Here is a 288,358-nt window from a genome sequence, read left to right as displayed (position 1 = left end):
AACACAGCGGGAGCAGAATTTTAAAAAGCACACCAAAAGGAACAGAGTTGGAGACCAGGGAGAGAGAGAGAAAACACAGCGGGAGCAGAATTTTAAAAAGCACACCAAAAGGAACAGAGTTGGAGACCAGGGAGAGAGAGAGAAAACACAGCGGGAGCAGAATTTTAAAAAGCACACCAAAAGGAACAGGGTTGGAGACCAGGGAGAGAGAGAGAAAACACAGTGGGAGCAGAATTTTAAAAAGCACACCAAAAGGAACAGAGTTGGAGACCAGAGAGAGAGAGAGAAAACACAGTGGGAGCAGAATTTTAAAAAGCACACCAAAAGGAACAGGGTTGGAGACCAGAGAGAGGGAGAGAAAACACAGTGGGAGCAGAATTTTAAAAAGCACACCAAAAGGAACAGGGTTGGAGACCAGAGAGAGGGAGAGAAAACACAGTGGGAGCAGAATTTTAAAAAGCACACCAAAAGGAACAGGGTTGGAGACCAGAGAGAGAGAGAGAAAACACAGTGGGAGCAGAATTTTAAAAAGCACACCAAAAGGAACAGGGTTGGAGACCAGAGAGAGAGAGAGAGAAAACACAGTGGGAGCAGAATTTTAAAAAGCACACCAAAAGGAACACAGTTGGAGACCAGAGAGAGAGAGAGAAAACACAGTGGGAGCAGAATTTTAAAAAGCACACCAAAAGGAACAGGGTTGGAGACCAGAGAGAGAGAGAGAAAACACAGTGGGAGCAGAATTTTAAAAAGCACACCAAAAGGAACAGGGTTGGAGACCAGAGAGAGAGAGAGAGAAAACACAGTGGGAGCAGAATTTTAAAAAGCACACCAAAAGGAACAGGGTTGGAGACCAGAGAGAGAGAGAGAGAAAACACAGTGGGAGCAGAATTTTAAAAAGCACACCAAAAGGAACAGAGTTGGAGACCAGAGAGAGAGAGAGAAAACACAGCGGGAGCAGAATTTTAAAAAGCACACCAAAAGGAACAGAGTCGGAGACCAGAGAGAGAGAGAGAGAAAACACAGTGGGAGCAGAATTTTAAAAAGCACACCAAAAGGAACACAGTTGGAGACCAGAGAGAGAGAGAGAGAAAACACAGTGGGAGCAGAATTTTAAAAAGCACACCAAAAGGAACAGGGTTGGAGACCAGAGAGAGAGAGAGAAAACACAGTGGGAGCAGAATTTTAAAAAGCACACCAAAAGGAACAGGGTTGGAGACCAGAGAGAGAGAGAGAGAAAACACAGTGGGAGCAGAATTTTAAAAAGCACACCAAAAGGAACAGAGTTGGAGACCAGAGAGAGAGAGAGAGAGAAAACACAGTGGGAGCAGAATTTTAAAAAGCACACCAAAAGGAACACAGTTGGAGACCAGAGAGAGAGAGAGAAAACACAGTGGGAGCAGAATTTTAAAAAGCACACCAAAAGGAACAGGGTTGGAGACCAGAGAGAGAGAGAGAAAACACAGTGGGAGCAGAATTTTAAAAAGCACACCAAAAGGAACAGGGTTGGAGACCAGAGAGAGAGAGAGAAAACATAGTGGGAGCAGAGTTTTTAAAAAGCACACCAAAAGGAACAGGGTTGGAGACCAGAGAGAGAGAGAGAAAACACAGTGGGAGCAGAATTTTAAAAAGCACACCAAAAGGAACAGAGTTGGAGACCAGAGAGAGAGAGAGAAAACACAGTGGGAGCAGAGTTTTAAAAAGCACACCAAAAGGAACAGGGTTGGAGACCAGGGAGAGAGAGAGAAAACACAGTGGGAGCAGAGTTTTAAAAAGCACACCAAAAGGAACAGAGTTGGAGACGAGAGAGAGAGAGAGAAAACACAGTGGGAGCAGAATTTTAAAAAGCACACCAAAAGGAACAGAGTTGGAGACCAGAGAGAGAGAGAGAAAACACAGTGGGAGCAGAGTTTTAAAAAGCACACCAAAAGGAACAGGGTTGGAGACCAGGGAGAGAGAGAGAAAACACAGTGGAAGCAGAGTTTTAAAAAGCACACCAAAAGGAACAGGGTTGGAGACCAGAGAGAGAGAGAGAAAACACAGTGGAAGCAGAGTTTTAAAAAGCACACCAAAAGGAACAGGGTTGGAGACCAGAGAGAGAGAGAGAGAAAACACAGTGGGAGCAGAGTTTTAAAAAGCACACCAAAAGGAACAGGGTTGGAGACCAGAGAGAGAGAGAGAGAAAACACAGTGGGAGCAGAGTTTTAAAAAGCACACCAAAAGGAACAGAGTCAGTGACCCGAGAGAGAGAGAGAAAACACAGTGGAAGCAGAGTTTTAAAAAGCACACCAAAAGGAACAGGGTTGGAGACCAGAGAGAGAGAGAGAAAACACAGTGGAAGCAGAGTTTTAAAAAGCACACCAAAAGGAACAGGGTTGGAGACCAGAGAGAGAGAGAGAAAACACAGTGGGAGCAGAGTTTTAAAAAGCACACCAAAAGGAACAGAGTTGGAGACCAGAGAGAGAGAGAGAAAACACAGTGGGAGCAGAATTTTAAAAAGCACACCAAAAGGAACAGGGTTGGAGACCAGAGAGAGAGAGAGAAAACACAGTGGGAGCAGAGTTTTAAAAAGCACACCAAAAGGAACAGGGTTGGAGACCAGAGAGAGAGAGAGAAAACACAGTGGGAGCAGAGTTTTAAAAAGCACACCAAAAGGAACAGGGTTGGAGACCAGAGAGAGAGAGAGCAAACACAGTGGGAGCAGAGTTTTAAAAAGCACACCAAAAGGAACAGGGTTGGAGACCAGAGAGAGAGAGAGAAAACACAGTGGAAGCAGAGTTTTAAAAAGCACACCAAAAGGAACAGGGTTGGAGACCAGAGAGAGAGAGAGAAAACACAGTGGGAGCAGAGTTTTAAAAAGCACACCAAAAGGAACAGAGTTGGAGACCAGAGAGAGAGAGAGAAAACACAGTGGGAGCAGAATTTTAAAAAGCACACCAAAAGGAACAGGGTTGGAGACCAGAGAGAGAGAGAGAAAACACAGTGGGAGCAGAGTTTTAAAAAGCACACCAAAAGGAACAGAGTCAGTGACCCGAGAGAGAGAGAGAAAACACAGTGGGAGCAGAATTTTAAAAAGCACACCAAAAGGAACAGAGTCAGTGACCCGAGAGAGAGAGAGAAAACACAGTGGGAGCAGAATTTTAAAAAGCACACCAAAAGGAACAGGGTTGGAGACCAGAGAGAGAGAGAGAAAACACAGTGGGAGCAGAATTTTAAAAAGCACACCAAAAGGAACAGAGTCAGTGACCCGAGAGAGAGAGAGAAAACACAGTGGAAGCAGAATTTTAAAAAGCACACCAAAAGGAACAGAGTCAGTGACCCGAGAGAGAGAGAGAAAACACAGTGGGAGCAGAATTTTAAAAAGCACACCAAAAGGAACAGGGTTGGAGACCAGAGAGAGAGAGAGAAAACACAGTGGGAGCAGAATTTTAAAAAGCACACCAAAAGGAACAGAGTCAGTGACCCGAGAGAGAGAGAGAAAACACAGTGGAAGCAGAATTTTAAAAAGCACACCAAAAGGAACAGAGTCAGTGACCCGAGAGAGAGAGAGAAAACACAGTGGGAGCAGAATTTTAAAAAGCACACCAAAAGGAACAGGGTTGGAGACCAGAGAGAGAGAGAGAAAACACAGTGGGAGCAGAATTTTAAAAAGCACACCAAAAGGAACAGAGTCAGTGACCCGAGAGAGAGAGAGAAAACACAGTGGAAGCAGAGTTTTAAAAAGCACACCAAAAGGAACAGGGTTGGAGACCAGAGAGAGAGAGAGAAAACACAGTGGGAGCAGAATTTTAAAAAGCACACCAAAAGGAACAGGGTTGGAGACCAGGGAGAGAGAGAGAGAAAACACAGTGGGAGCAGAATTTTAAAAAGCACACCAAAAGGAACAGGGTTGGAGACCAGGGAGAGAGAGAGAGAAAACACAGTGGGAGCAGAGTTTTAAAAAGCACACCAAAAGGAACACAGTTGGAGACCAGGGAGAGAGAGAGAAAACACAGTGGGAGCAGAGTTTTAAAAAGCACACCAAAAGGAACACAGTTGGAGACCAGGGAGAGAGAGAGAAAACACAGTGGGAGCAGAATGTTAAAATGGGCACCGAAAGGAACAGAGTCAGTGACCAGAGAGAGAGAGAAAAAATACAATGGGAGCAGAATTTTAAAAAGCGCGCCAAAAGGAACAGAGTCGGAGACCAGCGAGAGAGAGAGAGAAAACACAGTGGGAGCAGAATGTTAAAATGGGCACCGAAAGGAACAGAGTCAGTGACCAGAGAGAGAGAGAAAAAATACAATGGGAGCAGAATTTTAAAAAGCGCGCCAAAAGGAACAAAGTCGGAGACCAGAGAGAGAGAGAGTAAACACCGCGGGAGCTGAGGTTTATAAAGCACTCCAAAGGGAACAGAGTCGGAGATCAGAGAGAGAAAGAGATAACACAGTGATGGAAAAGCTTTAAAAAGCACGCCAAAAGGAACAGAGTTGGAGACCAGAGAGAGAGAGAGAAAACACAGTGGGAGCAGAATTTTAAAAAGCACACCAAAAGGAACAGAGTTGGAGACCAGAGAGAGAGAGAGAAAACACAGTGGGAGCAGAATTTTAAAAAGCACACCAAAAGGAACAGAGTTGGAGACCAGAGAGAGAGAGAGAAAACACAGTGGGAGCAGAATTTTAAAAAGCACACCAAAAGGAACAGAGTTGGAGACCAGAGAGAGAGAGAGAAAACACAGTGGGAGCAGAATTTTAAAAAGCACACCAAAAGGAACAGGGTTGGAGACCAGAGAGAGAGAGAGAAAACACAGTGGGAGCAGAGTTTTAAAAAGCACACCAAAAGGAACAGAGTCAGTGACCCGAGAGAGAGAGAGAAAACACAGTGGAAGCAGAATTTTAAAAAGCACACCAAAAGGAACAGAGTCAGTGACCCGAGAGAGAGAGAGAAAACACAGTGGAAGCAGAATTTTAAAAAGCACACCAAAAGGAACAGAGTCAGTGACCCGAGAGAGAGAGAGAAAACACAGTGGGAGCAGAATTTTAAAAAGCACACCAAAAGGAACAGGGTTGGAGACCAGAGAGAGAGAGAGAAAACACAGTGGGAGCAGAATTTTAAAAAGCACACCAAAAGGAACAGGGTTGGAGACCAGAGAGAGAGAGAGAAAACACAGCGGGAGCAGAATTTTAAAAAGCACACCAAAAGGAACAGAGTCAGTGACCCGAGAGAGAGAGAGAAAACACAGTGGAAGCAGAATTTTAAAAAGCACACCAAAAGGAACAGAGTCAGTGACCCGAGAGAGAGAGAGAAAACACAGTGGGAGCAGAATTTTAAAAAGCACACCAAAAGGAACAGAGTCAGTGACCCGAGAGAGAGAGAGAAAACACAGTGGAAGCAGAATTTTAAAAAGCACACCAAAAGGAACAGAGTCAGTGACCCGAGAGAGAGAGAGAAAACACAGTGGGAGCAGAATTTTAAAAAGCACACCAAAAGGAACAGGGTTGGAGACCAGAGAGAGAGAGAGAAAACACAGTGGGAGCAGAATTTTAAAAAGCACACCAAAAGGAACAGAGTCAGTGACCCGAGAGAGAGAGAGAAAACACAGTGGAAGCAGAATTTTAAAAAGCACACCAAAAGGAACAGAGTCAGTGACCCGAGAGAGAGAGAGAAAACACAGTGGGAGCAGAATTTTAAAAAGCACACCAAAAGGAACAGGGTTGGAGACCAGAGAGAGAGAGAGAAAACACAGTGGGAGCAGAATTTTAAAAAGCACACCAAAAGGAACAGAGTCAGTGACCCGAGAGAGAGAGAGAAAACACAGTGGGAGCAGAGTTTTAAAAAGCACACCAAAAGGAACAGGGTTGGAGACCAGAGAGAGAGAGAGAAAACACAGTGGGAGCAGAATTTTAAAAAGCACACCAAAAGGAACAGGGTTGGAGACCAGGGAGAGAGAGAGAGAAAACACAGTGGGAGCAGAGTTTTAAAAAGCACACCAAAAGGAACACAGTTGGAGACCAGGGAGAGAGAGAGAAAACACAGTGGGAGCAGAGTTTTAAAAAGCACACCAAAAGGAACACAGTTGGAGACCAGGGAGAGAGAGAGAGAAAACACAGTGGGAGCAGAATTTTAAAAAGCACACCAAAAGGAACAGGGTTGGAGACCAGGGAGAGAGAGAGAGAAAACACAGTGGGAGCAGAGTTTTAAAAAGCACACCAAAAGGAACACAGTTGGAGACCAGGGAGAGAGAGAGAAAACACAGTGGGAGCAGAGTTTTAAAAAGCACACCAAAAGGAACAGGGTTGGAGACCAGAGAGAGAGAGAGAAAACACAGTGGGAGCAGAATTTTAAAAAGCACACCAAAAGGAACAGGGTTGGAGACCAGGGAGAGAGAGAGAGAAAACACAGTGGGAGCAGAATTTTAAAAAGCACACCAAAAGGAACAGGGTTGGAGACCAGGGAGAGAGAGAGAGAAAACACAGTGGGAGCAGAGTTTTAAAAAGCACACCAAAAGGAACACAGTTGGAGACCAGGGAGAGAGAGAGAAAACACAGTGGGAGCAGAGTTTTAAAAAGCACACCAAAAGGAACACAGTTGGAGACCAGGGAGAGAGAGAGAAAACACAGTGGGAGCAGAATGTTAAAATGGGCACCGAAAGGAACAGAGTCAGTGACCAGAGAGAGAGAGAAAAAATACAATGGGAGCAGAATTTTAAAAAGCGCGCCAAAAGGAACAGAGTCGGAGACCAGCGAGAGAGAGAGAGAAAACACAGTGGGAGCAGAATTTTAAAAAGCACACCAAAAGGAACAGGGTTGGAGACCAGGGAGAGAGAGAGAGAAAACACAGTGGGAGCAGAGTTTTAAAAAGCACACCAAAAGGAACACAGTTGGAGACCAGGGAGAGAGAGAGAAAACACAGTGGGAGCAGAGTTTTAAAAAGCACACCAAAAGGAACACAGTTGGAGACCAGGGAGAGAGAGAGAAAACACAGTGGGAGCAGAATGTTAAAATGGGCACCGAAAGGAACAGAGTCAGTGACCAGAGAGAGAGAGAAAAAATACAATGGGAGCAGAATTTTAAAAAGCGCGCCAAAAGGAACAAAGTCGGAGACCAGAGAGAGAGAGAGTAAACACCGCGGGAGCTGAGGTTTATAAAGCACTCCAAAGGGAACAGAGTCGGAGATCAGAGAGAGAAAGAGATAACACAGTGATGGAAAAGCTTTAAAAAGCACGCCAAAAGGAACAGAGTTGGAGACCAGAGAGAGAGAGAGTAAACACCACGGGAGCTGAGGTTTATAAAGCACACCAAAGGGAACAGAGTCGGAGATCAGAGAGAGAAAGAGATAACACAGTGGTGGAAAAGCTTTAAAAAGCACGCCAAAAAGAACAGAGTTGGAGACCAGAGAGAGAGAGAGAAAACACAGTGGGAGCAGAATTTTAAAAAGCACACCAAAAGGAACAGAGTTGGAGACCAGAGAGAGAGAGAGAAAACACAGTGGGAGCAGAATTTTAAAAAGCACACCAAAAGGAACAGAGTCAGTGACCCGAGAGAGAGAGAGAAAACACAGTGGGAGCAGAATTTTAAAAAGCACACCAAAAGGAACAGAGTTGGAGACCAGAGAGAGAGAGAGAAAACACAGTGGGAGCAGAATTTTAAAAAGCACACCAAAAGGAACAGAGTTGGAGACCAGAGAGAGAGAGAGAAAACACAGTGGGAGCAGAATTTTAAAAAGCACACCAAAAGGAACAGAGTTGGAGACCAGAGAGAGAGAGAGAAAACACAGTGGGAGCAGAATTTTAAAAAGCACACCAAAAGGAACAGAGTTGGAGACCAGAGAGAGAGAGAGAAAACACAGTGGGAGCAGAATTTTAAAAAGCACACCAAAAGGAACAGAGTTGGAGACCAGAGAGAGAGAGAGAAAACACAGTGGGAGCAGAATTTTAAAAAGCACACCAAAAGGAACAGAGTTGGAGACCAGAGAGAGAGAGAGAAAACACAGTGGGAGCAGAATTTTAAAAAGCACACCAAAAGGAACAGAGTTGGAGACCAGAGAGAGAGAGAGAAAACACAGTGGAAGCAGAGTTTTAAAAAGCACACCAAAAGGAACACAGTTGGAGACCAGAGAGAGAGAGAGAAAACACAGTGGGAGCAGAATTTTAAAAAGCACACCAAAAGGAACAGGGTTGGAGACCAGAGAAAGAGAGAGAAAACACAGTGGGAGCAGAATTTTAAAAAGCACACCAAAAGGAACAGAGTTGGAGACCAGAGAGAGAGAGAGAAAACACAGTGGGAGCAGAATTTTAAAAAGCACACCAAAAGGAACAGAGTTGGAGACCAGAGAGAGAGAGAGAAAACACAGTGGGAGCAGAATTTTAAAAAGCACACCAAAAGGAACAGAGTTGGAGACCAGAGAGAGAGAGAGAAAACACAGTGGGAGCAGAATTTTAAAAAGCACACCAAAAGGAACAGAGTTGGAGACCAGAGAGAGAGAGAGAAAACACAGTGGGAGCAGAATTTTAAAAAGCACACCAAAAGGAACAGAGTTGGAGACCAGAGAGAGAGAGAGAAAACACAGTGGGAGCAGAATTTTAAAAAGCACACCAAAAGGAACACAGTTGGAGACCAGAGAGAGAGAGAGGGAAAACACAGTGGGAGCAGAGTTTTAAAAAGCACACCAAAAGGAACACAGTTGGAGACCAGAGAGAGAGAGAGAAAACACAGTGGGAGCAGAATTTTAAAAAGCACACCAAAAGGAACAGAGTTGGAGACCAGAGAGAGAGAGAGAAAACACAGTGGGAGCAGAATTTTAAAAAGCACACCAAAAGGAACACAGTTGGAGACCAGAGAGAGAGAGAGAAAACACAGTGGGAGCAGAGTTTTAAAAAGCACACCAAAAGGAACACAGTTGGAGACCAGAGAGAGAGAGAGAAAACACAGTGGGAGCAGAGTTTTAAAAAGCACACCAAAAGGAACAGAGTTGGAGACCAGAGAGAGAGAGAGAAAACACAGTGGGAGCAGAATTTTAAAAAGCTCACCAAAAGGAACAGAGTTGGAGACCAGAGAGAGAGAGAGAAAACACAGTGGGAGCAGAATTTTAAAAAGCACACCAAAAGGAACAGAGTTGGAGACCAGAGAGAGAGAGAGAAAACACAGTGGGAGCAGAATTTTAAAAAGCACACCAAAAGGAACACAGTTGGAGACCAGAGAGAGAGAGAGGGAAAACACAGTGGGAGCAGAGTTTTAAAAAGCACACCAAAAGGAACACAGTTGGAGACCAGAGAGAGAGAGAGAAAACACAGTGGGAGCAGAATTTTAAAAAGCACACCAAAAGGAACACAGTTGGAGACCAGAGAGAGAGAGAGAAAACACAGTGGGAGCAGAGTTTTAAAAAGCACACCAAAAGGAACACAGTTGGAGACCAGAGAGAGAGAGAGAAAACACAGTGGGAGCAGAGTTTTAAAAAGCACACCAAAAGGAACAGAGTTGGAGACCAGAGAGAGAGAGAGAAAACACAGTGGGAGCAGAATGTTAAAATGGGCACCGAAAGGAACAGAGTCAGTGACCAGAGAGAGAGAGAAAAAATACAATGGGAGCAGAATTTTAAAAAGCGCGCCAAAAGGAACAAAGTAGGAGACCAGAGAGAGAGAGAGTAAACACCGCGGGAGCTGAGGTTTATAAAGCACTCCAAAGGGAACAGAGTCGGAGATCAGAGAGAGAAAGAGATAACACAGTGGTGGAAAAGCTTTAAAAAGCACGCCAAAAGGAACAGAGTCTGAGACCAGAGAGAGAGAGAGAGAAAACACAGCGGGAGCAGAGTTTTAAAAAGCACACCAAATGGAACAGAATTGGAGAGCAGAGAGAGAGAGAGAAAGCAGAGCAGGAGCTGAGCTTTAAAAAGTGATCCAAAAGAAACTGAGATGGCGATCAGAGAGAGGGAGAGAGAGAAAACGCAGTGGGAGCAGAATTTTAAGAAGTGCGCCAAAAGGAACAGATTTGGAGACCAGAGAGAGAGAGAGAAAACACAGTTGGAGCAGATTTTTTAAAAGCGTGACAAAACGAACAGTCGGAGAACAGAGCAAGAGGGAGAGAAAACACAGCGGGAGCAGAATTTTTAAAAGCGCGACAAAAGGAACAGAGTCAGAGATCAGAGAGAGAGAGAGAAAACACAGTGGGAGCAGAAATTTTAAAAAGCACGCCAAAAGGAACAGAGTCAGAGATCAGAGAGTGAGGGAGAAAACACAGTGGAGCAGAGATTTAAATGCTCTCCAAAAGGAACAGATTTGGAGAGCAGAGAGAGACAGATAGAGAGAGAGAACACACAGCGGGAGCTGAGTTTTAAGAAGTGCGCCAAAAGTATCATTGTCAGAGACCAGAGAGAGAGAGAAAACACAGTGGTAGAAAAGCTTTAAAAAGCACACCAAATGGAACAGAATTGGAGAGCAGAGAGAGAGAGAGAGAAAACACAGCGGGAGCAGAATGTTAAAATGGGCACCGAAAGGAACAGAGTCAGTGACCAGAGAGAGAGAGAGAAAAAATACAATGCGAGCAGAATTTTAAAAAGCGCCCCAAATGGAACAGATTTGGAGAGCAGAGAGAGACAGATAGAGAGAGAGAACACACAGCGGGAGCTGAGATTTAAAAAGTGCACCAAAAGGAACAGAGTCGGAGACCAGAGAGAGAGAGAAAACACAGTGGGAGCAGAATTTTAAAAAGCGCGACAAAAGGAACAAGAGTCAGTGACCAGAGAGAGAGAGAGAAAACACAGTGGGAGCGGAGCATTAAAAAGTGCACCAAAAGGTACAGAGTCGGCGACCGGAGAGAGAGAGAGAAAACACAGCGGGAGCAGATTTTTTAAAAGCGCGCCAAAAGGAACAGAGTCGGAGACCAGAGAGAGAGAGAGAGAAAACACAGTTAGAGCAGAGTTTTAAAAAAGCGCGCCAAAGGGAACAGAGTTGGAGACCAGAGAGGGAGAGAGAAAACACAGTGGAGCAGAGCTTTAAAAAGTGCACCAAAAGTATCATTGTCAGAGACCAGAGAGAGAGAGAAAACACAGTGGTAGAAAAGCTTTAAAAAGCACACCAAAAGGAACAGAGTCGGAGACCAGAGAGAGAGAGAGAGAGAAAATACAGCGGGAGCAGAGTTTTAAAAAGCACACCAAAAGGAACAGAGTCAGTGACCAGAGAGAGAGAGAGAAAACACAGTGGGAGCGGAATTTTAAAAAGCACACCAAAAGGAACAGAGTCAGTGACCAGAGAGAGAGAGAGAAAACACAGTGGGAGCGGAATTTTAAAAAGCACACCAAAAGGAACAGAGTCGGAGACCAGAGAGAGAGAGAGAGAGAAAATACAGTGGGAGCAGAGTTTTAAAAAGCACACCAAAAGGAACAGAGTCGGAGACCAGAGAGAGAGAGAGAGAGAAAACACAGCGGGAGCAGAGTTTTAAAAAGCACACCAAATGGAACAGCATTGGAGACCAGAGAGAGAGAGAAAACAGAGCAGGAGCTGAGCTTTAAAAAGCACACCAAAAGGAACAGACTCGGAGACCAGGGAGAGAGAGAGAAAACACAGCGGGAGCGGAATTTTAAAAAGCACACCAAAAGGAACAGGGTTGCAGAACAGAGAGAGAGAGAGAAAACACAGCGGGAGCGGAATTTTAAAAAGCACACCAAAAGGAACAGAGTCAGTGACCAGAGAGAGAGAGAGAAAATACAGTGGGAGCAGAGTTTTAAAAAGCACACCAAATGGAACAGCATTGGAGAGTAGAGAGAGAGAGAGAAAACAGAGCAGGAGCTGAGCTTTAAAAAGCACACCAAAAGGAACAGACTCGGAGACCAGGGAGAGAGAGAGAAAACACAGCGGGAGCGGAATTTTAAAAAGCACACCAAAAGGAACAGAGTCAGTGACCAGAGAGAGAGAGAGAAAACACAGTGGGAGCGGAATTTTAAAAAGCACACCAAAAGGAACAGAGTCGGAGACCAGAGAGAGAGAGAGAGAGAAAACACAGTGGGAGCAGAGTTTTAAAAAGCACACCAAAAGGAACAGAGTTGGAGACCAGAGAGAGAGAGAGAAAACACAGTGGGAGCAGAGTTTTAAAAAGCACACCAAAAGGAACACAGTTGGAGACCAGAGAGAGAGAGAGAAAACACAGTGGGAGCAGAGTTTTAAAAAGCACACCAAATGGAACAGCATTGGAGAGTAGAGAGAGAGAGAGAAAACAGAGCAGGAGCTGAGCTTTAAAAAGCACACCAAAAGGAACAGACTCGGAGACCAGAGAGAGAGAGAGAAAACACAGCGGGAGCGGAATTTTAAAAAGCACACCAAAAGGAACAGAGTTGGAGACCAGAGAGAGAGAGAGAAAACACAGTGGGAGCAGAGTTTTAAAAAGCACACCAAAAGGAACAGAGTCAGTGACCAGAGAGAGAGAGAGAAAACACAGTGGGAGCAGAATTTTAAAAAGCACACCAAAAGGAACAGAGTTGGAGACCAGAGAGAGAGAGAGAGAAAACACAGTGGGAGCAGAGTTTTAAAAAGCACACCAAAAGGAACAGAGTTGGAGACCAGAGAGAGAGAGAGAAAACACAGTGGGAGCAGAATTTTAAAAAGCACACCAAAAGGAACAGAGTTGGAGACCAGAGAGAGAGAGAAAACACAGTGGGAGCAGAGTTTTAAAAAGCACACCAAAAGGAACAGAGTTGGAGACCAGAGAGAGAGAGAGAAAACACAGTGGGAGCAGAGTTTTAAAAAGCACACCAAAAGGAACAGAGTTGGAGACCACAGAGAGAGAGAGAAAACACAGTGGGAGCAGAGTTTTAAAAAGCACACCAAAAGGAACAGAGTTGGAGACCAGAGAGAGAGAGAGAAAACACAGTGGGAGCAGAGTTTTAAAAAGCACACCAAAAGGAACAGAGTTGGAGACCAGAGAGAGAGAGAGAAAACACAGTGGGAGCAGAGTTTTAAAAAGCACACCAAAAGGAACAGAGTCGGAGACCAGAGAGAGAGAGAGAAAACACAGTGGGAGCAGAATTTTAAAAAGCACACCAAAAGGAACAGAGTCGGAGACCAGGGAGAGAGAGAGAAAACACAGCGGGAGCAGAATTTTAAAAAGCACACCAAAAGGAACAGAGTTGGAGACCAGAGAGAGAGAGAGAAAACACAGTGGGAGCAGAGTTTTAAAAAGCACACCAAAAGGAACAGAGTTGGAGACCAGAGAGAGAGAGAGAAAACACAGTGGGAGCAGAGTTTTAAAAAGCACACCAAAAGGAACAGAGTCGGAGACCAGAGAGAGAGAGAGAAAACACAGTGGGAGCAGAGTTTTAAAAAGCACACCAAAAGGAACAGAGTCGGAGACCAGAGAGAGAGAGAGAAAACACAGTGGGAGCGGAATTTTAAAAAGCACACCAAAAGGAACAGAGTCGGAGACCAGAGAGAGAGAGAGAAAACACAGTGGGAGCAGAATTTTAAAAAGCACACCAAAAGGAACAGGGTTGGAGACCAGAGAGAGAGAGAGAGAGAAAACACAGTGGGAGCAGAGTTTTAAAAAGCACACCAAAAGGAACAGAGTCGGAGACCAGAGAGAGAGAGAGAAAACACAGTGGGAGCAGAGTTTTAAAAAGCACACCAAAAGGAACAGGGTTGGAGACCAGAGAGAGAGAGAGAGAGAAAACACAGTGGGAGCAGAGTTTTAAAAAGCACACCAAAAGGAACAGAGTCGGAGACCAGAGAGAGAGAGAGAAAACACAGTGGGAGCAGAATTTTAAAAAGCACACCAAAAGGAACAGAGTTGGAGACCAGGGAGAGAGAGAGAAAACACAGTGGGAGCAGAGTTTTAAAAAGCACACCAAAAGGAACAGAGTCGGAGACCAGAGAGAGAGAGAGAAAACACAGTGGGAGCAGAGTTTTAAAAAGCACACCAAAAGGAACAGAGTCGGAGACCAGAGAGAGAGAGAGAAAACACAGTGGGAGCAGAGTTTTAAAAAGCACACCAAAAGGAACAGGGTTGGAGACCAGAGAGAGAGAGAGAGAGAAAACACAGTGGGAGCAGAATTTTAAAAAGCACACCAAAAGGAACAGGGTTGGAGACCAGAGAGAGAGAGAGAGAGAAAACACAGTGGGAGCAGAATTTTAAAAAGCACACCAAAAGGAACAGAGTTGGAGACCAGAGAGAGAGAGAGAAAACACAGTGGGAGCAGAATTTTAAAAAGCACACCAAAAGGAACACAGTTGGAGACCAGGGAGAGAGAGAGAAAACACAGCGGGAGCGGAATTTTAAAAAGCACACCAAAAGGAACAGAGTTGGAGACCAGGGAGAGAGAGAGAAAACACAGTGGGAGCAGAATTTTAAAAAGCACACCAAAAGGAACAGAGTTGGAGACCAGAGAGAGAGAGAGAAAACACAGCGGGAGCGGAATTTTAAAAAGCACACCAAAAGGAACAGAGTTGGAGACCAGGGAGAGAGAGAGAAAACACAGCGGGAGCGGAATTTTAAAAAGCACACCAAAAGGAACACAGTTGGAGACCAGGGAGAGAGAGAGAAAACACAGTGGGAGCAGAGTTTTAAAAAGCACACCAAAAGGAACACAGTTGGAGACCAGGGAGAGAGAGAGAAAACACAGTGGGAGCAGAGTTTTAAAAAGCACACCAAAAGGAACAGGGTTGGAGACCAGAGAGAGAGAGAGAAAACACAGTGGGAGCAGAGTTTTAAAAAGCACACCAAAAGGAACAGAGTTGGAGACCAGAGAGAGAGAGAGAAAACACAGTGGGAGCAGAGTTTTAAAAAGCACACCAAAAGGAACAGAGTTGGAGACCAGAGAGAGAGAGAGAAAACACAGTGGGAGCAGAATTTTAAAAAGCACACCAAAAGGAACAGAGTTGGAGACCAGAGAGAGAGAGAGAAAACACAGCGGGAGCGGAATTTTAAAAAGCACACCAAAAGGAACAGGGTTGGAGACCAGAGAGAGAGAGAGAAAACACAGTGGGAGCAGAGTTTTAAAAAGCACACCAAAAGGAACAGGGTTGGAGACCAGGGAGAGAGAGAGAAAACACAGTGGGAGCAGAGTTTTAAAAAGCACACCAAAAGGAACAGAGTTGGAGACCAGGGAGAGAGAGAGAAAACACAGTGGGAGCAGAGTTTTAAAAAGCACACCAAAAGGAACAGAGTCGGAGACCAGAGAGAGAGAGAGAAAACACAGTGGGAGCAGAGTTTTAAAAAGCACACCAAAAGGAACAGAGTCGGAGACCAGAGAGAGAGAGAGAAAACACAGTGGGAGCAGAGTTTTAAAAAGCACACCAAAAGGAACAGGGTTGGAGACCAGAGAGAGAGAGAGAGAGAAAACACAGTGGGAGCAGAATTTTAAAAAGCACACCAAAAGGAACAGGGTTGGAGACCAGAGAGAGAGAGAGAGAGAAAACACAGTGGGAGCAGAATTTTAAAAAGCACACCAAAAGGAACAGAGTTGGAGACCAGAGAGAGAGAGAGAAAACACAGTGGGAGCAGAATTTTAAAAAGCACACCAAAAGGAACACAGTTGGAGACCAGGGAGAGAGAGAGAAAACACAGCGGGAGCGGAATTTTAAAAAGCACACCAAAAGGAACAGAGTTGGAGACCAGGGAGAGAGAGAGAAAACACAGTGGGAGCAGAATTTTAAAAAGCACACCAAAAGGAACAGAGTTGGAGACCAGAGAGAGAGAGAGAAAACACAGCGGGAGCGGAATTTTAAAAAGCACACCAAAAGGAACAGAGTTGGAGACCAGGGAGAGAGAGAGAAAACACAGCGGGAGCGGAATTTTAAAAAGCACACCAAAAGGAACACAGTTGGAGACCAGGGAGAGAGAGAGAAAACACAGTGGGAGCAGAGTTTTAAAAAGCACACCAAAAGGAACACAGTTGGAGACCAGGGAGAGAGAGAGAAAACACAGTGGGAGCAGAGTTTTAAAAAGCACACCAAAAGGAACAGGGTTGGAGACCAGAGAGAGAGAGAGAAAACACAGTGGGAGCAGAGTTTTAAAAAGCACACCAAAAGGAACAGAGTTGGAGACCAGAGAGAGAGAGAGAAAACACAGTGGGAGCAGAGTTTTAAAAAGCACACCAAAAGGAACAGAGTTGGAGACCAGAGAGAGAGAGAGAAAACACAGTGGGAGCAGAATTTTAAAAAGCACACCAAAAGGAACAGAGTTGGAGACCAGAGAGAGAGAGAGAAAACACAGCGGGAGCGGAATTTTAAAAAGCACACCAAAAGGAACAGAGTCGGAGACCAGAGAGAGAGAGAGAAAACACAGTGGGAGCAGAGTTTTAAAAAGCACACCAAAAGGAACAGGGTTGGAGACCAGAGAGAGAGAGAGAGAGAAAACACAGTGGGAGCAGAATTTTAAAAAGCACACCAAAAGGAACAGAGTTGGAGACCAGAGAGAGAGAGAGAAAACACAGCGGGAGCGGAATTTTAAAAAGCACACCAAAAGGAACAGAGTTGGAGACCAGGGAGAGAGAGAGAAAACACAGCGGGAGCGGAATTTTAAAAAGCACACCAAAAGGAACACAGTTGGAGACCAGGGAGAGAGAGAGAAAACACAGTGGGAGCAGAGTTTTAAAAAGCACACCAAAAGGAACACAGTTGGAGACCAGGGAGAGAGAGAGAAAACACAGTGGGAGCAGAGTTTTAAAAAGCACACCAAAAGGAACAGGGTTGGAGACCAGAGAGAGAGAGAGAAAACACAGTGGGAGCAGAGTTTTAAAAAGCACACCAAAAGGAACAGAGTTGGAGACCAGAGAGAGAGAGAGAAAACACAGTGGGAGCAGAGTTTTAAAAAGCACACCAAAAGGAACAGGGTTGGAGACCAGAGAGAGAGAGAGAAAACACAGTGGGAGCAGAGTTTTAAAAAGCACACCAAAAGGAACAGGGTTGGAGACCAGGGAGAGAGAGAGAAAACACAGTGGGAGCAGAGTTTTAAAAAGCACACCAAAAGGAACAGAGTTGGAGACCAGGGAGAGAGAGAGAAAACACAGTGGGAGCAGAATTTTAAAAAGCACACCAAAAGGAACAGAGTTGGAGACCAGGGAGAGAGAGAGAAAACACAGTGGGAGCAGAATTTTAAAAAGCACACCAAAAGGAACAGAGTTGGAGACCAGAGAGAGAGAGAGAAAACACAGCGGGAGCGGAATTTTAAAAAGCACACCAAAAGGAACAGAGTTGGAGACCAGAGAGAGAGAGAGAAAACACAGTGGGAGCAGAGTTTTAAAAAGCACACCAAAAGGAACAGAGTTGGAGACCAGGGAGAGAGAGAGAAAACACAGCGGGAGCGGAATTTTAAAAAGCACACCAAAAGGAACAGAGTTGGAGACCAGGGAGAGAGAGAGAAAACACAGTGGGAGCAGAGTTTTAAAAAGCACACCAAAAGGAACAGAGTTGGAGACCAGAGAGAGAGAGAGAAAACACAGCGGGAGCGGAATTTTAAAAAGCACACCAAAAGGAACAGAGTTGGAGACCAGAGAGAGAGAGAGAAAACACAGCGGGAGCGGAATTTTAAAAAGCACACCAAAAGGAACAGAGTTGGAGACCAGAGAGAGAGAGAGAAAACACAGTGGGAGCAGAATTTTAAAAAGCACACCAAAAGGAACAGAGTTGGAGACCAGGGAGAGAGAGAGAAAACACAGCGGGAGCGGAATTTTAAAAAGCACACCAAAAGGAACACAGTTGGAGACCAGAGAGAGAGAGAGAAAACACAGTGGGAGCAGAGTTTTAAAAAGCACACCAAAAGGAACAGAGTTGGAGACCAGAGAGAGAGAGAGAAAACACAGTGGGAGCAGAGTTTTAAAAAGCACACCAAAAGGAACAGAGTTGGAGACCAGGGAGAGAGAGAGAAAACACAGCGGGAGCGGAATTTTAAAAAGCACACCAAAAGGAACAGACTCGGAGACCAGAGAGAGAGAGAGAAAACACAGTGGGAGCAGAGTTTTAAAAAGCACACCAAAAGGAACAGAGTTGGAGACCAGGGAGAGAGAGAGAAAACACAGCGGGAGCGGAATTTTAAAAAGCACACCAAAAGGAACACAGTTGGAGACCAGAGAGAGAGAGAGAAAACACAGTGGGAGCAGAGTTTTAAAAAGCACACCAAAAGGAACAGAGTCAGTGACCAGAGAGAGAGAGAGAGAAAACACAGCGGGAGCAGAGTTTTAAAAAGCACACCAAAAGGAACACAGTCAGTGACCAGAGAGAGAGAGAGAAAACACAGCGGGAGCGGAGCATTAAAATGTGCACCAAAAGGAACAGAGTCGGCGACGGGAGAGAGAGAGAGTAAACGCAGTGGGAGCAGAATTTTAAAAAGTGCGCCAAAAGGAACAGACCCGGAGACCAGAGAGAGAGAGAAAACACAGTGGGAGCGGTGCATTAAAATGTGCACCAAAAGGAACAGAGTCGGCGACCGGAGAGAGAGAGAGTAAACGCAGTGGGAGCAGAATTTTAAGAAGTGCGCCAAAAGGAACAGACCCGGAGACCAGAGAGAGAGAGAAAACACAGTGGGAGCGGAGCATTAAAAAGTGCACCAAAAGGAACAGAATCGGTGATCAGAGAGAGAGAGGGAGAAAACACAGTGGGAGCAGAATTTTAAAAAGCGCGACAAAAGGAACAAGAGTCAGTGACCAGAGAGAGAGAGAGAAAACACAGTGGGAGCGGAGCATTAAAAAGTGCACCAAAAGGTACAGAGTCGGCGACCGGAGAGAGAGAGAGAAAACACAGCGGGAGCAGATTTTTTAAAAGCGCGCCAAGAGGAACAGAGTCGGAGACCAGAGAGAGGGAGAGAAAACACAGTTAGAGCAGAGTTTTAAAAAAGCGCGCCAAAGGGAACAGAGTTGGAGACCAGAGAGGGAGAGAGAAAACACAGTGGAGCAGAGCTTTAAAATGCACTCCAAAAGGAACAGATTTGGAGAGCAGAGAGAGAGAGAGTAAACACAGCGGGAGCTGAGCTTTAAAAAGTGCACCAAAAGTATCATTGTCAGAGACCAGAGAGAGAGAGAAAACACAGTGGTAGAAAAGCTTTAAAAAGCACACCAAAAGGAACAGAGTCGGAGACCAGAGAGAGAGAGAGAAAACACAGCGGGAGCGGAATTTTAAAAAGCACACCAAAAGGAACAGAGTCGGAGACCAGAGAGAGAGAGAGAAAACACAGCGGGAGCGGAATTTTAAAAAGCACACCAAAAGGAACACAGTTGGAGACCAGGGAGAGAGAGAGAAAACACAGTGGGAGCAGAGTTTTAAAAAGCACACCAAAAGGAACAGGGTTGGAGACCAGAGAGAGAGAGAGAGAGAAAACACAGTGGGAGCAGAATTTTAAAAAGCACACCAAAAGGAACAGGGTTGGAGACCAGAGAGAGAGAGAGAGAGAAAACACAGTGGGAGCAGAATTTTAAAAAGCACACCAAAAGGAACAGAGTTGGAGACCAGAGAGAGAGAGAGAAAACACAGTGGGAGCAGAATTTTAAAAAGCACACCAAAAGGAACACAGTTGGAGACCAGGGAGAGAGAGAGAAAACACAGCGGGAGCGGAATTTTAAAAAGCACACCAAAAGGAACAGAGTTGGAGACCAGGGAGAGAGAGAGAAAACACAGTGGGAGCAGAATTTTAAAAAGCACACCAAAAGGAACAGAGTTGGAGACCAGAGAGAGAGAGAGAAAACACAGCGGGAGCGGAATTTTAAAAAGCACACCAAAAGGAACAGAGTTGGAGACCAGGGAGAGAGAGAGAAAACACAGCGGGAGCGGAATTTTAAAAAGCACACCAAAAGGAACACAGTTGGAGACCAGGGAGAGAGAGAGAAAACACAGTGGGAGCAGAGTTTTAAAAAGCACACCAAAAGGAACACAGTTGGAGACCAGGGAGAGAGAGAGAAAACACAGTGGGAGCAGAGTTTTAAAAAGCACACCAAAAGGAACAGGGTTGGAGACCAGAGAGAGAGAGAGAAAACACAGTGGGAGCAGAGTTTTAAAAAGCACACCAAAAGGAACAGAGTTGGAGACCAGAGAGAGAGAGAGAAAACACAGTGGGAGCAGAGTTTTAAAAAGCACACCAAAAGGAACAGAGTTGGAGACCAGAGAGAGAGAGAGAAAACACAGTGGGAGCAGAATTTTAAAAAGCACACCAAAAGGAACAGAGTTGGAGACCAGAGAGAGAGAGAGAAAACACAGCGGGAGCGGAATTTTAAAAAGCACACCAAAAGGAACAGGGTTGGAGACCAGAGAGAGAGAGAGAAAACACAGTGGGAGCAGAGTTTTAAAAAGCACACCAAAAGGAACAGGGTTGGAGACCAGGGAGAGAGAGAGAAAACACAGTGGGAGCAGAGTTTTAAAAAGCACACCAAAAGGAACAGAGTTGGAGACCAGGGAGAGAGAGAGAAAACACAGTGGGAGCAGAATTTTAAAAAGCACACCAAAAGGAACAGAGTTGGAGACCAGGGAGAGAGAGAGAAAACACAGTGGGAGCAGAATTTTAAAAAGCACACCAAAAGGAACAGAGTTGGAGACCAGAGAGAGAGAGAGAAAACACAGCGGGAGCGGAATTTTAAAAAGCACACCAAAAGGAACAGAGTTGGAGACCAGAGAGAGAGAGAGAAAACACAGTGGGAGCAGAGTTTTAAAAAGCACACCAAAAGGAACAGAGTTGGAGACCAGGGAGAGAGAGAGAAAACACAGCGGGAGCGGAATTTTAAAAAGCACACCAAAAGGAACAGAGTTGGAGACCAGGGAGAGAGAGAGAAAACACAGTGGGAGCAGAGTTTTAAAAAGCACACCAAAAGGAACAGAGTTGGAGACCAGAGAGAGAGAGAGAAAACACAGCGGGAGCGGAATTTTAAAAAGCACACCAAAAGGAACAGAGTTGGAGACCAGAGAGAGAGAGAGAAAACACAGCGGGAGCGGAATTTTAAAAAGCACACCAAAAGGAACAGAGTTGGAGACCAGAGAGAGAGAGAGAAAACACAGTGGGAGCAGAATTTTAAAAAGCACACCAAAAGGAACAGAGTTGGAGACCAGGGAGAGAGAGAGAAAACACAGCGGGAGCGGAATTTTAAAAAGCACACCAAAAGGAACACAGTTGGAGACCAGAGAGAGAGAGAGAAAACACAGTGGGAGCAGAGTTTTAAAAAGCACACCAAAAGGAACAGAGTTGGAGACCAGAGAGAGAGAGAGAAAACACAGTGGGAGCAGAGTTTTAAAAAGCACACCAAAAGGAACAGAGTTGGAGACCAGGGAGAGAGAGAGAAAACACAGCGGGAGCGGAATTTTAAAAAGCACACCAAAAGGAACAGACTCGGAGACCAGAGAGAGAGAGAGAAAACACAGTGGGAGCAGAGTTTTAAAAAGCACACCAAAAGGAACAGAGTTGGAGACCAGGGAGAGAGAGAGAAAACACAGCGGGAGCGGAATTTTAAAAAGCACACCAAAAGGAACACAGTTGGAGACCAGAGAGAGAGAGAGAAAACACAGTGGGAGCAGAGTTTTAAAAAGCACACCAAAAGGAACAGAGTCAGTGACCAGAGAGAGAGAGAGAGAAAACACAGCGGGAGCAGAGTTTTAAAAAGCACACCAAAAGGAACACAGTCAGTGACCAGAGAGAGAGAGAGAAAACACAGCGGGAGCGGAGCATTAAAATGTGCACCAAAAGGAACAGAGTCGGCGACCGGAGAGAGAGAGAGTAAACGCAGTGGGAGCAGAATTTTAAAAAGTGCGCCAAAAGGAACAGACCCGGAGACCAGAGAGAGAGAGAAAACACAGTGGGAGCGGTGCATTAAAATGTGCACCAAAAGGAACAGAGTCGGCGACCGGAGAGAGAGAGAGTAAACGCAGTGGGAGCAGAATTTTAAGAAGTGCGCCAAAAGGAACAGACCCGGAGACCAGAGAGAGAGAGAAAACACAGTGGGAGCGGAGCATTAAAAAGTGCACCAAAAGGAACAGAATCGGTGATCAGAGAGAGAGAGGGAGAAAACACAGTGGGAGCAGAATTTTAAAAAGCGCGACAAAAGGAACAAGAGTCAGTGACCAGAGAGAGAGAGAGAAAACACAGTGGGAGCGGAGCATTAAAAAGTGCACCAAAAGGTACAGAGTCGGCGACCGGAGAGAGAGAGAGAAAACACAGCGGGAGCAGATTTTTTAAAAGCGCGCCAAGAGGAACAGAGTCGGAGACCAGAGAGAGGGAGAGAAAACACAGTTAGAGCAGAGTTTTAAAAAAGCGCGCCAAAGGGAACAGAGTTGGAGACCAGAGAGGGAGAGAGAAAACACAGTGGAGCAGAGCTTTAAAATGCACTCCAAAAGGAACAGATTTGGAGAGCAGAGAGAGAGAGAGTAAACACAGCGGGAGCTGAGCTTTAAAAAGTGCACCAAAAGTATCATTGTCAGAGACCAGAGAGAGAGAGAAAACACAGTGGTAGAAAAGCTTTAAAAAGCACACCAAAAGGAACAGAGTCGGAGACCAGAGAGAGAGAGAGAAAACACAGCGGGAGCGGAATTTTAAAAAGCACACCAAAAGGAACAGAGTCGGAGACCAGAGAGAGAGAGAGAAAACACAGCGGGAGCGGAATTTTAAAAAGCACACCAAAAGGAACACAGTTGGAGACCAGGGAGAGAGAGAGAAAACACAGTGGGAGCAGAGTTTTAAAAAGCACACCAAAAGGAACACAGTTGGAGACCAGGGAGAGAGAGAGAAAACACAGCGGGAGAAGATTTTTAAAAAGCACACCAAATGGAACTGAATTGGAGAGCAGAGAGAGAGAGAGAAAACACAGTGGGAGCGGAATTTTAAAAAGCACACCAAAAGGAACAGAGTTGGAGACCAGAGAGAGAGAGAGAAAACACAGTGGGAGCAGAATTTTAAAAAGCACACCAAAAGGAACAGAGTTGGAGACCAGAGAGAGAGAGAGAAAACACAGTGGGAGCAGAGTTTTAAAAAGCACACCAAAAGGAACACAGTTGGAGACCAGGGAGAGAGAGAGAAAACACAGTGGGAGCAGAGTTTTAAAAAGCACACCAAAAGGAACAGAGTTGGAGACCAGAGAGAGAGAGAGAAAACACAGTGGGAGCAGAGTTTTAAAAAGCACACCAAAAGGAACACAGTTGGAGACCAGAGAGAGAGAGAGAAAACACAGTGGGAGCAGAATTTTAAAAAGCACACCAAAAGGAACAGAGTTGGAGACCAGAGAGAGAGAGAGAAAACACAGTGGGAGCAGAGTTTTAAAAAGCACACCAAAAGGAACACAGTTGGAGACCAGGGAGAGAGAGAGAAAACACAGTGGGAGCAGAGTTTTAAAAAGCACACCAAAAGGAACAGAGTTGGAGACCAGAGAGAGAGAGAGAGAAAACACAGTGAGAGCAGAGTTTTAAAAAGCACACCAAAAGGAACAGAGTTGGAGACCAGGGAGAGAGAGAGAAAACACAGCGGGAGCGGAATTTTAAAAAGCACACCAAAAGGAACAGAGTTGGAGACCAGAGAGAGAGAGAGAGAAAACACAGTGGAGCAGAATTTTAAAAAGCACACCAAAAGGAACAGAGTTGGAGACCAGAGAGAGAGAGAGAAAACACAGCGGGAGCAGAGTTTTAAAAAGCACACCAAAAGGAACAGAGTTGGAGACCAGAGAGAGAGAGAGAGAAAACACAGTGGGAGCAGAATTTTAAAAAGCACACCAAAAGGAACAGAGTTGGAGACCAGGGAGAGAGAGAGAAAACACAGCGGGAGCGGAATTTTAAAAAGCACACCAAAAGGAACAGGGTTGGAGACCAGAGAGAGAGAGAGAAAACACAGTGGGAGCAGAATTTTAAAAAGCACACCAAAAGGAACAGAGTTGGAGACCAGAGAGAGAGAGAGAAAACACAGTGGGAGCAGAATTTTAAAAAGCACACCAAAAGGAACAGAGTTGGAGACCAGGGAGAGAGAGAGAAAACACAGTGGGAGCAGAGTTTTAAAAAGCACACCAAAAGGAACAGAGTTGGAGACCAGAGAGAGAGAGAGAAAACACAGTGGGAGCAGAGTTTTAAAAAGCACACCAAAAGGAACAGAGTTGGAGACCAGGGAGAGAGAGAGAAAACACAGCGGGAGCGGTATTTTAAAAAGCACACCAAAAGGAACAGAGTTGGAGACCAGAGAGAGAGAGAGAAAACACAGTGGGAGCAGAGTTTTAAAAAGCACACCAAAAGGAACAGAGTTGGAGACCAGGGAGAGAGAGAGAGAAAACACAGCGGGAGCGGAATTTTAAAAAGCACACCAAATGGAACAGCATTGGAGAGTAGAGAGAGAGAGAGAAAACAGAGCAGGAGCTGAGCTTTAAAAAGCACACCAAAAGGAACAGACTCGGTGATCAGAGAGAGAGAGAGAAAACACAGTGGGAGCAGCGTTTTAAAAAGCACACCAAAAGGAACACAGTTGGAGACCAGAGAGAGAGAGAGAAAACACAGTGGGAGCAGAATTTTAAAAAGCACACCAAAAGGAACACAGTTGGAGACCAGAGAGAGAGAGAGAGAAAACACAGCGGGAGCGGAATTTTAAAAAGCACACCAAAAGGAACACAGTTGGAGACCAGAGAGAGAGAGAGAAAACACAGTGGGAGCAGAATTTTAAAAAGCACACCAAAAGGAACACAGTTGGAGACCAGGGAGAGAGAGAGAAAACACAGTGGGAGCAGAATTTTAAAAAGCACACCAAATGGAACAGCATTGGAGAGTAGAGAGAGAGAGAGAAAACAGAGCAGGAGCTGAGCTTTAAAAAGCACACCAAAAGGAACAGACTCGGTGATCAGAGAGAGAGAGAGAAAACACAGTGGGAGCAGCGTTTTAAAAAGCACACCAAAAGGAACAGAGTTGGAGACCAGAGAGAGAGAGAGAGAAAACACAGCGGGAGCGGAATTTTAAAAAGCACACCAAAAGGAACACAGTTGGAGACCAGAGAGAGAGAGAGAAAACACAGTGGGAGCAGAATTTTAAAAAGCACACCAAAAGGAACACAGTTGGAGACCAGGGAGAGAGAGAGAAAACACAGTGGGAGCAGAGTTTTAAAAAGCACACCAAAAGGAACAGACTCGGAGACCAGAGAGAGAGAGAGAGAGAAAACACAGTGGGAGCAGAATTTTAAAAAGCACACCAAAAGGAACAGAATTGGAGAGCAGAGAGAGAGAGAGAAAACACAGTGGGAGCAGAGTTTTAAAAAGCACACCAAAAGGAACAGAATTGGAGAGCAGAGAGAGAGAGAGAAAGCAGAGCAGGAGCTGAGCTTTAAAAAGTGATCCAAAAGAAACTGAGATGGCGATCAGAGAGAGGGAGAGAGAGAAAACGCAGTGGGAGCAGATTTTTTAAAAGAGCGCCAATAGGAACAGAGTCGGAGACCAGAGAGAGAGAAAACACAGTGGGAGCAGAATTTTAAAAAGCACACCAAAAGGAACAGAGTCTGAGACCAGAGAGAGAGAGAAAACACAGCGGGAGAAGATTTTTAAAAAGCACACCAAATGGAACAGAATTGGAGAGCAGAGAGAGAGAGAGAAAGCAGAGCAGGAGCTGAGCTTTAAAAAGTGATCCAAAAGAAACTGAGATGGCGATCAGAGAGAGGGAGAGAGAGAAAACGCAGTGGGAGCAGATTTTTTAAAAGAGCGCCAATAGGAACAGAGTCGGAGACCAGAGAGAGAGAAAACACAGTGGGAGCAGAATTTTAAAAAGCACACCAAAAGGAACAGAGTTGGAGACCAGAGAGAGAGAGAGAAAACACAGTTGGAGCAGATTTTTTAAAAGCGTGACAAAAGGAACAGAGTCGGAGAACAGAGCAAGAGGGAGAGAAAAGACAGCGGGAGCAGAATTTTAAAAAGCGCACCAAAAGGAACAGAGTCAGTGACCAGAGAGAGAGAGAGAAAACACAACGGGAGCAGAGTTTTAAAAAGCACGCCAAAAGGAACAGAATCGGTGATCAGAGAGAGAGAGAGAAAACACAGTGGAGCAGAGCTTTAAAATGCACTCCAAAAGGAACAGATTTGGAGAGCAGAGAGAGAGAGAGTAAACACAGCGGGAGCTGAGCTTTAAAAAGTGCACCAAAAGTATCATTGTCAGAGACCAGAGAGAGAGAGAAAACACAGTGGTAGAAAAGCTTTAAAAAGCACACCAAAAGGAACAGAGTTGGAGACCATAGAGGGAGAGAGAAAACACAGTGGTAGAAAAGCTTTAAAAAGCACACCAAATGGAACAGAGTTGGAGACCAGAGAGAGAGAGAGAAAACACAGTGGGAGCAGAGTTTTAAAAAGCGCGACAAAAGGAACAGTGTCTGACACCAGAGAGAGAGAGAGAAATAACAGCGGTAGCACAGTTTTGAAAAGTGCGCCAAAAGGAACACAGTCGGAGACCACAGAGAGCGGGAGAGAAAACACAGTGGGAGCAGAGTTTTAAAAAGAACACCAAAAGGAACAGAGTCGGAGACCAGAGAGAGAGAGAGAAAACACAGCGGGAGCAGAATTTTAAAAAGAACACCAAAAGGAACAGAGTCGGAGACCAGAGAGAGAGAGAGAAAACACAACGGGAGCAGAGTTTTAAAAAGCACGCCAAAAGGAACAGAATCGGTGATCAGAGAGAGAGAGAGAAAACACAGTGGAGCAGAATTTTAAAAAGCACACCAAAAGGAACAGATTTGGAGACCAGAGAGAGAGAGAGAAAACACAGTGGGAGCAGAGTTTTAAAAAGAACACCAAGAGGAACAGATTTGGTGACCAGAGAGAGAGAGAGAGAAAACACAGCGGGAGCAGAATTTTAAAAAGCGCATCAAAAGGAACAGAGTCAGTGACCAGAGAGAGAGAGAGAAAACACAGCGGGATCAGACTTTTTAAAAGAGCGCCAAGAGGAACAGAATCGGAGACCAGAGAGAGAGAGAGAAAACGCAGTTAGAGCAGATTTTTTTAAAGTGCGACAAAAGGAACAGAGTCAGAGATCAGAGAGTGAGGGAGAAAACGCAATGGAGCAGAGCTTTAAAATGCACTCCAAAAGGAACAGATTTGGAGAGCAGAGAGAGACAGATCGAGAGAGAGAACACACAGCGGGAGCTGAGCTTTAAAAAGTGCACCAAAAGTATCTTTGTCAGAGACCAGAGAGAGAGAAAACAGAGCGGGAGCTGATTTTTAAAAAGCGAACCAAAAGGAACAGAGTCAGTGACCAGAGAGAGAGAGAGAGAAAATACAGCGGGAGCAGAGTTTTAAAAAGAGCGCCAAGAGGAACAGAATCGGAGACCAGAGAGAGAGAGAAAACGCAGTTAGAGCAGATTTTTTTAAAGCGCGACAAAAGGAACAGAGTCGGAGAACAGAGCAAGAGGGAGAGAAAAGACAGCGGGAGCAGAAATTTAAAAAGAACACCAAAAGGAACAGAGTTGGAGACCAGAGAGAGAGAGAGAAAACACAGTGGGAGCAGAGTTTTAAAAAGCACACCAAAAGGAACAGAGTCGGAGATCAGAGAGAAAAAGAGAAAACACAGTGGTAGAAAAGCTTTAAAAAGCACACCAAAAGGAACAGAGTCGGAGACCAGACAGAGAGAGAGAAAACACAGTGGAGCAGAGTTTTAAAATGCACTCCAAAAGGAACAGATTTGGAGAGCAGAGAGAGACAGATAGAGAGAGAGAACACACAGCGGGAGCTGAGCTTTAAAAAGTGCACCAAAAGTATCATTGTCAGAGACCAGAGAGAGAGCGAAAACACAGTGGTAGAAAAGCTTTAAAAAGCACACCAAAAGGAACAGAGTCGGAGACCAGAGAGAGAGAGAGAGAAAACACAGCGGGAGCAGAGTTTTAAAAAGCACACCAAATGGAACAGAATTGGAGAGCAGAGAGAGAGAGAGAAAGCAGAGCAGGAGCTAAGCTTTAAAAAGTGATCCAAAAGAAACTGAGATGGCGATCAGAGAGAGTGAGAGAGAGAAAACGCAGTGGGAGCAGAATTTTAAGAAGTGCGCCAAAAGGAACAGATTTGGAGACCAGAGAGAGAGAGAGAAAACACAGTGGGAATGGAGCTTTAAAAAGTGCACCAAAAGGAACAGAGTCGGCGATCAGAGAGAGAGAGAGAGAAAACACAGCTGTAGCAGATTTTTAAAAATTGCGCCAAAAGGAACAGACTCGGAGACTAGAGAGAGAGAGAGAGAAAATGCTGTGGGTGCAGAGTTTTTAAAAGCATCCAAAAGGAACATTGTTGGGACCAGAGAGAGAGAGGGACAGAGAAAAAACAACGTGAGCAGAATTCTAAGGTGTGCCAAAAGTAACAGAGTAGGAGATCAGAGAGAGAGAGAGAAAGCGTTGTGGGAGCAGAGTTTTTAAAAGCGTCCAAAAGGAACAGAGTTGGTGACCAGAGAGAGAGAGAGACAGAGAAAACACAGCGGGAGCAGATTTCTAAGAGGTGTGCTAAAAGTAACAGAGTCGGAGATCAGAGAGAGAGAGAGAAAACTCATTGGGAGCAGGGTTCTAAGAAGTTCACCAAAATAACAGAGTTGGAGACCAGAGAGAGGGAGAGAAAACACAGTGGGAGCAAATCTTTAAAAAGTGCGCCAAAAGGAACAGAGTCGGACACCACAGAGAGACAGTAAATACAGTGGGACCAGTTTTAAAAAGTGCACTAAAAGGAACAGAGTCAGATACCACAGAGAGACAGTAAATACAGTGGGAGCAGTTTTAAAAAGTGCACTAAAAGGATCAGAGTCAGACACCACAGAGAGACAGTAAATACAGTGGGAGCAGTTTTAAAAAGTGCACTAAAAGGATCAGAGTCAGACACCACAGAGAGACAGTAAATACAGTGGGAGCAGTTTTAAAAAGTGCACTAAAAGGAACAGAGTCGAACACCACAGAGAGACAGTAAATACAGTGGGAGCAGTTTTAAAAAGTGCACTAAAAGGATCAGAGTCAGACACCACAGAGAGACAGTAAATACAGTGGGAGCAGTTTTAAAAAGTGCACTAAAAGGATCAGAGTCAGACACCACAGAGAGACAGTAAATACAGTGGGAGCAGTTTTAAAAAGTGCACTAAAAGGAACAGAGTCGAACACCACGGAGAGACAGTAAATACAGTGGGAGCAGTTTTAAAAAGTGCACTAAAAGGATCAGAGTCAGACACCACAGAGAGACAGTAAATACAGTGGGAGCAGTTTTAAAAAGTGCACTAAAAGGATCAGAGTCAGACACCACAGAGAGACAGTAAATACAGTGGGAGCAGTTTTAAAAAGTGCACTAAAAGGAACAGAGTCGAACACCACAGAGAGACAGTAAATACAGTGGGAGCAGTTTTAAAAAGTGCACTAAAAGGATCAGAGTCAGACACCACAGAGAGACAGTAAATACAGTGGGAGCAGTTTTAAAAAGTGCACTAAAAGGATCAGAGTCAGACACCACAGAGAGACAGTAAATACAGTGGGAGCAGTTTTAAAAAGTGCACTAAAAGGAACAGAGTCGAACACCACGGAGAGACAGTAAATACAGTGGGAGCAGTTTTAAAAAGTGCACCAAATGGATCAGAGTTGGACGCCACAGAGAAACAGTAAACACGATGGGAGCAGTTTTAAAAAGTGCACCAAAAGGAACAGAGTCAGAGACCAGAGAGAGAGAAATCGCAGTGGGAGCAGAGTTTTAAAAATCACGCCAAAAGGAACAGAGTCGCAGACCAAAGAGAGAGAGGCAGAGAAAAAGCAAGTCATTGACGGGTATTTCTTCCATGTCTCATTTTTGTTTTGGCCAAGTGATGTAATTCTGAAGAAGTCATTACAGTTTAGGAATACACTTAATTAATTATTTCTTTTAAATACTGAGACCCAAATGAATTATTTAAATAGAATAGAGATGGCTGGGCAGGCAATGTGTTGCAGCTGTAATATATGGGAGCTGGTGCCCGTCAGTCGATCCACGGTGACCACATCTGCAGCAAGTGTTGGCTGCTCGAGGACCTTTGGCTCAGAGTTGATGAGCTGGAGTCCGAGCTGCAGACACTGCGACACATCGGTGAGGGGTAGAGTTACCTGGACACTGTGTTTCAGGAGACAGTCACATCCCTTCGGTTAATTATATCAAATCTGGACCATGGTCAGGGACAGGAGGGTGAGACTGCGAGTGAGGCAGGTATGGGGATCCAGAATTTAGCTTTGGAGGAGCCTCAGCCAGTGCCCTTATCCAATAGATACGAGATTCTTGCTCCCAGTGTGGACAAGGGCACAGACTGCAGGGAGGATGAGCGAACTGACCACAGCACCGTGGTTCAGAGTGTCATTCAAGTGCGGGGAGAAAAGAAACATGTGGTAATAATAGGGGATAGCATAGTTAGGGGAATAGATACTGTTCTCTGCAGCAAAGAGAGAGAGTCCTGAAGGCTGTTTTGCCTACCTGATGCCAAGGTTAAGGACATCTCTTCTGGGCTGGAGAGGAACTTAGAATGGGAGGGAAAAGATCCAGTTGTTGTGGTCCACATAGGTACCAATGACATAAGCAGGACTAGGAAAGAGGTTCTGCTGAGGGACTGTGAGCAGCTCAGGGCTAAATTAAAATGCAAACCACGAAGGTAATAATCTCCAGATTACTACCTGAGCCACATGCAACTTGGCATAGGGTAAATAGGATGAGAGGTAAATGCATGGCTCAAAGATTGGTGTGGCAGAAATGGGTTCCAATTCATGGGACACTGGCACTAGTACTGGGGAAAAAGAGAGCTGTTCTGTTGGGATGGGCTTCACTTGAACCATGCTGGGACCAGTGTCCTGGCGAATCGTATAACGAGGGTTGTAGATAAGCTTTTAAACTAAATAGTTGGGGAGAGGGTTCAATTGAAGGGTAGTTTCAATTTAAAGTCAAAAAGTAATGAGAGAGCAGAGGTGCAGGGTAGTGAAGGGGCACATTAATCAGAGTGTGACAGGAAGGGACAGAGACTACAAGCATAAGAGTCTTCTTTGGCCTCCTTGTCTCGAGAGACAATGGGTAAGCGCCTGGAGGTGGTCAGTGGTTTGTGAAGCAGCGCCTGGAGTGGCTATAAAGGCCAATTCTAGAGTGACAGACTCTTCTACAGGTGCTGCAGAAAAATTTGTTTGTCGGGGCTGTTACACAGTTGGCTCTCCCCTTGCGCTTCTGTCTTTTTTCCTGCCAACTGCTAAGTCTCTTCGACTCGCCACACTTTAGCCCCGCCTTTATGCCTGCCCACCAGCTCTGGCGATCGCTGGCAACTGACTCCCACGACTTGTGATCAATGTCACAGGACTTCATGTCGCGTTTGCAGACGCCTTTAAAGCGGAGCCATGGATGGCCGGTGGGTCTGGTACCAGTGGCGAGCTCGCTGTACAATGTGTCTTTGGGGATCCTGCCATCTTCCATGTGGCTCACATGGCCAAGCCATCTCAGGCGCCGCTGACTCAGTAGTGTGTTTAAGCTGGGGATGTTGGCCGCCTCGAGGACTTCTGTGTTGGAGATACGGTCCTGCCACCTGATGCCGAGTACTCTCCGGAGGCAGCGAAGATGGAATGAATTGAGACGTCGCTCTTGGCTGACATATGTTGTCCAGGCCTCGCTGCCATAGAGCAAGGTACTAAGGACACAGGCTTGATACACTCGGACTTTTGTGTTCCGTGTCAGTGCGCCATTTTCCCACCCTCTCTTGGCCAGTCTGGACATAGCAGAGGAAGCCTTTCCCATGCGCTTGTTGATTTCTGCATCTAGAGACAGGTTACTGGTGATAGTTGAGTCTAGGTAGGTGAACTCTTGGACCACTTCCAGAGCGTGGTCGCCGATATTGATGGATGGAGCATTTCTGACGTCCTGCCCCATGATGTTCGTTTTCTTGAGGCTGATGGTTAGGCCAAATTCGTTGCAGGCAGCTGCAAACCTGTCGATGAGTCTCTGCAGACACTCTTCAGTGTGAGATGTTAAAGCAGCATCGTCAGCAAAGAGGAGTTCCCTGATGAGAACTTTCCGTACTTTGGTCTTCGCTCTTAGATGGTCAAGGTTGAACAACCTGCCCCCTGATCTTGTGTGGAGGAAACTTCCTTCTTCTGAAGACTTGAATGCATGTGAGAGTACAGCAGAAATTAAAACCAGTGTCGGTAAAAATGGTTAAAAAGTCAAAGCTTGAGACTCTTTATCTGAATGCATGAAGCATTTGTAACAAAATAGATGAGCTTATGGCACAGATAGAAATAAATGAATATGATTTGATAGCTATCACAGACGTGGTTGCAGGATGACCAAGACTGGAATCTAAATCTAAAGGATATTCGATGTTCCGGAAGAATAGGCAGAAAGGAAAAGGAGGTGGGGTAGCTTTGTTATTAAAGGAAGGGATCAGTACAGTGTGAGTAATGCTATAAATGTAATAGATCATGATGTAGAATCAGTTTAGATGGAAATAAGAAATAGTACAGGAAAGAAATCATGGGTGGGAGTGGTCTATAGGCCCCCGAGGAGATGCCTCTCTGTAGGACAAATATTAATCAGGAAATAATAGCAGCATGTAAGAGGGGCACTGCAATTATCATGGGTGATTTTAATCTGCATATAGACTGGACAAATCAAATTGGCAAGAGAAGCATGGAAGACGAATTTGTAGAGTGCCTCAGGGATTGTTACTTAGAGCAATATGTTGCAGAACCTACCCGGGAACAGGCTATTTTAGATTTGGTAATGTGTAATGAGGTAGGATTAATAAGAGATCTCGTAGTTAAGGATCCTTTAGGGGGAAGCGATCATAACATGGTAGAATTTCAAATTCAGTTTGAGGGTGAGCAACTCAGGTCTCAAACCAGTGTCTTCAACTTAAACAAGGACAATTACAGAGGTATGAAGGAAGAGTTGTCTAAAGCGGGCTGGGAAAATAGACTAAAGGGAAAGTCAGCAGTTGGGCAGTGGCAGACTTTTAAGCAGATATTTCACAACACTCAGCAAACATTTATTCCGGTCAGAAGGAAGGACTCCATGAGAATGATGAACCACCCGTGGATAACAAAGGAAGTTAAGGAAAGTATCAAATCAAAAACAAAGGTGTACAAAGTGGCGAAAGCTAGTGGAAGGCCAGAGGATTGGGAGTTTTTTAGAAACCAGCAGCGGATGACTAAAAAACTAAGAAAGAGGGAGAAAATTGATTATGAGACTAAATTGGCAAGAAAATAACAAACAGTAGGAGCTTCTACAGGTATATAAAAAGGAAGAGAGTAGCTAAAGTAAGTGTGGGATCCTTAGAGAAGGAGACTGGGGAATTAATAACAGGGAACAGGGAAATGGCAGATAATTTAAACCAATATTTTGTGTCGGTCTTCACGGTGGAGGACACTGTAAACATCACAACAATAATAGATGAGCAAGGTGTAAATGGGAGGGAGGAACTTGTAACAATCTCTATCACGAGGGAAAAGGTGCTGGACAAACTGATGGGACTAAAGGTAGACAGGTCACCAGCACCTGATGGCCTGCACCCAAGGGTTTTAAAAGAAGTGGCTGCAGAGATAGTGGAGGCATTGGTCATAATATATCAAAACTCACTGGATTCCGGTCGGGTACCAGCGGATTGGAAAACTGCTAATGTGACATCCCTATTCAAGCAAGGAGGGAGAGAGAAAGCAGGAAACTACAGACCAGTTAGCTTAACATCTGTCATTGGGAAAATGCTAGAGTCCATTATTAAGGAAGAAATAGCAGGACATTTAGAAAAACATTATGCAATCAAACAGATTCAAAGGGAAATCATGTCTGACAAATTTGTTAGAGTTCTTTGCGGATATAACAATCAGAGTAGATAAAGGGGAAACCGGTAGATGTAGTGTATTTGGATTTTCAGAAGGCATTCGATAAGGTGCTACATAGAAACATAGAAAATAGGAGCAGGAGTAGGCCATTTGGCCCTTTGAGCCTGCTGCACCATTCATTATGATCATGGCTGATCATCCAACTCAGTAACCTGTTCCCGTTTTCTCCCCATACCCTTTGATCCCTTTAGACCCAAGATCTATATCTAACTCCTTCTTGAAAACATACAATGTTTTGGCCTCAACTGCTTTCTGTGGTAGTGAATTCCACAGGTTCACCACTCTCTGGGTGGAGTAATTTCTCCTCATCTCAGTCCTGAAAGGTTTACCCCGTATCCTTAGACTATGACCCCTGGTTCTGGACTCCCCCACCATCGGGAACATCCTTCCTGCATCTACCCTGTCAAGTCCTGTTCGAATTTTATAGGTTTCTATGAGATCCCCCCTCACTCTTCTGAACTCCGGTGAATATAATCCTAACCAACTCAATCTCTCCTCATACGTCAGTCCCACCATCCCAGGAATCAGTCTGGTAAACCTTCGCTGCACTCCCTCTATAGCAAGAACATCCTTCCTCAGATAAGGAGACCAAAACTGCACACAATATTCCAGGTGTGGCCTCACCAAGGCCCTGTATAATTGCAGCAAGACATCCCTGCTTCTGTACTCGAATCCTTTCGCTATGAAGGCCAACATACCATTTGCCTTTTTTATCGCCTGTTGCACCTGCATGCTTACCTTCAGCGACTGGTGTACGAGAACACCCAGGTCTCGTTGCATATTCCCCTCTCTCAGTTTATAGCCATTCAGATAATAATCTGCCTTCCTGTTTTTGCTACCAAAGTGGATAACCTCAAATTTATCCACATTATACTGCATCTGCCATGCATTAGCCCACTCACTCAACTTGTCCAAATCACCCTGAAGCCTCTCTGCATCCTCCTCACAACTCACCCTCCCACCCAGTTTTGTGTCATCTGCAAATTTGGAGATATTACATTTAGTTCCCTCATCTAAATCATTAATATATATTGTGAATAGCTGGGGTCCTAGCACCGATCCCTGCAGTTCCCCACTACTTACTGCCTGCCAATCGGAAAAAGACCCATTTATCCCTACTCTTTGTTTCCTGTCTGCCAACCAATTTTCTATCCATCGCAAAACACTACCCCAATCCCATGCGCTTTACTTTTACACGCTAATCTCTTATGTGGGACTTTGTCGAAAGCCTTCTGAAAGTCCAAATAAACCACATCCACTGGCTCCCCATCGTCAACTCTACTAGTTACATCCTCGAAGAATTCTAGTAGATTTGTCAAGCATGATTTCCCTTTCGTAAAACCATGCTGACATGAAAGGTTATTGCACAAAATAAGAGCTCAGGGTATTGGAGGTAATGTTCTGTTTTAGAGATACAGCACTGAAACAGGCCCTTCGGCCCACTGAGTCTGTGCCAACCATCAACCACCCATTTATACTAATCCTACATTAATCCCATGTTCCTACTACATTCCCTCCTTCCCTTACTTCCCCTACCTATACTCGGGGTAATTTACAATGGCCAATTTACCTATCAACTTGCAAGTCTTTGGTGGTGGGAGGAAACCGGAGCACCCGGCAAAAACCCACACCGTCACAGGGAGAACTTGCAAACTCCACACTGGCAGTACCCAGAGTCGAACCCAGGCCGCTGGAGCTGTGAGGCTGCGGGGCTAACCACTGCGCCACTGTGCTGCCCAAATAAATAAAATAAATTAAATTTAAAAACGTGTTGGCATTGATTGAGGATTAGCTAACACACAGAAGGCAAAGAGTTGGGATCAATCGGTCTTTTTCCGGTTGGAAAGCCGTAACTAGTGGGGTGCCACAAGGATCGGTCCTGGGGTGTCAACTGTTTATTATCTATATTAATGACTTGGAGGAAGGGACAGAGTGTAGTGTATCCAAATTTGCTGACGATACAAAAATAGGTGGGAAGGCATGTCATAAGAAATAGTTCTAATTTAAAACATCATTTTAAAACCAGTTAACCATTTTTTTTGTATGTGTGAGCCTGAGAGTTAGGAAGATTAAGGAGCTATAAAATCTTTTCATACATATTGATTTATCTCATTATTGTTTAAAACTTGGTTTATTAATAAGTAGTTAATTTTACTGTTGTTTAAAGAAAACTCGTTTGGCACGCTTTATTCAAGGGATAACTAAAGTGTTTAATTTGGCTTGTTTCTGTTCGGTGGGAAACTTTACTAATATGCTGTGATCTGTGAAGTATTGGGACTGAATTAACAGTGCATTATTACTCCCGCCTTGGTTGTAACACTGTTTTCCTATTGATGATTAATAACTTTTTCCAATACTGTCATGCCTTACTTTTGTATTCTATGGTCAGAACAATGTTGCTTGCAGTGGTGTGTAGTCCCATTCATCGTAGCCCATAGATGATTTCAAATGTCAATCACATGAAGGTGCAGCAATGCTTTGTTAAGATTCCAGAGATGAAAAAGACCTCATGCAAATGGGAATTTCTGTGGGGAATTGGAACATTTCTCCTCCCCATATTCCTTGATGTGGCTTATTGTTGGCTGAAACGTGCATAAATGAGATTCTCCCTGATGTCCCTTGCATGTCTCTCCATGACCCTCTATCGATGATGGCATTGTTGTCGACCTCCTCGTCCTCTTCATAGTCATCATCATCTGAGAAAGACTGGTGTTCCTCTACCTGCAGAATGTTGCCATGTCTCATTGCAAGGTTGGGCTAGGCACAGCAGACAATGATTATTCATGACCTCCTCTGTAACGCATACTGAAGAGCCCCTCCAGACAATGGAATCACATTTTCAGCATGCCTGTGTGCTCAATGATGGCTCTGGTGGATGCATGAGCAACATTATACCTCTTTTCAGCAGCACATTCAGAATCATGTACTGATGTCATCAACCAAGTGGGTAACCCTTGTCACCAGGATCCATCCGTCTACATCGGCTGGTTCCTCAAAAACTGCTGGCAGCTGGGAGTTCCTCAATATGTAGGAGTCATGACAGCTTCCTGGGAAATATGCTCAAACATGCAAGATTCTTCTCCTGTTGTCAGAACCCTGTTGCATATTTAAAGTGGAAGCCTTTGCGATTAACAAAGACCGCAGGTCCCTGAGAGCTCTAATGCCCACATGAGCAACGTCGAACACCCCTTGCACTCTAGGGAACCCAGCGATGGCGCCGAAGGCCACAGACCTTGTTTCCTAGCTGTCCTCATCTATAGGTAGGTAAATGAAATCATTGGCACGTCATAGGGCATTGGTCACCTCTTTGATGCACCTATGGGTCGCAGACTGCAAGATGGCACATACATCCACCCGTGGATCCATGGAAGGAACCGCTGGAGAAAAGATTGAGTGCAGCAGTCACCTTGAGGGCAACTGGCATGGGATTCCCACCGAAGCCGAGCAGCTGCAAGTCATGCTGCAGGATCTGACAAATTTCTGTGACCATTTAATGTGACATCCTTAGGCATCTCTGGCATTGCCTCTCTGACATTTGTAGGTAATTGGTCCTTATCCTAAGAATGTGATGATGTGCCAGTGCCCGTCTTCAATAAGGCGGTTCCTGGATGTTATCATTCGGAGCATCCTCACCTTCCTGTTCTGCCTGTTGCTGCTGCTCAGGCATCGTGAGTTGAGGAAAAAGAGCTCTTCTCAGTCTCTCTTTACTCTTCTTCATGTATTACTAGACAAATTGGGTAAATGAGACCCATGTTGCTGTGGATTTTCTGAGCAATAAATAAGCATAGTGCAGTCATTCAGCCCTCTGTTACCAATGAGCTGAAACATCGAGGCAATGAACAGCTCCCTTACATCTGCCTTAAAATTGCAGCCAGGTAGAAGACACACCCACTATCGTTTGCCTTCTCCCACTCTCCTTGCAATCCTTGAGTGTCCTCGTGGTTTCATTGTCGTCGGAGAAACTAGTGCACGTGGAATTCAGGACAAATCTCCCCAACTTTCAACCTCCTCCTGTAACCTTCCAGCTTGAACCGATCACCCTTGACCCACCCAATGTTACCGTTACCCTTCCCTCCGTTACCATTGAGCTTCCTCCCATTACCGTGCACAGTGTAATCATCAATATATTCATCCCATCCCTCTCCCCCATGTTCCTACTCCTTTTACTATCGACATGCCGACTCTTATCCTTGAACATCATCACATTGAACTGACCATTGTTGCTGAGTCCCGTTCCCCTCCATATGAAGCTGTCGATTACCCACCCGTTAGTCTTGACCTTCCCCCCACAGAATCCATTTGCCCCCATTGACTGTGACCATTCCTTCAGCTAGCCAGTTCCCTCAATTTGCCCCACAGCTCCCTGATGTTGATAACACTCATCCCTGCCTTTAGGCCCTTGCCAAATATCTTCACACAATACTGATCTAATCCACCCACCATGCCCGCAGCTGACAACATGGCACAGTGGCGCAGTGGTTAGCACCGCAGCCTCACAGCTCCAGGGACCTGGGTTCGATTCCGGGTACTCCGGTTTCCTCCCACAAGCCAAAAGATTTGCAGGTTGATAGGTAAATTGGCCGTTATAGATTGTCACTAGTATAGGTAGGTGGTAGGGAAATATAGGGACAGGTGGGGATGTTTGGTAGGAATATGGGATTAGTATAAATGGGTGGTTGATGTTCGGCACAGACTCGGTGGGCCGAAGGGCCTGTTTCAGTGCTGTATCTCTAATCTAATCTAATCTTTATCATCAACATCAACCATTCAACACCCTGGACATTCCACTCTACCCTCCCCTGCTCCTCCATGTACCTGATCAACCCCACCCTTCCTTCTCCGACTACCCTCCCCGCTCCTCCATACACCCGATCAACCTCACCCTTCCCTCCTTGCTCCTCCATGTAGCCCCTGCCCATGCCTTCTCGCCACCATCCCCTGAGATGATTCACCTTTGCTGGTGCCGAGCTTGGAGGCATACATCCATTCCAATGCTGGCATTAGTTTAGCAGCTGAGTTAAAGAGAGAAGAGCACAGTCCTGAGACTACCGATGAGTAAGACAACTATGTGCTGCTGGTTGCTTGATGCTCACATTCAAACACTGACTTCAGTGAATAAAGTCATCTTTTTACAATAGTTTGAGTCTAAATGCCGTGTGAAACCAGAAATATCCTTAGTCATTTTTTTTTGTTTAAAATAGGTCATTTTCAGGGTTTGTCGTGACATAGTGAAATTTATGATGGTTAAAATGCTATGACCATGAAATTTGTAAAATTTGACCATGAATTTAGTAGGACCCTACATATAAGAGATCGATAACAAAAATGAGAGTGCATGGAATTGAAGGCACCTTATTGGCTTGGGTGGGGAATTGTTTAGAGGCAGGAGACAGACAGTATGGTTCATGGGTATGTACTCAAATGAACAGGATGTGATAGGATGCCTATGCATCGTTGCTCGGGCCTCAGCTTTACATTTTTTCATTGAGGGTTTCAGAACCAAGGCTGGTAGATGGAGTAAAAAGAGAGATAAGCCATGATTGAATTGAATGGCAGAACAGTCTCGAGGGGCTGAATGGCCTGCTCCTGTTCTTATGTGTTAGGTTAGAGCTCCGCAATTAATCCTGACTTAGAACACCAATGCCTCCACCTTTTAAAATCATCCGCAATCAAGTGATCAGCCCTCAGGGGCAATGACTTGATTCAACCTGATGCTGTACAGGTCAGGTACAGTTCAAAGGTCAGTGGTCTTCATAATACTGTTAGTTTAAAGGTCAATGGCTTTTAGCATGAACAGGTCCATGTACAGTACCTGCCCAGTTTAAATATGATCAATTTTTTGTGCAGACTTTAAGTCCGCATTCAAACCATCAAAGAGTATTCATGGAAGAGAGACCCAAAGGCTCCAGGACTTGACTCAATTCACTCCACAAGTATGTATGCTTGGCTGCTTTATACAGGAAATTGGCTGCATTCAGTTACTAATTCAGTGGCCCTGATATTATTTCCAACAAGTAACCACACCATTATCAAACCGTGGTTAACCATGAACAGTGCTTCACAAGATTGGCCAGTGAACATTTGGATCAAGTTAGATAAAATCCCCAATGAAGCAGAATTAGGGACTAATTTATAAACTCAAGTAAAATCTGCTCTCAATATTGGAAATGGAAGATTATGTATTTAATGTTTCCCCTATATTTAGGGAAATAACCTCAGTATTAGGTCTAACCTTGAATTGAACCAACAACCACAGAGCCTGGAACTAAGATTATTAAGTATTTTATTCAATTAGCAAACAGCAATAAGCAGCAGCACCACAAACTGCTCACAACAGCAGAATATGGTTCACAACATGATTGACTAAATTGTTTTGTTCTGAGAGAGAGGCTTAGAGCAAGTGGTCTGCCTCATCGTCATCTTTTGTTTCTCCTCATTGCCACTCCTGAGAATGGCTAGTTTGTTCCCCTTTGTATACAGTTTTGAGATAGCCTGATCAATACTGATATTTTCTCCTTTTTGCAGACCCAAATCCTACTTATCCAGGCAAGACTTAACCAATTAAGGCAACAGGATACTTGAGTAATAACTTCAAAAAGTTTGTTGAAAGTAAAGTGATAGTTAACATTAAAAGTAGAATATACTTAATAAACTTGGGAATGCAACTTTACAGCTTTTGCAGGTGCACTTCCTGGATGGATGCTGGTTGCAGAGTGACCCTGATCCTCTCTTTACAAACTTGGTCCTTTGTCAGGCGGATAGCTTGGCTGTTGGTCTGAGCTTCTACCTCCAAGGACTTCTCTTGTTTCTGCGATGATGAAATATTATGGACCCTGGTTTTTATCCCTTATTGGCCATCAGACCATCTTGAAGTTTGCCTGGTGGTTGGTCCAGGCCCTGTGATGTCGATTACTACCCTATTCTAACTAGGGCTTAAATTGATAAAATACTTGCCAACAATTGTGATTAAAAACTTAGGAAGAGTTCTATTCATTACAGTTATCATCTCCTCGGGCAGTATGAATTTGTACAGAAATTGATTCTTTGTTGGCCAAGCTATTGAATGCTGTCAGAAGCTCAGTATTTTTTCTGATAATGTTGTGTTATAGTGATTTACAAGATTCTACTGACACTGAACTTTCTTACAAGCTTAAGGCTTAGTTTTTAAACTTAATACTTTTAAATTAAAGCATGTTCTTTTGAGCATGATTATCAATTCATTGAGTACAACTCAATCAAGGTCCATTGCTTTGCAATCATTATTTATTGATGAGTTACCACTTAATACATTCATTTGATTAATACAGTTGTTAATACAAGACAAAATTGGCTTCTTTAGCCATGTGTTACTATTAAGATGGCTTACTTGACTTTTTTAGTTATTACAGAGGATACAGTGTGAAAATGTTCAAATTAAGCAAAGGTCTAGCTACCCAAACCTACTTACACTTGGCCTTGTGGCCCATGACTACCATAAAATTAGAGTTTTCATCTTCTTCTGTCATCATACTGTTGTCGTGTCCAAATGGTATCGTTTCTGTTCCCTGGGTTTTTTTATTACAGACAGAAGTTTAAAGTAAGCAGTTATCTGGAACAGGCTGTCTGTTCAGCATCTAACAGGGTATTTTATCTTTCCATTAATAACATCTCAAAATTTAGAAATGGCCAGGCTGTCAAATTCCAGATAGGCTGAACACTACAGTCCTTCTTCTAGCAGGTATGAATCTTGATGATGTTCCCACTGATGATGCTTTCTTCGTGGAGACACTCATTGCTTCTCCCAGAACAAGATTCCTGATCTTTGAACAAATGTGTGTGAACCTGCCCACATATTTAATTAAACAATCATTGTACCTCTACAAGCATTTGATTAGTAAATGATCTTCTAATATTAGACTAAGACAGATATGCGTGACAATACTCTGTTGCATAATGAGTCTATCAAATCTCTGGTTTTTATTGTTTTACCACATAAAAACAACAGCTTAATACAATCAAAGCATCAATAACAATGATCCATTGAACGATCACAAAATACTGAAGAATGGTTAATGGTTTATGTTGTGTTTTACATATTATTGGTAATAGGGATGAGATGTTTTTCCTTCTATTTTCTATTAGGTCAGTCAAAGTTAGAGTCAAGTTGTCAATTGGTATCGAGGATGATTTTAAACTAGCTTGCTCACCAGAAAACTGATGAGATTGTGTACAAGGCAGGTTTTACACCCTCCGACTATGCCCTCCATTGAAGTTAACAAACAGTCATATTGATCAGGTTGTTCCACTCGATCCTGCCCGTTGAATTTGGAAGGACAGGAAGCTAAAAAAGGTGGTGGGGTAGCTCTGTTAATTAAGGATGACATTAGTATTGTCGTGAGAGATGATCTTAGTTCAGAAGATCAAAATTTGGATTAAAAAAAAGTAAAAGTAAGAAGTCATTTGTGGGAATAGTTTATAGGCACCCTAATAGTAGCTACACTGTGTGAAGAAAGTGCCTCTGTGTTTTGTTAAATATATTTTTTGAGGGAAACCACCTGACTTGCAGCTCAATAAACAACAGAGAACTCTGGAGACCAGGAGAAGCTGTTTACAAAGAAGTGACAGGTTGAGATTGATGGAGATCAAAAGGTTAACCTCCTATTATCAGTTTTGCTTTTGAGTTAGAACTGTATAAAAAGGGAGAGAACTTCCAAGGAGAGAAGAGAATTCCTAAGGAAGGAGTGAAGACCTCAAGCCAGCTCAGCTTTCCAGCACCTCTCTAAAAGACCCTGATAAGTCCACTGTGTCAGCTCATCTTGTCTCCTGTCTTTTAAGAAAAGCCTACTAAATTATTTCTCTACACTGCCTAAAAAGAACTTTTCTAAAAGATCCCAGTGACCCGTCTACGTGTCCTCAGAATCTAGACTGGATGCCAGTTTTGGAACACAACATATCTCACCTGCTGTTCCTTCAATAATGAGCAAGTATGCAGCCCGAGTGTTTTTTGGGGGTTTTTTTTGTAACAAACCTCGAAATAACAATCCCTTTTATTTTTCTGGTTAACTGGTGTATATGTGTATGTGTTTGTGAGTGGCTAAGGTAAAAAAGGGAATTAATATTTCAATCTGTGTGTTTATGCTTTACTTCATTACCGGTTAAGACTTTTTTTTATAATAAACTGATAATTTTGTTGTTTATTAAAGAAACCTGGTTGGTGTGTTTCATTCTGGGATTAAAAAATAGGGTCTATGATTGACCGTATCAGTAAGTGAGAAAAAATGTATATATATGTTGTGACCCATGGAGAAGTGGAACAAGTATAAACAGTGCACTCCTCCTGCCTTGGTCAGAACAACTGCTGTAGCTACACTGTAGAACTGAGTATACAGGAAGAAATGAATGGAGCTTGTAAGAAAGGTACTTCAATAATCATGAGTGATTTTAATCTTCATATAGATTGGATGAATCAGATTGGCAAAGATATTTTGGAAGATGACTTCATAGAGTGCATGTGGGATAATTTCTTAGAGCAATACATTCCAGTGTGAAGCAGGGAGCAGGCTATTTTAGACCTGATAATGTGCAATGACACAGGATTAATTTATGACCTCATAGTAAAGGAGCCTCTAGGCAACAATGATCACAACATGACAGAATTTCACATTCAATTTGAGGGTGAGAAATGTGGGTCTAAGACTAGTGTCTTAAACTTAAATAAAGGCAATTACAAGGATATGAGGACAGAGTTGGCGAAAGTGAACTGGGAAAATAGATTAAAAGTTTGGACAGGAGTGTCCAGTGGCAGACATTTAAGGAGATATTTCACAACTCTCAGCAAAGGTATATTCCATTGAGAAAGAAAGACTGAGAAGGATGCACCATCCGTGGCTAACTAAGGAAGTTAAGGATAGTATCAAAATGAAAGAAAAAGTGTACAATACTGGGAAGATTAGTGGTAGGTCAGAAGATTGGTCAGATTTTAGAAATCGGCAAACAATGACTTATAAAAAAGGAGGGAGAAATTGGAGTAAGAGAGAAAGCTAGCTAGAAATATATAAACAGATAGTAAGGGTTTCTACAAGTATTTAAAAAGGAAAGGAGTAACTAAAATGAGCTAATAAAAACAAAGTGCTGGAAATACTCAACAGGTCTGGCAGCATCTGTAGAGGAAGAAACAGAGTTAACGTTTCATATTTGTGACCTTTCATCAGAATTCACACTGCGTTCTGATGAACAGTCACTGACCTGAAACTTTAACTCTGTTTCTCTCTCCACAGAAACTGCCAGACCTGCTGAGTATTTCTGGCACTTACTGTTTTCATTTCATATTTCCAGCATCTCTAAGTCCCTTAGAGGGTGAGACTGGGGAATTAATAATGGGAAACAAGGAAATGGCAGAAGCGTTGAATAAGTATTTTGTCTTCACTGTCGAACACACAAAAAATCCCAAGCATACTAGAAAATCAAGAGGTAAATGGGAGGAAGGAACTTAAAATAATTACAATCACTGTGGAAAAGGTACTGGGAAAGTCCCCTGGGCCTGATGATCTGCATCCTAGAGTCCTCAAAGAAGTGGCTACAGAGATAATGGATGCATTGATTGTGATCTTCCAAAATTTCCTAGATTCTGGAAAGGTCCCAGTTTAGATTAGATTAGAGATACAGCACCGAAACAGGCCCTTCAGCCCACCATCAACCACCCATTTATACTAATCCTACACTAATTCCATATTCCTACCAAACATCCCCACCTGTCCCTATATTTCCCTACCACCTACCTATACTAGTGACAATTTATAATGGCCAATTTACCTATCAACCTGCAAGTCTTTTGGCTTGTGGGAGGAAACCGGAGCACCCGGAGAAAACCCACGCAGACACAGGGAGAACTTGCAAACTCCACACAGGCAGTACCTGGAATCGAACCCGTGTCCCTGGAGCTGTGAGGCTGCGGTGCTAACCACTGCGCCACTGTGCCGCCAGTGTATTGGAAAATTACAAATAACACCTCTAGTCAAGAAAGGAGGGAGACAAAAAACAGGAAACTATAGTCTAACTATAGTCCTAACGGAATTGCTAGAATCCATTATTAACGAAGCAATAGCAGGACATTTATAAATCATAATAAAATCAGGGAGAGGCAACATGGTTTTGTGAAAGGTAAATCATGTTTGACTAATTTGTTAGAGCTCTTTGAGGAAGTAACACGCAAGGTGGATAAAGAAAAACCTCTAGATGTGGTGTACTTGGATTTCAAAAAGCATTCAATCAGACGCCACATCAAAGGTTATTATACAAAATAGGAGCTCAGGGTGTAGGGGGTAACATATTAGCATATATATTTCGAGGATTGGTTAACAAACAGGAAGCCGAGAGTATGGATAAATGGGTCATTTTTTGGCTGGCAAGCTGTAACTAATGGAGTGCCAGAGGGATCAGTGCTTGGGCCTCAATTATTGACAATCTATAGTGTTACTCCCAAGGCAGGAGAAATGCACTGTTAATTCAGTCCCATTACTTTACAGGTCACAATATATCAATAAAGTTTACCACCTACTGACAAATAGCCAAATTAGGTGGACAAGTCCCCAGGTCCGGATGGGATCTATCCCAGGTTACTGAGGGAAGCGAGAGAGGAAATAGCTGGGGCCTTAACAGATATCTTTGCAGCATCCTTAAGCACGGGTGAGGTCCCGGAGGACTGGAGAATTGCTAATGTTGTCCCCTTGTTTAAGAAGGGTAGCAGGGAAAATCCAGGTAATTATAGACCGGTGAGCCTGACGTCAGTGGTAGGGAAGCTGCTGGAGAAGATACTGAGGGATAGGATCTATTCCCATTTGGAAGAAAATGGGCTTATCAGTGATAGGAAACATGGTTTTGTGCAGGGAAGGTCATGTCTTACCAACTTAATAGAATTCTTTGAGGAAGTGACAAAGTTGATTGATGAGGGAAGGGCTGTAGATGTCATATACATGGACTTCAGTAAGGCGTTTGATAAGGTTCGTCATGGTAGGCTGATGGAGAAAGTGAAGTCGCATGGGGTCCAGGGTGTACAAGCTAGATGGATAAAGAACTGGCTGGGCAACAGGAGACAGAGAGTAGCAGTGGAAGGGAGTTTCTCAAAATGGAGACGTGTGACCAGTGGTGTTCCACAGGGATCCGTGCTGGGACCACTGTTGTTTGTGATATACATAAATGATTTGGAGGAAAGTATAGGTGGTCTGATTAGCAAGTTTGCAGACGACACTAAGATTGGTGGAGTAGCAGATAGAGAAGGGGACTGTCAGAGAATACAGCAGAATATAGATAGATTGGAGAGTTGGGCAGAGAAATGGCAGATGGAGTTCAATCAGGGCAAATGCGAGGTGATGCATTTTGGAAGATCCAATTCAAGAGTGAATTATACAGTAAATGGAAAAGTCTTGGGGAAAATTGATGTACAGAGAGATTTGGGTGTTCAGGTCCATTGTTCCCTGAAGGTGGCAACGCAGGTCAATAGAGTGGTCAAGAAGGCATACGGCAAGCTTTCCTTCATCGGACAGGGTATTGAGTACAAGAGTTGGCAGGTCATGTTACAGTTGTATAAGACTTTGGTTCGGCCACATTTGGAATACTGCATGCAGTTCTGGTCACCACATTACCAAAAGGATGTAGATGCTTTGGAGAGGGTGCAGAGGAGGTTCACCAGGATGTTGCCTGGTATGGAGGGCACTAGCTATGAAGAGAGGTTGAGCAGATTAGGATTATTTTCATTAGAAAGACGGAGGTTGAGGGGGGACCTGATTGAGGTGTACAAAATCATGAGAGGTATAGACAGGGTGGATAGCAAGAAGCTTTTTCCCAGAGTGGGGGATTCAATTACTAGGGGTCACGAGTTCAAAGTGAGAGGGGTAAAGTTTAGGGGGGATATGCATGGAAAGTTCTTTACGCAGAGGGTGGTGGGTGCCTGGAATGCGTTGCCAGCGGAGGTGGTAGACGCGGGCACGATAGCGTCTTTTAAGATGTATCTAGACAGATACATGAATGGGCGGGAAGCAAAGAGATACAGACCCTTAGAAAATAGGTGACATGTTTAGATAGAGGATCTGGATCGGTGCAGGCATGGAGGGCCGAAGGGCCTGTTCCTGTGCTGTAATTTTCTTTGTTCTTTGTTCTTAGACACTCTATTTATCCCCAGAATAAAACACCCCAAACCTGGTTTCTTAAACAACAACAATATTAACTATTTATCAGAAAAGAAATAATAATTCTCTACTACTAATGAGCCAAATCTATCTAATATATATATATATATATATATATATAAAATGAAAAGTGCCTTAGTTCCTTAGCCCTTATTCACAGACACATATATAAAAATGGTTAACCAGGGAAAAGGACTTTGGTTTATATCTGTTTTTTAGGAATAGAAGGATGCTTTAGGTACAGTGAGGTGTCCCAGAGTCGAATTACCGTATGCCACTCTTAGTTTCACCAGGCTGAACAGTCTTTGATGAGTAGGCATTTAAGGCAATTCAACTATAGCAGGCATCACAGAGGGTCTTTCAACAGGGGTGCAGCAACCGGTCTGGACTCCCAGCAGCAACATAGCAATAGAAGCTTTGTTCAGGTTCCAGATTTCCCAAAACACAGAAGGCAACAGGAACCACACTGGATGCAGGAATTCTTCAGAGACAGGAGGCAATAGGAATCTGCTACCTTTCGAATGCAGGATTTCCTTTCAAGAGATGCAGTCTCTTTTACAGAGAGAGGTCTTTTTCTCTAATCTCCAGACAGGTCAGGCCTAAGTTTCAAAATGCCTGTTTTTTATCCAACTGACTGGTTTTTAAAAGTCCAAAGTGAAAGAAAAAAGCCTTCCTGAGGTGATCACATGACCAGACACAGTGCCTCCACTGTTTTTCAAAGGGTCGCTTTGAGGAGGGCAAACCCCTGGCTGGTTTCCTTGAAAATGCTTGCTGTCCTATTATTGTGTACAAAGTCGACATCCAAAAATTCCAGCTATTTGCATGTGTCTAAGTCCACTGAAACTCTTTTTTTCAGTTTTTAAAACACACAGAAGTTTACGATTTTAGTACAAAAATAAAACCTCTTGTAACAATAGCAATGAATTGGATTAAGGGACCAAATGTATAGTAGGTAGATTTGCTGATGAAACAAAGATAGGTAGGAAAGTAAGCTTTAAAGAGGACATAAAAGGCTGAATTTTACCAGCCCCTCAACGTCAGGTGTCGTGGTGGGGGAGGGGCCATAAAATGTTTGCAAGAGCGACCCGTCACGACCCCGAAGGCAGCGAAGACCCTATCCCATTTTACCAGCGGCAGCGAGGCCTCAGTGCGGCTTCTCCACCACTGAGTGGCGGGGCCTTCATTTGCCTAATAAAATGTAAGCTCATACATGTCAAATAACTTACCTGGACTGGGCGACCGTCCCATGCCGATATTCCGGCTGGTGGCCGGAAGTCCTGTGCCTTCCGATCCCCATTTGGAGATTCAAGGCGAGACATTGATGGGGAGGGGTTGAGTGAAATTTTCAGAGCGGAGGGGGGAAAGTGGAGAAAAATGTTTCCATTGGATGAGGATGGTGGAAAGGGGTTGAAGGGCAAAGGTGACTAAGTTCAGGGGGGGAAAGTTTGGCTTGGGAATAAAGGTTTTTCTGGTGGGAAAGGGCCAAAAATAAAGTGTGTGTTCACTGGGAGTGTTGGTAGAGGGGCTTCCATCTTTTTTTTGAATCTTTTACAATCAATGTTGCAACAATGTTTTTTTAAAAATGTTAATTTGGTTGACGGGCTTGAAGCCCTTTAAAAATCGTGCTGGCGTCTGTGCGGTGGCACCGAACGCCATTGCCAGGGAGAGAGCCTCCACCCTCTCTATGTCATCGGGGTCATCCATTACGCCCCTCCATTTAAATGAGACCCTGGGAACTGTGGTGAGCTTATAAAATTCAGCCCAAATAATCTATAAAGGGATTTAAATAGGTTAAGTGAGTGGACAAAAATTTGGCAGATGGAGTGTAATGTGGGAAATGTGAATTTGTCCACTTTGACAGGAAGAATAGAAAAATGGTACATCATTTGAATTGAGAGACACTGCAGTACTCTGCAGTATAAAGGGATCTGGGTGTCCTGGTACATGAATCACAAAAAGTTAGTATGCAGATACAGTAAGTGATTAGGAAGGCAAAGGGAATGTCATCGTTTATTGCAAAGGGAATCAAGTAGAAAAGTGGATAAGTATAGGGCCTTAGTTAGACCACATCTGGAGTTCTGTGTAGTTTTGGTCTCCTTACTTAAGAAAGGATATAATTACAATCGAAGCAGTTCAGAAAAGGTTCACTCGACTGAAAAGGCAGAAAAGTGCAGTTGAGGCCACAATCAGATCAGCTAGGATCTTATCAAATGGCAGAGCAGGCTTGAGGGGCCGAATAGCCTACTCCTGCTCATAATTCATGTGTTCTTGAGTTAGTTTAAAGAAAGTCTGGAATATTCAATGTTGACCCTCTGTTTTGTATTCAGTCTCATATACTGGGATGGGAGTTATAACATGAGTTTGAATAATCATGGGTAGTGAGAAGTAAAACAAATGTTCAGGACAGTCAGGCATGTTAAGCGCTGATATTAAGAGTGTGTTCATTGGTCACCACACAATACCAACCATCAATATTAGAATTTGCCTCAGTCCTTCTTCCCTTGCAATTTGTTAACTTTACTGGACAGTTAATAGAATTGTCATAGGTATCAGATGGTTGTACGTGTATCGGACCAGATAACTCAAATATCACTGGCATAGATATCAATCCCCCTGCTTGACACAAACTGGATACCTTCCTTGATGCAGTTTTCCTGTCACACATCAATAACTTAAGACAAATTTACTCTTTGCTTTTACACTTCAAGCTAAAGAACCCACAGAATGTTGTTCTGCCAATTTGGTAAATACATGTGTAGTAATATTCCCAACAGGTAAGAATGGAGTAAATGACAGATATCAATTATTTTGTAAAGAACAAGATTTATTCCGAAGAAGGGTCACTGACCCGAAACGTTAACTCTGCTTCTCTTTTCACAGATGCTGCCAGACCTGCTGAGTGGTTCCAGCATTTCTTGTTTTTATTTCAGATTTCCAGCATCCGCAGTATTTTGCTTTTAAGATTTATTTTTATCCTTAACTTGACCCATTGGATGAATCGTAGTGTACCCCAAATTGTGCGTCACTGATAAGGTAAAGCTTGAACCCTCCTATTTTTTCACCAAGTCCCTTAGAATACCATGGATAAGGCCATAGTCCTTTCAAATATTCAGGATTTCACCTTGCATCAAAAAACAGTGTTTGATGTATGGGATGAAGGCAAATATTCTCAGTTTTCTGTACAAATGATTGTCCATCCTATTCCTTTCACATGTTTCTCTTGTATATTATCTCATTTTTTTCATCCCGCATCTGAGAGAAGAGCTTGGCAATGTCATGCACACAGACAGGATACTGTTCTTTCTGTGCTTGTTCATCAATTGGCTAGGATTGGTACATTGAATAGTTTTACCCAAACAAGTTCATGAAGATGCACACATTCACGGTAAATCGGATATTCACAATGACACACATGTTTACAATGACGCGCACATTCACAAGAGTTACAAGAATTATAGATTAATTATAAAGGGGACTTTAATTATCTTAATATAGATTGGGATAGCAATGATGTAAAGGGCAGGGGGGGGGGGCAAGAGTTTCTAGAGTGTATCTGAGAATTTTCTACATCTGTATGTTTTCAGTCCAACAAGTAAGGAGGCATTGCTGGAGAATGAGGTGGGTCCAGTGAATCAAGTGACAGTAGGGGAGCATTTAGAGGACAGTGACCATTGCATCATTAATTTTAGGTTAGCTATGGAAGAGGACAAGGGGAAATCCAAAGTAAAACAAATAATTAATTGGGGAGAGGGCCAACTTCAATGGAGTGAGAACAGATCTGCCCCAAATGAATTGGAATCAAACATTGAAAGGCAAAACTATAATGGAACAAAAAGCTGCCTTTAAAGAGGAGATAATTCAGATACAGTCAAGATATATTTCCACAATGGGAAAAGGTAGGGCAAACAGATCCAGAGTTCCCTGGATGACTAAAGAGATAGAGAGTAAGATGAAGCTGAAAAAGGGTGCATATGGCAGATGTCAGATGGATAATACAATTGAGAACAAGGCTTAATCAAGAAGGTTCAGATGGGAAGTGAAAAAGTAAATAAGAGAATCAAAGCGACAGTATGAGACAGACTAACAGTTAACATAAAAGGGAACCTAAAAGTCTTGTATAGGCATATAAATAGCAAAAGGGTGGTAAAAGGAGTGGGGCTGATTAGGGACCTTTAAAGGGATTTACGCACGGAGTCACGGGACATAGCTGAGGTACTGTCTTTGCTATAGAAGAAGATACTGCCCAAGTTATGGTGAAAGAGGATTGCAGCAAAATATTGCAGATGTTGGGAGCATCTGTCACAGAATTGAAACGTTAACTCTGTTTCTCTCTACATAGATGCTGCCAGATCTGCTGAGTATTTCCAGCATTTTCTATTCTCATTTCATGGTGTAAGAGGGGTCAGTTGAGATACTGGATGGGATAAAAATTGATAAAGCTGAGGCACTAGGTAGGCTTTGCTGTACTTAAAAGTTGATAAGTCACCAGGATCGGTTGAGATGCATCCAAGGATACTGAGAGAAGCAAGGGTGGAAATTGCAGAGGCACTGGTCATAGCTTTCCAATTCTCTTTAGATACAGGGTGGTGCCAGTGGACTGGAGAGTTGCAAATCTTACACCCTTGTTCAAAAAAGGGTGTAAGGACAAGCCCAGCAACTACAGGCCAGTCAGTTTAACCTTGATAGTGGGAAAGCTTTTGGAAATGATAATTTGGGACAAAATTAACAGTCATTTCAACAAATGAAGATTAAGTAAGGAAAGTCAGCATGGATTTGTTAAGGGAAAATTGTGTTTAACTAACTTGCTTGAGCTTTTTGAGGGTTGATGAGGATAATGCGGTTGATGTGGTATACATGGACTTTCAAAAAGCGTTCAATAAAATGCCACAGGCTTGTCAGCAAAGTTAGAGCCCATGGAATAAATGGAACAGTAGCAGCATTGCTGAGTGATAGGAAACAGAGAGGGGTGGTGAATTGTTGTTTTACAGACTGGAGGAAGGTTTATAGTGGGGATCCCCAGGGGCCAGTGCTTGGACCCCTGCTTTTCTTGAGACATAATAATGGCCTAGACGCGGGTGTATAGGGCACAATTTCAAAATTTGCAGCTGACACAAGACTTGTAAGTATTGTGAACTGTGGGGAGGATAGCGATAAACTTCAGGAGGGCATAGACAGGCTGGTGGAATGGGTGGACAACTGGCAGATGAAATTTAATGCACAGAAGTGTGAAATGATTCATTTTGGTAGAAAGAATGAGGAGAGACAAAATAAATTAAAGGGTACTGTTCTAAATGGGATGCAGGAACAGAGGGACCTGGGGTAAATGTGCACAAATCACTAAAAGGCTGCAGGACAGGTTGAGAAAGCAGTTAATAAAGTATACAGGATCCTGGGATTTAAAAATAGGGGCATAGTCTACAAGAGCAAGGAAGTTATGAAAATCCTGTATAAAACACTTCTGCATATTTCTCCTGCTGCTTCTTTTCTATAGATTTCTGAATTTCCTCTTCCATATTTCTCCAACCTACTGGAAGACAATATTTTAACTACAACAACCGTTTTTCCTTGTGATTCTTCGTCATCTTCATGATTGCCTCTTTTCAGGTTGCCTGTTCTGATAATTGCCTCTCCTCTTCCAAGAATCAGTTCAAGGTAACCTCATCGATACTGAACAGGATGATTTTCTTTGTCTCAGCCTTGTGACTTCTAACTACCATAAAAAAAGGTTTTCTTCTATTCTGCTTCTGATGACAGTCTATTGCAGTTTCCTGGGCTTCTTACCAACAGACAAAGGTTTCTGGTATGTGGTCATCTGAACACAAATGTCATTTGACAATATACAGGCTACATCTTTTCCATCTAGCCAACAAGTCCAAAGAGTTATTATTCCTCCAAGTTTACCAAAAATCCTGTGCCCTACAGAGTTACTGAAATCAGTGAAGTAGAATTACTTTATCAATTGAGAGAATGTCTGCCCTCCACCTTGGAAACATCTGGATGGAGTTAGTTCAGTGAAACAAAATTAGGCATTAGTTTATAGTTTATCAGGTGAGGGAAATAGGTGCCCTCCGTATTGGAAACATCAGGATGGAGTTAGTCAAATCAGTAGAATAAAGCCTTAATTGATCAATTCAGTGAGCATTGTCTCTCCATATTGAAACATTTGAATCGCCAGATTGAAATTATTGAAGTAGAATTCATGATTCATTTATGAATAGAGTGAAACATCTGCTTCCCATATTCAAAACAGCTGGATGTAATTATTTGTCACTTAATTTTTCAAGCCGATTAGGTTTATGACTGATCCAATAACACACATTAACTATTAATCCAAAAACTGCTCTTCCAGTCCTTTTTCTTTCCTTTAGAGCTTGATACTGTTTCCATTCATCTGGTAACAGCTCCTCATTCCTGGTAACTTTTGCTATAATCTCAGCCTGTTGTTTGACTACATTCAGTGACTGAATTCGCTCCAGGAACCCAGGCTTAGCTTCCTCTTTCTCAGACTGAATCAGCAGGTCGATGTAATCTGGGGTTGATAACGGGTTTGGTCTGAGAGCGATTTCTTCAAGTCTTAAAATGCTCTGAGATGATTTTTCAATCAGCTCCAACATGACATCCTGAACATCAGCCAATTCCTGCTGAAGTTGTTCCATGATTTTCTGCTGTGTCATCTTTTCACCAGATGCCTTCTCATACTTTTCTTTCAGCTGACTGTATGTCCTCTTCTCCATTCTGGTTTTATACTCAAATCTGTACTTCTGGTTGAGATGAACAGACCAGATACATTTATTAGGACAGACTGTGCAGTTCCCATTGCCATCCATTGCTGCACATCTTTGTTTATCAGCATCATTAGGAATCTTACAGGGATAATGACAGGTGAAGTGACATTTCTCACAGTTGGTTATGTAACAACCAGTCCCAATGATATCTTCCTTTTCTGCAAATGTGGTTTCAACTTCATATTCAAAATCTTGATTTGCATCCAGATCGACCTGGTGTTGGTTCAAAGCCTGTTGTGTTTTCCTGATCTCCTCCAGTTTTATCAGGCCCACTTTGATCTGAGGCTGCAATCCCTCTACCGCAGCCTCCAGCTGCTGATACTCCCTAAGCACCTCCTTTGTCAATCGTAAACTCTTTGTTTCCATTTTGCTCAAAGCTGCAAAGAATGTCTTCATACTGTTTGATCCCATCTTCCAGAACATTACATCAAAGTTCTCACTGTCCTCCTCCTCTTCCTCCTCATTGTTATCATCAGGATTCCTCTTGTCAGCAGGGTTTTCAGCAGCTGAACTTTGAGCAAATATGGCTGAATTGCTGAACTTGAAGTGAACTGGAAAACCTTTTTTATCTTTGGGACACGGTACCTCAGCAACATTGATGGCCTCTAGAACAGAGGGAACCTGCCCATCAGCGAATGTCACCAGTATTCGGATGTTCTCTGCAATATCTTTACCAAAAATGGAAAGAATCGAATCAAAGACATATTTCTGGGAATGAGTCAGACGAGCCGAAGAGGCCTGAGTGACAAAACACACAGCATCGATCTGATTAATACCATCTGGGGAAGTAAAGAACTCTCGGATCTGATCAGTGAGAAGTTTATCTCGGGTTATCCCCCTGGTATCTCCGAATCCCGGCGTGTCTATAATAGTGAGAGAGTGATCAATCCGGAATCCTTCTCGATGGTGGAGTTCGTAGGCAGTGATTGAGGATGTCTGACTTTCAGCCTGGGATCTTCCTGTCCCTTCATCTATTAATTTGTATCTGAAGTTGTCCTTCCATTCCACACCTAGGATGTAGTTGATCATTCCATTAATGAGGGTTGTTTCTCCTGCTCCTGTTGCTCCAAAAACCAGAATTGTCCTGACACTGTGTTTTGTGGTGGGTTCCGAAGGAGCATCTTACACAGTGTCCGTCCTTGTCAAGTGTCTTCTTCTTTAAGGGGATTGTGTAAATGGAAGGGTTCCCACTGGCTGTTAAGTTGCTTACTCTGTGAAGTTTCTCTGCCAGTCTCTTTGGTTCATTTTCTGTTTCTATTAAAACCTCATCACTTGCTGCACTAGACCCTCCTTCTCCACAGTCAGCAGACACTCGCACTCTGTAGGATGTCTTGGGTTTCAATCCCTCTAAAATATAACGTCATTCACTGTCTGTTGTCTTTATTTCCTCCCAATGTACATTCTCTGTGCTGGAGGTAACTGCCTTTTCTTCTCTATATTCTATCCTGTACTGAACTATATTGACACCAGCTCCAATCTCAGTCGGCCTGTCCCAGGTGAGTATTGCAGCACACCAGTATACCTGGAGTGTTAAAGGTTTACCAGGTGGACTTGTTGGAAGTGTGGTGACACTGTAACTCTCACTGGCCATGCTGACCCCTGCCTTGATCTCTGCTCTGTATTGGAATTGATATTCCTGGTGTGTCTGTAACCCAGGTATTGTGAAGGAGTCGGATTGATGGGATGTATCCACAGTTGTCCATTCCTCCTGTTGGGTAGCTCGGTACTCCACCTTGTACCCAACAATCTCACCAGCACCGTATCTCGGTGGCTGTAATTGGAGTGTCACACTGTCATGTGTTGTTCCACTAACCACAGGTCTCTCCGGCTGTGATGGGGGTTTGAAGCACTGGGTCACCACAAACCCTCTCTCATACAGGTAACTCGATGCTCCTACATTACTGTCATCCTGCACAGAAGCAACAATGAACTTTGTTTTCCCTCGTGCTCTGTTGGCTGTGGCAAATCCAGAAATAAGCGAGAGCACTCCCTCATCTTCTGGGATACAGTCACTGAGTTAAACCACTGCTGGTTGTGATATTCTGCACTAACCCGGTTAGCAGGATTTGGTATCTGCATTTTCTCAGCTGTGTGAGATTGTAGGTAGCTGGCTGCTTCTGACAGATAGAAGTCTTCTTGATGCAGTGATGTAAATGTGAAGCAGACCACATAATCTGTCTCTGGATCCAACACTTCTCTATCCAACTCACTGCTTGATTTCACAGAATGAATATCTTTCAATATCATGAGATAAGATCTCACCACATTCATTTCCCGCTCCTTGTCATCCAGCCATTTGATCAGTGACTGGTGTTTGAATGGTGACTGTTCCCTGTTCTTCAGAATATCCACCAGTGATCCTTCCTCTTTCCCACCTCCACGGATAGATGGTAACACACTGGCTAAAGTCTTCTGGAAAACCAGTTTATACTCCAGACACATCTCTCGGAATTTCACTATCCTGTCCCTGATCTCTGGAAATTGAATAGTGATACTGTCTCCCATCAGATCATTACATCTCATCACTGTCTCATTGAGCTGCTCCAGCACAGACTGAGAGTGATTGACCAGTCCGATGCTTATGTCTCGTACCAGCTGAGCAGCTTTGATGTCCAGTTTGTTGAGTGGGTAAAGCCAGACTCTAATGGGCACTGTGTGCTCTCCATCTGCTCCCAGTAACTTTGGGAGGTTTCTGTAGATTTTGATTGCATCTTGGAATGTGGTGGGATTTGTTTCCAGTGAGAAATCCCCATAAAAGTTGCAGGTGAAGTTCTGAGCATTTGTATTTTGTTTGTCTGTCATTTTTCGGGACCCCCCCCCCCCCCTTCAATTGCAATCTTGGGAATAATTTTAATCACTACCTCCAGGTTACCCTGAATATCCTGTAGACTGTCTGCTGAAGAGACCTCTTGATCAAACACAAAGAAAGCTTGAGCCCCGTACAGCACTGCTGTAACCACGTGAGTTGCTGTCCCCTGATCAAACACATACGGGTAGGTTACATTCTGCCGACCTAAGTGATTCATTGTCAGCTGTTTAAACCTGGTTGTTGTTCAGTACTGAAGGGTCACTCGGGCCTGTTGCTTTGATTTCTTTGTGTCATTGAGATATTTCGCTGATCCTTTCACCTCGACTGAGCCACACAAGAAACTTGCTTTCAATGATGGGTCCACATTCAGAGCAGAGGCTTTCTTCTCAATGGAGTCAGATGTAATGATGTGAAACTCTGTGTTAGGCTGAGATCGTACATCAAGGTCATTTTGCAGAGTCTCCAAGTCCCACAAGGTGACCCCTACAAAAAAAAATCAGTAAAAATATTGATTTTGAGATTAATAATGATAATTAAATTAGCAAGGCGGGGGGGGGGGGGGGGGTTGCCTTTAAGGCTTGCAAGGGATCAGTATTGCTTTAAGAGCCGGCAAGCTTTAGGAGTTATAGGAAGGTGCATTTTCGTTGCCTTAAAAACACCAATTTGGAGACTGTGATTCAAAAAGTGCATTCTCGTTACCATAGATATAGCCACTGGGAGTGAGCCTGCTGTGATACATTTGTTACAATTCAGTTTTGAACTGGCATTTGAGTTGAAGACAGTTTGTTCTAACAGAAGACACAGACAAAAAGAAGACACAGCTGTGGTGTTTTGCACACCTGAAAAACAGCTCTCAACCATTTAAATTGAAGGAATAGGAATTTAGTCTGTTTAATTATGATTTCTCAAAATTATAAAAAAAGTTAAGCCAAAACAGAGATCTCTGGAAATTTAAATTGAAGAAAAGGAAGTTAGACTGTGACAATTTTTTATTCCTCAAAAACTCTAAAGTCAGATTGATTCTATTGAAAGTGTTTGCAAGTCGTTATTTGTTGAAATTCGCTGGAGAAGGAAGCATCACCTACTGTTGGAGTTATACAACGGACTATTCGACTGTGGAAGAACCTTTTACTCCCACATAGGACGACTGTGAGGACCTCAAGCAACATTGGACTGTAAATTTGGAAAGACTCTTAATTTTTTCTACTTGAAATGTTGTGTATATCTTCATTGCGTTTAAGAATTTAGTTCTTCTGATTAAAGAGCTAATTTGCTGATTTAAAGACACCTGGTTTGGTTAGCCTCATTCAGGGGTTAACAGATGGTACAATTTGGCTGGGTCTTTCTTTAATTTGGAAAGTTTTAAATGATATGTTAGGCGATCTGTGGAGAGACGGTATTGAATTAACAGTGTGTTGGTCCCACCACAATCTGAATCGTATATTTTGTTTGGGGGCTTTGACAGGAGCAATCGGTGGTGACAACAGTGAGAGTGTTTCAGATTCCTATACCTGCAGCAAATGATTCTGCCCTCAGTCATCCTGGTTCACAGTTAATGAGCTGGAGTGTAAGCTAGAGACACTCTGAAATGTAATGGGGGGAGAGGAAATTTTGAACACCTGTGTCCAGAAGACAAGTCACACCCCAGAGAAAAGCATACGTTTAAGAAAAGGAGGGTGTCACTGTCAGGAAGCAGGGGAACAGGGACTTAGGAGAGGTTGAAAAGGAGGTCCCTCAGGCACTGGTTCTCTCCAGTAGATATGATGTACTGGCTACCTGTGAGGCCAAGGAGAAAGACTGTAGTGATGACAGCCACAATGCACACGGATCTTACAGAAATTAATAGTGAATCTGATGGAGAGGACCACGAGGTTCTTCCAGAAATTAGTAGAGAATCTGATGGAGAGGATCACACGGTTCTTCCAGAAGTTAATAGAGAATGTGACGGAGAGGATCACACGGTTCTTCCAGAAATTAATAGAGAATCTGATGGAGAAGATCGCGCTGACCTTACAGAAATTAATATTGAATCTGATGGAGAGGATCGCGAGGTTCTTCCAGAAATTAATAGAGAATCTGATGGAGAAGATCGCGCTGACCTTACAGAAATTAATATTGAATCTGATGGAGAGGATCACACGATTCTTCCAGAAATTAATAGAGAATCTGATGGAGAAGATCGCGAGGTTCTTCCAGAAATTAATAGAGAATCTGATGGAGAGGATCGCATGGACCTTACAAAAATTAATAGAGAATCTGATGGAGAGGATCGCATGGATCTTACAAAAATTAATAGAGAATCTGATGGAGAGGATCACACAGATCTTACAGAAATTAATAGAGAATCTGATGGAGAGGATCGCATGGATCTTACAGAAATTAATAGAGAATCTGACGGAGGATCGCGCGGATCGTACAGAAATTAATAGAGAATCTGATGGAGGATCGCGAGGTTCTTCCAGAAATTAATAGAGAATCTGATGGAGGATCGCGCGGATCTTACAGAAATTAATAGAGAATCTGATGGAGGATCGCGCGGATCGTACAGAAATTAATAGAGAATGTGACGGAGAGGATCGCGAGGTTCTTACAGAAATTAATAGAGAATCTGATGGAGAGGATCGCGCGGATCTTACAGAAATTAATAGAGAATGTGACGGAGAGGATCGCGAGGTTCTTCCAGAAATTAATAGAGAATCTGATGGAGGATCGCGCGGATCGTACAGAAATTAATAGAGAATGTGACGGAGAGGATCGCGAGGTTCTTACAGAAAGTAATAGAGAATCTGATGGAGAGGATCACACGGATCTTCCAGAAATTAACAGAAAATCTGACGGAGAGGATCACATGGCTCTTACAAAGAATAACTTGAAGATAGACAAGTCTCCCGGGCCTGACGGGGTATATCCAAGGATGTTATGGGAAGCAAGGGATGAAATTGCAGAGCCGCTGGCAATGATCTTTTCATCTTCTCTGCTGACGGGGGTGGTACCAGGTGATTGGAGGGTGGCAAATGTTGTGCCCCTGTTCAAGAAAGGGAATAGGAACAACCCTGGGAATTACAGGCCAGTTAGTCTTACTTCGGTGGTAGGCAAGTTGATGGAAAAGGTGCTGAGGGATAGGATTTCTGAGCATCTGGAAAGACACTGCTTGATTCGGGACAGTCAGCACGGTTTTGTGAGGGGTAGGTCTTGCCTCACAAGCCTGATTGAATTCTTTGAGCAGGTGACCAAGCAAGTGGATGAGGGTAAACCAGTGGATGTGGTGTACATGGATTTTAGTAAGGCATTTGATAAGGTCCCCCATGGTAGACTTATGGAGAAAGTCAGGAGGCATGGGATAGTGGGGAATGTGGCCAGTTGGATTAAGAATTGGCTAACTGATAGAAGGCAGAGAGTGGTCTTAGATGGTAAATACTCAGCCTGGAGCCCAGTTACCAGTGGCGTGCCGCAGGGATCAGTTCTGGGTCCTCTCCTGTTTGTGATTTTTATTAACGACTTGGATGAGGAAGTCGAAGGGTGGGTCAGTAAATTTGCAGATGATACAAAGGTTGGTGGAGTTGTGGATACCGAGGAGGGCTATTGTCGTCTGCAAAGGGACTTGGATAGGTTGCAGTGCTGGGCTGAAAAGTGGCAGATGGAGTTTAACCCTGAAAAGTGTGAGGTCGTCCATTTTGGAAGGACAAACATGAATGCAAAATACTGGGTTAACGGTAGGGTTCTTGGGCATGTGGAGGAGCAGAGAGACCTTGGGGTCTATGTGCATAGATCATTGAAAGTTGCAACTCAAGTGGATAGGGCTGTGAAGAAGGCATATGGGGTGTTAGCGTTCATTAGCAGAGGGATTGAATTTAAGAGCCGTGAGGTGATGAAGCAGCTGTACAGGACCTTGGTAAGGCCTCATTTGGAGTACTGTGTGCAGTTCTGGTCGCCTCATTTTAGGAAGGATGTGGAAGCCTTGGAGAGGGTGCAGAGGAGATTTACCAGGATGTTGCCTGGAATGGAGAATAAGTCTTACGAGGAAAGGCTGAACATTCTAGGCCTCTTCTCATTAGAAAGGAGAAGGATGAGGGGTGACATGATAGAGGTTTATAAGATGATCAGGGGAATAGATAGGGTAGACAGTCAGAAACTTTTTCCCCGGGTGGAGCAAAGCGTTACAAGGGGTCATAAATTTAAGGTGAAGGGTGGGAGATATAAGGGGGATGTCAGGGGAAGGTTCTTTACCCAGAGAGTGGTCGAGGCATGGAATGCCTTGCCCGGGGAAGTTGTTGAGTCAGAAACTTTAGGGACTTTCAAAAGGCTTTTGGATAGGTATATGGATAAAGGAGAATGATGGGGTATAGATTAAATTGTCCTTGACAGAGGACAAAGGATCGGCACAACATTGTGGGCCGAAGGGCCTGTTCTGTGCTGTATGTTCTATGTTCTATGTTCTATGTTCTAATAGAGGAGTGGTGGCGAGGATCACATGGCCCTCAGGGAAATCAGTAGAGAACCTGATGGAGAGGATCACACGGCCCTCAGAAATTTGTAGCGAATCTGATGGAGAGGATCACAAGAATCTTAAAGAGACTGATTGAAAATCTGATGAGAGCATCACACGGCCAAAAGGCGAATTAATAGAAAATCTGATGGAGAGGGTCAAATGGTTCTTACACAAATTGGTGTCTGCTTTGCACAGCTTCTATGACTTTATTACCTTGGATCAGCAAGTCTGATCAGCAGTCGTACAGCATTCCCAGCTGGAATGGGCGGCCCACAGCTGCCAGTTCTATTGTCACTCTCCCTCTGTGAGTCATTGCTCCAAACTTTCCAAATTCACAGTGAGATTTACCTGTAATTGAAGCTCTGAGCCTTAATATCTATATCACAGCACCAAACAATCCACCAACATTAGAGCTAGAAATAAACATTCAAACAGTGATCTGTTGTTGCCTTAACTATTAAGGGGTGTTAATGACATTCAAGAAGGGTCGATGATTAGTTTGTAGGACACAACAGACTGACAGTTATCCTCTGCATACTGTTTGATTAAACCCTGCATGTAATGTAAGCAGCTTCTTATCCAAACTAAACTGGCATGTCAAAAAGACAGGAAACATGTCAAGAAGACATGTCAAAAAGTCCACAAGAAGGCGGCACAGTGGCGCAGTGGTTAGCACCGCAGCCTCACAGCTCCAGCGACCCGGGTTCAATTCTAGGTACTGCCTGTGTGGAGTTTGCAAGTTCTCCCTGTGTCTGCGTGGGTTTCCTCCGGGTGCTCCGGTTTCCTCCCACATGACAAAGACTTGCAGGTTGATAGGTTAATTGACCATTATAAATTGCCCCTAGTATAGGTAAGTGGTAGGGAAATATAGGGACAGGTGGGGATGTTGTAGGAATATGGGATTAGTGTAGGATTAGTATAAATGGGTGGTTGATGGTCGGCACAGACTCGGTGGGCCGAAGGGCCTGTTTCAGTGCTGTATCTCTAAACTAAAATACTGAGTGTTCCCCATGTCCACCTGGTGCACTCTGCTGCTTTTGGGCAATGTGAAATGAGTTTTGTGCAATGATATTCTGCATTGTACTCATTAATGGATTTGGATTATGTTCTTCGATAGTCTGAGTTGTGTGCATTGATGGTCTGAGCCAAATAAGGGCTGAGAGCCTAGAACTGAGGTGGAGAAAAAAAGACACCACAATTTCACATCGCCCAATCTGCAACCACCCCTCCTTGGTGAAACTGAGCTCTGGAGACAGATTGCTGGGTGTCCCGACAGGAAACCTGTCTAAAATGTCTCTCATGCCATATGGAGGGAGCAGACACCAGCATTGAAGAGCAATTCTCTCACCCTAGGAAAGCGGAGTCACAATAATCCAATACCCTGAGCACCAGCCTCTCTGCCTTTACTTCCTTGGGCATCCAGGGCACCAGCAAACACTTCACCTCCACAGCTATATAAGAAACCCTTCCCCATGTTATCTGGTTAAAAGGAACACTATCTCAGGATACAACAGAATGGCGACCCATCTCCTCCAACACAGATTACTGACATATGCATCCCTGCAACCCTTCCTCCACTGTAACAGACTGATACCACAACACATCTTACCCCAGCTCTCCAGACCATTTGTCACACACTTCTCAACTGCCAGTCATTCCTTCATTTACTCAATCATACTGCAGGAGAAACTAGGACACAATGCCCATCAAAGGCAGGGGTAACCCCCAATCTGACACCTTAGTCTACAAGGATCAGGCCATGGAGCTGATGGGGAGAAATGCTCCTACTGACATGGGAGGCAGTGAGGTCCAGGGATATTCCTGATACCAGGTCAGTGACGGACACCAACACAGTTGCTGTGATATCCCTGTGAAGAGCCTCAGACATAAGCTTCCACTTCCTTCTCACCTAATTCTTTCCTCATACCCTGCTTTGCTGTAGATCAACCAGACTAACAGGAGGCACAGAAGGAGGGAGATGATGATGAGGTAAAACCCCTTCCTAGTGATTCTTTCTGAATTATAAGAATAACAAAGGCAAGGAGGATGACTACAAAGACGAGGGTGAGGAAGTCTGAATCAAGCCCAGTCATGAGTTCCTGCAACAACCCCCTTGACTTCATCCTACAACAACCCCCTGCATCTTTTGCTTTGTCCTGATCATGTACCAACTCAGACGCTTTCACTTGAGGGGGGGCGGGGGTGGTGGGGGAATAGATGGTGTTAGAGAGGATGTAACAATAGGTGATTCACAGAGCATGAGGGAGCTAGATGAGTGGAAACTGGATGGAGTTATGTCACCCTCCTCAGAGGGCAAGGAAAAGGCTGCTCCTGAATTTAGGAAGGATGCACACCCATCAAAGAAATTATATCAGGACAGGTGACCAAAAGCTTGGTCAAAGGATTAGGTTTTAAGGAGCATCTTAAAAAGGGAAAGAAGGGTAGAGAGGTGGAGAGGTTAAGGGAGGGAATTACAGACTTTGGGACCTAGACGGCTGAAGACATGGACACCAATGATGGGTGAGTAAGCAAAAGGCCAGAACAGGAGGAATGCAGAGATCTCAGAGGGTTGTACGTCTGGAAGAGGCTACAGAGAAAGGCAGAGTCAAGGCCCTGGAGGTATTTGCACATGAGGATGAGAATATTAAAATTAAGGTGTTGCCAGACTGGGAACCAATGTAAGTCATCGAGCACAGCGGTAATAGTTGAATGGGAATTGGTGCAAGTTTGGGCACAGGCAGGAGAGTTTTTGGAACAGCTGAGGTTTATGGAGAGTGGAAGCCAACCAGGAGAACATTGGAATAGTTGAGTCCAGTAGTAGTGAAGGCATGGATGGAGGTTTCAGAAAAAGTTGATCTGACGCAGAGGTGGAGATGACCAATATTAAGGAGGTGAAAGTAAGCGGTTTTGTTGAATGAGAGGATTTTTAAAAATTCTCTCATGGGTGTCACTGGCAAGGCCAGCATCTATTGCTCATCCCTAGTTGATCTCCAGAAAGTGGTGGTGAACTGCTGCAGTCCATGTGGTGCAGGTACAACCACAGTGCTGTTAGGAAGGGAGTTCCAGGATTTTGATCGAGTGACAGTGAAGGAATGGTGATATAGTTCCAAATCAGGATGGTGTGTGACTTGAAAGGGAACTTGGAGGTGGTGGTGTTATATTGAGTCTGCTGCCCTTCTTCTAGATGGTAGAGGTTGCAGGTTATTACCCTCAGTGCTTCTTCCAAGTGGTGTTCAATATGGAGGAGTACTGATTCATCAGCTGAGGGGGTGCAGTAGGTGGTAATCAGCAGGAAGTTTCCTTGCCCATGTCTGACCTGATGCCATGAGACTTCATGGGGTCCAGAGCCAATGCTGAGGACTCTCAGGGCAACTCCCCCCTGTGCTGCCACTTCTGGTGGGTCTGTTCCTGCCAGTGAGACAGGACACAACCATGGATGGTGACGGTGTTGTCTGGGAAATTGTAAGGTATGATTCCATGAGTATGACTATATCAGGCTGTTGCTTGACTAGTCTGTGGGACAGCTCTCCCAACTTTGGCACAAGTCCCCTGATGTTAGTGAGGAGGATTTTGCAGGGTCGACAGGGCAGGGTGTGCCTTTGTTGTTTTTGGTGCTTAGTCCAATGCCGGCTGGACCATCCGGTTTTATTCTTATTGTACTATACCTCAACCATTTCAGAGGGCAGTTAAGAGTCAGCCACATTACTGTTGATCTGGAGTCACATACTTCTACTGTCACTCCACAAGCATCCCTACAGAGTTGAAGCACGGGGCATGTTACTTGCCACGCTGGCCACTTCCCGCATGACCTGCGTTGCGAGTGCAACTGAAGTGGTACATGCATGTGTATCCCTGCCTGTACTCAAAGAGGTTGAAAGTGCAAGATCATGAATACTAAAATTGGCCAACGAATATGCAGGGAACATCATCTTTATTCACTACCGAAACAGCAAGCATTAGTCCTTCTCAAGGGCATTTAGGAATGGGCAAATAAATGCTGGCCTAGCCAGCGATGCCCACATCCCATGAATGAATAAAAAAAAAAGTTCTGATCTGAAGTTCTGTGAAGGTCCACTCAACAAGTTGCAGCTGAGGTGCTTTTGACTTGCTTGTGGTCAGGCAAGGATGGTGGAAGCACAGAAGCTATAAGGTTTATGCTACCACAGAAAATAACATTGCCTGGCGTAGATCAGTGGGTAGTAGTTGCAGTGTCACTGGCTTTCCTACACGAGCAGGACTTGCAGAGGAGGAAGCAGAGAGGAAAACCTCTGGAAGGTGGATGGAGGAGGAAGGCCTACCTAGAAATCCCTACCCTGAGACGGTGTCCATGTTTGTGGTTGAGCGCTGTATCCTGCACAACCTCACAATTCCGAATGCATGGCTACTATCTCCTGGGATCTGAAGGCCACCTTGGGAGGAGGAGGAAGGAGGGAGGAGACCACATGCATTGTGTGCAACTGGACAGAGCGAGGGGGGATCACATAGTGAGGTTTTGCTTCAGTTAAAAGGAACATCCTAACACAGAGCTACCATTCCTTAACAGTTCATCTATATTGGACTCCACAGCACAAAGTCTCCTTGGCATCATGCAGTAAAGGCCTACAGCAAAAGCATTCAAACAACAACTTAATTCAGTAACACATCAATAATACAAAAGAAGACAGAGTTATTCACTCTTGGGCATTCCCTTGATGCCTGTCTTGTGGATCATTTTGCCTGTCCCAGTGTTCCTACATCGTGCTACCCCAGTGACTGGTGGAAGGCTGCTGACTTTCACTGGGACAGACTGCAGATGGCCTTGCAGGATTCCCTCGAGAAGCTCTGGGCCTTGTGGACCAGGCTTCAGACTGCATCACTTTGGCATGGACAGCAGCATTCTGGGCTGACAGGCAACAGCAAGGGCACTGGCAGAGTGGTACTGATAGGAGGACAAATACTGTCATCCTGAGAGAGGACAGCAGGTTTGTGCTTTACAGAGCTATTGTCACTCCCCTGGGTTGGTGCCTCAGCAATCCTAGTAATTTGCGGGACGACAGATTGCTGGACTGCTGTGAGCTGGGAAAGCCTGCAAGTCCCTCTGAACACAGAGATCCGCAACTGTGAGGGCAGCTGTCTGAGCCTGGACGACAGTGTACAATGATCTCATAACCTCCATCTGAGATCTGCTGCGGCACTGAGACATCAGGAAGTCTCTGTCCGTGCCACAGTGGAAGCTGAGCCAGTGGCCAGCAGACACCCCATCATGTGTCAGTCTGGCAATGCTGCCATGGAGGTGTCCACCACTTCTTCAGTGGAAAGGATGAGCTCCAGGCTCTGTGTGATGCCCTGTGCCATGATGGAACTGGACTTTACCATGCTGCTAGCCAGTGACCGGAGACTGTCTGGCTGACCTGCAATGTAGCAAACATCTCAGTGTGCAATGTCACAAGGCTTTCCTGTACTCCTCCACTCATCTGAGTCCCCCGCAAAAGAACTGGTGTGTGACCTCACTCTCTGGTGAGTTTATACATGAGCTGGTGCATTCTCCTGTCCTGGCTGCAGCTCATGTGTGCCTGGAAACTTAGCACGTGCAGATCCTCACTCTGAACTAGCCTCTGACATATGTGTCAGTATTTGAGCTGGTGGCTGCAAGTGTCAGGTCAAATGATGGTGTTTCTTCCTCAGAGCTCTCTTTCCCCTTTCACCAGAGGCTGCAGTGGCTGAGCAGTCAGCAGTTTTTGACAATCTGAAAGCACACAAGTACAAGCAGAGGATAGGGGTTGAAGGAAAGGAGGGTAAGTAACTTCATTGCTAGTTTTAATTTCATGACACCTTTCAGGGTGAGGGTGAAGAGTGAATGGAGAAGGAGCATAAGGTATCAACTTACCATCATTCTAAATGGTCTTGGCAGCACCCGGTGCCACTGGCTCTGTGGCACTGGTGCCTATAATCCTCAGGACCATCTCCTCAAGGGCACTGAGAAGATGGATCCTTTGTGATCTTCCATACAGATCTGTATCTGCCCACCTGTGGTGGGAAGAACGTCAGTGACTATGTGACAGTGTGTTTGTGTGATGTACCTGCCATAACTGAATAGCTGTAGGTTTGCAGAGATAGATAGAAATGTATGTGCAGGGCTGGTATGATTGGTGTGTGTGTGTGTGTGTGTGTGTGTGTGTGTGTGTGTGTGTGTGTGTGTGTGTGTGTGTGTGTGTGTGTGTGTGTGTGTGTGTGTGTGTGTGTGTGTGTGTGTGTGTGTGTGTGTGTGTGTGTGTGTGTGTGTGTGTGTGTGTGTTACAATATTAGGGTTCAGTCCTGAGTGTCGGGCTCTGCTGCTGGGTAAGTGATGGGGATGTGGTACATTGAGCAGAATGAGAGGTGTGTGGTGTTAGTACAGGGTGTGAGATGTGATCTGCAGATGCATTCACTCACCTTGACCAGCCGAGTGAGATCATTAAAATGTTTGCAGCACTGCTGTCGGGTTCATGGAGCCACACTCTGGGCACTCAGACCCCTCTCTACCTGCTCCCATTCCCTTTGCAGGGTCAGTTGCGAGGGCTTCCTGTCTCCCACTGAAAACATTGCTCCTTCCTGGCCTGGACCTTCGACACTGCGTCAGGGGCAGCGTCAAAGTCTGGGAGTCCTCTCCTTCCCTTAGTGTATCATTACTTCGCCCAGAATCATATAAAAAAATTATTCAGCAGCCTGCAACTTCCCTTTTATAGGGACTGTGCCTTTAAAAAGGGAAGGCTGCCTGGAGCACGTGGTTTCTTCACAACACAACTTGATCCCCTGGAGTATGCAGAAAGATATTAACGCCAAATTCAAACTTTAAACAACCAATAACCCTCAAAATCATTTAACAGCACCTGCTTATATTTACCCACCTCTTTAGGAAAGCTTCTTGAGAACTTAAACTGTGGAAGCTGAAGCAACTCAGTACTCAGTGATTGGTTCTTTATCGAGAGATAGTTTAGTTTAGTTTAGAGATACAGCACTAAAACAGGCCCTTCGGCCCACCGAGTCTGTGCCGACCATCAACCACCCATTTATACTAATCCTACACTAATCCCATATTCCTACCAAACATCCCCACCTGTCCCTACATTTCCCTACCACCTACCTATACTAGTGGCAATTTATAATGGCCAATTTACCTACCAACCTGCAAGTCTTTTGGCTTGTGGGAGGAAACCGGAGCACACGGAGAAAACCCACGCAGACACAGGGAGAACTTGCAAACTCCACACAGGCAGTACCTAGAATTGAACACGGGTCACTGGAGCTGTGAGGCTGCGGTGCTAACCACTGCGCCACTGTGCCGCCCCTTTATCCAATAGGAATTAAGTACCTTGCATATTGTTATTTATCACAATGGAAGATGGGGAAACCCCAGATCCCATTGTCTAACAAGTGCCTCACCATCAGACACCATTTTTATGAGGACAATGAGGGAGAAACTCTGGTCACATGACAGAAACTTGTTTTCTGATAAGGAGCTCAATAAAAGGTAAATGTTGAAGAGCCAGAGACAGAGTTTCCAACTACTCCAGCAGAAGAAGAAGAAACCTGCATAAGATCACCATTTTTAAATTACATGTAGGCAGAGACCGGAAGGTGGGCTTTGAAACTCCCAACATTGTGCTTGAGTTTTCGCCATTGAACTGAGACTGAGATACAACGGAAAGAAGTCTGCAGCAACACATTTGTCCATCTGAAACTTTCCAAGTTTTGTCTTCAGTGAACCAGGAAAAGGAAAACAGGCCTGTTCCGTTCTTTAAATCTTCAGTCCCCAGAAAAAAAACAGGGTTTACAGCAAACTCTTTTTATAAAGAAATCAGACCTAAACGCATGTTATCTTTTAATCTTTAACTTATCTTGTGTGTGTGTCTCTGTATGCATCTGAGAGTGGGTAAAGTTGCAAATATTTTCAAGTATTTTATAATAAATATTTATCTTTCTTTAAAACTACGAGAAAACCTGTCACTTGTCTGCTTGTGGACCATTAAAACAGTCAGGGTTTAAAGCACGTTTCTAATAAACACACTGGCTGGAATTTTATGCCACCCTAAAGAGCGGGATGGTGGCGGGGTTTTTGGGGGGGGTGGGAGAGGTGGTGTAAAAGGAGCGAGAGGCTCCGGGAAGCTTTCCCGACCCGCTCCCGCCTCCATCGTCGTTTACCTAGGGCGGGGGGGGTGGGGAGCGTGAAAAACGACCGACCTGCCCCATGCCAATGAAGGCACTTAAGTGGCCACTTAACGGCCTTTATCTGCCTCCACGCAGATTTTACGTGTGGCCAGAGGGAATCCTGGAGCCGGAAGAAGCCACCTAATGAAACCAGGCAGCTTCTCAGCATCCCGGAATGGCCTTCATGGAGGGCTGCCCCGGCTACCCCAACCACACCCAAGACCCAACACGCCCCCCTTCTCCCCCAAACAATCACCCTTGCCTCACCGGGGCCCAACCGATTACCCGCAGCGAGGCAACCAAAACTTACCTTCCTTCCCGGCTCCCAGGCCTCTAGTCTTCATGCTGGACTGTAGTCGCAGCAGTGGTCACCGGTCCCGGAAGTGCTGGGGGGACTAAGAGCTGCTGGCCCGCTGATTGGCCAGCAGTTCCATTAGGCGGGACTTCCTACCTCAAGCAATTAAAGCCTGGGGACCCGTAAAATATGGAACGGATCCCCAGGTGAGGTGGAAGCGGGTTCGCCACCAACTTTTACGTCAGAGGCTGGCTCCCATCTGCCCACCATAAAATTCCGGCCACTGTCTTCTGTCAGTTGAGAGGTGAAACAGGAAAACCATCCCTATCATCTCCCACCTATCCGTAACATTAAAGTAAACATTGGTACCTTGGAAGCAGATATAGAAGAAATTATTATGGGGAATGAGGAAATGGCAGAGACATTGAACAAATACTTTGTGTCTGGCTTCACAATAGAATTAATTCAATTAATAAATTAATGAAAATCTGCAATTGAAAACTAGTCAGTAATGACCATGAAACTACCATTAATTGTTATAAAAACCCATCTGGTTTACTAATGTCCTTCAGGGAAGGAAATCTGCTGTATTTACCTGGTCTGGACCACATGTGACTCCAGACCTACAGCAATGTGGTTGGGAGTGTGTGGGTGACAGTGCGTGAGTTTGGAGTGTTTGGGTTGGGTTTGTGTGGGTTGCAAGTGTGTCCTGGGTTTGTGTCGGCTGGTAGGAGAATGACAGTGGGAGTGTGTTTCTGTGAATGTCTTTGTTTGAGCCTATTTTTGTGAGCGTGTTTGGTTCTGTTTGTGTGAGTGTGTTTGTGCTTGTCTGATTCTACCTGTTAGGACATTTATTTCTGTATGTTTGTATTTATGTTTTTTTGTTAAGTGTTTGTGCGAGCTCTGTATGTGTGTATGTGAGTTTGTGAACTCTGTGAACATATCTGTGTGAGCGAGAGAGAGAAAGCTGTGCATGTTTGTGTGTGTGAGAGCTGTAAGTGTATGTGTGGGCCGTGTGTTTATGTCTGTATATTGTGTGAATATGTTTTTGTGAATCTGTTTGTGTGACTGTCTGTTCTTGTGTGTATCTTTGGTGTAACATTAGTGAACCAGATGGGTTTTTACAACAATCAATGATAGTTTCATGGCACAACTAATTAATTGAATTTCAATTCCACCAGCTGGCATTTGAACCTGTCACCAGGGTATTAGTCTGGACCTCTGAATTACCAGTCCAGTGACATTACCACTATGCCACCATCTTCCTGAGCATGTTTGTGTGAACTCGATATGTGTTTGTGTGTGTATACTTGTGTGAGTGTATTTGCATGAGCGAATCTGTGTTTGTTTTTATGAATGTGTCTGTGTGAGCTCTGTGTCAGTGTTTGTATGAGCTGTGTGTCTGTGTGAGCTCTGTGTGTATATACATATGAGCTTTGTGTGTATTTATGCAAGCTGTATGCATGTGTGTGATGTGTTTGTGTGTGAGCTCTGTGTGTGTTTGTGTGTGAGCTCTGTGTTTGGGGGGGACTGTGTGTGTGTTTGTATGACAATGTGTTTTTTTGTAAGTGTTTGTGTGTGTGTCGGTTTATATGAGTGTGTTTGTGTGAGTATGTGTGTATATTTGGGGGTGTAGGTTTGTGTGTGGGTGTTTGTATAGCTGTGTTTTTCCGAATGTGTCTGTGCGAGCTCTGTGCGTGTGTCAATGAGCTTGGAGTGTGTAATTTGTGTGTGTGAGCTGTGTCTCTGTGTGAACTTTGTGTGTATGTATGTATGAGCTGTGTGTGCATTTGTGTGAGCTGTGTGTGTATGTGCTCTGTGTGTGTGAGCTGTGTGTGTGTGTTTGTGTGAGTGAGAGGGCTCTGTGCGTGTTTGTTTCTGTGTGTGTCAGATATGTGTGAATGTATCTGTGTGAGTGTGGCTGTGCATGCGTGTTCTGTGTGTGTTTATGTGTATATGTTTGTGTGAGTGTATTTGCATGAGTGAGTGGGTATTTGTGTAGCTGTGTTTTTTACAAATGTGTCTGTGCGAGCTGTGTGTGTGTATGTATGTGATCTGTATGTATGTGTGACATCTGTGTGTGCATGTTCCTGTGAGCTATATGTGTATTGTGTGTGTGCGTGTATGTGTGAGCTCTGCATGTATGCGTGTGCAGTATGTTTGTGTGTGAACTGTTTGTATATGTATGTGCGAGCATGCTCCTGTGAGCTATGTGTACATGTGTCTGTGTGTGTTTGTCTGAGATGTGCCTGTATGTATGTGTGAGCTGTGAGTTGATGTGTGAGCTGTGTGTTGATGTGTGAGCTGGGTGTATGTTCAGGTGGGCTCTGTATGTGTGTGAGCTCAGGATGCATGTGTGCTTATGTGTGTGTGTATATGTGAGTGGTGTGTTTGTGTGTGAGCTGTTTGTATATGAATGTGTGAGCACGTTCTTGTGAACTTTGTTCATGTGTGTGTTAGTGTGAGTGATTTTGTGTGTGTTTGTGCCTGTATGTATGAGTCAGTTTGTGTGGGTGCATTTGTGGCTGTGTGAGTGAATTTGTGTGTGTATGTTTGTGTGTGAGTGTGTATGTGTGTTTGTGTGAGTGTGTGTTTGTGGTTATATTGTGTGAGTGTGTCTTTGTGTGTGTATATGTTTATGTGAATGTGATCATGTGACTGTACTTGTGTGTGTTTGTGTGTGAGTGTATATGTGTGAATGAGTGTGTGTTTGTATGAGTGTGCTTCTGTGAGTGTGCATGCTTGTGAGTGTGTCTCTGTGTCTGTGTTTGTGTCTCTGTGATTATATTTGTGTGAGTGTGTTTGTGTGAGTGATTGTATGCTTATGAGTGTGTCTGTGTTTGTGTGAATGTATGTATGCTTGTGTGAGTGTGTTTGGGTGAGTGTGTGTTTGTGGTTGTATTTGTGTGGGAGTCCATGTTTGTGTGACTGTGTTTGTGTGAGTGTGTGTATTTGTGTGTGTGTTTGTGTGAGTGTATTCGTGTGAGTGTGTGTATTTGTGTGCATTTTGAGTGAGTGTGTTTGTGTGAGTGTGTATGTTTTAAGAGTGTTTGTGTGAGTGTGCATGTTTGTGAGTGTGTTTGTGTGAGTGTATTTGTGTGAGTGTGTATATTTGTGAGTGTGTTTGATTGAGTGTGCTTATGTTTGTGTGAGTGTATTCGTGTGAGTGTGTGTATTTGTGCGCATTTTGAGTGAGTGTGTTTGTGTGAGTGTGTATGCTTGTAAGTGTGTTTGTGTGAGTGTGCATGTTTGTGAGTGTGTTAGTGTGAGTGTATTTGTGTGTGTGTGTGTGCATGTTTGTGCAAGTACATTTGTGTATGTTTATGTGAGTGTGTGTGTGAGTCTATGTGTTTTTGTGTGAGTGTGAATATTTGTGAGTGTTTGTGTATATTTGAGTGTGTATGTTTGTGTGAGTGTGTTTGCTCAAGTGTTTTTGTGTGTATGGTTGTATGAATGTGTATATGTTTGTGTGAGTTTATATGTGTGTATATTAGCATGAGTCTGTTTGTGTGAGTGCGTGTATGTTTGTATATTTTTTATTGACTGTATTTGTGCAAATATTTGCATTAGTGCATGTTTGTGTGTGTGTGTATGCGTGAGTGTGTGTGTTTGTATGTTTGTTTGATGGTGTTTGTGTGAGTGTGTTTGTCCGAGTGTGTATATGTTTGTGTAGGTTCATGTATATTTGTGCATATTTGTGTGTGTGTGTTTGTGTGAATGTACATGCTTGTGTGTGTGGCTTTGTGAGTATATGTATGTCTGTGTGGTGTGTGATTTGTCTGTGTATAGGTTTGTGTGAGTGGGTGTATGCTTGTGTGACTGTGTGTATTTTTGTGTGTTTGTACAAGTCTATGCAAGTTTATGTGAGTGTCTGTGTTTCCTCCTGCGTAGCCAGATGGAATGCCTAAAGAGGAGAGAGGTATGGAGCACTCACCTTGGCAGAACAAAGGAGGTCTTTGACCCTTTTGCAGCACTGAACCCATGTTTGGGGCATGGCCCCATGGCTGCTGATGTCCTCTGTGATCTCCATCCAAGCTTGCTTGGTCAGGCGGGAGGACCTCTTCTTGACATTGCTGGAGAATGGGACCTCCCACCTTTCCCTTGCAGTCAGGAGGAGAATCTCCAGGGCAGTATCACTTATCCGTGGGGCCACTAGGTCTTGCCTCTGTCGTACCGCGGCCTGCTTGAGCAGGGGATGGTTGGGGGGGTGGGGTTCAGGAGTTACTGCAACACCAGTTTTAGCAGTGGCCACAAAACAGCAAATTATTCTAAGGCAGCAATGCAAACCGGGCAAGCAGGGCTTTAAATCTGGTACCAGCACCTGCTCTGGAGTTATCTGACGCCATACTCAGCACTTTGAATCCAGCCCTCGTTGTGTGATTGGCCTGGCCCAACATCTCCATTGTTATCATTGGCTACCCTCCACATGATGACAGTGGACCGGCCGCATATGTGACAAGCGGCGGTGTCACTCACTTCCGGGTCCACTGTCGGAACCCATGACAGGTTCACTAAATTCAGCCCTGTGTGTGCATAGTGAGTGTGCTTATGTCTGTTTCACGGTGGACTGTGTGTGGATGGGGATTGTGTCTGTGACTGTCTCATTGCGTAGGGTGTGTGGACGGAATTGTGTTTTTCACTGTGCAGTATGTGTGGAGGAGGTTCATTTTTGTTTCTGAAACCTGGTCTGAAGTAGTTCTATGTTTAGCTCTAATTCTTGTCATGCTGGGATTGCACCAGATATCCATATTCTCATTCAATCATACTGGATCAAACTGGAGATCCTACAGGAGCTGACAGGTTGTGCACTCTCATTATTCTGTGTATTATTGTGTAAGATGGCCTGAGGCAGACTGATACCAGGAAATCAAGCGCAACAATCACTTGTCAGTTATGCTCTCACAGCCAATGGGGAGGTGGTACTCAATGCGAATCACTTATTGTCAAGTAGAGAATGTTTTTGAAGCTTTTAGAGTCATCGAACAACCTGTGAGACTGAGGCCCCTGACACCATCTACAGGAGGCAGTTCAATCTGCAGTTTAACATGTCCCTCAGTGAGCTAGTTAGAACCATAGAAAAGTTACGGCACAGAAGGAGGCCATTCAGCCTGTCATGTCCATGCCAGGTGACAAAAACTAGCCACTGTTGAATCCCACCTTCCAGTACCTGGTCCATAGCATTGCAGGTTACAGCACTTCAGGTGCATGTCCAAGTACCTTTTAAAAGAATTGAGGGTTTCTGCCTCCACCACCATTCCTGGCAGTGAATTCCAGACGCCCACCACCCTCTGGGTGAAAAAGTTTTTCCTCATGTCCCCTCTAATCCTTCTACCAATCACCTTAAATCTGTGCCCCCCCCCCCCATAATTAACCTCTCCACTAGGAGAAACAGGTCCTTCCTGTCTACTCCATCTATGCTCCTCATAATTTTGTACACCTCAATCAAGTCACCCCTCAGCCTCCTCTATTCTAAGGAAAACAATACTAGCCTAACCTATCCAATCCTTCCTCATAGCTGCAACTTTCAAGCCCTAGCAACATGCTTATAAATCTCCTCTGCACTCTCTCCAGAGCAATTATGTCCTTTCTGTAACGTGGTGACCTGTCTCCAGCTGTGGCCTAAACCAGCGTTTTATACAGTTCCAGCATTACATCCCTGCTTTTGTATTCTATACCTCAACCAATAAAGGAAAGCATTCCTCATGCCTTCTTCATCACTCTATCTACCTGTCCTACCACCTTCTGGGACCTGTGGACGTGCACTCTAAGGTCTCTCACTTTTTCTAGCCCTATCAATATCTTTCTGTTTATTGTGTATTCCAACACTTTATTTACCTCACACTTCTCTGCATTGAATTCTATTTGCCATTTTTCCACCCAGTCAACCAAACCATTAATATCATTCTGAAGTCTACAGCTATCCTCTTCACTATCAACTACACGACCAATTTTTGTGTAATCAACAAATTTCTCAATACCACCCACATTTAAGTCCAAATCATTAATATATACCACAAACAGCAAGGGGTCCAACACTGATCCTCGTGAAACACCACTGGAAACAGCTTTCCATTCACAAAAACATCCGGCGACTATTACCCTTTTTTTCCTGTCCCTGAGCCTATTTTGGATCCAACCTGCCACATTCCCCTGTATCCCATGGGCTTTCATTTCACTGACCACTCTGAAATGTGGGACCTTATCAAATGCCTTGCTAAAATCCATGTAGACCACATCCACTACACTACCCTCATCAATCCTCCTTGTTACTTCCTCAAAAAACTCAATCAAATTAGAAAGATATAATCTTCCCTTAACAAATCCAAGCTGACTATCCCTGATTAATCTGTGCTTTTTGAAGTGGCAGTTTATCCTGCCCCTCAGAATTGATTCTAAAAATTTACCAACAATTTAGCATAATCATGGAAAAGGTAAACAATAAATGTTCTAAATTGGGGGAAGGCAAATTTTAAGAAACTGAGAGGTGGCATGGTGAAAGTAGACTGGATGCAGCTACTTGAATGAAAATCAGTGGCAAACCAGTGGGAGGCATTCAAAAGCGAGATACTACAGGCACAGTGTTGGCATGTACCCACAAAGATAAAGGATGGTACTGCCAAATATAGAGCCCCCTGGTTATCTAGAAGCTTACAGGATAAGTTAGAACAGAAAAAGAAAGCTTCGTACTTTACAAACCCTAGAGGAGCATAGAAAGTTCAGGGGTGAAGTAAAAAAGAAAATCAGAAAAACAAAGAGAGGACATGACAAATTATTGGCAAATAAAATCAAGGAAAACCCAAAGATGTTTTATCAGTACATTAAGAGCAAGAGGATAACTAAGGAAAGGGTAGGGCCTGTCAGAGATGCACAGGAAACTTATGCATGGATGCAGAAGATTTGGACAGGGTTCTTAATGAGTTTTTTGTCTCTGTCTTCCCAAAGGAGAGGGAAGATGCAGACATTGTAATTAAAGAGGAGGAGTGTGAAGTATTAGATATGATAAGCATAATGAGAGAGGAAGTCTAGAGGGTCTGACATCCTTGAAAGTGGATAAATTGTTAGGGCCATGTGGATTGCATCCAGATTGTTAAAGGAAGCTAGGGAGGAAATAGGGGATGCGCTAAGGATCATCTTCAAATCCTCACTAGATACAGGAGAGGTACCGGACGATTTGTGAACATTGCACCATTGTTTAAAAAGGGTGTGAGGGATAAGCCAAATAATTATAGGCTGATCAGTCTGACCTTGGTAGTTCAAAAGTGCTTTGGGATCTTCGGAAATCATGAAAGGCGCTACGTAAATGCAATTTATTTTAACTGACCAGGTACTTGTAAATAGTTTTATGCTAAAACTAACTGTATTATGGTCTTCTTCTTCTTCTGCTTTGGCCTCCTTGTCTTGAGAGACAATGGGTAAGCGCCTAGAGGTGGTCAGTGGTTTGTGAAGTAGTGTCTGGAGTGGCTATAAAGGCCAATTCTAGAGTGACAGACTCTTCCACAGGCACTGCAGATAAAATTGGTTGTCGGGGCTGTTACACAGTTGGCTCTCTCCCTGCACTTCTGTCTTTGTTCCTGCCAACTGCTAAGTCTCTTCGACTCGCCACTCTTGAGCCCTGCCTTTATGACTGCCCGCCAGTTCTGGCGATCACTGGCAACTGACTCCCACGACTTGTAATCAATGTCACAGGACTTCATGTTGCATTTGCAGACGGTCTTTAAAGCGGAGACATGGACGGCCGGTGGGTCTGATGCCAGTGACGAGCTCACTGTACAATGTGTCCTTGGGAATCCTACCATCTTCCATGCGGTTCACATGGCCAAGCCATCTCAAGCGCCGCTGACTCAGTAGTGTGTACAAGCTGGAGCTGTTGGCCACCTCGAGGACTTCTGTGTTGGAGATACGGTCCTGCCACCTGATGCCAAGGATTCTCCGGAGGCAGCAAAGATGGAATGAGTTGAGATGTCGCTCTGGGCTGACATACGTTGTCCAGGCCTCGCTGCCATAGAGCAAGGTACTGAGGACACAGGCTTGATACACTCGGACATTTGTGCTCCGTGTCAGTGCACCATTTTCTGCCACCCTTTTGGCCAGTTTGGACATAGCAGCGGACGCCTTTCCCGTGCGCTTGTTGATTTCTGCATCGATAGACAGGTTACTGGTGATAGTTGAGCCACTTCCAGAGCGTGGTCGCCAATATTGATGGATGGAGGATTTCTGACGTCCTGTCCCATGATGTTCGTTTTCTTGAGGCTGATGGTTAGGCCAAATTCGTTGCAGGCAGCCGCAAACCTGTTGATGAGACTCTGCAGACACTCTTCAGCGTGGGATGTTAATGCAGCATCGTCAGCAAAGAGGAGTTCCCTGATGAGGACCTTCCATACTTTGGTCTTCACTCTAAAACGGGCAAGGTTGAACAACCTGCCACCTGATCTTGTGTGGAGGAATATTCCTTCTTCTGAAGACGTGAACGCATGTGAGAGCAGCAGTGGGAAGAAGATCCCAAACAGTGTAGGTGTGAGAACACAGCCCTGTTTCATGCCACTCAGGATAGGAAAGGGGTCTGATGAGGCACCGCTCTGCTGAATTGTGCCTTTCATATTGTCATGGAATGAGGTGATGATACTTAGTAGCTTTGGTGGACATCCGATCTTTGCTAGTAGTCTGAAGAGACCACGTCTGCTGACGAGGTCAAAGACTTTGTTGAGATCTATGAAAGCAACGTAGAGGGGCATCTGTTGTTCACGGCATTTTTCCTGTAGCTGGTGAAGGGAGAACAGCATGTCAATGGTAGATCTCTTGCTCGAAAGCCACACTGTGCCTCAGGGTAGACACCTCAGCCAGCTTCTGGAGTCTGTTTAAAACGACTCGAGCGAAGGCTTTCCCCATAATGCTGAGCAGGGAGATTCCATGGTAATTGCTGCAGTCACCGCAGTCAAACTTATTCTTATAGAGGGTGATGATATGGGCATCGCACATGTCCTGGGGTACTGCTCCCTCATCCCAACACAGGCAAAGCAGTTCATGGAGTGCTGAGAATATAGCAGGCTTGGCACTCTTGATTATTTCAGGGGTAATTCAGTCCTTTCCAGGGGCTTTTCCACTGGCTAGAGAATTGATGCTAAATGAATCATCAAACGAGGCCATATGGCAGGAGCTCAGAATTTTGTTGGCCATTCATCCAGCTCATCCATGACTGGCAGAGTTTGGGCCGCATTGAGGGAGGTATAAGTGAGAACATTTTCCCTGGAGTACAGTTCTATGGTCACTACCTCCAAAATGGTCACCCATTGTTTCTTCATCCACTTGTCCAGCTTCATTACCAAAGACTAAATCTAATGCACCCCCTCTCATTGGGCTTGTTACGTGTTGGCTAAAAAAGTTCTCTTGAACTCAAGAATTTGTCCCCTTGTGTCCTGCACACTGTTTGTTGATATTGGGGTAGTTGAAATCCCCAACTATTATTGCCCTATTTTTGCACTCAGAAATTTGCCTACATATTTGTTCTTCTAGCTCCTGCTCACTCTTTGGGAGGTCTATAGTACACTCCTAGTAGTGTAGCTGCCCCTTATTTAACTCTTAGCTCCTGCCATATGGCCTTGTTTGATGATTCATTTAGCATATCATCCCTTCTCACAGTGTTATGACCGACCGCTCCAGTCAAAGGCCCCAATCAAAATATACGATTCTGATTGTGGTGGGAGAAACGCACTGTTAATTCAATCCCGTCCCTCCACAGATCGCCTAACATATCATTTAAAACTTTCTAAATTAAAGAAAGACCCAGCCAAATTGTACCATCTATCAACCCCCAAAATGAGGCTAACCAAATCTTTAAATCAACAAATTAACTGTTTAATTAGAAAAACTAAATATTTAAACACTATGAAGATATAAACAACATTTAAAATAGAAAAAATTAGAGTCCTTGAAAATTTACAGTCCAATGTTGCTTGAAGTCCTCATAGCCGTCCAATGGGGAAAGAAGTTTCTTCCACTGCAGAGCAGTCCATAATCTAACGCTTGCAGTAAGTGATGCTTCCTTCTTCAGCAATGGATTTCAACAATTAACAACTTGCAAACACTTTCAATAGAATCAATCTGACTTTAGAGTTTTTGAGGGATAAAAGATTGTCACAGTCTAACTTCCCTTCCTTCAGTTTAAATTACCAGAGATCTCTGTTTGGCTTGACCTTTTATTTTATAATTTTGAGAGATGATAATTAAACAGACTAAAATTCTCTTCCTTCAGTTTAAACAGCTGAGAGCTCTTTTTCCAAGTGCTAACACTAGCTGACTGTCCTGTTAGAACAAATTATCTTCAACTAAAAAGCCAGTTCAAATTTGAATTGTAACAAATGTATCACTAAATACTCAGTCCAAGTGGCTATATCCATAGTAACGAGAATACATCCTTTGAATCGTAGTCTCCAAATGGTTTTATCCAACGGCAACCGAAAATACATTTTCTCTAACTCCTGAGGCTTGCTTATGTTTAAAGCAGTACTGATCCTTTGCCAGCCTTAAAGACAAACTGCATATTCCCTGGAAAAAAAAACTACAGGACCATGACAACAGCTGTAATTGATTACTTAATCAATAATGCTACACCCTCCTTTTTGTTATCTCCCTCTCTATCCCACCTGAAAACTCTATATCCAAGGATGTTGAGTTGCCATTCTTGCCCCTCTTTAAGCCATTATAGCAATGATATTGTGTTGCCATGTGTCTATTTGCCCTCAGCTCATCGGCTTTATTTATTATACTCCTACCCTCCTGCACCATCTCTCCAACCACGCATTCATCTGGTCTATTTTGCTATTTCTATACTCACTAGCCTGTGGCCTTGGAAGTAATTCAGAGATTACTATCTTTGAAGTCCTGCTTACTAATCTCGATCCAAACTCCTCCCTGAACTCAGCCTGCAGGACCTCATCCCTCTTTCTTCCTATATCATTGGTACCAACGTGGACCACGACCTCTGGCTGTGTACCCTCGCCCTGCAGAATCCTTTGTAGCCACTCGGTGATATCCATGACCCTTGCGCCAGGGAGGCAACATACCATCCTGGAATCACATCTGCGACCACAGAAACGCATATCTGTTCCCCTAATCATAGAATCCCTGTGGGATCAAAATTCCACCCCCTCCCCCCCCCACCCCGACTGGACTTTAAACTGGACTTTGACAAGTATGGGGAAGGTACCCCAACCCCCACGGACAATAGTACTGTGAATAAGAGCCAAAAGACAACACAAAGCATACAGAGGCAGGCTGCATTCCAATGGGTCAATTTCAAACATTCCAACAACAGAACTGATACTGTTAAAGGACTGGAATTTGGGACATTTTCATAACACTGACACAGCATAATTGCCATCATGTAACCCAATTAAGTAATTGAGGAAGCCATTGTTACAGCTAACCGGCCCCAGACCACAGCTTTCACTTCTGTCATGCATGACAGGAGAGAAACCTTTTTCATGTATATCAGCTCTGGAGCCTGGAACACCTCACCTCGGTGGAGTTCATTATTCTCGGTCATTGAAATAACATCAGCATTAAGTGGATCAGTCTGTTCTTGACAGGTAACAGGAAAGAGATTAAAAGGTGCTAAGCACTGACCATCCAGCAGGATGGCTTCAGCAGATGTGTTTATGATATTTCGATAAGGATCATCATAAAAAGGACAAGATCAAAGGGTTTGGCGCTGCAGTCAAGGAAGGTCAAGAACAATCAACCTGGCTTGGACACCTACAAATACTCACCGGAAGGACTAACTGCATGTAGGATTGTAAGTTATCAGCCAAATCCAAGGGGTATTTGGGGCTGAGAGTTGAAGCAATTTTAAGCGTAACCATCAAATCCTGGGAGGATTTGGGGTTTGAATTGAGAGAGTTTGGGGCAGAAACTTGGAGTTTTTCCGGTGGTTTTCCGAAAAAGATTTATCTTATAAATCGGACTAACCAATCAAGATGCCATATGGTGTCCTTTAAATTAGTTTCTAGATCTTTGCAACAGGATGTTAGGAGGGTTTTAACAAACAAGTTTGTGGTTTAGCCCAACCCTGGGTCTGTGCAATTTGTCCTTTACAAAATCCTAAAGTCAAGAACCATCAGTAAGGGGGGCAACGGGAGCGGGAACCTCTTACATATCTGGTGACTGTGGCAGACTTTAAGTTCAAGGACAAATTATGGACAGGGCCAAGGGCAAGAAACCCTCAATGGGGTATAGGATATCCAAGTATTTGGGAAGCAAGTTAAACTTTTCTACATCATGGGTGCAGGAATTCATGTGCGCTGACTATCTGGAGGAGCAGGCAATGGAATGGGCGGGTAGTAGCGCACACAAAAAGTCAAAGGAAAAGGCAGTTTGGCTACTGTGTATGCAGAGGCAGGTTCAGATTTTAACAGAGAAACTCAAGCAGGAGGAAAAGGCAGAGTTGGAGAACAGAGCAGGTGCTGGAGAAGCCATGATGGATCAACTGGTGGCAGCAATAAGTGGTGAAAGGCAGGAGAGGAAAGCACAGGAGGAGACTTCAAGAAGTGCAGTAGAGTACTTACAGTGTCAGGTTACAGAGAGTAGGAGAGAGTCTCAGCCTCAACGAGAACAAAGGGCCAGGAATCGGGAGAGGGCGGACAAGGTTGAGGGGCAGCTGAAAGACGTTAAGGTAGCTTACAGGGTAGCTCAGAGTTGAGCATACGAAGAGGTTGACCACGGACCCTGTAGGGAAAGGATTCAGAAGCGGACTCAAGCATTATCAAATGCAAGGGGTATGGCTTGTCTCATGGCACCAGGAGAAAATGCTATAGACGGGGATGAAGAGGGGAAAGAGCCCGATGACAGGATCCAGTACAGCGGGAGTTCGCCGGCTCCTGAGGCACTGGGTCCACCGGGAACGATGTGCCCTCTGCAACAGCAGAAGTTCGGCCCGCACCCAGCAGGCAGCGGTCTGGAGCCGCTGCAGAGTGACTATGTGGTTCTCTATACCACCCAACTTCACTCAATTTCAATCAATACTCACATACACTGTTCTCTAACTCCCATCAATTTCAATCAATACTCACATACACTGTTCTCTAACACCCATCAATTTCAATCAATACTCACATACACTGTTCTCTATCTCCCCTCAATTTCAAACAATACTCACATACACTGTTCTCTAACTCCCCTCAATTTCAAACAATCCTCACATACAGTGTTCTGTAACTGCCCTCAATTTCAAACAATACTCACAGACACTGTTCTCTAACTTCCCTCAATTTCAAACAATACTCACAGACACTGTTCTCTAATTTCCCTCAATTTCAAACAATACTCACAGACACTGTTCTCTAATTTCCCTCAATTTCAAACAATACTCACAGACATTGTTCTCTAACTCCGCTCAATTTCAATCAATACTCACATACACTGTTCTCTAACTCCCCTCAATTTCAAACAATACTCACATACACTGTTCTCTAACTCCCCTCAATTTCAAACAATACTCACAGACACTGTTCTCTAACTCCCCTCAATTTCAAACAATACTCACATACACTGTTCTCTAATATCCCTCAATCTCAAACAATACTCACATACAGTGTTCTCTAACTCCCCTCAATTTCAATCAATACTCACATACACTGTTCTCCAATTTTCCCTCAATCTCAAACAATACTCACATACACTGTTCTCTAACTCCCCTCAATTTCAAACAATACTCACATACAGTGTTCTCTAACGTCCCTCAATTTCAAACAATACTCACAGACACTGTTCTCTAATTTCCCTCAATTTCAAACAATACTCACATACACTGTTCTCTAACTTCCCTCAATTTCAAAAAATACTCACAGACACTGTCTCTAACTCCCCTCAATTTCAAACAATACTCACATACAGTGTTCTCTAATTTCCCTCAATTTCAAACAATACTCACAGACACTGTTCTCTAACTCCCCTCAATTTCAAACAATACTCACATACAGTGTTCTCTAACTCCGCTCAATTTCAAACAATACTCACATACACTGTTCTCTTACTTCCCTCAATTTCAAACAATACTCACATACACTGTTCTCTAATTTCCCTCAATTTCAAACAATACTCACAGACACTGTTCTCTAATTTCCCTCAATTTCAAACAATACTCACATAAACTGTTCTCTAACTTCCCTCAATTTCAAACAATACTCACATACACTGTTCTCTAACTTCCCTCAATTTCAAACAATACTCACATACACTGTTCTCTAATTTCCCTCAATTTCAAACAATACTCACAGACACTGTTCTCTAATTTCCCTCAATTTCAAACAATACTCACATACACTGTTCTCTAACTCCGCTCAATTTCAATCAATACTCACATACAGTGTTCTCTAACTCCGCTCAATTTCAATCAATACTCACATACACTTTTCTCTAATTTCCCTCAATTTCAATCAATACTCACATACACTTTTCTCTAATTTCCCTCAATTTCAAACAATACTCACATACACTGTTCTCTAATTTCCCTCAATTTCAAACAATACTCACATACAGTGTTCTCTAACTCCCCTCAATTTCAAACAATACTCACATACACTGTTCTCTATCTCCCCTCAATTTCAAACAATACTCACATACAGTGTTCTCTAACGTCCCTCAATTTCAAACAATACTCACAGACACTGTTCTCTAATTTCCCTCAATTTCAAACAATACTCACATACAGTGTTCTCTAACTCCGCTCAATTTCAATCAATACTCACATACACTTTTCTCTAATTTCCCTCAATTTCAAACAATACTCACATACACTGTTCTCTAACTCCGCTCAATTTCAATCAATACTCACATACACTGTTCTCTAACTTCCCTCAATTTCAAACAATACTCACATACACTGTTCTCTAACTTCCCTCAATTTCAAACAATACTCACATACACTGTTCTCTAATTTCCCTCAATTTCAAACAATACTCACAGACACTGTTCTCTAATTTCCCTCAATTTCAAACAATACTCACATACACTGTTCTCTAACTCCCCTCAATTTCAATCAATACTCACATACGCTGTTCTCTAACTCCCCTCAATTTCAATCAATACTCACATACACTGTTCTCTAATTTCCCTCAATTTCAAACAATACTCACATACAGTGTTCTCTAACTCCCCTCAATTTCAATCAATACTCACATACACTGTTCTCCAATTTTCCCTCAATCTCAAACAATACTCACATACACTGTTCTCTAACTCCCCTCAATTTCAAACAATACTCACATACAGTGTTCTCTAACGTCCCTCAATTTCAAACAATACTCACAGACACTGTTCTCTAATTTCCCTCAATTTCAAACAATACTCACATACACTGTTCTCTAACTTCCCTCAATTTCAAAAAATACTCACAGACACTGTCTCTAACTCCCCTCAATTTCAAACAATACTCACATACAGTGTTCTCTAATTTCCCTCAATTTCAAACAATACTCACAGACACTGTTCTCTAACTCCCCTCAATTTCAAACAATACTCACATACAGTGTTCTCTAACTCCGCTCAATTTCAAACAATACTCAAATACACTGTTCTCTTACTTCCCTCAATTTCAAACAATACTCACATACACTGTTCTCTAATTTCCCTCAATTTCAAACAATACTCACAGACACTGTTCTCTAATTTCCCTCAATTTCAAACAATACTCACATAAACTGTTCTCTAACTTCCCTCAATTTCAAACAATACTCACATACACTGTTCTCTAACTTCCCTCAATTTCAAACAATACTCACATACACTGTTCTCTAATTTCCCTCAATTTCAAACAATACTCACAGACACTGTTCTCTAATTTCCCTCAATTTCAAACAATACTCACATACACTGTTCTCTAACTCCCCTCAATTTCAATCAATACTCACATACACTGTTCTCTAACTCCCCTCAATTTCAATCAATACTCACATACACTGTTCTCTAATTTCCCTCAATTTCAAACAATACTCACATACACTGTTCTCTAACTCCGCTCAATTTCAATCAATACTCACATACACTGTTCTCTAACTCCCCTCAATTTCATTCAATACTCTCATACACTGTTCTCTAATTTTCCCTCAATCTCAAACAATACTCACATACAGTGTTCTCTAACTCCCCTCAATATCAAACAATACTCACATACACTGTTCTCTAATTTCCCTCAATTTCAAACAATACTCACATACAGTGTTCTCTAACTCCCCTCAATTTCAAACAATACTCACATACACTGTTCTCTATCTCCCCTCAATTTCAAACAATACTCACATACAGTGTTCTCTAACGTCCCTCAATTTCAAACAATACTCACAGACACTGTTCTCTAATTTCCCTCAATTTCAAACAATACTCACATACAGTGTTCTCTAACTCCGCTCAATTTCAATCAATACTCACATACACTTTTCTCTAATTTCCCTCAATTTCAATCAATACTCACATACACTTTTCTCTAATTTCCCTCAATTTCAAACAATACTCACATACACTGTTCTCTAATTTCCCTCAATTTCAAACAATACTCACATACAGTGTTCTCTAACTCCCCTCAATTTCAAACAATACTCACATACACTGTTCTCTATCTCCCCTCAATTTCAAACAATACTCACATACAGTGTTCTCTAACGTCCCTCAATTTCAAACAATACTCACAGACACTGTTCTCTAATTTCCCTCAATTTCAAACAATACTCACATACAGTGTTCTCTAACTCCGCTCAATTTCAATCAATACTCACATACACTTTTCTCTAATTTCCCTCAATTTCAAACAATACTCACATACACTGTTCTCTAACTCCGCTCAATTTCAATCAATACTCACATACACTGTTCTCTAACTTCCCTCAATTTCAAACAATACTCACATACACTGTTCTCTAACTTCCCTCAATTTCAAACAATACTCACATACACTGTTCTCTAATTTCCCTCAATTTCAAACAATACTCACAGACACTGTTCTCTAATTTCCCTCAATTTCAAACAATACTCACATACACTGTTCTCTAACTCCCCTCAATTTCAATCAATACTCACATACGCTGTTCTCTAACTCCCCTCAATTTCAATCAATACTCACATACACTGTTCTCTAATTTCCCTCAATTTCAAACAATACTCACATACACTGTTCTCTAACTCCGCTCAATTTCAAACAATACTCACAGACACTGTTCTCTAATTTCCCTCAATTTCAAACAATACTCACAGACACTGTTCTCTAACTCCGCTCAATTTCAATCAATACTCACATACACTGTTCTCTAACACCCCTCAATTTCAATCAATACTCACATACACTGTTCTCTAACTCCCCTCAATTTCAAACAATACTCACATACAGTGTTCTCTAACGTCCCTCAATTTCAATCAATACTCACATACACTGTTCTCTAACTCCCCTCAATTTCAAACAATACTCACATACAGTGTTCTCTAACGTCCCTCAATTTCAAACAATACTCACATACACTGTTCTCTAACTCCCCTCAATTTCAATCAATACTCACATACACTGTTCTCTAACTCCCCTCAATTTCAAACAATACTCACATACAGTGTTCTCTAACGTCCCTCAATTTCAAACAATACTCACATACACTGTTCTCTAATTTCCCTCAATTTCAAACAATACTCACATACAGTGTTCTCTAACTCCGCTCAATTTCAATCAATACTCACATACACTTTTCTCTAATTTCCCTCAATTTCAAACAATACTCACATACACTGTTCTCTAACTCCGCTCAATTTCAATCAATACTCACATACACTGTTCTCTAACTTCCCTCAATTTCAAACAATACTCACATACACTGTTCTCTAACTTCCCTCAATTTCAAACAATACTCACATACACTGTTCTCTAATTTCCCTCAATTTCAAACAATACTCACAGACACTGTTCTCTAATTTCCCTCAATTTCAAACAATACTCACATACACTGCTCTCTAACTCCCCTCAATTTCAATCAATACTCACATACACTGTTCTCTAACTCCCCTCAATTTCAATCAATACTCACATACACTGTTCTCTAATTTCCCTCAATTTCAAACAATACTCACATACACTGTTCTCTAACTCCGCTGAATTTCAAACAATACTCACAGACACTGTTCTCTAATTTCCCTCAATTTCAAACAATACTCACATACACTGTTCTCTAACTCCGCTCAATTTCAATCAATACTCACATACACTGTTCTCTAACTCCCCTCAATTTCAATCAATATTCACATACACTGTTCTCTAATTTTCCCTCAATTTCAAACAATACTCACATACACTGTTCTCTAACTTCCCTCAATTTCAAACAATACTCACAGACACTGTTCTCTAATTTCCCTCAATTTCAAACAATACTCACAGACACTGTTCTCTAATTTCCCTCAATTTGAAACAATACTCACATACACTGTTCACTAACTCCGCTCAATTTCAATCAATACTCACATACACTGTTCTCTAACTCCCCTCAATTTCAATCAATACTCACATACACTGTTCTCTAATTTTCCCTCAATCTCAAACAATACTCACATACACTGTTCTCTAACTCCGCTCAATTTCAATCAATACTCACATGCACTGTTCTCTAACTCCGCTCAATTTCAATCAATACTCACAGACACTGTTCTCTAACTCCGCTCAATTTCAAACAATACTCACATACACTGTTCTCTAACTCCCCTCAATTTCAATCAATACTCACATACACTGTTCTCTAACTCCGCTCAATTTCATTCAATACTCACAGACACTGTTCTCTAACTCCGCTCAATTTCAAACAATACTCACATACACTGCTCTCTAACTCCCCTCAATTTCAATCAATACTCACAGACACTGTTCTCTAACTCCGCTCAATTTCAAACAATACTCACATACACTGTTCTCTAACTCCCCTCAATTTCAATCAATACTCACATACACTGTTCTCTAACTCCGCTCAATTTCAATCAATACTCACAGACACTGTTCTCTAATTTCCCTCAATTTCAAACAATACTCACATACACTGTTCTCTAACTCCGCTCAATTTCAAACAATACTCACAGACACTGTTCTCTAATTTCCCTCAATTTCAAACAATATTCACATACACTGTTCTCTAACTCCCCTCAATTTCAAACAATACTCACATACAGTGTTGCTAACTCCCCTCAATTTCAATCAATACTCACATACACTGTTCTCTAACTCCCCTCAATTTCAATCAATACTCACATACACTGTTCTCTAATTTCCCTCAATTTCAAACAATACTCACATACACTGTTCTCTAACTTCCCTCAATTTCAAACAATACTCACATACACTGTTCTCTATCTCCCCTCAATTTCAAACAATACTCACATACACTGTTCTCTAACTCCCCTCAATTTCAAACAATACTCACATACAGTGTTCTCTAACTTCCCTCAATTTCAAACAATACTCACAGACACTGTTCTCTAATTTCCCTCAATTTCAAACAATACTCACATGCACTGTTCTCTAACTCCCCTCAATTTCAATCAATACTCACATACACTTTTCTCTAATTTCCCTCAATTTCAAACAATACTCACATACACTGTTCTCTAACTCCGCTCAATTTCAATCAATACTCACATACACTGTTCTCTAACTTCCCTCAATTTCAAACAATACTCACATACACTGTTCTCTAACTTCCCTCAATTTCAAACAATACTCACATACACTGTTCTCTAATTTCCCTCAATTTCAAACAATACTCACAGACACTGTTCTCTAATTTCCCTCAATTTCAAACAATACTCACATACACTGTTCTCTAACTCCCCTCAATTTCAATCAATACTCACATACGCTGTTCTCTAACTCCCCTCAATTTCAATCAATACTCACATACACTGTTCTCTAATTTCCCTCAATTTCAAACAATACTCACATACACTGTTCTCTAACTCCGCTCAATTTCAAACAATACTCACAGACACTGTTCTCTAATTTCCCTCAATTTCAAACAATACTCACAGACACTGTTCTCTAACTCCGCTCAATTTCAATCAATACTCACATACACTGTTCTCTAACACCCCTCAATTTCAATCAATACTCACATACACTGTTCTCTAACTCCCCTCAATTTCAAACAATACTCACATACAGTGTTCTCTAACGTCCCTCAATTTCAATCAATACTCACATACACTGTTCTCTAACTCCCCTCAATTTCAAACAATACTCACATACAGTGTTCTCTAACGTCCCTCAATTTCAAACAATACTCACATACACTGTTCTCTAACTCCCCTCAATTTCAATCAATACTCACATACACTGTTCTCTAACTCCCCTCAATTTCAAACAATACTCACATACAGTGTTCTCTAACGTCCCTCAATTTCAAACAATACTCACATACACTGTTCTCTAATTTCCCTCAATTTCAAACAATACTCACATACAGTGTTCTCTAACTCCGCTCAATTTCAATCAATACTCACATACACTTTTCTCTAATTTCCCTCAATTTCAAACAATACTCACATACACTGTTCTCTAACTCCGCTCAATTTCAATCAATACTCACATACACTGTTCTCTAACTTCCCTCAATTTCAAACAATACTCACATACACTGTTCTCTAACTTCCCTCAATTTCAAACAATACTCACATACACTGTTCTCTAATTTCCCTCAATTTCAAACAATACTCACAGACACTGTTCTCTAATTTCCCTCAATTTCAAACAATACTCACATACACTGCTCTCTAACTCCCCTCAATTTCAATCAATACTCACATACACTGTTCTCTAACTCCCCTCAATTTCAATCAATACTCACATACACTGTTCTCTAATTTCCCTCAATTTCAAACAATACTCACATACACTGTTCTCTAACTCCGCTGAATTTCAAACAATACTCACAGACACTGTTCTCTAATTTCCCTCAATTTCAAACAATACTCACATACACTGTTCTCTAACTCCGCTCAATTTCAATCAATACTCACATACACTGTTCTCTAACTCCCCTCAATTTCAATCAATATTCACATACACTGTTCTCTAATTTTCCCTCAATTTCAAACAATACTCACATACACTGTTCTCTAACTTCCCTCAATTTCAAACAATACTCACAGACACTGTTCTCTAATTTCCCTCAATTTCAAACAATACTCACAGACACTGTTCTCTAATTTCCCTCAATTTGAAACAATACTCACATACACTGTTCACTAACTCCGCTCAATTTCAATCAATACTCACATACACTGTTCTCTAACTCCCCTCAATTTCAATCAATACTCACATACACTGTTCTCTAATTTTCCCTCAATCTCAAACAATACTCACATACACTGTTCTCTAACTCCGCTCAATTTCAATCAATACTCACATGCACTGTTCTCTAACTCCGCTCAATTTCAATCAATACTCACAGACACTGTTCTCTAACTCCGCTCAATTTCAAACAATACTCACATACACTGTTCTCTAACTCCCCTCAATTTCAATCAATACTCACATACACTGTTCTCTAACTCCGCTCAATTTCATTCAATACTCACAGACACTGTTCTCTAACTCCGCTCAATTTCAAACAATACTCACATACACTGCTCTCTAACTCCCCTCAATTTCAATCAATACTCACAGACACTGTTCTCTAACTCCGCTCAATTTCAAACAATACTCACATACACTGTTCTCTAACTCCCCTCAATTTCAATCAATACTCACATACACTGTTCTCTAACTCCGCTCAATTTCAATCAATACTCACAGACACTGTTCTCTAATTTCCCTCAATTTCAAACAATACTCACATACACTGTTCTCTAACTCCGCTCAATTTCAAACAATACTCACAGACACTGTTCTCTAATTTCCCTCAATTTCAAACAATATTCACATACACTGTTCTCTAACTCCCCTCAATTTCAAACAATACTCACATACAGTGTTGCTAACTCCCCTCAATTTCAATCAATACTCACATACACTGTTCTCTAACTCCCCTCAATTTCAATCAATACTCACATACACTGTTCTCTAATTTCCCTCAATTTCAAACAATACTCACATACACTGTTCTCTAACTTCCCTCAATTTCAAACAATACTCACATACACTGTTCTCTATCTCCCCTCAATTTCAAACAATACTCACATACACTGTTCTCTAACTCCCCTCAATTTCAAACAATACTCACATACAGTGTTCTCTAACTTCCCTCAATTTCAAACAATACTCACAGACACTGTTCTCTAATTTCCCTCAATTTCAAACAATACTCACATGCACTGTTCTCTAACTCCCCTCAATTTCAATCAATACTCACATACACTGTTCTCTAACTCCCCTCAATTTCAAACAATACTCACATACAGTGTTCTCTAACTTCCCTCAATTTCAAACAATACTCACAGACACCGTTCGCTAATTTCCCTCAATTTCAAACAATACTCACATACAGTGTTCTCTAACTTCCCTCAATTTCAAACAATACTCACAGTCACTGTTCTCTAATTTCCCTCAATTTCAAACAATACTCACATACACTGTTCTCTAACTCCGCTCAATTTCAATCAATACTCACATACACTGGTCTCTATCTCCCCTCAATTTCAAACAATACTCACATACACTGTTCTCTAACTCCCCTCAATTTCAAACAATACTCACATACTGTGTTCTCTAACTTCCCTCAATTTCAAACAATACTCACAGACACTGTTCTCTAATTTCCCTCAATTTCAAACAATACTCACAGACACTGTTCTCTAACTCCGCTCAATTTCAATCAATACTCACATACACTGTTCTCTAACACCCCTCAATTTCAATCAATACTCACATACACTGTTCTCTAACTCCCCTCAATTTCAAACAATACTCACATACAGTGTTCTCTAACGTCCCTCAATTTCAATCAATACTCACATACACTGTTCTCTAACTCCCCTCAATTTCAAACAATACTCACATACAGTGTTCTCTAACGTCCCTCAATTTCAAACAATACTCACATACACTGTTCTCTAACTCCCCTCAATTTCAATCAATACTCACATACACTGTTCTCTAACTCCCCTCAATTTCAAACAATACTCACATACAGTGTTCTCTAACGTCCCTCAATTTCAAACAATACTCACATACACTGTTCTCTAATTTCCCTCAATTTCAAACAATACTCACATACAGTGTTCTCTAACTCCGCTCAATTTCAATCAATACTCACATACACTTTTCTCTAATTTCCCTCAATTTCAAACAATACTCACATACACTGTTCTCTAACTCCGCTCAATTTCAATCAATACTCACATACACTGTTCTCTAACTTCCCTCAATTTCAAACAATACTCACATACACTGTTCTCTAACTTCGCTCAATTTCAAACAATACTCACATACACTGTTCTCTAATTTCCCTCAATTTCAAACAATACTCACAGACACTGTTCTCTAATTTCCCTCAATTTCAAACAATACTCACATACACTGTTCTCTAACTCCCCTCAATTTCAATCAATACTCACATACACTGTTCTCTAACTCCCCTCAATTTCAATCAATACTCACATACACTGTTCTCTAATTTCCCTCAATTTCAAACAATACTCACATACACTGTTCTCTAACTCCGCTGAATTTCAAACAATACTCACAGACACTGTTCTCTAATTTCCCTCAATTTCAAACAATACTCACATACACTGTTCTCTAACTCCGCTCAATTTCAATCAATACTCACATACACTGTTCTCTAACTCCCCTCAATTTCAATCAATATTCACATACACTGTTCTCTAATTTTCCCTCAATTTCAAACAATACTCACATACACTGTTCTCTAACTTCCCTCAATTTCAAACAATACTCACAGACACTGTTCTCTAATTTCCCTCAATTTCAAACAATACTCACAGACACTGTTCTCTAATTTCCCTCAATTTGAAACAATACTCACATACACTGTTCACTAACTCCGCTCAATTTCAATCAATACTCACATACACTGTTCTCTAACTCCCCTCAATTTCAATCAATACTCACATACACTGTTCTCTAATTTTCCCTCAATCTCAAACAATACTCACATACACTGTTCTCTAACTCCGCTCAATTTCAATCAATACTCACATGCACTGTTCTCTAACTCCGCTCAATTTCAATCAATACTCACAGACACTGTTCTCTAACTCCGCTCAATTTCAAACAATACTCACATACACTGTTCTCTAACTCCCCTCAATTTCAATCAATACTCACATACACTGTTCTCTAACTCCGCTCAATTTCAATCAATACTCACAGACACTGTTCTCTAACTCCGCTCAATTTCAAACAATACTCACATACACTGTTCTCTAACTCCCCTCAATTTCAATCAATACTCACAGACACTGTTCTCTAACTCCGCTCAATTTCAAACAATACTCACATACACTGTTCTCTAACTCCCCTCAATTTCAATCAATACTCACATACACTGTTCTCTAACTCCGCTCAATTTCAATCAATACTCACAGACACTGTTCTCTAATTTCCCTCAATTTCAAACAATACTCACATACACTGTTCTCTAACTCCGCTCAATTTCAAACAATACTCACAGACACTGTTCTCTAATTTCCCTCAATTTCAAACAATATTCACATACACTGTTCTCTAACTCCCCTCAATTTCAAACAATACTCACATACAGTGTTGCTAACTCCCCTCAATTTCAATCAATACTCACATACACTGTTCTCTAACTCCCCTCAATTTCAATCAATACTCACATACACTGTTCTCTAATTTCCCTCAATTTCAAACAATACTCACATACACTGTTCTCTAACTTCCCTCAATTTCAAACAATACTCACATACACTGTTCTCTATCTCCCCTCAATTTCAAACAATACTCACATACACTGTTCTCTAACTCCCCTCAATTTCAAACAATACTCACATACAGTGTTCTCTAACTTCCCTCAATTTCAAACAATACTCACAGACACTGTTCTCTAATTTCCCTCAATTTCAAACAATACTCACATGCACTGTTCTCTAACTCCCCTCAATTTCAATCAATACTCACATACACTGTTCTCTAACTCCCCTCAATTTCAAACAATACTCACATACAGTGTTCTCTAACTTCCCTCAATTTCAAACAATACTCACAGACACCGTTCGCTAATTTCCCTCAATTTCAAACAATACTCACATACAGTGTTCTCTAACTTCCCTCAATTTCAAACAATACTCACAGTCACTGTTCTCTAATTTCCCTCAATTTCAAACAATACTCACATACACTGTTCTCTAACTCCGCTCAATTTCAATCAATACTCACATACACTGATCTCTATCTCCCCTCAATTTCAAACAATACTCACATACACTGTTCTCTAACTCCCCTCAATTTCAAACAATACTCACATACAGTGTTCTCTAACTTCCCTCAATTTCAAACAATACTCACAGACACTGTTCTCTAATTTCCCTCAATTTCAAACAATACTCACATACACTGTTCTCTATCTCCCCTCAATTTCAAACAATACTCACAAACACTGTTCTCTAACTCCCCTCAATTTCAAACAATACTCACATACATTGTTTTCTAACTTCCATCAATTTCAAACAATACTCACAGACACTGTTCTCTAACTTCCCTCAATTTCAAACAATGCTCACAGACACTGTTCTCTAACTCCCCTCAATTTCAAACAATACTCACATGCAGTGTTCTCTAACTTCCCTCAATTTCAAACAATACTCACAAACACTGTTCTCTAACTCCCCTCAATTTCAATCAATACTCACAGACACTGTTCTCTAATTTCCCTCAATTTCAAACAATACTCACAGACACTGTTCTCTAACTGCCCTCAATTTCAAACAATACTCACAGACACTGTTCTCTAACTTCCCTCAATTTCAAACAATACTCACATACACTGTTCTCTAATTTCCCTCAATTTCAAACAATACTCACATACACTGTTCTCTAAGTCCGCTCAATTTCAATCAATACTCACATACACTGTTCTTAACTCTCCTCAATTTCAAACAATACTCACATACACTGTTCTCTAATTCTCCCTCAATTTCAAACAATACTCACATACACTGTTCTCTAACTTCTCTCAATTTCAAACAATACTCACATACACTGTTCTCTAATTTCCCTCAATTTCAAACAATACTCACATACACTGTTCTCTAACGTCCCTCAATTTCAAACAATACTCACAGACACTGTTCTCTAATTTCCCTCAATTTCAAACAATACTCACAGACACTGTTCTCTAACTCCCCTCAATTTCAAACAATACTCACAGACACTGTTCTCTAATTTCCCTCAATTTCAAACAATACTCACATACACTGTTCTCTCACTTCCCTCAATTTCAAACAATACTCACAGACACTGTTCTCTAACTCCCCTCAATTTCAAACAATACTCACAGACACTGTTCTCTAATTTCCCTCAATTTCAAACAATACTCACATACACTGTTCTCTAACTTCCCTCAATTTCAAACAATACTCACAGACACTGTTCTCTAATTCTCCCTCAATTTCAAACAATACTCACATACAGTGTTCTCTAACTTCCCTCAATTTCAAACAATACTCACAGACACTGTTCTCTAACTTCCCTCAATTTCAAACAATACTCACAGACACTGTTCTCTAATTTCCCTCAATTTCAAACAATACTCACAGACACTGTTCTCTAACTCCCCTCAATTTCAAACAATACTCACATACAGTGTTCTCTAACTCCGCTCAATTTCAATCAATACTCACATACACTGTTCTCTAATTTCCCTCAATTTCAAACAATACTCACATACACTGTTCTCTAACTCCCCTCAATTTCAAACAATACTCAAATACAGTGTTCTCTAACTTCCCTCAATTTCAAACAATACTCACAGACACTGTTCTCTAACTTCCCTCAATTTCAAACAATACTCACAGACACTGTTCTCTAATTTCCCTCAATTTCAAACAATACTCACATACACTGTTCTCTAACTCCGCTCAATTTCAATCAATACTCACATACAGTGTTCTCTAACTTCCCTCAATTTCAAACAATACTCACAGACACTGTTCTCTAATTTCCCTCAATTTCAAACAATACTCACAGACACTGTTCTCTAATTTCCCTCAATTTCAAACAATACTCACATACACTGTTCTCTAACTTCCCTCAATTTCAAACAATACACACAGACACTGTTCTCTAACTCCCCTCAATTTCAAACAATACTCACATACAGTGTTCTCTATCTCCCCTCAATTTCAAACAATACTCACATACACTGTTCTCTAACTCCCCTCAATTTCAAACAATACTCACATGCAGTGTTCTCTAACTTCCCTCAATTTCAAACAATACTCACAGACACTGTTCTCTAATTTCCCTCAATTTCAAACAATACTCACATGCACTGTTCTCTAACTCCCCTCAATTTCAATCAATACTCACATACACTGTTCTCTAACTCCCCTCAATTTCAAACAATACTCACATACAGTGTTCTCTAACTTCCCTCAATTTCAAACAATACTCACAGACACCGTTCGCTAATTTCCCTCAATTTCAAACAATACTATCATACAGTGTTCTCTAACTTCCCTCAATTTCAAACAATACTCACAGTCACTGTTCTCTAATTTCCCTCAATTTCAAACAATACTCACATACACTGTTCTCTAACTCCCCTCAATTTCAATCAATACTCACATACACTGTTCTCTATCTCCCCTCAATTTCAAACAATACTCACATGCACTGTTCTCTAACTCCCCTCAATTTCAAACAATACTCACATACACTGTTCTCTAACTCCCCTCAATTTCAAACAATACTCACATACACTGTTCTCTAACTCCCCTCAATTTCAAACAATACTCACATACATTGTTCTCGAACTTCCCTCAATTTCAAACAATACTCACAGACACTGTTCTCTAACTTCCCTCAATTTCAAACAATACTCAGAGACACTGTTCTGTAATTTCCCTCAATTTCAAACAATACTCGCATACACTGTTCTCTAACTCCGCTCAATTTCAATCAATACTCACATACACTGTTCTCTAACTCCCCTCAATTTCAATCAATACTCACATACACTGTTCTCTAACTCTCCTCAATTTCAATCAATACTCACATACACTGTTCTCTAATTCTCCCTCAATTTCAAACAATACTCACATACACTGTTCTCTAACTCCCCTCAATTTCAAACAATACTCACATACACTGTTCTCTAATTTCCCTCAATTTCAAACAATACTCACATACACTGTTCTCTAAGTCCGCTCAATTTCAATCAATACTCACATACACTGTTCTCTAACTCTCCTCAATTTCAAACAATACTCACATACACTGTTCTCTAATTCTCCCTCAATTTCAAACAATACTCACATACACTGTTCTCTAACTTCCCTCAATTTGAAACAATACTCACATACACTGTTCTCTAATTTCCCTCAATTTCAAACAATACTCACATACACTGTTCTCTAACTTCCCTCAATTTCAAACAATACTCACAGACACTGTTCTCTAATTTCCCTCAATTTCAAACAATACTCACAGACACTGTTCTCTAACTCCCCTCAATTTCAAACAATACTCACAGACACTGTTCTCTAATTTCCCTCAATTTCAAACAATACTCACATACACTGTTCTCTAACTTCCCTCAATTTCAAACAATACTCACAGACACTGTTCTCTAACTCCCCTCAATTTCAAACAATACTCACAGACACTGTTCTCTAATTTCCCTCAATTTCAAACAATACTCACATACACTGTTCTCTAACTTCCCTCAATTTCAAACAATACTCACAGACACTGTTCTCTAACTCCCCTCAATTTCAAACAATACTCACATACAGTGTTCTCTAACTTCCCTCAATTTCAAACAATACTCACAGACACTGTTCTCTAACTTCCCTCAATTTCAAACAATACTCACAGACACTGTTCTCTAATTTCCCTCAATTTCAAACAATACTCACAGACACTGTTCTCTAACTCCCCTCAATTTCAAACAATACTCACATACAGTGTTCTCTAACTCCGCTCAATTTCAATCAATACTCACATACACTGTTCTCTAATTTCCCTCAATTTCAAACAATACTCACATACACTGTTCTCTAACTCCCCTCAATTTCAAACAATACTCACATACACTGTTCTCTAACTCCCCTCAATTTCAAACAATACTCACATACAGTGTTCTCTAACTTCCCTCAATTTCAAACAATACTCACAGACACTGTTCTCTAACTTCCCTCAATTTCAAACAATACTCACAGACACTGTTCTCTAATTTCCCTCAATTTCAAACAATACTCACATACACTGTTCTCTAACTCCGCTCAATTTCAATCAATACTCACATACACTGTTCTCTAACTCCCCTCAATTTCAATCAATACTCACATACAGTGTTCTCTAACTTCCCTCAATTTCAAACAATACTCACAGACACTGTTCTCTAATTTCCCTCAATTTCAAACAATACTCACAGACACTGTTCTCTAATTTCCCTCAATTTCAAACAATACTCACATACACTGTTCTCTAACTCCCCTCAATTTCAAACAATACTCACATACAGTGTTCTCTATCTCCCCTCAATTTCAAACAATACTCACATACACTGTTCTCTAACTCCCCTCAATTTCAAACAATACTCACATACAGTGTTCTCTAACTTCCCTCAATTTCAAACAATACTCACAGACACTGTTCTCTAATTTCCCTCAATTTCAAACAATACTCACATGCACTGTTCTCTAACTTCCCTCAATTTCAATCAATACTCACATACACTGTTCTCTAACTCCCCTCAATTTCAAACAATACTCACATACAGTGTTCTCTAACTTCCCTCAATTTCAAACAATACTCACAGACACCGTTCGCTAATTTCCCTCAATTTCAAACAATACTATCATACAGTGTTCTCTAACTTCCCTCAATTTCAAACAATACTCACAGTCACTGTTCTCTAATTTCCCTCAATTTCAAACAATACTCACATACACTGTTCTCTAACTCCCCTCAATTTCAATCAATACTCACATACACTGTTCTCTATCTCCCCTCAATTTGAAACAATACTCACATGCACTGTTCTCTAACTCCCCTCAATTTCAAACAATACTCACATACACTGTTCTCTAATTCTCCCTCAATTTCAAACAATACTCACATACACTGTTCTCTAACTCCCCTCAATTTCAAACAATACTCACATGCACTGTTCTCTAACTCCCCTCAATTTCAAACAATACTCACATACACTGTTCTCTAACTTCCCTCAATTTCAAACAATACTCACAGACACTGTTCTCTAACTCCCCTCAATTTCAATCAATACTCACATACACTGTTCTCTAACTCCCCTCAATTTCAATCAATACTCACATACACTGTTCTCTAATTTCCCTCAATTTCAAACAATACTCACATACACTGTTCTCTAACTCCGCTCAATTTCAATCAATACTCACATACACTGTTCTCTAACTCCCCTCAATTTCATTCAATACTCTCATACACTGTTCTCTAATTTTCCCTCAATCTCAAACAATACTCACATACAGTGTTCTCTAACTCCCCTCAATATCAAACAATACTCACATACACTGTTCTCTAATTTCCCTCAATTTCAAACAATACTCACATACAGTGTTCTCTAACTCCCCTCAATTTCAAACAATACTCACATACACTGTTCTCTATCTCCCCTCAATTTCAAACAATACTCACATACAGTGTTCTCTAACGTCCCTCAATTTCAAACAATACTCACAGACACTGTTCTCTAATTTCCCTCAATTTCAAACAATACTCACATACAGTGTTCTCTAACTCCGCTCAATTTCAATCAATACTCACATACACTTTTCTCTAATTTCCCTCAATTTCAATCAATACTCACATACACTTTTCTCTAATTTCCCTCAATTTCAAACAATACTCACATACACTGTTCTCTAATTTCCCTCAATTTCAAACAATACTCACATACAGTGTTCTCTAACTCCCCTCAATTTCAAACAATACTCACATACACTGTTCTCTATCTCCCCTCAATTTCAAACAATACTCACATACAGTGTTCTCTAACGTCCCTCAATTTCAAACAATACTCACAGACACTGTTCTCTAATTTCCCTCAATTTCAAACAATACTCACATACAGTGTTCTCTAACTCCGCTCAATTTCAATCAATACTCACATACACTTTTCTCTAATTTCCCTCAATTTCAAACAATACTCACATACACTGTTCTCTAACTCCGCTCAATTTCAATCAATACTCACATACACTGTTCTCTAACTTCCCTCAATTTCAAACAATACTCACATACACTGTTCTCTAACTTCCCTCAATTTCAAACAATACTCACATACACTGTTCTCTAATTTCCCTCAATTTCAAACAATACTCACAGACACTGTTCTCTAATTTCCCTCAATTTCAAACAATACTCACATACACTGTTCTCTAACTCCCCTCAATTTCAATCAATACTCACATACGCTGTTCTCTAACTCCCCTCAATTTCAATCAATACTCACATACACTGTTCTCTAATTTCCCTCAATTTCAAACAATACTCACATACACTGTTCTCTAACTCCGCTCAATTTCAAACAATACTCACAGACACTGTTCTCTAATTTCCCTCAATTTCAAACAATACTCACAGACACTGTTCTCTAACTCCGCTCAATTTCAATCAATACTCACATACACTGTTCTCTAACACCCCTCAATTTCAATCAATACTCACATACACTGTTCTCTAACTCCCCTCAATTTCAAACAATACTCACATACAGTGTTCTCTAACGTCCCTCAATTTCAATCAATACTCACATACACTGTTCTCTAACTCCCCTCAATTTCAAACAATACTCACATACAGTGTTCTCTAACGTCCCTCAATTTCAAACAATACTCACATACACTGTTCTCTAACTCCCCTCAATTTCAATCAATACTCACATACACTGTTCTCTAACTCCCCTCAATTTCAAACAATACTCACATACAGTGTTCTCTAACGTCCCTCAATTTCAAACAATACTCACATACACTGTTCTCTAATTTCCCTCAATTTCAAACAATACTCACATACAGTGTTCTCTAACTCCGCTCAATTTCAATCAATACTCACATACACTTTTCTCTAATTTCCCTCAATTTCAAACAATACTCACATACACTGTTCTCTAACTCCGCTCAATTTCAATCAATACTCACATACACTGTTCTCTAACTTCCCTCAATTTCAAACAATACTCACATACACTGTTCTCTAACTTCCCTCAATTTCAAACAATACTCACATACACTGTTCTCTAATTTCCCTCAATTTCAAACAATACTCACAGACACTGTTCTCTAATTTCCCTCAATTTCAAACAATACTCACATACACTGCTCTCTAACTCCCCTCAATTTCAATCAATACTCACATACACTGTTCTCTAACTCCCCTCAATTTCAATCAATACTCACATACACTGTTCTCTAATTTCCCTCAATTTCAAACAATACTCACATACACTGTTCTCTAACTCCGCTGAATTTCAAACAATACTCACAGACACTGTTCTCTAATTTCCCTCAATTTCAAACAATACTCACATACACTGTTCTCTAACTCCGCTCAATTTCAATCAATACTCACATACACTGTTCTCTAACTCCCCTCAATTTCAATCAATATTCACATACACTGTTCTCTAATTTTCCCTCAATTTCAAACAATACTCACATACACTGTTCTCTAACTTCCCTCAATTTCAAACAATACTCACAGACACTGTTCTCTAATTTCCCTCAATTTCAAACAATACTCACAGACACTGTTCTCTAATTTCCCTCAATTTGAAACAATACTCACATACACTGTTCACTAACTCCGCTCAATTTCAATCAATACTCACATACACTGTTCTCTAACTCCCCTCAATTTCAATCAATACTCACATACACTGTTCTCTAATTTTCCCTCAATCTCAAACAATACTCACATACACTGTTCTCTAACTCCGCTCAATTTCAATCAATACTCACATGCACTGTTCTCTAACTCCGCTCAATTTCAATCAATACTCACAGACACTGTTCTCTAACTCCGCTCAATTTCAAACAATACTCACATACACTGTTCTCTAACTCCCCTCAATTTCAATCAATACTCACATACACTGTTCTCTAACTCCGCTCAATTTCAATCAATACTCACAGACACTGTTCTCTAACTCCGCTCAATTTCAAACAATACTCACATGCACTGTTCTCTAACTCCCCTCAATTTCAATCAATACTCACAGACACTGTTCTCTAACTCCGCTCAATTTCAAACAATACTCACATACACTGTTCTCTAACTCCCCTCAATTTCAATCAATACTCACATACACTGTTCTCTAACTCCGCTCAATTTCAATCAATACTCACAGACACTGTTCTCTAATTTCCCTCAATTTCAAACAATACTCACATACACTGTTCTCTAACTCCGCTCAATTTCAAACAATACTCACAGACACTGTTCTCTAATTTCCCTCAATTTCAAACAATATTCACATACACTGTTCTCTAACTCCCCTCAATTTCAAACAATACTCACATACAGTGTTGCTAACTCCCCTCAATTTCAATCAATACTCACATACACTGTTCTCTAACTCCCCTCAATTTCAATCAATACTCACATACACTGTTCTCTAATTTCCCTCAATTTCAAACAATACTCACATACACTGTTCTCTAACTTCCCTCAATTTCAAACAATACTCACATACACTGTTCTCTATCTCCCCTCAATTTCAAACAATACTCACATACACTGTTCTCTAACTCCCCTCAATTTCAAACAATACTCACATACAGTGTTCTCTAACTTCCCTCAATTTCAAACAATACTCACAGACACTGTTCTCTAATTTCCCTCAATTTCAAACAATACTCACATGCACTGTTCTCTAACTCCCCTCAATTTCAATCAATACTCACATACACTGTTCTCTAACTCCCCTCAATTTCAAACAATACTCACATACAGTGTTCTCTAACTTCCCTCAATTTCAAACAATACTCACAGACACCGTTCGCTAATTTCCCTCAATTTCAAACAATACTCACATACAGTGTTCTCTAACTTCCCTCAATTTCAAACAATACTCACAGTCACTGTTCTCTAATTTCCCTCAATTTCAAACAATACTCACAGACACTGTTCTCTAACTCCGCTCAATTTCAATCAATACTCACATACACTGTTCTCTAACTCCCCTCAATTTCAATCAATACTCACATACACTGTTCTCTAACTCCCCTCAATTTCAAACAATACTCACATACAGTGTTCTCTAACGTCCCTCAATTTCAAACAATACTCACATACACTGTTCTCTAATTTCCCTCAATTTCAAACAATACTCACATACAGTGTTCTCTAACTCCGCTCAATTTCAATCAATACTCACATACACTTTTCTCTAATTTCCCTCAATTTCAAACAATACTCACATACACTGTTCTCTAACTCCGCTCAATTTCAATCAATACTCACATACACTGTTCTCTAACTTCCCTCAATTTCAAACAATACTCACATACACTGTTCTCTAACTTCCCTCAATTTCAAACAATACTCACATACACTGTTCTCTAATTTCCCTCAATTTCAAACAATACTCACAGACACTGTTCTCTAATTTCCCTCAATTTCAAACAATACTCACATACACTGTTCTCTAACTCCCCTCAATTTCAATCAATACTCACATACACTGTTCTCTAACTCCCCTCAATTTCAATCAATACTCACATACACTGTTCTCTAATTTCCCTCAATTTCAAACAATACTCACATACACTGTTCTCTAACTCCGCTGAATTTCAAACAATACTCACAGACACTGTTCTCTAATTTCCCTCAATTTCAAACAATACTCACATACACTGTTCTCTAACTCCGCTCAATTTCAATCAATACTCACATACACTGTTCTCTAACTCCCCTCAATTTCAATCAATATTCACATACACTGTTCTCTAATTTTCCCTCAATTTCAAACAATACTCACATACACTGTTCTCTAACTTCCCTCAATTTCAAACAATACTCACAGACACTGTTCTCTAATTTCCCTCAATTTCAAACAATACTCACAGACACTGTTCTCTAATTTCCCTCAATTTGAAACAATACTCACATACACTGTTCACTAACTCCGCTCAATTTCAATCAATACTCACATACACTGTTCTCTAACTCCCCTCAATTTCAATCAATACTCACATACACTGTTCTCTAATTTTCCCTCAATCTCAAACAATACTCACATACACTGTTCTCTAACTCCGCTCAATTTCAATCAATACTCACATGCACTGTTCTCTAACTCCGCTCAATTTCAATCAATACTCACAGACACTGTTCTCTAACTCCGCTCAATTTCAAACAATACTCACATACACTGTTCTCTAACTCCCCTCAATTTCAATCAATACTCACATACACTGTTCTCTAACTCCGCTCAATTTCAATCAATACTCACAGACACTGTTCTCTAACTCCGCTCAATTTCAAACAATACTCACATACACTGTTCTCTAACTCCCCTCAATTTCAATCAATACTCACAGACACTGTTCTCTAACTCCGCTCAATTTCAAACAATACTCACATACACTGTTCTCTAACTCCCCTCAATTTCAATCAATACTCACATACACTGTTCTCTAACTCCGCTCAATTTCAATCAATACTCACAGACACTGTTCTCTAATTTCCCTCAATTTCAAACAATACTCACATACACTGTTCTCTAACTCCGCTCAATTTCAAACAATACTCACAGACACTGTTCTCTAATTTCCCTCAATTTCAAACAATATTCACATACACTGTTCTCTAACTCCCCTCAATTTCAAACAATACTCACATACAGTGTTGCTAACTCCCCTCAATTTCAATCAATACTCACATACACTGTTCTCTAACTCCCCTCAATTTCAATCAATACTCACATACACTGTTCTCTAATTTCCCTCAATTTCAAACAATACTCACATACACTGTTCTCTAACTTCCCTCAATTTCAAACAATACTCACATACACTGTTCTCTATCTCCCCTCAATTTCAAACAATACTCACATACACTGTTCTCTAACTCCCCTCAATTTCAAACAATACTCACATACAGTGTTCTCTAACTTCCCTCAATTTCAAACAATACTCACAGACACTGTTCTCTAATTTCCCTCAATTTCAAACAATACTCACATGCACTGTTCTCTAACTCCCCTCAATTTCAATCAATACTCACATACACTGTTCTCTAACTCCCCTCAATTTCAAACAATACTCACATACAGTGTTCTCTAACTTCCCTCAATTTCAAACAATACTCACAGACACCGTTCGCTAATTTCCCTCAATTTCAAACAATACTCACATACAGTGTTCTCTAACTTCCCTCAATTTCAAACAATACTCACAGTCACTGTTCTCTAATTTCCCTCAATTTCAAACAATACTCACATACACTGTTCTCTAACTCCGCTCAATTTCAATCAATACTCACATACACTGATCTCTATCTCCCCACAATTTCAAACAATACTCACATACACTGTTCTCTAACTCCCCTCAATTTCAAACAATACTCACATACAGTGTTCTCTAACTTCCCTCAATTTCAAACAATACTCACAGACACTGTTCTCTAATTTCCCTCAATTTCAAACAATACTCACATACACTGTTCTCTATCTCCCCTCAATTTCAAACAATACTCACAAACACTGTTCTCTAACTCCCCTCAATTTCAAACAATACTCACATACATTGTTTTCTAACTTCCATCAATTTCAAACAATACTCACAGACACTGTTCTCTAACTTCCCTCAATTTCAAACAATGCTCACAGACACTGTTCTCTAACTCCCCTCAATTTCAAACAATACTCACATGCAGTGTTCTCTAACTTCCCTCAATTTCAAACAATACTCACAAATACTGTTCTCTAACTCCCCTCAATTTCAATCAATACTCACAGACACTGTTCTCTAATTTCCCTCAATTTCAAACAATACTCACAGACACTGTTCTCTAACTGCCCTCAATTTCAAACAATACTCACAGACACTGTTCTCTAACTTCCCTCAATTTCAAACAATACTCACATACACTGTTCTCTAATTTCCCTCAATTTCAAACAATACTCACATACACTGTTCTCTAAGTCCGCTCAATTTCAATCAATACTCACATACACTGTTCTCTAACTCTCCTCAATTTCAAACAATACTCACATACACTGTTCTCTAATTCTCCCTCAATTTCAAACAATACTCACATACACTGTTCTCTAACTTCTCTCAATTTCAAACAATACTCACATACACTGTTCTCTAATTTCCCTCAATTTCAAACAATACTCACATACACTGTTCTCTAACGTCCCTCAATTTCAAACAATACTCACAGACACTGTTCTCTAATTTCCCTCAATTTCAAACAATACTCACAGACACTGTTCTCTAACTCCCCTCAATTTCAAACAATACTCACAGACACTGTTCTCTAATTTCCCTCAATTTCAAACAATACTCACATACACTGTTCTCTCACTTCCCTCAATTTCAAACAATACTCACAGACACTGTTCTCTAACTCCCCTCAATTTCAAACAATACTCACAGACACTGTTCTCTAATTTCCCTCAATTTCAAACAATACTCACATACACTGTTCTCTAACTTCCCTCAATTTCAAACAATACTCACAGACACTGTTCTCTAATTCTCCCTCAATTTCAAACAATACTCACATACAGTGTTCTCTAACTTCCCTCAATTTCAAACAATACTCACAGACACTGTTCTCTAACTTCCCTCAATTTCAAACAATACTCACAGACACTGTTCTCTAATTTCCCTCAATTTCAAACAATACTCACAGACACTGTTCTCTAACTCCCCTCAATTTCAAACAATACTCACATACAGTGTTCTCTAACTCCGCTCAATTTCAATCAATACTCACATACACTGTTCTCTAATTTCCCTCAATTTCAAACAATACTCACATACACTGTTCTCTAACTCCCCTCAATTTCAAACAATACTCAAATACAGTGTTCTCTAACTTCCCTCAATTTCAAACAATACTCACAGACACTGTTCTCTAACTTCCCTCAATTTCAAACAATACTCACAGACACTGTTCTCTAATTTCCCTCAATTTCAAACAATACTCACATACACTGTTCTCTAACTCCGCTCAATTTCAATCAATACTCACATACAGTGTTCTCTAACTTCCCTCAATTTCAAACAATACTCACAGACACTGTTCTCTAATTTCCCTCAATTTCAAACAATACTCACAGACACTGTTCTCTAATTTCCCTCAATTTCAAACAATACTCACATACACTGTTCTCTAACTTCCCTCAATTTCAAACAATACACACAGACACTGTTCTCTAACTCCCCTCAATTTCAAACAATACTCACATACAGTGTTCTCTATCTCCCCTCAATTTCAAACAATACTCACATACACTGTTCTCTAACTCCCCTCAATTTCAAACAATACTCACATGCAGTGTTCTCTAACTTCCCTCAATTTCAAACAATACTCACAGACACTGTTCTCTAATTTCCCTCAATTTCAAACAATACTCACATGCACTGTTCTCTAACTCCCCTCAATTTCAATCAATACTCACATACACTGTTCTCTAACTCCCCTCAATTTCAAACAATACTCACATACAGTGTTCTCTAACTTCCCTCAATTTCAAACAATACTCACAGACACCGTTCGCTAATTTCCCTCAATTTCAAACAATACTATCATACAGTGTTCTCTAACTTCCCTCAATTTCAAACAATACTCACAGTCACTGTTCTCTAATTTCCCTCAATTTCAAACAATACTCACATACACTGTTCTCTAACTCCCCTCAATTTCAATCAATACTCACATACACTGTTCTCTATCTCCCCTCAATTTCAAACAATACTCACATGCACTGTTCTCTAACTCCCCTCAATTTCAAACAATACTCACATACACTGTTCTCTAACTCCCCTCAATTTCAAACAATACTCACATACACTGTTCTCTAACTCCCCTCAATTTCAAACAATACTCACATACATTGTTCTCGAACTTCCCTCAATTTCAAACAATACTCACAGACACTGTTCTCTAACTTCCCTCAATTTCAAACAATACTCAGAGACACTGTTCTGTAATTTCCCTCAATTTCAAACAATACTCGCATACACTGTTCTCTAACTCCGCTCAATTTCAATCAATACTCACATACACTGTTCTCTAACTCCCCTCAATTTCAATCAATACTCACATACACTGTTCTCTAACTCTCCTCAATTTCAATCAATACTCACATACACTGTTCTCTAATTCTCCCTCAATTTCAAACAATACTCACATACACTGTTCTCTAACTCCCCTCAATTTCAAACAATACTCACATACACTGTTCTCTAATTTCCCTCAATTTCAAACAATACTCACATACACTGTTCTCTAAGTCCGCTCAATTTCAATCAATACTCACATACACTGTTCTCTAACTCTCCTCAATTTCAAACAATACTCACATACACTGTTCTCTAATTCTCCCTCAATTTCAAACAATACTCACATACACTGTTCTCTAACTTCCCTCAATTTGAAACAATACTCACATACACTGTTCTCTAACTGCCCTCAATTTCAAACAATACTCACAGACACTGTTCTCTAACTTCCCTCAATTTCAAACAATACTCACATACACTGTTCTCTAATTTCCCTCAATTTCAAACAATACTCACATACACTGTTCTCTAAGTCCGCTCAATTTCAATCAATACTCACATACACTGTTCTCTAACTCTCCTCAATTTCAAACAATACTCACATACACTGTTCTCTAATTCTCCCTCAATTTCAAACAATACTCACATACACTGTTCTCTAACTTCTCTCAATTTCAAACAATACTCACATACACTGTTCTCTAATTTCCCTCAATTTCAAACAATACTCACATACACTGTTCTCTAACGTCCCTCAATTTCAAACAATACTCACAGACACTGTTCTCTAATTTCCCTCAATTTCAAACAATACTCACAGACACTGTTCTCTAACTCCCCTCAATTTCAAACAATACTCACAGACACTGTTCTCTAATTTCCCTCAATTTCAAACAATACTCACATACACTGTTCTCTCACTTCCCTCAATTTCAAACAATACTCACAGACACTGTTCTCTAACTCCCCTCAATTTCAAACAATACTCACAGACACTGTTCTCTAATTTCCCTCAATTTCAAACAATACTCACATACACTGTTCTCTAACTTCCCTCAATTTCAAACAATACTCACAGACACTGTTCTCTAATTCTCCCTCAATTTCAAACAATACTCACATACAGTGTTCTCTAACTTCCCTCAATTTCAAACAATACTCACAGACACTGTTCTCTAACTTCCCTCAATTTCAAACAATACTCACAGACACTGTTCTCTAATTTCCCTCAATTTCAAACAATACTCACAGACACTGTTCTCTAACTCCCCTCAATTTCAAACAATACTCACATACAGTGTTCTCTAACTCCGCTCAATTTCAATCAATACTCACATACACTGTTCTCTAATTTCCCTCAATTTCAAACAATACTCACATACACTGTTCTCTAACTCCCCTCAATTTCAAACAATACTCAAATACAGTGTTCTCTAACTTCCCTCAATTTCAAACAATACTCACAGACACTGTTCTCTAACTTCCCTCAATTTCAAACAATACTCACAGACACTGTTCTCTAATTTCCCTCAATTTCAAACAATACTCACATACACTGTTCTCTAACTCCGCTCAATTTCAATCAATACTCACATACAGTGTTCTCTAACTTCCCTCAATTTCAAACAATACTCACAGACACTGTTCTCTAATTTCCCTCAATTTCAAACAATACTCACAGACACTGTTCTCTAATTTCCCTCAATTTCAAACAATACTCACATACACTGTTCTCTAACTTCCCTCAATTTCAAACAATACACACAGACACTGTTCTCTAACTCCCCTCAATTTCAAACAATACTCACATACAGTGTTCTCTATCTCCCCTCAATTTCAAACAATACTCACATACACTGTTCTCTAACTCCCCTCAATTTCAAACAATACTCACATGCAGTGTTCTCTAACTTCCCTCAATTTCAAACAATACTCACAGACACTGTTCTCTAATTTCCCTCAATTTCAAACAATACTCACATGCACTGTTCTCTAACTCCCCTCAATTTCAATCAATACTCACATACACTGTTCTCTAACTCCCCTCAATTTCAAACAATACTCACATACAGTGTTCTCTAACTTCCCTCAATTTCAAACAATACTCACAGACACCGTTCGCTAATTTCCCTCAATTTCAAACAATACTATCATACAGTGTTCTCTAACTTCCCTCAATTTCAAACAATACTCACAGTCACTGTTCTCTAATTTCCCTCAATTTCAAACAATACTCACATACACTGTTCTCTAACTCCCCTCAATTTCAATCAATACTCACATACACTGTTCTCTATCTCCCCTCAATTTCAAACAATACTCACATGCACTGTTCTCTAACTCCCCTCAATTTCAAACAATACTCACATACACTGTTCTCTAACTCCCCTCAATTTCAAACAATACTCACATACACTGTTCTCTAACTCCCCTCAATTTCAAACAATACTCACATACATTGTTCTCGAACTTCCCTCAATTTCAAACAATACTCACAGACACTGTTCTCTAACTTCCCTCAATTTCAAACAATACTCAGAGACACTGTTCTGTAATTTCCCTCAATTTCAAACAATACTCGCATACACTGTTCTCTAACTCCGCTCAATTTCAATCAATACTCACATACACTGTTCTCTAACTCCCCTCAATTTCAATCAATACTCACATACACTGTTCTCTAACTCTCCTCAATTTCAATCAATACTCACATACACTGTTCTCTAATTCTCCCTCAATTTCAAACAATACTCACATACACTGTTCTCTAACTCCCCTCAATTTCAAACAATACTCACATACACTGTTCTCTAATTTCCCTCAATTTCAAACAATACTCACATACACTGTTCTCTAAGTCCGCTCAATTTCAATCAATACTCACATACACTGTTCTCTAACTCTCCTCAATTTCAAACAATACTCACATACACTGTTCTCTAATTCTCCCTCAATTTCAAACAATACTCACATACACTGTTCTCTAACTTCCCTCAATTTGAAACAATACTCACATACACTGTTCTCTAATTTCCCTCAATTTCAAACAATACTCACATACACTGTTCTCTAACTTCCCTCAATTTCAAACAATACTCACAGACACTGTTCTCTAATTTCCCTCAATTTCAAACAATACTCACAGACACTGTTCTCTAACTCCCCTCAATTTCAAACAATACTCACAGACACTGTTCTCTAATTTCCCTCAATTTCAAACAATACTCACATACACTGTTCTCTAACTTCCCTCAATTTCAAACAATACTCACAGACACTGTTCTCTAACTCCCCTCAATTTCAAACAATACTCACAGACACTGTTCTCTAATTTCCCTCAATTTCAAACAATACTCACATACACTGTTCTCTAACTTCCCTCAATTTCAAACAATACTCACAGACACTGTTCTCTAACTCCCCTCAATTTCAAACAATACTCACATACAGTGTTCTCTAACTTCCCTCAATTTCAAACAATACTCACAGACACTGTTCTCTAACTTCCCTCAATTTCAAACAATACTCACAGACACTGTTCTCTAATTTCCCTCAATTTCAAACAATACTCACAGACACTGTTCTCTAACTCCCCTCAATTTCAAACAATACTCACATACAGTGTTCTCTAACTCCGCTCAATTTCAATCAATACTCACATACACTGTTCTCTAATTTCCCTCAATTTCAAACAATACTCACATACACTGTTCTCTAACTCCCCTCAATTTCAAACAATACTCACATACACTGTTCTCTAACTCCCCTCAATTTCAAACAATACTCACATACAGTGTTCTCTAACTTCCCTCAATTTCAAACAATACTCACAGACACTGTTCTCTAACTTCCCTCAATTTCAAACAATACTCACAGACACTGTTCTCTAATTTCCCTCAATTTCAAACAATACTCACATACACTGTTCTCTAACTCCGCTCAATTTCAATCAATACTCACATACACTGTTCTCTAACTCCCCTCAATTTCAATCAATACTCACATACAGTGTTCTCTAACTTCCCTCAATTTCAAACAATACTCACAGACACTGTTCTCTAATTTCCCTCAATTTCAAACAATACTCACAGACACTGTTCTCTAATTTCCCTCAATTTCAAACAATACTCACATACACTGTTCTCTAACTCCCCTCAATTTCAAACAATACTCACATACAGTGTTCTCTATCTCCCCTCAATTTCAAACAATACTCACATACACTGTTCTCTAACTCCCCTCAATTTCAAACAATACTCACATACAGTGTTCTCTAACTTCCCTCAATTTCAAACAATACTCACAGACACTGTTCTCTAATTTCCCTCAATTTCAAACAATACTCACATGCACTGTTCTCTAACTTCCCTCAATTTCAATCAATACTCACATACACTGTTCTCTAACTCCCCTCAATTTCAAACAATACTCACATACAGTGTTCTCTAACTTCCCTCAATTTCAAACAATACTCACAGACACCGTTCGCTAATTTCCCTCAATTTCAAACAATACTATCATACAGTGTTCTCTAACTTCCCTCAATTTCAAACAATACTCACAGTCACTGTTCTCTAATTTCCCTCAATTTCAAACAATACTCACATACACTGTTCTCTAACTCCCCTCAATTTCAATCAATACTCACATACACTGTTCTCTATCTCCCCTCAATTTGAAACAATACTCACATGCACTGTTCTCTAACTCCCCTCAATTTCAAACAATACTCACATACACTGTTCTCTAATTCTCCCTCAATTTCAAACAATACTCACATACACTGTTCTCTAACTCCCCTCAATTTCAAACAATACTCACATACACTGTTCTCTAACTTCCCTCAATTTCAAACAATACTCACAGACACTGTTCTCTAATTTCCCTCAATTTCAAACAATACTCACAGACACTGTTCTCTAACTTCCCTCAATTTCAAACAATACTCACAGACACTGTTCTCTAATTTCCCTCAATTTCAAACAATACTCACATACACTATTCTCTAAGTCTGCTCAATTTCAATCAATACTCACATACACTGTTCTCTAACTCTCCTCAATTTCAAACAATACTCACATACACTGTTCTCTAATTCTCCCTCAATTTCAAACAATACTCACATACACTGTTCTCTAACTCCCCTCAATTTCAAACAATACTCACATGCAGTGTTCTCTAACTTCCCTCAATTTCAAACAATACTCACAGACACTGTTCTCTAATTTCACTCAATTTCAAACAATACTCACATACACTGTTCTCTAACTTCCCTCAATTTCAAACAATACTCACAGACACTGTTCTCTAACTCCCCTCAATTTCAAACAATACTCACATACAGTGTTCTCTAACTTCCCTCAATTTCAAACAATACTCACAGACACTGTTCTCTAACTTCTCTCAATTTCAAACAATACTCACAGACACTGTTCTCTAATTTCCCTCAATTTCAAACAATACTCACAGACACTGTTCTCTAACTCCGCTCAATTTCAATCAATACTCACATACAGTGTTCTCTAACTCCGCTCAATTTCAATCAATACTCACAGACACTGTTCTCTAATTTCCCTCAATTTCAAACAATACTCACATGCACTGTTCTCTAACTCCCCTCAATTTCAATCAATACTCACATACACTGTTCTCTAACTCCCCTCAATTTCAAACAATACTCACATACAGTGTTCTCTAACTTCCCTCAATTTCAAACAATACTCACAGACACCGTTCGCTAATTTCCCTCAATTTCAAACAATACTCACATACAGTGTTCTCTAACTTCCCTCAATTTCAAACAATACTCACAGTCACTGTTCTCTAATTTCCCTCAATTTCAAACAATACTCACATACACTGTTCTCTAACTCCGCTCAATTTCAATCAATACTCACATACACTGATCTCTATCTCCCCTCAATTTCAAACAATACTCACATACACTGTTCTCTAACTCCCCTCAATTTCAAACAATACTCACATACAGTGTTCTCTAACTTCCCTCAATTTCAAACAATACTCACAGACACTGTTCTCTAATTTCCCTCAATTTCAAACAATACTCACATACACTGTTCTCTATCTCCCCTCAATTTCAAACAATACTCACATACACTGTTCTCTAACTCCCCTCAATTTCAAACAATACTCACATACATTGTTCTCTAACTTCCCTCAATTTCAAACAATACTCACAGACACTGTTCTCTAACTTCCCTCAATTTCAAACAATGCTCACAGACACTGTTCTCTAATTTCCCTCAATTTCAAACAATACTCACATACACTGTTCTCTAACTCCGCTCAATTTCAAACAATACTCACATACACTGTTCTCTAACTCTCCTCAATTTCAATTAATACTCACATACACTGTTCTCTAATCTCCCTCAATTTCAAACAATACTCACATACACTGTTCTCTAACTCCCCTCAATTTCAAACAATACTCACATGCAGTGTTCTCTAACTTCCCTCAATTTCAAACAATACTCACAAACACTGTTCTCTAACTCCCCTCAATTTCAATCAATACTCACAGACACTGTTCTCTAATTTCCCTCAATTTCAAACAATACTCACAGACACTGTTCTCTAACTTCCCTCAATTTCAAACAATACTCACAGACACTGTTCTCTAACTTCCCTCAATTTCAAACAATACTCACAAACACTGTTCTCTAACTCCCCTCAATTTCAAACAATACTCACATACACTGTTCTCTAACTCCGCTCAATTTCAATCAATACTCACATACACTGTTCTCTAACTCCCCTCAATTTCAATCAATACTCACATACAGTGTTCTCTAACTTCCCTCAATTTCAAACAATACTCACAGACACTGTTCTCTAATTTCCCTCAATTTCAAACAATACTCACAGACACTGTTCTCTAATTTCCCTCAATTTCAAACAATACTCACATACACTGTTCTCTAACTTCCCTCAATTTCAAACAATACTCACAGACACTGTTCTCTAATTTCCCTCAATTTCAAACAATACTCACATACAGTGTTCTCTATCTCCCCTCAATTTCAAACAATACTCACATACACTGTTCTCTAACTCCCCTCAATTTCAAACAATACTCACATACAGTGTTCTCTAACTTCCCTCAATTTCAAACAATACTCACAGACACTGTTCTCTAATTTCCCTCAATTTCAAACAATACTCACATGCACTGTTCTCTAACTCCCCTCAATTTCAATCAATACTCACATACACTGTTCTGTAACTCCCCTCAATTTCAAACAATACTCACATACAGTGTTCTCTAACTTCCCTCAATTTCAAACAATACTCACAGACACCGTTCGCTAATTTCCCTCAATTTCAAACAATACTATCATACAGTGTTCTCTAACTTCCCTCAATTTCAAACAATACTCACAGTCACTGTTCTCTATCTCCCCTCAATTTCAAACAATACTCACATGCACTGTTCTCTAACTCCCCTCAATTTCAAACAATACTCACATACACTGTTCTCTAACTCCCCTCAATTTCAAACAATACTCACATACACGGTTCTCTAACTCCCCTCAATTTCAAACAATACTCACATACATTGTTCTCGAAGTTCCCTCAATTTCAAACAATACTCACAGACACTGTTCTCTAACTTCCCTCAATTTCAAACAATACTCACAGACACTGTTCTCTAATTTCCCTCAATTTCAAACAATACTCACATACACTGTTCTCTAACTCCGCTCAATTTCAATCAATACTCACATACACTGTTCTCTAACTCTCCTCAATTTCAATCAATACTCACATACACTGTTCTCTAATTCTCCCTCAATTTCAAACAATACTCACATACACTGTTCTCTAACTCCCCTCAATTTCAAACAATACTCACATGCACTGTTCTCTAACTCCCCTCAATTTCAAACAATACTCACATACACTGTTCTCTAACTTCCCTCAATTTCAAACAATGCTCACAGACACTGTTCTCTAATTTCCCTCAATTTCAAACAATACTCACAGACACTGTTCTCTAACTTCCCTCAATTTCAAACAATACTCACAGACACTGTTCTCTAATTTCCCTCAATTTCAAACAATACTCACATACACTGTTCTCTAAGTCTGCTCAATTTCAAACAATACTCACATACACTGTTCTCTAACTCTCCTCAATTTCAAACAATACTCACATACACTGTTCTCTAATTCTCCCTCAATTTCAAACAATACTCACATACACTGTTCTCTAACTCCCCTCAATTTCAAACAATACTCACATGCAGTGTTCTCTAACTTCCCTCAATTTCAAACAATACTCACAGACACTGTTCTCTAATTTCACTCAATTTCAAACAATACTCACATACACTGTTCTCTAACTTCCCTCAATTTCAAACAATACTCACAGACACTGTTCTCTAACTCCCCTCAATTTCAAACAATACTCACATACAGTGTTCTCTAACTTCCCTCAATTTCAAACAATACTCACATACACTGTTCTCTAACTCCCCTCAATTTCAAACAATACTCACATACAGTGTTCTCTAACTTCCCTCAATTTCAAACAATACTTACAGACACTGTTCTCTTATTTCCCTCAATTTCAAACAATACTCACATACACTGTTCTCTATCTCCCCTCAATTTCAAACAATACTCACATACACTGTTCTCTAACTCCCCTCAATTTCAAACAATACTCACATACATTGTTCTCTAACTTCCCTCAATTTCAAACAATACTCACAGACACTGTTCTCTAACTTCCCTCAATTTCAAACAATGCTCACAGACACTGTTCTCTAATTTCCCTCAATTTCAAACAATACTCACATACACTGTTCTCTAACTCCGCTCAATTTCAAACAATACTCACATACACTGTTCTCTAACTCTCCTCAATTTCAATTAATACTCACATACACTGTTCTCTAATCTCCCTCAATTTCAAACAATACTCACATACACTGTTCTCTAACTCCCCTCAATTTCAAACAATACTCACATGCAGTGTTCTCTAACTTCCCTCAATTTCAAACAATACTCACAAACACTGTTCTCTAACTCCCCTCAATTTCAATCAATACTCACAGACACTGTTCTCTAATTTCCCTCAATTTCAAACAATACTCACAGACACTGTTCTCTAACTTCCCTCAATTTCAAACAATACTCACAGACACTGTTCTCTTACTTCCCTCAATTTCAAACAATACTCACAAACACTGTTCTCTAACTCCCCTCAATTTCAAACAATACTCACATACACTGTTCTATAACTCCGCTCAATTTCAATCAATACTCACATACACTGTTCTCTAACTCCCCTCAATTTCAATCAATACTCACATACAGTGTTCTCTAACTTCCCTCAATTTCAAACAATACTCACAGACACTGTTCTCTAATTTCCCTCAATTTCAAACAATACTCACAGACACTGTTCTCTAATTTCCCTCAATTTCAAACAATACTCACATACACTGTTCTCTAACTTCCCTCAATTTCAAACAATACTCACAGACACTGTTCTCTAATTTCCCTCAATTTCAAACAATACTCACATACAGTGTTCTCTATCTCCCCTCAATTTCAAACAATACTCACATACACTGTTCTCTAACTCCCCTCAATTTCAAACAATACTCACATACAGTGTTCTCTAACTTCCCTCAATTTCAAACAATACTCACAGACACTGTTCTCTAATTTCCCTCAATTTCAAACAATACTCACATGCACTGTTCTCTAACTCCCCTCAATTTCAATCAATACTCACATACACTGTTCTGTAACTCCCCTCAATTTCAAACAATACTCACATACAGTGTTCTCTAACTTCCCTCAATTTCAAACAATACTCACAGACACCGTTCGCTAATTTCCCTCAATTTCAAACAATACTATCATACAGTGTTCTCTAACTTCCCTCAATTTCAAACAATACTCACAGTCACTGTTCTCTATCTCCCCTCAATTTCAAACAATACTCACATGCACTGTTCTCTAACTCCCCTCAATTTCAAACAATACTCACATACACTGTTCTCTAACTCCCCTCAATTTCAAACAATACTCACATACACGGTTCTCTAACTCCCCTCAATTTCAAACAATACTCACATACATTGTTCTCGAAGTTCCCTCAATTTCAAACAATACTCACAGACACTGTTCTCTAACTTCCCTCAATTTCAAACAATACTCACAGACACTGTTCTCTAATTTCCCTCAATTTCAAACAATACTCACATACACTGTTCTCTAACTCCGCTCAATTTCAATCAATACTCACATACACTGTTCTCTAACTCTCCTCAATTTCAATCAATACTCACATACACTGTTCTCTAATTCTCCCTCAATTTCAAACAATACTCACATACACTGTTCTCTAACTCCCCTCAATTTCAAACAATACTCACATGCACTGTTCTCTAACTCCCCTCAATTTCAAACAATACTCACATACACTGTTCTCTAACTTCCCTCAATTTCAAACAATACTCACAGACACTGTTCTCTAATTTCCCTCAATTTCAAACAATACTCACAGACACTGTTCTCTAACTTCCCTCAATTTCAAACAATACTCACAGACACTGTTCTCTAATTTCCCTCAATTTCAAACAATACTCACATACACTGTTCTCTAAGTCTGCTCAATTTCAATCAATACTCACATACACTGTTCTCTAACTCTCCTCAATTTCAAACAATACTCACATACACTGTTCTCTAATTCTCCCTCAATTTCAAACAATACTCACATACACTGTTCTCTAACTCCCCTCAATTTCAAACAATACTCACATGCAGTGTTCTCTAACTTCCCTCAATTTCAAACAATACTCACAGACACTGTTCTCTAATTTCACTCAATTTCAAACAATACTCACATACACTGTTCTCTAACTTCCCTCAATTTCAAACAATACTCACAGACACTGTTCTCTAACTCCCCTCAATTTCAAACAATACTCACATACAGTGTTCTCTAACTTCCCTCAATTTCAAACAATACTCACAGACACTGTTCTCTAACTTCTCTCAATTTCAAACAATACTCACAGACACTGTTCTCTAATTTCCCTCAATTTCAAACAATACTCACAGACACTGTTCTCTAACTCCGCTCAATTTCAAACAATACTCACATACAGTGTTCTCTAACTCCGCTCAATTTCAATCAATACTCACATACACTGTTCTCTAATTTCCCTCAATTTCAAACAATACTCACATGCACTGTTCTCTAACTCCCCTCAATTTCAATCAATACTCACATACACTGTTCTCTAACTCCCCTCAATTTCAAACAATACTCACATACAGTGTTCTCTAACTTCCCTCAATTTCAAACAATACTCACAGACACCGTTCGCTAATTTCCCTCAATTTCAAACAATACTCACATACAGTGTTCTCTAACTTCCCTCAATTTCAAACAATACTCACAGTCACTGTTCTCTAATTTCCCTCAATTTCAAACAATACTCACATACACTGTTCTCTAACTCCGCTCAATTTCAAACAATACTCACATACACTGATCTCTATCTCCCCTCAATTTCAAACAATACTCACATACACTGTTCTCTAACTCCCCTCAATTTCAAACAATACTCACATACAGTGTTCTCTAACTTCCCTCAATTTCAAACAATACTCACAGACACTGTTCTCTAATTTCCCTCAATTTCAAACAATACTCACATACACTGTTCTCTATCTCCCCTCAATTTCAAACAATACTCACATACACTGTTCTCTAACTCCCCTCAATTTCAAACAATACTCACATACATTGTTCTCTAACTTCCCTCAATTTCAAACAATACTCACAGACACTGTTCTCTTACTTCCCTCAATTTCAAACAATGCTCACAGACACTGTTCTCTAATTTCCCTCAATTTCAAACAATACTCACATACACTGTTCTCTAACTCCGCTCAATTTCAATCAATACTCACATACACTGTTCTCTAACTCTCCTCAATTTCAATTAATACTCACATACACTGTTCTCTAATCTCCCTCAATTTCAAACAATACTCACATACACTGTTCTCTAACTCCCCTCAATTTCAAACAATACTCACATGCAGTGTTCTCTAACTTCCCTCAATTTCAAACAATACTCACAAACACTGTTCTCTAACTCCCCTCAATTTCAATCAATACTCACAGACACTGTTCTCTAATTTCCCTCAATTTCAAACAATACTCACAGACACTGTTCTCTAACTTCCCTCAATTTCAAACAATACTCACAGACACTGTTCTCTAACTTCCCTCAATTTCAAACAATACTCACATACACTGTTCTCTAATTTCCCTCAATTTCAAACAATACTCACATACACTGTTCTCTAAGTCCGCTCAATTTCAATCAATACTCACATACACTGTTCTCTAACTCTCCTCAATTTCAAACAATACTCACATACACTGTTCTCTAATTCTCCCTCAATTTCAAACAATACTCACATACACTGTTCTCTAACTTCCCACAATTTGAAACAATACTCACATACACTGTTCTCTAATTTCCCTCAATTTCAAACAATACTCACATACACTGTTCTCTAACTTCCCTCAATTTCAAACAATACTCACAGACACTGTTCTCTAATTTCCCTCAATTTCAAACAATACTCACAGACACTGTTCTCTAACTCCCCTCAATTTCAAACAATACTCACAGACACTGTTCTCTAATTTCCCTCAATTTCAAACAATACTCACATACACTGTTCTCTAACTTCCCTCAATTTCAAACAATACTCACAGACACTGTTCTCTAACTCCCCTCAATTTCAAACAATACTCACAGACACTGTTCTCTAATTTCCCTCAATTTCAAACAAGACTCACATACACTGTTCTCTAACTTCCCTCAATTTCAAACAATACTCACAGACACTGTTCTCTAACTCCCCTCAATTTCAAACAATACTCACATACAGTGTTCTCTAACTTCCCTCAATTTCAAACAATACTCACATACAGTGTTCTCTAACTCCGCTCAATTTCAATCAATACTCACATACACTGTTCTCTAATTTCCCTCAATTTCAAACAATACTCACATACACTGTTCTCTAACTCCCCTCAATTTCAAACAATACTCACATACACTGTTCTCTAACTCCCCTCAATTTCAAACAATACTCACATACAGTGTTCTCTAACTTCCCTCAATTTCAAACAATACTCACAGACACTGTTCTCTAACTTCCCTCAATTTCAAACAATACTCACAGACACTGTTCTCTAATTTCCCTCAATTTCAAACAATACTCACATACACTGTTCTCTAACTCCGCTCAATTTCAATCAATACTCACATACACTGTTCTCTAACTCCCCTCAATTTCAATCAATACTCACATACAGTGTTCTCTAACTTCCCTCAATTTCAAACAATACTCACAGACACTGTTCTCTAATTTCCCTCAATTTCAAACAATACTCACAGACACTGTTCTCTAATTTCCCTCAATTTCAAACAATACTCACATACACTGTTCTCTAACTTCCCTCAATTTCAAACAATACTCACAGACACTGTTCTCTAACTCCCCTCAATTTCAAACAATACTCACATACAGTGTTCTCTATCTCCCCTCAATTTCAAACAATACTCACATACACTGTTCTCTAACTCCCCTCAATTTCAAACAATACTCACATACAGTGTTCTCTAACTTCCCTCAATTTCAAACAATACTCACAGACACTGTTCTCTAATTTCCCTCAATTTCAAACAATACTCACATGCACTGTTCTCTAACTCCCCTCAATTTCAATCAATACTCACCTACACTGTTCTCTAACTCCCCTCAATTTCAAACAATACTCACATACAGTGTTCTCTAACTTCCCTCAATTTCAAACAATACTCACAGACAGCGTTCGCTAATTTCCCTCAATTTCAAACAATACTATCATACAGTGTTCTCTAACTTCCCTCAATTTCAAACAATACTCACAGTCACTGTTCTCTAATTTCCCTCAATTTCAAACAATACTCACATACACTGTTCTCTAACTCCGCTCAATTTCAATCAATACTCACATACACTGTTCTCTATCTCCCCTCAATTTCAAACAATACTCACATGCACTGTTCTCTAACTCCCCTCAATTTCAAACAATACTCACATACACTGTTCTCTAACTCCCCTCAATTTCAAACAATACTCACATACACTGTTCTCTAACTCCCCTCAATTTCAAACAATACTCACATACATTGTTCTCGAACTTCCCTCAATTTCAAACAATACTCACAGACACTGTTCTCTAACTTCCCTCAATTTCAAACAATACTCACAGACACTGTTCTCTAATTTCCCTCAATTTCAAACAATACTCACATACACTGTTCTCTAACTCCGCTCAATTTCAATCAATACTCACATACACTGTTCTCTAACTCTCCTCAATTTCAAACAATACTCACATACACTGTTCTCTAATTCTCCCTCAATTTCAAACAATACTCACATACACTGTTCTCTAACTTCCCTCAATTTCAAACAATACTCACATACACTGTTCTCTAATTTCCCTCAATTTCAAACAATACTCACATACACTGTTCTCTAACTTCCCTCAATTTCAAACAATACTCACAGACACTGTTCTCTAATTTCCCTCAATTTCAAACAATACTCACAGACACTGTTCTCTAACTCCCCTCAATTTCAAACAATACTCACAGACACTGTTCTCTAATTTCCCTCAATTTCAAACAATACTCACATACACTGTTCTCTAACTTCCCTCAATTTCAAACAATACTCACAGACACTGTTCTCTAACTCTCCTCAATTTCAATTAATACTCACATACACTGTTCTCTAATCTCCCTCAATTTCAAACAATACTCACATACACTGTTCTCTAACTCCCCTCAATTTCAAACAATACTCACATGCAGTGTTCACTAACTTCCCTCAATTTCAAACAATACTCACAAACACTGTTCTCTAACTCCCCTCAATTTCAATCAATACTCACAGACACTGTTCTCTAATTTCCCTCAATTTCAAACAATACTCACAGACACTGTTCTCTAACTTCCCTCAATTTCAAACAATACTCACAGACACTGTTCTCTAACTTCCCTCAATTTCAAACAATACTCACATACACTGTTCTCTAATTTCCCTCAATTTCAAACAATACTCACATACACTGTTCTCTAAGTCCGCTCAATTTCAATCAATACTCACATACACTGTTCTCTAACTCTCCTCAATTTCAAACAATACTCACATACACTGTTCTCTAATTCTCCCTCAATTTCAAACAATACTCACAGACACTGTTCTCTAACTCCCCTCAATTTCAAACAATACTCACATACACTGTTCTCTAACTCCCCTCAATTTCAAACAATACTCACATACATTGTTCTCGAACTTCCCTCAATTTCAAACAATACTCACAGACACTGTTCTCTAACTTCCCTCAATTTCAAACAATACTCACAGACACTGTTCTCTAATTTCCCTCAATTTCAAACAATACTCACATACACTGTTCTCTAACTCCGCTCAATTTCAATCAATACTCACATACACTGTTCTCTAACTCTCCTCAATTTCAAACAATACTCACATACACTGTTCTCTAATTCTCCCTCAATTTCAAACAATACTCACATACACTGTTCTCTAACTTCCCTCAATTTCAAACAATACTCACATACACTGTTCTCTAATTTCCCTCAATTTCAAACAATACTCACATACACTGTTCTCTAACTTCCCTCAATTTCAAACAATACTCACAGACACTGTTCTCTAATTTCCCTCAATTTCAAACAATACTCACAGACACTGTTCTCTAACTCCCCTCAATTTCAAACAATACTCACAGACACTGTTCTCTAATTTCCCTCAATTTCAAACAATACTCACATACAGTGTTCTCTAACTTCCCTCAATTTCAAACAATACTCACAGACACTGTTCTCTAACTCTCCTCAATTTCAATTAATACTCACATACACTGTTCTCTAATCTCCCTCAAATTCAAACAATACTCACATACACTGTTCTCTAACTCCCCTCAATTTCAAACAATACTCACATGCAGTGTTCACTAACTTCCCTCAATTTCAAACAATACTCACAAACACTGTTCTCTAACTCCCCTCAATTTCAATCAATACTCACAGACACTGTTCTCTAATTTCCCTCAATTTCAAACAATACTCACAGACACTGTTCTCTAACTTCCCTCAATTTCAAACAATACTCACAGACACTGTTCTCTAACTTCCCTCAATTTCAAACAATACTCACATACACTGTTCTCTAATTTCCCTCAATTTCAAACAATACTCACATACACTGTTCTCTAAGTCCGCTCAATTTCAATCAATACTCACATACACTGTTCTCTAACTCTCCTCAATTTCAAACAATACTCACATACACTGTTCTCTAATTCTCCCTCAATTTCAAACAATACTCACATACACTGTTCTCTAACTTCCCTCAATTTGAAACAATACTCACATACACTGTTCTCTAATTTCCCTCAATTTCAAACAATACTCACATACACTGTTCTCTAACTTCCCTCAATTTCAAACAATACTCACAGACACTGTTCTCTAATTTCCCTCAATTTCAAACAATACTCACAGACACTGTTCTCTAACTCCCCTCAATTTCAAACAATACTCACAGACACTGTTCTCTAATTTCCCTCAATTTCAAACAATACTCACATACACTGTTCTCTAATTTCCCTCAATTTCAAACAATACTCACAGACACTGTTCTCTAACTTCCCTCAATTTCAAACAATACTCACATACACTGTTCTCTAATTTCCCTCAATTTCAAACAATACTCACATACACTGTTCTCTAAGTCCGCTCAATTTCAATCAATACTCACATACACTGTTCTCTAACTCTCCTCAATTTCAAACAATACTCACATACACTGTTCTCTAATTCTCCCTCAATTTCAAACAATACTCACATACACTGTTCTCTAACTTCCCTCAATTTGAAACAATACTCACATACACTGTTCTCTAATTTCCCTCAATTTCAAACAATACTCACATACACTGTTCTCTAACTTCCCTCAATTTCAAACAATACTCACAGACACTGTTCTCTAATTTCCCTCAATTTCAAACAATACTCACAGACACTGTTCTCTAACTCCCCTCAATTTCAAACAATACTCACAGACACTGTTCTCTAATTTCCCTCAATTTCAAACAATACTCACATACACTGTTCTCTAACTTCCCTCAATTTCAAACAATACTCACAGACACTGTTCTCTAACTCCCCTCAATTTCAAACAATACTCACAGACACTGTTCTCTAATTTCCCTCAATTTCAAACAATACTCACATACACTGTTCTCTAACTTCCCTCAATTTCAAACAATACTCACAGACACTGTTCTCTAACTCCCCTCAATTTCAAACAATACTCACATACAGTGTTCTCTAACTTCCCTCAATTTCAAACAATACTCACATACAGTGTTCTCTAACTCCGCTCAATTTCAATCAATACTCACATACACTGTTCTCTAATTTCCCTCAATTTCAAACAATACTCACATACACTGTTCTCTAACTCCCCTCAATTTCAAACAATACTCACATACACTGTTCTCTAACTCCCCTCAATTTCAAACAATACTCACATACAGTGTTCTCTAACTTCCCTCAATTTCAAACAATACTCACAGACACTGTTCTCTAACTTCCCTCAATTTCAAACAATACTCACAGACACTGTTCTCTAATTTCCCTCAATTTCAAACAATACTCACATACACTGTTCTCTAACTCCGCTCAATTTCAATCAATACTCACATACACTGTTCTCTAACTCCCCTCAATTTCAATCAATACTCACATACAGTGTTCTCTAACTTCCCTCAATTTCAAACAATACTCACAGACACTGTTCTCTAATTTCCCTCAATTTCAAACAATACTCACAGACACTGTTCTCTAATTTCCCTCAATTTCAAACAATACTCACAGACACTGTTCTCTAACTCCCCTCAATTTCAAACAATACTCACATACAGTGTTCTCTATCTCCCCTCAATTTCAAACAATACTCACATACACTGTTCTCTAACTCCCCTCAATTTCAAACAATACTCACATACAGTGTTCTCTAACTTCCCTCAATTTCAAACAATACTCACAGACACTGTTCTCTAATTTCCCTCAATTTCAAACAATACTCACATGCACTGTTCTCTAACTCCCCTCAATTTCAATCAATACTCACCTACACTGTTCTCTAACTCCCCTCAATTTCAAACAATACTCACATACAGTGTTCTCTAACTTCCCTCAATTTCAAACAATACTCACAGACACCGTTCGCTAATTTCCCTCAATTTCAAACAATACTATCATACAGTGTTCTCTAACTTCCCTCAATTTCAAACAATACTCACAGTCACTGTTCTCTAATTTCCCTCAATTTCAAACAATACTCACATACACTGTTCTCTAACTCCGCTCAATTTCAATCAATACTCACATACACTGTTCTCTATCTCCCCTCAATTTCAAACAATACTCACATGCACTGTTCTCTAACTCCCCTCAATTTCAAACAATACTCACATACACTGTTCTCTAACTCCCCTCAATTTCAAACAATACTCACATACACTGTTCTCTAAGTCCCCTCAATTTCAAACAATACTCACATACATTGTTCTCGAACTTCCCTCAATTTCAAACAATACTCACAGACACTGTTCTCTAACTTCCCTCAATTTCAAACAATACTCACAGACACTGTTCTCTAATTTCCCTCAATTTCAAACAATACTCACATACACTGTTCTCTAACTCCGCTCAATTTCAATCAATACTCACATACACTGTTCTCTAACTCTCCTCAATTTCAAACAATACTCACATACACTGTTCTCTAATTCTCCCTCAATTTCAAACTATACTCACATACACTGTTCTCTAACTTCCCTCAATTTCAAACAATACTCACATACACTGTTCTCTAATTTCCCTCAATTTCAAACAATACTCACATACACTGTTCTCTAACTTCCCTCAATTTCAAACAATACTCACAGACACTGTTCTCTAATTTCCCTCAATTTCAAACAATACTCACAGACACTGTTCTCTAACTCCCCTCAATTTCAAACAATACTCACAGACACTGTTCTCTAATTTCCCTCAATTTCAAACAATACTCACATACACTGTTCTCTAACTTCCCTCAATTTCAAACAATAGTCACAGACACTGTTCTCTAACTCCCCTCAATTTCAAACAATACTCTCAGACACTGTTCTCTAATTTCCCTCAATTTCAAACATTACTCACATACACTGTTCTCTAACTTCCCTCAATTTCAAACAATACTCACAGACACTGTTCTCTAACTCCCCTCAATTTCAAACAATACTCACATACAGTGTTCTCTAACTTCCCTCAATTTCAAACAATACTCACAGACACTGTTCTCTAACTTCCCTCAATTTCAAACAATACTCACAGACACTGTTCTCTAATTTCCCTCAATTTCAAACAATACTCACAGACACTGTTCTCTAACTCCCCTCAATTTCAAACAATACTCACATACAGTGTTCTCTAACTCCGCTCAATTTCAATCAATACTCACATACACTGTTCTCTAATTTCCCTCAATTTCAAACAATACTCACATACACTGTTCTCTAACTCCCCTCAATTTCAAACAATACTCACATACACTGTTCTCTAACTCCCCTCAATTTCAAACAATACTCACATACAGTGTTCTCTAACTTCCCTCAATTTCAAACAATACTCACAGACACTGTTCTCTAACTTCCCTCAATTTCAAACAATACTCACAGACACTGTTCTCTAATTTCCCTCAATTTCAAACAATACTCACAGACACTGTTCTCTAATTTCCCTCAATTTCAAACAATACTCACATACACTGTTCTCTAACTTCCCTCAATTTCAAACAATACTCACAGACACTGTTCTCTAACTCCCCTCAATTTCAAACAATACTCACATACAGTGTTCTCTATCTCCCCTCAATTTCAAACAATACTCACATACACTGTTCTCTAACTCCCCTCAATTTCAAACAATACTCACATACAGTGTTCTCTAACTTCCGTCAATTTCAAACAATACTCACAGACACTGTTCTCTAATTTCCCTCAATTTCAAACAATACTCACATGCACTGTTCTCTAACTCCCCTCAATTTCAATCAATACTCACCTACACTGTTCTCTAACTCCCCTCAATTTCAAACAATACTCACATACAGTGTTCTCTAACTTCCCTCAATTTCAAACAATACTCACAGACAGCGTTCGCTAATTTCCCTCAATTTCAAACAATACTATCATACAGTGTTCTCTAACTTCCCTCAATTTCAAACAATACTCACAGTCACTGTTCTCTAATTTCCCTCAATTTCAAACAATACTCACATACACTGTTCTCTAACTCCGCTCAATTTCAATCAATACTCACATACACTGTTCTCTATCTCCCCTCAATTTCAAACAATACTCACATGCACTGTTCTCTAACTCCCCTCAATTTCAAACAATACTCACATACACAGTTCTCTAACTCCCCTCAATTTCAAACAATACTCACATACACTGTTCTCTAACTCCCCTCAATTTCAAACAATACTCACAGACACTGTTCTCTAATTTCCCTCAATTTCAAACAATACTCACAGACACTGTTCTCTAATTTCCCTCAATTTCAAACAATACTCACATACACTGTTCTCTAACTTCCCTCAATTTCAAACAATACACACAGACACTGTTCTCTAACTCCCCTCAATTTCAAACAATACTCACATACAGTGTTCTCTATCTCCCCTCAATTTCAAACAATACTCACATACACTGTTCTCTAACTCCCCTCAATTTCAAACAATACTCACATACAGTGTTCTCTAACTTCCCTCAATTTCAAACAATACTCACAGACACTGTTCTCTAATTTCCCTCAATTTCAAACAATACTCACATGCACTGTTCTCTAACTCCCCTCAATTTCAATCAATACTCACATACACTGTTCTCTAACTCCCCTCAATTTCAAACAATACTCACATACAGTGTTCTCTAACTTCCCTCAATTTCAAACAATACTCACAGACACCGTTCGCTAATTTCCCTCAATTTCAAACAATACTATCATACAGTGTTCTCTAACTTCCCTCAATTTCAAACAATACTCACAGTCACTGTTCTCTAATTTCCCTCAATTTCAAACAATACTCACATACACTGTTCTCTAACTCCCCTCAATTTCAATCAATACTCACATACACTGTTCTCTATCTCCCCTCAATTTCAAACAATACTCACATGCACTGTTCTCTAACTCCCCTCAATTTCAAACAATACTCACATACACTGTTCTCTAACTCCCCTCAATTTCAAACAATACTCACATACACTGTTCTCTAACTCCCCTCAATTTCAAACAATACTCACATACATTGTTCTCGAACTTCCCTCAATTTCAAACAATACTCACAGACACTGTTCTCTAACTTCCCTCAATTTCAAACAATACTCACAGACACTGTTCTCTAATTTCCCTCAATTTCAAACAATACTCACATACACTGTTCTCTAACTCCGCTCAATTTCAATCAATACTCACATACACTGTTCTCTAACTCTCCTCAATTTCAATCAATACTCACATACACTGTTCTCTAATTCTCCCTCAATTTCAAACAATACTCACATACACTGTTCTCTAACTCCCCTCAATTTCAAACAATACTCACATGCACTGTTCTCTAACTCCCCTCAATTTCAAACAATACTCACATACACTGTTCTCTAACTCCCCTCAATTTCAAACAATACTCACATACATTGTTCTCGAACTTCCCTCAATTTCAAACAATACTCACAGACACTGTTCTCTAACTTCCCTCAATTTCAAACAATACTCACAGACACTGTTCTCTAATTTCCCTCAATTTCAAACAATACTCACATACACTGTTCTCTAACTCCGCTCAATTTCAATCAATACTCACATACACTGTTCTCTAACTCTCCTCAATTTCAAACAATACTCACATACACTGTTCTCTAATTCTCCCTCAATTTCAAACAATACTCACATACACTGTTCTCTAACTTCCCTCAATTTCAAACAATACTCACATACACTGTTCTCTAATTTCCCTCAATTTCAAACAATACTCACATACACTGTTCTCTAACTTCCCTCAATTTCAAACAATACTCACAGACACTGTTCTCTAATTTCCCTCAATTTCAAACAATACTCACAGACACTGTTCTCTAACTCCCCTCAATTTCAAACAATACTCACAGACACTGTTCTCTAATTTCCCTCAATTTCAAACAATACTCACATACACTGTTCTCTAACTTCCCTCAATTTCAAACAATACTCACAGACACTGTTCTCTAACTCCCCTCAATTTCAATCAATACTCTCAGACACTGTTCTCTAATTTCCCTCAATTTCAAACAATACTCACATACACTGTTCTCTAACTTCCCTCAATTTCAAACAATACTCACAGACACTGTTCTCTAACTCCCCTCAATTTCAAACAATACTCACATACAGTGTTCTGTAACTTCCCTCAATTTCAAACAATACTCACAGACACTGTTCTCTAACTTCCCTCAATTTCAAACAATACTCACAGACACTGTTCTCTAATTTCCCTCAATTTCAAACAATACTCACAGAAACTGTTCTCTAACTCCCCTCAATTTCAAACAATACTCACATACAGTGTTCTCTAACTCCGCTCAATTTCAATCAATACTCACATACACTGTTCTCTAATTTCCCTCAATTTCAAACAATACTCACATACACTGTTCTCTAACTCCCCTCAATTTCAAACAATACTCACATACACTGTTCTCTAACTCCCCTCAATTTCAAACAATACTCACATACAGTGTTCTCTAACTTCCCTCAATTTCAAACAATACTCACAGACACTGTTCTCTAACTTCCCTCAATTTCAAACAATACTCACAGACACTGTTCTCTAATTTCCCTCAATTTCAAACAATACTCACAGACACTGTTCTCTAATTTCCCTCAATTTCAAACAATACTCACATACACTGTTCTCTAACTTCCCTCAATTTCAAACAATACTCACAGACACTGTTCTCTAACTCCCCTCAATTTCAAACAATACTCACATACAGTGTTCTCTATCTCCCCTCAATTTCAAACAATACTCACATACACTGTTCTCTAACTCGCCTCAATTTCAAACAATACTCACATACAGTGTTCTCTAACTTCCCTCAATTTCAAACAATACTCACAGACACTTTTCTCTAATTTCCCTCAATTTCAAACAATACTCACATGCACTGTTCTCTAACTCCCCTCAGTTTCAATCAATACTCACCTACACTGTTCTCTAACTCCCCTCAATTTCAAACAATACTCACATACAGTGTTCTCTAACTTCCCTCAATTTCAAACAATACTCACAGACAGCGTTCGCTAATTTCCCTCAATTTCAAACAATACTATCATACAGTGTTCTCTAACTTCCCTCAATTTCAAACAATACTCACAGTCACTGTTCTCTAATTTCCCTCAATTTCAAACAATACTCACATACACTGTTCTCTAACTCCGCTCAATTTCAATCAATACTCACATACACTGTTCTCTATCTCCCCTCAATTTCAAACAATACTCACATACACTGTTCTCTAATTTCCCTCAATTTCAAACAATACACACAGACACTGTTCTCTAACTCCCCTCAATTTCAAACAATACTCACATACAGTGTTCTCTATCTCCCTTCAATTTCAAACAATACTCACATACACTGTTCTCTAACTCCCCTCAATTTCAAACAATACTCACATACAGTGTTCTCTAACTTCCCTCAATTTCAAACAATACTCACAGACACTGTTCTCTAATTTCCCTCAATTTCAAACAATACTCACATGCACTGTTCTCTAACTCCCCTCAATTTCAATCAATACTCACATACACTGTTCTCTAACTCCCCTCAATTTCAAACAATACTCACATACAGTGTTCTCTAACTTCCCTCAATTTCAAACAATACTCACAGACACCGTTCGCTAATTTCCCTCAATTTCAAACAATACTATCATACAGTGTTCTCTAACTTCCCTCAATTTCAAACAATACTCACAGTCACTGTTCTCTAATTTCCCTCAATTTCAAACAATACTCACATACACTGTTCTCTAACTCCCCTCAATTTCAATCAATACTCACATACACTGTTCTCTATCTCCCCTCAATTTCAAACAATACTCACATGCACTGTTCTCTAACTCCCCTCAATTTCAAACAATACTCACATACACTGTTCTCTAACTCCCCTCAATTTCAAACAATACTCACATACACTGTTCTCTAACTCCCCTCAATTTCAAACAATACTCACATACATTGTTCTCGAACTTCCCTCAATTTCAAACAATACTCACAGACACTGTTCTCTAACTTCCCTCAATTTCAAACAATACTCACAGACACTGTTCTCTAATTTCCCTCAATTTCAAACAATACTCACATACACTGTTCTCTAACTTCCCTCAATTTCAAACAATACTCACAGACAGCGTTCGCTAATTTCCCTCAATTTCAAACAATACTATCATACAGTGTTCTCTAACTTCCCTCAATTTCAAACAATACTCACAGTCACTGTTCTCTAATTTCCCTCAATTTCAAACAATACTCACATACACTGTTCTCTAACTCCGCTCAATTTCAATCAATACTCACATACACTGTTCTCTATCTCCCCTCAATTTCAAACAATACTCACATGCACTGTTCTCTAACTCCCCTCAATTTCAAACAATACTCACATACACAGTTCTCTAACTCCCCTCAATTTCAAACAATACTCACATACACTGTTCTCTAACTCCCCTCAATTTCAAACAATACTCACAGACACTGTTCTCTAATTTCCCTCAATTTCAAACAATACTCACAGACACTGTTCTCTAATTTCCCTCAATTTCAAACAATACTCACATACACTGTTCTCTAACTTCCCTCAATTTCAAACAATACACACAGACACTGTTCTCTAACTCCCCTCAATTTCAAACAATACTCACATACAGTGTTCTCTATCTCCCCTCAATTTCAAACAATACTCACATACACTGTTCTCTAACTCCCCTCAATTTCAAACAATACTCACATACAGTGTTCTCTAACTTCCCTCAATTTCAAACAATACTCACAGACACTGTTCTCTAATTTCCCTCAATTTCAAACAATACTCACATGCACTGTTCTCTAACTCCCCTCAATTTCAATCAATACTCACATACACTGTTCTCTAACTCCCCTCAATTTCAAACAATACTCACATACAGTGTTCTCTAACTTCCCTCAATTTCAAACAATACTCACAGACACCGTTCGCTAATTTCCCTCAATTTCAAACAATACTATCATACAGTGTTCTCTAACTTCCCTCAATTTCAAACAATACTCACAGTCACTGTTCTCTAATTTCCCTCAATTTCAAACAATACTCACATACACTGTTCTCTAACTCCCCTCAATTTCAATCAATACTCACATACACTGTTCTCTATCTCCCCTCAATTTCAAACAATACTCACATGCACTGTTCTCTAACTCCCCTCAATTTCAAACAATACTCACATACACTGTTCTCTAACTCCCCTCAATTTCAAACAATACTCACATACACTGTTCTCTAACTCCCCTCAATTTCAAACAATACTCACATACATTGTTCTCGAACTTCCCTCAATTTCAAACAATACTCACAGACACTGTTCTCTAACTTCCCTCAATTTCAAACAATACTCACAGACACTGTTCTCTAATTTCCCTCAATTTCAAACAATACTCACATACACTGTTCTCTAACTCCGCTCAATTTCAATCAATACTCACATACACTGTTCTCTAACTCTCCTCAATTTCAAACAATACTCACATACAGTGTTCTCTAACTTCCCTCAATTTCAAACAATACTCACATACACTGTTCTCTAACTCCCCTCAATTTCAAACAATACTCACATGCACTGTTCTCTAACTCCCCTCAATTTCAAACAATACTCACATACACTGTTCTCTAACTCCCCTCAATTTCAAACAATACTCACATACATTGTTCTCGAACTTCCCTCAATTTCAAACAATACTCACAGACACTGTTCTCTAACTTCCCTCAATTTCAAACAATACTCACAGACACTGTTCTCTAATTTCCCTCAATTTCAAACAATACTCACATACACTGTTCTCTAACTCCGCTCAATTTCAATCAATACTCACATACACTGTTCTCTAACTCTCCTCAATTTCAAACAATACTCACATACACTGTTCTCTAATTCTCCCTCAATTTCAAACAATACTCACATACACTGTTCTCTAACTTCCCTCAATTTCAAACAATACTCACATACACTGTTCTCTAATTTCCCTCAATTTCAAACAATACTCACATGCACTGTTCTCTAACTTCCCTCAATTTCAAACAATACTCACAGACACTGTTCTCTAATTTCCCTCAATTTCAAACAATACTCACAGACACTGTTCTCTAACTCCCCTCAATTTCAAACAATACTCACAGACACTGTTCTCTAATTTCCCTCAATTTCAAACAATACTCACATACACTGTTCTCTAACTTCCCTCAATTTCAAACAATACTCACAGACACTGTTCTCTAACTCCCCTCAATTTCAAACAATACTCTCAGACACTGTTCTCTAATTTCCCTCAATTTCAAACAATACTCACATACACTGTTCTCTAACTTCCCTCAATTTCAAACAATACTCACAGACACTGTTCTCTAACTCCCCTCAATTTCAAACAATACTCACATACAGTGTTCTCTAACTTCCCTCAATTTCAAACAATACTCACAGACACTGTTCTCTAACTTCCCTCAATTTCAAACAATACTCACAGACACTGTTCTCTAATTTCCCTCAATTTCAAACAATACTCACAGAAACTGTTCTCTAACTCCCCTCAATTTCAAACAATACTCACATACAGTGTTCTCTAACTCCGCTCAATTTCAAACAATACTCACATACACTGTTCTCTAACTCCCCTCAATTTCAAACAATACTCACATACACTGTTCTCTAACTCCCCTCAATTTCAAACAATACTCACATACAGTGTTCTCTAACTTCCCTCAATTTCAAACAATACTCACAGACACTGTTCTCTAACTTCCCTCAATTTCAAACAATACTCACAGACACTGTTCTCTAATTTCCCTCAATTTCAAACAATACTCACAGACACTGTTCTCTAATTTCCCTCAATTTCAAACAATACTCACATACACTGTTCTCTAACTTCCCTCAATTTCAAACAATACTCACAGACACTGTTCTCTAACTCCCCTCAATTTCAAACAATACTCACATACAGTGTTCTCTATCTCCCCTCAATTTCAAACAATACTCACATACACTGTTCTCTAACTCCCCTCAATTTCAAACAATACTCACATACAGTGTTCTCTAACTTCCCTCAATTTCAAACAATACTCACAGACACTGTTCTCTAATTTCCCTCAATTTCAAACAATACTCACATGCACTGTTCTCTAACTCCCCTCAGTTTCAATCAATACTCACCTACACTGTTCTCTAACTCCCCTCAATTTCAAACAATACTCACATACAGTGTTCTCTAACTTCCCTCAATTTCAAACAATACTCACAGACAGCGTTCGCTAATTTCCCTCAATTTCAAACAATACTATCATACAGTGTTCTCTAACTTCCCTCAATTTCAAACAATACTCACAGTCACTGTTCTCTAATTTCCCTCAATTTCAAACAATACTCACATACACTGTTCTCTAACTCCGCTCAATTTCAATCAATACTCACATACACTGTTCTCTATCTCCCCTCAATTTCAAACAATACTCACATACACTGTTCTCTAATTTCCCTCAATTTCAAACAATACACACAGACACTGTTCTCTAACTCCCCTCAATTTCAAACAATACTCACATACAGTGTTCTCTATCTCCCCTCAATTTCAAACAATACTCACATACACTGTTCTCTAACTCCCCTCAATTTCAAACAATACTCACATACAGTGTTCTCTAACTTCCCTCAATTTCAAACAATACTCACAGACACTGTTCTCTAACTTCCCTCAATTTCAAACAATACTCACAGACACTGTTCTCTAACTCCCCTCAATTTCAATCAATACTCACATACACTGTTCTCTAACTCCCCTCAATTTCAAACAATACTCACATACAGTGTTCTCTAACTTCCCTCAATTTCAAACAATACTCACAGACACCGTTCGCTAATTTCCCTCAATTTCAAACAATACTATCATACAGTGTTCTCTAACTTCCCTCAATTTCAAACAATACTCACAGTCACTGTTCTCTAATTTCCCTCAATTTCAAACAATACTCACATACACTGTTCTCTAACTCCCCTCAATTTCAATCAATACTCACATACACTGTTCTCTATCTCCCCTCAATTTCAAACAATACTCACATGCACTGTTCTCTAACTCCCCTCAATTTCAAACAATACTCACATACACTGTTCTCTAACTCCCCTCAATTTCAAACAATACTCACATACACTGTTCTCTAACTCCCCTCAATTTCAAACAATACTCACATACATTGTTCTCGAACTTCCCTCAATTTCAAACAATACTCACAGACACTGTTCTCTAACTTCCCTCAATTTCAAACAATACTCACAGACACTGTTCTCTAATTTCCCTCAATTTCAAACAATACTCACATACACTGTTCTCTAACTCCGCTCAATTTCAATCAATACTCACATACACTGTTCTCTAACTCTCCTCAATTTCAATCAATACTCACATACACTGTTCTCTAATTCTCCCTCAATATCAAACAATACTCACATACACTGTTCTCTAACTCCCCTCAATTTCAAACAATACTCACATGCACTGTTCTCTAACTCCCCTCAATTTCAAACAATACTCACATACACTGTTCTCTAACTTCCCTCAATTTCAAACAATACTCACAGACACTGTTCTCTAATTTCCCTCAATTTCAAACAATACTCACAGACACTGTTCTCAAAGTTCCCTCAATTTCAAACAATACTCACAGACACTGTTCTCTAATTTCCCTCAATTTCAAACAATACTCACATACACTGTTCTCTAAGACTGCTCAATTTCAATCAATACTCACATACACTGTTCTCTAACTCTCCTCAATTTCAAACAATACTCACATACACTGTTCTCTAATTCTCCCTCAATTTCAAACAATACTCACATACACTGTTCTCTAACTCCCCTCAATTTCAAACAATACTCACATGCAGTGTTCTCTAACTTCCCTCAATTTCAAACAATACTCACAGACACTGTTCTCTAATTTCACTCAATTTCAAACAATACTCACATACACTGTTCTCTAACTCCCCTCAATTTCAAACAATACTCACATGCAGTGTTCTCTAACTTCCCTCAATTTCAAACAATATTCACAGACACTGTTCTCTAATTTCACTCAATTTCAAACAATACTCACATACACTGTTCTCTAACTTCCCTCAATTTCAAACAATACTCACAGACACTGTTCTCTAACTCCCCTCAATTTCAAACAATACTCACATACAGTGTTCTCTAACTTCCCTCAATTTCAAACAATACTCACAGACACTGTTCTCTAACTTCTCTCAATTTCAAACAATACTCACAGACACTGTTCTCTAATTTCCCTCAATTTCAAACAATACTCACAGACACTGTTCTCTAACTCCGCTCAATTTCAATCAATACTCACATACAGTGTTCTCTAACTCCGCTCAATTTCAATCAATACTCACAGACACTGTTCTCTAATTTCCCTCAATTTCAAACAATACTCACATGCACTGTTCTCTAACTCCCCTCAATTTCAATCAATACTCACATACACTGTTCTCTAACTCCCCTCAATTTCAAACAATACTCACATACAGTGTTCTCTAACTTCCCTCAATTTCAAACAATACTCACAGACACCGTTCGCTAATTTCCCTCAATTTCAAACAATACTCACATACAGTGTTCTCTAACTTCCCTCAATTTCAAACAATACTCACAGTCACTGTTCTCTAATTTCCCTCAATTTCAAACAATACTCACATACACTGTTCTCTAACTCCGCTCAATTTCAATCAATACTCACATACACTGATCTCTATCTCCCCTCAATTTCAAACAATACTCACATACACTGTTCTCTAACTCCCCTCAATTTCAAACAATACTCACATACAGTGTTCTCTAACTTCCCTCAATTTCAAACAATACTCACAGACACTGTTCTCTAATTTCCCTCAATTTCAAACAATACTCACATACACTGTTCTCTATCTCCCCTCAATTTCAAACAATACTCACATACACTGTTCTCTAACTCCCCTCAATTTCAAACAATACTCACATACATTGTTCTCTAACTTCCCTCAATTTCAAACAATACTCACAGACACTGTTCTCTAACTTCCCTCAATTTCAAACAATGCTCACAGACACTGTTCTCTAACTCCCCTCAATTTCAAACAATACTCACATACACTGTTCTCTAACTCCGCTCAATTTCAAACAATACTCACATACACTGTTCTCTAACTCTCCTCAATTTCAATTAATACTCACATACACTGTTCTCTAATCTCCCTCAATTTCAAACAATACTCACATACACTGTTCTCTAACTCCCCTCAATTTCAAACAATACTCACATGCAGTGTTCTCTAACTTCCCTCAATTTCAAACAATACTCACATACACTGTTCTCTAACTCCCCTCAATTTCAATCAATACTCACAGACACTGTTCTCTAATTTCCCTCAATTTCAAACAATACTCACAGACACTGTTCTCTAACTTCCCTCAATTTCAAACAATACTCACAGACACTGTTCTCTAACTTCCCTCAATTTCAAACAATACTCACAGACACTGTTCTCTAATTTCCCTCAATTTCAAACAATACTCACATACACTGTTCTCTAACTGCGCTCAATTTCAATCAATACTCACATACACTGTTCTCTAACTTCCCTCAATTTCAAACAATACTCACAGACACTGTTCTCTAACTCCCCTCAATTTCAAACAATACTCACATACAGTGTTCTCTAACTTCCCTCAATTTCAAACAATACTCACAGACACTGTTCTCTAACTTCCCTCAATTTCAAACAATACTCACAGACACTGTTCTCTAATTTCCCTCAATTTCAAACAATACTCACAGACACTGTTCTCTAACTCCCCTCAATTTCAAACAATACTCACATACAGTGTTCTCTAACTCCGCTCAATTTCAATCAATACTCACATACACTGTTCTCTAATTTCCCTCAATTTCAAACAATACTCACATACACTGTTCTCTAACTCCCCTCAATTTCAAACAATACTCACATACACTGTTCTCTAACTCCCCTCAATTTCAAACAATACTCACATACAGTGTTCTCTAACTTCCCTCAATTTCAAACAATACTCACAGACACTGTTCTCTAACTTCCCTCAATTTCAAACAATACTCACAGACACTGTTCTCTAATTTCCCTCAATTTCAAACAATACTCACAGACACTGTTCTCTAATTTCCCTCAATTTCAAACAATACTCACATACACTGTTCTCTAACTTCCCTCAATTTCAAACAATACTCACAGACACTGTTCTCTAACTCCCCTCAATTTCAAACAATACTCACATACAGTGTTCTCTATCTCCCATCAATTTCAAACAATACTCACATACACTGTTCTCTAACTCCCCTCAATTTCAAACAATACTCACATACAGTGTTCTCTAACTTCCCTCAATTTCAAACAATACTCACAGACACTGTTCTCTAATTTCCCTCAATTTCAAACAATACTCACATGCACTGTTCTCTAACTCCCCTCAATTTCAATCAATACTCACCTACACTGTTCTCTAACTCCCCTCAATTTCAAACAATACTCACATACAGTGTTCTCTAACTTCCCTCAATTTCAAACAATACTCACAGACAGCGTTCGCTAATTTCCCTCAATTTCAAACAATACTATCATACAGTGTTCTCTAACTTCCCTCAATTTCAAACAATACTCACAGTCACTGTTCTCTAATTTCCCTCAATTTCAAACAATACTCACATGCACTGTTCTCTAACTCCGCTCAATTTCAATCAATACTCACATACACTGTTCTCTATCTCCCCTCAATTTCAAACAATACTCACATGCACTGTTCTCTAACTCCCCTCAATTTCAAACAATACTCACATACACTGTTCTCTAAATCCCCTCAATTTCAAACAATACTCACATACACTGTTCTCTAACTCCCCTCAATTTCAAACAATACTCACAGACACTGTTCTCTAATTTCCCTCAATTTCAAACAATACTCACAGACACTGTTCTCTAATTTCCCTCAATTTCAAACAATACTCACATACACTGTTCTCTAACTTCCCTCAATTTCAAACAATACACACAGACACTGTTCTCTAACTCCCCTCAATTTCAAACAATACTCACATACAGTGTTCTCTATCTCCCCTCAATTTCAAACAATACTCACATACACTGTTCTCTAACTCCCCTCAATTTCAAACAATACTCACATACAGTGTTCTCTAACTTCCCTCAATTTCAAACAATACTCACAGACACTGTTCTCTAATTTCCCTCAATTTCAAACAATACTCACATGCACTGTTCTCTAACTCCCCTCAATTTCAATCAATACTCACATACACTGTTCTCTAACTCCCCTCAATTTCAAACAATACTCACATACAGTGTTCTCTAACTTCCCTCAATTTCAAACAATACTCACAGACACCGTTCGCTAATTTCCCTCAATTTCAAACAATACTATCATACAGTGTTCTCTAACTTCCCTCAATTTCAAACAATACTCACAGTCACTGTTCTCTAATTTCCCTCAATTTCAAACAATACTCACATACACTGTTCTCTAACTCCCCTCAATTTCAATCAATACTCACATACACTGTTCTCTATCTCCCCTCAATTTCAAACAATACTCACATGCACTGTTCTCTAACTCCCCTCAATTTCAAACAATACTCACATACACTGTTCTCTAACTCCCCTCAATTTCAAGCAATACTCACATACACTGTTCTCTAACTCCCCTCAATTTCAAACAATACTCACATACATTGTTCTCGAACTTCCCTCAATTTCAAACAATACTCACAGACACTGTTCTCTAACTTCCCTCAATTTCAAACAATACTCACAGACACTGTTCTCTAATTTCCCTCAATTTCAAACAATACTCACATACACTGTTCTCTAACTCCGCTCAATTTCAATCAATACTCACATACACTGTTCTCTAACTCTCCTCAATTTCAATCAATACTCACATACACTGTTCTCTAATTCTCCCTCAATTTCAAACAATACTCACATACACTGTTCTCTAACTCCCCTCAATTTCAAACAATACTCACATGCACTGTTCTCTAACTCCCCTCAATTTCAAACAATACTCACATACACTGTTCTCTAACTTCCCTCAATTTCAAACAATACTCACAGACACTGTTCTCTAATTTCCCTCAATTTCAAACAATACTCACAGACACTGTTCTCTAACTTCCCTCAATTTCAAACAATACTCACAGACACTGTTCTCTAATTTCCCTCAATTTCAAACAATACTCACATACACTGTTCTCTAAGTCTGCTCAATTTCAATCAATACTCACATACACTGTTCTCTAACTCTCCTCAATTTCAAACAATACTCACATACACTGTTCTCTAATTCTCCCTCAATTTCAAACAATACTCACATACACTGTTCTCTAACTCCCCTCAATTTCAAACAATACTCACATGCAGTGTTCTCTAACTTCCCTCAATTTCAAACAATACTCACAGACACTGTTCTCTAATTTCACTCAATTTCAAACAATACTCACATACACTGTTCTCTAACTCCCCTCAATTTCAAACAATACTCACATGCAGTGTTCTCTAACTTCCCTCAATTTCAAACAATACTCACAGACACTGTTCTCTAATTTCACTCAATTTCAAACAATACTCACATACACTGTTCTCTAACTTCCCTCAATTTCAAACAATACTCACAGACACTGTTCTCTAACTCCCCTCAATTTCAAAAAATACTCACATACAGTGTTCTCTAACTTCCCTCAATTTCAATCAATACTCACATACAGTGTTCTCTAACTCCGCTCAATTTCAATCAATACTCACAGACACTGTTCTCTAATTTCCCTCAATTTCAAACAATACTCACATGCACTGTTCTCTAACTCCCCTCAATTTCAATCAATACTCACATACACTGTTCTCTAACTCCCCTCAATTTCAAACAATACTCACATACAGTGTTCTCTAACTTCCCTCAATTTCAAACAATACTCACAGACACCGTTCGCTAATTTCCCTCAATTTCAAACAATACTCACATACAGTGTTCTCTAACTTCCCTCAATTTCAAACAATACTCACAGTCACTGTTCTCTAATTTCCCTCAATTTCAAACAATACTCACATACACTGTTCTCTAACTCCGCTCAATTTCAATCAATACTCACATACACTGATCTCTATCTCCCCTCAATTTCAAACAATACTCACATACACTGTTCTCTAACTCCCCTCAATTTCAAACAATACTCACATACAGTGTTCTCTAACTTCCCTCAATTTCAAACAATACTCACAGACACTGTTCTCTAATTTCCCTCAATTTCAAACAATACTCACATACACTGTTCTCTATCTCCCCTCAATTTCAAACAATACTCACATACACTGTTCTCTAACTCCCCTCAATTTCAAACAATACTCACATACATTGTTCTCTAACTTCCCTCAATTTCAAACAATACTCACAGACACTGTTCTCTAACTTCCCTCAATTTCAAACAATGCTCACAGACACTGTTCTCTAATTTCCCTCAATTTCAAACAATACTCACATACACTGTTCTCTAACTCCGCTCAATTTCAAACAATACTCACATACACTGTTCTCTAACTCTCCTCAATTTCAATTAATACTCACATACACTGTTCTCTAATCTCCCTCAATTTCAAACAATACTCACATACACTGTTCTCTAACTCCCCTCAATTTCAAACAATACTCACATGCAGTGTTCTCTAACTTCCCTCAATTTCAAACAATACTCACAAACACTGTTCTCTAACTCCCCTCAATTTCAATCAATACTCACAGACACTGTTCTCTAATTTCCCTCAATTTCAAACAATACTCACAGACACTGTTCTCTAACTTCCCTCAATTTCAAACAATACTCACAGACACTGTTCTCTAACTTCCCTCAATTTCAAACAATACTCACAGACACTGTTCTCTAATTTCCCTCAATTTCAAACAATACTCACATACACTGTTCTCTAACTCCGCTCAATTTCAATCAATACTCACATACACTGTTCTCTAACTCCCCTCAATTTCAATCAATACTCACATACAGTGTTCTCTAACTTCCCTCAATTTCAAACAATACTCACAGACACTGTTCTCTAATTTCCCTCAATTTCAAACAATACTCACAGACACTGTTCTCTAATTTCCCTCAATTTCAAACAATACTCACATACACTGTTCTCTAACTTCCCTCAATTTCAAACAATACTCACAGACACTGTTCTCTAACTCCCCTCAATTTCAAACAATACTCACATACAGTGTTCTCTATCTCCCCTCAATTTCAAACAATACTCACATACACTGTTCTCTAACTCCCCTCAATTTCAAACAATACTCACATACAGTGTTCTCTAACTTCCCTCAATTTCAATCAATACTCACCTACACTGTTCTCTAACTCCCCTCAATTTCAAACAATACTCACATACAGTGTTCTCTAACTTCCCTCAATTTCAAACAATACTCACAGACAGCGTTCGCTAATTTCCCTCAATTTCAAACAATACTATCATACAGTGTTCTCTAACTTCCCTCAATTTCAAACAATACTCACAGTCACTGTTCTCTAATTTCCCTCAATTTCAAACAATACTCACATGCACTGTTCTCTAACTCCGCTCAATTTCAATCAATACTCACATACACTGTTCTCTATCTCCCCTCAATTTCAAACAATACTCACATGCACTGTTCTCTAACTCCGCTCAATTTCAATCAATACTCACATACAGTGTTCTCTAACTCCGCTCAATTTCAATCAATACTCACAGACACTGTTCTCTAATTTCCCTCAATTTCAAACAATACTCACAGACACTGTTCTCTAACTCCGCTCAATTTCAATCAATACTCACATACAGTGTTCTCTAACTCCGCTCAATTTCAAACAATACTCACAGACACCGTTCGCTAATTTCCCTCAATTTCAAACAATACTCACATACAGTGTTCTCTAACTTCCCTCAATTTCAAACAATACTCACAGTCACTGTTCTCTAATTTCCCTCAATTTCAAACAATACTCACATACACTGTTCTCTAACTCCGCTCAATTTCAATCAATACTCACATACACTGATCTCTATCTCCCCTCAATTTCAAACAATACTCACATACACTGTTCTCTAACTCCCCTCAATTTCAAACAATACTCACATACAGTGTTCTCTAACTTCCCTCAATTTCAAACAATACTCACAGACACTGTTCTCTAATTTCCCTCAATTTCAAACAATACTCACATACACTGTTCTCTATCTCCCCTCAATTTCAAACAATACTCACATACACTGTTCTCTAACTCCCCTCAATTTCAAACAATACTCACATACATTGTTCTCTAACTTCCCTCAATTTCAAACAATACTCACAGACACTGTTCTCTAACTTCCCTCAATTTCAAACAATGCTCACAGACACTGTTCTCTAATTTCCCTCAATTTCAAACAATACTCACATACACTGTTCTCTAACTCCGCTCAATTTCAAACAATACTCACATACACTGTTCTCTAACTCTCCTCAATTTCAATTAATACTCACATACACTGTTCTCTAATCTCCCTCAATTTCAAACAATACTCACATACACTGTTCTCTAACTCCCCTCAATTTCAAACAATACTCACATGCAGTGTTCTCTAACTTCCCTCAATTTCAAACAATACTCACAAACACTGTTCTCTAACTCCCCTCAATTTCAATCAATACTCACAGACACTGTTCTCTAATTTCCCTCAATTTCAAACAATACTCACAGACACTGTTCTCTAACTTCCCTCAATTTCAAACAATACTCACAGACACTGTTCTCTAACTTCCCTCAATTTCAAACAATACTCACAGACACTGTTCTCTAATTTCCCTCAATTTCAAACAATACTCACATACACTGTTCTCTAACTCCGCTCAATTTCAATCAATACTCACATACACTGTTCTCTAACTCCCCTCAATTTCAATCAATACTCACATACAGTGTTCTCTAACTTCCCTCAATTTCAAACAATACTCACAGACACTGTTCTCTAATTTCCCTCAATTTCAAACAATACTCACAGACACTGTTCTCTAATTTCCCTCAATTTCAAACAATACTCACAGACACTGTTCTCTAACTCCGCTCAATTTCAATCAATACTCACATACAGTGTTCTCTAACTCCGCTCAATTTCAATCAATACTCACAGACACTGTTCTCTAATTTCCCTCAATTTCAAACAATACTCACATGCACTGTTCTCTAACTCCCCTCAATTTCAATCAATACTCACATACACTGTTCTCTAACTCCCCTCAATTTCAAACAATACTCACATACAGTGTTCTCTAACTTCCCTCAATTTCAAACAATACTCACAGACACCGTTCGCTAATTTCCCTCAATTTCAAACAATACTCACATACAGTGTTCTCTAACTTCCCTCAATTTCAAACAATACTCACAGTCACTGTTCTCTAATTTCCCTCAATTTCAAACAATACTCACATACACTGTTCTCTAACTCCGCTCAATTTCAATCAATACTCACATACACTGATCTCTATCTCCCCTCAATTTCAAACAATACTCACATACACTGTTCTCTAACTCCCCTCAATTTCAAACAATACTCACATACAGTGTTCTCTAACTTCCCTCAATTTCAAACAATACTCACAGACACTGTTCTCTAATTTCCCTCAATTTCAAACAATACTCACATACACTGTTCTCTATCTCCCCTCAATTTCAAACAATACTCACATACACTGTTCTCTAACTCCCCTCAATTTCAAACAATACTCACATACATTGTTCTCTAACTTCCCTCAATTTCAAACAATACTCACAGACACTGTTCTCTAACTTCCCTCAATTTCAAACAATGCTCACAGACACTGTTCTCTAATTTCCCTCAATTTCAAACAATACTCACATACACTGTTCTCTAACTCCGCTCAATTTCAAACAATACTCACATACACTGTTCTCTAACTCTCCTCAATTTCAATTAATACTCACATACACTGTTCTCTAATCTCCCTCAATTTCAAACAATACTCACATACACTGTTCTCTAACTCCCCTCAATTTCAAACAATACTCACATGCAGTGTTCTCTAACTTCCCTCAATTTCAAACAATACTCACAAACACTGTTCTCTAACTCCCCTCAATTTCAATCAATACTCACAGACACTGTTCTCTAATTTCCCTCAATTTCAAACAATACTCACAGACACTGTTCTCTAACTTCCCTCAATTTCAAACAATACTCACAGACACTGTTCTCTAACTTCCCTCAATTTCAAACAATACTCACAGACACTGTTCTCTAATTTCCCTCAATTTCAAACAATACTCACATACACTGTTCTCTAACTCCGCTCAATTTCAATCAATACTCACATACACTGTTCTCTAACTCCCCTCAATTTCAATCAATACTCACATACAGTGTTCTCTAACTTCCCTCAATTTCAAACAATACTCACAGACACTGTTCTCTAATTTCCCTCAATTTCAAACAATACTCACAGACACTGTTCTCTAATTTCCCTCAATTTCAAACAATACTCACATACACTGTTCTCTAACTTCCCTCAATTTCAAACAATACTCACAGACACTGTTCTCTAACTCCCCTCAATTTCAAACAATACTCACATACAGTGTTCTCTATCTCCCCTCAATTTCAAACAATACTCACATACACTGTTCTCTAACTCCCCTCAATTTCAAACAATACTCACATACAGTGTTCTCTAACTTCCCTCAATTTCAAACAATACTCACAGACACTGTTCTCTAATTTCCCTCAATTTCAAACAATACTCACATGCACTGTTCTCTAACTCCCCTCACTTTCAATCAATACTCACATACACTGTTCTGTAACTCCCCTCAATTTCAAACAATACTCACATACAGTGTTCTCTAACTTCCCTCAATTTCAAACAATACTCACAGACACCGTTCGCTAATTTCCCTCAATTTCAAACAATACTATCATACAGTGTTCTCTAACTTCCCTCAATTTCAAACAATACTCAAAGTCACTGTTCTCTAATTTCCCTCAATTTCAAACAATACTCACAGACACTGTTCTCTAATTTCCCTCAATTTCAAACAATACTCACATACACTGTTCTCTAACTTCCCTCAATTTCAAACAATACTCACAGACACTGTTCTCTAACTCCCCTCAATTTCAAACAATACTCACATACAGTGTTCTCTAACTTCCCTCAATTTCAAACCATACTCACATACATTGTTCTCGAAGTTCCCTCAATTTCAAACAATACTCACAGACACTGTTCTCTAATTTCCCTCAATTTCAAACAATACTCACATACACTGTTCTCTAACTCCGCTCAATTTCAATCAATACTCACATACACTGTTCTCTAACTCCCCTCAATTTCAATCAATACTCACATACAGTGTTCTCTAACTTCCCTCAATTTCAAACAATACTCACAGACACTGTTCTCTAATTTCCCTCAATTTCAAACAATACTCACAGACACTGTTCTCTAATTTCCCTCAATTTCAAACAATACTCACATACACTGTTCTCTAACTCCCCTCAATTTCAAACAATACTCACATACAGTGTTCTCTATCTCCCCTCAATTTCAAACAATACTCACATACACTGTTCTCTAACTCCCCTCAATTTCAAACAATACTCACATACAGTGTTCTCTAACTTCCCTCAATTTCAAACAATACTCACAGACACTGTTCTCTAATTTCCCTCAATTTCAAACAATACTCACATGCACTGTTCTCTAACTCCCCTCAATTTCAATCAATACTCACCTACACTGTTCTCTAACTCCCCTCAATTTCAAACAATACTCACATACAGTGTTCTCTAACTTCCCTCAATTTCAAACAATACTCACAGACAGCGTTCGCTAATTTCCCTCAATTTCAAACAATACTATCATACAGTGTTCTCTAACTTCCCTCAATTTCAAACAATACTCACAGTCACTGTTCTCTAATTTCCCTCAATTTCAAACAATACTCACATACACTGTTCTCTAACTCCGCTCAATTTCAATCAATACTCACATACACTGTTCTCTATCTCCCCTCAATTTCAAACAATAGTCACATGCACTGTTCTCTAACTCCCCTCAATTTCAAACAATACTCACATACACTGTTCTCTAACTCCCCTCAATTTCAAACGATACTCACATACACTGTTCTCTAACTCCCCTCAATTTCAAACAATACTCACATACATTGTTCTCGAACTTCCCTCAATTTCAAACAATACTCACAGACACTGTTCTCTAACTTCCCTCAATTTCAAACAATACTCACAGACACTGTTCTCTAATTTCCCTCAATTTCAAACAATACTCACATACACTGTTCTCTAACTCCGCTCAATTTCAATCAATACTCACATACACTGTTCTCTAACTCTCCTCAATTTCAAACAATACTCACATACACTGTTCTCTAATTCTCCCTCAATTTCAAACAATACTCACATACACTGTTCTCTAACTTCCCTCAATTTCAAACAATACTCACATACACTGTTCTCTAATTTCCCTCAATTTCAAACAATACTCACATACACTGTTCTCTAACTTCCCTCAATTTCAAACAATACTCACAGACACTGTTCTCTAATTTCCCTCAATTTCAAACAATACTCACAGACACTGTTCTCTAACTCCCCTCAATTTCAAACAATACTCACAGACACTGTTCTCTAATTTCCCTCAATTTCAAACAATACTCACATACACTGTTCTCTAACTTCCCTCAATTTCAAACAATACTCACAGACACTGTTCTCTAACTCCCCTCAATTTCAAACAATACTCACAGACACTGTTCTCTAATTTCCCTCAATTTCAAACAATACTCACATACACTGTTCTCTAACTTCCCTCAATTTCAAACAATACTCACAGACACTGTTCTCTAACTCCCCTCAATTTCAAACAATACTCACATACAGTGTTCTCTAACTTCCCTCAATTTCAAACAATACTCACAGACACTGTTCTCTAACTTCCCTCAATTTCAAACAATACTCACAGACACTGTTCTCTAATTTCCCTCAATTTCAAACAATACTCACAGACACTGTTCTCTAACTCCCCTCAATTTCAAACAATACTCACATACAGTGTTCTCTAACTCCGCTCAATTTCAATCAATACTCACATACACTGTTCTCTAATTTCCCTCAATTTCAAACAATACTCACATACACTGTTCTCTAACTCCCCTCAATTTCAAACAATACTCACATACACTGTTCTCTAACTCCCCTCAATTTCAAACAATACTCACATACAGTGTTCTCTAACTTCCCTCAATTTCAAACAATACTCACAGACACTGTTCTCTAACTTCCCTCAATTTCAAACAATACTCACAGACACTGTTCTCTAACTCCCCTCAATTTCAATCAATACTCACATACACTGTTCTCTATCTCCCCTCAATTTCAAACAATACTCACATGCACTGTTCTCTAACTCCCCTCAATTTCAAACAATACTCACATACACTGTTCTCTAACTCCCCTCAATTTCAAACAATACTCACATACACGGTTCTCTAACTCCCCTCAATTTCAAACCATACTCACATACATTGTTCTCGAAGTTCCCTCAATTTCAAACAATACTCACAGACACTGTTCTCTAACTTCCCTCAATTTCAAACAATACTCACAGACACTGTTCTCTAATTTCCCTCAATTTCAAACAATACTCACATACACTGTTCTCTAACTCCGCTCAATTTCAATCAATACTCACATACACTGTTCTCTAACTCTCCTCAATTTCAATCAATACTCACATACACTGTTCTCTAATTCTCCCTCAATTTCAAACAATACTCACATACACTGTTCTCTAACTCCCCTCAATTTCAAACAATACTCACATGCACTGTTCTCTAACTCCCCTCAATTTCAAACAATACTCACATACACTGTTCTCTAACTTCCCTCAATTTCAAACAATACTCACAGACACTGTTCTCTAATTTCCCTCAATTTCAAACAATACTCACAGACACTGTTCTCTAACATCCCTCAATTTCAAACAATACTCACAGACACTGTTCTCTAATTTCCCTCAATTTCAAACAATACTCACATACACTGTTCTCTAAGTCTGCTCAATTTCAATCAATACTCACATACACTGTTCTCTAACTCTCCTCAATTTCAAACAATACTCACATACACTGTTCTCTAATTCTCCCTCAATTTCAAACAATACTCACATACACTGTTCTCTAACTCCCCTCAATTTCAAACAATACTCACATGCAGTGTTCTCTAACTTCCCTCAATTTCAAACAATACTCACAGACACTGTTCTCTAATTTCACTCAATTTCAAACAATACTCACATACACTGTTCTCTAACTTCCCTCAATTTCAAACAATACTCACAGACACTGTTCTCTAACTCCCCTCAATTTCAAACAATACTCACATACAGTGTTCTCTAACTTCCCTCAATTTCAAACAATACTCACAGACACTGTTCTCTAACTTCTCTCAATTTCAAACAATACTCACAGACACTGTTCTCTAATTTCCCTCAATTTCAAACAATACTCACAGACACTGTTCTCTAACTCCGCTCAATTTCAAACAATACTCACATACAGTGTTCTCTAACTCCGCTCAATTTCAATCAATACTCACATACACTGTTCTCTAATTTCCCTCAATTTCAAACAATACTCACATGCACTGTTCTCTAACTCCCCTCAATTTCAATCAATACTCACATACACTGTTCTCTAACTCCCCTCAATTTCAAACAATACTCACATACAGTGTTCTCTAATTTCCCTCAATTTCAAACAATACTCACAGACACCGTTCGCTAATTTCCCTCAATTTCAAACAATACTCACATACAGTGTTCTCTAACTTCCCTCAATTTCAAACAATACTCGCAGTCACTGTTCTCTAATTTCCCTCAATTTCAAACAATACTCACATACACTGTTCTCTAACTCCGCTCAATTTCAAACAATACTCACATACACTGATCTCTATCTCCCCTCAATTTCAAACAATACTCACATACACTGTTCTCTAACTCCCCTCAATTTCAAACAATACTCACATACAGTGTTCTCTAACTTCCCTCAATTTCAAACAATACTCACAGACACTGTTCTCTAATTTCCCTCAATTTCAAACAATACTCACATACACTGTTCTCTATCTCCCCTCAATTTCAAACAATACTCACATACACTGTTCTCTAACTCCCCTCAATTTCAAACAATACTCACATACATTGTTCTCTAACTTCCCTCAATTTCAAACAATACTCACAGACACTGTTCTCTTACTTCCCTCAATTTCAAACAATGCTCACAGACACTGTTCTCTAATTTCCCTCAATTTCAAACAATACTCACATACACTGTTCTCTAACTCCGCTCAATTTCAATCAATACTCACATACACTGTTCTCTAACTCTCCTCAATTTCAATTAATACTCACATACACTGTTCTCTAATCTCCCTCAATTTCAAACAATACTCACATACACTGTTCTCTAACTCCCCTCAATTTCAAACAATACTCACATGCAGTGTTCTCTAACTTCCCTCAATTTCAAACAATACTCACAAACACTGTTCTCTAACTCCCCTCAATTTCAATCAATACTCACAGACACTGTTCTCTAATTTCCCTCAATTTCAAACAATACTCACAGACACTGTTCTCTAACTTCCCTCAATTTCAAACAATACTCACAGACACTGTTCTCTAACTTCCCTCAATTTCAAACAATACTCACATACACTGTTCTCTAATTTCCCTCAATTTCAAACAATACTCACATACACTGTTCTCTAAGTCCGCTCAATTTCAATCAATACTCACATACACTGTTCTCTAACTCTCCTCAATTTCAAACAATACTCACATACACTGTTCTCTAATTCTCCCTCAATTTCAAACAATACTCACATACACTGTTCTCTAACTTCCCTCAATTTGAAACAATACTCACATACACTGTTCTCTAATTTCCCTCAATTTCAAACAATACTCACATACACTGTTCTCTAACTTCCCTCAATTTCAAACAATACTCACAGACACTGTTCTCTAATTTCCCTCAATTTCAAACAATACTCACAGACACTGTTCTCTAACTCCCCTCAATTTCAAACAATACTCACAGACACTGTTCTCTAATTTCCCTCAATTTCAAACAATACTCACATACACTGTTCTCTAACTTCCCTCAATTTCAAACAATACTCACAGACACTGTTCTCTAACTCCCCTCAATTTCAAACAATACTCACAGACACTGTTCTCTAATTTCCCTCAATTTCAAACAATACTCACATACACTGTTCTCTAACTCCCCTCAATTTCAAACAATACTCACATACAGTGTTCTCTAACTTCCCTCAATTTCAAACAATACTCACAGACACTGTTCTCTAATTTCCCTCAATTTCAAACAATACTCACATGCACTGTTCTCTAACTCCCCTCAATTTCAATCAATACTCACCTACACTGTTCTCTAACTCCCCTCAATTTCAAACAATACTCACATACAGTGTTCTCTAACTTCCCTCAATTTCAAACAATACTCACAGACAGCGTTCGCTAATTTCCCTCAATTTCAAACAATACTATCATACAGTGTTCTCTAACTTCCCTCAATTTCAAACAATACTCACATACACTGTTCTCTAACTCCCCTCAATTTCAAACAATACTCACATACACTGTTCTCTAACTCCCCTCAATTTCAAACAATACTCACATACAGTGTTCTCTAACTTCCCTCAATTTCAAACAATACTCACAGACACTGTTCTCTAATTTCCCTCAATTTCAAACAATACTCACATACAGTGTTCTCTAACACCCCTCAATTTCAAACAATACTCACATACACTGTTCTCTAACTCCCCTCAATTTCAAACAATACTCACATACACTGTTCTCTAACTCCCCTCAATTTCAAACAATACTCACATACATTGTTCTCGAACTTCCCTCAATTTCAAACAATACTCACAGACACTGTTCTCTAACTTCCCTCAATTTCAAACAATACTCACATACACTGTTCTCTAACTTCCCTCAATTTCAAACAATACTCACAGACACTGTTCTCTAACTCCCCTCAATTTCAAACAATACTCACATACAGTGTTCTCTATCTCCCCTCAATTTCAAACAATACTCACATACACTGTTCTCTAACTCCCCTCAATTTCAAACAATACTCACATACAGTGTTCTCTAACTTCCCTCAATTTCAAACAATACTCACAGACACTGTTCTCTAATTTCCCTCAATTTCAAACAATACTCACATGCACTGTTCTCTAACTCCCCTCAATTTCAATCAATACTCACCTACACTGTTCTCTAACTCCCCTCAATTTCAAACAATACTCACATACAGTGTTCTCTAACTTCCCTCAATTTCAAACAATACTCACAGACAGCGTTCGCTAATTTCCCTCAATTTCAAACAATACTATCATACAGTGTTCTCTAACTTCCCTCAATTTCAAACAATACTCACAGACACTGTTCTCTAATTTCCCTCAATTTCAAACAATACTCACATACACTGTTCTCTAACTCCGCTCAATTTCAATCAATACTCACATACACTGTTCTCTATCTCCCCTCAATTTCAAACAATACTCACATGCACTGTTCTCTAACACCCCTCAATTTCAAACAATACTCACATACACTGTTCTCTAACTCCCCTCAATTTCAAACAATACTCACATACACTGTTCTCTAACTCCCCTCAATTTCAAACAATACTCACATACATTGTTCTCGAACTTCCCTCAATTTCAAACAATACTCACAGACACTGTTCTCTAACTTCCCTCAATTTCAAACAATACTCACAGACACTGTTCTCTAATTTCCCTCAATTTCAAACAATACTCACATACACTGTTCTCTAACTCCGCTCAATTTCAATCAATACTCACATACACTGTTCTCTAACTCTCCTCAATTTCAAACAATACTCACATACACTGTTCTCTAATTCTCCCTCAATTTCAAACAATACTCACATACACTGTTCTCTAACTTCCCTCAATTTCAAACAATACTCACATACACTGTTCTCTAATTTCCCTCAATTTCAAACAATACTCACATACACTGTTCTCTAACTTCCCTCAATTTCAAACAATACTCACAGACACTGTTCTCTAATTTCCCTCAATTTCAAACAATACTCACAGACACTGTTCTCTAACTCCCCTCAATTTCAAACAATACTCACAGACACTGTTCTCTAATTTCCCTCAATTTCAAACAATACTCACATACACTGTTCTCTAACTTCCCTCAATTTCAAACAATACTCACAGACACTGTTCTCTAACTCCCCTCAATTTCAAACAATACTCACAGACACTGTTCTCTAATTTCCCTCAATTTCAAACAATACTCACATACACTGTTCTCTAACTTCCCTCAATTTCAAACAATACTCACAGACACTGTTCTCTAACTCCCCTCAATTTCAAACAATACTCACATACATTGTTCTCTAACTTCCCTCAATTTCAAACAATACTCACAGACACTGTTCTCTTACTTACCTCAATTTCAAACAATGCTCACAGACACTGTTCTCTAATTTCCCTCAATTTCAAACAATACTCACATACACTGTTCTCTAACTCCGCTCAATTTCAATCAATACTCACATACACTGTTCTCTAACTCTCCTCAATTTCAATTAATACTCACATACACTGTTCTCTAATCTCCCTCAATTTCAAACAATACTCACATACACTGTTCTCTAACTCCCCTCAATTTCAAACAATACTCACATGCAGTGTTCTCTAACTTCCCTCAATTTCAAACAATACTCACAAACACTGTTCTCTAACTCCCCTCAATTTCAATCAATACTCACAGACACTGTTCTCTAATTTCCCTCAATTTCAAACAATACTCACATACACTGTTCTCTAACTCCCCTCAATTTCAAACAATACTCACATACACTGTTCTCTAACTCCCCTCAATTTCAAACAATACTCACATACAGTGTTCTCTAACTTCCCTCAATTTCAAACAATACTCACAGACACTGTTCTCTAACTTCCCTCAATTTCAAACAATACTCACAGACACTGTTCTCTAATTTCCCTCAATTTCAAACAATACTCACAGACACTGTTCTCTAATTTCCCTCAATTTCAAACAATACTCACATACACTGTTCTCTAACTTCCCTCAATTTCAAACAATACTCACAGACACTGTTCTCTAACTCCCCTCAATTTCAAACAATACTCACATACAGTGTTCTCTATCTCCCCTCAATTTCAAACAATACTCACATACACTGTTCTCTAACTCCCCTCAATTTCAAACAATACTCACATACAGTGTTCTCTAACTTCCCTCAATTTCAAACAATACTCACAGACACTGTTCTCTAATTTCCCTCAATTTCAAACAATACTCACATGCACTGTTCTCTAACTCCCCTCAATTTCAATCAATACTCACATACAGTGTTCTCTAACTTCCCTCAATTTCAAACAATACTCACAGACAGCGTTCGCTAATTTCCCTCAATTTCAAACAATACTATCATACAGTGTTCTCTAACTTCCCTCAATTTCAAACAATACTCACAGTCACTGTTCTCTAATTTCCCTCAATTTCAAACAATACTCACATACACTGTTCTCTAACTCCGCTCAATTTCAATCAATACTCACATACACTGTTCTCTATCTCCCCTCAATTTCAAACAATACTCACATGCACTGTTCTCTAACTCCCCTCAATTTCAAACAATACTCACATACACTGTTCTCTAACTCCCCTCAATTTCAAACAATACTCACATACACTGTTCTCTAACTCCCCTCAATTTCAAACAATACTCACAGACACTGTTCTCTAATTTCCCTCAATTTCAAACAATACTCACAGACACTGTTCTCTAATTTCCCTCAATTTCAAACAATACTCACATACACTGTTCTCTAACTTCCCTCAATTTCAAACAATACACACAGACACTGTTCTCTAACTCCCCTCAATTTCAAACAATACTCACATACAGTGTTCTCTATCTCCCCTCAATTTCAAACAATACTCACATACACTGTTCTCTAACTCCCCTCAATTTCAAACAATACTCACATACAGTGTTCTCTAACTTCCCTCAATTTCAAACAATACTCACAGACACTGTTCTCTAATTTCCCTCAATTTCAAACAATACTCACATGCACTGTTCTCTAACTCCCCTCAATTTCAATCAATACTCACATACACTGTTCTCTAACTCCCCTCAATTTCAAACAATACTCACATACAGTGTTCTCTAACTTCCCTCAATTTCAAACAATACTCACAGACACCGTTCGCTAATTTCCCTCAATTTCAAACAATACTATCATACAGTGTTCTCTAACTCCCCTCAATTTCAAACAATACTCACAGTCACTGTTCTCTAATTTCCCTCAATTTCAAACAATACTCACATACACTGTTCTCTAACTCCCCTCAATTTCAATCAATACTCACATACACTGTTCTCTATCTCCCCTCAATTTCAAACAATACTCACATGCACTGTTCTCTAACTCCCCTCAATTTCAAACAATACTCACATACACTGTTCTCTAACTCCCCTCAATTTCAAACAATACTCACATACACTGTTCTCTAACTCCCCTCAATTTCAAACAATACTCACATACATTGTTCTCGAACTTCCCTCAATTTCAAACAATACTCACAGACACTGTTCTCTAACTTCCCTCAATTTCAAACAATACTCACAGACACTGTTCTCTAATTTCCCTCAATTTCAAACAATACTCACATACACTGTTCTCTAACTCCGCTCAATTTCAATCAATACTCACATACACTGTTCTCTAACTCTCCTCAATTTCAATCAATACTCACATACACTGTTCTCTAATTCTCCCTCAATTTCAAACAATACTCACATACACTGTTCTCTAACTCCCCTCAATTTCAAACAATACTCACATGCACTGTTCTCTAACTCCCCTCAATTTCAAACAATACTCACATACACTGTTCTCTAACTTCCCTCAATTTCAAACAATACTCACAGACACTGTTCTCTAATTTCCCTCAATTTCAAACAATACTCACAGACACTGTTCTCTAACTTCCCTCAATTTCAAACAATACTCACATACACTGTTCTCTAACTTCCCTCAATTTCAAACAATACTCACAGACACTGTTCTCTAATTTCCCTCAATTTCAAACAATACTCACAGACACTGTTCTCTAACTTCCCTCAATTTCAAACAATACTCACAGACACTGTTCTCTAATTTCCCTCAATTTCAAACAATACTCACATACACTGTTCTCTAAGTCTGCTCAATTTCAATCAATACTCACATACACTGTTCTCTAACTCTCCTCAATTTCAAACAATACTCACATACACTGTTCTCTAATTCTCCCTCAATTTCAAACAATACTCACAGACACTGTTCTCTAATTTCACTCAATTTCAAACAATACTCACATACACTGTTCTCTAACTTCCCTCAATTTCAAACAATACTCACAGACACTGTTCTCTAACTCCCCTCAATTTCAAACAATACTCACATACAGTGTTCTCTAACTTCCCTCAATTTCAAACAATACTCACAGACACTGTTCTCTAACTTCTCTCAATTTCAACAATACTCACAGACACTGTTCTCTAATTTCCCTCAATTTCAAACAATACTCACAGACACTGTTCTCTAACTTCCCTCAATTTCAAACAATACTCACAGTCACTGTTCTCTAATTTCCCTCAATTTCAAACAATACACACATACACTGTTCTCTAACTCCGCTCAATTTCAATCAATACTCACATACACTGATCTCTATCTCCCCTCAATTTCAAACAATACTCACATACACTGTTCTCTAACTCCCCTCAATTTCAAACAATACTCACATACAGTGTTCTCTAACTTCCCTCAATTTCAAACAATACTCACAGACACTGTTCTCTAATTTCCCTCAATTTCAAACAATACTCACATACACTGTTCTCTATCTCCCCTCAATTTCAAACAATACTCACATACACTGTTCTCTAACTCCCCTCAATTTCAAACAATACTCACATACATTGTTCTCTAACTTCCCTCAATTTCAAACAATACTCACAGACACTGTTCTCTAACATCCCTCAATTTCAAACAATGCTCACAGACACTGTTCTCTAATTTCCCTCAATTTCAAACAACACTCACATACACTGTTCTCTAACTCCGCTCAATTTCAAACAATACTCACATACACTGTTCTCTAACTCTCCTCAATTTCAATTAATACTCACATACACTGTTCTCTAATCTCCCTCAATTTCAAACAATACTCACATACACTGTTCTCTAACTCCCCTCAATTTCAAACAATACTCACATGCAGTGTTCTCTAACTTCCCTCAATTTCAAACAATACTCACAAACACTGTTCTCTAACTCCCCTCAATTTCAATCAATACTCACAGACACTGTTCTCTAATTTCCCTCAATTTCAAACAATACTCACAGACACTGTTCTCTAACTTCCCTCAATTTCAAACAATACTCACAGACACTGTTCTCTAACTTCCCTCAATTTCAAACAATACTCACAGACACTGTTCTCTAATTTCCCTCAATTTCAAACAATACTCACAGACACTGTTCTCTAATTTCCCTCAATTTCAAACAATACTCACATACACTGTTCTCTAACTCCGCTCAATTTCAATCAATACTCACATACACTGTTCTCTAACTCCCCTCAATTTCAATCAATACTCACATACAGTGTTCTCTAACTTCCCTCAATTTCAAACAATACTCACAGACACTGTTCTCTAATTTCCCTCAATTTCAAACAATACTCACATACACTGTTCTCTAACTCTCCTCAATTTCAATTAATACTCACATACACTGTTCTCTAATCTCCCTCAATTTCAAACAATACTCACATACACTGTTCTCTAACTCCCCTCAATTTCAAACAATACTCACATGCAGTGTTCTCTAACTTCCCTCAATTTCAAACAATACTCACAGACACTGTTCTCTAATTTCCCTCAATTTCAAACAATACTCACATACACTGTTCTCTAACTCCCCTCAATTTCAAACAATACTCACATACACTGTTCTCTAACTCCCCTCAATTTCAAACAATACTCACATACAGTGTTCTCTAACTTCCCTCAATTTCAAACAATACTCACAGACACTGTTCTCTAACTTCCCTCAATTTCAAACAATACTCACAGACACTGTTCTCTAATTTCCCTCAATTTCAAACAATACTCACAGACACTGTTCTCTAATTTCCCTCAATTTCAAACAATACTCACATACACTGTTCTCTAACTTCCCTCAATTTAAAACAATACTCACAGACACTGTTCTCTAACTCCCCTCAATTTCAAACAATACTCACATACAGTGTTCTCTATCTCCCCTCAATTTCAAACAATACTCACATACACTGTTCTCTAACTCCCCTCAATTTCAAACAATACTCACATACAGTGTTCTCTAACTTCCCTCAATTTCAAACAATACTCACAGACACTGTTCTCTAATTTCCCTCAATTTCAAACAATACTCACATGCACTGTTCTCTAACTCCCCTCAATTTCAATCAATACTCACATACAGTGTTCTCTAACTTCCCTCAATTTCAAACAATACTCACAGACAGCGTTCGCTAATTTCCCTCAATTTCAAACAATACTATCATACAGTGTTCTCTAACTTCCCTCAATTTCAAACAATACTCACAGTCACTGTTCTCTAATTTCCCTCAATTTCAAACAATACTCACATACACTGTTCTCTAACTCCGCTCAATTTCAATCAATACTCACATACACTGTTCTCTATCTCCCCTCAATTTCAAACAATACTCACATGCACTGTTCTCTAACTCCCCTCAATTTCAAACAATACTCACATACACTGTTCTCTAACTCCCCTCAATTTCAAACAATACTCACATACACTGTTCTCTAACTCCCCTCAATTTCAAACAATACTCACAGACACTGTTCTCTAATTTCCCTCAATTTCAAACAATACTCACAGACACTGTTCTCTAATTTCCCTCAATTTCAAACAATACTCACATACACTGTTCTCTAACTTCCCTCAATTTCAAACAATACACACAGACACTGTTCTCTAACTCCCCTCAATTTCAAACAATACTCACATACAGTGTTCTCTATCTCCCCTCAATTTCAAACAATACTCACATACACTGTTCTCTAACTCCCCTCAATTTCAAACAATACTCACATACAGTGTTCTCTAACTTCCCTCAATTTCAAACAATACTCACAGACACTGTTCTCTAATTTCCCTCAATTTCAAACAATACTCACATGCACTGTTCTCTAACTCCCCTCAATTTCAATCAATACTCACATACACTGTTCTCTAACTCCCCTCAATTTCAAACAATACTCACATACAGTGTTCTCTAACTTCCCTCAATTTCAAACAATACTCACAGACACCGTTCGCTAATTTCCCTCAATTTCAAACAATACTATCATACAGTGTTCTCTAACTCCCCTCAATTTCAAACAATACTCACAGTCACTGTTCTCTAATTTCCCTCAATTTCAAACAATACTCACATACACTGTTCTCTAACTCCCCTCAATTTCAATCAATACTCACATACACTGTTCTCTATCTCCCCTCAATTTCAAACAATACTCACATGCACTGTTCTCTAACTCCCCTCAATTTCAAACAATACTCACATACACTGTTCTCTAACTCCCCTCAATTTCAAACAATACTCACATACACTGTTCTCTAACTCCCCTCAATTTCAAACAATACTCACATACATTGTTCTCGAACTTCCCTCAATTTCAAACAATACTCACAGACACTGTTCTCTAACTTCCCTCAATTTCAAACAATACTCACAGACACTGTTCTCTAATTTCCCTCAATTTCAAACAATACTCACATACACTGTTCTCTAACTCCGCTCAATTTCAATCAATACTCACATACACTGTTCTCTAACTCTCCTCAATTTCAATCAATACTCACATACACTGTTCTCTAATTCTCCCTCAATTTCAAACAATACTCACATACACTGTTCTCTAACTCCCCTCAATTTCAAACAATACTCACATGCACTGTTCTCTAACTCCCCTCAATTTCAAACAATACTCACATACACTGTTCTCTAACTTCCCTCAATTTCAAACAATACTCACAGACACTGTTCTCTAATTTCCCTCAATTTCAAACAATACTCACAGACACTGTTCTCTAACTTCCCTCAATTTCAAACAATACTCACATACACTGTTCTCTAACTTCCCTCAATTTCAAACAATACTCACAGACACTGTTCTCTAATTTCCCTCAATTTCAAACAATACTCACAGACACTGTTCTCTAACTTCCCTCAATTTCAAACAATACTCACAGACACTGTTCTCTAATTTCCCTCAATTTCAAACAATACTCACATACACTGTTCTCTAAGTCTGCTCAATTTCAATCAATACTCACATACACTGTTCTCTAACTCTCCTCAATTTCAAACAATACTCACATACACTGTTCTCTAATTCTCCCTCAATTTCAAACAATACTCACAGACACTGTTCTCTAATTTCACTCAATTTCAAACAATACTCACATACACTGTTCTCTAACTTCCCTCAATTTCAAACAATACTCACAGACACTGTTCTCTAACTCCCCTCAATTTCAAACAATACTCACATACAGTGTTCTCTAACTTCCCTCAATTTCAAACAATACTCACAGACACTGTTCTCTAACTTCTCTCAATTTCAACAATACTCACAGACACTGTTCTCTAATTTCCCTCAATTTCAAACAATACTCACAGACACTGTTCTCTAACTTCCCTCAATTTCAAACAATACTCACAGTCACTGTTCTCTAATTTCCCTCAATTTCAAACAATACACACATACACTGTTCTCTAACTCCGCTCAATTTCAATCAATACTCACATACACTGATCTCTATCTCCCCTCAATTTCAAACAATACTCACATACACTGTTCTCTAACTCCCCTCAATTTCAAACAATACTCACATACAGTGTTCTCTAACTTCCCTCAATTTCAAACAATACTCACAGACACTGTTCTCTAATTTCCCTCAATTTCAAACAATACTCACATACACTGTTCTCTATCTCCCCTCAATTTCAAACAATACTCACATACACTGTTCTCTAACTCCCCTCAATTTCAAACAATACTCACATACATTGTTCTCTAACTTCCCTCAATTTCAAACAATACTCACAGACACTGTTCTCTAACATCCCTCAATTTCAAACAATGCTCACAGACACTGTTCTCTAATTTCCCTCAATTTCAAACAACACTCACATACACTGTTCTCTAACTCCGCTCAATTTCAAACAATACTCACATACACTGTTCTCTAACTCTCCTCAATTTCAATTAATACTCACATACACTGTTCTCTAATCTCCCTCAATTTCAAACAATACTCACATACACTGTTCTCTAACTCCCCTCAATTTCAAACAATACTCACATGCAGTGTTCTCTAACTTCCCTCAATTTCAAACAATACTCACAAACACTGTTCTCTAACTCCCCTCAATTTCAATCAATACTCACAGACACTGTTCTCTAATTTCCCTCAATTTCAAACAATACTCACAGACACTGTTCTCTAACTTCCCTCAATTTCAAACAATACTCACAGACACTGTTCTCTAACTTCCCTCAATTTCAAACAATACTCACAGACACTGTTCTCTAATTTCCCTCAATTTCAAACAATACTCACAGACACTGTTCTCTAATTTCCCTCAATTTCAAACAATACTCACATACACTGTTCTCTAACTCCGCTCAATTTCAATCAATACTCACATACACTGTTCTCTAACTCCCCTCAATTTCAATCAATACTCACATACAGTGTTCTCTAACTTCCCTCAATTTCAAACAATACTCACAGACACTGTTCTCTAATTTCCCTCAATTTCAAACAATACTCACAGACACTGTTCTCTAATTTCCCTCAATTTCAAACAATACTCACATACACTGTTCTCTAACTTCCCTCAATTTCAAACAATACTCACAGACACTGTTCTCTAACTCCCCTCAATTTCAAACAATACTCACATACAGTGTTCTCTATCTCCCCTCAATTTCAAACAATACTCACATACACTGTTCTCTAACTCCCCTCAATTTCAAACAATACTCACATACAGTGTTCTCTAACTTCCCTCAAATTCAAACAATACTCACAGACACTGTTCTCTAATTTCCCTCAATTTCAAACAATACTCACATGCACTGTTCTCTAACTCCCCTCAATTTCAATCAATACTCACATACACAGTTCTCTAACTCCCCTCAATTTCAAACAATACTCACATACAGTGTTCTCTAACTTCCCTCAATTTCAAACAATACTCACAGACACCGTTCGCTAATTTCCCTCAATTTCAAACAATACTATCATACAGTGTTCTCTAACTTCCCTCAATTTCAAACAATACTCACAGTCACTGTTCTCTAATTTCCCTCAATTTCAAACAATACTCACATACACTGTTCTCTAACTCCGCTCAATTTCAATCAATACTCACATACACTGTTCTCTATCTCCCCTCAATTTCAAACAATACTCACATGCACTGTTCTCTAACTCCCCTCAATTTCAAACAATACTCACATACACGGTTCTCTAACTCCCCTCAATTTCAAACAATACTCACATACATTGTTCTCGAAGTTCCCTCAATTTCAAACAATACTCACAGACACTGTTCTCTAACTTCCCTCAATTTCAAACAATACTCACAGACACTGTTCTCTAATTTCCCTCAATTTCAAACAATACTCACATACACTGTTCTCTAACTCCGCTCAATTTCAATCAATACTCACATACACTGTTCTCTAACTCTCCTCAATTTCAATCAATACTCACATACACTGTTCTCTAATTCTCCCTCAATTTCAAACAATACTCACATACACTGTTCTCTAACTCCCCTCAATTTCAAACAATACTCACATGCACTGTTCTCTAACTCCCCTCAATTTCAAACAATACTCACATACAGTGTTCTCTAACTTCCCTCAATTTCAAACAATACTCACAGACACTGTTCTCTAATTTCCCTCAATTTCAAACAATACTCACAGACACTGTTCTCTAATTTCCCTCAATTTCAAACAATACTCACATACACTGTTCTCTAACTTCCCTCAATTTCAAACAATACTCACAGACACTGTTCTCTAACTCCCCTCAATTTCAAACAATACTCACATACAGTGTTCTCTATCTCCCCTCAATTTCAAACAATACTCACATACACTGTTCTCTAACTCCCCTCAATTTCAAACAATACTCACATACAGTGTTCTCTAACTTCCCTCAATTTCAAACAATACTCACAGACACTGTTCTCTAATTTCCCTCAATTTCAAACAATACTCACATGCACTGTTCTCTAACTCCCCTCAATTTCAATCAATACTCACATACACTGTTCTCTAACTCCCCTCAATTTCAAACAATACTCACATACAGTGTTCTCTAACTTCCCTCAATTTCAAACAATACTCACAGACACCGTTCGCTAATTTCCCTCAATTTCAAACAATACTCACATACAGTGTTCTCTAACTTCCCTCAATTTCAAACAATACTCACAGTCACTGTTCTCTAATTTCCCTCAATTTCAAACAATACTCACATACACTGTTCTCTAACTCCGCTCAATTTCAATCAATACTCACATACACTGTTCTCTATCTCCCCTCAATTTCAAACAATACTCACATGCACTGTTCTCTAACTCCCCTCAATTTCAAACAATACTCACATACACGGTTCTCTAACTCCCCTCAATTTCAAACAATACTCACATACATTGTTCTCGAAGTTCCCTCAATTTCAAACAATACTCACAGACACTGTTCTCTAACTTCCCTCAATTTCAAACAATACTCACAGACACTGTTCTCTAATTTCCCTCAATTTCAAACAATACTCACATACACTGTTCTCTAACTCCGCTCAATTTCAATCAATACTCACATACACTGTTCTCTAACTCTCCTCAATTTCAATCAATACTCACATACACTGTTCTCTAATTCTCCCTCAATTTCAAACAATACTCACATACACTGTTCTCTAACTCCCCTCAATTTCAAACAATACTCACATGCACTGTTCTCTAACTCCCCTCAATTTCAAACAATACTCACATACACTGTTCTCTAACTTCCCTCAATTTCAAACAATACTCACAGACACTGTTCTCTAATTTCCCTCAATTTCAAACAATACTCACAGACACTGTTCTCTAACTTCCCTCAATTTCAAACAATACTCACAGACACTGTTCTCTAATTTCCCTCAATTTCAAACAGTACTCACATGCACTGTTCTCTAAGTCTGCTCAATTTCAATCAATACTCACATACACTGTTCTCTAACTCTCCTCAATTTTAAACAATACTCACATACACTGTTCTCTAATTCTCCCTCAATTTCAAACAATACTCACATACACTGTTCTCTAACTCCCCTCAATTTCAAACAATACTCACATGCAGTGTTCTCTAACTTCCCTCAATTTCAAACAATACTCACAGACACTGTTATCTAATTTCACTCAATTTCAAACAATACTCACATACACTGTTCTCTAACTTCCCTCAATTTCAAACAATACTCACAGACACTGTTCTCTAACTCCCCTCAATTTCAAACAATACTCACATACAGTGTTCTCTAACTTCCCTCAATTTCAAACAATACTCACAGACACTGTTCTCTAACTTCTCTCAATTTCAAACAATACTCACAGACACTGTTCTATTATTTCCCTCAATTTCAAACAATACTCACAGACACTGTTCTCTAACTCCGCTCAATTTCAAACAATACTCACATACAGTGTTCTCTAACTCCGCTCAATTTCAATCAATACTCACATACACTGTTCTCTAATTTCCCTCAATTTCAAACAATACTCACATGCACTGTTCTCTAACTCCCCTCAATTTCAATCAATACTCACATACACTGTTCTCTAACTCCCCTCAATTTCAAACAATACTCACATACAGTGTTCTCTAACTTCCCTCAATTTCAAACAATACTCACAGACACCGTTCGCTAATTTCCCTCAATTTCAAACAATACTCACATACAGTGTCCTCTAACTTCCCTCAATTTCAAACAATACTCACAGTCACTGTTCTCTAATTTCCCTCAATTTCAAACAATACTCACATACACTGTTCTCTAACTCCGCTCAATTTCAAACAATACTCACATACACTGATCTCTATCTCCCCTCAATTTCAAACAATACTCACATACACTGTTCTCTAACTCCCCTCAATTTCAAACAATACTCACATACAGTGTTCTCTAACTTCCCTCAATTTCAAACAATACTCACAGACACTGTTCTCTAATTTCCCTCAATTTCAAACAATACTCACATACACTGTTCTCTATCTCCCCTCAATTTCAAACAATACTCACATACACTGTTCTCTAACTCCCCTCAATTTCAAACAATACTCACATACATTGTTCTCTAACTTCCCTCAATTTCAAACAATACTCACAGACACTGTTCTCTTACTTCCCTCAATTTCAAACAATGCTCACAGACACTGTTCTCTAATTTCCCTCAATTTCAAACAATACTCACATACACTGTTCTCTAACTCCGCTCAATTTCAATCAATACTCACATACACTGTTCTCTAACTCTCCTCAATTTCAATTAATACTCACATACACTGTTCTCTAATCTCCCTCAATTTCAAACAATACTCACATACACTGTTCTCTAACTCCCCTCAATTTCAAACAATACTCACATGCAGTGTTCTCTAACTTCCCTCAATTTCAAACAATACTCACAAACACTGTTCTCTAACTCCCCTCAATTTCAATCAATACTCACAGACACTGTTCTCTAATTTCCCTCAATTTCAAACAATACTCACAGACACTGTTCTCTAACTTCCCTCAATTTCAAACAATACTCACAGACACTGTTCTCTAACTTCCCTCAATTTCAAACAATACTCACATACACTGTTCTCTAATTTCCCTCAATTTCAAACAATACTCACATACACTGTTCTCTAAGTCCGCTCAATTTCAATCAATACTCACATACACTGTTCTCTAACTCTCCTCAATTTCAAACAATACTCACATACACTGTTCTCTAATTCTCCCTCAATTTCAAACAATACTCACATACACTGTTCTCTAACTTCCCTCAATTTGAAACAATACTCACATACACTGTTCTCTAATTTCCCTCAATTTCAAACAATACTCACATACACTGTTCTCTAACTTCCCTCAATTTCAAACAATACTCACAGACACTGTTCTCTAATTTCCCTCAATTTCAAACAATACTCACAGACACTGTTCTCTAACTCCCCTCAATTTCAAACAATACTCACAGACACTGTTCTCTAATTTCCCTCAATTTCAAACAATACTCACATACACTGTTCTCTAACTTCCCTCAATTTCAAACAATACTCACAGACACTGTTCTCTAACTCCCCTCAATTTCAAACAATACTCACAGACACTGTTCTCTAATTTCCCTCAATTTCAAACAATACTCACATACACTGATCTCTAACTTCCCTCAATTTCAAACAATACTCACAGACACTGTTCTCTAACTCCCCTCAATTTCAAACAATACTCACATACAGTGTTCTCTAACTTCCCTCAATTTCAAACAATACTCACAGACACTGTTCTCTAACTTCCCTCAATTTCAAACAATACTCACAGACACTGTTCTCTAATTTCCCTCAATTTCAAACAATACTCACAGACACTGTTCTCTAACTCCCCTCAATTTCAAACAATACTCACATACAGTGTTCTCTAACTCCGCTCAATTTCAATCAATACTCACATACACTGTTCTCTAATTTCCCTCAATTTCAAACAATACTCACATACACTGTTCTCTAACTCCCCTCAATTTCAAACAATACTCACATACACTGTTCTCTAACTCCCCTCAATTTCAAACAATACTCACATACAGTGTTCTCTAACTTCCCTCAATTTCAAACAATACTCACAGACACTGTTCTCTAACTTCCCTCAATTTCAAACAATACTCACAGACACTGTTCTCTAATTCTCCCTCAATTTCAAACAATACTCACATGCACTGTTCTCTATCTCCCCTCAATTTCAAACAATACTCACATGCACTGTTCTCTAACACCCCTCAATTTCAAACAATACTCACATACACGGTTCTCTAACTCCCCTCAATTTCAAACAATACTCACATACATTGTTCTCGAAGTTCCCTCAATTTCAAACAATACTCACAGACACTGTTCTCTAACTTCCCTCAATTTCAAACAATACTCACAGACACTGTTCTCTAATTTCCCTCAATTTCAAACAATACTCACATACACTGTTCTCTAACTCCGCTCAATTTCAATCAATACTCACATACACTGTTCTCTAACTCTCCTCAATTTCAATCAATACTCACATACACTGTTCTCTAATTCTCCCTCAATTTCAAACAATACTCACATACACTGTTCTCTAACTCCCCTCAATTTCAAACAATACTCACATGCACTGTTCTCTAACTCCCCTCAATTTCAAACAATACTCACATACACTGTTCTCTAACTTCCCTCAATTTCAAACAATACTCACAGACACTGTTCTCTAATTTCCCTCAATTTCAAACAATACTCACAGACACTGTTCTCTAACTTCCCTCAATTTCAAACAATACTCACAGACACTGTTCTCTAATTTCCCTCAATTTCAAACAGTACTCACATGCACTGTTCTCTAAGTCTGCTCAATTTCAATCAATACTCACATACACTGTTCTCTAACTCTCCTCAATTTTAAACAATACTCACATACACTGTTCTCTAATTCTCCCTCAATTTCAAACAATACTCACATACACTGTTCTCTAACTCCCCTCAATTTCAAACAATACTCACATGCAGTGTTCTCTAACTTCCCTCAATTTCAAACAATACTCACAGACACTGTTATCTAATTTCACTCAATTTCAAACAATACTCACATACACTGTTCTCTAACTTCCCTCAATTTCAAACAATACTCACAGACACTGTTCTCTAACTCCCCTCAATTTCAAACAATACTCACATACAGTGTTCTCTAACTTCCCTCAATTTCAAACAATACTCACAGACACTGTTCTCTAACTTCTCTCAATTTCAAACAATACTCACAGACACTGTTCTATTATTTCCCTCAATTTCAAACAATACTCACAGACACTGTTCTCTAACTCCGCTCAATTTCAAACAATACTCACATACAGTGTTCTCTAACTCCGCTCAATTTCAATCAATACTCACATACACTGTTCTCTAATTTCCCTCAATTTCAAACAATACTCACATGCACTGTTCTCTAACTCCCCTCAATTTCAATCAATACTCACATACACTGTTCTCTAACTCCCCTCAATTTCAAACAATACTCACATACAGTGTTCTCTAACTTCCCTCAATTTCAAACAATACTCACAGACACCGTTCGCTAATTTCCCTCAATTTCAAACAATACTCACATACAGTGTTCTCTAACTTCCCTCAATTTCAAACAATACTCACAGTCACTGTTCTCTAATTTCCCTCAATTTCAAACAATACTCACATACACTGTTCTCTAACTCCGCTCAATTTCAAACAATACTCACATACACTGATCTCTATCTCCCCTCAATTTCAAACAATACTCACATACACTGTTCTCTAACTCCCCTCAATTTCAAACAATACTCACATACAGTGTTCTCTAACTTCCCTCAATTTCAAACAATACTCACAGACACTGTTCTCTAATTTCCCTCAATTTCAAACAATACTCACATACACTGTTCTCTATCTCCCCTCAATTTCAAACAATACTCACATACACTGTTCTCTAACTCCCCTCAATTTCAAACAATACTCACATACATTGTTCTCTAACTTCCCTCAATTTCAAACAATACTCACAGACACTGTTCTCTTACTTCCCTCAATTTCAAACAATGCTCACAGACACTGTTCTCTAATTTCCCTCAATTTCAAACAATACTCACATACACTGTTCTCTAACTCCGCTCAATTTCAATCAATACTCACATACACTGTTCTCTAACTCTCCTCAATTTCAATTAATACTCACATACACTGTTCTCTAATCTCCCTCAATTTCAAACAATACTCACATACACTGTTCTCTAACTCCCCTCAATTTCAAACAATACTCACATGCAGTGTTCTCTAACTTCCCTCAATTTCAAACAATACTCACAAACACTGTTCTCTAACTCCCCTCAATTTCAATCAATACTCACAGACACTGTTCTCTAATTTCCCTCAATTTCAAACAATACTCACAGACACTGTTCTCTAACTTCCCTCAATTTCAAACAATACTCACAGACACTGTTCTCTAACTTCCCTCAATTTCAAACAATACTCACATACACTGTTCTCTAATTTCCCTCAATTTCAAACAATACTCACAGACACTGTTCTCTAAGTCCGCTCAATTTCAATCAATACTCACATACACTGTTCTCTAACTCTCCTCAATTTCAAACAATACTCACATACACTGTTCTCTAATTCTCCCTCAATTTCAAACAATACTCACATACACTGTTCTCTAACTTCCCTCAATTTGAAACAATACTCACATACACTGTTCTCTAATTTCCCTCAATTTCAAACAATACTCACATACACTGTTCTCTAACTTCCCTCAATTTCAAACAATACTCACAGACACTGTTCTCTAATTTCCCTCAATTTCAAACAATACTCACAGACACTGTTCTCTAACTCCCCTCAATTTCAAACAATACTCACAGACACTGTTCTCTAATTTCCCTCAATTTCAAACAATACTCACATACACTGTTCTCTAACTTCCCTCAATTTCAAACAATACTCACAGACACTGTTCTCTAACTCCCCTCAATTTCAAACAATACTCACAGACACTGTTCTCTAATTTCCCTCAATTTCAAACAATACTCACATACACTGATCTCTAACTTCCCTCAATTTCAAACAATACTCACAGACACTGTTCTCTAACTCCCCTCAATTTCAAACAATACTCACATACAGTGTTCTCTAACTTCCCTCAATTTCAAACAATACTCACAGACACTGTTCTCTAACTTCCCTCAATTTCAAACAATACTCACAGACACTGTTCTCTAATTTCCCTCAATTTCAAACAATACTCACAGACACTGTTCTCTAACTCCCCTCAATTTCAAACAATACTCACATACAGTGTTCTCTAACTCCGCTCAATTTCAATCAATACTCACATACACTGTTCTCTAATTTCCCTCAATTTCAAACAATACTCACATACACTGTTCTCTAACTCCCCTCAATTTCAAACAATACTCACATACACTGTTCTCTAACTCCCCTCAATTTCAAACAATACTCACATACAGTGTTCTCTAACTTCCCTCAATTTCAAACAATACTCACAGACACTGTTCTCTAACTTCCCTCAATTTCAAACAATACTCACAGACACTGTTCTCTAATTCTCCCTCAATTTCAAACAATACTCACATACACTGTTCTCTAACTCCGCTCAATTTCAATCAATACTCACATACACTGTTCTCTAACTCCCCTCAATTTCAATCAATACTCACATACAGTGTTCTCTAACTTCCCTCAATTTCAAACAATACTCACAGACACTGTTCTCTAATTTCCCTCAATTTCAAACAATACTCACAGACACTGTTCTCTAATTTCCCTCAATTTCAAACAATACTCACATACACTGTTCTCTAACTTCCCTCAATTTCAAACAATACTCACAGACACTGTTCTCTAACTCCCCTCAATTTCAAACAATACTCACATACAGTGTTCTCTATCTCCCCTCAATTTCAAACAATACTCACATACACTGTTCTCTAACTCCCCTCAATTTCAAACAATACTCACATACAGTGTTCTCTAACTTCCCTCAATTTCAAACAATACTCACAGACACTGTTCTCTAATTTCCCTCAATTTCAAACAATACTCACATGCACTGTTCTCTAACTCCCCTCAATTTCAATCAATACTCACCTACACTGTTCTCTAACTCCCCTCAATTTCAAACAATACACACATACAGTGTTCTCTAACTTCCCTCAATTTCAAACAATACTCACAGACAGCGTTCGCTAATTTCCCTCAATTTCAAACAATACTATCATACAGTGTTCTCTAACTTCCCTCAATTTCAAACAATACTCACAGTCACTGTTCTCTAATTTCCCTCAATTTCAAACAATACTCACATACGCTGTTCTCTAACTCCGCTCAATTTCAATCAATACTCACATACACTGTTCTCTATCTCCCCTCAATTTCAAACAATACTCACATGCACTGTTCTCTAACTCCCCTCAATTTCAAACAATACTCACATACACTGTTCTCTAACTCCCCTCAATTTCAAACAATACTCACATACACTGTTCTCTAACTCCCCTCAATTTCAAACAATACTCACATACATTGTTCTCGAACTTCCCTCAATTTCAAACAATACTCACAGGCACTGTTCTCTAACTTCCCTCAATTTCAAACAATACTCACAGACACTGTTCTCTAATTTCCCTCAATTTCAAACAATACTCACATACACTGTTCTCTAACTCCGCTCAATTTCAATCAATACTCACATACACTGTTCTCTAACTCTCCTCAATTTCAATCAATACTCACATACACTGTTCTCTAATTCTCCCTCAATTTCAAATAATACTCACATACACTGTTCTCTAACTCCCCTCAATTTCAAACAATACTCACATACACTGTTCTCTAACTTCCCTCAATTTCAAACAATACTCACATACACTGTTCTCTAACTTCCCTCAATTTCAAACAATACTCACAGACACTGTTCTCTAATTTCCCTCAATTTCAAACAATACTCACAGACACTGTTCTCTAACTTCCCTCAATTTCAAACAATACTCACAGACACTGTTCTCTAATTTCCCTCAATTTCAAACAATACTCACATACACTGTTCTCTAAGTCTGCTCAATTTCAATCAATACTCACATACACTGTTCTCTAACTCTCCTCAATTTCAAACAATACTCACATACACTGTTCTCTAATTCTCCCTCAATTTCAAACAATACTCACATACACTGTTCTCTAACTCCCCTCAATTTCAAACAATACTCACATGCAGTGTTCTCTAACTTCCCTCAATTTCAAACAATACTCACAGACACTGTTCTCTAATTTCACTCAATTTCAAACAATACTCACATACACTGTTCTCTAACTTCCCTCAATTTCAAACAATACTCACAGACACTGTTCTCTAACTCCCCTCAATTTCAAACAATACTCACATACAGTGTTCTCTAACTTCCCTCAATTTCAAACAATACTCACAGACACTGTTCTCTAACTTCTCTCAATTTCAAACAATACTCACAGACACTGTTCTCTAATTTCCCTCAATTTCAAACAATACTCACAGACACTGTTCTCTAACTCCGCTCAATTTCAAACAATACTCACATACAGTGTTCTCTAACTCCGCTCAATTTCAATCAATACTCACATACACTGTTCTCTAATTTCCCTCAATTTCAAACAATACTCACATACACTGTTCTCTAACTCCCCTCAATTTCAAACAATACTCACATACACTGTTCTCCAACTCCCCTCAATTTCAAACAATACTCACATACAGTGTTCTCTAACTTCCCTCAATTTCAAACAATTCTCACAGACACTGTTCTCTAACTTCCCTCAATTTCAAACAATACTCACAGACACTGTTCTCTAATTTCCCTCAATTTCAAACAATACTCACATACACTGTTCTCTAACTCCGCTCAATTTCAATCAATACTCACATACACTGTTCTCTAACTCCCCTCAATTTCAATCAATACTCACATACAGTGTTCTCTAACTTCCCTCAATTTCAAACAATACTCACAGACACTGTTCTCTAATTTCCCTCAATTTCAAACAATACTCACAGACACTGTTCTCTAATTTCCCTCAATTTCAAACAATACTCACATACACTGTTCTCTAACTTCCCTCAATTTCAAACAATACTCACAGACACTGTTCTCTAACTCCCCTCAATTTCAAACAATACTCACATACAGTGTTCTCTAACTTCCCTCAATTTCAAACATGACTCACAGACACTGTTCTCTAACTTCCCTCAATTTCAAACAATACTCACATACACTGTTCTCTAACTCCCCTCAATTTCAAACAATACTCACATACACTGTTCTCTAACTCTGCTCAATTTCAATCAATACTCACATACACTGTTCTCTAACTCCCCTCAATTTCAAACAATACTCACATACACTGTTCTCTAACTCCCCTCAATTTCAAACAATACTCACTTACACTGTTTTCTAACTCCCCTCAATTTCAAGCAATACTCACATACACTGTTCTCTATCTCCCCTCAATTTCAAACAATACTCACAGACACTGTTCTCTAACTTCCCTCAATTTCAAACAATACTCACATACACTGTTCTCGAACTCCCCTCAATTTCAAACAATACTCACATACACTTTTCTCTAACTCCCCTCAATTTCAAACAATACTCACATACACTGTTCTCTAACTCCCCTCAATTTCAAACAATACTCACATACACTTTTCTCTAACTCCCCTCAATTTCAAACAATACTCACATACACTGTTCTCTAACTCCCCTCAATTTCAAGCAATACTCACATACACTGTTCTCTAACTCCCCTCAATTTCAAACAATACTCACAGACACCTTCAGGGGAACAGATGATCTGACGATGCACACCTTCACATCATGATGAACCCACCCCAACTGTGTGACCTCGCATATAAACCTTCTCCTGTTGAGCTATGATGTCGGATGCAACTTCAGGGATGACCAATGACATATTAAATTTCCTGTCACACATTTAATTAAATTTTTTCCTTGACAAATCAAATAAATCATTGGAAGCTTACCCAGTGAACCAGATGTGATGTTACAGTGATTTATTTATACGTTTGCGAGTGCTCTTATGTTTAGACGAACCGTCACGGCCAGACTCACTGAGGGAACAAGCTGTTCAGGCTGCTGCCCTGCTCGTGATGACTTTGGCAGACGTCCTCTGCCTGCTCGTGGCCGTGCAGGCCGTGTCATATCAGGGTGAACATGAGAATTCTCAGGAACACCCTCTGATCGCCTGGGAGTTTGTGGTTCTGATGTCACTATCAGAGGGAGCAAGGAGCTGCAGGATTCATCAGGGGCGTCCTGAAAGGAGCTCCCATATGCGATCAGCTGCTGCCCCTGTGCCCTCCTAAGGCTCGGCTGGTCCTCAATGGTGACCTCAGAGGGATGAGCAGCCTCGACCTGTCGCCTGTTCATCTGTGTCTGCTCTCTGATGCTCTGGTCCAGGGAGGCCACACTCGCTCTGAGGTCACGAGTAGCATCCAGTACTGGCCCCTCCACTGCAGTCGCCAATCTTTCAATGGAGGACGCCAGATGGACAAATGCCTGAGAGTTTGCAGCACTCATGCTCTGGATGGACGTTTCCAGAGTATGAGTCATAATTCGCAGCATCTCTGGTAACAATGCCAGATCTCCATGCACCATATGCTGCACCTGCAACATCTGCAATGGCTGTTACCAGAGGCTCGTCATCAGCTTGCGGCTCTACACTGGCCTGGCATCCCACATTCCTCCGAGTGTGTGAGGCATCGGCTGGTTCTGACTCTGGTGGCTGTTCCAGAGACTGTGTTGTGCTAACACCCGTAAGTGACATCGTTTCCACGGAGACGGTAATCCCAGCAGTGGTGGAGGTTTCTGCGCTGGCGCTTGGTGAGGTGCGAGGATGTGATGGTGCCCTCCTCATCCTCAGAGGTGGACGGACGAGCCACTGAGACCCCTCCTGGCCGCTGCTGTGTTTCACCTGTCGGGAAAATCATTTCGATCCGTTTGATCAGCACTCCTGACTTAAGCACATGTTATTGACTGCACTTTGGTCACATCTGTGTGATACACTTCAGTGCATGAGACAATCACCACACCAGCCCCCGCCACCATCATACACTCTTACACCACATACTGGGTCACTCCCTCTCCTGGCCAGGTCCACCGGCCTCGCCATCTGCTATGGCCCATCCTCTGTCCTCTCCTTCTCGCACCAAGGCATCCTCCTCCATTCTGGTAAGCTATCCCCGATTGGCAACGTCACCACCGGTTCCGTCACCTCTCTCGGGCATTATGTGCCCTCTTTTCCTATTCAAACAAAAACACTTAATTTAGACATCTTAGTTGGTATCTTATGCACTCACCCATAGGGTTTGTTGTTGCATTTCACTGCTATGGCAAAGAAGTGCCCAACTGGAACACTTCTGGATCACTGTGCAACTGAAACTTGCCTATCTTGCATTCCAGTGCAAGTCAGCAACCAAGCAATGATCATAGAGGGCTTTCACCTTGCAGCATGAGGACACATAGACCATCCCTTGACACATTAACGATGAGATGAATGAGGAATGCCCCTTACCCGGGCAGGGCGAAGCAGGTCATTGACCCGCTTGCGGCACTGGAGCCATGTCCTTCCTACAACGCCACGGCTGCTGACCTCCTCTGCAAACTCCAGCCATGTCCTCTTGGTCACTTGGGAGGGCCACCTTCTGCCGTCTGCATTGAAGAGGACCTCCCGCCTCACCTCTACTGCCTGGAGGAGGAGCTGCAAATGATTCATCCGAAAATCTGGGGGCCATGTGGAAACTTCTCCCCTTCATTAATGGTGATTGGTTCAGCAGATTATATGTTTTCTCTCTTTCTTTCCTGCTCCTGGGCATTTCCAGTCCTCCTTGCAGCCACAGAGTCTTGTATTCTCCTCTAAACTTCCCACAGTAAGGACCAAATGTCTTCCTCTGATGTCAGTTGAGAATCAACTGGTCCATAGGATTGTTGCAAGTCTTTTTAAAGGGTTTACAGCAGACTTTTTTGGGTACGGCCCTGACCCCAACACTGCTCAGCAACCCGCCCACGCACACCCTTTCAAGTCATGAATATGCCACGGAGCCGCTAATTGGCTGCTCCGCGGGTGATGCCGGTGGCCGGGAAGTGTGGAGTGGGATCGGAGTCCTCATTCACTTTCGCCTCATCCGTCTTGGAGCCGCCAAGAGTGGCAAAATTCTGGCCACAATGTTCTCTCACTTACTTCTATTTCAAACATTACTCACATACACTGTTTTCTAACTCCTTTCATTTTCCATTAGTATCCACATATACTGTTCTCCAACTCCCTTCAGTTTCAAACAATACCCTCAAACGTTGTTCCCTTTGACTCTCCTTAATTGCACACATTCACGGTTACTCTGAGGAATAGTTTCCACTCTGTACAGATGATCATAACCACTCATTGTTATCTTTACAAGTCGACCAGACTGTCCTAAATGTCTACTTCTTTTCGTACAAAGATCATACCCTTGAAAATGATTGACACAATTTCCCTTTCGATCATAACAACTTAACCATCTCTGTTTCTGCACGCTGCAGAGTGCTTGATTTGATCACTTCCACATCCAACATCTATGAACAACCCATTATCACTCAAGGAATTGTCCTCATTCCCTTTGATGTTTCAACCATTGTCACACAAAAGAGTTTTGATGGGGAAGATTTGGTGCTAATCATCCTTATCAGGTTCTCTGATTATTTTTAGCTTAACATTTCCAGGGGATGTGGGGGATCCATGATCGTTATTTTGTAAGTCCTTGGCCTCAGGAGTTCAATGGTCAGGACAGTCACTTAACTTTAAACAAACACATACCATTGTCTGGTCTGATTACTCCAGCAATTTCTTGCTTAACATATTCATGCAGCCAATCCATTGTATCTGTGACTATGTATGAATCGGTTCATTTCAGCTTGTTTGAAAAGTTCATCGAACATAGAACATAGAACAGTACAGCACAGTACAGGCCCTTCGGCCCACGATGTTGTGCCGACCCTTTAACCTACTCTAACATCAAATTACCTACATACCCTACATTCTAATAGAACAGATCAAAGTCCCGTTGATTCCCGGGATACAAAACTTGGCCAATTTCAGATAATTGGTCAATTTATAAACTGCCTTTGCAGCACATCTGCTGAACCCTTTAATGTCAGTTTACTTTTACAAGAACAGAGAGACCAGGGGGTATATGTGCATGAATTGTTGAAGGTGGCAGGGCATGTTGAGAAAGTGATTAATAAGGCATATTGATTCTGGGCTTCATAAATAGAGGCATAGAGTATAAAAGCAAAGAATTTATGATGAACCTTTATAAAACTCAGCTTCAGCCTCAACTGCAGTATTGTGTCCAGTTCTTGTAGCACACTTTAGGAAGGATGGGAGGGCATTTATGCAGAGAGTGGTTAGGTTCTGGAATGTAGTGCCTGATTCAATTGGGGTGTTCGAAAGGGAACTGGATAAGCACCTGAAGAATAAAATTGCAGGGCTAAGGGCAAAGCATAGGTAAGTGAGACTAGCTGAGTTGCTCTTGCAGAGAGCTAGGCAGGGAAACAATGGGCTGAATGGCCACCTTCTGTGCAGTAACCATTCTATGATTCTATAGGAGAGAGAAATTCAATATTACAATATCATCCATCTCAGACCAGGAGAGAACAATGGAATATTACAATACTGTCCATTACAGACGAGGAGAGAACTATCCTGGCCTGGGATGGATATAATTGTAATATTCGATTGTTCTCTCCTGGTCTAGGATGCACATTATTGTAATATTGGGTATTCTCTCCAGGTCTAGGACGGACAGAATTGTGATATTCGATTCTTCTTTGTGATCTCGGATGAGAATATTGTAATATTTGAATGTTCTCTCCTGGTCTAGGATGCACATTATTGTAATATTGGGTATTCTCTCCAGGTCTAGGACGGACAGAATTGTGATATTCGATTCTTCTTTGTGATCTCGGATGAGAATATTGTAATATTTGAATGTTCTCTCCTGGTCTGGGATGGACATTATTGTAATATTCAATTCTTCGATCCCGGTCTGTGTTCTAGAATGGACAGTATTGCAATATTCAATTGTTCTGTCCTGGTCTGGAATGGACAGTATTGTAATGTTCACTTTTCTCTCCTGGTCTTGGATGGACAGTATTGTAATATTCACTTTTCTCTCCTGGTCTTGGATGGACAGTATCGTAATATTCAATTTTCTCTCCTGGTCTTAGATGGACAGTATTGTAATATTCACTTTTCTGTCTTGGTCTTGGATGGACAGTGTTGTAAATTATGATTGTTGTCTCCTGGTCTGGGATGGACTGTATTGTAATATTCGATTGTTCTTTCCTGGTCTGGGATGGATAGTATTGTAATATTTCATTGTTCTCTCCCAATCTGTGATTGACATTATTGTAATATTCGATTGTACTCTCCTGGTCTGGGATGGACAGTATTGTAATATTCAATTGTTCTCTCCTGGTCTAGGATGGACAGTATTGTAATATTCACTTTTCTCTCCCGGTCTTGGATGGACAGTATTGTAATATTCAATTTTCTCTCCTGGTCTGGGATGGACAGTATTGTAATATTCGATTGTTCTCTCCTGGTCTGGGATGGACAGTATCATAATATTCAATTTTCTCTCCTGGTCTGGGATGGACAGTATTGTAATATTCGATTGTTCTCTCCTGGTCTGGGATGGACAGTATCATAATATTCAATTTTCTCTCCTGGTCTGGGATGGACAGTATTGTAATATTCGATTGTTCTCTCCTGGTCTGGGATGGACAGTATCGTAATATTCAATTTTCTCTCCTGGTCTGGGATGGACAGTATTGCAATATTCGATTGTTCTATCCTGGTCTGGAATGGACAGTATTGTAATATTCACTTTTCTCTCCTGGTCTTGGATGGACAGTATTGTAATATTCACTATTCTCTCCTGGTCCGGAATGGACAGTATTGTAATATTCACTTTTCTCTCTTGGTCCGGAATGGACAGTATTGTAATATTCACTTTTTTCTCTTGGTCCGGAATGGACAGTATTGTAATATTCACTTTTCTCTCCTGGTCTTGGATGGACAGTATTGTAATATTCACGTTTCTGTCTTGGTCCGGAATGGACAGTATTGCAATATTCACTTTTCTCTCCTTGTCTTGGATGGACAGTATTGTAATATTCACTTTTCTCTCCTGGTCTTGGATGGACAGTATTGTAATATTCACTTTTCTGTCTTGGTCTGGGATGGACAGTATTGCAATATTCACTTTTCTCTCCTGGTCCGGAATGGACAGTATTGTAATATTCACTTGTCTCTCCTGGTCTTGGATGGACAGTATTGTAATATTCACTTTTCTCTCCCGGTCTTGGATGGACAGTATTGTAATATTCACTTTTCTGTCTTGGTCCGGAATGGACAGTATTGCAATATTCACTTTTCTCTCCTGGTCTGGAATGGACAGTATTGTAATATTCACTTGTCTCTCCCAGTCTTGGATGGACAGTATCGTAATATTCAATTTTCTCTCCTGGTCTTGGATGGACAGTATTGTAATATTCGCTTTTCTGTCTTGGTCCGGAATGGACAGTATTGCAATATTCACTTTTCTCTCCTGGTCCGGAAAGAACGGTATTGTAATATTCACTTGTCACTCCTGGTCTTGGATGGACAGTATTGCAATATTCACTTTTCGCTCCTGGTCCAGAATGGACAGTATTGTAATATTCACTTGTCTCTCCTGGTCTTGGATGGACAGTATTGTAATATTCACTTTTCTCTCCCGGTCTTGGATGGACAGTATTGTAATATTCAATTTTCTCTCCTGGTCTGGGATGGACAGTATTGTAATATTCGATTGTTCTCTCCTGGTCTGGGATGGACAGTATCGTAATATTCAATTTTCTCTCCTGGTCTGGGATGGACAGTATTGCAATATTCGATTGTTCTATCCTGGTCTGGAATGGACAGAATTGTAATGTTCACTTGTCTCTCCTGGTCTTGGATGGACAGTATTGTAATATTCACTTTTCTCTCCTGGTCTTGGATGGACAGTATTGTAATATTCACTTTTCTCTCCTGGTCCGGAATGGACAGTATTGTAATATTCACTTTTCTCTCCCGGTCTTGGATGGACAGTATTGTAATATTCACTTTTCTCTCCTGGTCCGGAATGGACAGTATTGAAATATTCACTTTTCTCTCCTGGTCCTGGATGGACAGCATTGGATATTCACTTTTCTCTCCCGGTCTTGGATGGACAGTATTGCAATATTCACTTTTCTCTCCTGGTCCGGAATGAACGGTATTGTAATATTCACTTGTCTCTCCTGGTCTTGGATGGACAGTATTGCAATATTCACTTTTCGCTCCTGGTCCAGAATGGACAGTATTGTAATATTCACTTGTCTCTCCTGGTCTTGGATGGACAGTATTGTAATATTCACTTTTCTCTCCCGGTCTTGGATGGACAGTATTGTAATATTCAATTTTCTCTCCTGGTCTGGGATGGACAGTATTGTAATATTCGATTGGTCTCTCCTGGTCTGGGATGGACAGTATCGTAATATTCAATTTTCTCTCCTGGTCTGGGATGGACAGTATTGCAATATTCGATTGTTCTATCCTGGTCTGGAATGGACAGAATTGTAATGTTCACTTGTCTCTCCTGGTCTTGGATGGACAGTATTGTAATATTCACTTTTCTCTCCCGGTCTTGGATGGACAGTATTGTAATATTCACTTTTCTCTCCTGGTCCGGAATGGACAGTATTGTAATATTCACTTTTCTCTCCCGGTCTTGGATGGACAGTATTGTAATATTCACTTTTCTCTCCTGGTCCGGAATGGACAGTATTGTAATATTCACTTTTCTCTCCTGGTCCTGGATGGACAGCATTGGATATTCACTTTTCTCTCCCGGTCTTGGATGGACAGTATTGTAATATTCACTTTTCTCTCCTGGTCCGGAATGGACAGTATTGTAATATTCACTTTTCTCTCTTGGTCCGGAATGGACAGTATTGTAATATTCACTTTTCTCTCCTGGTCTTGGATGGACAGTATTGTAATATTCACTTTTCTCTCCTGGTCTGAAATGGACAGTATTGTAATATTCACTTTTCTCTCCTGGTCTTGGATGGACAGCATTGTAATATTCACTTTTCTCTCCCGGTCTTGGATGGACAGTATTGTAATATTCACTTTTCTCTCCTGGTCCGGAATGGACAGTATTGTAATATTCACTTTTCTCTCTTGGTCCGGAATGGACAGTATTGTAATATTCACTTTTCTCTCCTGGTCTTGGATGGACAGTATTGTAAAATTCACTTTTCTCTCCCGGTCTTGGATGGACAGTATTGTAATATTCACTTTTCTCTCTTGGTCCGGAATGGACAGTATTGTAATATTCACTTTTTTCTCTTGGTCCGGAATGGACAGTATTGTAATATTCACTTTTCTCTCCTGGTCTTGGATGGACAGCATTGTAATATTCACTTTTCTCTCCAGGTCTTGGATGGACAGTATTGTAATATTCACTTTTCTCTCCTGGTCCGGAATGGACAGTATTGTAATATTCACTTTTCTCTCCTGGTCTTGGATGGACAGTATTGTAATATTCACTTTTCTGTCTTGGTCTGGGATGGACAGTATTGCAATATTCACTTTTCTCTCCTGGTCCGAAATGGGCAGTATTGTAATATTCACTTGTCTCTCCCGGTCTTGGATGGACAGTATCGTAATATTCAATTTTCTCTCCTGGTCTTGGATGGACAGTATTGTAATATTTGCTTTTCTGTCTTGGTCCGGAATGGACAGTATTGCAATATTCACTTTTCTCTCCTGGTCCGGAATGAACGGTATTGTAATATTCACTTGTCTCTCCTGGTCTTGGATGGACAGTATTGCAATATTCACTTTTCTCTCCTGGTCCAGAATGGACAGTATTGTAATATTCTCTTGTCTCTCCTGGTCTTGGATGGACAGTATTGTAATATTCACTTTTCTCTCCCGGTCTTGGATGGACAGTATTGTAATATTCAATTTTCTCTCCTGGTCTGGGATGGACAGTATTGTAATATTCGATTGTTCTCTCCTGGTCTGGGATGGACAGTATCGTAATATTCAATTTTCTCTCCTGGTCTGGGATGGACAGTATTGTAATATTCGATTGTTCTCTCCTGGTCTTGGATGGACAGTATTGTAAAATTCACTTTTCTCTCCTGGACTTGGATGGACAGTATTGTAATATTCACTTTTCTCTCCTGGTCCGGAATGGACAGTATTGTAATATTCACTTTTCTCTCCCGGTCTTGGATGGACAGTATTGTAATATTCACTTTTCTCTCCTGGTCCGGAATGGACAGTATTGTAATATTCACTTTTCTCTCCTGGTCCTGGATGGACAGCATTGTAATATTCACTTTTCTCTCCCGGTCTTGGATGGACAGTATTGTAATATTCACTTTTCTCTCCTGGTCCGGAATGGACAGTATTGTAATATTCACTTTTCTCTCTTGGTCCGGAATGGACAGTATTGTAATATTCACTTTTCTCTCCTGGTCCGGAATGGACAGTATTGTAATGTTCACTTTTCTCTCCTGGTCTTGGATGGACAGTATTGTAATATTCACTTTTCTCTCCTGGTCTTGGATGGACAGTATCGTAATATTCAATTTTCTCTCCTGGTCTTAGATGGACAGTATTGTAATATTCACTTTTCTGTCTTGGTCTTGGATGGACAGTGTTGTAAATTATGATTGTTGTCTCCTGGTCTGGGATGGACTGTATTGTAATATTCGATTGTTCTTTCCTGGTCTGGGATGGATAGTATTGTAATATTTCATTGTTCTCTCCCAATCTGTGATTGACATTATTGTAATATTCGATTGTACTCTCCTGGTCTGGGATGGACAGTATTGTAATATTCAATTGTTCTCTCCTGGTCCGAAATGGGCAGTATTGTAATATTCACTTGTCTCTCCCGGTCTTGGATGGACAGTATCGTAATATTCAATTTTCTCTCCTGGTCTTGGATGGACAGTATTGTAATATTTGCTTTTCTGTCTTGGTCCGGAATGGACAGTATTGCAATATTCACTTTTCTCTCCTGGTCCGGAATGAACGGTATTGTAATATTCACTTGTCTCTCCTGGTCTTGGATGGACAGTATTGCAATATTCACTTTTCTCTCCTGGTCCAGAATGGACAGTATTGTAATATTCTCTTGTCTCTCCTGGTCTTGGATGGACAGTATTGTAATATTCACTTTTCTCTCCCGGTCTTGGATGGACAGTATTGTAATATTCAATTTTCTCTCCTGGTCTGGGATGGACAGTATTGTAATATTCGATTGTTCTCTCCTGGTCTGGGATGGACAGTATCGTAATATTCAATTTTCTCTCCTGGTCTGGGATGGACAGTATTGTAATATTCGATTGTTCTCTCCTGGTCTTGGATGGACAGTATTGTAAAATTCACTTTTCTCTCCTGGACTTGGATGGACAGTATTGTAATATTCACTTTTCTCTCCTGGTCCGGAATGGACAGTATTGTAATATTCACTTTTCTCTCCCGGTCTTGGATGGACAGTATTGTAATATTCACTTTTCTCTCCTGGTCCGGAATGGACAGTATTGTAATATTCACTTTTCTCTCCTGGTCCTGGATGGACAGCATTGTAATATTCACTTTTCTCTCCCGGTCTTGGATGGACAGTATTGTAATATTCACTTTTCTCTCCTGGTCCGGAATGGACAGTATTGTAATATTCACTTTTCTCTCTTGGTCCGGAATGGACAGTATTGTAATATTCACTTTTCTCTCCTGGTCCGGAATGGACAGTATTGTAATGTTCACTTTTCTCTCCTGGTCTTGGATGGACAGTATTGTAATATTCACTTTTCTCTCCTGGTCTTGGATGGACAGTATCGTAATATTCAATTTTCTCTCCTGGTCTTAGATGGACAGTATTGTAATATTCACTTTTCTGTCTTGGTCTTGGATGGACAGTGTTGTAAATTATGATTGTTGTCTCCTGGTCTGGGATGGACTGTATTGTAATATTCGATTGTTCTTTCCTGGTCTGGGATGGATAGTATTGTAATATTTCATTGTTCTCTCCCAATCTGTGATTGACATTATTGTAATATTCGATTGTACTCTCCTGGTCTGGGATGGACAGTATTGTAATATTCAATTGTTCTCTCCTGGTCTAGGATGGACAGTATTGTAATATTCACTTTTCTCTCCCGGTCTTGGATGGACAGTATTGTAATATTCAATTTTCTCTCCTGGTCTGGGATGGACAGTATTGTAATATTCGATTGTTCTCTCCTGGTCTGGGATGGACAGTATCATAATATTCAATTTTCTCTCCTGGTCTGGGATGGACAGTATTGTAATATTCGATTGTTCTCTCCTGGTCTGGGATGGACAGTATCATAATATTCAATTTTCTCTCCTGGTCTGGGATGGACAGTATTGTAATATTCGATTGTTCTCTCCTGGTCTGGGATGGACAGTATCGTAATATTCAATTTTCTCTCCTGGTCTGGGATGGACAGTATTGCAATATTCGATTGTTCTATCCTGGTCTGGAATGGACAGTATTGTAATATTCACTTTTCTCTCCTGGTCTTGGATGGACAGTATTGTAATATTCACTATTCTCTCCTGGTCCGGAATGGACAGTATTGTAATATTCACTTTTCTCTCTTGGTCCGGAATGGACAGTATTGTAATATTCACTTTTTTCTCTTGGTCCGGAATGGACAGTATTGTAATATTCACTTTTCTCTCCTGGTCTTGGATGGACAGTATTGTAATATTCACGTTTCTGTCTTGGTCCGGAATGGACAGTATTGCAATATTCACTTTTCTCTCCTTGTCTTGGATGGACAGTATTGTAATATTCACTTTTCTCTCCTGGTCTTGGATGGACAGTATTGTAATATTCACTTTTCTGTCTTGGTCTGGGATGGACAGTATTGCAATATTCACTTTTCTCTCCTGGTCCGGAATGGACAGTATTGTAATATTCACTTGTCTCTCCTGGTCTTGGATGGACAGTATTGTAATATTCACTTTTCTCTCCCGGTCTTGGATGGACAGTATTGTAATATTCACTTTTCTGTCTTGGTCCGGAATGGACAGTATTGCAATATTCACTTTTCTCTCCTGGTCTGGAATGGACAGTATTGTAATATTCACTTGTCTCTCCCAGTCTTGGATGGACAGTATCGTAATATTCAATTTTCTCTCCTGGTCTTGGATGGACAGTATTGTAATATTCGCTTTTCTGTCTTGGTCCGGAATGGACAGTATTGCAATATTCACTTTTCTCTCCTGGTCCGGAATGAACGGTATTGTAATATTCACTTGTCACTCCTGGTCTTGGATGGACAGTATTGCAATATTCACTTTTCGCTCCTGGTCCAGAATGGACAGTATTGTAATATTCACTTGTCTCTCCTGGTCTTGGATGGACAGTATTGTAATATTCACTTTTCTCTCCCGGTCTTGGATGGACAGTATTGTAATATTCAATTTTCTCTCCTGGTCTGGGATGGACAGTATTGTAATATTCGATTGTTCTCTCCTGGTCTGGGATGGACAGTATCGTAATATTCAATTTTCTCTCCTGGTCTGGGATGGACAGTATTGCAATATTCGATTGTTCTATCCTGGTCTGGAATGGACAGAATTGTAATGTTCACTTGTCTCTCCTGGTCTTGGATGGACAGTATTGTAATATTCACTTTTCTCTCCTGGTCTTGGATGGACAGTATTGTAATATTCACTTTTCTCTCCTGGTCCGGAATGGACAGTATTGTAATATTCACTTTTCTCTCCCGGTCTTGGATGGACAGTATTGTAATATTCACTTTTCTCTCCTGGTCCGGAATGGACAGTATTGAAATATTCACTTTTCTCTCCTGGTCCTGGATGGACAGCATTGGATATTCACTTTTCTCTCCCGGTCTTGGATGGACAGTATTGCAATATTCACTTTTCTCTCCTGGTCCGGAATGAACGGTATTGTAATATTCACTTGTCTCTCCTGGTCTTGGATGGACAGTATTGCAATATTCACTTTTCGCTCCTGGTCCAGAATGGACAGTATTGTAATATTCACTTGCCTCTCCTGGTCTTGGATGGACAGTATTGTAATATTCACTTTTCTCTCCCGGTCTTGGATGGACAGTATTGTAATATTCAATTTTCTCTCCTGGTCTGGGATGGACAGTATTGTAATATTCGATTGGTCTCTCCTGGTCTGGGATGGACAGTATCGTAATATTCAATTTTCTCTCCTGGTCTGGGATGGACAGTATTGCAATATTCGATTGTTCTATCCTGGTCTGGAATGGACAGAATTGTAATGTTCACTTGTCTCTCCTGGTCTTGGATGGACAGTATTGTAATATTCACTTTTCTCTCCCGGTCTTGGATGGACAGTATTGTAATATTCACTTTTCTCTCCTGGTCCGGAATGGACAGTATTGTAATATTCACTTTTCTCTCCCGGTCTTGGATGGACAGTATTGTAATATTCACTTTTCTCTCCTGGTCCGGAATGGACAGTATTGTAATATTCACTTTTCTCTCCTGGTCCTGGATGGACAGCATTGGATATTCACTTTTCTCTCCCGGTCTTGGATGGACAGTATTGTAATATTCACTTTTCTCTCCTGGTCCGGAATGGACAGTATTGTAATATTCACTTTTCTCTCTTGGTCCGGAATGGACAGTATTGTAATATTCACTTTTCTCTCCTGGTCTTGGATGGACAGTATTGTAATATTCACTTTTCTCTCCTGGTCTGAAATGGACAGTATTGTAATATTCACTTTTCTCTCCTGGTCTTGGATGGACAGCATTGTAATATTCACTTTTCTCTCCCGGTCTTGGATGGACAGTATTGTAATATTCACTTTTCTCTCCTGGTCCGGAATGGACAGTATTGTAATATTCACTTTTCTCTCTTGGTCCGGAATGGACAGTATTGTAATATTCACTTTTCTCTCCTGGTCTTGGATGGACAGTATTGTAAAATTCACTTTTCTCTCCCGGTCTTGGATGGACAGTATTGTAATATTCACTTTTCTCTCTTGGTCCGGAATGGACAGTATTGTAATATTCACTTTTTTCTCTTGGTCCGGAATGGACAGTATTGTAATATTCACTTTTCTCTCCTGGTCTTGGATGGACAGCATTGTAATATTCACTTTTCTCTCCAGGTCTTGGATGGACAGTATTGTAATATTCACTTTTCTCTCCTGGTCCGGAATGGACAGTATTGTAATATTCACTTTTCTCTCCTGGTCTTGGATGGACAGTATTGTAATATTCACTTTTCTGTCTTGGTCTGGGATGGACAGTATTGCAATATTCACTTTTCTCTCCTGGTCCGAAATGGGCAGTATTGTAATATTCACTTGTCTCTCCCGGTCTTGGATGGACAGTATCGTAATATTCAATTTTCTCTCCTGGTCTTGGATGGACAGTATTGTAATATTTGCTTTTCTGTCTTGGTCCGGAATGGACAGTATTGCAATATTCACTTTTCTCTCCTGGTCCGGAATGAACGGTATTGTAATATTCACTTGTCTCTCCTGGTCTTGGATGGACAGTATTGCAATATTCACTTTTCTCTCCTGGTCCAGAATGGACAGTATTGTAATATTCTCTTGTCTCTCCTGGTCTTGGATGGACAGTATTGTAATATTCACTTTTCTCTCCCGGTCTTGGATGGACAGTATTGTAATATTCAATTTTCTCTCCTGGTCTGGGATGGACAGTATTGTAATATTCGATTGTTCTCTCCTGGTCTGGGATGGACAGTATCGTAATATTCAATTTTCTCTCCTGGTCTGGGATGGACAGTATTGTAATATTCGATTGTTCTCTCCTGGTCTTGGATGGACAGTATTGTAAAATTCACTTTTCTCTCCTGGACTTGGATGGACAGTATTGTAATATTCACTTTTCTCTCCTGGTCCGGAATGGACAGTATTGCAAAATTCACTTTTCTCTCCCGGTCTTGGATGGACAGTATTGTAATATTCACTTTTCTCTCCTGGTCCGGAATGGACAGTATTGTAATATTCACTTTTCTCTCCTGGTCCTGGATGGACAGCATTGTAATATTCACTTTTCTCTCCCGGTCTTGGATGGACAGTATTGTAATATTCACTTTTCTCTCCTGGTCCGGAATGGACAGTATTGTAATATTCACTTTTCTCTCTTGGTCCGGAATGGACAGTATTGTAATATTCACTTTTCTCTCCTGGTCTTGGATGGACAGTATTGTAATATTCACTTTTCTCTCTTGGTCCGGAATGGACAGTATTGTAATATTCATTTTTTCTCTTGGTCCGGAATGGACAGCATTGTAATATTCACTTTTCTCTCCTGGTCTTGGATGGACAGTATTGTAATATTCACTTCTCTGTCTTGGGCCGGAATGGACAGTATTGCAATATTCACTTTTCTCTCCTGGTCTTGGATGGACAGTATTGTAATATTCACTTTTCTGTCTTGGTCTGGGATGGACAGTATTGCAATATTCACTTTTCTCTCCTGGTCCGGAATGGACAGTATTGAAATATTCACTTGTCTCTCCTGGTCTTGGATGGACAGTATTGTAATATTCCCTTTTCTCTCCCGGTCTTGGATGGACAGTATTGTAATATTCACTTTTCTGTCTTGGTCCGGAATGGACAGTATTACAATATTCACTTTTCTCTCCTGGTCTTGGATGGACAGTATTGTAATATTCACTTTTCTGTCTTGGTCCGGAATGGACAGTATTGCAATATTCACTTTTCTCTCCTGGTCCGGAATGGACAGTATTGTAATATTCACTTGCCTCTCCTGGTCTTGGATGGACAGTTTTGTAATATTCACTTTTCTCTCCTTGTCTTGGATGGAGAGTATCGTAATATTCAATTTTCTCTCCTGGTCTTGGATGGACAGTATTGTAATATTCGATTGTTCTCTCCTGGTCTGGGATGGACAGTATCGTAATATTCAATTTTCTCTCCTGGTCTGGAATGGACAGAATTGTAATGTTCACTTGTCTCTCCTGGTCTTGGATGGACAGTATTGTAATATTCACTTTTCTCTCCTGGTCTTGGATGGACAATATTGTAATATTCACTTTTCTCTCCTGGTCCGAATGGACAGTATTGTAATATTCACTTTTCTCTCCTGGTCTTGGATGGACAGTATTGTAATATTCACTTTTCTCTCATGGTCCAGAATGGACAGTATTGTAATATTCACTTTTCTCTCCTGGTCTTGGATGGACAGCATTGTAATATTCACTTTTCTCTCCTGCTCTTGGATGGACAGTATTGTAATATTCACTTTTCTCTCCTGGTCCGGAATGGACAGTATTGTAATAATCACTTTTCCCTCCCGGTCTTGGATGGACAGTATTGTAATATTCACTTTTCTCTCTTGGTCCGGAATGGACAGTATTGTAATATTCACTTTTTTCTCTTGGTCCGGAATGGACAGTATTGTAATATTCACTTTTCTCTCCTGGTCCGGAATGGACTGTATTGTAATATTCACTTTTCTGTCTTGGTCCGGAATGGACAGTATTGCAATATTCACTTTTCTCTCTTGGTCTTGGATGGACAGTATTATAATATTCACTTTTCTCTCCCGGTCTTGGATGGACAGTATTGTAATATTCACTTTTCTCTCCTGGTCCGGAATGGACAGTATTGTAATAGTCACTTTTCTCTCCTGGTCGGGAATGGACAGTATTGTAATATTCACTTTTCTCTCCTGGGCCGGAATGGACTGTATTGTAATATTCACTTTTCTCTCCTGGTCTTGGATGGACAGTATTGTAATATTCACTTTTCTCTCCTGGTCTTGGATGGACAGTATTGTAATATTCACTTTTCTCTCCTGGTCTTGGATGGACAGGATTGTAATAATCACTTTTCTCTCCTGGTCCAGAATGGTCAGTATTGTAATATTCACTTTTCTCTCCTGGACCGGAATGGACAGTGTTGTAATATTCACTTTTCTCTCCTGGTCTTGGATGGACAGTATTGTAATAGTCACTTTTCTCTCCTGGTCCGGAATGGACAGTATTGTAATATTCACTTTTCTCTCCTGGTCTTGGATGGACAGTATTGTAATATTCACTTTTCTCTCCTGGTCTTGGATGGACAGGATTGTAATAGTCACTTTTCTCTCCTGGTCCGGAATGGACAGTATTGTAATATTCACTTTTCTCTCCTGGTCCGAAATGGACAGTATTGTAATAGTCACTTTTCTCTCCTGGTCCGGAATGGACAGTATTGTAATATTCACTTTTCTCTCCTGATCTTGGATGGACAGTATTGTAATATTCACTTTTCTCTCCTGGTCTTGGATGGACAGTATTGTAATATTCACTTTTCTCTCCTGGTCCGGAATGGACACTATTGTAATATTCACTTTTCTCTCCTGGTCTGGGATGGACAGTGTTGTAAATTATGATTGTTGTCTCCTGGTCTGGGATGGACTGTATTGTAATATTCGATTGTTCTCTCCTGGTCTGGGATGGATAGTATTGTAATATTTCATTGTTCTCTCCCAATCTGTGATTGATATTATTGTAATATTCAATTGTACTCTCCTGGTCTGGGATGGACAGTATTGTAATATTCGATTGTTCTCTCCTGGTCTGGGATGGACAGTATCATAATATTCAATTTTCTTTCCTGGTCTGGGATGGACAGTATTGTAATATTTGATTATTCCTCCACGTCTCGGATGGACAGTACTGTAATATATGATTGTACTCTCCTGCACTGGGATGGACAGTGCTGTACTATTCCATTGTTCGTTCTTGGTCTAGGATGAGCATTATTATATCATTCGATTCTTCTGTCCTAGTCTGGGGTCTAGGATGGCCAATATTGCAATATTAAGTTGTTCTATCCTTGTGTGGGATGCACAGTATTGTAATATTCGATTGTTCTCTCCTGGTCCAGGATGAACAGTATCGTAATATTTCATTGTTTTCTCCTGGTCTAGGATGGACAGTATTGTAATATTTGATTGTTTGTCCTGGTCTGGGGTGGACAGCATTGTAATATTTGATTATTCGTTCCTGGTCTGGGATGGACAGTGTTGTAATAGTTGATTTTTCTCTCTGCTCTGGGATGGACAGTATTTTAATATTTGTATTTTCTCTCCTAGTCTGGGATGGACAGTATTGTCATATTCGATTGTTCCCTGCTGGTCTGGGATGGACAGTATTATAATATTCCATTGTTTTTTCCTGGTCTGGAATGGCAATATTGTAATATTCACTTTTCTGTCCTGGTTTGTGATGGGCTGTATTGTAATATACAATTGTTCTCTCCTGGTCTGAGATAAACTGTATTGTACTATTCGAATGTTCTCTTTTGTTTTGGGATTGTCGTTGTTGTCTTGTTCGATTGGTCTCTCCGGGTATGGGATGGGCAGTAATGTAATATTCGATTGTACACTCCTGGTGTGGGATGGACAGTAATGTAATATTCGATTGTACACTCCTGGTCTGGGATGGACAGTAGTGCAATATACCACTGTACTTTACTGGTCTGGATGGTCTGTATTGTAATAGTTAATTGTCATCTCCTGGTTTCCAATGACAGTATTGCAACATTCGATTGTTCTCAACTGGTCTTTGATGGATTCTGTTGTAATATTCGATTGTCATCTCCTGGTCTGGGATGGACACTTTTGTAATATTCGATTGTTCTCTCCTGGTCTCAGATGGATAGTATTGTAATATTTCATTGTTCTCTCCCACTCTGGGATTGATACTATTGTAATATTTGATTGTACTCTCCTGGTCCGGGATGGACAGTATTGTAATATTCAATTTTCTGTCCTGGTAAGGGATGGACAATCATGTAATATTCGATTGTTCTCTCCGGGTCTAGGATGGACATTATTGCAATATTAGATTCTTCGATCCTGATCTGGGGGTCTGGGATGAACAGTATTGCAATATTCGATTGTTCTGTCCTGGTCTGGGATGGACAGTATTGTCATACTCGATTGTTCTATCCTTGTCTGGGATGGACAGTATTGTAATAATCGATTGTTCTCTCCTGGTCTGTGATGGACAGTATTGTAATATTCAATTGTTCTGTCCTCGTCTGGGATGGACAGTATTGGAATACTCAATTGTTCTATCCTTGTCTGGGATGGACAATATTGTAATAATCGATTGTTCTCTCCTGGTCTGGGATGGACAGTATCACAATATTCGATTGTTCTGCCCTGGTCTGGGATATACAGTCGCTTAGTATAGACGTGGTTACCATGGATTGCCGTGGTATCCAGAAGCTCCCACATACTGCAACCGCAACACATCACCTGTCCTGCTATCTTTATTTTTGCAATTTAATTAAATTTGTTTATTCTTAATTAATTTATAGTTCCCCTCCTTATTGAACTCCGTCACTTACCAAACTCCTTCTTCACACTCTGAGCCCTCTAGCAGTACTCAATGCAGACAAGCAGCACTGAGTCACCTGAATTTATTTTCACTGAAAACAATGATGTGTCAGCTTTGATAGAGCTCTGCTAGAGCTCAGAAACCAGTTTAAGCAAGCCATCTAATTAACTAGATATGGATATTCTCAAAGAGGTTGTATACCCCTGTGTAAAACTGTTAGAAACCTAAATTGCCTCTTAGCTTAAACAGTAATTTCAATTAATTACTAAATGTAAACAAAACACAAACTAGAATTTCAAGAGATTAAATCTTAAAATACACTCACTTACCAAACTCCCTTCCTCACACTCTGTGCCCTCCAGCTGCACCCAGTGCAGACCTGCAAACAGCACTGTGGGTGTACCTACACCACATAGAGAGCAGCAGTTCGAGAAAGCTCCCAACACCACCTTCTCAATGGTATTTAAGGATGGGCAATGATGCTGACCCTGCCATCAAGGTTCACATCCCACTAATGAACAAAAAAAAATTATTCCAGTTTCCTTTCCACGGCAAAGAAGAGCAGCAGATTATAGACAGAAACAGAGTTTGGGGGTTTATTTCAATGTAATCCAGCAAAGAAATATAGTATTGATGTCCAGGAAAGTTTGAAGCCAAGTTTGAGAGCAAACACATGTCCAGATCTTTTCCAGGTCTTTCTAAGAGCTCACAAGGTAAGATCTGGGATGAGATTAAAACTTACAAACAGAGGCCTTTCAAACTAAAAGTGACCCTGAAACTGAGGCTAAAATGTACCCACTATTAGAGTCAGAGGAAGTTAACCAGTAGAAGATAGGATTCAGGGGGAGGGAGAGCAATGGATGGCAGCAAATGGCCATGGATAAATGTGCCCAGTGAGGAGCTCAGTAGAAAGCTGGAACCATCTGGCCCTTTGATTCCACGATGGAGAAAGTAATATCAATACTATAATACTGTCCATCCCAGACCAGGACAGAACAATTGAATATTACAATACTGTCTATCTCAGACCAGGTGTACAATATTGGAGTTCTTATTTAAAGAAGGGTGTAAATACATTGGAAGCAGTTCAGAGAAGATTTATTAGACTAATACCTGGAATGGGAGGGCTCTCTTAAGAGGAAAGATTGGACAGGCTAGGCTTGTATCCGCTGGAATTTGGAAGAGTAAGAGGTGGCTTGATTGAAATATATAAGATTCTGAGGGGTCTTGATGGGATAGATGTGGAAAGGATGTTTCCTCTTGTGGGAGAATGTAGAACTAGGGGTCACTGTTTAAAGTGACAGAGAAGTGGAGCAGTTTTTTCTGTCAGAGGGTCGTGAGTCTTTGAAACTCTGTTCCTCAAAAGGTGGTGGAGCAGAGTCTTTGAATATTTTTAAGGCAGAGGTAGGTAAATTCTTGATAAGCAAGGGGGTGAAAGGTTATTGGGGATATGTGGAAATATGGAGTTGAGGTTACAGTCAGATCAGCCATGATCTTATTGAATGGTGGAGCAGGCTCAAGGAGCTAAGTGGTCTACTCCTGATCCTAATTCATTCAAGTCATTTATATAAATTGTTCGTATGTCCATATGTTTGGGAGGGAGTTCCAGGATTTTAGCCCAGTGACAGAATGGTGATATATTCCCAACATAGGATGGTGTGTGGCTTGCAGGGGGACTAGCAGGTGGTATTGTATCTGCTGCCCTTGTGAAAGGTCACGGATTTGGAAGGTATTGTTGAAGGCAAATTGCTGCAGGTCATCTTGTAGATGGTACACACTGCTGCCACTGTGCGTCAGTGGTGAAGGTAATGAATGTTAAAGGTGGTAGATGGGGTGCCAATCAAGTGGGTTGCTTTGTCATGGATGGTGTCAAGCTTTGTGTGTGTTTTCGGAGCTGCACACTTCCAGGCAAGTGGAGAGTATTCCAACACATGCCTGACTTGTGCCTTGCAGATGGTGGACAGGCTTTGGGGAGTCAGGAGGTGGGTTACTCGCCACAGCCCCTGACCTTCTCTTGCAGCTACAGTACTTAGATGGCTGGGCCAGTTCCATTTCTGGTCAATGGTGATCCCCCAAGATGTTGATAGAGGGGGATTCAGCGATGGTAATGCCATTGAACATCAAGGTGAGATGGTTAGATTCTCTCTTGTTGGAGATGGTCATTGTCTGGCACTTGCGTGGAGCGAGTGCTACTTGTCACTTATCAGCCCAAGCCTGGATGTGTCCAGGTCTGTTGCATATGAACATGGGCTGCTTCAGTATCTGAGGAGTCGCGCATGGTGCTGAACATTGTGCAATCATCAGCGAACATCCCCACTTCTAACCTTACGATGGAGGGACGGTCATTGATGAAGCAGCTGAAGATGGTTGGGCCTAGGACACTACCCTGAAGAACTCTTGCAGTGATGTCCTGGGACTGAGATGGTTGACCTCCAACAAGCACAAGCCATTGCAAATGCTGCAGATTCGACAAATGTGCAAGAGGTCCAGAATCTGCTAGGACTCATCACGTACTGCAGTTGCTTCTTTCCTGACCTCGCTTCACTATCTGCACCCTATGCAATCTGACAAAAGAGACCATCAAGTAGAAATGGACTAAATCACACAAACAGGCAGTACACCAGATCAAACGATGTTTGTCAGCAAGTTGCACAAATGGCTATTTTGACCCTGTGAAAACCACCCAGCTAGTCATGGATACAAGCCCAGTTGGCTTGGGTGCAGTTCTCATACAGAAAGACATGTCAGGTAACCCATCAATCGTAGCGATGGCAAGCAGATTGTTAATGCCTGTAGAGCAATGTTATTGGCAAACAGAGAGAGAAGCACTCTCTATCACATGGGGTACCTTACACTTTCATCTATACATAAATGGAAGTGAGTTTAAAATAATAACTGATTATAGGACCACTGGTGAGTTTCTTCAAAAATCCACATAGCAAACCATCCACTCAAATGGGACATTGGATACTCAAATTACTCAAGAGCACAAGTTCCATGTTGAGTATCAGCCAGGCAGCTCAACACAGCGGACTTTCACAACATCCATTGCCAACAGTCAGTCCAACTAGTTGTGAGGAAAAGGTTGCTGAGCAACTTAAGTACAAATGTGGTACCAAAGTCACTAAAACTAGCCAACATTAGAGCAGTAACATAACAAGATGAGGCTTTTCAACTATGTATGAAGGTTATGGAATCACGAAACTGGAAAGACATGATCGAGTAAACATTTACAAACGGAATCGTTCAAACACTACAAGGTTTTCACAATGTTCGAAATGTTCTCACATTACAAACACATCTGATCTTTTATTACACAACAACTGTATTGTCATTTTGCATTCATTTATGGAATGTGTTGTCGATATAGAACATGAAGGACCCCAGGGAATTGTCAAAAACAAACAACTCCTTAGGGAAAATGTTCGGTTCCCAGGAATTGACCGCCTGATAGAGCTCACATTCTATCAGTGTTTTCCATATAAAGCAACCACAATGTCAAATCTTCATGATCCTCCCAATATGTCTGAACTACCTCCAGGACTATGGATTGGCTTCGGTGCAGACTTTGCCCACAGGTGAACACCTACTTGTTGTCAGTGACAATTACAGCAGAGTCCCAATTGTGGAATTAATTATGCACACACGTTTTATAATGCCTCTGTGAAGCACCTTGGATATCTTATGAAGTTAAAGGTTTTATATAAATACAAGTTATTGTTGTTGTTATTGTTGTGGAGATTGGGTTGTTCCCAATATCTTCCAGTCACTGTTGTATTTGGGAAGAAGGGATACCCCATAATCGCTAAAAGAAACCCTCTTTGAGGAGTCATTTGAAACCTGAGCATCCTTTTGGGTGAATGCATTAATTGTGTCCTTTGCTTATTTGCAACTCAGTCCATCACTGAGAATATCACCTGTCTGACCTTTCATCCTTGGTCATCCAGTAACCGGTTCTCTTTTAGTAATATTTCCATAAGCTGCTGTTGCTGCTTCTCATCACTCTTGGTCAACATGCATCCCATTCCAGCCTGTAGTGTCCCCCATGGTTCCAAGACCCAACCGTTCAGCCACTCCCCAGCATAGCGTCAGGAGGGGTTTGGAGCAGAGGACTGGTTAACCTCTCTCCTGGTGACAGGGCGGGGGTGAAACTCAATCCAGAAAATGCTGCAGCATGCTGTTTGTAAATGCTTATATATGTCAGATTACAAAGTGTGTCTGACATGGACACACTCTTAAAGTTAAACATCACCAGGAATATTTCATATAATGATATAAATATTGTCCAGTATTTTGAGATATTCGTCTATTAGTGAGTCCCTGTAGATGGAGCAGCAGGTGTGGTTCAGAGTTAGTTTCTCATGGTACCCTTTGCTGTTGTATTTGTAGCTGTTTGCCGTTTATCTGTGTAACCCATTCAGTGTCCCAAAAGTATGTTGGGATAAAAGTGGTTAAACTCACTATCACAGTAACAGGTAGATTTGTCCTCTTCAGTCAGTCTGAACTGATGCCAACATAATGTATTTCCTTCCTGAACTGGGATCCTGATGTTTCCTGTTTGATTCCACTCAAACCCCCTTGACCCATTTTCCACAATATGTGAGGTTGCTGTATCTCTGTTAGTTTATCCACTAACATTGTGACTGTACATATAAAGGGGCCACTGCAGAAAATACATCCCCCCCATCTCCAGCAGCACTTTGTAACTGGTCCTAGTCATTGATATGTTGTAAATAGGGTTGTGATACCAACCACCGTAGCTTGTGGAATATCAGAACCACGATTGCTTGGGGAGGCGGTATTGCTCAAAGGCAGTACCTGTGTTTATTGACCCCTCAGTATTCACTGCCCACTTACCCAGAGCCAATGTACCTCATGTCCTTGTTTATGCCTCCAACTTGTACCTAAAGGATTGTTACCATAAAAACCACTGCTATCTCTGCCATCATCCCGTGGACTCCAGCCTCCTCATGGTGGTATTTCACTGCACAGTTGGAATATCATTTGCTTCAGACTGCTTTTTGTACCTGGTCAGACCAATTATTAAATGTTTCTATCAGCGTATATTTTATTTACTTCACTGTTTACTGAATCAGGGACTGATTGGCACTCTCCACACTTTCATTCTTGATTCCAGCTGAGGGGATTTGCAAGCATTGTATTTGGTGGAGACGGGCTCCTGTTCCATGCCTATCACAGAGGCTTAAGGTGCAGCCACCATTCATAGAGGCATTTTACTGCTAATTATAAACTTATACAGTGTGTGCCCTTTATCCCGGGGTACCTTGAATAGCCATTAGAATCATTGCGTGCCTTATTCAGAGAGCGCCTTAGCTAATCGGCTTTTAATTGTGTGCTTCATTCTCCCCACAGGCCCAGTATCTTGGGAATTCCACAGGATGTAAAATCTGGATGTGATATCCAACATTCTGCAGGTCTTTCTCATCACTTTCTCAGTGAAGTGAGTGACTTGGTCAGATTCAGTTGTGTTGGGCAGATCCCTATGGGTGCATATGTGCAAGAGGTCGGCCATGGGCAACACTTGCAATAGCTTCTCTTGCTGCTGCAGCACTGTTACCTCTGGTGTCCCCAAAGGATCTGTCCTTGGCCCCCTTCCTGTTTCTCATCTACACACTGTCCCTTGGCAGAATCATCTGAAAAAACACCAACACTTTCCACATGTACAGTAATGACACCTAGCTCGACCTCACCACCACCTCTCTCAGTCCCTTCACTAAATTGTCTAATTGCTGGTCCAGCATCCAGTACTGGATGAGCATAAATTTCCTCCTATTAAATATTGGAAGACCAAAGGCATTTTCTTCAGTCCCCTTCACTGCATTCCATTGCTACCAACTCTATCCCTCTGCCTGGCAACTGTCTGAGGCTGAACCACCCGAGATGGGTTTTCAACCACACATTGGCGCCAACCCGAAGACAGCCTATTTCCATCTCCATAACATTGCTCAACTCCACCCCTGCCTCAGCTCACCTGCTGCTGAAACCCTCAATCATGCCTTTCTTTCCTCTAGACTTGACTGTCCTCCCAATTCCTCCTCTGTAAATCTGAGGTCATCCAAAACTCTGCTGCCCATGTCCTAACTCGCACCAAGTCCCATTCACTGATCACCACTGTACTCACTAACTTACATTGGATCCCAGTTAAACAACAATTCTCATCCTTATTTTCAAATCCCTCCCTGGTGTGGCCCCTCCCTACCTCTTGTAATTTCCTCCAGCCCTACAAACCTCCGAGAAATCTACGCTCATCTAATTCTGGCCTCTTGAATATCCCTGATTTTAAGTGCTCCTTCATTGGTGGCTGTGTCTTCAGGTTTCAAGGTTCGAAGGTCAGGAATTCCCTCCCTAAACCTCTCCACCTCGCAACATAACTTTCTTCCTTTAAGACGCTTCTTAAGTCCTACTTCTTTGCCAAGGGTTTGTCACTTGCCCTAATATCTCCTTATATGGCTTGGTGTCAAATATTTCCTTATCAAGCTCTTGTGAAGCACTTTGGGACATTTTACTATGGTTAAAGGCACTATATAAATGCAAGTTGCTGTTGTAACAGTTTCCATCTGCTGAGGTGACCCCTCTTTTCCCTATGATAGGTAGATAATCAGTTAGCGATAAGCAGGTGATACAGCAATCAGACAAGATGGTTAGTGTTCTATCCCTCAAGTCCATCTGTAGAAACTAGGCCCCAGTGACTAACTTGGCCTGTTTTGTGGTGCTGAGCAAGTCCCAGTTATCAGATGGCTTTTTCAGTTTCTAGTCTGGGCACATGAATATCAAACCCAGTTTCAGGTCCCCATGGGGTCGTAACGCAAGACCCATTAACAAAAACGTACACTGAATCTGTTATAAGGTTTGCCAGGAAGGGACCTTCACATGCTTCAGTGATTTCCTGGGAAAAATTATGAGATTGTCCCGGAATCAACAACCCAGCCAATAGGTACAGAAGTGTGCGTGATGTATGACGTACCTTGAGATTTCACTCCTGAAAGCCAAGTGCCTAGTGAGCTATTCATTCAATGAATGGTCCCGTGCCTTGTTTACAGTCCAATAGGCACTTCAGAGTGGTTTGAGTGGAACTGGCTCCAAACTCGGTCACTTTCCATATTGCTTCTATCTGCCCATTACAGACAGGGGTGAACAACATTTCAGGATTACACACAAGCATTATTAACTTAACATTTTCAACTTCATTACATCCATGTAACTGGCCAGTCTGGCCGTCCCTATTCAGACCCATGCTCTGGATGTTAGTAATCATGGCTTGTAATTGGAAGGCAATATAGGGAAGGTTACAGAGTCCATGTCATTGCCTGAGTATTCTTTTTTACGACTCGTAGTGTCTCAGTAGATCTTGAGGGGTCTGATGTATATCAGAGGGTCCTGGTTCCTGACCACTGCCTGTCTCAGTTGTGCTCACATTTGCTAACAACCTCCACTAGTTGTCTACAATTTACCTCTTCCCATGAAGAATTATTGATCTTGTTACCTCATGGATAAATGAGGTTAACGGTTATGATATACATCCTTCCTTTCTTTTGCTTTAAAACTTCCTCCAGCTCCTGTATTTCCTTTTGACAGTGTGTGTGGTCTGTCATGTCTCCAGCACTCTGTCCGTCCCTGCTGTTATTAAAGGATCCCACTTAAGGCAGTCGCTAACTCCTCTTCCTTTTAATCCCACATTTTATCCTGACCTTTATGCCTTTGTAGTTCGGCATTACTTATTACTAATTTCCTATTTTTTCTCGCCCTTCCAGTCTGGAGGTAATTTATAGACAAAACCAACATGCTGTTGGAAGAGGTGTTTTTGGTCCAGTTGGTTCTTCACCGATAAATTTTGTTACATCAACCTTTTGTTGAGGTCACACTTGGAGTTTTGATTTGTTTCTTCAGCTTTATATTTTGCCATACCTGCCATAGTACCACCATTGCTTCCCAATTTTCTTTATCACAGACTTTTCTTTAGTTAGTGTCTGAACCGATTCTCCTGCTGTTCTACGTTTTCTGCTCTCTCTACTAAGGCTATACACGATGCTAACGACTTTTGCACACACGTCTGGGCATATGTCTGACATATCCCATGCAGTGCATTCACCATTGTCATGTTCTTAGGCTTAAAAGGTTAACTCCTGACCTCTAGTTCAGCTTCTAGCTGAATCCTTCCTCCCTACCTTAGGCTTAAGGAGGTAGTTCTGACCTCTGGTGCAGCTTCTAAATATCTATCCCTCCTTCCCATCTTAGACTCAAGGAGGTGGCTCTGGACCTCTAGTTAAGCTTCCAGCTACTTTATCCCTTCTCCCTCTCTCATTGGAAATGAGATGACTGTGTTCACACCTGATAATTTAAAAGCTTTAACTCAGGTCCACCCAGAGATGCTACTATTAGCAGTTTCTTTCCATAGTTACTGTCGAAATAATAATAATAATAATAGTCCTTCAACAATAACTTCTGTGTGATTCAGGCCTGAGTGGTTATTCAAAAAAAAGCTTTAATATATACAGATTCACAACACTGTTATAATACATATAATATATAATAAAAACAAGAAATGCTGGAAATACTCAGCAGGTCTGGCAGCATCTGTAAAGAGAGAAGCAGAGTTAACGTTTCAGGTCAGTGACCCTTCATCAGGTCACTGGTGTGAAACATTAACTCTACTTCTCTCTCCACAGACGCTGCCAGACCTGCTGAGCATTTCCAGCATTTCTTGTTTTTATTTCAGATTTCCAGCATCTGCAGTATTTTGCTTTTATTTCAGTGTAATAATGCAACTGTTTTCAGCTTGCATTAAATGACAAGCAAGCAATACAACCTGTTCCCTAATATTCAAGATGATCCATCTCGACCTCCATAGGCTACCTTCTCCAATATGGACTTCCAAGCACCATGAGAATTCTAACTTTTGGAGGGTGCACGTTCCATCTCATAGAGTTGAAGAGTCATAGAGTCAGTACAGCACAGAAGGAGGCCATTTGGTCCATACAGTCCATACCTGCTGTCTGTAAAGCAATACAGCCAGGCCCATTTCCCAATCTATCCTAGTAGCCCAGCAAGTTTATTTCCTTCAAGTGCCCTTCCAATTTCCTTTCGAAATCATTCATCATCTCTGTTTCCGCTGCCCTCGTAGGCAGCGAGTTCCAGGTCATTACCACTCACTGTGTTAGAAAGTTCTTTCTCACATCCCGCCTGCATCTCTTGCCCTAAACCTTACATCTGTGTCCCCTAGTACATCCACCATCAGCTGATAGGAACAGCATTTCTTTGTCTACCTTATCTCAACCTGTCATAATCTTACACCTCTATCAAACCTCCCCTCAATTTCCTTTGTTCCAAGTAGATAAACCCCAGCTTCTCCAACCTAACCTTGTCACTAAAATCCCTCATCCCTGGAACCATTCTGGTAAATCTCCTCTGCACCCTCTCAAGGACCCTCAAAATGTAGTGACCAGAACTGGATGCCGAACTCTAGCTGTGGCCTAACCAGAGCTTTATAAAGGTTCAGTATAACTTCACTGCTTTTGTACTCAATACCTCTATTTATAAAGCCCAAGATCCCATATTCTTTGCTAACTCGCCTCTCCTGCCACCTTCAAAGATCAATGCACATGAATCCCAAGGTCCTTCTGACCCGACATACTCTTTAGAAGTGTGCCATTTAGTCCACATTGCCTCTCCCTATCCTTTATACCAAAATGCATCACCTCACACTTCTCTATACTAACTTCCATCTGCCACTTTCTGCCCAATCTGCTAGCCTATCTATAACCTGCTGTAATAAAAGCAAAATACTTCGGATGCTGGAAATCTGAAATAAAAAGAAGAAATGCTGAAACTACTCAGCAGGTCTGGCAGCATCTGTGGAAAGAGAAGCAGAGTTAACGTTTCGGGTCAGTGACCCTTCTTCGGAACCCCTGCTGTAGTTGATTGGTATCATTCTCACTGTCTGCCATGTATCATTGGAAATTTTTTAAATTTACTCTGTATTCCAATACCCAAGAGGCAGGAGACAGAGAGCAGGGTTAACAGATATGGACTCAAATGAACAGGATGTAACTAGTGCATGCCCCCCTCCCCCATGGATTTGTACTGGGGGTGGGGGGGGGCCTCAGCTTTCCATTTTCCTTTATTTTTAGGCAAAGGCATTGAGGATTTCAGAACCAAGGCTGGTAGATGGAGTAAAGATACAGATCATCCCTGATCTACTTGAATGGTTGAACAGTCTCAAAGGGCTGAATGGCCTATTCCTGTCCAGGGATAGGCACCAACATTTTGCACCACGGACATTTGACAAAATTATTGACTCAGACACAGACATGGGGGCAATTTATCGATATAAAGTGTATAGCCAACCTAATGCCATTAAAACACAGTTCAATTTAAAACACATTTCTCCCTATTTAGTGAGATAAGTGGCATTGTTTTTGCTTGCACAAGTAGTCAATGTCAGCCCACACAGTTGATATGGTGATGCAGAGAATCAGGATGGATGTCCACCTGTCAGCAATGATCTTGATCTCTTTCTCTCCCCTCTTGCTCTCTCTCTGCCTCCCTCTCTATCAATCCCTATCTCCTCTCCGTGTCCAGCTCTCCCACTGTCTCTTTCCCTTCTCTGTGTGCATCTCTCTCCCCAATCTGTGTCCATCTCTCTCCCATCTTACACCTCTGTGTTCATCTCTCTCCCATCTTTCCTCTCTATGTCAATTTCTCTCCTCTCGCTCTCTCTTTCCCCCATCCTCTCTGTGTCCATCCATCTCCCCCACCTCTCTCTATCCCTCTCACTCCCCCATCTGTGTCCATCCCCCTCACCCTTTCTCTCTCACCACCTCTCTCTCACCCCCTCTCTCCCTCCCCTCATCCCTTTTTCCATCCATCTCCCCCTCTCTCTCCCCAGTCTCTCTCACCTACCTCTCGCTACCTCTCTCTCTCCCCCCTCTCTGTGCCCACCCCCTCCTTTCTTCTCTCTCTCTCTTCCTCTCTCCCCATCTCCCTCTTCTCCTCCCCCCTGCCTCTCTCCCCCTCTCCCTCTATCCCCAACTCCCTCACCCCCTCTCCCTCTCCCCATCCCTCCCTCTCCACATCTCTCCCTCTCTCCACCTCTCTCTCTCTCTTTCCCTCTCTACCCCTCTCTCTCTCTGTCTCTCTCCCACTCTCCCCTCTCTCTCTCTCCCTTTCACCTCTCTCTCTCCCTCCTCCCTCTCGCCCCCTCTTACTCTAACCCACCCTCCCTCTCCCCTCTTCCTCTCCCCGTCTCCCTCTCCACCGCTCCCTTGTCTGCGGCAGGTGGTGAGGGAACCAACAAGAGGGAAAAACATACTTGATCTTGACCTCAGAAATCTGCCTGTCACAGATGCATCTGTCCAAGACAGTATTGGTAGGAGTGACCACAGCTTAGTCCTTGAGGAGATGAAGTCTCAGTTTCACACTGAGGACACTCTCTATCGTGCAGTGTGGCACTACCACCATGCTAAATGGGACAGATTCAGAAAAGATCTAGCAGTTCAAAACTGGGCATCCATGAGGTGCTATGGGCTATCAGCAGCAGCAGAATTGTGCTCAACCACAATCTGTAAACTCATGGCCCAGCACATCCCCACTCTAGCATTACCATCAACAGTTCAATGATGGAGGTACCCAGCATGTCAGTACAAAAGACCAGGCTGACACATTTGCTACTATCTTCAACAAGAAGTGTGAGAGAATCATTTGACATGACATCAAGAAATGGCTGAAGGTTCTGGATAGCAAATTCTATGGGCCCAAACAATATCCTGGTTGTAGTACTGGAGACATGTGCTCCAGAACTAGCTGTTCCAGTCCAGCTATAACATGAGCATTTCCCTGACAATGTGTAAAACTGCCCAGGTATGTCCAGTCCTCAAAAAGCAGCACAAATCCAATCATAGCCAATTACTATATTATCAATCTACACTTGATCATCAACAAACTGACGGAATGGGTCGTCAACTTTGCTATCAAGTGGAAATTACTCAGCAACAACCTGCTCACTGACATTCAGTTTGGTTCTGCCAGGGCCACTCAGCTCCAGATCTCATTACAACCTTGGTCCAAACATGGGCAAAAGAGCTGAATTCAAGAGGTAAGGTGAGAGTGATTGTCCTTGTTATCAAGGCAGCATTTGACCGACTGTGGCATCAAGAAACCCTAACAAAATTGAAGTCAACGGGAATCAGGGGAATACCTCTCCACTGGTTGGAGTCATGCCTAGCAGAAAGGAAGATGGTTGTCGTTATTGGAGGCCAATAATCTTAGCCTCAGGATATCGCTGCAGGAGTTCTTTAGGGTAATTTCTTAGACCCAACATCTTCAGCTGCTTCATTAATGACCTTCCCTCCATCATAGAGTCAGAAGTGGGGGTGTTTACTGATGATTGCACAATGCTCAGCACCATTTGTGACTCCTCAGATACTAAAACAGTCTGTGCCCACATGCAGCAAAACCTGGACAACATTTAGGCTTGGGCTGATAAGTGGCAAATAACATTTGCACCACAAGTGCCAGGAAATGACCATTTCCAACAAGAGAGAAGCTAACCATCTTCCATTGATTTTCAACAGCATTAACATTGCTGAATCCCCCATCATCAACATCCAGAAACTGAACTGGACCAGCCAGATGAGCACTGTGGCTACAAGAGAAGATCAGAGACTGTGAATTCTGAGGCAAATAACTCACCTCCACAAGGCACAAGTCATGAGTGTAATGGAATACTGTCCATTTACCTGGATGGGTGCAGCTCCAACAATACTCAAGAAACTCAACACCATCCAGGACAAATCAGCCTGCCTGATTGGCACCCTATCCACCATGTTAAGCATTCACCCCCTCTGCTCAGACACACAATGGCTGCAGTGTGTACCATCTTCAAGATGTACTGCAACAACTTGCCAAGCTTCCTTTGACAGCACCTTCCAAACTCAATACCTCTACCACCTAGAAGGACCAGGGCACCAGACGCATGGAAACCCCACCACCTGCAAGTATCCCTGCAAACCACACGCCATCCTGACTTGGGAAATATAATGCCGTTACTTTACTGTCACTGGGTCAAACTCCTGGAACTCCCTCCATAACAGCACTGTGAGAGTTGCTGTTGCTAGGAAATGAGGTGGGCTAAGTGGACCAAGCATCTGTGGGTGAGAACTTGGGTAAGAGTGATCATCGTATCATAAAGTTTAGACTAGTAATGCAGAAAAGCAAAGAACAAAATAAGGTAGAATGTCTATATTGGAAGAAATGGTTATATTGGAAGAGAGCTAATTTCAACACGATGAGATGAGATCTATCCGGGGTAGAATGGAACCAAAGACTGGCAGGAAGAGTTGCATTGGAACAATGGGTTATCTTTAAGGAAGAGATGTTTCAGGTAAAGGCTAGGTACATTCCAACTAGGGCAAAAGATAGAGAAACCAAGAACATGGCTCCTTGGCTGGCAAGGGAGATAGAGATGATGATGAAACAAAAAATGAGTGTGTATAATGCCTGTCAGGTGAACTCATCAAGTGAGAACCAGGCCATATAGAATAAGTTGAAAGGGCAGTTGAAGAGGAAAATGAGACTGGCAAAGAGAGAATATGAAAATAAAATTGCTGTCAACCTAAAAGGGAAACCAAACATCTTACCAGCATGTAAATAGCAAGCGAGTAGAAAGAGGAGGAGTGGGGCCTATTTAGGGACAGAGGATGCTTAGAGGCACAGGCAAAGCTAATATACTTAATGAGTACATTGTATCAATGCTCATTAAGGAACTGGAGGCTAATAAAATGTGAATAGTAGCAGAGACAGTAGAGGCAATAGATAGGATAAAAATTGAGCAGGGGAAGTACTAAAAAGGCTGGCTTTCTTAGGGTGGTCACCTGGTCTGAATGGCTTGCATTCCAGGTTGCTAAAGGAATTGGGGACAGAGATAGCGGAAGGGCTTTCTATAATTTTCCAATCTTTCCTGGATATGGAGGAGGTGCCAGAGGATTGGAGAGTGGCAAATGTGACAGCCTTATTCAAGAAAGGATGTAAAGACAGTCCAGGCAACCGCAGGCCAGTTAGTTCAACTGGTGGGTTCAATGGTTCAATAGTGGGTAAGTTTTTAGAAACAATAATCAGGGAAATATCAACGAACTCCGAGAGAGATTTGAATTAAAGATAGCCAACATCGATTTGTAAAAGGTAGATCATGCTTGACGAATCTAATTTAACTTTTTTGATGAAGTAACAGAAGGTTGATGAAGGGAATGCAGTGGATATTGGTTATATGGATTTTCAGAAAGCATTAGATAAGGTACCACATAAAAGGCTGATTAACAAAATTAAGTCTCATGGAATAGGAGGATCAGTGTCCACTACCTTTCAGTATCAGCATGAAACTTTACCTCTGTTTTTCTCTCTCTCCCCACATGCAACCAGACACTGTGGAGTATTTAGTCATGGAGTCAGACGACAGAAAAGGAGGGCATTCGGCTCGTCTAATCTATGCCGGCCCTCTGCAGAGTAATTCAATCAATTCGATTGCCCGCCCCCCCAGTCTATCCCAGCAGCCCTACAAGTTTATTTCCCTCGTTACAGGTAATTATTTCAGGCAATTTCAGTGTATTTCGAGCACCCGCAGCATATTTCACCTTTATAATGATGGCGATTGTGGGGGAAGCACAAACAGAAATGGCGGCCGAATTACCCACAGTGCAGCGCGGTGTGGAAAATGCCCCATTCCTTCCGGCGGAGGACGCAGCGCGCATGTGCGGGGTGGATGTGGAGCGGGCGGGTGAAGCTGTAGCTGCGGAGCTGGAGGCCGCGTTTTGATCCGTCAATCTGTCCTTCCCCTGAGCCCGGCCGCAGATGGTGGGGCAGAGAGTCGGAGGACGGGAGGTAGGTAACTGAGGGATCCGGGGGCTCAGCGTGGACCCGCTGCCCGGCCGCCAGCTCCCGGGCCCGGCCCGAACAAAGCGGCCGCTGGCTGCACATCACCGGGAGAGCATCTCACCCCAGTCTGATCCGATACAGTCCCATTCAGATCCCAGAGACTTCCCCATCCAATCCCACATTCTCCCTCCCCATCCCACAGATCCTCCCCCTCACTCCATCCCCATCCCACAGATCCTCCCCCTCACTCCCTCCCCATCCCACAGATCCTCCACCTCACTCCCTCCCCATCCCACAGATCCTCCACCTCACTCCCTCCCCATCCCACAGATCCTCCACCTCACTCCCTCCCCATCCCACAGATCCTCCACCTCACTCCCTCCCCATCCCACAGATCCTCCACCTCACTCCCTCCCCATCCCACAGATCCTCCACCTCACTCCCTCCCCATCCCACAGATCCTCCACCTCACTCCCTCCCCATCCCACAGATCCTCCACCTCACTCCATCCCCATCCCACAGATCCTCCACCTCACTCCCTCCCCATCCCACAGATCCTCCACCTCACTCCCTCCCCATCCCACAGATCCTCCCCCTCACTCCCTCCCCATCCCACAGATCCTCCCCCTCACTCCATCCCCATCCCACAGATCCTCCCCCTCACTCCATCCCCATCCCACAGATCCTCCCCCTCACTCCATCCCCATCCCACAGATCCTCCCCCTCACTCCCTCCCCATCCCACAGATCCTCCACCTCACTCCCTCCTTCCCTATCCCACAGATCCTCCCCCTCACTCCCTCCCCATCCCACAGATCCTCCACCTCACTCCCTCCCCATCCCACAGATCCTCCACCTCACTCCCTCCCCATCCCACAGATCCTCCCCCTCACTCCCTCCCCATCCCACAGATCCTCCCCCTCACTCCCTCCCCATCCCACAGATCCTCCACCTCACTCCCTCCTTCCCTATCCCACAGATCCTCCCCCTCACTCCCTCCCCATCCCACAGATCCTCCACCTCACTCCCTCCCCATCCCACAGATCCTCCACCTCACTCCCTCCCCATCCCACAGATCCTCCACCTCACTCCCTCCCCATCCCACAGATCCTCCACCTCACTCCCTCCCCATCCCACAGATCCTCCACCTCACTCCCTCCCCATCCCACAGATCCTCCACCTCACTCCCTCCCCATCCCACAGATCCTCCCCCTCACTCCCTCCCCATCCCACAGATCATCCACCTCACTCCCTCCCCATCCCACAGATCCTCCGCCTCACTCCCTCCCCATCCCACAGATCCTCCCCCTCACTCCCTCCCCATCCCACAGATCCTCCACCTCACTCCCTCCCCATCCCACAGATCCTCCCCCTCACTCCCTCCCCATCCCACAGATCATCCACCTCACTCCCTCCCCATCCCACAGATCCTCCACCTCACTCCCTCCCCATCCCACAGATCCTCCACCTCACTCCCTCCCCATCCCACAGATCCTCCCCCTCACTCCCTCCCCATCCCACAGATCATCCACCTCACTCCCTCCCCATCCCACAGATCCTCCACCTCACTCCCTCCCCATCCCACAGATCCTCCCCCTCACTCCCTCCCCATCCCACAGATCATCCACCTCACTCCCTCCCCATCCCACAGATCCTCCACCTCACTCCCTCCCCATCCCACAGATCCTCCACCTCACTCCCTCCCCATCCCACAGATCCTCCCCCTCACTCCCTCCCCATCCCACAGATCCTCCCCCTCACTCCCTCCCCATCCCACATTCTCCCTCCCCATCCCACAGATCCTCCACCTCACTCCCTCCCCATCCCACAGATCCTCCCCCTCACTCCCTCCCCATCCCACAGATCCTCCACCTCACTCCCTCCCCATCCCACAGATCCTCCCCCTCACTCCCTCCCCATCCCACAGATCCTCCACCTCACTCCCTCCCCATCCCACAGATCCTCCCCCTCACTCCCTCCCCATCCCACAGATCCTCCCCCTCACTCCCTCCCCATCCCACAGATCCTCCACCTCACTCCCTCCCCATCCCACAGATCCTCCCCCTCACTCCCTCCCCATCCCACAGATCCTCCACCTCACTCCCTCCCCATCCCACAGATCCTCCCCCTCACTCCCTCCCCATCCCACAGATCCTCCCCCTCACTCCCTCCCCATCCCACAGATCCTCCCCCTCACTCCCTCCCCATCCCACAGATCCTCCCCCTCACTCCCTCCCCATCCCACAGATCCTCCCCCTCACTCCCTCCCCATCCCACAGATCCTCCCCCTCACTCCCTTCCCATCCCACAGATCCTCCCCCTCACTCCCTCCCCATCCCACAGATCCTCCCCCTCACTCCCTCCCCATCCCACAGATCCTCCACCTCACTCCCTCCTTCCCTATCCCACAGATCCTCCCCCTCACTCCCTTCCCATCCCACAGATCCTCCCCCTCACTCCCTCCCCATCCCACAGATCCTCCACCTCACTCCCTCCCCATCCCACAGATCCTCCCCCTCACTCCCTCCCCATCCCACAGATCCTCCCCCTCACTCCCTCCTTCCCTATCCCACAGATCCTCCACCTCACTCCCTCCCCATCCCACAGATCCTCCACCTCACTCCCTCCCCATCCCACATTCTCCCTCCCCATCCCACAGATCCTCCCCCTCACTCCCTCCCCATCCCACAGATCCTCCCCCTCACTCCATCCCCATCCCACAGATCCTCCCCCTCACTCCCTCCCCATCCCACAGATCCTCCCCCTCACTCCCTCCCCATCCCACAGATCCTCCCCCTCACTCCATCCCCATCCCACAGATCCTCCACCTCACTCCCTCCCCATCCCACAGATCCTCCCCCTCACTCCCTCCCCATCCCACAGATCCTCCCCCTCACTCCATCCCCATCCCACAGATCCTCCCCCTCACTCCATCCCCATCCCACAGATCCTCTCCCTCACTCCCTCCCCATCCCACAGATCCTCCCCCTCACTCCATCCCCATCCCACAGATCCTCCCCCTCACTCCCTCCCCATCCCACAGATCCTCCCCCTCACTCCCTCCCCATCCCACAGATCCTCCCCCTCACTCCCTCCCCATCCCACAGATCCTCCCCCTCACTCCCTCCCCATCCCACAGATCCTCCATCTCACTCCATCCCCATCCCACAGATCCTCCCCCTCACTCCCTCCCCATCCCACAGATCCTCCCCCTCACTCCCTCCCCATCCCACAGATCCTCCCCCTCACTCCCTCCTTCCCTATCCCACAGATCCTCCCCCTCACTCCCTCCCCATCCCACAGATCCTCCACCTCACTCCATCCCCATCCCACAGATCCTCCACCTCACTCCCTCCCCATCCCACAGATCTTCCCCCTCCCTCCCCATCCCACAGATCCTCCACCTCACTCCCTCCCCATCCCACAGATCCTCCACCTCACTCCCTCCCCATCCCACAGATCCTCCCCCTCACTCCCTCCCCATCCCACAGATCCTCCCCCTCACCCCATCCCCATCCCACAGATCCTCCCCCTCACTCCATCCCCATCCCACAGATCATCTCCCTCACTCCCTCCCCATCCCACAGATCCTCCCCCTCACTCCCTCCCCATCCCACAGATCCTCCCCCTCACTCCCTCCCCATCCCACAGATCCTCCCCCTCACTCCCTCCCCATCCCACAGATCCTCCCCCTCACACCCTCCCCATCCCACAGATCCTCCATCTCACTCCATCCCCATCCCACAGATCCTCCCCCTCACTCCCTCCCCATCCCACAGATCCTCCCCCTCACTCCCTCCCCATCCCACAGATCCTCCACCTCACTCCATCCCCATCCCACAGATCCTCCACCTCACTCCCTCCCCATCCCACAGATCCTCCCCCTCCCTCCCCATCCCACAGATCCTCCACCTCACTCCCTCCCCATCCCACAGATCCTCCCCCTCACTCCCTCCCCATCCCACAGATCCTCCACCTCACTCCCTCCCCATCCCACAGATCCTCCACCTCACTCCCTCCCCATCCCACAGATCCTCCACCTCACTCCCTCCCCATCCCACAGATCCTCCACCTCACTCCCTCCCCATCCCACAGATCCTCCCCCTCACTCCCTCCCCATCCCACAGATCCTCCCCCTCACTCCCTCCTTCCCTATCCCACAGATCCTCCCCCTCACTCCCTCCTTCCCTATCCCACAGATCCTCTCCCTCACTCCCTCCCCATCCCACAGATCCTCCCCCTCACTCCCTCCCCATCCCACAGATCCTCCCCCTCACTCCCTCCCCATCCCACAGATCCTCCCCCTCACTCCCTCCCCATCCCACAGATCCTCCCCCTCACTCCCTCCCCATCCCACAGATCCTCCCCCTCACTCCCTCCCCATCCCACAGATCATCCACCTCACTCCCTCCCCATCCCACAGATCCTCCCCCTCACTCCCTCCCCATCCCACAGATCCTACCCCTCACTCCCTCCCCATCCCACAGATCCTCCCCCTCACTCCCTCCCCATCCCACAGATCCTCCCCCTCACTCCATCCCCATCCCACAGATCCTCCACCTCACTCCCTCCCCATCCCACAGATCCTCCACCTCACTCCCTCCCCATCCCACAGATCCTCCCCCTCACTCCCTCCTTCCCTATCCCACAGATCCTCCCCCTCACTCCCTCCCCATCCCACAGATCCTCCCCCTCACTCCCTCCCCATCCCACAGATCCTCCACCTCACTCCCTCCCCATCCCACAGATCCTCTCCCTCACTCCCTCCCCATCCCACAGATCCTCCACCTCACTCCCTCCCCATCCCACAGATCCTCCGCCTCACTCCCTCCTTCCCTATCCCACAGATCCTCCACCTCACTCCCTCCCCATCTCACAGATCCTCCACCTCACTCCCTCCCCATCCCACAGATCCTCCACCTCACTCCCTCCCCATCCCACAGATCCTCCCCCTCACTCCCTCCTTCCCCATCCCACAGATCCTCCCCCTCACTCCCTCCCCATCCCACAGATCCTCCCCCTCACTCCCCATCCCACAGATCCTCCCCCTCACTCCCTCCCCATCCCACAGATCCTCCCCCTCACTCCCTCCCCATCCCACAGATCCTCCACCTCACTCCCTCCCCATCCCACAGATCCTCCCCCTCACTCCCTCCTTCCCTCTCCCACAGATCCTCCCCCTCACTCCCTCCCCATCCGAACAGATCCTCCCCCTCACTCCCTCCCCATCCCACAGATCCTCCCCCTCACTCCCTCCCCATCCCACAGATCCTCCCCCTCACTCCCTCCCCATCCCACAGATCCTCCATCTCACTCCATCCCCATCCCACAGATCCTCCCCCTCACTCCCTCCCCATCCCACAGATCCTCCCCCTCACTCCCTCCCCATCCCACAGATCCTCCCCCTCACTCCCTCCTTCCCTATCCCACAGATCCTCCCCCTCACTCCCTCCCCATCCCACAGATCCTCCACCTCACTCCATCCCCATCCCACAGATCCTCCACCTCACTCCCTCCCCATCCCACAGATCCTCCCCCTCCCTCCCCATCCCACAGATCCTCCACCTCACTCCCTCCCCATCCCACAGATCCTCCCCCTCACTCCCTCCCCATCCCACAGATCCTCCACCTCACTCCCTCCCCATCCCACAGATCCTCCACCTCACTCCCTCCCCATCCCACAGATCCTCCACCTCACTCCCTCCCCATCCCACAGATCCTCCCCCTCACTCCCTCCCCATCCCACAGATCCTCCCCCTCACTCCCTCCTTCCCTATCCCACAGATCCTCCCCCTCACTCCCTCCTTCCCTATCCCACAGATCCTCTCCCTCACTCCCTCCCCATCCCACAGATCCTCCCCCTCACTCCCTCCCCATCCCACAGATCCTCCCCCTCACTCCCTCCCCATCCCACAGATCCTCCCCCTCACTCCCTCCCCATCCCACAGATCCTCCCCCTCACTCCCTCCCCATCCCACAGATCCTCCCCCTCACTCCCTCCCCATCCCACAGATCCTCCCCCTCACTCCCTCCCCATCCCACAGATCCTCCCCCTCACTCCCTCCCCATCCCACAGATCATCCACCTCACTCCCTCCCCATCCCACAGATCCTCCACCTCACTCCCTCCCCATCCCACAGATCCTCCACCTCACTCCCTCCCCATCCCACAGATCCTCCACCTCACTCCCTCCCCATCCCACAGATCCTCTCCCTCACTCCCTCCCCATCCCACAGATCCTCCCCCTCACTCCCTCCCCATCCCACAGATCCTCCCCCTCACTCCCTCCCCATCCCACAGATCCTCCCCCTCACTCCCTCCCCATCCCACAGATCCTCCACCTCACTCCCTCCCCATCCCACAGATCCTCCCCCTCACTCCCTCCCCATCCCACAGATCCTCCCCCTCACTCCCTCCCCATCCCACAGATCCTCTCCCTCACTCCCTCCCCATCCCACAGATCCTACCCCTCACTCCCTCCCCATCCCACAGATCCTCCCCCTCACTCCCTCCCCATCCCACAGATCCTCCCCCTCACTCCATCCCCATCCCACAGATCCTCCACCTCACTCCCTCCCCATCCCACAGATCCTCCACCTCACTCCCTCCCCATCCCACAGATCCTCCCCCTCACTCCCTCCTTCCCTATCCCACAGATCCTCCCCCTCACTCCCTCCCCATCCCACAGATCCTCCCCCTCACTCCCTCCCCATCCCACAGATCCTCCACCTCACTCCCTCCCCATCCCACAGATCCTCCCCCTCACTCCCTCCCCATCCCACAGATCCTCCCCCTCACTCCCTCCCCATCCCACAGATCCTCCGCCTCACTCCCTCCTTCCCTATCCCACAGATCCTCCACCTCACTCCCTCCCCATCCCACAGATCCTCCACCTCACTCCCTCCCCATCCCACAGATCCTCCACCTCACTCCCTCCCCATCCCACAGATCCTCCCCCTCACTCCCTCCTTCCCCATCCCACAGATCCTCCCCCTCACTCCCTCCCCATCCCACAGATCCTCCCCCTCACTCCCCATCCCACAGATCCTCCCCCTCACTCCCTCCCCATCCCACAGATCCTCCCCCTCACTCCCTCCCCATCCCACAGATCCTCCACCTCACTCCCTCCCCATCCCACAGATCCTCCCCCTCACTCCCTCCTTCCCTCTCCCACAGATCCTCCCCCTCACTCCCTCCCCATCCCACAGATCCTCCCCCTCACTCCCTCCCCATCCCACAGATCCTCCCCCTCACTCCCTCCTTCCCCATCCCACAGATCCTCCCCCTCACTCCCTCCTTCCCTATCCCACAGATCCTCCCCCTCACTCCCTCCTTCCCTATCCCACAGATCCTCTCCCTCACTCCTTCCCCATCCCACAGATCCTCTCCCTCACTCCCTCCCCATCCCACAGATCCTACCCCTCCCTCCCCATCCCACAGATCCTCCACCTCACTCCCTCCCCATCCCACAGATCCTACCCCTCCCTCCCCATCCCACAGATCCTCCACCTCACTCCATCCCCATCCCACAGATCCTCCACCTCACTCCCTCCCCATCCCACAGATCCTCCACCTCACTCCCTCCCCATCCCACAGATCCTCCCCCTCACTCCCTCCTTCCCTATCCCACAGATCCTCCCCCTCACTCCCTCCCCATCCCACAGATCCTCCCCCTCACTCCCTCCCCATCCCACAGATCCTCCACCTCACTCCCTCCTTCCCTATCTCACAGATCCTCACCTCACTCCCTCCCCATCCCACAGATCCTCCCCCTCACTCCCTCCTTCCCTATCCCACAGATCCTCCACCTCACTCCCTCCCCATCCCACAGATCCTCCCCCTCACTCCCTCCCCATCCCAGAGATCCTCCCCCTCACTCCCTCCCCATCCCACAGATCCTCCACCTCACTCCCTCCCCATCCCACAGATCCTCCCCCTCACTCCCTCCCCATCCCACAGATCCTCCCCCTCACTCCCTCCCCATCCCACAGAACCTCACCCTCACTCCTTCCCCATCCCACAGATCCTCTCCCTCCCTTCTTCCCCATACCACAGATCCTCCCCCTCCCTCCTTCCCCATCCCACAGATCCTCCCCCTCCCCATCCCATCCCACAGATCCTACCCCTCCCTCATCCTCATCCTAAAGATCCTACCGCTCCCTTCTTCCCCATCCCACAGATCCTTCTCCCGCCCCATCCCACAGATCCTACCCCTCCCTCCCTCCCCATCCCACTAATCCTCCCTCTCCATCCCACAGATCCTTCTCCCTCCCTCCTCATCCCACAGATCCTCCCCCTACCGCCCCATCCCACAGATCCTTCTCCCTCCCCATCTCACAGATCCTACCCCTCCCTCCCTCCCCATCCCACTGATCCTCCCCCTCCCTCCCCATCCCACTGATCCTCCCCCTCCCTCTCCATCCCACAGATCCTTCTCCCTACCTCCCCATCCCACAGATCCTCCCCCTACCTCCCCATCCCACAGATCCTCCCCCTCCCTCCCTCCCCATCCCACAGATCCTCCCCCTCCCTCCTCATCCCACAGATCCTCCCCCTACCGCCCCATCCCACAGATCCTTCTCCCTCCCCATCCCACAGATCCTACCCCTCCCTCCCTCCCCATCCCACTGATCCTCCCCCTCCCTCCCCATCCCACTGATCCTCCCCCTCCCTCTCCATCCCACAGATCCGTCTCCCTACCTCCCCATCCCACAGATCCTCCCCCTCCCTCCCCATCCCACAGATCCTCCCCCTCCCTCCCTCCCCATCCCACAGATCCTCCCCCTCCCTCCCCATCCCACAGATCCTCCCCCTACCTCCCCATCCCACAGATCCTTCCCCTCACTCCCTCCCCATCCCACAGATCCTCCACCTCACTCCCTCCCCATCCCACAGATCCTCCCCCTCACTCCCTTCCCATCCCACAGATCCTCCACCTCACTCCATCCCCATCCCACAGATCCTCCACCTCACTCCCTCCCCATCCCACAGATCCTCCCCCTACCTCCCCATCCCACAGATCCTTCCCCTCACTCCCTCCCCATCCCACAGATCCTCCACCTCACTCCCTCCCCATCCCACAGATCCTCCCCCTCACTCCCTTCCCATCCCACAGATCCTCCACCTCACTCCATCCCCATCCCACAGATCCTCCCCCTCACTCCCTCCCCATCCCACAGATCCTCCCCCTCACTCCCTCCCCATCCCACAGATCCTCTCCCTCACTCCTTCCCCATCCCACAGATCCTCCCCCTCCCTTCTTCCCCATCCCACAGATCCTCCCCCTCCCTCATTCCCCATCCCACAGATCCTCCCCCTCCCCATCCCATCCCACAGATCCTACCCCTCCCTCCTTCCTCATCCCAAAGATCCTACCGCTCCCTTCTTCCCCATCCCACAGATCCTTCTCCCGCCCCATCCCACAGATCCTCCCCCTCCCTCCCTCCCCATCCCACTGATCCTCCCTCTCCATCCCACAGATCCTTCTCCCTCCCTCCTCATCCCACAGATCCTCCCCCTACCGCCCCATCCCACAGATCCTTCTCCCTCCCCATCACACAGATCCTACCCCTCTCTCCCTCCCCCCCATCCCACTGATCCTCCCCCTCCCTCCCCATCCCACTGATCCTCCCCCTCCCTCTCCATCCCACAGATCCTTCTCCCTACCTCCCCATCCCACAGATCCTTCTCCCTACCTCCCCATCCCACAGATCCTCCCCCTACCTCCCCATCCCACAGATCCTCCCCCTACCTCCCCATCCCACAGATCCTCCCCCTCCCTCCCTCCCCATCCCACAGATCCTCCCCCTCCCTCCCCATCCCACAGATCCTCCCCCTACCTCCCCATCCCACAGATCCTCCCCCTCACTCCCTCCCCATCCCACAGATCCTCCCCCCTCCCTCCCTCCCCATCCCACAGATCCTCCCCCTACCTCCCCATCCCACAGATCCTCCCCCTCCCTCCCTCCCCATCCCACAGATCCTCCCTCTCCATCCCACAGATCCTTCTCCCTACCTCCCCATCCCACAGATCCTCCCCCTACCTCCCCATCCCACAGATCCTCCCCCTCCCTCCCACCCCATCCCACAGATCCTCCCCCTCCCTCCCCATCACACAGATCCTCCCCCTACCTCCCCATCCCACAGATCCTACCCCTCCCTCCCTCCCCATCCCACAGATCCTCCCCCTTCCTCCCCATCCCAGAGGTCCTCCCCCTCAATCCCCATCCTTCAGATCCTTCCTCCTCCCTCCCCATCCCTTAGGTCTTCCCCATTCCTCCCCATGCCACAGGTCCTCCCTCTTCGAGAGTATGCATAGAAAATAGGAGCAGGAGTAGGCCATTCGGCCCTTTGAGCCTGCTCCGCCATTCATTATGATCATGGCTGATCATCCAACTCAGTAACCTGTTCCTGCTTTCGCCCCATACCCTTTGATCCCTTTACACGCAAGAGCTATATCATCTCAGTCCAGAAAGGTTGATCCCGTGTCCTTAGACTATGACCCCAGGTTCTGGACTCCCCCACCATCGGGAACATCCTTCCTGCATCTACGCTGTCAAGTCCTGTTAAACGGGTCCTTTTCTGATTGACAGGATGTGACAAGTGGAGATCCGCAGGGGTCAGTGCTGGGTCCTCAACTTTTTACAAATTATATCCATCACTTAGCTGAGGGGAGCGATGGCATGGTAGCTAAATTTGCAGATGGCACAAAGATAGGTAGGAAAGTATGTTGTGAAGAGGACATGAGGTTGCAGACTGATATAGAAAGGTTGAGTGAGTGGGCAAAAATCTAGCCCACTGTCTCTTGTGAACATTTACCATGCTGCCATAAAAATAGATGTTACTCCCTTGTGGCACATTTTATAGTTTCTAAGATAGCTTTGATTATTATCCTCTCCAAAATTGTAATTAATATACTAAACAACATACACAATGTTCATTTCATTGAGGAAAAAGCACAAAGAATTATTTATTACTTCTCTGTTGTCATGCTCACAGAAGAAGCTGCGATGAAATATAAAAAATGAACTGGAGAAATTATGAAATGAAAAAGCAAAACACAATTGTGGCACTTAACTATGGAACAAAATGGAACAGGAGGTCAGGTGATACTCTCCCCCCCTCCCCCCCCCCAGTACCACAACATCTCACTCTTGCACTGCAAATATACATGTTTATTTGCTGAAGTTAATACTCATTAACCTCATCTGAATGGCTTTGGGGAGAACCCACTGAAATTGAAAGGAGCTCATTACATATTGATGACTGTTATCGAAAGGCATGAGCTAATAAGGAATTTTTGTAGACAGCCTGTCTCCGTGGTCACGGTCACCACAATGGGTGTGAAGAACACCACTTCATCAAAATGGACAACAATCAGAGGCCATCATGCAACCATAGCTCCCATATCCTGGAGCATTGAATGGTCACCACAGGGGGAATTAATTCTTCGTCACCTGACCGAAAATCAAACTTGAGGGGTTTTTTTCCCTCAAAAGGTAGCCTTCTGGAGAGAGAGGGGAGATCAGCCAAAGAAGACACCGAAAGCCACAGTCCAGCAAAAGGCTGTGCGATCAGCTCGGCTAAGAGGACTATCAATTCGGTGAAAGATGCCCTTTGGTCTGCCCGAAACTTGCTGGTCTTCCAGCGCTGAGTTGTCCAACACCGAATGTTGCAGACTGGCACATTCCAAGGTCCAGGACTACGTGCTGAGGGACGCACTAAAGCTAGGGGCAGCTGTGGAAAAGGCTCAATGGGGAAAGACCACTGTGTCAGGTTCCCCCCCAACCAAGGTGAATTGAGGGGCTGGATCCATGGAAAATCCCTCGAACTGTCGCCAGAACATATTTGTTTGCTGTAAATGTACATAGCATGTAAAATGAAATGGAAGGGCTGTGAGGCAACTCACTCCTGTATTGAAGGAAACTGATCTCGTTTGCACTCTTTGTGTTGTTTGACTTTGTGCTTTTTGGAACTGTTTTGTAATGTATTTTTTACAGATTTTATGAATAAAGTTTATTTTGGAAATAAAAAAAAGCCCTGCTGCTGATACAACTTCAACTTACTGCAGCAGAGGACTTATAAAGTGACTTTTGTTTTTTTCTAAAAAGAAACTCCCCACTTGCGGAACTAAACCAGGAAGTTCCATCACTGTCTCCGGACTGAGGTTTTAACCACTAGACTATACAACACCTCAGCAAGTTCAAGACTTGCAAATTCCAGGCCCTTAGTTTTGAAAAGACTTTCCTCCCAAGAAGGTTCAACTGGTTTCTGTAAACCACAAATTCTTAAATCACTTGAGACATTAATCATGTCTTACCCTTTTCCTTCTATCTATCCTTATTGAGTGTGAAGGTGTGATTGGGTAAAGTTTGCAATTAATTCAGGTTTTGCTGTTTAAATAAAAACTAAGTTTTCCTTTTTTAAACCTACAAAGAAAACCTGTCTCTGTCTGTTTATTTGGCAAACAAAAACACGCAGGGACTAAACAACATTTTATTTTTTAAAAAGCACTATCTGCAGTCAGTTAGGAGGTGAAAAGTGGAAGTCACCCACGCCATTTCCCCACCTGCCCAGAACACTCTTATTTGGAGATGTTATTAGTAAAACATCGAGACCACAATATGGCTAAGCGCCAAAGAACTGACCAATAGACACCTATCGGCCCGAATGGCCTGAACTTGACCAGTAGATCACCAGATGGCCGAGAACCCAGAATGTGATCAACTGACCAAAAATGATTGAGCGCCTAGAAACGAATCAAATGACCATAACATGGGCGAGCATCCAGAAACTAATAAACTGACCTCAATCTGAATGAGAAAGAGAAATTGACCGACTGAACAAAAATGGACAGTTGTCTGCAAACTTACAGAGAACAAGAGAATGAACACTGATCAAACTGAACGATTCGCACAATTTGAAAGGGCAAGCAGAAATGCAAAATATGAACACAACCTGACCAATCATCCAGGATATAAATAACTGATCACAATCTGAGCGAGAACCCCAAAATTGATAAAGTGGCCAGCTGACCATAGCCTGACTAAGGACAGCGCACCTTATCAGCAAAACTCAACTTGAACTACGACCCAGGCACTGACCAAATGCTCAAACCTGATAAAGCACCTGAATGCCGATCAATTGACCACAAACTGGCTGAGCACACAGAAATTGAAAACACTGACCACAACCTGACACAGCAACAAAACACTGACCAACTGACTGCATACTGACCTAGCAAGCAGAAGCTGCACAATTACCACAATCTGAATGAAAACAAACAGAAATTTGTAACTAACCACAATCTAACCTATCCTCAGAAACTGACCAAGGAACCACAACGTGACTGAGTAATGGCAAGTTGATAAACTGAGAACAAACTTACTGAGCAGGCAAAATGCAAACAACTCATCACGAAATCCTTGAGCTCCTAGAAACTGACCCACTGATCATAACCTGAGCGAACACAGAGAAACTGATGAACTGACCACAGCATGCTCAATGGGAAAAAAAGTGGCAAGCAGGTCACAACCTAACTGATCTTTCAAAACTGACAGACTTGTGCATAATAGCCTCTTCGTTCTCCTAAAGATCTGTTGCATTTATTTTTCTTGTTAGTCTTGTCAAATTAATCACTGTACTAGTGAATATTTCCCCAATGGCGGAAAAGGCTCTATATTTTGTATACTTTAAGATACAGTTTAAAATGTTCACACACCAGGACAACATAACCAGAAACTAGAACCTTAGAACCATAGAAACATTACAGCACAGAAGGAGGCCATTCAGCCCGTTGTGGTCGTGCCGACCAAAAAGCTAGCTGTCCAATCTAATTCCACCTTCCAGCACCTGGTCCATACCCCTGAAGGTCACAGCACTTCAGGTGCGTGTCCAGGTGTCTTTTAAAAGAATTGAGGGGGTTCTGCCTCCTCCAGCATTCACGGCAGTGAATTCTGGAGACCCACCACCCTCTGTTTGAAAAAGTGTTTCCACATGTCCCCACTAATCCTTCTACTAATCACCTTAAATCTGTGCCCCCTGCTAATTGACCTCTCTGCTAGGGGAAACAGGTCCTTACTGTCAACTCTATCTAGGCCCCTCATAATTTTGTACACCTTAGCCTCCCCTGCTCTAACGAAAACAACCCGAGCCTATCCAATCTTTCCTCATAGCTGCAAATTTCAAGCCCTGGCAATATTCTTGTAAATCTCCTCTGCACTCTCTCCAGAGCAACTATGTCTTTCATGTAATGCGGCGACCAGAATTGTATGCAATACTCCAACTGTGGTCGAACCAGCGTTTTATACAGTTCCAGCATTATATCCCTGCTTTTGTATTAAAAAAAGTCAGAAGCGCAAGGAGAGAGCCCTGACAACTAATTTTATCTGTAGTACCTGTGGAAGAGTCTGTCACTCTAGAATTGGCCTTTATAGCCACTCCAGGCACTGCTTCACAAACCACTGACCACCTCCAGGCGCTTACCCATTGTCTCTCGAGACAAGGAGGCCAAAGAAGAAGAACTATTGAGCGATATTCATTCCCAAAATTGGCACAACTACACTGACCCACCCACTCACACACACAAGAAAAGATAGATAAAGAGGTATGTTGTTTGAAGCGAGGTAGGTTTTCAGCGTTCACGGTAAACCTGTTGAATCTTCTTGGAAGTCAATGTCTCTTTTAAAGTTGCAGGCCAGGTTTGTTTGTAGATTCTTTTGTTGGTTGAGATTTCAGTCTGGAGTTGGTGATCTGTTTCAGTTCTTTGCTAACCAAGTTGAAGTATAGAACTCACAGCGATGCACCTTCTTTGGCTTTTGCTGAGGATATCAGCTGTCATTGGAATAGCTTTTGGTGATGTTGTTCAGGTTCTGTCCCTCTCTCTCCAGAGAGCTACTTTTTAAAGTCAAAAGTCTCTCACATCTTGTCTCTGTGCTGACTGCCAATGGCCCAGGATATGGCTACTTCACACCTTATTTGTTTCAGAAGAACCCATTCAATTCAAAAATGTTTTTGATGGGTTCAGGATGGGTGTAGTTGACACCTCTTAGCTTGGAAAGTATCCTTTTCGTCCTTACCAGATAGTGAGACAGTTTGAAAATACAGGGACAGATCATTTGACCTCTGGTGGCCATATGCAACACATTGTCCACTTTTAAAGAAAAAGTCAATTTTTATAACTCTTCAGTTTGGGTTCTGTATTTCAAATGCTGCACATCACATGGGCATGACACCATGGAAAAGAGCAAGTGGGCCCACATTTATCACAGCAGCTCCACACTCAGGCAGGTTTCATCTAAATTTAAAGAAGCTTTAGCTTCTTTTCAGTTTAGCAATTGATTTAGAACTGAAATCTGTAGGCCTGACCATCATATTTTGAGACATTGAGAACAGGGTTAGTGTTAAACAACTTGTTTTCCTCAGAATTACTGAACTGTGAGATGTTTTGTGAAATAATTTACTCACATAGAAGCCAGGCTCTATTATCAAGACAGAACAAAGATGTGTTATTAAAAGGCTTTAAACAAGACCTTGAGGGTTTGGAAAAGCAAATTTGTGTCAGTCAGTGTCCCCAAGACTGGATGAGCACAACTAATTACTAACCAAATGAATAATTCAGGCCTCACTAAAATAAAAGCAAACTACTGCAGATGCTGGAAATGTGAAATAAAAACAGGAAGTGCTCAGCAGGTCTGGCAACATCTGTGGAGAGAGAAACAGACTTAATGTTTCAGTTCTGTGACCTTTCATGAGAACTGGCAAAAGGTGGAAATGTAATAGGTTTTGAACAAGTGAAAGGGGAGGGGGAAGAAGAACAAAAGGGAAGGTGTGTGATAGGGCAGGAGAGATTAAATGACAGAGCTGTCAAGGAATAAAAAGCCCAGAAAGTCCAAATAGTTGTAGTAAAAGACAAAGCATGAGTCCAGAGAGAGTGTTAATGGCAGCATAATGAACAGCTCTGTTTGAAAGCAAAAACATGAAAAACAAGTTTAAGACAGGCACATGGTTAAAAAAAAGTTTTAAAAAATAATTAAAATAAAGATATAAATTAAAAAATTAATATGACAGTTATGCCTTGAAATTGTTGAACTGAATGTTGAATCCAGAAGGCCGTTGAATGCCAAATCGGAAGATGTGATGCTGTTCTTCAAGCTTATATTGAACTTCATTGGAACACTGTAGCAGGCCAAGGACAGAAATGTGGATGTGACAGCAGGATGCTGAGTTAAAATGGCAAGGCTTCACATCTGGAAAACTGCCAACTCAGTTGACTTAACCCAAGTTCAGCCGAAGAACATGGGAAGGTGAAGATCCCCCAACATAGCACATGCAACTTGAACTGTATAAAAGAAAGTAACTTTTGAATTTCAGTGCTGCAATCAACAGAGAGAGAGAGAGATTGAGGTGACCTGGTCAATCACTGGAGACGACAACCAACATGGACTGACCATTTGCAGGTGATTTGTAGATATCTTGTGGCTCCATATTTCTGTGTGTTCTATTGCTTGACAAACAGTGTATTGAATGTATTGCATTGCAAAAGAGTAGTAAAGACCTTTAATGGTTAGCTGAAGCGTTTGAGCATGATCTCATTATTTCCATAATTCTCAGAACTGTAAAACCCATCAGGACTAATAAAGGGACCTAAATGAGATTAATGGCTCACCCAAATCCTAAAGGGAGAAATATGAATGAGTTGGGCATGAAATATGTTTTAGGGAAAGTATCTCTTGGGAGAGGTGGGCACGGGTCATACTACAGAGAATGTGAAGAATTATGAAAAGGAGACGGTGCAGGAGTGCCTTCAAATGTTGTAAAAGGGTTGTATAAAAAATGCTGGGTTAGAAGGAAAAGAAATAAATTAAAAAGGCCACAGCAAAAGTTAAAGCTGCTGTAAGAAAAGGAATAGGCTACAGGTTCTGTTTTTAAGAGAAAGACAATGGTGTGCGGAAGCTTTCTGACCTGTGAATGAAAGTCTGTCTTTTAAAAAAATTGTCTGTGTGTTGGCGATATACACCTTTCTCTGCAGAGCTAAAAATCGCTAACCCTTTGCAGTCTTGCCTTCAAACTTTGAAGCATAAGTTTGTTATTTGTAATTAGTTGAAAAATTAGTTTTGTAATTGCAAAAGGCACTGGAGAGTTTGTTTCATAAGAGATAAACTTCAGCCATGAAGTTAAGCTTGCTAAGATGTCTGGCAGAAATCCAATTTGAACTTTTCAATACACTTTGCCTTAATTGTACTTGAGTTTTAAAAAACTGCTATTGATTTTTTTGCAGACATCAAATTAAAAACATGTCTTACTGACTGCTTTTCCAAATGAGGGTAAGTAGCAACCATCAGAAATTAAAAATTGGTTAAAGGGTGGGAAAGGATTAAAAAAAGGAGATATGGGAAAGATTCTGTCCCCTTTTTTACTGTTAACAATTGCAAGGTTATAGTGTTGTCTCTTTAAGAAGCTGGTGTGACTGTTTCAGAGCTCACAAGCTGTGGGAAGCTCTGCCCTCTTTAACTGGTTAGTGTAAGAATTTGAAGGTTATATTTATTTAGAGATATAGCACTGAAACAGACCCTTTGGTCCACTGAGTCTGTGCTGACCAACAGCCACCCATTTATACTAATCCTACATTAATCCCATATTCCCTACCACATCCCTATTCTCCTACCACCTACCTACACTAGAGGCAATTTACCTATCAACCTGCAAGTCTTTGGCTGTGGGAGGAAACCAGAGCACCCGGCAGAAACCCATACAGTCACAGGGAGAACTTGCAAACTCTGCACAGGTAGTACCCAGAACTGAACCCGAGTTGCTGGAGCTATGAGGCCACGGTGCTAACCACTGCGCCACTGTGCCACCCAATTTAACTGTGAAAACTAATATTTTTCTTTAGTTTCATTTTTCTTCAGTTTTATTACAGTCATTTGGAAGGAACCTGAAGAAAGAACAAGAAAAAATATGTAATGTATGAGCATGTTAAAATCTGATTTTATTTGGAATTATTAAGGTTAGCTAACATTTTACGTTGTGAAAACTCAAATATCATTGAGGCTACAGTGAAATTCTGGTTATTGTGATAGAGGATGTGGGAGTCTTTAATTCCAGATAATAAGGCTCACACCTCTAAAGCTTGTCAGTTTTGAATTTGAAATGTTAATGGTGTGAATTGGAATTTGAGATATTCGAGGTGATTCTGATTGTTTAATCTTCTTGGTTGTACCAAAAATCTTGGGTTGGAAACATCTTAACAGAATAAGGTTGAAAGTTTGAAAACAATTGAAGCTTAATCTAAAATGCTGCCTCTGACAAGAATGTTTTCCTTGGAGATGATAATATCACTAATGATATTTGTTGATTTCAATTCCTAAGGATTAAAAAAAATGTTAGTTTTAAAAGGGCTCCAAGTCTTGGGAGAACAGTTTAAAATGATATTCACTTTGTCTTCGATCGCGAAGAAAAGAAAGTAAAGTACAGCTGCGCGCGTCTGAGCATGTTTTGCTCTGATCACTTGAAAATAAGTTGAAAAGTTCACCCTTTCTGCTGACAGTTTTTTCCCATTTAATTCATCACACAACTTTTGTATTGCTGAGTGTAAATTGATAGACGAGGCATTATTAAATTTTAACTTTCTAAATTGACATGTGTTTGGACAAATTAATTCATTGGACTCTTGAGGAGAGCCACAATGGATTATTTGTGGGGCTTTTTTTAACAGTTCACAATAATTTCCAGGGCCACATGAGTGCTAATATCACAGCAAAAGATTTAGCAGCTTTCAGAAGTTAAGAACTTATCTGCAAACATCAAATGTCACAGCATGATGATGATTTGAACTAAAGGCTTTGCCTTTTAAAGACGTTGCCTTTCCCTTTCAGGTCATTTTTTATCTTTCAAGACAAAGTGTTCAAGAAGGGGAAATATGGGAGCTACATCAAAACTGAATACGAGCACTATTGTCTCTGATGTAAAATAGGAGTTGATAAAACAAACTGAAATGAGTTGCTGTTTCAAGCACTCAAAGAGAAATTTACCTGAAGTTTAAGGGATAATCTTATTTTCATTTAAAAGAATTTTTTTTAAAACTAAAAGCAGTCTAAGTGGTTTCTGAGTATCAAGAAATAAAGTTTCTTTTGGGGACAAATAAACTGAGCATTGAAAACGCCTGTCAGCTCAACAACACTGTTATTTGAATTTGGGATAATTGTGAAATCATAAAATATCTGGCGCAATACAAACAAAATGTGTTAATGCCTGGAACCAAGTGGAAATGTTTGAGTTTTGTTTTCAAGATATAATAAGAATATTGCATTAGACAGTGAATTGCCTCCAAGGGTCATGAATGAGATAGAATGGTAATTAATGGGATGTGTAAAGTTGAATCAGAAGAAGTGATTTGGAATAGGAGATAGAGATCAGAAAGAACAAACCACCAAATGAGAACTGGAATAATCATCCTGGGCATATTTTAATGGAATATATCAATCTGGTCTCCATGTACATTTTAGTAAGAGTTTGGAAAGTGTCGTTAAGAATTGTACATTGATAGCTTTGTCTTGGAGATATTTATATCCTTGCCTATACACTTTTTTTTAAAGAAAGGAAACCATATTTGATAGTCTGGCCTCTGGCCGAGGCATCAGGACCATGCAGGGGAGAATAGGAAAAGATCTTAAGACGGACATCCCCTGAGCTTTTCATAAGATCACCTGAAAATCCAGAAATGACTTGTTTCGGATGGCACCTGTGACATGATATTGGGATACTGATATAAGTGCGCAGATGCAAATTGTTACATGTGAAGCAACTATATGCAGAAATGAATAGTGAATTTGCACTGAAGAACGGATCTCAGACATGTTCAGTTACTTGACAACAGCATGATATGGAATGGTTAATGTGCACAGTAGAGTGAGGCAACATTTTTAACCATCAAGGCATTGACACATACTCCATACTACAGAATTATAGAAAAGCTACGGCATAGAAAGAGGCCATTCAGCCCATCATGTCTGTGCGGCCAAAAAAACTAGCTGCCCATTCGAATCCCACCTTCCTGTACCTGGTCCATAGCCTTGCAGGTTACAGCACTTCAGGTGCAGGTCCAGGTACCTTTTAAATGAGTTGAGGGTTTCTGCCTCCACCAACGATCTGGGCAGCAAATTCCAGACACCCACCATCCTCTAGGTGAAAAAGTTTTTCCTCATGTCCCCTCTAATCCTTCTACCAATCACTTAAATCTGTGCGCCCTGGTCATTGTATTATCCGGTATGGGATTCAAGTCTTTCCAGTCTATTCCTTTCCATAGAGGAATCCACTTTCAATAATTAAGATAGAACTAAATGCACTGGTAATGGCCAGAGGAAGTAAAATTAAAACAAAAGGAAGTTGGATCAGGACAATGAAAGGTTAGAAAGAAATAATACTTAGTAAGAACTATCCACAAAATAGATACAGGTGAAGGGAGAGCTGGGGAATCTTTTAAATCCATGCATGATCTGTTGCTTGAATTTTATGTATTTATGTGCTAAAATTTAGAATTAGCAGTACACCTCCAAAGGAGCAAGGAATATTAATTGAGGTGATCTGCAGGTGGGGAGTGTCAGTTTATACACATGTTAGAAATAGCTAGGTTAGTCAGGAGCTCATTATAAGGATATTTCCTTCTCAGGTATATTCACTAGCTGCTTATTAGGATAGACACTTAATTAGAAAATGTCTCTGATAGAATACTGCTAATTCACATGAGCAAATAGATATCATTGCAGAGGATGAGATAAAAGAGCAGTTACATCAATATGTCACCAAATTTGGGTATGGGATACCACCTTTACCCGAACATTTGACAAAGTTAATGACATGTATTCATCAGCTTCAAAGACATGATCACACTTTGATCCAGAAGAACCAGGAGATAAAGAAGGAAATATCCAAAGTTGGGATTAGTTCATTCTGGTGGAATATCAGTATGAGAATCAAAATCTACCCATGGATAAGGATTATTTCTCATACATTGGTTATTATTTGGTTGGTGATTGTACTATACCAAAAGACAACATAAAAAGTTAGTCAAGCTCCTAAAGGTAACACAGGGTGGAGATAACAACACCTCAATATAAATGCTAGTGTCCCAGAGAGTCTAGGTATATGGACACTTTAAGGTGAACAGTAGGATATGGAATCTCTAGAAAGAAGAACCGTAGCGTATGGTTGAGACTTGCTCAGGCTATCCAGCCATAATGATATATATAAAATGCTTGACTAAAAATCTTGCCCATAATGCTTTGAGATATTGGGAGCAAGGCTGCTTTTTTTCCTCAGAACTGTGAGATGTTATGTGAAGTAATTTTCTCACATAGAAGCCAGACAAAAGAGACTAAAGAAATGTTATTACAAAGGCTATTGTTCTTTTCCTCAATTTCTTAACCTGATTTTTTCACATTCAACTTCTTTAAACTGTCGCTGGTATTCCACAAGCCAAACAACCTTTGGCATACAAGCACAGCAGGCTGTACTTTGCATCCATTGTTCTTCTTCACAAACCACCGCCGTTTAGGATCATTCAAAAGAAAATTTGTAAGCCTTTTTGTTTTAACTCACTCAGAATTATAGTTTGTTTTGACCCGTGAATTACAAGAGAAGAAATTGGTGACGCACTCAGAAGGTTGTTATGTTTAATAGGGTTAGTTTATTTGTATCCAGAATTACAGATTTAAAGTGGGCACAGATTTAAAATGATTACAGATTTAACAGGTTGAGAAAGAAAAGATGATGATAAAAAAGCTGCTATTTTGTTACTGTACTCACAGCAAATAAATGCTTCACCAATATCTAGCATCAGAATACTCAAACATATTTCCCGTAAACTTAGTCATACAATTGCCCAAAGTGGCCAGCTCCTGTTGATTGCAGATAAGTTCTTTAATAAAAACAAGAAATGCTGGAAATACTCAACAGGTCTGGCAGCATCTGTGGAGAGAGAAGCAGAGTTAACATTTCAGGTCAGTGACCCTTCTTCAGAACTGGCAAATATTAGAAATGTTAAAGGGTTTAGGCAAGTAAAGTGGGGGTGGAACAAGAGATAACAAAGGAGAAGGTGTAGATAGGACAAGGTCACAGAGAATAACTGACCAGAAGGTCTTGGAGCAAAGTTAAGTTCTTTAATGGTTTCTCTTTCCGACACTTGGTCGGGTTTCTCCTTCATGACTGCAAAGTTGGCGCCCGTGACTGCAGCAGGTCTTCGATGTGTTCAAACTCTCATATCTTTTTTCAAGGGATGAACCTGGGTTACAATATTGATAGGCCATACTATTCTATGAAGCTTTTCTTCAAGCATAATACCCAATTATATTCTGTGGCCTTTATTTAAACCATAGGGGTTGAACCCACCCAGAAAGCTGTCCAACTTTCTTTCATTTTCTTCAGTAATTTTCCCAGAAAAAGATATTTATATTTTGCTGGAACACTATGCTCCATTTTATCTAAGTTGTACAGTCTCCAAGGCCTATTCCTCATAAATCCAAATACCAATGTCTCTCTCTTGCCTGAACTATCTCTTGATAGCATTATTTTAGTTTCACAATTCAGCAGGTTTATTTTAGAAAGACTGAAATTTGAAGAAGAGACTAATTTTCAGTCCAGTTCTGTTTGTCGCAGATGATGGGTGATATGGTCAAGCTTTTTTCAGTGAATTTGTTTAAAAAGAGGTTCTTTTTTACTGTCCTACAATCTCAACAAACGTGAAGTAGATCATAGACCCGTAACTGTATAATAATTCTCCAAGCTCCCTTTAGTCTTGACTTTTTTTTTTTAAATAGTGCTACCATTTATAAAACTGCTCTTTAATTAAAAATAAACTTGCACATCTGCTCTCCATATTGGTTTATCTGGGTGGAGTTATTTCAATCAGTAATGTAGAATAAGATAGTAATTCTTTACCTGTGGGAAAATCTGTCCTCCATTTTGGAAGCAGCTGGATCGAATTATTGAAATCAATGACAAAGAATAAAGAATCAATTGATCAAATGAGAGATTATCTGTTTCCTGCATTCAAAACAACTTGATAAAGTGATTTAAAACAATGAGAATTAGGGATTAGTTTATTAACTGAGGGAACATCTGTTCTTGATATTGGAAACAGCTGGATGGAGTAATTAGGATCAAAAGGAGCTGTGATTCATGGTGAGAGTGGGATCAGAGAGGAGAGGCGGGAGCATAAAAGGAGCTGTGATTCATGAGGAGAGGAGAGGAGAGGAGAGGAGAGGAGAGGAGAGGAGAGGAGAGGAGAGGAGAGGAGAGGAGAGGAGAGGAGAGGAGAGGAGAGGAGAGGAGAGGAGAGGGTAAAAGGAGCTGTGATTCATGCTGAGAGTGGGATCAGAGAGGAGAGGCGAGGGTAAAAGGAGCTGTGATTCATGGTGAGAGTGGGATCAGAGAGGAGAGGCGAGGGTAAAAGGAGCTGTGATTCATGGTGAGAGTGGGATCAGAGAGGAGACGGGAGGGTAAAAGGAGCTGTGATTCATGGTGAGAATGGGATCAGAGAGGCGAGGGTAAAAGCAGCTGTGATTCATGGTGAGAGTGGGATCAGAGAGGGGACAGGAGGGTAAAAGGAGCTGTGATTCATGGTGAGAGTGGGATCAGAGAGGAGAGGCGAGAGTAAAAGGAGCTGTGATTCATGGTGAGAGTGGGATCAGTGATGAGACGGGAGGGTAAAAGGAGCTGTGATTCCTGGTGAGAGTGGGATCAGAGAGGAGAGGCGAGAGTAAAAGGAGCTGTGATTCATGGTGAGAGTGGGATCAGTGAGGAGACGGGAGGGTAAAAGGAGCTGTGATTCATGGTGAGAGTGGGATCAGAGAGGAGAGGCGAGGGTAAAAGGAGCTGTGATTCATGCTGAGAGTGGGATCGGAGAGGAGAGGCGAGGGTAAAAGGAGCTGTGATTCATGGTGAGAGTGGGATCAGGGAGGAGAGGGGAGGGTAAAAGGAGCTGTGGGGAGAGTATGAATAAAATCAAGGCATGACATTACAGGACAGTGGGGAGGTGATTGGCTGGTATTATAGTGGTTCTTTTTCTCTCTTAAGCTAAGGCAGTTGTTTGAACTAAGATCTGTGAAATTTTGTCTATTACTTTTTAACATAATAACTGGATAAACTAATTAATTTATTAATACCTCGAAATAGCCATTTAAATAACTAATTAATTTTATTCTGGCTTAATGTTACGACCGAGGTGGGAGGAGTGCACTGTTAATTCAGTCCCACTTTTCCACAGGTCTCTCTATATTATTGAAAGTTTCCCACTCATGAAAACAATCAATCAGATACATTATTTTTCCTCAGAATAGAACACACCAACCAGATTTCTTTACTGAACAACAAAATTAACAGCTTATAAAACTAGTCATAACTATTAATGAAGTAAAACAATATCACGTAGATCATATTTTTAAAAATCCTACATTAAATTTTAAAAAGCCCCCTTTACCTTAGTCCCTTCACTCACACAGACACACACACACAAAGGATTTTTAGATCAGAGCTCGATTACAGACAAAAAAAACCACATCCAAGCAGATCACTTGCCCACCCCTGGAAAATAGCAGATGAGACACACTGCACCAAACTAGCACACAGTCCAACCTCTGAGCAACTGTTAAAGAATATCCCAGAATTAGCTCTCTTCAGGCGATGTTGAAAAGCAATTTAGCAGGCCTTGAAATGCAGGAACAAGATGAAATGACACACTGAACATCACAGAGTATTTCAGGGTATCGCAAGAAAATGAGCTGGATTGTGGTCTTCTGTTCTTCTTTGGAATTCTCTCCTTTTTCTGTCCTTTTTTGATACCAGCACTTGATTTTGTGTCCTTCCAGAAGGTATCACACACATGCACTGACTAACAACCAAACAGCTTGACAGTTTTCTGCCCACCAGATGTTCTCTGTTGCTACTGGGCGAGAGTGTTCGAAGAGTGTTTGACAGTTTTCTGCATCTGATGCCATGGCTTCTGCTCTCAGCCTAGCCTGAGCCAAGTGATAAACAGCAATACTTTTAGCAATCGGCCCCCTCACTGATTAAAAAAATATTTATTTACCTTAACTATACAATCCTTTTTTAAAAATTATTTTTAACAAAACTGACTCATTTTCATAAAACCTCCACCCTCAGAGGAATGAAATGTCATTTTTAAATGCATTTCATTACAAAGTGTGGGAAAAATAGAAAACAGGTTTTCACACTTATACACATTCACTCTCTTCATTTGAATAACTTGAACAAAGTTCAATGTGGATAATCTTTAAATGATAAGGTTGTAACAGTAAACTCAATTGGAATAGTCTGACATTCTGATTTTTATTTTTTTCAACAAAGGTTATGGGGTTGTGATCAGTAAATACCAGTGTCTCTCTGTAGTCGTGGCAGACATAGATTTCAAAATGTTCAAGGGCTGTGGAATATCTTTTCTGATGTAGATTTAGCCTTTTGGAAAAATATCCCACTGGCCTTTCTATGCCCGTTTCATCATCTTGTAACAGGACTGTCATTAGCATCAATTGCTACCTTGAGGGGCTTGGTGAAATTTGGAGCTTTCAACACGGGTTCTTCAATCAAAATGGCTTTTAGCCTTTCAAAGCATGCTTGGTACTCCCCTGACCACACTACTTTGGTTTTCTTTTTCTATAGTAAATCTGGAGCAGCAATGGTACTGAAATTTGGTACAAATTTTGAGTAGAAACCACACATCCCCAAAAAGTCATGATTTCTCGCTTAGTCGTAGGGATAGGGAAACTCCACCAATGCTTGCACTTTTGCGATTCTTGGTAACACTTGTCCATGCCCTTCTACCATGCCTGAGATAGGTCACTCTCACTTTTGCAAATTCACTTTTGAACACAACACAAGAACACAAGAAATAGGAGCAGAAGTAGACCATATGGCCCATTGAGCCTGCTCCGCTATTCAATACGATCATGGCCGATCTTGGGCTTCTGTTCCACTTTCCTGCCCGCTCCCCATATTCCTTGATTCCCTGTGAGACCAAAATCTATTTATCTCAGCCTTAAATGTATTCAATGATGGAGCATCCACAAGCCTCTGGGGTAGAGAATTCCAAAGATTCACAACTCTGTGAAGTAATTTCTCCTCATCTCAGTCCTCAACGATTGACCTCTTATCCTGAGACTGTGTCCCAATGTTTTAGATTCCCTGACCAGCGCGAACAATCTTTCAGCTTCTACCCTATCAAGCCCTTTCAGAATCTTGTATGTCTCAATTCAATCTCCTCTCATTCTTCTAAACTCCAGAGAATATAAGCCCAATTTACTCAGCCTCTCATCAGAAGAGAAACCCTCATCCCAGGGACCAATCTAGTAAATCTTAGCTGGACTGCCTCCAGTGCAAGTATATCCTTTCTTAAATATGGAGACCAAAACTGCACACAGTATTCCAGGTGTGGTCTCAACAAAGCCCTGTACAATTTTAGTAAGACTTATTTATTCCTGTAATCCAATCTAAAGGCCTGGTCAAGTCACCAAAAAAAACCCAAGCTGAACCCAATGGACCCAGATGGGACCCCAGCCCAACCTGGCCTGAGTCGCTCCATTTTCCCCCCGAACCTGACCTGACCCGAGCCCAACCCGCCCTGACCCGACCATCACAATGTTCCCTTCACTTACCTTCCTACTCCCAATCTGCCAGAAGCTGTGCTCACAGTGCAGACTCAGTTTCCCTGCTGGACGTGCTGGACTCGCAGCTCAGGTAAGTTTATAACTTTTAACACTTACCTTGCTGTGTGTGTCCGACCCTGACTCAGCCCAACAAAGACCCGGCCTGACTCGGAGCAAAGCCCGAAGGCCGCTCCCGGAAGAGTGGCCCAACCCGACCTGAACCCGACACGTCCTATCGGGTTCGGGTCGGGTAGCAGGCCTTTACTCCAATCTCCTTGCAATAATGGCCAACATGCCATTTGCCTTCCTAATAGCCTGCTGCACCTGCATGTTATCTTTGTGTGTTCCTTGTACGAGTACCCCCAAGTCTCTCTGAACATTAATATTTACCAGTTTCACACCTTTTAAAAAATCTTCGGCTTTTCTATTTTTACGACCAAAGTGAACAACTTCAAACTTCTCTACATTATATTCCATTTGCCATCTTGTTGCCCACTCACTTAGCCTGTCTATATCTCTTTGCAGCCTCTCTACATCTTCCCTGCAGCTTACCTTTCCACTGAGCTTCGTATCATCAGCAAACTTAGACACATTACTTTCTGCCTCTTCATCCAAGTCATTAATATGGTGTAAATGGCTGAGTCCCCAGCACCCCACTATTTCAGTGCCCACCAACTTGAAAATGCCCCATTTATGCCCACTCTCTGATTCCTGTCTGTTAACCAATCCTCTATCCACGCTACTATATTACCCCAACACTATGAGCCATTATCTTGCCTATTAATCTTTTGTGTGGCACCTTATCGAATGCCTTTTGAAAATCCAGGTATACTACATCGACTGGTTCCCCTTCATCTACCCCACTAGTTATATACTCAAAAAACTCTAATGAATTTGCCAAACAGGATCTCCCTTTTGTAAAACCATGCTGACTTGCTTTAATCATACTATGATTTTCCAAGTGCAATGGTAAGACTTCTTTAATAATAGTTTCCAGCATCTTCCCAATACTGATGTTGGGCTAACTGACCTGTAGTTCCCTGTTTTCTCTCTCCCTCCTTTCTTTAAAAGTGGCATGACATTTGCCAACTTTCCATCTGATGGGACCATTCCCGAATTTAAGAAATTCTGGAAAATCATAGTCAGTGCATCCACTATCCCTGCAGCTATCTGTTTTAGAACCCTAGGATGTAGGCCATCTGGTCCTGGGGATTTGTCCGATTTTAGTCCCTCAAGTTTCTCCAATACCTTTTCTCGACTAACATTAATATCCCTAATTTCCTCACTCTTTTTAGCCCCTAGGTTACTGCCTATTTCTGGTATGGAACTTGTGTCTTCTACTGTGAAGACAGACACAAAATATTTGTTCAATGCCTCTGCCATTTCTTCATTCCCCATGATGATTTCTCCTGTCTCTGCCTTTAAGGGACCAACGTCTACTTTAGCTACTTTCTTCCTTTTAATGTTTTATAAAAGCTCTTACAATCTGGTTTTATATTGCTGGATAGTTTACTCTCATTCTATTTTTTCCCTCTTTATTAACTTTTTGGTTGCCCTTTGCTGATTTCTAAAACATTCCCAATCCTCAGACTTGCTACTGTTTTCTGCAACATTGTAAGCCACTTCTTTTAGTCTAATACTCTCCTTAACTTCCTGAGTGAGCCACGGATGGGTCTTTCTGGATGAGTTTTTGTTTTTGAATGGAATGTACTTTTGTTGACCTCTTTGAGTTGCTTCTTTTATTGCTTCCCACTGTTCATTTACTGCCATACCTTCCAGTCTATTTACTCAATTAACCTTAGCCGGTTCTCCCCTCATACCATCAGAAATAGCTTTGTTTAAGTTTAAGATTCTTATTTGTGATTGAAATGTGACACTTTCAAACTTAATATGATCACTATTTCCCAGTGGATCTTTTACAATGCCATTGCTTATTAACCCTGCTTCTTTACACAATATGAGATCTAAGATAGCTTGATCCCTAGTTGGTTGTACAAAATATTGCTCTAAGAAATTGTCACAAAAGCATTCTACAAATTCATCTCTAGATCATTTTTGCCAATCTGATTGTCCCAGTCTATATGCAGATTAAAGTCCCCCATAATTAATACAGTACATTTTTTACATGCTCCAATAATTTCCCATTTAATGTTCTGTCCAATAATATAACTACTGTTAGGGGGCCTGTAAACTACTCCCACAGTGTTTTCTGACTTCTGCTTTTCCTAATTTCCACCTAAACTGATTCTACTTCATGATCTGCTGATGCCACATCCTTTCTTATTAATGTCTTTCTGCCATGCTTTACTATCAGGGCTACCCCTCCTCCTTTGCTATTCTATCTGTCCGAAATATTGTGTACCCTGGAATATTTACTTCCCAACCTTGATCTCCTTGTAACCATGTCTCGGTAATGGCAATTAGATCTAGATCATTTACCTCTATTCATGCCAGTAGTTCATCTATCTTATTATAGATGCATTCAGATAAAGGAACTTCAATTTCATTTTTGTGACGTCTATTCCCTGCAATCACCTTATATGCCAATGTACAGTTTTTGTTAAACTCTCTATCCCTTCCTGTCCCATTCCGTTGGGAGTTACCCACATCACTATCCTGCTCCGATGCCCTGAACTCTCTCTTTGGATTTCTAAATTTCCCTTCACCCAAACCCACCCACCCCCCCACCCTCTGTTAGTTTAAAGCCCTGTCCACAGCCCTAGTTATGTGATTGGCCAGGACATTGGTTCCAGCCCGGTTCAAGTGAAGCCTATCGCAACGGAATAGCTCCCGCTTCCATGAGTACTGATGCCAGTGCCCCATGAATTGAAATCCCTTCTTTCCACACCATTCTTTGAGCAACGTATTTAGTTCTCTAATCTGATTGACCCTGTGCCAATTTGCGTGTGACTCAGGTAACAATCTGGAGATGATTACTTTTGATCTTCTGCATTTTAGTTTAGACCCTAACTCTTCAAATTCTCTAAGCAGAACATCATTTCTGGTTCTACCTATGTCATTAGTTACCACATGGACCACCACAATTGGATCCTTCCCCTCCCACTCCAGGTTCCTCTCCAACACAGGGAGATGTCCTTAATCCTGGCACTGGGCAGGTAACACAGCTGTCAGAGCTCCCGGTCACAGCTGCAGAGAACAGTATCTATCCCCCTGACTATACTGTCTCCTATCACTACCACATTCCTTTCACTCCCCCTACTGGAATGGCATCTTTCACCATGATGCCAGGGTCAGTCCGATCATCCACCTTGCAGTCCTGCTCTTCATCCACACAGTAGCAGGGACCTCGGACCTGTTGGACAAGGTCAGGGGCTGAGGCTCCTCCATCACTGCATGCTGATTCCCCTTACCTGCCTTACTTGCAGTCACATGCTCCTGTCCCTGACCGTTGGCCATCTCTAATGTTCTCCTTACTTTAAGGGGTGTGACTGCCTCCTGCTTCCAGGTGACTCTTCCCCTCCCTGATGCTCCGCAATGTCTGCAATTCAGTCTCCAGCTCAGCAATTCTGAGCTGAAGTCGTGTAAGCTGAAGACATTTGCTGCAGACATGATTGTCTGGGACTGCAGTGCATTCCACAGATTTCAGCATGTGGCAGTTGCAGCAGACCACCAGCCCTGCCATCCCTGTACAATTTTTTAAAATCAATTTGTTAATAATTAAAGCTGAAGTAATGGAAAGTTTCAATCACCTACCTTGGAGTCAGAGGGAAAACACTCATCAACTGCTGGAGGCTGAAAAACATAGGAAAAGGAGACCCTCCTTCCCCTTTGCACCGAATTCCCACATGCACCAAATTTCCAAATTCACTCGGGAAAATGTCGCTCACTCAGGCAAGGCTTATTATTAAATTAGCTTATTGTAAATTTTTGAACAGCATTTCCAGTTGTTCAAGTGGTCCTTCCAAGTGTCACTATAGACCAACACATCAAAGTAAACTACACAGTTAGGAATACTGGTTACCACTTGGTTTGTTAGTCTTTGAAAAGTTGCTGTGGCATTTTTTTTAGCTCAAATGACATCACTTGGCATTGGAAAAGGCCAGCCATTGTGACAAAAGCCAATGTTTCTTTTGTTCAGGATGTTAAAGAAACTTGCCTGTATCCCTTTTACAACTCTATTTTTGTAAGAAACTTGGCATTGCCCTCTCTGTCAATGCAGTCTTCCAAGTGAGGGATTGGGTAGATGTGTGCCTTTGTTACTGCATTAACTTTTCTGTAGTCTATGCAACGTCTGGTTGAACTGTCAGGTTTAGGCGCTTATACTACTGGTGAACATCAGCTGCTTTGACTGGGTTTTATTAGGTAAGGTTGTCCAGCATGTATTGGATCATCATGTGTTGCTAAGGTTGTACAACCTGACTTATCCCTACAGACTCTTTTAAATGCTGTGAGTGGTCTTGTTAGGGCTTCTCATTGGTTTGCATCTAAATAGGAAAGCATAGAGTCCAATTTTTTTTTAGATTTAGATTTTTTTTTTAGATTTAGATATACAGCACTGAAACAGGCCCTTCTGCCCACGGAGTCTGTGCCGACCATTAACCACCCATTTATACTAATCCTACACTAATCCCATATTTTTACCACATTCTCACCTGTCTTTATATTCCCCTACCACCTACCTATACTAGTGGCAATTTATAATGGCCAATTCACCTATCAACCTGCAAGTCTTTTGGCATGTGGGAGGAAACTGGCGCACCCGGAGGAAACCCACACAGACACAGGGAGAACTTGCAAACTCCACACAGGCAGGACCCAGAATTGAACCCGGGTCGCTGGCGCTGTGAGGCTGCGGTGCTAACCACTGCGCCACTGTGCCACCCCAATCTCCATAGCAATTCGATATTAGCTAATCGGATAGTAGGAGGTTCAATTTGAGAATTGTCTAGGCCTCCTTCTGCCTTATTCTCACTATCCCTTTCATCCTTCACTGTCCTACTACCTTGTGCTTTCTTAACCTCTTCCCAGTGATAATATTGTTCTAAACATATAGATATGACAAATCTTTTACCAGCGATCTGGGCTGTCAATGAAAATAATTTAATTCACCAATTCTCTTGACCACTTTATATGGACCACTGAATAGTGCCTTCACCAGTTCACCCTGTAAAAGCATCAATACCAACACTTCATCCCCTGGCCAAAACACTTGGGTTTTAGCATGCTTGTCTACTCATTTTTTCAAAGTGGTTTGGGAAGCTTTAAAGTGTTACTGAGCCACTTTGTCGGCTCTCGTAAGACATTCCTGGAACACAGCTACATAATTTAGTACAGAGAATTCATCCCTCTGTCCCAAAAATCTATATTTAATTCATTTTAGAAGACCTCTTATCCCATGTCCATAAACTAATTCAAAAGGACTAAAACCTGTAGATTCATTAGTTGAATTCCTCGTGGCAATGAAAGAAATTCTAGCCCTTTATCCCAATCATGGGAATATTCATGAGAGTATGCCCTAATCATTGTTTTGTGCTATAATCAACAACACATTCTCAATGAGTGTGGAATGACAATACAGTTGTGTAGTATGGGATCAGATGTGATTGTAATGGTGAGCTCATTTCGAACATTGTTAAGACCTTGAAGTGTGTGAGCGATTTTGTTGGTAGACACTTTCTTGATCATGTCTTTCTGGTTTTGTGATTCTATAGCCTTCTTACTGTTGTTGGAATCAATTAATGACTCTCCATACGAGGGAGGGGAGATTTTGCACACTCCACATTCCAGAGGCTGCAGCTCTGTCAATCTCACAGGCACCACTGCTGATAAAGGTTGAAACCACAACGTGCTGACAGTCATGTACACAGTACGCACAATGCTGCTTTGTCTGCCAAATGTACTGAATGTATTTCCACTCTTCCAATATAAAATTGCAAAGCCTCATCTTGTTTTGTTGCTTCTTGAATGTTGGCTAGTTTTAGTGACTTTGACACTGCGTTTAGGCTTATGTAGTTAAGATGTTATTCAGCACCCTTTTCCTCACAACTAGTAGGACCGTCTGTCGGCAACAGATGTTGCAAAAGATGGTCCACCTGGTTGGTGCTCATTGGGGAGGTGGTGGCGTAGTGGTAATGTCACTGGGCTAGTAATCCAAAGGCCAGGCTAAAGCACTGAGTATATGGGTTTGAGTCCCACTGCAGCAAATGGTGAAATTTGAATTCAGTTAATAAAAATTAAAAATCTGGAATTGAAAAACTGGTCTAATGATGGCCATGAAATGATTGTTGTAAAAACCCATCTGGTTTCCTTTAGGGAAGGAAAGCTGCTGCTCTTACCTGGTCTGCCCTACATGTGACTCCAGACCCACAGTAATATGATTGACTCTGAAATAGTCAAACAAGCCAGTTTCTCGAGGGCAATAAATGCTGGCCTTGCCAGTGATGCCCTTATCCCTTGATTGAATTAAAAAAACATGGAACCCTCTCTTGTAGTTTGAATATCCAGCATTCTATTTGAGTGGGTGGATTGTTGAACAAGCTCACTAGTAGTCTATAATTGGTTTCTTACTTTAAATTCACTTTCATAAGTAGAGTTGAAAATGCAAGAAACAGAATGTGATTGAGAGAACCTCAGTTTGCAAATAACATTGCTCTACAGGCGTTAATGATCTACTTGCCATCGCAACGATTGATGGGTTACCCGTCTTGTCTTTCTGTATGAGAACTGTGCCTAAGCCAACCGGGCTTGCATCCTCAACTAGCTGGGTGATTTTCTCAGGTTGAAATAGGCATTTGTGCAACTTGCTGATATGTTGTCTGATATGGTGTTCTGCCCATTTGTGAGATTTAGTCCATTCCCACCTGGTGGTTGTTTGTCAGATTTCAAGGAGTGCAGATAGTGTAGTGAGGTCAAGAATGAAGCGACTGCAGTATGAGACGAGTCCTAGCAGATTCTGGACTTCCTGCACCTTTGTAGGATCCACAGCATTTGCAATGGCTTCAACTTTCTGTGGATCTGGTGATACTCCTTCACCACTGAACACATGACCAAAGAATTCAATTCTGCTTTCATTAAACAAGCACTTGTCTTTGTTCAAGGTGAGATTACATTCTGTGATGTTGTCGGCATGTCTTGAGTTCCTTTTTGTTGTGACCATAGATGAGAATGTCACTGATCTACAGCATACCTTCAAGTCCTTGAATTGCAGAGCTGACTCCAAAGTCTGACGGGAGTAGAGAACACAGTAAGATATTTTGATTCTTCTGAAAGCTTCATTTGATGGTAGCCTGCATGGAGGTCTAGTTTAGCGAAGTGTTTAGAACCATTCACTTTCTGCAGGATGTCATTGATTGTCAGTGTCAAGTGTCTCTCGTATGGTTTGGTATTCACATAACGTAGATTCTAATCTGGATCTCTTGGGTTTCTTGATGACTTGTGTGGATGAGACCCAAGGAGTAGGCTCATCCCCAACTTTCTCAATAAGTTCAAGGTCAAGTAGGTGTTGAAGTCCCTTCTCGGTCTGTTTCCTGACATGAAATGGTATTCATCACCATTGATATGCAACTGGATCCACATTAGCATCTACGTGCAGCTTGCATGTAACAGCTTTCAGATTTCTGATACCAATGAAGTAACCAGCATACAGTTTGAGAATGATTTTTATGTGAAGGAATCACATACATGACTGAAACCATGTGCAGATTTGTTGCTTTACGGAAACTGCTATGTGTTGTCACATTCTCCAGATATGACACTACAACTTGTCTTCTAGTATCTTTGAATGAGACTGGCATTTCACAAGTTGAGAATTTACAACGGTTTGTCACTGTTGTAAGGGCAATTTTTCATATTCTCTGGTTTACAGAGAAATGCGCAATCCTAAAGGTGGTAGCAGGTTCTCTCCCATGACATTGACTGACGCTCCTGTGTCTACGAGAGCATTTATGTCAGAGCAGCCAATGGTCACTGTCACAAGTGGTGGTTTGCTGTGTCTGGGAGAGCTCAAAGTATGTTTAGGATCATCCACCTCTACATAGGAGAGAGAATGTAGCCATTTTGCTGTGGTACGCATACATGACACCCTTCGACTGGTATTGGTTTTAGTAGTTGATTCTGCTGATGAGAAACAAATGTGAGCAAAGTGATTGGGTTTTTCACAGGCTTTACACTGTTTACCAGTAGCAGAACACTCAGTCCATTGTGGGAAAGCACCACCATAGTGGAAACATTCTTTGGATTGGAGAGATGGCTGTTGTTGCTTTGCAGGTGGTTTCCAGCCACAAGTGATGAATCGTGTTCAATGGAGTTGAAATTGGAGTGTGGTAGTTACTGTTAGCAGCCTCAACTTCAGTACTCTAGACTCAGAGCAATAGTGATCTTGCTAACCCCAGCAACTGACAGCTTTGTCTTTCGAGGGATTCAAGATGGTTGACTAGAGAGACAGCCTTCAATTATTTGTGTTTTGATTTCCCATTCGACATCACCAAAGTCACATTTGGTTTCTAGTTGCCTCAATTGCATGCAATATTTCAGAATCGCAGAACTGTTACAGCTCAGAAGGAGGCTATTTGGCCCATCGTATCTGCACTTGCTCTCTGAAAGAGCAATTCCCTCAGTTTCATTCCCGTGCCTTCTCCCCATAACCCTGCACATTCTTCCTTTTCATCTAATTCCCTATTGAGTGCTTCAATTGAACCTGCCTCCACCACATTCTCAGGCATTGTATTCCAGACCTTAACCACTCGCTGCATGAACACGTTTTTCCTCATGTCACTTTTGCTTCTCTTTACAAATGCTTTAAATCTGTGCCCTCTCATTCTTGATCCTTTCATGAGTGGGAACAGTTTCTCTATCTACTCTGTCCAAACCCATGATTTTGAATACCCCTATCAAATCACCTCTCAGTCTTCTCTTCTCCAAGGAAGACAGTCCTAACTTCTCCAATCTATCTTCATAACTGAAGTCCCTCATCCCTGGAACTATTCTTCTGTACTCTCTCCAATGCCCTCATGTCTTTCCTGAAGTGCGGTGCCCAGAATTGGTCGCAATACTCCAGCTGAGGCCGAACTAGTGTCTTATACAATTTCAACATAACTCCCTTGCCCTTGTACTCTATGCCCCTATTCATAAAGCCCAGGATACTGTATGCTTTATTAATTGCTCTCAACCTGTCTTTCCACCTTTGATGACTTGTACCCTTAATTCTATATTGTCTCTCCATGTTCTTCCTACCAAAATGAATCACTTCGCACTTCTCTGCATTGAACTTCATCTGCCACCTGTCTGCCCATTCCACCAACCTGTCTATGTCCTTTTGAAGTTCTACACTATCCTGCTCACAGTTCATAATGCTTCCAAGTTCTGTATCATCTGCAAACTTTGAAATTGTGCCCTGTACAACAAGGTCTAGGTCATTAATATATATCAGGAAAAGCAAGGATCCCAACACGGATCCCTGGGGAACTCTACTACAAACCTTCCTCTAGCCCAAAAAGCATCCATTAACCACAACTTTGTTTCCTATCACTCAGCCAATTTCATATTTATGTTGCTACCATCCCTTTCATTCCATGAGGTACAAGTTTGCTCACAAGTCTGTTGTGTGGCACTGTATCAAATGCCTTTTGAAAGTCAATCATCTGATTTGCTTGTCTTCGGTGTGAAGTAGGTTGTCAGTGCATTTTTTGCTGAGTAGTAGCCATTTTACACAGGCCTAACTGTCTCAAAGATATCTTCTAATTCTTCACTACTATAGTGTAGAAGTAAGGCCTTTTTCCTTGTTTCATCTGTGATTGCGAAACTTGCTATTGTGCCAATGTGGGGATACAGATGGTGGCTTTGAATGCACATCAAAAGGTGGTAGTTTTGGCATAGACAATGCCATATTGATCAGCAAACCAGTGATAGTGAGTGATCAGGGATCCTGGATTGCCAGTGCAGACAATCACCTCAGTTGGGCCATAGATTAGTGTAGAAATGGGAAGGTGAGGCAGAGTCAGCTGTGCGCAGCGCCCCTTGGAGGATGAAGGACAGACACAGCAATGATTCACTGGGAAAAGTTACTCGGCTTTGGTGGCACAGACAAGGAGGGCCTTCCTTGAGAATTAGAGGCAGATTAGTTCCTGATTTTCAGAGTCCAGAAACCTTGAGGAGCCATGAGCAGGCAATGGAGGAGTCCATGCAGCATATCTGCTCTGTCATGACGCAGGGATCCATTATCATGAGCTGCTCCATTGAGAGATAAGGCAACATTTTGGAAAGCCATATGCAGCACCACTGAATGGATGCCGGAGCAGCAAACTGATATGCAAAGCAAGAGTGAAACTGTTTGTAGCATTGACTGGTCAGAGTTGCTGATGACACAGCTACGTCACTATCATCGGCCACACCCAGCAGCAAAGATCTCCAGGAAAGGGCTGAGACGGTCGAAGTGGCAGATAAAGGAACCATCCCTAAAGGGGCACTGGTGCCACCCTACAGCCCATTGCCCCCTCCAACTCAGGCACTGTCTATATGCCAGGTGGAGAAGATTAGAGTATCTGATGGAGAGGATCACATGTTTCTGACAGAAATTGATGTTGTGTTATCACTTTAACAGTGTTGGTATTTCATATATCACAGGAAGTGATGTCATCCAACATAGGATCCAGCAGTTGGAGCTGCATGAGTCACCTAATCAGGTGTATGATAGAGCTGTTGTGAAAACCTGTTATTTCACAATAGAAGAACCTACTCTTTAACAACCACTCAACTCAAGATTGTTTGGTACCTTATTGCTGAAGAAAGTAATAACACAATATGGGAGCAATGTTTGGTTTCTGAAGACTTCAACATTCAAGGACACAATCCTCAACAAGGTGACAGCCACGTGCAGTTGCAGTCCACATCGAGGTAGTATCGTAGTATCACTGCAGCTATGGTATGCATGGGGACCAGCAATCTCGAGTGAGGCATTGAGACCAATCTCTCCTGTCATAGTCTATTGCAGACAGAGCAATGCAACTCAGGGCTGCGGTGGTGGTTCAACTCTGGCAGGTTTGACAACCATCCATTAAATCTGGGGCTCAGGAAAGAGAGAGTACATGAAGGGGTTTGTTCAATTTGACCTGGAGCTGATGACATACAGACAGGAGTCAAAGGAAACCATGGACCAATTCATCAGCAAATGCTGCGAGATGGAAAACTGACTTGTGGGAGGTGGAGTTATCCAAACGGATAATGGAATTAGTGATTGCTTCTACCCTGATAGAAGCTTTGAGAGACAAGGGAAAAGGGTATGATATTGAAAGGCTGTGGCCAAAGCTGCAAGCAGGCAGTGTACACAAGCATTGGAACATGACCATGGGTGAGGTAACCAGGACACCTCAGCAAGGCAAGATATGTAGCAAGTGGGGTCTGATAAACCAACCAAGAACATAGGAATATAGGATCAGGAGTAGGCCATTCAGCCCATTCAGCCAGCCCCGCCATTCTATATCACGGCTGATCATCCACTTCAATGCCTTTTTCCCCCCCACACTATCCTCAATTGTCCAGCATACATGGATAACAGTAAGGTGTGTGGCAAGAAAGGGCACTGGGCAAGACTGTGCAGTAGGTCTGGTAGTAGAAAACTGGCCAGAAGTTACTGCAGGCCATGACTGGACAAGAAACAGACACCACCTTGTGGAAGGAAGAAGGATATATTTGTCGATCCAAACACAGACATGTCCATGAGTTAGAGAGTGACATGAGTAACAAAGAGGGCACTGAAGGTGAACAAGCCTTTCACAGACTAACAGTTACGCACTCGGTAGATGCGCTTACACAGAAGGAAGAATGTACCACAATTGACATCATTTGCCCAGAGAAGAGTGGCCAGCACAAGTTGTGACTCAAGGTCAATTCAGGGGCAAGTGCAAATGTTTTGCTACTGAGAATACTGAGAAACATACACCTGGCAAGATGGGAAGCCATGGCACAACCTACAACATGACAGCAATCAACTGTGTAAGAACACTAATATTGGAGTGCAGATATGGAAACTGCATGGTCACAACAAGTCTTCTACATTGCAGAGACAAATGTTACAGCAATTGTCGGCTTACTGGCATGTGACAAGCTTCAAATAATGAAAATCCATGAGATCAGCAGTGTATCAAGGACACACAACCATAACTGATGTGACCCTATCCAGTCCACCCAGGATTTACAATGAATGTGCCCAGACTGATTTGATAGAGTGGAAAGTTTCAAAGGAGATGCTGTTCTAAATGAGAGAGACAATGCAGTTCCTTTGATAGATCCACAAAGGAAATGAAGGGCCGGATTTAGTCATCCCACTTCCGGGAGCGGCAATGGGTGTGGAACATAGTGGCCATCCTCTTCGGGACCCACACAGCTGCACATTAACATATTGGCAGTGGACAGCAGGGGTGGCATTGGCGATGTCATTCACAGCATCACCTAATGCAGGAGTTGGTGTAATTTTTAAAAGGCTGTCTGCCCTGCAAAAGTGCAACGTAGTGCAGAGTTGCCCCCTTCCCCTCCATACACTAAATATTGCAAAGTTGCCCCCGCCCCACTTCCCTGCCTCTGTGGCACCAGCTTCTCCTGGACGGGAAAGTGAAGGCGTGCGAGTGCCACAGAATGTGCTGAGCATTGGGGACTGGGAACTGAAGGTAAGGTCACTGCAGATTCCACCTAAATGAATGCAAAGAGGTACGTGCCATATGGAAAGCAGGATCCCATCAGAGGGGCGGAGATGTCGCCATGGAGCCTCGCCGCCACCGGGATGATCGGAACCGGCAATCCTGGTGTTGCGTTCCGTGGCGGCTGCTGCCGCTCCAGTTCTCCGCCAACCACCCTCAGCCCCCTCCCCTCCCCCACAACCACAAAACCTGATGTCCGACTGAGAACACAATCCAGGCCCTAGTGTCAACGTCAAAGACAAACGGGAAGCCAAGCTGGATACTATGGTGAGGCAAGGAATCATTAAGCATGTTCAGCAGCACACAGACTGGCGCAGCTCTATAACAGCTGTAATCAAAAAGACAGCACCATCAGAGTATGTTTAGACCCCAGAAGGCTGAACAGGGCGTTAAAATTATGTCCTCACAAAACCCCCATTGGAGGAGCTGAATCTGATGTTTGCAAATGCTGAATTCTTTTCAAAATTGGATGCAAAGCACATGCGACACTTAAGTAAAGTGCAGCAATTGAAACAAGAACTTAGCTTGGCATTATAAAAATGGACTTTTCTTTTAAAAAAGTGGACAAAGTGCTTACAAAATGACCACCAAAGGTAAAAAGACTTGGTCTTTGTACATTCAAACTGTCCGGCAAGGACAGAATCCTTTCAAAGTTAAGGGGTGTCAATTACACCCATCAAGACACATTTTTGAATGGCATGGGTTCTTCAGAAACAAAGGTGTGAAGTAGCCACATCCTGGGCCACTGTTGGTCACTACAGGGAGGAAAATCCTTGTCTGCCAACAGAGGCAAGATGTGAGAGACCTTTAACTTTACAGTTAAAACATCAACGCTTGTCCAGCTGGGAGAAGATCCAACAAGCCAAAAGGAAGGTGCCCTGCTGTGAATTCTACATGTCAACTTGTGCAACAGGGAACTGGAAGTGATCCCTGTCTTCAAACAGAACTTTCAACCAACAGAGAAATTTACAAACAGCTGAAGCCTGCAACTAAAGAGAAATTGACCTCCAAAAAAATTCAACAGGTTTACTGTGAACCCCGAAACCATACTTCACTTCAAACCTCTTTGCCTGTGAGCTCAAATGAATGCTTGAGTGGATGTGGTTGTGACAATTTCAGGATATTGCTCAATAAATAATTAATCTTCTATTTTAAACTTATCAAAAAACATGTCACTATTTATTTGACAAATAAAAGACAAAGGGGTTAAAACCCTAGTAACAGAAACACATGCTGCCGTTAGGGTGGGGGTTGAACAGTGGGAACCATCCACACTCCTCACCATGTGGATGTAACACAGGTACTAGTCAGTCCATCTCTGAAAGTTGGAGGAATTAATGACTTTCAGGACTCTGTTTGGGCGATATTGTTTGTGCTTACTGTTTGGTTTATCAGTAAGTAAGGATTTATTTCAGCAGTGTATGGATCATATTACAGAGAATGTGCTAGAGTGTGTCTGTAATGTTGACAATATAGCAGTTCTGCACGCAGCACAAAAGAAGAGTGTGATAGGAATTTACACATCCTGATGGAAACAGCCAGAAAAAAAAGAGAGCCTTGCATTCAACAGCAAGAAGTGTGCCATTAATGCAAGACAACCTTTTCGGCTCCATTTACTCGGACACCCATTGATTTGGACACAGGCATAAGATCAAATCTCAGCAAGGTAGAGGATATTCAGTTCATGCCAAGACAAGGAAGACTTAGAGATAGAAACATAGAAAATAGGAGTAGACTATTCGGCCCTTCGAGCCTGCTCCGCCATTCATCATAATCATGGCTGATCATCCAACTCAGTAACCTGTTCCCGCTTTCACCCCATACCCTTTGATCCCTTTAGACCCAAGAGCTATATCTAACTCCTTGAAAACATACAATGTTTTGGCCTCAACTGCTTTCTGTGGTAGCAAATTCCACAGGTCCACCACTCTCTGGGTGAAGAAATTTCTCCTCATCTCAGTCCTGAACGGTTTACCCCGTATCCTTAGACTATGACCCCTGGTTCTGGACTCCCCCACCATCGGGAACATCTTTCCTGCATCTGCCCTGTCAAGTCCTGTTAGAATTTTATAGGTTTCTATGAGTTCCCCCTCACTCTTCTGAACTCCAGCGAATATAATCCTAACTGACTCAATCTCTCCTCATATGTCAGTCCCGCTATCCCAGAAATCAGTCTGGAAAACCTTTGCTGCACTCCCTCTACAGCAAGAACGTCCTTCCTCAGATAAGGAGACCAAAACTGCACACAATATTCCAGGTGTGGCCTCACCAAGGCCCTGTACAACTGCAGCAAGACATCCCTGCTCCTGTACTCGAATCCTCTCGCTATGAAGGCCAACATACCATTTGCCTTTTTTACCGCCTGTCGGACCTGCATGCTTACCTCCAGTGACTGGTGTACGAGAACACCCAGATCTCGTTGCATATTCCCCTCTCTCAGTTTATAGCCGTTCAGATAATAATCTGCCTTCCTGTTTTTGCTACCAAAGTGGATAACCTCACATTTATCCACATTATACTGCATCTGCCATGCATTAGCCCACTCACTCAACTTGTCCAAATCACCCTGAAGCCTCTCTGCATCCTCCTCACAACTCACCCTCCCACCCAGTTTTGTGTCATCTGCAAATTTGGAGATATTACGTTTAGTTCCCTCATCTAAATCATTAATATATATTGTGAATAGCTGAGGTCCTAGCACCGATCCCTGCGGTACCCCACTAGTCACTGCCTGCCATTCGGAAAAAGACCCATTTATTCCTACTCGTTGTTTTATATCTGCCACCCAATTTTCTATCCATCACAATTCACTACCTCCAATCCCATGCGCTTTAATTTTACACGCTAACCTCTTATGTGGGACTTTGTCGAAAGCCTTCTGAAAATCCAAATAAACCACAGCCACTGGCTCCCCCCCATCAACTCTACTAGTTACATCCTCGAAGAATTCTATTAAATTTGTCAAGCATGATTTCCCTATCGTAAATCCAAGCTGACTCTGCCTGATTCTACCACTGTTCTCTAAGTGCTCTGCTATAAAATCTTTGATAATGGACTCTAGAATTGTCCCCACTACCGACATCAGGCTGACTGGTCTATAATTCCCTGCTTTCTCTCTACCTCCCTTTTTGAAATGTGGGGTTACATTAGCTACCCTCCAGTCTGCAGGAACTGTTCCAGAGTCTATAGAATCTTGGAAGATGACCACCAATGCATCCACTATTTCTAGGGCCACTTCCTTAAGTACTCGATGATGCAGACCATCAGGCCCTGGGGATTTATCAGCCTTCAATCCCATCAATTTCCCTAATACCATTTCTCTACTAATACTGATTTCCTTCAGTTCCACTCTCTCACTAAGCACTGTGTTCACTAACATTTCTGGTATGATATTTGTGTCCTTTCGAGCAGAGAGATCCACCCTTGACATGCTGTTCTCCCTCGGCCAGCTACAGGAGAAATGCCACAGACTACAGATGCCCCTCTACGTTGCTTTCATAGATCTCACCAAAGCCTTTGACCTCGTCAGCAGACGTGATCTCTTCAGACCAGTAGCAAAGATTGGATGTCCACCAAAGCTACTAAGTATCATCACCTCATTCCATGACAATATGAAAGGCACAATTCAGCAGAGCGGTGCCTCATCAGACCGCTTTCCTATCCTGAGTGGCGTGAAACAGGGCTGTGTTCTCGCCCCTACGCTGTTTGGGATCTTCTTCTCACTGCTGCTCTCACATGTGTTCAAGTCTTCAGAAGAAGGAATTTTCCTCCACACAAGCTCAGATGGCAGGTTGTTCAACCTTGCCCGTCTTAGAGCGAAGACCAAAGTACAGAAAGTCCTCATCAGGGAACTCCTCTTTGTTGATGATGCTGCATTAACATCCCACATGGAAGAGTGTCTGCAGAGAATCATCGACAGGATTGCAGCTGCCTGCAATTAATTTGGCCTAACCGTCAGCCTCAAGAAAACGAACATCATGGGACAGGACGTCAGAACTGCTCCATCCATCAATATCGGCGACCACGCTCTGGAAGTGGTTCAAGAGTTCACCTACCTAGGCTCAACTATCACCAGTAACCTGTTCAAGCAGAAATCAACAAGTGCATGGGAAAGGCATCCGCTGCTATGTCCAGACTGGCCAAGAGAGTGTGGGAAAATGGGGCACTGACACGGAACACAAAAGTCCGAGTGTTTCAAGCCTGTGTCCTCAGTACCTTGATCTATGGCAGCGAGGCTTGGACAACGTATGTCAGCCAAGAGCGACATCTCAACTCATTCCATCTTTGCTGCCTCCGGAGAATCCTTGACATCAGGTGGCGGGACTGTGTCTCCAACACAGAAGTCCTCGAGGCAGCCAACATTCCCAGCATATACACCCTACTGAGCCAGCGGCGCTTGAGATGGCTTGGCTTTGTGAGCCGCATGGAAGATGGCAGGATCCCAAGGACGCTCGTCACTGGTATCAGACCTACCAGCCATCCATGTGTCCGCTTTAAAGACTGTCTGCAAATGCGACATGAGGTCCTGTGACATTGACCACAAGTCATGGGAGTCAGTTGCCAGTGATCGCCAGAGCTGGCGGACAGCCATAAAGGCGGGGGTAAAGAGTGGCGAATCAAAGAGAATCAGCAGTTGGCAGGAAAAAAGACAGCAGTGTAAGGAGAGAGCCAACTGTGTAACAGCCCCGACAACCAATTTTCTCTGCAGCGCATGTGGAAGAGTCTGTCACTCTAGAATTGACCTTTATAGCCACTCCAGGCGCTGCTTCACAAACCACTGACCACCTCCAGGCACTTACCCATTGTCTCTTGAGACAAGGAGGCCAAAGAATCCTTGGTATCTTGGTCTTTTTAATTTCTTAGCTCCCTAAGTCTCAAACGTCTGAAAAGTCATTAATTCTTTGAGAACCCCTGACAAAAAGTTATGCCATTCCTGTGGTACAAAGACCATCAGCATGCATTCCATTTGCTGAAGCAGTCATAATCGATGCAAGCATATTTGTAGTATTCTAACCCGAGTAAAGATACCATTCTTGACGTTGATGCTTCACAAAATGGTCTGAACATGCTTGTTGCAAGAAGGCTGTCAAATTGCTTTTGGGTTGAAAGGTTTATCGCCCACACAGGCCAACTATTCCAACATAGAAAGGGAAACACTAGCACTAGGATTTGGGATCACAAGGTTTCACTTATCTTTTTGGAAAACATTTGATAGTCGGAACAGATCACAAACCATTGGCGATGATTTGGCAACAACCATTCACCAGCGTGCCACATCGACTACAAAGGCTACTAATAACAATGCAAGGGTATAACTGAAGTCAGATATAAGCCTGGGAATCTTATGTTATCTTCTGATGCACCAAGCAGATTACCCAGTCCTAGAAATGTGAACAGACATTTCACTGGACATCCAGGCTGGCGAGGTTGACATTCAGCTGGAAGATGTCTCCCAGAGAGATTTAATGCATTTCTGGCAAAGCAAGCATGAAGAATTACAGGAAGAGACCTCCAAAGACCTGGGGCTGAGTTTTATGGGCCCCTCAGAGACAGGTGGGGGCATATTAGAATTGAGACAGAAGGCAAGGGGCGAAGGGTCCATCGCTTCCTTGTTGCAGTGCAATTTTGGTCAGGGGTGGGATAGGCAGAAGACAGCCTTCCTACCCAGAGGTCAATTGAGGCCTGTAAAGTGGCCTATTAACAGCCACTTCAGGGTCTCTTCCTGTTGCCGCTGGGAATTAACAATCACTACGCAGGGAGGTTGCCAGTTAAACAAGGAGATCTCCCTGCAAGCTTGGTGTGGGGGGGCCACCCTCTGTGGGAAATCTGTCACCCATGAAGGGTCACTCCCATCAGGAAAACCTGCACCGCCCTGAACACCCCACCCTCCCCTCCGCTCTCCTTCCCCGGAGTCTGCCAGTCTGGCCCCGGCTAGCCTCACTCACCTTGCATCCGTGATTGAGCGCTGGGCCTGGGTCCAAGACCTCTTGCAGTCCAGGCAGTGGTCACCGCTCACAATAGGGCTGCTGATAATGCTGAGCTGCCAGCCCTGTGATTTTCCAGCAGCTCTTGGAGGCAGGATCCCTGTCTTTAAAAGGATGGGGATCGTGGTGCTGGGCTGTTAATTGGCCTGCTGTTGTGCAATCATGCTGGCACAGAGTTCCAAATGGCCCTGGCAGAGAATCCCCTGCCTTGCCAGCCTGGCGCCAGAAGCCCTGCTATTGGCAAAAAATTCAGCCTCCAGTCTTGAAAGAGTATATCAATTCATTATTAAAAGAATGGCCTGACACCATACAAGAGGTTCCTGCAGAACTCAGAACCTTCTGGCCTAACAGAGATGAGTTGGGGGCACCTAGTGGTGTGATCTTCAAAGGAAGACAGGTGTTAATTCCCCAAATGCTTCACTGACATGCTTGCACATGGGTCATATGGGTTTTGAGAAGACCAGAAGGCTTTCACATGAAACTGTCTCCTGGCTGGGAATTAACAGCCACATTGAGTGAGCGGTAAGGTTATGCAATGCATGCCAATATCATCAACCAAACTAACAAAGTCACTCCATCCTCACAATGTCCCATCCCATTCCAGGTCAAGGACAGTAACTGACCTCCTCACCATCAAAGGCAACGATTATCTGTTGTTTACCAACAACTATTCCAAATTTCTAATAAGTATAGGAACAGGTCTATTTGGATTTTTTAATTTGCAGTCTAATAGTGGAAACGTCGGAGATTCCAGAACTCCCATAAATACAAAAGGCAACAGAAAGTCAGTCCTGAGGCAGCGACGTCTCAGAGACTGGAAGTAATAAAAGGAATTTGCTACCTCCAACAATGCAAAGATACCTTTCCAGGGGTCATTTTCCTTTTTAGGAGAAACACAGCCTGTAGGTCAATGTAGGAATTCTGATAATAGGACAAGCCTTCCTTCAGGGTGATAATCTTTTCTGGCCTACCAGGACAAACTGGTTCCAGCTAGTTTTACACAGTCAAACTGGTACAATCCAGCATGTGATCTCATCTTGCTGTTGCCTGGAACAGGCTGCAGCTCGCATTCACTGTTCCCAGAGGAAAAAACTCTTCAGTCTTAAAGGCACACAGAAACCCACGCCCGCCCTTTGTTTTTAACAGGGAAAAATCTCCTATGACAAGGGACACATCAGTGCATCAGTTGCCAGCATTATCAGCACAATTTTCAGCTTATTCGATCCACTGCAGGAGATAGCATCAGATGATGGCCCGCAGTACACCGCCAAGTTATTCCAGGACATGTGTAAGAAATGTGATGTGAACCGTGTCACATTTTCACCTCATTATCCTAGGCTGAATGGCCTCGCAGAAAGAATGGCACACCCAGTCAAATCACTGGTTGTGAAGTGTCAAGAAACACAAGGTCTGCATGTAGCCATGTTGCACTTAAGGGCAACATCAATCGACAAAGGATTACTATTACCTGTGGAAATTATATTTGGAAGGCAAGTCAAGCCAACTCTTCCAGGTCACCATTGCATGAAATCCTCAATAATACATGACAGACACTTCGCAAAGCAAGAAATGAAAACTGCACATAAGTACGCAGGTGTGGAACTACCACTGTTACAGATTGGACAGCTGGTCAGGGTGATCCAGAAAAGACATGGTTCTGTGCAGAAGTGTCCAAAATCTGCAACAAGCCAAGGTCATATGAAGTAACCACTCCTAATGGAGCAGTGCTAAGAAACTGATGTCACCTGAGAGAACTAACTAACATTGTGCCTGACAACCCTATTGCATCAAGAATACGTTCACATTCAAATCTACAGAAGGTAACAAAGGAAAGTGAGAAGTGTAATGCTCAAGGGCAAGATGACTGTCAGAACATACACATAGGTCAAGAGATAAATGTTGACAGATCGAGTTCTCAACCAAACTACACAGTGATAAGATCAGGTCGAGTCAGTAGACCACCTGTACATTTAAATAACTCACTCTAACAACTCCTTAACTCAAGATTTTGCGGTACTTTATTGCTAAAAAAAGCAGTAACACAACATATAAGATCCTGAGGGGTCTTGACAGGGTGGATATGGAAAGGATGTTTCTCCTTGTGGGAGAATCTCAAACTAGGGGTCACTGTTTAAAAATAAGGAGTTGCCCATTTAAGACAGATAAGGAGAAATTTTTTCTCTGAGGGTCGTGAGTCTTTGGAATTCTCTTCCTCAAAAGGCAGTGGAAGCAGAGTCTTTGAATATTTTTAAGGCAGAGGATAGATAGATTCTTGATAAGCAAGGGGTTGGAAGGTTATCGGGGTAGGTAGAAACATGGAATAATCAGTTCAGCCATGAACTTATTGAATGGCAGAGCAGGCTCGAGTGGCCTACTCCTGCTCCTAATTTGTATATTTGTATGTAATTAATAGCGAATCTGATAGAGAGAATCACATGGCTTACAGGTAATTACTCGATGTTATCGCATGGTTTGTATTGCTGTATTACCTGGGATAAGAGAGTCTGATCGGCAGTCGTACAGCATTCCCAGCTTGAAAGGGCGGCCCAGAGCTGCCAGTTCTATTGTCAGTCTTTCACCTAGAGTCATTGTTCCACACTCTTAAAATCCAGAGAGAGTTACCTGAAATTGAAGGTTTGAGGCTTAATTAAAAGCAAAATACTGCAGATGTTGGAAATCTGAAATAAAAACAAGAAATGCTGGAAATACTCAACAGGTCTGGCAGCATCTGTGGAGACAGAAGCAGAGTTAACATTTCAGGTCAGTGACCCTTCTTCAGAACTGGCAGAGGCTAGAAATAGAAACATAGAAAATAGGAGCAGAGGTAGGCCATTCGGCCCTTTGAGCCTGCTCCGCCATTCATTATGATCGTGGCTGATCATCCAACTCAGTAACCTGTTCCCGCCTTCATAGAAACATAGAAAATATAATAGGTTATACATATATACCTATACATAGAAAATGTAATAGGTTTTAAGTGAGTAAAGTGGGGGTGGGGCAAGAGATAACAAAAGAGGTGTTGATAGGACAAGGAGTGCACCAGCTGCTGTACCATTTGTCACACTCTCCTCAACTGCCAGTCATTCCCTCATTTACTCAATCATACTGCAGAAGAAACTAGCACACAATGCCCATCGTAGGCAGGGGTAACCCCCAATCTGACACCTCAGTCTGCAAGGATCAGGCCATGGAGTTGATGGGGAGAAATGCTCAGATTGACATGGGAGGCAGTGAGGTCCAGGGATATTCCTGATACCAGGTCAGTGACGGACACCAACACAGTTGCTGTGATATCCCTGTGAAGAGCCTCAGACATATGTTTCCACGCCTTCTCACCTCATACCCTGCTTTGCTGTAGATCAACCAGACTAACAGGAGATACAGGAGGAGGGCAGAGATAGACATGTGGCAGTATGATATCATAGCTTTTAGAGAAACAGGGCTTAAGGAGGGACAGGAATGACAGCTCAATGTTCCTGGTTGCAGGGTTTTCAGATGCAATAGGGAGGAGGATAAGAAAGGAGGGGGAGTGGCAATTTTGGTCATGGAAACTATTACAGCTGTGAGGAAGGATGATATATTGGAAGGTTCATCAAATGAGGCCATATGGATTGAGGTAAGGAAAAAAAAAGAGTAATCACACTGCTGTGAGTGTGCTCTCGACCCCCAAACAGTCAGAGGGAGATATAAGAGCAGATATATAGGCATTCTCTGAGAAGTGGTGGCACAGTGGCGCAGTGGTTAGCATCGCAGCCTCACAGCTCCAGCGACCCGGGTTCAATTCTGGGTACTGCCAGTGTGGAGTTTGCAAGTTCTCCCTGTGTCTGCATGGGTTTTCTCCGGGTGCTCCGATTTCCTCCCACAAGCCGAAAGACTTACAGGTTGGTAGGTAAATTGGCCATTATAAATTGCCCCTAGTATAGGTAGGTCGTAGGGAAATATAAGGACAGGTGGGGATGTGGTAGGAATATGGGATTAGTGTAGGATTAGTATAAATGGGTGGTTGATGGTCGGCACAGACTTGGTGGGCCGAAGGGCCTGTTTCAGTGCTGTATCTCTAAACTAAAGTGCAAGAATAGGGCAGGAATAGTAGGGGATTTTAACTACCCCAATATTAACTAGGATAGTTTTGGTGTGAAAGGAATTGAGGAAGCAGAATTCTTGAGGTGCATTCAGGAGAACATTTTTGCCCAGTATGTAGCAAGTCCAACAAGAGAGGGTGCAGTTTTAGACTTAGTTTTAGAAAATGAAGATGGGCAAGTGGAAGGAGTGGCAGTGGGAGAGCATTTTGGTAATAGTGATCATAATTCAGTCAGTTTTAACATAATTATGGAAAAGGACAGAGATAGAATAGGAGTTAGGGTTCTTAATTGGGGCAAGGCCAATTTTAGTAAACTGAGGAATGATTTAGCGAAAGTGGACTGGAAACAGTTACTTGAAGGTAAACCATTGTCAGAACAGTGGGAGGCATTCAAAGGGAAGATTCAAGGGGTTCAGAGTAAACATGTTCCCATAAAGAAAAAGGCTAAGATGGACAAATCTAGAGCCCCATGGATATGAAGGAGCCTGCAATGATAAGGTAAGGCAGAAAAGGAAAGCTTATGTCCAACACCGAGAACTCAATACTACAGAAAGTAGAGAGGGGTATAGAAAGTGGAGGGGTGAAATCAAAAGAAATTTGGAAAGCAAAAAGAGAGGACAAGAAAGAATATTAGCAAGCAAAATCAAGGTGAACCCAAAGATGTTTTATCAATACATTAAGAGTAAGAGAATAACTAAGGAGAGAGTAGGGCCAATAAAAGAACAAAAAGGTAGCCTATGTGTAGGGGCGGAAGATGTTGGTTATGGTTCTTAATGAATACTTTGCATCTGTCTTCACAAAAGAGAGGGATAATGCAGATATTATAGTTAAGGAGGAGTGTGAAGTATTGGATGTGATAAACAGAGAGAAGGGATGTATTGATGGGATTAGCATCCTTGAAAGTTGATAAACCACCAGGACCAGATGAAATGTACCTGAGGCTGTTAAAAGGAGGGAGAGGGGAAATATCAGAGGGTCTGACCATCATTTTCCAGTCCTCACTGGATACAAGTATGGCACCAGAGGATTAGAGAATTGCTAACGTTGCACTTCTGTTCAAAAAGGGAGTGAAGGATAGACCGAATAATTACAGGACCGAATAATTACAGGCCAATGGGTCTAATCTCAGTAGTGGGCAAATTATTGGAATCTATTCGGAGAGAGAGGATAAACTGTCACTTAGAAAGGCACAGGTTAATCAAGGATAGTCAGTATGGTGTTACGACCAGGTGAGAAAGGTGTCTGGGGTCTGTTACTGTCTTCACCTGGTCTTATTGTAACAGGGTTTAATTTTAAACACACTGTGTTTTGAGTTCCCCCTTTATGAATCCTTGTTCACAACTTTCCAATTATAAGGCAAATAAATGAGCACAAACAGGCTTTCTTTGGTTTAAAGAAGAAAGATGAAATTTATTAAACCTTAAACTCTAATACTGTTAACGCCTACAAATATACAACGCACCCATGCTAACATGCACACGTGATACACACATGCAAAGAAGGACAGAAAAGAGCTGAAGAAAAGATAAGTAGAACAATTTGATGCAATCTCTTGTTACTGTGCTTCGAGCTCACAGTAGTCCTTGATTGAAGATATGGGGCTGGATTTTACGCTGGGCAGACAGGAGCTGGCCACCGATGTAAAAGTCGGTGGTGAACCTGCATCTGCCAAGCCCGGGGATCCAGCCCACATTTTACGGGTCCCCAGGCTTCAATTGTTCAGAGGCGGGACTTCCACCCGCTTGAGGCCAATCAGTGGGCCGGCAGCGCCACTGGGAGCGGTGGCCACTGTTGGGACTTCAGCCTGGCTGAGGACAGGGAGCCAGGACCGAGGTGAGTAAGGGTTGCCTCGCCGTGGGAATCGGTCACGACTCAACGAAGCAAGCGTGGTCGTTTGCGGTGGTGGGTGGGGGGGAAGGAAGGTGCGGAATGTCTCGGGGTACTGGGGGTGGTTGAGGAAGCGGGGGCAGCTGTTAATGGGGCACCCTGTGCCTGATTGTCAGTGCCCCCGCCTCCCCCACCGGTGTGCTGACAGGCCGCCAGGTATCACTGGGCGGCCTTACACGTCTACCGGACGCGCGCTTGCCATGGGTACAATACCCATGGAGAAGGGCAAAGGTCCGTAAATGGCCACTTAGGGGCCTCGATTTGCCTGAGACCGGCAGTCAGTTTCTTGCTCCCCCCCCCCCACAGTCCACGTAAAGAGGGGTGGAGGCGGGAGTGGGCAGGGAAGGCCTCCTGGAGCCTCCCGCTCATTTATACACCAGCCCCCTCCCCCCATATGGCTCACTGGGGTGGCCTAAAATTCCGGCAATGGTCTTGCATTTCATTAGGGCCCAGTGTTCCTTTTAAGCCTTGTTCACGTAGGAGACTTTTTCTTTTTGAGTTTACATGTCTTCAATGGTTTCCGAAGCTGGTGAAAGCGAGATGAGGGCAGACAGGAGAGAGAGGTCTGATCAAACCAGGAGCTTTCTCCGTTCGAAGCCTTTTTGGAAGCTCAAATCTCAACAGCCATCTAATCATGTGACTAAAACTGATCTGACCACTTCTGTGTATTGGGAAAGCAATGACTGGGTCTCTTTTGTTCCCACACTGCTAGTACTATCCAAATGTCCTTCCAGTCAGCTTCTTGCAATTTTAAGTTTGAATGTTCATGTGGTGTACACCTTGTGTGCCTCAGTCTTGCGGGTTTATCTGACAATGGATTTGTTCAGAGCAGATCTTGCTTGACCAACTTGATCGTATTCTTTGAAGTTGTAGATAGGAAGATAGATGAGGTGATGCAGTTGATGTGGTCTACATGGATTTTAGCATGGCTTTTGACAAGGTCCCACAAAGGAGACTGGTTAAAAAAATAAAATCCCATGGGATCCAGGGAAATGCAGCAAGGTGGATACAAAATTGGCTCAGTGGCAGGAAACAAAGGGTAATTGTTGACGGGTGTTTTAGCAACTGGATGACTGTTTCCAGTGGTGTTCCACAGGGCTCAGTACTGGGTCCCCTGCTTTCTGTGGTATATATTAATGATTTGGATGTAAATGTAGCAGGCGTGATCAAGAAGTTTGCAGATGACAAAGATCGGCCGTGTGGTAGATAGCGAGGAGGATAGCTGTAGGCTGCCGGAAGATATTGATGGTCTGATCAAACAGGCAGAAAAGTGACAAATGGAATTCAACTTGGAGAAGTGTGAGGTGATGCATTTGGGGAAGTCAAACAAGGCAAAGAAGTACATGATTAATGGGAAAATACTGAGAAATGTAGAGGAAGTGAGGGACCTTGGAGTGATTGTCCACAGATCCCTGAAGGTAGCAGGACAGTTCAATAAGGTGGTTAAGAAGGCATATGGAATCCATTCCTTTGTTAGCCGAGGTATAAAATATAAGAGCAGGGAGGTTATGCTGGAACTGTATAACTCATTGGTTTGGCCACAACTTGAGTACTGTGTGCAGTTCTGGTCACCTTGTTACAGAATGGATGTAATTGCACTAGAGAGGATACAGAGGAGATTTACGAGGATGTTGCCAGGACTGGACAAATGCAGCTGTGAGGAAAGATTAGATAGGCTGGGGTTGTTCTCCTTGGAACAGAGAAGGCTGAGGGGAGATCTGATTGAAATGTACAAAGTTTTGAGGGGCCTGGATAGAGTGGAAGTGAAGGGTCTATTCACATTAGCAGAGAGATCAGTGACAAGGGGGCATAGATTTAAAATTAGAGGGGAGATGAGGAAAAACCATTGCACCCAGAGTGTGGTGGGGGTCTGGAACTCACGGCCTGAAAGGGTAGTAGAGGCTGAAACCCTCAACTCATTCAAAAAGAGTCTGGATATGCACCTCGAGTGCCATAAACTGCAGGGCTACGGAACAAATGCTGGAAGGTGGGATTAGAATAGGTGGATCATTTTTCAGCCAAAAATAAACACGGTGGGCCAAGTGGCCTCTTTCTGTACCTTAAACTTTCTATGATTCTAGGAGGAAGATGGTGATAACGAGGAGGAGAAGGAACTAAGTAAGATAAAACTCCATCCTTGTGATTCTTTCTGAATTATGAGAATGACAAAGGCAAGGAGGATGACTGATGAAGAGGATGAGGAAGTCAGAATCAAGCCAACTCGCGAGATCCTGTAAGAACTCCTCAACCTCATCTCCTGTATCACTTGCTTTGTCCCCATCATGTACCAACACAGATACTTTCACTTGTGGGGACAATAGATGGTGTTAGTGAGGTTGTGACAGTGGGTGATTCATAGAGAATGGGGAGTTAGATGTGTGGAAACTGGATGGAGTTACTTCACCCTCCTCAGAGGGCAAGGAGAAGACTGCCCTGACTTTAGAGCAGAGGATGCAGAATTCATGGGCACACCCGTCAAAGGAGATATCAGGACAGGTAACCAAAAGCTTGGTTAAAGAGGTAGGTTTTAAAGAGCATATTAAAGAAGGAAAGAGGGATAGAGAGGCGGAGAGATTGAGGGAGGGACTTCCAGACTTTGGGACCTAGGCGGCTGAAGCCATGGCCACTAGTGGTGTGGCGGAAGAAATGGACGAGTGTACAAGAGGGCAGAACGGGGCTAGTGCACAGATCTCAGGAGGAGGAAGAGTCAAGTCCATGGAAGGCTTTGCGCACGAGGATGAGAATTTTAAGGTGTTGCCAGAGTGGGAATCAGTGAGATCAGTGAGCACAAGGACTTGATGCGAGTTAGGAAATAGGAAGAAGAGTTTTGGATGAGCTGAAGTTTATATAGATAGTGGAAGGTGGAGCACCAGCGAGGAGAGCATTATAGAGGCTAATAAATAATCAAAGTCCCAGTGTACATGACAAGTACACACCTCACAAAAAAAATGAACACTAGTGAAAAAACATTCCCCATTCAGTTCCACATAATTAGGAATATAGGAATAGGAGGAGGCCATTCAGCCCCTCGAACATGTTCCATCATTCAGTTAGATCATGGCTTTTCTGTACTTTACCTCCATCTAGTTGCCTTGGCTCTGCAATCCTTAAGAGTATTGCCTAACAAAAATCGATCAATCTCAGTTTTAACATTTTTAACTGACCTCCAGTCTCAGCAGCTTTTTGTTGGAGCGTGTGCCAGATTTCCACTACCCTTTGTGTGAAGAAATGCTTCATGACATCACCCCTGAACGGCCCAGTACTCATTTTAATCCGATGCCCCCTCATTCTCAACTCCCCCAGAGGGGATAGTTTCTCTCTATCTACCCGATCAACTATTTGATCATTTAATCACTTCAGTTAAGCACTCATTCGTCTTCTTAATTCAACTGAATACAAGGCATGTCTATGCAAACTGTCTTCATAACTTAAATCTTTAGCTCTGGTATCATTTCTGGTGAATCTGCACTGTATTTCCTCCAGATATCCTTCCTGAATTGTGGTGCCAGAACTAAATACAGTTCTGCAGATGGTGCCTAACCACAGCTTTGTACAGTTACATTAGTTACTCCTCTTTCTATCCACTTTGCGAGATAAAGGACACCATTCCATTTGTCTTTATAACTATTTTTCCATTATCCACTAGCTTTCAATGATTTCCGTACTAGGACCCTAAATCTTTATTCTTCCCTGCTCCCGTCTACTTTTAAAAGATTTTTTGACAAACTAAGTAGCACACAGAAACAGATCAACAACAAATTCAAACATCAAAAGAAACAAATTATCCTCTAAATCATTTCACAGCTGCTGGTTATATCTACCCACCTCTTTAAAGAAAAGATCCGTGAAAACTTCACAAACTGAGAGAAGCAGAAGCCACTCAGTTTTATATAGTGGTACGGTACTCTGTGATTGGTTCTTTAGAGAGATACAGTTTATTCAATAGGAATTAAGCACTTGACACATCATTATTTACCAGGCAATGGTCCCTGATTTACTGAATATAAACCATTCCCTTGTGGTGCCCAAAACTAAATACAGTTCTGCAGATGGTGCCTAGCCACAGCTTTGTACAGTTACAACATTACTTGCTTCTCTTTGTATTCACTTTTCAAGATGAAGGACAACATTCCATTAGTCAATAATGTGGTGTAATCCCTTCTTGTTTAAACTAGTTATTCCATGGCTAAATGTAATTAGGATTTCCTATCATTTGAACGAAAATGTGATTTGCTAAATAAATCTATAAAGGTTCAGAAGCTGGTGTTATGGTCAGCTGAAGAGGGTCAAAGGGCTCCTCTCTTGTCCCTCTCCTTGTTTGATCGCAACAGACTTTATGTCTTTTTTTTAAAGTGGATGTGCTTGCCAATTCTGTGAGTGTTGGATTGCTTATGTGCTCTGACCACAAATGGAACCAATCAGTCAGGTTTTCTTGAGTTAACAAAGGAAGAAGTTAGCTTTCTTTTATTTAAACTAATCCAAGAAAAATAATAAACCAAGCTCCAACTTTCAGATATACATGCACACACACTTGAAGTTCACACACATAAATAGATTACAGAGTGGGGCAGGGTTCAAGGTAGAGTCCATATAAAAAAGGAGCATACAGTCTGCGGAGTTTGGTGATTTGGCTGGCTTCTAGCTGAATTCATGGTCCTCAGGCTTCCAGTTTGAAGAGATCGATGGCTGATTTGGCAGGGCTCTTGGAGATAAAGGTATGGATGATATCCTTCAAGGGGTCTCTGGTAGTAGCTGGGGTATGCAGAGATGATCATTGTTGGCAGGCAGGGTTCGAAGCTTGAAAGTGCTGGAATGGAGAGAAAGAGTGAGAGAGAGGAAGGGGCCCCCACTTGGGTCTGTTTTAGTCAAAGTCCAGAAGCTTCTCGGCTTGCTACAGAAAAAACACCAACTTAAAACACACAGATGGAGGAGTGCAGGGGTGGGGCTTCACACATATCAGTCACCCAGTGATTCAAGCATAACAGCTAGCAGTGTATTTCTTCTTGGCAAATAGAACAGGAAGTTTCCTTTAACTTCCTGGGTCTTGCAGGGACAGGCTGACATTTCTGTTCCCTTTTAAATTTCATTAAAAATATATAAATTCAGGTCTCCAGCCGGTGGATAAAAAAATTATCATTCAACATAACATGTTGGCTGACAATGGTTTATTGAGTTACTGCAACATGGAGGGGTTATACAGAACAGCAGTAGAAACCAGCAAATGGCAATTTATACCAGTTTGGCTCAATGTCTACTGGATGGGCAGTAGGAGCTCCATAATATTTGTTTTTTATGGGATGTGGGTGTTACTGGCTAGGCCAGCATTTGTTCCCCATCCCTAATTGCCCTTGAGAAGTGGCGGTGAGCTGCCTTCTTGAACCATTGCTGTCCATGTGAGGTAAGTACACCCACAGTGCTTTTAGGAAATGAGTTCCAGGATTTTGACCCAATGACAGTGAAGGAACAGCAATATAGTTTCAAGTCAGGATGATGTGTGGCTTGGAGGGGAACTTGCAGGTGGTGGTGTTCCCATGCATCTGCTGCCCTTGTCTTTCTAGTTGGTGGAGGTCGCGGGTTTGGAAGGTGCTGTCTAAGAAGTCTTGGTGTGTTGCATCTTGTAGATGGCACCCACTGCTGTCACGGTGCATCGATGGTGGAGGGAGTGAATGTTTGTGGCCGGGCTGCTTTGTCCGGGATGGTGTCGAGCTGCTTAATTGTTGTTGGAGCTGCACCCATCCAGGCAAGTGGAGAGTATTCCATCACACTCCTGACTTGTGCCTTGTAGATGGTGGACAGGCTTTGGTGAGTCAGGAGGTGAGTTACTCACCGCAGAATTCCTAGCCTCTGACCTGCTCTTGTAGCCATGGTATTTATATGGCTACTCCAGTTCAGTTTTCGGTCAATGGTAGCCCCCAGGATGTAATGCCATTGAATGTCAAGGGAGATAGATTCTGTCTTGGCACTTGTATGGCATAAATGTTACTTGCCACTTATCAGCCCAAGACTGAATATTGTCCAGGTCTTGCTGCGTTTCTACACGGACTGTTTCAGTATCTGAGGAGTCACGAATGGTGCTGAACATTGTGCAATCATCAGTGAACATCCCCACTTCTGACCTTATGATTGAAGGAAGGTCATTGATGAAGCAGCTGAAGATGGTTGGGCCTAGGACATTACCCTGAGGAACTCCTGCAGTGATGTCCTGGAGCTCAGATGATTGACCTCCAACAACCACAACCGTCTTCCCCTAGATACAATTACAACCAGTGGAAAGTTTCCCCCCTGATTCCCATTGACTCCAGTTTTGGAGGGCTCCTTGATGCCATACTCAGTCAAGTGCTGCCTTAATGTTAAAAGCAGTCACTCTCACCTCACAAGTTCAGTTCTTTTGCCCATGTTTGAACCAAGGTTGTAATGAGGTCAGGAGATGAGTGGCCCTGGCAGAACCCAAACTGAGCTTTACTGAGCAGGTTATTACGAACCAAGTGCTGCTTGATAGCACTGTCAATGACACCTTCCATCACTTTACTGATGATCGAGAGTAGACCGATGGGGCGGTAATTGTCAGGGTGGATTTGTCCTGCTTTTTGTGTACAGGATATACCTGGGCAATTTTCCACATTGCTGAGTAGATGCCAATGTTGTAGTTGTAGTGGAACAGCTTGGCTAGGGGCACGGCAAGTTCTGGAGCACAAGCCTTCAGTACTATTGCCGAAATATTGTCAGGGCCCATAGTCTTTTCAGTATCCAGTGCCTTCTGTCATTTCTTGACATCAGTGGAGTGAATCGAATTGGCTGAAGACTGTCATTTGTGATGCTGGGGACTTTGGGAGGTGGCCTGAGCACTTCTGGCTGAAGATTATTGCAAATGCTTCACCCTGATCTTTTACACTGATGTGCTGGGTTCCCCCCATCGATAAGGATGGGGTTATTTGTGGAGCTACCTCCTCCTGTTAGTTATTTAATTGTCCACCATCATTCACGACTGAATGTGGCAGCACTGCAGAGCTTCGATCTGATCCATTGGTTGTGGGATCACTTGCTCTGTCTATCACATGTTGCTTATGTTGTTTGGCATGCAAGTAGTCCTGGGTTGTAGCTTCACAACTCATTTTGAGGTATGCCTGGTGCTGCTCCTGGCATGCCCTCCTGCACTCTTCATTGAACAGAGGTTAATGGTAATGGTAGAGTGGGGGATATGCCAGGCCATGAGGTTACAGATTGTGGTTGAGTACAATTCTGCTGCTGCTGATGGTCCACAGCGCCTCATGGTTACCCAGTTTTGAATTGCTAGATCTGTTCAAAATCTATCCCATTTATCACTGATAGTGCCACACAATACGATGGAGGATATCCTCAATATGAGGGCAGGACTTTGTCTCCACAAGGACTGTGTGGTGGTCACTCCTACCAATACTGTCATGGACAGATGCATCTGTGGCAGGCAGATTGGTGAGAAAGAGGTCAAGTATGTTTTTCTCTCTTGTTGGTTCCCTCACCACCTGGCGCAGACCCATTCTAGCAGCTATGTCCTTTAGGACTCGGTCAGCTCGGTCAGTAGTGGTGCTACTGTGCCACTCTTGGTGATGGACATTGAAGTCCGCACCCAGAGTACATTCTGTGCCCTTGCCATCCTCAGTGCTGTTCAACATGGAGGAGTATGATTCATCAGCTTAGTGGAGGGGGAGGAGATGGTAATCAGCAGGAGGTTTCCTGCCCATGTTTGACCTGATGCCATGAGACTTCATGGGGTCCAGAGTCAATGTTGAGGACTCTCAGGGCAATTCCCACCCAACTGTGTACCACTGTGCCGCCACCTCTGCCCTGCTGGTGGGTATAGACGTACCTAGGGATGGTGATGTCTGGGACATTGTAAGGTATGACTCGGTGAATATGGCTATGTCAGGCTGTTGCTTGACTAGTCCATGGGACAGCTCTCTCAAACTTTGCACAAGCCCCAAGGTGTTAGCAAGGAAGACTTTGCAAGCTCGACAGGGCTGCGTTTGCTGTTGTCGTTTCCGGTGCCAAGGTTGATGCCGAGTGGTCCATCCGGTTTCATTCCTTATTGATGTTTCAACGGTTAGGGACAACTGAGTGACTTGCTAGGCCATTTCAGAGGGCATCTTAAGAGTCACCCACATTGCTGTGGGTCTGGAGTCACATACAGCCAGATCAGGTAAGGATAGCAGATTTCCTTCCCCTAAAGGGAACCAGATGGGTTTTTGTGACAATTGTTTCATGGTCATTATGAGACGAGCTTGTTAATTACAGATTTTTTTTATTAATTGAATTCAAATTCCACCTGCTGCTATGGTGGGATTTGAACCCAAGTCCCCAGAGAAATACCCTGAGTGATTAATCCAGTGACAATACCACTGCACCACCGTCTCCAATTTAGTTGCGTACAATCTCAGGGATTCCAAACATTGACCTGGAAATCTGTGTATACTTGTTTGTATGTGTGTGTTTGTTTCTGTGCATATGTGTGTATGTTTGTATGAGCTTTGTGTTTATGTGCGTTTTTTCCTGAGTGACAGGAAACAGAGAGTAGTGTTGAAAGATTGTTTTGCAGATTGGAGAAATGTATATAGTGTAGTTCTCCAGGGGTCAGTGTGAGGACCTAAACTTGGCTGTACAGGGCAGAATTTCAAAATTTGCAGTGACACAAAACTTGAAGCATTGTTAACTAAGGAGGATACTGATAAACTTCAAGAGGACCTAGACAGACTAATGGAATGGACGGACACATAACAGATGTAATTTAATGCAGAGAAATGTAAAGTAACACATTTTGAGAGGAAGCATGAGGAAAGGCAATATAAAATATTGGGTGCAGGAGTAGGTAGCAGGGCAGGTTGAGATAACGGTTAATAAAGCATACAGGATCCTGGGCTTTATAAATAGGGGCATAGAGTACAAAAACAAAGAAGTTATGGTAAACATGTTTGAAATGCTAGTTCTGCCTCAATTGGAGTATTAGGTCCAATTCTGGGCACCACACTTTAGGAAAGATGTGAAGACATTAGAGAGGGTGCAGAAAAGATTGACAAAAATGTTGCAGGGATGAGGAATTTCAGTTACATGGATAGGTTGGCGAAGTTGGGGCTATTCTCATTGGAGAAAAGATTAAGAGGAGATTTCATAGAGGTGTTCAAAATTTTAAAGGGTCTGGACATAGTAGTTAAAGAAAAACTGTTCCCTTTGGCAGAAGGATTTATGGTGATTGACAAAACAAGCAACAGTGACATGAGGAATAACCTTTTACACAGCAAGTGATTAGAATCTGGAGTGCACTGCCTGAGAGTTTGGTGGAGGCATATTTAATCAAGCCCTTCAAAAGAGAATTGCATAATTATCTGAATGAGCTGTTCATTGCATAAAGGCAGCATGGAGACGATGGGCTGAATGATCTCGTACATTGCGTAACCATTCTGTGATTCTATGTATCTGTCTGTAAGATTTTGTGAATGTGTTTTTGTGTGAGTGTGTTTGTGTGATTGTTATTGATTCTGTATGTTTGTGTGGGTGTGTTTGTGTGATTGTTATTGATTCTGTATGTTTGTGTGGGTGTGTTTGTGTGTGTGTGTGATTGTATTGATTCTGTATGTTTGTGTGGGTGTGGGTGTGGGTGTGATTGTATTGATTCTGTATGTTTGTGTGGGTGTGTGTGTGTGATTGTATTGATTCTGTATGTTTGTGTGGGTGTGTGTGTGATTGTATTGATTCTGTATGTGTGGGTGTGTGTGTGTGTGTGATTGTATTGATTCTGTATGTTTGTGTGTGTGTGATTGTATTGATTCTGTATGTTTGTGTGTGTGTGTGTTTGTGTGATTGTATTGATTCTGTATGTTTGTGTGTGTGTGTTTGTGTGATTGTTATTGATTCTGTATGTTTGTGTGGGTGTGTTTGTGTGATTGTTATTGATTCTGTATGTTTGTGTGGGTGTGTTTGTGTGATTGTTATTGATTCTGTATGTTTGTGTGGGTGTGTGTGTGATTGTATTGATTCTGTATGTTTGTGTGGGTGTGTTTGTGTGATTGTATTGATTCTGTATGTTTGTGTGGGTGTGTTTGTGTGATTGTATTGATTCTGTATGTTTGTGTGGGTGTGTTTGTGTGATTGTTATTGATTCTGTATGTTTGTGTGGGTGTGCTTGTGTGTGTGTGTGATTGTATTGATTCTGTATGTTTGTGTGGGTGTGTTTGTGTGATTGTTATTGATTCTGTATGTTTGTGTGGGTGTGTTTGTGTGTGTGTGATTGTATTGATTCTGTATGTTTGTGTGGGTGTGTTTGTGTGATTGTTATTGATTCTGTATGTTTGTGTGGGTGTGTTTGTGTGATTGTTATTGATTCTGTATGTTTGTGTGGGTGTGTTTGTGTGAGCGTGTTTGTGTGATTGTTATTGATTCTGTATGTTTGTGTGGGTGTGTTTGTGTGATTGTTATTGATTCTGTATGTTTGTGTGGGTGTGTTTGTGTGTGTGTTTGTGTGATTGTTATTGATTCTGTATGTTTGTGTGGGTGTGTTTGTGTGATTGTTATTGATTCTGTATGTTTGTGTGGGTGTGTTTGTGTGTGTGTGTTTGAGTGATTGTTATTGATTCTGTATGTTTGTGTGAGTGTGTTTGTGTGATTGTTATTGATTCTGTATGTTTGTGTGGGTGTGTTTGTGTGAGCGTGTTTGTGTGATTGTTGTTGATTCTGTATGTTTGTGTGGGTGTGTTTGTGTGAGTGTGTTTGTGTGATTGTTATTGATTCTGTATGTTTGTGTGGGTGTGTTTGTGTGATTGTTATTGATTCTGTATGTTTGTGTGGGTGTGTTTGTGTGAGCGTGTTTGAGTGATTGTTATTGATTCTGTATGTTTGTGTGAGCGTGTTTGTGTGTGTGTGTTTGTGTGATTGTTATTGATTCTGTATGTTTGTGTAGGTGTGTTTGTGTGTGTGTGTTTGTGTGATTGTTATTGATTCTGTATGTTTGTGTGGGTGTGTTTGTGTGTGTGTGTTTGTGTGATTGTTATTGATTCTGTATGTTTGTGTGAGCGTGTTTGAGTGATTGTTATTGATTCTGTATGTTTGTGTGAGCGTGTTTGTGTGTGTGTGTTTGTGTGATTGTTATTGATTCTGTATGTTTGTGTGAGCGTGTTTGTGTGTGTGTGTTTGTGTGATTGTTATTGATTCTGTATGTTTGTGTAGGTGTGTTTGTGTGTGTGTGTTTGTGTGATTGTTATTGATTCTGTATGTTTGTGTGGGTGTGTTTGTGTGTGTGTGTTTGTGTGATTGTTATTGATTCTGTATGTTTGTGTGAGCGTGTTTGAGTGATTGTTATTGATTCTGTATGTTTGTGTGGGTGTGTTTGTGTGTGTGTGTTTGTGTGATTGTTATTGATTCTGTATGTTTGTGTGTTTGTGTGATTGTTATTGATTCTGTATGTTTGTGTGAGTGTGTTTGTGTGATTGTATTGATTCTGTATGTTTGTGTGGGTGTGTTTGTGTGATTGTATTGATTCTGTATGTTTGTGTGTTTGTGTGATTGTTATTGATTCTGTATGTTTGTGTGAGTGTGTTTGTGTGATTGTATTGATTCTGTATGTTTGTGTGAGTGTGTTTGTGTGATTGTATTGATTCTGTATGTTTGTGTGGGTGTGTTTGTGTGATTGTTATTGATTCTGTATGTTTGTGTGGGTGTGTTTGTGTGATTGTTATTGATTCTGTATGTTTGTGTGGGTGTGTTTGTGTGAGCGTGTTTGTGTGATTGTTGTTGATTCTGTATGTTTGTGTGGGTGTGTTTGTGTGTGTGTGTTTGTGTGATTGTTATTGATTCTGTATGTTTGTGTGAGCGTGTTTGTGTGAGTGTGTTTGAGTGATTGTTATTGATTCTGTATGTTTGTGTGAGCGTGTTTGTGTTTGTGTGAGCGTTTGTGTGATTGTTATTGATTCTGTATGTTTGTGTGTTTGTATGATTGTTTGTATGATCGACTATTGACATGCTGTTCTCCCTTCGTCAGATACAGGAGAAATGCCGTGAACAACAGATGCCCCTCTACATTGCTTTCATTGATCTCACCAAAGCCTTTGACCTCGTCAGCAGACGTGGTCTCTTCAGACTACTAGAAAAGATCGGATGTCCACCAAAGCTACTAAGTATCATCACCTCATTCCATGACAATACGAAAGGCACAATTCAACATGGTGGCTCCTCATCAGAGCCCTTTCCTATCCTGAGTGGTGTGAAACAGGGCTGTGTTCTCGCACCCACACTTTTTGGGATTTTCTTCTCCCTGCTGCTTTCACATGCGTTCAAATCCTCTGAAGAAGGAATTTTCCTCCACACAAGATCAGGGGGCAGGTTGTTCAACCTTGCCCGTCTAAGAGCGAAGTCCAAAGTACGGAAAGTCCTCATCAGAGAACTCCTCTTTGCTGACGATGCTGCTTTAACATCTCACACTGAAGAATGCCTGCAGAGTCTCATCGACAGGTTTGCGTCTGCCTGCAATGAATTTGGCCTAACCATCAGCCTCAAGAAAACGAACATCATGGGGCAGGATGTCAGAAATGCTCCATCCATCAATATTGGCGACCACGCTCTGGAAGTGGTTCAAGAGTTCACCTACCTAGGCTCAACTATCACCAGTAACCTGTCTCTAGATGCAGAAATCAACAAGCGCATGGGTAAGGCTTCCACTGCTATGTTCAGACTGGCCAAGAGAGTGTGGGAAAATGGCGCACTGACACGGAACACAAAAGTCCGAGTGTATCAGGCCTGTGTCCTCAGTACCTTGCTCTACGGCAGCGAGGCCTGGACAACGTATGCCAGCCAAGAGCGACGTCTCAATTCATTCCATCTTCGCTGCCTTCGGAGAATACTTGGCATCAGGTGGCAGGACTATATCTCCAACACAGAAGTCCTTGAAGCGGCCAACATCCCCAGCTTATACACACTACTGAGTCAGCGGCGCTTGAGATGGCTTGGCCATGTGAGCCGCATGGAAGATGGCAGGATCCCCAAAGACACATTGTACAGCGAGCTCGCCACTGGTATCAGACCCACCGGCCGTCCATGTCTCCGTTATAAAGACGTCTGCAAACGCGACATGAAATCGTGTGACATTGATCACAAGTCGTGGGAGTCAGTTGCCAGCATTCGCCAGAGCTGGCGGGCAGCCATAAAGACAGGGCTAAATTGTGGCGAGTCGAAGAGACTTAGTAGTTGGCAGGAAAAAAGACAGAGGCGCAAGGGGAGAGCCAACTGTGCAACAGCCCCAACAAACAAATTTCTCTGCAGCACCTGTGGAAGAGCCTGTCACTCCAGAATTGGCCTTTATAGCCACTCCAGGCGCTGCTTCACAAACCACTGACCACCTCCAGGCGCGTATCCATTGTCTCTCGAGATAAGGAGGCCCAAAAGAAAAGAAAGAAATGATTGTTATTGATTCTGTATGTTTGTGTGAGTGTGTTTTTGTGATTGTTATTGATTCTGTATGTTTGTGTGGATGTGTGTTTGTGTGGATGTGTTTGGTGAGTGTTACTGTTTCTGCATGTTTGTGTGATTGCGTGGGTTTGTGTGAGAGTGCTTATGTGAGTGTTTTTGATTCTCTATGTCTGTGGGAGTGTGCTTGTCCGGGTGTGCGTTTGTGTGCATATGTTTGTATGAGTGTTATTGTTTCTGTGTGTTTGTATGACTGTGGGTGGGTGTTTTTGTAGGTGTGTGTTTGTGCGCGTAAGTTTGTGTGAGTGTTATTGTTTGTGTGGATGTGTGTCGAAATGGCCTGCTGAGAGCAGGACCCTGTTGTTACACAGCAGGCTAAAAGGAAAAGCCCATGAGGTTTATTCATTGTTGCCAGATGAAAGTTCATCAGATTCTGAATTGACTAAAAATGCTATCCTTGGGGCACATGAGCTAGTACCAGAAGCCTACCACCAGAAATTCCGAACCTTCTGGAAACAGCCTGCTCAAACTTACCTCGAGTTTGAAAAAGTAAGCTGCTAGTTTACCAGTGGTTAAGGGCCCTTAAAGTACAGCCCATGTATGAAAACCTTGGAGAAGTGATTCTTCTCAAGGAATTTAAAAACTCTCTCCTGCTTACTATAAAAACCCATGTAGAGGAATAAAAGGTTCAAAGAGCCAGGCAGGCCGGAATCCTGGCTGATGAATTAAGTCTATACCCAAGGGAAACCCTTCCCTAGTCACCCCCACAAAAGATAAAAGGTGGGAGGGTGATGGGAGCCCAAACAGCCCTGGGCAAGAGAGAAAAGCTGGACAGGGGGCCCTCCTCAAGCCAAAAAAAATGGTGCTGAGAGCAGGAGTGAAACCCGGAGACCTGTGTGTTTCCGCTATAACAAGGCATGGTCACCTCCAAGCTGACTGATGGAAATTATGGCGAAAACCTGTCGGATTAATCAGGGCACACCAGACCTGCAGGAGAAGGGGCCCTGATGGCAAGCACAGCAGAGAAGGCTGTGGCTTTAACTGCAACAGCAGTAAGACCCAGGAAACATACTGCTGTAGGTGCAGGAAAATTTAACAAGATCTCTGAAGTTTATCAGGATTTTGTATCCAAAGGGAAAGTAACCTCATACCCCCTGAGTGGGGCAAGCAAGCCCATCGTCATACTCAGGGATACAGGGGCCACCACATCTCTTCTGCTGGGAAAAGGCATAACCTTTCTCCCAGAGAGTGCAGTGAATGCAAGTGTGTTAGTAAATGGTATCGGAGGGCGGTGGATGCCCATACCTCGAGTACACTTGGAGTACGACCTAGTTTCAGGACCGATGACCATGGGAATTGTCCCTATTTTGCCTGTGGATGGGGTTGACCTGCTCCTAGGTAATGATCTGGCGGGGGCGAAGGTGGTAGCTTCCCCAGTAGTGGTAGAGAGACCAGAGGAGGTCAGAAAGACAGGGCAGTGGCAGGAGACAGTCACCTGCAGTACCCCTGAATGTGTAGCTTCTCAGGCCATGACCAAACCAGCTGCCTCAGAGGAAACTGAACTGGCAGTGCAAACAGATGTCCCTGCTGTCTGGTTGTCTGAAACCTTCTTTGGGAAGTTAGGGGACCCAAGGAATGGGTTAAACAGATCTTCTTTTGTTGAGGCTCAACAAGCCAGCCCAAATATTAAGGAAGTTAGCACAGGCTGCTCAAATCGAAACTGAAACAGACAGAGACCCTGAGTGCAACTATTTAAAGAATGAGGCGCTGATGAGGAAGTGGAGCTCTCCTCACAGACCTGCGGACAAAGAGTGGACAGTGGTTCACTAGTTAGTGGTGCCACTGAGGTACTGTAAAGAAACATTAAGAATGGCCCACGAGCTTACAATGTTTGGACATGTCAGTGTACGAAAAACCAAAGCCCTCATAAGACAGCAGTTTGACTGGCCAAAACTTCACAAAGATGTGGTGCAGTTCTGTAAAACTTGCCACACATGCCAGGTTGGGGGGAACTTCACAGTAGAGTGCTAGTAGATTGTGTGGGACCTCCACTGAAAACGAAAGGGGACATACAAGCACAGGTCTGTCAGACTGTTAGGGAGGAAGGGGACAAAAAAGGCAGTGAGAACAAGTTAAAGGAGGGCGGGGGGATTCCCAAATGGAACCTCCTACTGTTTAGTCAGCCAACTCTGAAATGTCGGAAAAATCAGACCCCCCCCCCCCCCCACCCCACATCGTCCAACATAAATTCTGACCAAAGAAGCACCTTACCAAGGCTGCTGACAATGAAAGTTCCCAAAAAGGCAAACCAACAGTGAAGGCGATGCATCACCTAGTCGAAGTGCTACAGGGAGTGCAGTGAAAGCTGGAAAGACACCTGTGGCCAGGAATGTCCCAGAGGACATGGGGGAGATTAGCAAAGAGACCCTCCCCACAGTAAAGAGAAAAAGGAAACAAAAATGCCCAAAAGTGAGCAGCACTTGTGTGACTCATAAAGGACACTCAAAGTGAGGCCAGAAGGCATCTATCCACTGCAGAACCCACTCATCAGGAGACAAGCCAAGCCCAAAGCTAATCAAATCCCACAATTTCACTAACGAATTCAGCAAGAACAAGGGCCCAGAAGAAATTTCAAATACCTCACAGGGGGCTTAAAACCCATTTATTACCCAATACACCCATAGGGAGAGAAATTATCAAGGTACTGAAACCTGAATGGTTAAAGCCACATGTTACAGAAGCAGCAATTGAGGGTTAAAGCTTGTGCGTACAGAGAAGCTTTCCTCAAACAATAATGAAGAGCTGCAGACTGCAGGTTTCACCAGCAACCACATGTTTATTGATGTGCCCATCCCCAGGTTATTACAAATTGATACCAAAGAAACTTTAGGCCCATTTGACAACACACAACCATCCCAGACAGACTCCAAAAAAAAAGGGAGTTAAATCAGCATTGTTATTGCAGAGGAAAACCAGCTGCAATAATTCTAAGATTCATGAGTGAATGAAACAGAAATGTGTGTTTTCCCTCTTTTTCTTTTCCACTCCTTTAATGAAATGCTTCCATCATTGGATTTCATTCTTGATCATGCCCCCTACTTTTACAAGTTATGCCCTGCATGGGCACATGGGATATGTCGAACATTCCTTGTTCTAGTCCTGCTCAGGCGATGCATTGATGGTATGGAAGTGAGTGGAGTTGAAGGAGAAGTTGTTCAATTTACGTCCAAATCGTTAATATATACTACAAAAAGCAGGGGACCCAGTACTGAGTCCTGTGGAATGCCACTGGAAACAGCCCTCTAGTCGCTAAAACACCAGTCAACAATTACCCTTTGTTTCCTGCCACTGAGCCACCTTGCTGCGTTTCCCTGGATCCCATGGGATTTTATTTTTTTGACCAGTCTGCCATGTGGGACCTTGTTAAAAGCCTTGCTAAAATTCATGTAGACCTCATCAACTGCCCTATCCGCATCTACCTTCCTTGTTACTTCAAAAAATTTGATCAATTTTGTCAGACAAGATCTTCCATTCACAAATCCATGCTGACTATCCTTGATTAACCTTTGCCTTTCTAAGTGACAGTTTATCCTGTCTCTCAGAATAGATTCCAATAATTTGCCCACTGCTGAGGTTGAACCGACTGGCCTGTAATTATTTGGTCTATCCTTCGCTCCCTTTGTGAACAGAGGTACAACGTTAGCAGTTTTCCAATCCTCCGATATCACACCTGTATCCAGTGAGGACTGGAAAATGATAGTCAAACCTTCCGTTATTCCGTCTCTTTTTTTTTTAATAACCTGGGGTACATTTCAAGTCTAAGATATTTCGAGGGGTCATGGGTAATTTAAGTATCAAGCAGTTAAAATCTTCAGCATATCACCCACTGACACAGGGAGCTTTAGAAACGCACCAGCAAACTCTGAAAACAATGATTAGAGCATACTGTCATTAATATCCCCATGATTGGGATAAACGGCTAGACTTCCTTTTATTTGCCACTAGAGATTCACTGAATGAGTCTACTGGTTTTAGTCCTTTCGAATTGGTTTACAGACCTGAAATAAGAGGTCCTCTACAACTCAAAGACAGGTTTTTAGAACAAAGGAATGAATCTTCAGTACGAGACTATGTATCCTTGTTCTGGCTCATGAAAGCTTGCAATGTGGCTCAGGAACACCTTAAAACTTCCCAAACCACCACGAAAATATTGGCAGACAAAAACACAAAGACATGAACTTTTCAACCGAGGATGAAGTTTTAGTATGATTTCCATTACAGGGTGAACCATTAAAAGCACGGTTCAGTGGTCCAGATAAAATGGTCAAAAAGTGGGTAAGGTAAATTACTTGATTGACACCCCAGAACGCCAGATAAAGAATCAACTGTGTCGTATCAATATGTTAAAGCAATATTATCACAGGGAAGAGGATAAGCCAGTACAGGTACATCAGGTAATGCAGACAGATAAGAATGAAAGAGACAGTGAGAATGAGGCAGAAGGAGGCCCAGATAATTCACAAATGAACCTCCCTACTATGCCGTTAGCGAATACAGAATGGCCAGGGAAATAAGACAACATGCTTTCATACTTAGATGCAGAATAACCAGAAGACTCAACAAGGATACTCTCAGCACTTAAAAGAGTCGTAGGGATAAGCCAGGATGTACAACCTTTGCCAATCATGACGTGGATGTAGGGCAATCTGTTCCTTTAAAACAACATCCTTACTGCTTACGCCCAGACAAACACACCCAAATAAAAGCAGAAATCCAATACGTGCTGGAAAACAACTTAATTGAACCTAGTCAAAGCAGCTGAAGTTCACCAATAGTATTAGCGCCTAAACCTGATGGGTCAACCCGACTTTGCATAGACTACAGAAAAGTCAATGCAGTCATGAAGGTGAGCTGAGTATGACTGCCCTTGGCATCAAGGCAGCATTTGACCGAGTATGGCATCAAGGAACCCTAGAAAAACTGAAGTCAATGGGAATCAGGGGGAAAACTCTCCACTGGTTGGAATCATATCTAGCACAAAGGAAGATGGTTGTGGTTGTTGGAGATCAATCATCTGAGCTCCAGGATATCACTGCAGGAGTTCCTCAGGGTAGTGTCCTAGGCCCAATCATCTTCATCTGCTTCATCAATGACCTTCCTTCAATCATAAGGTCAGAAGTGGGGATGTTCGCTAATGATTGCACAATGTTCAGCACCATTTGTGACTCCTCAGATACTGACATGGTCCGTGTATAAATGCAGCAAGACCTGGACAATATCCAGGCTTGGGCTGATAAGTGACAAGTAACATTCATGCCACACAAGTGCCAGGCAATTACCATCTCCAACAAGAGAGAATCTAACCATCTCCCCTTGACATTCAATGGCATTACGATCACTGAATCCCCCACTATCAACATCCTGGAGGTTACCATTGACCAGAAACTGAACTGGACTAGCCATATAAATACTGTGGCTATAAGATCAGGTCAGAGGCTGGGGATCCTGTGGCGAGTATTTCACCTCCTGACTCCCCAAACCATCTACAAGGCACAAGTCAGAGGTGTGATGGAATACTCGCCACTTGCCTGGATGGGTGCACCTCCAACAACACTCAAGAAGCTTGACACCATCCAGGACAAAGCAGCCCGCTTGATTGTCATCCCATAAACATTCACTCCCTCCACCACCGACGCACAGTGGCAGCTGTGTGTATCATTACAAGATGTACTGCAGCAACGCACCAAGGCTCCTTAGACAGCACCTTCCAAACCCGCAACCACTACCAACTAGAAAGACAAGGGCAGCAAATGCTGGGAACACCACCACCACCTCCAAGTTCCCCTCCAAGTCACACACCATCCTGACTTGGAACTATATCACCATTTCTTCACTGTTGCTGGGTCAAAATCCTGAAAATTCCTTCCTAACTACACTTTGGGTGTACCTACCCCACATGGACTGTAGCGGTTCAAGAAGGCAGCTCACCATCACCTTCTCAAGGGTAATTAGGGATGGGCAATAAATGCTGGCCTGGCCAGCGTCACCCACATCCTATGAATGAATTTTTAAAAAAGATTCCTACCCAATTCCTTGCTCGGAAGACTGTGTTGACAGAGTGGGCAGTGCCATGTTTCTTACAGAGATAGATTTGTTAAAGGAATACTGGCAAATTCCTTTAACACTGCAAGCTAAGGAAGAATCAGCTTTTGTCACACTGGACAGAGTGTTCCAGTGTCAAGTGGTACCACGCAGGTTAATGGATACTCGAAAAACTTCTTGGAGACTAGTGAACCCAGTAGCAGTCAGTGTTTCTAATTGCGCAGTTCACCTTGCTAAGGTGCTGGTCTGCAGGGACACATGAAACTACTGGGAGACCATGTTTGGAAGGTTGCAATTGGCTGATTGGGAGAACCTTTGTGAAAAAAATAAAAACTCAAAATGCCAGAATATTCAGATGGAGTTAATTGTTACAGCCTTATTGCTTGAAGATTGTACACATTTCAGGAAAAAACAATGTTATCGCAGATTCTGTGTCATGAATGTAACTTTGTTGAGTTACACGAGTAGCAATGATACAAAGCAAAAAATTGTGTTCGCTGCCAGTAGTGTGAATGAGGGGCATCAGTCCGAAAAAATGTTTAAAATGTTTTCAATTCTGTTTTACATTGTAATAAAACACATTCAAGAATGGTGTTTCATTTCACCAAGGGCAAAGGTGTAACAAAGGCTTTTTTTGCACCCAGAACTTAGAATTTTGTGTGTTTTAAAAACTGAGAAAAGGATTTTTTGCTCAGTGGAAGACATCTTCAAATAGTTGGAATTCCACCAATGTTTTGAAAAGAAGTTCATAACAAAAGTTGAACTTTATGGGTGCTTTGAAAGGAAGTAGCACATGTACATGGATGGGAAAGCAGGCAATTTCAAGGAAACCACAGAGGTTTGGCTTTCCTCAGAGCAGTCCTTTTTGAAAGACAAGAGAAACCGTGTCTGAACATGTGACCATGTTCAGAAAGGTTTGTTGTCACTTTGGAACTTTTAAAAAGTTGGGCAAAGGGCAGGCATTTGAAATCTTGGTTTTGACCTGCCTGGAGCATGAAAGGAAGACCCAGAAAAGTATTACCTCTCTCTGTAAAGGAATCCTACATCTCTTCAGAAGAAACCCTGTATCCAGTGTGGTTCCTGCTGCTTCCTATGTTATAGAAGATCCTGAAATCTGAAGAATACTTCTGCTGTTTGACTGCTGCTGACCTAAGCAGACCTGTTGCTACACCCCTGATGGAAGACCCATGTGACACCTGCTGCAGTTAAATTGCTGTGAATGCCAACCCATTACAGACTATTCAGCAACCTCACCTGGAGAGATTGCGAGTGGCATCCAACTATTCGACTCTGGGATATCTCACTATATTGATAACATCCTATCAGAACATGATAAACTCAATTATTTTTATATTTCCTCCTATTCTGAAGAAACAGCTGTAAATCAAAATCCTTTTTCCCTGGTTAACCATTTTTTTGAATGTTAGTGTGTGTGCAGGAGGGGTAAGGAAATTAAGAGTTTTCATATATATAGATTTATCTCATTGGTAGTTATGATTTATTATTCATTTTCTAATAAATGCTTAATGTTGTTGTTGTTTAAAGAAAACTGATTTGGTGTGCTTTATTCTGGGAAACAAATAAAGTGTTTAATTCTGTTATTCTTCGGTAGTGGGACCTGTGAAGTAGTGGGACTGAATTAACTGTTCATTTCTCCAGCCTTTGTCATAACACTGTCCCATGCACACACCCTGACTGCAGCTCTCACCCTCACTGTACACTCTCACACTGAGTGTCTGTCCCATTATTAAAGTACACACACACTGACTGCAGCTCTCACCCTCACTGTACACTCTCACACTGAGTGTCTGTCCCATTATTAAAGTACACACACCCTGACTGCAGCTCTCACCCTCACTGTACACTCTCACACTGAGTGTCTGTCTCATTATTAAAGTACACACACACTGACTGCAGCTCTCACCCTCACTGTACACTCTCACACTGAGTGTCTGTCCCATTATTAAAGTACACACACCCTGACTGCAGCTTTCACTATCACTGCACACTCTCACACTGAGTGTCTGTCTCATTATTAAAGTGCACACACCCTGACTGCAGCTCTCACCCTCACTGTACACTCTCACACTGAGTGTCTGTCTCATTATTAAAGTACACACACCATGTCTGCAGCTCTCACCCTCACTGTACACTCTCACACTGAGTGTCTGTGTCATTATTAAAGTAACACACCCTGACTGCAGCTCTCACCCTCACTGTACACTCTCACACTGAGTGTCTGTCTCATTATTAAAGTACACATACCATGTCTGCAGCTCTCACCCTCACTGTACACTCTCACACTGAGTGTCTGTGTCATTATTAAAGTACACACACCATGTCTGCAGCTCTCACCCTCAATCTACACTCTCACATAGTTTATTTGTGTGTGTGAAAGATCAATGGCACTCCATTCCCCTGTGTGTGGAAAGGGTTCTTTCAACGGTCAGTGTGTAAAGGTTACCTGGCTGGTAGGGCAATCAATGCAGCTGGTGGAATCTTAATGTGGTCATGCTGTGCCACTCTTAGTGGGAGCTACGACAGGCAATGCCATGCTACATAGATGATCCATGAAAGGGCCTGATGTACTTTTCAACAACAATGTCTGCTGTTGGGAACCTCTGGAAAAGCAAAGAACACAGCTTTAACTGGTATGTGGAATGGATATAGCTCATCCTACATGGTCTGATCTGCTTCTCCTGAGGATCAATTTGCACCGCCAGCTGAACCAACAGGCAGGTGCAGACCATGTAGGCAGCAGCCCCCAAGCAGAGCTCAGAGCTACAGATCACTGCCCATCTGTAGGTCCCGCATGACCTACCAGTCCATTTTCTTTTCCCAAAAATATACTTTATTCATAAAAATCTGTAAAATAAATACATTACAAAAGAGTTCAAAACAGTTCCAAACTGACATTCCAGAAAGTGCAAAGGAAACCAGTTTTCTTCAATACATAAGTGAGTTGCCTCACAACCCTTCCATTGCATTTTACATGCAATGTAAATTTTACAGCAAGACCATATTTTGGTGCACACAGCCCGAGGGGTTTTCCATAGCTCCAACCCCTCAGTTCACTATGGCGGGAGGACCTTACACTGTGCTCTTTCCCTATTGAGCCTTTGCGATGGCTGTCCCAAGCTTTAGTGCGTCCCTCAGCACGTAGTCCTGGACCTTGGAATGTGCCAGTCTGCAACACTCTGTCGTTGCCAAGTCTTTGCACTGGAAGACTAGCAAGTTTCGGGTAGACCAAAGAATGTCTTTCACCAAACTGATGGTCCTCCAGCAGCAGTTGATGTTTACAAACATATGAACAGGAGTAGGCCACCGAACCCCTCGAGCCTGCTTCGCCACTCAATAAGTTCATGGCTGAATTGATAACTCCATATTTCCACCTACCCCCAATAAACGTCCACCCCCTTGCTTATCAAGAATCTACCTCTGCCTTAAAAATATTTGAAGACTCTGCTTCCACTGCCTTTTGAGGAAGAGAATTCCAAAGACTCATGACCCTCTGAGAGAAAAAATTTCTCCTCATCTGTGTCTTAAATGGGCGATCCCAGTCTGCTCAGGGAACCATCTGACAGGATCCACCATCTCCTTATCCCATAGGGCTTTGTGGACATTCCGTGCAGACCACTGCCTGATGGATTGGTGGGCAAAGGTGTTTATCTGCACAAACGTTTTCACCAAGGATAAGCGGTATGTCACGGTCCAACTGGATGGAGCGTTCCATGGCAATGTGACCAAACCTATCCTTCGCAACACCGGCAACAGATAGAACCTCAGCGCGTAGTGACACTTGGTATTTGCGTACTGGGGCTCTACACACAGCTTGATGCAGCTGCACACGAAGGTGGTCATCAGGATGAGGGCAATGTTGGGTACGTTTTTCCCACCTTTATCTGGAGGTTTGAACAGAGTGTCTCTCCGGACCGGTTAATTTTGGATCTCCAGATAAAGTGGAAAATGGCTCGGATGACATACAGCAACAACATGAGTGCCTCGTACCTGATGACTAGGTTCTTACCCACAGTGGAGAGAGATCGCTGCTTCCACATACTCAGTTTACAGTTTACCTTGGCTACTCGCAGATTTTGCTGCATGCTCCCGCCCTTCCGAATCAAATCCCCAGCACCTTCAGGTAGTCTGACCTAACGGTGAAGGGGACAAAGGATCGGTCAGCCCAGTTCCCAAACCTCTTGCCGCGGTTTATTTTGGCTCCCGAGGCCAGTTCGAACTGGTCGCAAATGTTCATCAGTCTGCGCACAGACAGCGGATCTGAGCAGAAGATGGCGACGTCATCCATGTACAGGGTGGTTTTGACCTGAGTGCTTCCGCTGCCTGGGATTGTCACCCCTCTTATGCTCACATCCTTCCTAATAGACTCAGCAAAGGGTTCAATACAGCAAACAAACAAGACCGGGGAGAGAGGACAGCCCTGTCTGACTCCAGATTGGATCGGGAAACTCCCTGATTCCCACCCATTGATTGAGACTGCGCTACTGATGTTTGTATAGAGCAGTTTGATCCAATTGCAGATTCCCTCCCCAAACCCCATTTTGGACATCCATCATTTAGGTGTGTGATATCCTGTCAAAAGCCTTCTCCTGGTCCAGGTTGATGAGGCAGATGTCCACCCTCCTGTCCTGTACATAGGCGATCGTATCCCTGAGTAGCGCGAGACTATCAGAGAACTTCCTGCCGGGTACAGTGCAGGTCTGATCAGGGTGGACCACCAACTTCAGAGCAGACTTGACTCGACTGGCGATGACTTTGGACAGAATCGTGTAGTCAACATTAAGCAGTGAGATGGGCCGTCAATTTCTGATTTCTGGACTCTTTCCCCTTCCGCTTGTAGATGAGGGTGATGATGCCTTTCCTCATGGATTCTGACATGCTGCCGGCCAGGAGCATACTCTTGTATACTTCCAGCAGGTCTGGGCCGACCCTGTCCCACAGGGCCGGATACTACTCAACCGGTAAGCCATCGCTTCCGGGAGTTTTACTCGTCTCGAAGAACCTGACGCACTTCGTCAGCTCGTCCAAAGTTAACGGTTTGTCCAGTCTCTCCCTCGTGCTGTCATCTAAGACCTCTGTGATAGATGACAGGAAGGACTGGAGGCTCTGCTGTCTGTGGGTTTCACGTCATACAGCCCAGCATAAAAGGATTTGCTGATCCTTAGTATGTCGGACTGCGAAGATGTTACCGAGGAAATCCTCTTCCTTCAGGCTGCTGATCACAGAGCTCTCTGTGTACCTTTCGGAAGAAGTAACGCGAGCACGTCTCATCCTGCTCAACAGAGCGGACTCTGGACCGGAAGATGGTCTTGGAGGCCTCTATGTCAAAGAGCGAGACCTGCTGGCTCTTCACCTCTTGGAGGTCCTCCTTGACTTCAACCCCCATTGACTGCAACTGGAGGAGATTTCACATTCTTTTCTGGAGTCGGGAGATTTCTCTCTGTCTCTCTCTCGCACTCTGAACACCTTTGAAGATCAAGAAGCTCTTGATGTTCTCCTTGATCGCGTCCCACCAATGCACCGGAGACTCAAAGAGGGCTTTGACAGTCCTCTAACCTTTGTAATCACTTGTGAGTTCCTCAATGTTCTCCGGGGTTAGCAGTGTAAGTGACAGTCAGCCTTTAAGAGGCAATGGTCAGAGAAGAACGTCGGTGGATCTGACCATGAAAGCAAGGGACACAAACAGGAAGTCAATCCTGGAACAGGCAGACTCATCCAGTCTTGATCAGGAGTATCTATGCTGCGCTCCATCTGCAGGTTTGCTGAAGACATCGTGCAGTTTGGCATCTTCTACTGTTTCTATTAGGAATCTGGACGTAGTGTCCAGTTTGCTGTTGCCTCTGCCAGATTGTCCAGCTGCATCAATGATACAGTTGAAGTCACCACCTAGGATGTTGTCAACACCGTCAGCAACCCGCTGCATTGAACCGGGGCGTACAGGTGGATTAACCGGGACAGGGCATTGTTGTACATTACATCTGCTACGAGGAGGCGACTGCCCACCACCTCATTAACTTCGGAGATGGTGAAGTTGCCTCCCCGCAGCAGAATACCCAGGCCGGAGGAACGAGAATCATTTCCCCTGAGCAGATCGATGGCACGTGGGACCACCATCGTGGCCATTGCCTGTAGATGCTGAGGTGCAGTATTCCATATTCCTGCAGAAACAGTATGTGGGCTTTGACCTTGGAGGTGTAGTCCAAAATCCACTACGCACGTTAATCAAAGCAATCTTTACACCCATTTTAAAGTTGGATGTTGCTTACCGCACCAGGAGTCCTTGCTAGTCCCAGTCCTTGGGTATGTTCCTGCATACCCATAGTGTACACAAGCCGTTTCACATTCGTTGGGCTCAGAAACCCCTCCTGGTTACTCATGGAGAGATTTCCTCTACTGGGGTGACATCAGAGGGGAGGGGAGGTTCTTGTAGGCAGCAAGGTTTGGGCTGTCCTCTGCTGGTGGCATCTTTCCCCTCTGTTCCTCCTCGAAGACATCAGTGCTCCCGGCTTCCGGAGCTGGTGTGCAGCAGATGCTTCGTGGTTCTCTGTCTCCCGGAGCTGGGGTGTACTTGGTTCGGAGCTTTGTGGTTGCAGCGCAAGATCTGGGGGGCTTTCTCTTCCAGCTCCTTTGAGTTGTGCTGCTTCTTTTGCAGGTGCTGTCTTTTCAGCCTTTCCTCATCCAATGAGGAAGAGCTGCCATAGTGTAAAGGAATATAAGTACAATAGGCTTGATTAAATAGAATTTGGAAAAAGTTAGTGTATTATGCCTTTAGAGTTAAAGATTGAATAAATGGTTAGTTTTCAGAGCTCACTGAAGTTCCCCTTTAAGATGGTAGAGTTAAATATTTTAAAGTCTTTGTTAGAACAGAATCTCTGTTACCAGGGGTCTCTGTTAGAATAGAATTGTTTTTGCCAGGGACTTGGAAGATAAACACATGCAGTGAAATATCCTGTGTGGCCTCAGTAAGGGGTAATAATAAAACTTAATTGATTCATGGGTTGTTGTTCAGACAGGTCGGCTCTGGAGGTTGCTGTGGGTACCATGGAATTAACAATAAATGGAATGTATTCACAGGAACAAGAGAGGTCAGGTAAACACAATTGTTAACATTTTGACCAGATAAAAGTTCACAAACTGCAAATTCCAGTAACACATTAAATTAGAGATATAGATTTGAAAAGAGAACACAGAAAGGTCACATCTAATGCAAAAGTCACATGACATCTTAGAAATAGTATAAAAATGCAAGGTTCAGAAGCAAACACCAAGAACTGTTAAATCCTCAACAATACTTCTCAACTACGGCAGATTTAAGGTCCAAGTTTACTTTAGATTTTGATGGATATTCTAAGATAATTTTGCTGTAAAATTAGCAAGGTTAAACTTTTGGATTCTATGTTAGAAAAGAATGTGTGTTACATCTCTCAGTAATATTTGATATTGTAATATACTTATCCGTTTAAGAGGTCTATTGCATGTTAAATTCCTTAATAAATATATAAAAGTGAATAAATCGCCTCATGTAGCATTCTG

At 41.9% G+C, this 288,358-nt stretch overlaps 2 protein-coding genes and 1 long non-coding RNA gene across 3 annotated transcripts; 1 reads left to right on the top strand and 2 right to left on the bottom strand.

The window, feature by feature from the left end:
* Window positions 1–53,136: 53,136 nt before the first annotated feature.
* Window positions 53,137–54,691, bottom strand: LOC137345841 (uncharacterized). The gene has a single exon (XM_068009089.1). The coding sequence runs from the start codon at window positions 54,688–54,690 to the stop codon at window positions 53,137–53,139; it is 1,554 nt and encodes a 517-aa protein (XP_067865190.1). The 5' UTR covers window position 54,691.
* Window positions 54,692–55,554: 863 nt separating this feature from the next.
* Window positions 55,555–265,136, bottom strand: LOC137346289 (stonustoxin subunit alpha-like). The gene is given in 4 exon segments (XM_068009771.1): window positions 55,555–56,487; window positions 56,490–56,953; window positions 257,802–257,934; window positions 265,106–265,136. Coding segments are annotated over 3 exon segments (1,497 nt in total). The 5' UTR covers window positions 257,902–257,934; window positions 265,106–265,136.
* On the top strand, window positions 226,221–227,994 carry LOC137346290 (uncharacterized). The gene is made up of 3 exons (XR_010968695.1): window positions 226,221–226,478; window positions 227,300–227,345; window positions 227,931–227,994. It is a non-coding gene; the product is annotated as an uncharacterized lncRNA (long non-coding RNA).
* Window positions 265,137–288,358: the final 23,222 nt, after the last annotated feature.

The sequence above is a fragment of the Heterodontus francisci genome, chromosome 29 (assembly GCF_036365525.1).
Source record: "Heterodontus francisci isolate sHetFra1 chromosome 29, sHetFra1.hap1, whole genome shotgun sequence".
Taxonomy (NCBI): Eukaryota; Metazoa; Chordata; class Chondrichthyes; order Heterodontiformes; family Heterodontidae; genus Heterodontus; species Heterodontus francisci.
This window is presented reverse-complemented; position numbering and strand designations above follow the sequence as displayed.

Coding starts and splice junctions, on each gene's coding strand:
- LOC137345841 (XM_068009089.1), bottom strand. CDS start 54,690: ATGATCAACTACATCCTAGGTGTGGAATGGAAGGACAACTTCAGATAC.